This window comes from Halichoerus grypus, chromosome 7 (genome assembly GCF_964656455.1).
Source record: "Halichoerus grypus chromosome 7, mHalGry1.hap1.1, whole genome shotgun sequence".
NCBI classification, from domain to species: Eukaryota; Metazoa; Chordata; class Mammalia; order Carnivora; family Phocidae; genus Halichoerus; species Halichoerus grypus.
Window position 1 is genome coordinate 1,882,779 of NC_135718.1, and position 287,763 is coordinate 2,170,541.

The window sequence follows — 287,763 nt, forward strand, 5'->3', positions numbered from 1 at the left end:
AGGACAGGACGGCTGGAGGGAGGGAGGACCGAACATCTTACCTGTGTCCCCACACCTACCCTCTAAGCTCACCAAGTGTGGCTTTGCTTGGCGATGGTGGTGGAGTCCTGACCAGCAGGCTGTCTCTTCTGGCTGAACTTGCCAAGCAGCTGGTGTCAGCTTCCCAACCACTCTTTACTCAGGGAATTTGTTTTCTTCTTATCCCTGCCTCTGTCCTTGCCAAAGGCCAGTTTCCTCCTTTTGCTTCAAATTTGCTGCACAAGAACATTGGCCATTTTCCTTAGCTCCTCCTTGGACGAAGAACCAAGTATCCCTGCTATCATCCCTGCCTCAGACCTGTGAGCACTGAGGTAGGGGCCTCAGCAGCATCAGAGCACAAAGTCATTCATTCATTCATTCTTTCTTTCTTCCTTCCTTTCTTTCTTTCCTTCACTCATCCAGGTGAGGGCTTGCTGTACATGGACAGATGAGATAGAATTCCTGTCCTCAAGAAAATCACATAAAAGGATGTAATCATACAATCAAGACATGCAATGAGCTCTGGGAGCAGAGCAGGGTGTGGGATTAGATATGCCACAGAGGTAATAAGATGCTTTTCATAGGTGAAAATAATTGACTCTGGCCTTGAAGGCCTTGAGAAAAAATGGTGGGTAACTTTCTTGGCAGAGTTTGTGTAAGGAAAAGACATTTGTACCATGGAGTAATGAGCAGGGAACATCAGCCAATAATTCACAAAAGAAGGCATACATGTGGACACTAGTTAATAAACATGTTTTTAAAAATGATTCAACCTCAGTAAGCGTCCAATGTATATATAAATTAAAACTACAAAATTGGTTAGTTGTTGACTGCCAGACTCAAAGGATTTCAAAAATGATGAACACTCCATGGCAGCATGAGATGGACTGACTTAGTCCCACACCACTAACTTCACAATATGTATCAGGAATTTTAGAAGGGTCCATGCCCGTTGGCCTTCTGTAATCTGAAGACAAAGATTTCCACTCAAAGACAGTCGTACAGTATCGTGCATATTAGCAAAATTGGAAAGTCCTAAATATTCAACATCAGGCTGTGGGACACTCACATATGGACTATTACACAGCTGTTTAAAATCATGTATGTCAGGGGCGCCTGGGCGGCTCAGTCAGTTAAGTGTCTGACTCTTGAATTTGGCTCAGGTCATGATCTCAGGGTCATGAGATGGAGCCCCATGTTGGGCTCCATGCTGGGTGAGGCCTGCTAAAGATTCTCTCGCCCTCTGCCCCTCCCCCTCCTCTCTCCCTCTCTTAAAAAAAGTCATGTTTGTCAGAAACGTTTACTGATATGGAAAAATAATGACAGTGTAGGTGAAATTTGTTACAAAATTGCATAATGAATGCTCTCATAGCATATAAAAGGCAAGAACATATAAATAAAACTCGGTAAAAGGCAGTAAAAAGACCAGAGCGCCATTGGTCTTAAAGATGAAATATATAATGATTAGAAACAATAACAATTTCAAACAAAAAGTATTTAAGTAAAACTAGAATATGGTAAAGAAAAGCATAAGATAATATTATATGGTTCTTATTCTACCACCATTTATGACAGATTAGCTTATAAGGACTTCTCTTTACTCCATTAACTAGAAAACCAGACAAAATATATAAATATGGTTTTGGAGTCTTTCATTAATTGGCAAATCAAGACTGCAGTCCCTCCCGAAAGGGTACGTGCACCCCAATGTTTATAGCAGCAATGTCCACAATAGCCAAACTGTGGAAAGAGCCAAGATGTCCATCAACAGATGAATGGATAAAGAAGATGTGGTATATATATACAATGGAATATTATGCAGCCATCAAAAGGAATGAGATCTTGCCATTTGCAATGACATGGATGGAACTGGAGGGTATTATGCTGAGCGAAATAAGTCAAACAGAGAAAGACATGTATCATATGACCTCACTGATATGAGGAATTCTTAATCTCAGGAAACAAAATGAGGGTGGCTGGAGTGGGGGGTGGGGTGGGAGGGATGGGGTGACTGGTGATGGACACTGGGGAGGGTATGTGCTCTGGTAAGCGCTGTGAATTGTGCAAGACTGTTGAATCTCAGATCTGTACCTCTGAAACAAATAATGCAATATATGTTAAGAAAGAAAAAAAGAAGAAGAAGAATGTAGCAGGAGGGGAAGAATGAAGGGGTGGAAATCGGAGGGGGAGAAGAACCATGAGAGACAATGGACTCTGAAAAACAAACTGAGGGTTCTAGAGGGGAGGGGGTTGGGAGGATGGGTTAGCCTGGTGATGGGTATTGAGGAGGGCACGTTCTGCATGGAGCACTGGGTGTTATGCACAAACAATGAATCATGGAACACTATATCTAAAACTAATGATGTAATGTATGGGGATTAACATAACAATAAAAAAATTAAAAAAAAAAAAAGACTGCAGTCCCTGAGAGAAGGTAAACAAAGTATGTGAGCCCTATGATTGCCTGCCCCCTTTTTTCCTGGAGGTATTTTCCAGACTGTGGCACAAGGAGCGGAGAACTGTAAGCATGACATCCCTACAGACTTTGTACAACAGTCTTGCTGAGTTGAGGACAAGAGCTCAGAGTTGTAGCAAGGCTGATGTGTCTGGAATTTGCAGAGCAGTTCACTGGACAGGAAGAAGCTATGTGGACAAGGAGCCCCATGAATTTTTAGAGGACCCCCATTGTATACTTGGCTGAATATTGAGCTGCACATGCATGATATGGAACTCTATAAAATTAGAACAACTGAAAGAACAACTGCCCTATGGCTGTACAATGAGCAATTCCATGGCTCACACAGAGCTGGAAGATGCTTGTGTTCTGACTGGCCAAACAAAGGAAGGTGGCCTTGTTTAACACCAGATCATTCATTAAACACATGGGGGAAAACAACAATAAAAACAATGGTGTATTGTGGAGTTCATAGCCTGCATTGGAGTCAAATGAGTGCAGGTAACATAGAGAGGGGAAAGAGAAAATCAAAGTATATAGTTGTAAGTTTCTTACATTAAATGTGAAGTTGTGTATTCGTTGAAGGCTTGTTGTGATACTTTAGTGATGCTTGGTCTCTATAGCCTCTACTAAAAAGACAAGAAGATTTCGCTAATAAGCCAGTGGGAAAGAGAAAATGAATACTAAAATTTCCCAATTAATCCAAGAAAATAGTTAAAAAAAGAAAAAAGTGGAGGAAAAAAAGTTGAAGAACAGATGGGACAAATAGAAAATGGTGAAATTGTGCACTTAAGCCTAACTGTGTCAATAGTTGCACTAAATGTAAATGGTCTAAATTGCAGTGAAAAAGCAGTTTATTACACTAGATAAAATGCAACACAAATCTATACTATCTTCAGAAAATGTGCTTTAAATATAAAAAAAGAGAAACACTGAAAAATGGAAAGATGATGAAGAATGTCATATAAATATTAATGATAAAAGAGCTGGAGCAGCTCTATAGTTGCTAGATGAAACATGTTTGAGAAAGAGAGAATATCATGAGATAAAAATAACAAACTTTTGTAATGACAAATGGATCAATTCATCAAGAAGACAGAGTCCTAAATGTGTATGTACCCAATAATAAAGCCTCAACTACCTGAAGACTAAAGCTCAGAATTCCAAAGAGAAATAGGAGTTAAGAATTATAGTTAGAGATTTCTTGGTTCCTCTCAGTTATCTCAGAACAAGTAGGCATGGGATCACTAAGGAACAGAGGACTCAAGCAATGCCATCAGCCGGGTACCGATCCAGTGCTCACTGAATGTGCCATTCCACAACAGTAACACACATTCTTCTCAAGTACACGCGACATATCATCAGGATAGACAATATGTTCCCCTGAGACAAATCTACATAAATTTAGAAGGATTGAAATCACATAGTTTATCTTCTCTGAGCCAACTGGAATTAAATTTCAAAGCAAGGAGAAAAATATCTGGAAAATCTCTATTTGAAAATTGAGCAAAAATATTTTGAATCTAATAATAAGAAACACAGTGTATCCTGTGGTGTACAGATAAAGCTGACATAGAAAGGAATTAAGAACTTGAAATACTCATATCAGAAAAAAGGGAAGTTTTAAAATTAATCATCAAAACTTGTACATTAAGAAGCTAGAAGAAAAAGGAATAACATAAACCCAAAGAATGTAGAAGAAAGGGAATAATAAATATAAGAGAAGAAAATGAGGTAAAAAATGAACAAAAAACAAAGGAAGTAAATGCAAAATGATATTTTAAAAATCTATAAAATCAATGAGTCTGTAGCTAGATTTATTTTTAAAAACAGAAAAATACAAATTGCTGGTCTCAACACTGAAAGAGTTGATATCACTATAGATCCTACAGAAAGCAATAGGATAATAAGATTGGCATAAGCGATTATATTCCAATAAACATAAAAAAAAGTGAAGTTGGAAACTTCCTTGAAAAATAGTACTGTAACACAAATGATACAAAAATAAATATCTCTTATCTAGTAGTGTAATTGAATTTACACCTAAAACCCACTCACAAAAGAAACTGCAGACCCAGATGGCTTTCATGGTGGATTCTATCAAACGTTTAGAAAGACATCATGCTAATATTACATAAGCTTCCTCAGAATTCAGAGGAGGGGGAACTCTGCCCAGCTCATTTATGAAAAGAAAATTACAAGAAAAGGAAGTTACAGACCAATATTCCTCATGAATATAGATGTAAAAATCCTTAGCTAAATATTAGCAATTCAAATCAAGCAATATATAAAAGAATAATATATTATCAAATGTTGATTATTCTCAGAATGCAAGAGTGATTTTACATTAAAAAATCAACCAATGTCACTTACCATATTAAAAGAGTAAAAAATAAGTGACCTCAATATATGTGGAAAATGCATTTGACAGGACCCAACATTCATCCCTGAGGAATAATAACAGCAAACCATGAATAGAAGGGCATTACTGCACCTGCTTAAGGGCATCTAAAATAAACTATTGACCTTGTATTTTCTGACCTTGCTAAATTCATTTAGAAGTTCCCTGATTTTATTCTTTTTTGAAATTATTTTGTCTCTTCTAGTTATTTTTAATTTTCATAATGATCATACTATCTGATTTCAATACTTATGATGAAGCTACCCTAATCAAGAAAATGTGCGATTTGCTTTCAGGATAGATTGATAGGTCAAACGAACAGAATATGATATCAAGGTCATTAATTGGGGAGCAGTCTTTTTAGAAGCCACTTCCATAATGGTTAGGACCTCTGGAAATCCACTACTCCATAAAAGTGATGAAAACAATGTAAAGAATTATCAACACCTGTTTTTTTTTCAGGACTCTGTAAATTAACCATAGGCTTGCTACAATCTGAGGAGCATTTCTTCAAAAAAAAGGCCTGAATCTTGGAATTGTATCCAAAGCATAACTAACTCATATGACCCAATAAGAAGAAGATGAACACTCTGATAGAAAATGGGACAAAGATTTGGACAGACACTTCAACAAAGAAAGTAATATGTTATACATATTGAATTATACACTTTAAGTGAGTGCATTTTATTCTACCTAAATTAAATCTCAGTGGAATTGATTTAAAATATTAATATTATAAACGTGGCAAAATATTCAAGGAGACGCTTGACAAAGCAATATATAAAAATGACCAATAAGCACAGGAAAAGATGCTCAATATCATCAGTAATCATCAAAAGGCCAGTTAAAGCCCAGTGAAGTAAGACTACAGGCACATTAGTAAGGATAAAATTTTAAAATTAACAACTTTAAGTGAATATGAGAAGCATTTGGAACACTTATACATTTCTGGGCAGATTAACTGTGGTACAACCGCTTTAGAGAATAGTTTGGCAATTTATCATAAAGTTGAACACACACTTTCACATCACCCAGAAATTCCATTCATATATTTACGGAAAGGAAATAAAAACACATGTCCACATAATGACTCGTACACACTAATGTTTATAGCAGTTTTACTCATTGTGCCCTAAGCCAGAAACAACTAAAAAAATCCATCAGCAGATGAAGTGATAACCGGGTCTGGGTATACCTACACAGCAGAATACTACTTTATTCATAAAAACATGCATGAATCCCAAAGACATCATGCTGAGTGAAAGAAACAAGATATAAATTGGTGAAAATTGCAAAAAATGCTTTTATATGAAATTCTGGGACAGACAAAACTAATTAATAGGACACAAAGCAGGTCAGTGGTTGCCTGGAGCCTGGGGTAGGAGGGTGGCTTGTGTGGTGATATTCACGGGGCGCTGACAGACATGTCCAATATCTTGATTATGGAGGTGGTTACATTGTATTTGTAAAGACATTTGAAATGGATGCATATAAATACATCTCAGCAAAGTTTATTTAAGAAGCAAAAAAAAAAAAAAACCCCAAAAACAACCCTATAAAAAAGCAAAAACCAAAATGATTAGTGTTTCCCTATAGCAAATTCGCCTATTCAAAAGCTTTAACAGGAGAAATACCATGTATTTCTCAAAATTTTAGGAGAACCTACCAGTCTTGAGGATATTGCATACCCTGTCGATGGTCCCTACGTGGGTAAATGTGTGGCAGGCTCTGGGAACCCGTGTGAAGAAATCGTGGCACACACAGAACAGAGAAGTCCCCAGATGGAAAGTCACTTTCAAAAAAGGTGTGGCTGGGAAGGGGGCAATCTTGAGACGACCGACCAACCGGAGCACTGGGTGCTTGAGCATTGGAAGGTGGCTTCTCTTTAGTGCTGACCACTTCTCTCTTAGCCCATGTGCATGACCATGGTGATGGTCTTCTTAACCTCAGTTTCATACCAGAATAATACCCTAATTGCAAGTTGTGCAGATTTAATGTGAATGCCTGCAGTGAGCCAGGTGCAGAGAGCTCAGGATGTTGCTCAAGGTCACAGAGTAAAGACCATCAGAGTCAGGATACACGCTTAGGCACTTAACCACGAGATGCAGGGTGCGGTATCTCCTGAAGGGCATTCTCTCATCTTGTAGAGTCAGCCACGTTTGTGACATTGTCCCCAAGTCTGCTCTGAACCCACAGCTTACTGGAAATCTGCATTTCTTTTCAAAGTGTAAATTCTCATGAGATATTCTCTATGGTTGAGTTGCTAGTTGTTATCTAAAAACCTTTTTCCTTCAGAGTAATAGAGTTTTTTAGCTGAGACACCTGCCCCCATAGGTCTAAATATTGTATTTCCCAGACTATCTTGCAGATAGCATGGCTGTGGGATAAAATAGTGGCCAGGAGGCCCTCAGTGGATGTGGCAGTCTTTGGAAACTTCCTGAAAGACCGGCTGGCATGAACCTGTTGACTTTTCTTCTCCCTTTGCTCATCCTGCTTATCCTATAGCTGGAGCTCCATCTGGGACTGTCTGGAATACACCAGTAGGACTCATGCTCAAAGTCGTCTGGGAGCAGAGCTCTTGCCCTGGATGGCTGTCCTTAGCACTTCTATGCAAGAGAGAGAAAACCCCAAACATTAGTGCTTAAATAAAATAGGCAAAGCAGACAGATAATTATTTGTGCTAATTTTTAACAGAACCTAATTTCTGTGATTGGTAAAAAGTACATATAATTTTATTTCTTAGGATAATCTTAACTATGAAATATTTATGCCAGTAGACTTACAGAGGAAATCATCTATCTTTTTATTTTATTTTTTATTTATTTTTAATTTAATTTAATTTTATTATGTTATGTTCGTCACATCTATCTTAGATACAAATAGAGTGGGGCCAGAGAGGGAAAGAAAGTGGAGCCTAAATCATCAGTACAGACGTGAAATGGGATGGGGGATGGGATTCTGTTTACCCAATGATTAGGGAATATATACCATGTCCATGGGGCTTCAGCAACTGCGAACACCAGCCCACGTGCTCCTGAAAGCAGGGCACGAAGAACTCTACAGAGAGCGAATATTTACCCTGGCTTTGCACGTGTCATGACAGCACTGTAAGGTAAATGTTAGGATGTCCATCCTATTTCCCAGAGAAGACTGAGCAGCAGGTGTAAAAGGCCTCGCTGGGTGTCACTCAAAAAGTGGTTGAACTAGGATTACAACCCTGGCAGTCAGACTCCATTGCCCGTGTTTCCCAGAAAGCACAGCAGCTGTGGGAACGCAGCAGTTTGCTGAGGAAGAGGATGGCAGAGCAGAGAGCTAAGAAGGATGCGGAAAGGAACGGAGGCAGGAGCAAAAGGTACAGATAAATGGGACCACATCAAGACGGGGAAGTTTTGTGCATCAAAGAACAGACTCAGGGTGAAGAGGCAGCCCTCAGAATAGGAGAAAAAACCTGGAAATCATGTGTCTGATAAGAGGTTAGTATCCAGAATACTTAAGGAACTTGTACATTCGATAACAAAACAAACAACCTGATTACAAAATGGGCAGAGGGCCTGAATGGACGTTTCTTCAAGGAGAACATAAAAATGGGCCAATAAGCCCATGAAAAGATGCTGAACTTCCCTAATCATTAGGGAAACACAAATTAAAACCACATGCACTATTATTAAAAAAATAACAATTGTTGGAGATGATGTGGAAAAATTGGAACCTTGTACGTCCTTGGTGGGAATGCAAGATGGTGCCGCTTCTATGGAAAACAAGATACCAGTTCTTCAAAAAATCAGAAATAGAATCACCATATGATCCAGCAACTCTACTGCTGGGTGTATACTCAAAATAATTGAAAGCAAGGTCTTGAAGATACTTGTTCACAGCAGTATTATTCACAATTAGCCACAAAGCGGAAACAATCCAAGTGTCACCATGGAAGAACGGACAAACAAAATGTGGTCCGTCCATACAATGGAACATTATTCAGCCAGAAAGAAAGAAGTCCTGACACCTGCTACAACATGGATGGACCTTGAGGACATTATGCTCGGTGGGATAAGTCAGGCACAGAAAGACGCGTGTTGTACAACTCTGCTCATGTGAGGTCCCTAGAGTAGTCACAGCCATAGAGACAGAGAGTAGATGGCCAGTACCGGGGCTGGGAGAAAGGAACAACAGGGAGTTGGTGTTTCCGTGTTGCGAGATGGACAGAGTTCTGGAGAGGGATGGTGGGTAGCGCCCCACGAGAGCGCACTCTGTGCCGCTGACCTGTGCATGTCACAATGCTTGGGTGATAGATGTTAGGTGTTGTGTATTTTGCCACAGTGTTTTGAAAATTTAAATTTCAGTGAAAAAGGAAGCATACATGTAGGTAACTGGAGGCCTTGGACCAGGCACCTTCCCACGGAAAGATTCACAACTTGGAGAAGCCCGACGGGCGTCGTGGCATGCTGTACAAGTATTGAAACTCGTCTGCATTTTGCTAAGGTGGAGGTGGTCACCGAGTGGACAGAAGTAACTAAAAATGATATGGAATATAGGTACACATAACACTTTTCCGTGTCTTTGCATCCCACCATCCGCCCCCATAAAATATTCTAAATAACTTCTAACGATCCGTGTACCAACTGTCCTCCGATGCTGAGGCTTCACACGGCAACCCCTTCTTGGCAATTTGTGAGAAATGATGAAACAGTGTGTGGGCTGATGGTAATTAATGCCTCAGGAAAAGTCTGTCCTTGGCATGAGATATGATTCTCTCCCCATCCATGGAAGGAGTGTAAGTTCTGTTCCGTGCGGCGCTGTGGCTGACTGGGTGGGTCTCCCATCCTCTGAACCTGCCTACCTGACGCCCACGGCAGCCCTGGGACACTTTTTGGTTTTAAAATTGCCTGTCCGGCTACTCTATATTATTGTTGTATCCGTGCCAACCTATGTTTGCTAGGAAGGATTTTGTGTAGAGACTGATATGTTGAAAGGGGAGCCGTGCCATTTATTTTATTTGTTGAAAATATTTTTTTAGATATTTGCATCTTCTTGTTTGTTTGTTTATATGTAATCATATTTGGGGAGGCAAGGGTGTGCGTCACACAAGCTGACTGCATCACCAGCCACGTACTACATGAGTTTGCTGACAGCGTAAAATCGTCTTGTTCACTCACTCACTCACTCACTCACTCACTCACTCATTCTTCCATTTGTCCATCAGTCCGTCACGCATCGACGCCTGCTGTATGACAAGCACGGCACTGGGTCCTGAAGGAACCAAAGGTCTTCCAGTTGGGGGAGGAGTGACCCACGCTGGTGTGTCATGGCCGCCGGTGCCAATGCCATGTGAACACAGGAAAGATGGTGACTGCCCCTCTTGTCTGTGCTGGGTCCCCGCAAAAGTGGTGGACGTTGGAGAGACAGGAGGGTGTGCGTAGATGGAAGAACACACTCCGGGAGAGCACAGCAAAGGCCAGAACCAAAGCAAACTCCCTTGTGTGTGGGGAGTGGTCAGGGCCCAGGCCAGCTGGATGGAGAAATCGTCCCACAGGATGTCCCTGGTGACCTTGCCAGGCTCCACCCTGCCCCTCCCTGCAGTGGGCAATGCTGCCCTTCTTTTCCTCCTCTGACTTCTCACCCACGAGGCTGGATGGCCCCCCCTCAGCAAGACTCTGCCGGCCTTTATGTGCCTCTTGTCCTTCCCTGGATGGCAGTGTTTGCTTGTGGAGAGTCTTGTCCCAGGGAGACGGCTTTGGAGGGGAGCAGAGGAGAAAACTCCAGCCCCACAAAATTAAGTGGCTTGAAACCCACTTGAAACCCCACTGGTTTTGAACCCATTCTTCTTCTCCAAGGCAGGTTTGCCCACACGTGTGACCACGTGGCGTGCTTCTCCTGAGAGTTTCACCATCCTTCCTAAGGGGTCTGTGCAGCTGCTTTCCAATGGGGTGTGGGCTCAGTCTTAGGAAGGGCCTGGGATGGCACGCCCTTCATGTCAGGGTGACTTGGTCCTGAAGCAACCTTCCCTGCACGGCGAGGGGCCGCTTTGGCAGTCTTCAGGCCAGCAGACACACCTCTAGGGATTAGCATGTGGATGCCCATGCTGTTCCTGGCCCTAGGAAGGCGCTCAAGCTTTGTGCTCAAGAACTCACCTCACCCCTCGCCCCTCCCAGCCTCTGCTGAGCCCGGGGAGGACGAGGCTGCTTCTGCATCTTTTATTCATAGACTCTTCATGAAGCAGGCTCCCAGGGGACATCCACAACAGCGTGAGTGATGTTATTTAAAAGCATCTTGCCACTTGATAGTAAAAGTGGAATTATTTTTGTGGTGCAACCCATCAATCTCGAAATATGGGTTTTTAATGCTTTTTCCTATGGAAGGTCAAGTTTGAATGAAATAACAGGAGTGGCATCCTTGCTGGCTGGTACTTTGCTTTATGCTCTTCCTTAAGGAATATGAATAAGGAGTTATCCTTTTTTTTTTTTTTTTTTTTTTTAAGGAGTTATCCTTTTAAGGATGTCATTCAGGAGAAGGCCTTTCGGCCATAGCAGGAACACAGCCCGAGGCTCCCCGAGAGTGGAGACATTCTGTGGCATCCACCAAAGCTGCTACTCCACAAAGTGCAAGTATAAGGGGACCAAAGCTGGGCCCTCTTCAGAGCACGATGTTTCCATCAGCCATGGGGAAGAGGTCTTCCCAAATAGAAGCATCTTAGCTTGAGTCATCTTGGTTAAAATGAATTGGAAAAGGGAGAGAACCAATGGAGTAGTGCAGGCGTATGTCTTTGTGCAAAGTCATACCCACCTTCTAACTGAATTAGCAATGGGGGGTTTTAGGGACCTGTTTGCTAACCTCTGCTTGGTTCCCTGTCAAGCATAGGACAGAGAGACAGAGCCCCAGGGAGTGAGGAAGCCATCTTTTAAGGAGAAGGCTCCCAAGTGGTTCGTGTTGCCCCAAGTCACGTAAGTGCTGGGCTGGCGCGCAGGTGTGCATAGTAATGACTGACCCTTACTCCCAGGAGGCTTCTGCATTGGCTGTCTCAGGGATGGATCTATTGACTAGGCTTCAAGGTTTACTTTTTTGCTACTTTCTTATTCTATGACGCTGGGTCTCAATGTTGGCAGGATTCCCCTTATGGGATATTTGCCAATGTTTGGAGACATTTTTTGATGATCATGACTTGGAATATTGCTACTGGTACCCATGGAGAAAGGTTAGGGATGCTGCCAAACATCCTGCAATGGCCAGGACAGCCCCCACCATAGAGAACGATCCAGCCCAAAGGACTTCTTCACACCCTTAACAGCTTCCCTGATATTCATCGCCCATCTAAAGTGTATACTTCAGTGCTTTCTAGGGCATCTGTCACTTCCATAAATTTCAGAACATTCTCATCACTTTAAAAAGAACCCCCCAATATTTAGCTATTAATCTCCTATCCCACATCCCCTCCAGCCGTAAGAAACCACCTATCTGTTTTCTGTCTCTACATGTTTGCCTATTCTGGGCATGTGGTAAGAATTGAGTCGTGTAATGTGTGATCTCTTGTGCCTGGCTTCTTTCAGCATCGTGGTTTCACGGTTCACCCATGTTGTAGCAGGTGTCAGGCATCATGCCTGTTTATGGCCAGCGTTCCGCTGTATGCATACGCCATGCTTTGTGTGTCCATTCATCGACTGATGGGTTGTTTTTGCCTGCCTGACTACTTTTTAGCAGAGGGGCAAAAACGACTCAAGGGAGAAAAGATATCCTTTCAACAGGTGGTGCTGGAGCAACTGGAATCTGTAGGCAAAACAAACAAAAATGAAATGACCTAATTCTCACGTGTTATTCAAAAATTAATTCAAAATGAATTATGGACTTAATGTAAAATATAAACCAGGAAACTTTTAGGAAGGAACAAAAGAACATAGGAGTAAATATCTGATATCTAAGACCAGGCTAACACTTCCTAGACTTGACACCAAAACTATGACCTACTAAAGGGGAAAAAATTGAAAAAAGAGACTTATAAAAATGAAAATATTTTCCTCTATGAAAGACTTTGTTAGTAGGATGACAAGACAAAGTAAACACTGAGAAAAGGTGTTTGCAAACCACCAGTCCAGCAAAGGATTGTCTCAAATATATAAAGAACACTCGGAACTCAATGTTATAAAAACAATCCCATTTGAAAATGGGCAGAGATATGAAGAGGCATTTGACTGAAGAGGATACACAGATGGCAAGAACACATGAAAGGAAGTTCAACGTTGCTACCAATTAGGGAAATGCAAATTCAACCCACTGACTTCACATCTGTCAGAATGGCTCTTGTTTTTAAGTGACGACACCAAATGCTGGTGAGGATGAGGAGAAACTGGATTTTTCCTAAAGGATTGTAAAATAGTAAAGCCATTCTGATGAACGATTTGATAGTTTCTTTAAAACTAAACTATCGTATGACCCAGAAATTGCATTTCTGGACCCTTATCTTGGGGAAACACAAACGTGTTTACAGAAGAACCTGTGCATTAGTGTTTGTGGATGCTTTGTTCATCACAGCCGAAGCCATGAAATCATCCGGACGGCCTTCAGTGGATAAATAATTAAACAAACTGTGGTATGTTCATACCATGAAGTACTACTGAGCAGCTGAAAAGAATGAACAGTAATGTGCACCACAGCCTGGGTCAATCTGCAGACAATTACACTGAATGACAAACACCCACCACAAAGGTTACCTGCCATGTGATTCTATTTGGACCCCAACCCTGAGATGACACAGTAGTAGAAATGGAGAAGAGATTAGTGTCCAGCAGGAGTTAAGGACGGGGTGGGAATGGCATCAAAGTGGGTGTGGCTGGAAGGACAGTGTGCGGGGTCCTTGGATGACAGAAGTGTTCTGTTTCTGGACTGCAACCTTGTCAAATGCTGGCTGTGATGTTGTACCACAGTTTTGTAAGATGTTACCATTGTACACAGAATCTCTCTGCGTTATTTCTTACAACTGAATGTGAATCAACAATGACCTCAAACAAAAAGTTTAATTTTTAAAAGCGTAAAACATTGGTTCTATCTAATGGAACATATATCTTCCTTCTGAGTCATTTACCTATGTTTCTATGAGATAAATTTGCAGAGAGTAAAACGCACATATCTTGAGGGTAAAATTTGATGTTTTTTTTTTTTTTAAAAGATTTTATTTATTTATTTATTTGACAGAGAGACACAGCTAGAGAGGGAACACAAGCAGGTGAGTGGGGGAGGGAGAAGCAGGCTTCCCGCGGAGCAGGGGCGCTTGATGCGGGGCTCGATCCCAGGACCCTGGGACCATGACCTGAGCTGAAGGCAGATGCTTAACGACTGAGCCACCCAGGCGCCCCTAAAATTTGATGAGTTTTGATAAATGTTTGCACCCGTGTAGCCCCATCCACTGGAGATATAGAACATGTTCATTCCCCAAGAGAGTTTCTTTGGGCCCCCTCAAGTCAATCCCCATCCCGATAGCAACTGCTGCCCTAATTTCTATCACTGCAGATTATTTTTTGCCTGTTCTTGGATTTTGTAAAAAGATGGAATTAAGTATGCATTCTCTTATGTCTGGCTTCTTTCAGTCAACATAATGTTTTCAATACTAATCAATGTTGCAGGTATCAGGAACTTACACTGTTTTATTGTTGAATAGTAATTAATTGCTTGAATATGCCCAAATTTTCTGTTCACTGTTGGTGGACATTTGGGATGTCTCCAGTTTAGGGCTGTTATGACTAAATCTGCTAAGACATTTTGTACAAGTCTTATTACAGACATGCTTTTTTAATTTTTTTTTAAAGATTTTTTTATTTATTCATTTGACAGAGATAGACACAGCGAGAGAGGGAACACAAGCAGGGGGAGTGGGAGAGGGGGAAGCAGGCCTCCCGCAGAGCGAGGAGCCCGATGCGGGGCTCGATCCCAGGACCCTGGGATCATGACCTGAGCCGAAGGCAGACACTTAATGACTGAGCCACCCAGGTGCCCCCAGACATGCTTTTTTAAAAGATTTTATTTATTTATTTGACAGAGAGAGAGAGAGAGAGAGAGAGAGCAGGGGGAGGAGCAGAGGGAGAAGCAGACACCCCCGCTGGGCAGGGAGCCCAATGCCGCTCCATCCCAGGACACTGGGATCAGGACCTGAGCGGAAGGCAGACGCTCAACCAACTGAGCCACCCAGGCGCCCCTTACAGGTGTGTTTATATGTATCTCAGGTAAGTATCCCAGGGTGAAATTGTGGGTCACATGACCCAGATTCATGGTAAAAGAAACTGGCAAACAGAATTGCAGACTTGTGGGACCATCAACATTCTCTCTGCAATGCATGAGGTCTGGTTACTCCTCGGCCTCACGATATTTGGGATGGTCAATTTCGTTTGTTTGTTTTTTTGTTTGGTAATTTTAACCATCCGGGGGATGCATGCCATGTATCTACTTTGGGTTTTAATCTACATTTTCCAGTTAATTCATAATGTTTGGTGACTTTTCATAGTTTATTGACATTTAATGTGCATTAGCCGTTCATATACCTTATTTTGCGAATTGTGTGGTCAACTTTTCTTATTGGGCTGTTATTCTTTCTGTTATTAATGCATAGAAGTTCTTTATATATGCTGGATATTCTTTATATATTCTGGATCTTTTGTTAGATATGTGTGCTATGAATTTTTTTTCTCCCAGTTTGTGGATTGCTTTTTAAATTTTCCTAGTGGTGTCTTCTGAAACTCAAAAGTTTAAATTTATTGTGTTGTGTTTCATACTCTTATCCAGGAGTTCCAACACTGTTTGTTGAACAGACTTTTGAATAGTTCCCCACCTGAATGGCTCGTTATGTCCCAGCTATCCTTGCCCTTTGCACAGGTAGATGTATTTGAGGATTCACATCACAAGTTCTATTAAAAAAACAACTTTTGATTATTTTGATTGCATTGAAATTGTACATCAATTTGGGAAACTGACAGCTTTAAAATATTGAGTCTTCACATCCGTATACATGGTTTATTCACTTTTTAAGATTTTTCTCAATGTCCCAACAAAGTTATATGATTTTATCTATAAAGAAATTACACATCTTCTGTTAGATTATTCTCAGGAACCTCATCATTTTTATCACTATTTTAAATATTACACATTTTTAAGTTTTATGTTCCACTTGCATGTATTATGGAAATGCAAACAACTTTTTTAGATATTGATTTTTAAAAACTTGCCGAAGTCTATTTTTATTCTTTTAGTATTTGCTCTAGAAATTCTAACATGCATATTTAATTTACAAAGTTAAAATTTAGTAAGTATCTTTATTTCTTTCCAGATTTACATGCTATTTTTCGTCCAGTATGTTACTCCTAACTTAATTTTTAGCTCCCCCAGGATTCATCCGTTTCTGTGTTGTCAGGCTGGTGCAGGTATGTATTTTGCTCTCATGTCTGTGTCTTCCTCTGCTCACGGTTCCTGCTGACGTTGCTGACCTTCCTTCTGGGACCACTTGCTTTCTTTCTCCAGAACCTCACCGTAACTCCCCATACTGAGGGTCTGTTGGAGTAAATGCTCTCCCGTTTGTATTCGTTTCCACAAAGCTTTATTTTGCCCTCACCTTTGTATTCCATGAATGTTGGGTCCTGTGTTCCATATTTATCAAAAAGGTGAACTTCGTTGTCTTGTTCATTTCTTGGGCACCTTGCTGATTTCCATACTCATCTGGCTGTTCTATCAGTTGCTAAGAGAGATGTGTTAGACTTCCCCATGATGATTACTAAGTTGTCTATTTAAAAATCTGCTAGTATTTATTTTATGTATTCTGAGTTTCTGTTACTAGGTACATATACATTTGGAACTGTTCTATCTTATTATTCATCATTTGCACCTCTGCGATAATGTTTCTTGTCTCAAAGTATTCTTTGCTATCCGTGTACCTAAACCAGCTTTCTTCTGGCTAGTGCTTGTATGCAGGGCTGCTCCTAGTATTTGTGAGACCGTGGGCAAATATTTTATATGGGGTCTATGGAAATAACCTGATTTAAAAATGTATTAGAAAATCCACAGGTCTATTTGAAGTATGGCGATTTGTCCATGAAGATTTAGAACTGTGGGTAGACAAGAGGGACTCATGTGTTGGTTTATTCTCCAACCAGTGCACATGAAGATTCTTGGTCATTTCGAGGCACCATCTCTTCCTGGTCAGGTGCAGGAATGTTCCCTTCATGTGATTTATTGCCACATGCATCATTCCTGGCCAATTTCATATCTCCCAACAGGAGAAAAAGACAGCAATTCTGTTGTGACTCACGGAGCACAGCCGATTGGAGTGTGTGCCCGGCGCCCTGCACATCTCCCCTCCCGCATGTGCATGAGATGCGAGCACATCCTTACTCTGGAAGCCGTCCGTCAGTCCTGCTGCGGGTCAGAGCTCGTCCCGGGGCTGCCTTGGTGATGGCCACACACGCAGGAAATGCACTTGGATCCCTCGCACTTCCAGCAGCTGGGACTCGTGGCTCCCGTGAGTTCTAGACAGTGTCTGCCCCTGATCTTTCGAGTATCGCCTCTCCTCTCTTCTCTTCCTTCCGTCACTTTCCAGAACTCTCCACGAGAGACACACTAGCACTTTTCCCCGTATCCTCCAAACACCCCGGGCAGCTCGCATGCCCCTGGGATCCTCCTCTCTCCGGTCATTTCTCTCCTCAGCGGGGTCTATACTGCTTTTTAATCCACACGCCGTGGACACCAGGTGTTTCTCTAAAGGATTCATTAAATCAATTTACAAATTCACTTAGTTGTTTTTGTAATCTCTCATTCTTTAGCTGCAACTTAGGACAGTACTTTAAACTATTTTAAAACCGTTTTTACAGAATGAGTTAAAATAGTTATATATATATATACATACATATATATTTTTTTGTCTTCGGGCTGGTCTTTCCGTTTCAGTTTCTTTCCTCCGAGCCACAGTCATGATGACTTCTCTCGTCGCGTGCTCCCGGCTCCAGGTGTGTGTCTGTGATCTCCTTCTGAGCCTCAGCTCCGCCGATTGGACTTCCGGGGTCTTCCTCCAGAGTTGGTAGCCCTCACTGCCAGGTGCCTGTGACCACCTCCCTTCACCGACCACTTGAGATGCTTTCTCTCTTGTCACGTGGGTGGTGTGAATTCGGACCCCGCACCTGTGGGAGGACAGCCTGTGGTTACGAATTTCCAGAGACACATTTCCTCCCGACAGCGGCCTCAGGTGCACGGCGGGCACGTTTCTGTCTCCCCTTGTGGGATGCCCTTCCTGGCTCACGCGGAGGCCATTGCCCTCCGGGGGTCCCCACCAGCCCCGTCTGGCTTCTGCGGCCACAGCACAAGGGGCGCAGACGTCCCTACGGGCAGTGAACGTCTGGGCAGATGACAGCTGCTGCTTTGTCATGTCTCCATTTGGGGTTTTCTTGTCATTTCTGGCCTCTTGGGATTTCCTCTACTTGTTCTTTTTTTTAACCAATTCAGCCCTGTATTTTTCAAAAGTTTCAATCATGCTTTTTTTTCAGTGTTTCATACGAGAAACTTTGTTCACGACGCAGAGATTATAGGAGCCTCATTCAGCAAGTGCCTATGTGAGTGCCGGCCGATCGCATTCTGGTTCTGAGAAGGTGATGTGTGCAGCTTATGGTCTAGAGACTCTGGCCGCAGAAGGAAGGGGGTGACAGAGGACTCAGGACCGGCCAGTGCCCTGCCCCCTCCCCAGTGAGTACCCCGCATGGGCTGTAGTGTGAGGACAGCGAGCTGGGAACCAGGGATGAGGAGGACAGTGTTTCCATCACAGGACGGAGCACGAGGGGTGACAAGTGGCCCTTGGACAGAGCCCACGCGCGAGGGGCAGAGCCAGCCTGCTCAGTGCAGCCGGCAAGGGGAGCTGGGACAGGGCTGGGAGAGCTGCCTTCGGAGGCTGTGCAAGTGGGGTGGGGGGCAGGACATCCTCTCTCCTGTCCTGAGAAATGAGGGCAGGAGTCTTGCACAGTTAGGGAGACGCAGGGCCACAGTGGGGTTCAGGCCCTGGGCAAGTCACCTGACGCAGCACGCCCCGCTGTCCTCACCCTGGGGGCAGGTGCTCCAGGTGTCAGAGGTGGGCTAAGCAAGACATCGAGTGTGGGGCTGGGACCCTGGAGCCACACAATTTTATTATTAAAGTAGGAAAAGCAACGTTGCTTCACTCTGCTGTGGGCTGCTTCTGGGCGGGCTGAGGACCTCCAGCCCCCGCGCCCCCGTGCCCCTGCGCCCCCGCCAGGAGGCCTGTGCAACTCTGAGCGTTTGCTCGGCCGGCGCCGGGCAGAAGTCACAGGGGCTACAAGAACCTTTGACCTCACCCCCTCCCGGCCAGCATTGCTGATGCAGCGGGCTATCACTTCATGTGAGTACTTAACTTCTGCAAATGCAAACAGTCACACTGGTCAGAGAGAGAGCAAGTGGGGGAGAGGCTGAGGGAGGGAGGGGAGCCCCTCAATAGAGACCCGAGTCTGTGCAGCTGGGCCCCTGGGGCCTGCCCTCGCTCAGGCTTTGGCTGGCTCTGGCAGGACTGGGACCTTTCCTGTGGGACAGCCCTCTCCTTCCCCAAACCAGTCTGTCCATCTGTCATCAGTCTTCGTCTTGCTGATGGAAGAAAGACCAGGGTCAAGGGACTGGGACCCTGGCCCCAACCCGGCTGCCGGAAGGGCCTCAGGTGCCCAGGGCCTGCCTTGGGGACAGCACTGGAAACTTGGTAGAATGGATCCAGGGCTATCTGAGGGTGGGCTCGGGAGCCCCACGTGTGCGCGGCCTGCTCTCCCCCAAAGCCGAGGCTGCAGCAGCATCTCGAAGGGTCCTGGGTCCTAGCCTGGGCGTGGTTCTGGAATGCGCGGACCTGTGTCTGGTCACGTAAAGAGAGCTCTCCTCTGGGCTGGGGGGCCAGTATGCATCACTTTTTCAGGTTTATTTTACTTTATTTTATTGTTATTATTTTGCCTTTTTCTCTGGCTTCAGAGGAAGATATTCCTTCTGAGGCCCCAGAGGGGCGTTGGGACAGGCTTACCCCGCACCTGGCCCAGGGGCTCCAGGCCATGGGCAGGTGTCCCGAGTCCAGGGACTCAGGGGTGGGTGACTGTCTGAGCCAGCTTTGCTGTTGGGCGTCCAGAGAGGCCGCGGCCCAATCACCGCCTCGGGCAGGACGGTCCCTCTGATGACACCAGCTGCTTGTAGTCCTTGAACATTTCGTTTGATTTTGGAATGGAGTGTAGGGGGTTTTGTACATGCTGTTCTGGTCTGAATGTCTGTCCCCAGCCCTCCCAAATTCAAATGCTGAAATCCTACCCCCCAGTGTGAGTGTATTTGGAGATGAGACCTCTGGGAGGGACTTAGGCTCCCTGAGGTCATGACGGTGGGGCCCATGGTGGGATTGATGCCCTTGTAAGAGCCCCAAGACCGCTTGCTTTATTCTGCTCTCCGCCTCCCGGAACGATGAGAAATAAAGTTTTATTGATAAGCCCCCTGGCTCTGGTATTGTGTTGCAGCAGCTGGGGCGGACAAAGACGTGCATCTTCTCTCACTGAGCCGCTATGTTCCAGGCACTGTTCTGGGCAGTGGGGACACAGCCGTGACAAAGGACCTGAGGAGTGGTGTCCGAGCTGCTGGGCAGAGAAAGACAGTGAAAGGAAGCTCGAGTACTTTATCAGCCACCCGCAAACAGCCCCGTAAGCTCTTCCTCCTTTTGCTTCCGTAGGAGCCCTGCTAAGTTGTGTGACTTGCTTCTGGCTTCCATTTGGGAACCTGACCCTAGGGAGGTGGCAGGACTTGTCCAATGTCACACTCCCACCCCAGACACACTGAGACTGAGCTCGGGAGATGCTGCACTCGGTGGGACACTGTCAACTCCATCCAAACCTCTCTCACACATGGACACCTGAGGTCCAGCGATGTCAGGGCTTGGCCAGGGGACACCTGGGAGGAACAGAATCTTTATGACCTACTCAGGGGACCTGGAGGTGGGATCTTGGGCCGCCTGCCCACAGCCCCTCGTGGACAGCTTATGGGAGGGTGGGCCCAGTGGCAAGACAGCTGTTCTCCTAAGTCACTCCCACCTGCCTGAAGCTCACAGAGCAGCTTTTTAGTAGCACGATGGCCCAGCTGTCCCTCTACCAGCACCCCTAGGGAAGCCTCACTCTTAGGTCAGGGGGTTCGTGTACGGGCCTCTATTTTACCACTTCCCTCTTTAAATAATCTGAATCTCTGCCCTGTCTAATTCTGAACTTGGAAAAAAGGTCAGAAGTCGGATGCCCCAGAGACTGGTCCCAAAGCAAGTATATTTCAGTATATTTATTAATGAGTTGGAAGAGTCAGAGAAAAGGTTAAGTGGCAGAATTTGCTGAATGCACAGAATTATTTAAGTTAACGGTTCAGGGCAAAAAAAACCCCAGACTATCTTCTATGAAATTCTATTTTTTTTTCCTTGCCCTGAGAATATTTTATCAAGGTGAAAAATAGTAAGACAATCAATGGTGCAGACAGCACATTTAGTCTTTTCCTCAGTTTTTTTTTTTTCTATTGAAATGTAGTTTATTATCGAGAATAGAGAATTTGGATTTGAAGGATTACGGTCGCTGAGTTCAGAGTTGTCACCTCTTGGGGATGGGAGCTGCTTGATCAAACCAGGGTGCAGAAAGGCTGCTGCGCCCAGATTTGGGAGATCTCCAGCATCACGTGCGGAGGCCAAGGATGGACGCGTCAGCCTGACCTGAGCACCAGCAGCATCGCTGGGTCAGCTAGACACCCGCCTCCACCCTGCGCTTTTGTGCCCTGCGCCCCGCGTGCAGCCCACACTTCCACTCACACTGCACCGCAAACCTGTGTGGTGGGTGCTGCACCCGGGCAAGCTCAGCCCTGCTAGCAGGGAGCCAACGGGGTTGATCTTTAGAATTCTGGTCAGCTCAGGCACGTGGGGGCAGATGCTGAGCTACCAGGAGTGGTCCAGACCCTCCGCTCCCCAGGAACCTTGTTGCTCTGGCGCCTCTAAAGAAATGTGCTTTGGGCTAGGCTATGAATTCAGACCCTGTGCTTTGGAGTCTGTGCTAATTTGAACCTGGTTGGAATCTGCCAAGTGTAAGCCGTGTGCCGAGGAGGCGGATTAGCCTGCCGGGAGGAATGATGCCTTGGGTGCGCTAATTGCCTCAGCTTCTCACCTGCTTGGAGGGGGCTCGGCGGGGCTTCCCCTTGACCCCTGTTACCTTGTGCTCCCGGTTATGCCCCGAAACAGTCAGACTATGTTAAAAATGCACCTGATACTGTACGTTCTTCCCCGGTCAGACCACACCGCTTCTCCTCCTGAGTTATTTCCAATTAGCGGAAATGTTGTAACACGTTTCCCGACTGTGGCCCCTCTTGCGAGTCAGCATGCGGCGAGGCCACAGTGCAATTAAGCTGAGTGACGGCCGAACGTGCCTCCCCACAGGGACGTGGATGCTGGGGATTCCCGCCCCCTTCTCCGCCTTCATTAAGAAATCGGGAGAAAGGGCACTTCATGTCGGACAGATTGGAGCTGTGTTAACCCAGGGGCTTCATCTGATGTGAGATCAACACACTTTGACAGGACCAAATAAAACGATACCTACGTACAAACGTTTGTGTCAGAGTCGGAAATGTGGGTCTGCTTGGCACGCGTCAGGAGGCTCTCTTGTTGTTTGGTCGGCTTCGTCGTGTCTCCAAAACCCACAAATCATGCCACCAGATGTGTGCCAAGAACAAGGCAGATAAATCGTACAGCTTGTGAGAATGCATCGTCCTGTGTGTCTTCCCCTCCCTCCTCATCTTAAGTGCCTGGTAAATCATAGTCCACGATTGAAGACCTCCATCCCCTCTGGCAGCAGCTGGGGCTGTGGGGCGGCAGAGGGCACAGGAAGGGGCCGGGAGTTCCGGGGGGTTGGCAGGAGAGACCCCCAGCACTGCCAGGAGCCCATCCTGGGAGTGCCCTGCCAGTCCCGCGGTCTCTGACTGCCCTGACTTCTCAGGTCATCCTTGTCTAAAGAGCAGAAAGAGGACATGAGGGGCGCATACACTCAGAAAGCACGGTCAGCCCCTGCTCCCATCTTTGCTCTGCAGACCGCAGCGTGTAAGAGCACCTTCACCGCCTGACCAGGACCTACTGTTCTGTAGAATCACGTGGTGCTGTCCCTCAGAAATGCCTCTCCCTGTCATTCTCCAGAGCCCAATGCCCAGGTTGCCTTGGTGTGATCTCAGGAAGTCGCCCCTCTGGGTAGACTAATCTGGCATGTAGCTGGGTGCCAGCCCCCTCCCCTCTGCTTGCACACGACCTTCAAAGCCCTGGCTGTGTCCCTGCCAGTTGGGTGGCGATCTCCGAGTCCAGTGGGGGCTCAGGAATGGGCTGTCCAGCCCGGGTCTTCTGTTCACCGGGCACTTGCTAGTGTCTCCCGAGGAGCACTGGGTCCTGCCATCCCCAGCCTCTTGACTGAGCTGACCCACCCAGCAGGTGCATGTGTGTCATGACCCAGGATCGGTGTGGACCTGGGGATGTGCCCCCGGGGAAGGGGGAGGCTGTGGGCGCAGGGAGAGTAGCCTGGTTCTCACCTTGTCCTGAGAATCCAGGGAGCAAGCCTCCAGCAACCACCCAGGGCTCTGGCTTCCCAACGGTCTCCTCCTGTTCCTCACGCCACTACCCACTCCATTATTTGGGACATTTTACATATGTCACAGATGAATGACTAGATGGATGGATGGATGGATAGGTGAGTAGATTTTTGTAACTACAAAATGAGCGACAGGTCGAAGGGGATGCCCCTGTTGTTCCACAATCGGCTACTGAATTCTCATTAGGGCACAGGTACCTTAACTCCTAAAGATCTTCAGTGAGGGATTGGCTCTGCTGTTGACAGGTGGGCTCCTCTAAGAATTTTTTATAATGTGGAGAAATGCTCATGCTATGAAGTTGAGTGAAAAATAAGATTTAAAGTTATATATAGCATAAGCTGAATTAAAACTTTTGTTATAAGATACAGTCTAATATAAAATGCAATATTATAAGGGCACCTGGGTGGCTCAGTTGGTGAAGCGTCTGCCTTTGGCTTAGGTCACGATCTTGGGGTCCTGGGCTCCTTGCTCAGTGGGGAGTCTGCTTCTCCCTCTCCCTCTGCCCTTCCCTCTTGGCCTGTGCACGTGCTCTCTCTCACACGTGCACACTCTCACAAATAAATAAAAAAATAAAATCAACAAATGCAACATTATAGGATGTGCTCTATGTGTGCTCGCTTCGGCAGCACATATACTAGGATGCGCTCTATGTGATATTCATACAAGATACATGATCACATTATATATATATATATATATATACATATATATATAGAGAGAGATGAGTAGGACAAAATGTTATGGAAGGGAGGACATAGAAGTTCACATTCTTTTTCTCTGAGTGGGTTTGATTCATTATGTTTTCCTGTTTTCTAGATATTCTAGCACGACGCATTTATAGTAAAACTGGTAACAGTACCCTTTATCAAGCATGCACATTCCTGCCTGTCCACGATGCCTTGGGGCCACCGCCTGCCTTGGTTTACTTCTCTGTGTTTTTTAGGGACCTTCATTCCCCAACACGTGACCCCATGAGTGGCCTCTTCTTCCCCACTCTGTGCTCCCCTGGGGTCACCCCACGCCCATCCCCGACCCCAGGGACTGTAGACAGTCTCACCCTCAATCCCAGTTCTGCACCCCTTCCACAACCCTGCTCCCAAACTCTTGGCTGAGTTTCCAGCTGAGACAGACAGAGTGCATCTTTCTGGATGTCCCACGGAGGCTTCAGAGTCATGGTGCTTGAGGCCACCCTGTCCTTGTGGCCGGTCATCACCCCCGAAGTCCTCACCTCCAGAGGGGGGCTCGGCTGCAGAGACTCCCAAGTTCACCAGAACCTGGGGAGCCACTCCTGCAGCCTCTCGTTCTGACCCCACACTGAGTCAGGCACCACGTTGCATTCGCTCCTGCAGGAGCCGCCAGGCTCCCCGTGTGACGGCAGCTTTCCTGGCCTCCGTCCAGGGCCTCATCCTGCCACAGTTGGTGAGTGTTCAGGAGGGAAGGACTAGGTGGCATCCACGCCTGTTTGGGGAGGATGTTCTGGCAGTGTGGTGGGTGGGAGGTGCGCTGCCGAGGTGACATCCCCGGGGCGCCACCTCCTTCCTGTTCCCCTGGCGGGGTGTGTATTTTAACTCTGCTGGCCTGGAAGGGACTATTTTCATCTGTCTCATTTTTTTTTTTTTTGGGTTCTATTAGTTTTTACTTAGAAAAACAGAGTAAAATAACTTGGAATAAAAAAAAAACCTTTTACAGTCTGCAAAATCTTATTTCATTGATCTCTCCCCAACACCCAACATTATTTTTTCCTGAAAGGTAATAAACAATTCAGAACTCATTAGCATATGTCAATAATTCACATTTTTTTTAATGGTGTGAATCTCCTCTTGTTTGTCTGTCTCATCTTAGCCGGAAATTTCTGCTGGTTTTCCCCCTGAATAACACAAACTTAAGGCTGTTTTTATTGGTTAGAAGAACTTGACCCTAATTGTGTATAAAACCCTTTATAAATAAAACTCACTGAGAAAAAGGGCCTGATTTGTGGGGTGCTAGCCATGTGCGCTGCCCAGGGCAGACCTGCTGGGGGGCGTTGCCAGTAAGTAGACTTGCACACCAGTGGTGCTGGTCTACCTGGCCCAGAGCCTCCCCTCTCAGATGGGTGTTCCCCTGATTTCTGGTCCTCAAGGAGAACAGGGCTTCCTGATTTAAGAGAGTCCTTTAAATCCCCACTGGGATTAGAGTGTCTACCGGTTGAGTGGGGAGTGTGGGGCAAACCTGGAGATGAATCTGATTGAATCAAGAACCAGAAGTAAGAGATGAGCCCATCTCCTGCGTCCCCCATCATATCTATTAATTTATTAGTGGAAATCACTGCATCTGTGTTATCCTAGGCCATGTCCCTAGAATTTAGCACGGTACATGAAAAAATTAAAAGCACTATAATAAATGAATACGGTGAAGCTCATGGCAGGAAATGGCAAAGGAGTTTGGGCTACTTTGAGGTTATTTGAGTGAAGAGTTACTTGTGATTTTCCAGCTCTCATTCAGAGCGGAGCAGTTGCCCAAGGCACTGTGCACTCAGGACACTGGAATGCCCAGAGAGGGAATAAATTTCACCAGGTGACAAACGCTGACTTTAGAAGAACCACTCCAAGGACCGTGCTGTGTACGATTGGGGTGAGACTCCTCCCCAAGTGCCTGATGAAGCAGATGGTGGCTAAACCTGCCTCCCCAGGAGCTCGGGGTCAGTGCATGTGGCCATCTGTGTACGCCAAAGGCAGCATGCAAACCGCGCTGCCACCAACGGTCCCCGGTCTCCAGCCTCCAAGTGATGAAGGAGGGGCAAAAACTCCGGTTCAAACAGGATCCTTTAAGAGGTCCACATTAGCCTGCTGAAGATGCCTGCCCCCAAAGCCCAGTCTGGCAGTGACCATCAAGATCGACACTGGTATGCCCTGTGCCTGCACATACAAATATATGCACTCGAATTAAGGGCTTAAGCTGAATAGTAACAGCCTCTAATCTGCAGAGCTTTCTGATTTTAGGTGAGAAAAAACAAAATCTTGCCAGTACTTTTGCATCAAAGAGAAAGCTAAACTTGCTAATTGAAAACTGGTTTGCATGGAGGAAAGTACGGGGATGCCAGCTATGTAAATTAGCATATGCCCAGATCTACAAGAAATCATGCCAGGCCAGGAGGAAATTAAGCAAATTAGGATGAGCACACAAGGCTAGAAGCAAATTGAAAGCACCCTGGTGCGCTAGCTGATCTCAGGGGGGTGGTCAGCAGACCAGTTCAGAGGTGATGAGAAAACACCTTTGGGGAGTCCCAGCTGTGTCTATGGGTGTAGGTGGGTGGGTGCATGCTGTCCCTCCAGGTCAGGGGAAGCTTTCCATACGTGCTTTTGAATGCATGCACCCTAATTCCGCACCCTCTTTCTACTTTCGTAGCAAGAAGCCCCTTCACCAAATGCTGCAAAGAAGCACGGACCCTGCTAACTGCTGGTGGGCTTCTCCAGCTCAGCGACCTAAGCAGTTTACTGGCACACGGATTGCCCAGGGCTGGGCTAGGTCTCGGAGCTGCTGTTGCAGGCCAGGATCACACGGAGGTGAAGCTGATGGCGCTCCAAGGACCTGGGTCTGCGGCAGGAGGTGGGCCTGAGCGGCTGGGATGCGCCGCCTGGCGGTGACTGCCTGTGACCGGCGCTGTACCTGCTCACTCTGCAGGAGTGGGCTGTGCCCTGGGCTGAGCGAGGGTCCTCGGAGGCGGTGTCCGTCCTCAGTCCCAGGCAGCTCAGGGTGCACAGCAGAAGCCGCTTGCGGAGGGTAAAGGAGGAGCACAGTCCTGCGCCTGGGAGAGTCTAGGAGCAGCTCACAGTCCGATCATGGGGCCATCCTGTGCAAAGGCCCAGAGGCGACCTCTGCTGCTTTGCAACGGAGCGAGTGGGCGTGGGGTAGGGGCCGCCGGGACAGAGGACCTGCTGGCGGCTCGGGGAAGTGTTGGGCAGGTTTTCCCAGCAGAGAGATCTACCCGCGCCCAGTGGCGATGGGTGCCCGCCTGGCGTCAGGTCTGCAGCCAGTGTCCCCTCAGGGCCCTGAGACCTTGGCCCTGCTTAAGCCAGGCAGAGGGCGGCTGGCGCAGTGCCAGCCCGCGCCCCCAGCCCCGCCCGGCGGCAGGACGTGCCCGGCTCCCGCGCCGCCGCCTGGGCCTCCGCTCGCCGCCGCGCTTGCATTCCGCTCCCGGGTCCGGCCGAGCTCGCGGCCCCTCCGTGCGCACCGTCCTCGCTAGCCGGCGGCCTCCCTCGCCGCCCCGGAGCCGGGGGAGCCATCCTCGGGATCCCGGCTCGCGCGCCCGCCCGCGCCGCCGCGGGGGTCCAGGGGGAGCTGCGGGCGCCCGGCGGCCTCCGGAGGGGGGTGTGTGGCGCGGACTGCCGCCGCCGGGAGTCGGGGGGCGCGCGGGCCCGGCCTGGCCCGGTGCGGGGGGGGGCGGCGGCGGCGGCGCGGGCGGCAGCGCTCGGAGGGGCGGGCGGCGGGCGGCGGGAGGGAGGAGGGGCTCCCCGCGCGGGGCAGGGGCGGAGCGAGCGGCCGCGCCGCGGAGCCAAGTGAGTTGGCTCCGGAGCCCGCGCCGCCGCCGGCCCGCACCTCGGGCGCCCGCCGCCCCCGCCGTCCCCGCCGCCGCCGCCCGCGCGGGGATGCAGGATGCTGGTGGGCGCCAGGCTCCAGCGGCGGCAGCTGCAGCAGCAGCCCCGGCGGCGGCATCCTCTCCTCTGGCCGATGAATGCAGACCCGCCGCCGCCGCCGCCGCCCTGGGTTTGGATGGTTCCTGGCTCGGCCGGGCTGCTCCGGCTGGGCGCCGGGGTCGCGCCCCCGCCCGTGCTGCTCGCCTCGGCGCAGCCCCCCGCCGGCCCGCTGCTCCCGGGGCTGCCTGGCTGGCAAGCCCCCGGCGAGCCCCTGCTGCCGCTGCTGCCGCTGCCCTCTGCGCCAGACCACGCCGCCGTGCACCACTACCCCTTGCTCCACGGGCAGGTAACGTGTCCCCGGCCCCCGGACCAGGGGGTCGCCGGCTGCGCCCCTCCGCCCCCTGGGCGCGGCCCTCACCTGGCCCTGGGGCGGCCCTGGCCCTGCGGCTCGCGCCCTGCCGTCCCCGCGGAAGGCTCCCCATGCCTTCAGGGCGCAGCCCGGCAGCCATGCATCGGCAACAAAGTTCATGCTTCGACGTCGCGTTCTGCCCCTCGGCAGTTTTCGCCGCACGTCTTCGCGGTCCCTCGGCCGGGCGCTGGGGAGCCCGCGCCGCGAGGCCAGAGTTGGGACCGCGCTGGCCACAACTTTCGCCGGGGCCGGGGTCGCTGTCCAGAGCGCGGTGCTGAAGTAGCGGCCGCCGGAGCCCAGCGTTGCCGCCGCTTACCGTAGCTGACTTCTCGCCGAGAAGTTAATACTTTTACAGTCTCTGCCAGACTTGAAAAGCAAGCTGGGAATCAATAGCTATTTCTGATTCTGATCTGGGCTTTTTTTTTTGAGAATAGACTCAGGACAATGCTTAAGAGAATTCAAACCAATGGAAGCCGGCAAGGAAATCCTGCCTTTATTATTGAGAAATATTGCCGGTGATTTCCCCTCCCACCCTAGGTCAGCCTGAGTCCACCAAATTAGCTAATGCCATATTGCACTCTAGAAGAGTTTGGGGTTTAAAACGTGGAATTAAAAAGAAAAAGTGACTGTACCTTTGATTAATGGTGCAACAGAGCAGGGCAGGCTGGTTTTGGCAAGATCCATTGTTTGCCATCTAACTATGCAGATGTATTTAAATCAGGGAATAACATGTATTTTATTCCAAAGATTGTCCTCATTAGCATATTCAAATGAGCGGTGTGTTAGAATACATCATTTAATTAATTTAATTCCAATATTATCTTGTGAGCTTTTCTAAAAGATGTTATTAAACTCCTCCTAAATTGGTCTTTAGACTTAATGATACATCACATATGCGGTACTAAATATCACATTTTGATGTGTGATGCAGTTCATATTGGGTTTTATTGAATAAACGTTGGTAGCTTTTTTGATGTTTTGAAAGGGTTGTTATATCAGAGTCCTACCACTAGAGGTATATAATGTCAAGGAACTACAATTTTTTTCTGTAGAGAACACTGCATTTGTGTGTGTGTGTGTGTGTGTGTGTGTGTGTAAATTTAAAAAGAAAAATCCAAAAAACCTTATCTCTTAAATATTTTTGTGCTACATATTTTCTGTTAAATAACAATATTTAGAACCAGAAGAATATTTTCACATTAACAGGAAAATCAAAGATGCTTCTATGATTTTAAAACAAATAGATATCAAAGTGTTCCATACCATTGAACAATGATCTTATTAGTTCTCCACTGATGAATTAGGGAGACTGTCTCCTAAAGACTCAGTTATTTGAATTAGGGAGACTGTTTCCTAAATTGTCTGCCCCCTTTCAATGTTTGCTATTTTATTCTGTGCATTGGGATCTTCAGTTGTGTGATAAGCTCACTTACATTTTCTTTGCCTTGGAATGTATTTGCATTTGTGAACCTTGGGAAACTTTGAATCCTAACCCCTGAGCTAATTTTATTTTGAAAATATTAGTTGTGTTGGTTTTTAAATGATAAGTGTAATTAATACAAAATGTTGCATTGAGAGGATTATCATAAAATATAACTCCCTGCTTGCTTGTGAAAAGAATTCCAGAATTATAAAAGGAATACCCAGCATCTCATCTTTCCATTGTGGTTTCTCATTATCTCAGGGCAGAAACCCATTTCTTACCATATTCTCATGGCTTTGTGCTTAGAAATTCTTTCTCAGTATCGAAGAATGCAATGTTGGTGATGCTTTGTGATGATTCAAATATGAAAACTTTTATACATTTTTAAAATTTGTGAATATTTATGGTTTTTCTTCACTGTTGAAAGGAGGAATTTCTCTCCTAATCGAATACATACATTTTTAAATTCTTTTCTTAAAGCAGCTATCCCAGCATCTTGTGGTATAAAGTAGTTGATCTGTTTAGGCTAATGTGCCCTCCCTTATCTTTTCTTGGGCTTCAGTGGCTGTGCGGTGGCCATTCTCCATCCATAGGACTGTCTCCCTCTTCCGCTGTGGAGTTGGTACCCATTTTCCCACACGTCTGCCCATCTGCTCTTCCACCTCCTATTGGGAAAAGTTGGATAGACAAAAGGATACCTAATTGTAAGGTAAAATGCAGGTCATTTAATTAGATAAATGGACCTTTAATTATTAATTTGTTGGGTAGTTGCATAACAACGAAAAGATTGTGTGTTTTCTAATTGCAATATCTAGGTCTAGAGAGAAATCTTTTCAGAATAAGATCAGTCTGTTCAAAAACACCAGCAGAGGTGGGGGTTCATTTTGTTTTAACTGAAAAATTTGGATTCTGTGGAACAATATAAAATTTCTAACTCTGAAACAGAATCCATCTTAAAATTTTTTTCAGTTTTTAGGTCTGTAAGCATTGATCAAAATCTAGTCTTAAACATTATATAATTTAAGTATAAATTTTATGAGCGGATTTTTCTTGCTGTTATTGCTTTAAGTGTTCATCTTTCTGATGATTTTCTTAGCTTTTGGATTCAAATTTAAAGGCCACACTGTGTTTACCTGAAAACTAAAGGCAAGTAATATGGTGACTTTTCTACAACACACTATTTACCTCACTGGGGTGATTCTTCAATCTGCAAAACTGGCTGCAAGGCTGAATTAACCAAGTCAATGGTTGAAGACCAGCCCACGAGACTTTATCTAGAAAGTGATTGGTGTCAGAGCTCCATGGATCTTTAGGTTTTAGAATGATACTTCTAGAGAGTCCCCACTTAAAGAATCTCTAATATTTGATCAATGTAAGAAGTGGAACTATTTTATAGCAGTGTTTAGCTTTTATCATGTGTCTTGTCTTAAATGTTATGCTTGCTTTATTTTTGGACAGATATTTTTTAATAATTCCTTTGCTCTGGACTCAATGTGGATATATCCTGAGGAGTCAATGTTGTTCCATGGGCATGAAAAGCCTCATTTGTTGGCAAATCAAGTCGCTCTGTCTCTGTCCAGACCAGCTCCTGCCTCCAGGCCTCTTCCCACTGTGCTGTTAGCACCTCAGCCAATACCAGGTTGGTGCCCCAAATATATACTACTTTTTGTTTTTGCTTTATACGTTAGTTTTAGGTATGAAAACTGTACTTGTCATTTTAATGAAATGATTATTTCAAGTTATAATTTTTTTCATGAGCATGATTCCTTTTTATAAAGAAATTGAGTGTTGAGTAGCTCATTCATTGTGTTTTTAGACTGTGGAATCTGTTTTTAGGATGAAAAGTATGGCTGAGGGGATTTTGATAGAATCCTATTTTTCAGTGCTCAGTTTTTAAAATTGGACCAAATCTCTGCTGATAGCCCTTAACAGGAGCACTAATTGCCCACATGTTACTTGTTTAGGGTGAGGGGCATGTAGCAAAGCTCCCTGGTCTGCAGGACAGGGGCACTTGTGAGATGTTTGTGAATTTTGCCCACATGCTGGGGGTGATATTGGGAAGGGCCTATAAAAATATCCTGTTTGGAAGATGGATTTTGTTCTATCTTTGGAGCCTAGTGGCCTAAAAGAACATTTGTCCTGGAACAGACTCCCATGAAATAATCTCTGGATGAAAGATTGTATAATAAACCTGTATAGCAACAGGAGAATAAAATCATCTTATGAATTTTTAAATTGATTTTTAAAATCACCTTAACATAGATCATATTATAAAAGCAAGCATTGTCCATGCCAAGATTATCTTGCAACGCCTTCCATTATGGAATATTTTATGACTTCAGAATTACACTATCTTCCTGTAATTTCCTACCTACCAAGCTTTTATCAATGTGTGTTTCTAAAATTTAGTAATAAGGACATGTTCCTGTGGATAATGCAGTGCTGGTTTTAGGAGATATATTTATTTTCTTCTCTCTTTGCCTACCTTACGTATTCCAATTTGCTATAGATGTTGTTTAGTAATAAATCAGGAAGAACAACTCAACTATTTGTATTTTTCACAGGCTTTAATGATTCTTGACTGAACCTTGCCTTCTGTCCTTGTAATTGTGCATTACTGAGTTATTAAAATCTGAATGCATATCATACATACATTTATAAACACTTTACACTAAGGTGATCCTGTTTCCCATTTAATTTAATGACCATAAAAGATGATCAGATTGCACATATTATGTAAGGATTCCATGACTTTGCATACCATCCTTGAGTATCATACAGACATTTCTCAGTATACCTACTCCTCTTCTTAGAAAACCCATACTGTGAATGTGCTAAATATCCAGTTGAAGAAGCTTATGGCAACTTATACCTTTTCTCTCATATGGATATTGTTTATTGTGCGGCAAACATCTCATACTTTATTCAAAGCATATTGATACTCATTTTACCTTTGACTTTTGACTACTCTATTTTAAAGGACAAAATAAAACAATATTTCTTACTAACATGGTTGATAATAGAATAATCATTCTGACCTGGTCTACCATCTGTAAAATCTCTGCTTTTATTTTTCTGTTTTTTTTTTTTTTTGAACTTATAACCCGTAAGAATATAACACTTACATTCTTACTTATCTTTTGGGGAAAAATGTGTCTGCCCCAGAGGTAAACAGTTAAATGCGTTTGAGATGGGAGTTTCCAAACTCTTTGTGAAATTTTTGATTTTTTGATAAATTTCAGAATTTTTAGGAATTATTATTCTGGAAAGCATGCATTAAATATCCTGTATCTAAAGAACATATTTAGGGGGTTGTTTATATGTTACTAACTGCTTAACAGAGAAGCAGGGAGGGGAGCTGGTAATTGCAGGAGGTGAGGTCAACTCCAGGTCAGCTAAAAGAGCAGATACATCATTGCAGGTTCACCATAGTTAACAAGAAAATAAAAATGCATTGAAACATTTTACATGTCAATTTTCAGAATACTGTTAAAAGTAATTATTAAGGGGTGCTTGGGTGGTGCAGTTGCTTGAGCATGCTCTTGATTTCAGCTCATGATCTCAGGGTCATAAGATCAAGCCCTGTGTCAGGCTCCCCGCTGGGTGTGGAAACTGTGTAAGATTCTCCCTTTCCCTCTGCCCCTCTCCCACCCCCACAACCTACTCACCCATACACGCTTTCTCTCTCTCTCTCTCAAAAATTTCTATTAAATTTTATATCCTATTATAAATCAATAAATTTAGATATTATATTTAATTTTTCTTATATAGCTATACATTTTACATATAAAACATATTGCGTATCTTATATTAATATATCATGTATAAATATGTTATATAGTTGATATTTTAAGTTGATCAATCTTGTTATAAATTGTTATATTCATAGGTAAATGGCCTATCATAGATATGTTTTATCGATCTGTTTCCAGTTAATCAAAGGAATACCATTAGAACTCCAAATGAACCAGAAGAATGAGTCAAACCCCCTCATTTTAAATAGGTCTAGTGGTGAAGCTCATCTTCCTTTTTTGGGTAGATAGTAATTTTGTGTAATAATCATTTTTGAAGTAATGTTTTGTATGCAGTGTTGTTTTGTATGCAGTGCGATGTCAATATACACCATGAGTTCCAATGATATGACACTAGATAGCAGCTTTGTTTGAATAAGCATGTTGTTTGCTGAACTGAATTAGAGGTTGAAACAGGTAGAGATGCCAGGGTGGGTGACCTCTGAGCCTCATGTTAATATCACACAACCCGATATATTATTAACTGACTGCATAGCAACAGGGTCTCATGTAATATTAGAACAGCTGTGAATTTGGATAAGTCATCCAAAGTTTAGTAAATATTATAAAGGACTTAACTTCATTTCACTTTATACTAGACGCACTTAATGTTGCAGTAATAGTGATGATCTGCCATCATAGGTAGATCTGAAAAAAGCTTATTGGCTGCCTTTATTCATGGAAGCTAATGGTTAATATCATATTCTTGCCTTCATTCACTGGACCACCACCCTGCCAGCCATGCAAGGTGCTGGGAAGGAGGTCATGCTCCAGTGGGGAACAGGCAAGTCAGCAGATAAAATCACGCAACATGGATCTTGTATGCTCTCTGCAGACCTTTGAGGAGATTCTTGGGAGGGGATCATCAGGAAAGCCCCCCCCCCCCGGGGGGGGGGGATGCCACCTGAAACACATCTCCAAGACTTAGCAGAACTTTACCAGGGCAGGAAGAGGGGAATGGAATTCCAAACCAAGGTAGTAGAATGTCCCAAGACACAAACACATGAGAAATGTTGTGTCTGGTCATCACAAGCGGTTGAGTGTGGCTACACTGCAGAAGTAGATGAGGAGGGGCAGGGATGGGGCAGCAAGTGACCCAGGCTCTGCAAGATGAACCCCATTATCCCACTGGAACCGTGTGGTGTGTAAGCCCCTGGCTCTTTGCAGAGTGTTGTGGAATTTTCCATCCTTCCTTGGCTCAGGATCTCTGGTTCCTTCAGCAAAGTGGAGCAGAGAAAACAGAGTGTTTTCTCATTGAAAAGTAAATCCAAGCATTTAAAAATATGCAAAGTTACAGCTGTACTAGAAACTTAAGTCTCTAATGAATAATTTAGCGGCTTTTTAAGGAATTATCCCTAATTACAGTATGAATGGGTTGAATTGAGAAATAAGCCAGGATTCACTCATCCCCAGACCTCGGAAACTGATTCAAGGCAAGACCGCTGGGGAGGAGAGGCAGTGTGCCCCCCGCACAGACACTCTCTCCTCTTGAGGAGCTCCTCCACACTTAGGGTGGTGTCTTCACTGTATCTCCTCCACCGACATCCCCTTTCTCCCATGTAGCACTGGGAGCCCATCTTCCCAGGGAGGAGAGGGGTTGCACCGCATCTTAGGATAACAGCAAGCAGAAAAGAAGGCAGGGCCAGTGTGGAAATGATGCTTCCTAAGGAGTCTCTGGACCGTACTTATAAAAATGAGAACTGCAGAGTTCCTCAAGCTGCTCAGAAATAAAATTACTTAGATTCAGGTATCCAGCAATGGGAGGGGAAGATAATTAATTCAGCCTCTGTCCAGTAAAGATGCATGAAATAATAGTTTGGTGGAACATGGAGATCTACAAGTTGTCTGTATACCATCGCCCTTCAGCTTAAGATCAAAAACCTGATTCTACCAACATCTTGTTGGGAAAAAAAAACAAGCCACCTCATTCAAAGATGACCAGCGAGAGAGAGAGAGAGAGAGCCAATGGAAGATGAGGTGGGGAGCCTGAACATATTCTGCTTCATAAAAGATTCATTTACTCAAAAGACGTGGAAGAGAAACAAACCTAGGAAGAGGTTCTTGCACAGGAACTTGTAAATATGTTGGATAAATCAACTTGGTTTACCTTAGTAGGAAAAAAAAGGAGTGTTATAGAAAAGCAGCAAAAGATAAGATCAAAAGGGAGCTGGCTAAGGTGCAAAGTCATGCGGAAAGATAGACATGAGACAAGAATGCAAGGGAAGTTTCGAACACTGGCAATTAAAATCATTAAAGAGAAGAGCTGATTCTGGATGTAATGACAGAAGACAGCACAGGAAAAGTCTCAAGCATGTGTATCTGGGACAACAAGAGATGAGAATAATGAGAGGTGGTGATATGTGAAATAGCAAACAATGCATCTATTTGTATCTGACCTCCGTGGAAGAGCGGGAGCCGCAGGAGTGTTCAATGTGGCCATGCCGTGTGTCTTGCTCACTATGACCCGATAAATTGTATGAGAGCGAGAGGCACTGCTTGACACGGGAGTGGATGTAGCGTCACATCACTCATCAGCACCAGGTGTCATAGTTGGTGGGGAAGCTTTAGAGAATGATGAGGACAAAAGTCTGTGACTGAAGAAATGTATTCCAATAGGGAAGTCCTACACATGCATAAGCAAGGGAAAGATGTCCTCAAATAAGCAACGGATCAACTTTGTCACACCAAAGTTTTTGCCTCGAATTCTACTTTGTCTACAGCGAATGCTACTTCTCTTCTACCTCTGCAGCTCTGCCACACCCCCATGTTACCTGTCCTGAAAGTTTTGCCTTGTCTTTTGTTTTAAGCTCCGGTTAGCTATTTCAAGGCACGGTCTCTGCCTTTGCCTTTTAAAGATGTAGTTAAGCATATTTATATCTGTTTTCCTATTTTTATATTTCTTCTGCTATATCAGGTTTTTAATGGTATTTTGTAATTCCTTTGTTTTTATTATTTTTTTTAGTTTTTATTTTAATTTTAGTTAGTTAACATACAGTATAATATTAGTTTCAGGTGTACAATATAGTGATTCAACGCTTCCATACATCACCTGGTGCTCACAAGGACAAGTGCACCCCTTCATCCCCATCACCTGTTAACCCATCCCCCCACCCACCTCCCCTCTGGTGACCATCAGTGTGTTCTCTGTAATTCCTTTATTTTCATCTGTTTTTATTCTTTCACTGTGCCATTTATGTTTTGATTCTGTTTACTTTTATATGGTTATTTGGAACGTGCTGGTCCTCTTTTCTCAAGCAATCACCAGTTAGATTTTAAAAAGCAGACTCGATCTTACGTTTCCTCTAATTTCCAAATCATGACAGCACTAACACTTTAGAAAATCATGACACTTCAGAATCCTTTTATAGAATATGAGAAATTTGGGAAAAGTTTGTATAATAAAAATTTATAGTCTCTATTTAATTTCCTCCACCAATTGAGAAATTCATCTAAAGCAAAAACTATGAATGGGATAAGTCAGGTTTCAAAATATCTGTAATTATCAATAATCCATCAGTCATATCAAATATTTGTTAATTTGGTTACAGGAATGAGTGAAAAATTCTAAGCAATATTCTTGATGGAGAAGGAATTACAATAGTAATTATAATCTGAATAGATAACCTCAAGATGTACTGATATAACTGGGGAGAAGAGAAGTGAGAAACATGAGCACAAACTCTTTCAAAATCCCTCAACTTTGTTAAAAGAAGCAGAAACATTAGGAAACTCTCCTACTTGAAGCCCAGATTAGAAGGTTATCTGGGCCTGAGACTGGACCAAGGCTGCTGCCCACCAAGCAGATGAATGAGAGCAATAGCCATTTGCCAGTGCTGTGGGGCAAGACATGGAGAGTGACCCTTTTCTGTGGTGCAGGAATATGAAGATGGCTGAAAATTGAGGGAGGAGAGCACAAATATTAAGAAAGTCTGTCAGATACCCCAGAACTTAGCCTAAGCAAAAGGCATTGTTAAAGGATTTTGAAGCCTATGGGGCATTGAAGGCTACTGCAGCAACAAAATCCAAATCCAGGTCAACACCCAAATACACTGACACACCTCATTCATTAGCAGCTTCACAGAAGAAAAGGGGTGCCCATTTATAGGAGTAAATCCTATTCACTGCACTCTCTATTGTTCTACTCATGATGTGTGGCATTCAACTAAAAAGTTACAAGACACACAAACAAAGCAAGAGATGATAAGCCATTATCAAGAGATAAAATAAGCAACAGAGCCAGATCCTCAGATGACGCAGATGTTGGCACTACTAGATAGGGACTTTGAATTACTATGATTAATATCTTCCTGAGTTAATGGAAAAGGAGGGCAAATGCATGAATAGATAGAGAATTTCATCACAGATATGGAAAATATAATAAAGAACCAATCTGAAATACTAGGAAATAAGCATGGTATGAGAAATGAAGAATTACTTTGATGGATTCATGAGTAGATGTGATACATCTAAGGAAGGAATGAGTGAACTTAAAGATAAGTCATTAGAAATTGCTGAAATTGTAACACAAAGAGAAAACAGGTGAAAAAAATAGAGAATACTTTCCCAGAACTATGACATTATAACAAATGGTTTAATATCCATATAACTGAAGTCTGAGGAGAAAGAGAGAAAACATGGCAGAAAAAAATATTTGAAGAAATAATGACCAAAGGTGATGAAAAAAATTATCAAACTTACCAAAACATGGCTCCAAACTCAGCAAACTCAGCAAACTCCAGGACTGAAAACTAGACAAATCATATTCAAATTTCAGATTCAAAGATTAAAAGTAAATCTTGAAGACAACTTAAAAAAAAAAAACAACACATTACATAGATAGAAACAAATCTTAAAATTGTAGGAGTTTTACTGTCAGAACCTATATAAGCCATAAGGCATAAAATGACATTTTTAAAGACTGAAATAAAAATCTCTCAGTCAAGACCTTTATACCAAACAAAAACAGCTCTCAAAAGTAAGGTGAAATAAATATTTTTTCCAAACAAACTAAAGCTGAAGAGAATTCATTGTCAGTAAGCCTATAGTTCAAGAAATTATAAAGAAGCTTATCAAGCAGAAGTAATGTAATAGCAGGGAGAAGCTAACCTGTGCAAAAAGAAATACAGAGTTCTAGAGATAAAATACAGTAAGGTAAAAAATATTTTTCCTTTTTTTAAATTGCTCCAAAAGATAACTAACTGTATAAAGAATAAGCAGTATGAAATAATATATGTGTATCGCATAGGTAAAATCAAAATATATGTCAACAGCCACAAACAATGGAAGGGAGGAACTGGAAATACAGAACTGTAAGGCTATTACACCATACAATAAGTGTTATAATAGTATTTGAAGGCAAACTCTGATAAAATAAATACATACTATAAAGCATAGAGTGAACACTCAGATTTTATTTAAAAAGTTGTAACTACTAAAATGATAGTGGAGATAAAATTAGAAACATAACAAATAACCCAAAAGCAGGCAGGAAAAGAAAGAAAAGGATCAAAGTACAGATGGAACAAATATTTTAAAAAATAATAACTAAAAGATGATAGATTTAAGTACAAAGGTGTAAGCTTCCAAATTAAAGGCAGATGTTCATCCTCAAGTACGTGATGTCCACAAGGAACTCATTTAAAAAATACAGAAATAGAGTAGATAAAAGTAAGAACATAGAACATATACAACATGCAAATATAAATTAGAAGAAGGCTGGGGTATTCATATTAGGTAGATTGGAATTCAGAGAATGAACTATTACCAGGGATGAAAAGGGACATTACATAACTACCAAAACATACTTAAAAGCATACCAGGAGGGCATAACAATTCTAAATGTGTCTGCATCTAGTGAGAGAACTTCAATATGCATGAAACAAGGACGGGTTGAATTGAACAAAGAAATAGACACAATAGCACTTCAAGATGCTGGCACTCATCTCTCAGGATTTCACAGAGCAAGAAGGCAAAATATCAGTAAAAATTGAGAGAAATTACATAATGCTATCCACCAACTTGATTAAATCGACATTTATAGAACACTCTACCTAACAATAGCATATGTATTTCTTGTGTGCATATGGAAGATTCACGAAAATAAATCATATTCTTAGCCAGAAAACAAGTCAACAAATTTTAATTAAATAATCAAATACATATAATTTGTTCTCTTGCCACAATATAATTAATTTAGGAATCACTAACAGAAAACAATTCCAGAGAATTTTCAAATATCTGGAAATTAAATGAGAACATGCCAAGTAATGTATAGCTGAAAGAGGAAGTGACAGGAAATTTAAAAATATTTAGAATTGAAGGTAAATGAAAGTCAATTTTAAAACTTCTTATGAAACATAGCTAAAGCAGTGTTTGGACAGAAATGTATAGCATTAAAAATGCCCATATTAAAAAATAAGAAATTCTCAACAAAATATTAGCAAATTGAATTCAACACATTAAAGGAAGCATATACCATGATCAACTGGGATTCATCCCTGGGATGCAAGGATGGTTCAACAACTGCCAATCAATAAATGTGATGTGTCACATTAATAGACTGAAAGATAAAAATCACATAATCCTCTTAATAAATGTAGGAAAAGTAGTTGACAAAATACATCCTTTCATGATAAAAACTATCAGCTCAAAATGAGTACAGAAGGAACATATCTCAACATAATAAAGGCCTATGTGACAAACCCCCCAGCTCACATCACACTCAACAGTGAAAGGCTGAAAGCTTTTTCCCTAAATTCAGGAACAAAACAAAGGTGCCCACTCTCACTGCTATTATTCAACATAGTACTGGAAGTCCTAGCTAGAACAATCAGGCAAAAGGAAAAAAAAGAAAGAAAAAGCATGTAGATCAGAAAGAAAGGAGTAAAACTGTCTTTTTTTTACAAAGACAGTTTGTATACCATCTTATATCATCTTATACAAAGTTATCATCTTATATAAAGAAAATCCTAAAGACTAAGCCAAAAATCTGTTGGAACTAATCAATAAATTCAGTAAAGTTGCAGGATACAAAATCAACATACAGAAATCAGTTGCTCTTCTATTTCACTATTTCTATTTTTTATTTCCTAAACTATCTGAAAAAAGAAATAAAGAAAGCAATCCCTTTCACAATAGCATCAAAACCCATAAGATACTTAGAAATAAATTTAACCAAAGAAATGAAAGATCTGTGCTATGGAAACCATAGGACTTTGATGGAAGAAATTGAAGAAGACACAAACAAATGGAAAAACATTTGTCTGTGTTCATGGATCAGAAGAATTAATATTGTTAAAATGTCCATACTACCCAAAGCCATATATAGATTCAATACAATCTCTATCAAAATTCCAATGGCATTTTTCACAGAAATAGAAAAAAATCCTAAAATATTTACAGAACCACAAAAGACCCTGAATAGCCAAAGCAATCCTGAGGAAAAAAAGATCAAGGCCAGACGCATCACATGTCCTGACTTCAAACTATAATACAAAGCTACAGTAATCAAAACAACATGGTACTGGCATAAAAATAGACATAGACCAATGAAACAGTCCAAAAATGAATCCTGCATATATGGTAAACTAATATTTGACAAAGGAGCCAAGAATATTCAGTGCGGAAAAGATAGTCTCTTCAATAAATAGTGCTGGGGAAATTGGATAACTACATGCAGAAAAATGAAATTTCATACTGTATAAATGTTGAATTACTATGTCATACATCTGAAACTATTCTAATGTTGTATGTCAACTATACTTCAATTAAAAAAGATAACATTAAACCCCTATCTTACAATACTCACAAAAATGAGAAAGACTTAAGCATGAGACCTGAAACTGTAAGACCCCTTGTAGAAAACAGAGAAAAAACTCCTTGACATTGGTCTTGGCAACTAGCTTTTGGATATGACATCAAAAGCACAAGCAACAAAAGCAAAAATTAAAAAGTAAGACTACATCAAACTTAAAAGATTCTGCACAGCAAAAGAAACAACAAAGAAAATGAAAAAGCAGCTATGGAATAGGAGCAAATATTTGCAAATCATACCTCTGTTAAGGGGTTAATATCCAAAATATATAAAGAACTCCTACAACTCAGTAACAACAACAACAAGCAATCCATTTAAGAAATGTGCAGAGGCACTAAATAGATATTTCTCCAAAGAAGACATGCAGATGACCAACAGACACATGAAAAGGTGCTCAACATCACTTGGCATCAGGGAAATGCGAATCAAACCCACAATGAGCTACCACCTCACACCTGTCAGAATAACTATTATCAGAAAGACAAGAAATAAGTGTTGGTGAGGGTGTGGAGAAAAGGAAACATTTTGTACTCTTTGTGGGGATGTCAACTGGTGCAGTCACTGAGGAAAACAGTATAAAATTAAGGTTAAAGATAAGGTTAGATAACAGTATAGAGGTTAGATAAAATTAAGGTTAGATAAATAAAGGTAGAACTACCCTATGATCCAGCCATCCCACTTCTGGGTATATATTCAAATGAATTGAAATCAGGATCTTGAGGAGATACCTGCACTCCCATGTTTATTGCAGCATTATTCATAATAGCCAAGGTATGGAAACAATCTAAGTGTCTTTTAATCCCAGGGAATAATGGATAAACATGTGGTATATATACTCAATGGAATATTACTCAGCCATGAGAAAGAAAGAAATTCTGTCATTTTTGACAACACGATGGACCTTGAGGGCATTATGTTAAGTGAGATAAGTCAGATGGAGAAAGACAAATACTGTATGATCTCACTTCCATGCAGAATCTAAAAAAGCTGAACTCACAGAAACAGAGAGTAAATCGGTGGTCACCAAGTTTAGGGGTGGGGGTTTGGGCAGATGTTGGTCAAATTGTACAAACTTGCAGTTAGAAGACAAATACCTTCTGGGGACCGGATGTACAGCTTGGTGATTAATAGTCAAAAATACTGCATTATATGCCTCAAAGTTGCTAAGAGACCAGATCTTAAATATTCTCATCAAAAAAAAGAAAAATGAAGAAAATAAGAAGAAAGGTCTGAAATCAATGATCTAAAGCTTCCACCTTAAAAATCTAGAAAAGAGAGAGAGCTAATTAACCTGAAACTAGCAGAAGGAAGGAAATAGTATTGACAAGAGCAGAAATCAAAGAAACTAGTAACAGAAAAATATAAAGAAAATCAATGAAACCAATTGATTTACTTATTTACTTACTTATTTATAGAATGGTCAGTATGACTGACAAACCCCTGGCTATAGAGAATAAAAGAAAAAGAGAGGGATGCCTGGGTGGCTCAGTCAGTTAAGCGTCTGACTCTTGATCTCTGCTCAGGTCTTGATCTCAGGGTTGTGAGCTCAAAGCCCACATTGGGCTCCACAATGGGTGTGGAGCCTACCTAAAAAAAAAAAAAAAAAAAGAATAAAAAAGAAAAAAAGAGGGACAACACCGATTATTAACATCAGGAATCAGAAGAGGAATGTCACTATGGATCTTAACATAAAAATGAAACAGGAAAATATTATAAACTACTTCATGACACTAAACTCAACAGCTTAAATGAAAGAGACAAATTATTTGAGTCACAGCTACCTGTGCTCACTCAAGAAGTAGAAAACACGATAGTACTATATGTATTAAAAATATTGAATTCATAATTTCAATCCTTCCAAGAGAGAACACTCTAGACCCAGACAGCTTCAGTGGAGTTCTACCAAATATTTAAGGAAGAAATGATACCAAATTTAAGTAAACTTGTTTGAAAATAAAAGCAGGAATAACATTGCCCAATATTCACTCATTCATTCATTCAGCATTCGTCTGATTTGGAAACCAAATAGTGCAAAGAGAGACAATTACAGACCAATATACTTCATAAAAAGAGATGCAAATGTCTTCAACATGATATTAACAATATATAAAACTGATAATACATCATGACCAAGCAGGGCTTTTTCTAGGAAATCAATGCTGGTTCCACATTAGCAAATCAATGTTATTTACTTTATCAAAAGGATAAAGAAGAAAAGCGATATGATCATTTCAATAGATGCAGAAAATTCATTTGTCAAACTCAACATCTATTCAGATTAAAAAAATAACAAACGAAGCTCTAAGTCACCTAGGAATTATTTTTTTAAAGATTTTTTATTTGAGAAGAGAGCAAGCGAGAGAGCACAAGTGGGGGGAGCAGCAGAGGGAGAGGGAGAAGCAGACTCTCCACTGAGCAGGGAACAGGACACGGGGTTTGATCTCAGGACCCTGGGATCATGACCTGAGCTGAAGGCAGACACTTAACCGACTGAGCCACCTGAGGTCAACTAGGAATTAAAGGGAATATCCTCAAACTAAGAAAGGACATCTTTTAAAGAGTCACAGCTAATGTTATATTTAGTAGTGAATGCCTGATGTTTTTTCTCTAAGATGGAGAACAAGGAAAGAGTTTGTGTTTTCCCCATTCTTACGCGAAATTTTACTAGAAGTCCTAACCAATGCAATAAGGCAAAAAGAAAATGTTGGAAAGCATACAAAGTGCAGACAATATACAGACAAAATGATTGCCATATGGTCTATCTCAAGGAGTCTACTAAAAGCTACTAGTTCTCGTAAGTGAGGTTAGCAAGTTGCAGGACACAAGGTCAATGTGAAAATTCAATTGTATTCCTGTATTACTGATGATGAACAATTGGAAATTAAAATAAAATAGCAGTATCATTAAAGCACTCAAATCATGAAATATTTACAGGTTAACCTAACAAAACATATGTCCTGAAAACTACAAAACATTGATTGGAGAAATCAAGGACATTAATAAATGGAGAGATATTTTGTATTAATGGGTGGGAAGACTCCATAATGTTAAGGTATCAGTTCTCTCCAAATTGATCTATAATCTCTGTAAACCTAAACAAAATCCCAGTTTATTGAAATTGACAAGCTGAAGAAAGGAGAATAGCCACTGTAGTTTTGAAAAAAAAATGCGGAGGAATCATACATAATTGATTTGAATGCTTATGATAAAGCTACAGGAATGGAGGTGTTATATAATTGGCAAACCCATAGGAACAAAGATCAATAGAACATAGTAATAGACCTTCCAGAAATAGACACACACATATATGTGGTTAATTTGTTTTTGACAAAGCTGCAAAAGCATTTAATAGAGAAAACTTGCCTTTCCAATAAACGGTTTAGGAACAATCCATCTTTAAAATAAACAAAGAGACCCTAACCAATACCTTGCATCATATACGAAAATTAACTGAAAATAGATTATAGACCTGATTCTAAAACAAAATACCCTAGAACTTCTGAAAGAAAACATAAAAGAAAAAATTTTAACCTTGAATTAGGGAAAGATTTCTTAGATATGACACCAAAAGCCTGAACCATAAAAGAAAGTGTATTGATACATTGTACTTCATCAAAATTAAATGTTGTTCTTTGAAAGGACTTTTAACAAAATGAAAAGTCGTAAGTTTGGGCAGCCTGGTCACAGCTCACAGATAGATTCATAAAACATGTATCTGATAAAGAATTGAGATCCAGAATATACAAAGAACACTTATAAGTCAATAATAAAAAAATAGGCAAAATATGTGACCAGACACATCACCAGCAAAGATATATGAATGGCAGTTGAGCACATGAAAATATGCTCGATGTTCTCTATCATTAGGAAAATGCAGATTAAATCCATAATGAGACCCCCCCCCTTCATATTAGAATAGCTATAATTTAAACCGTACATAGGCAGTACCACGTACCCGGGAAGAGGTGGGGCAGCTGAAATGTTCATAGCTTGCTGGTGGGAATGCAACATGAGAGGATCACTTTGGAATTCAGTTTGGCAGTTTCTTGTAAACATACCCATGTCATATACCCCATGATATCATTGCTGGGTATTTACCCAAGAAAAACAGAGGCATGTCCACACAAAAACCTATACACAAGTATTTATACTGGCTTTCATGGTGCACAACAAACTTGGGGACCATCCACATATCTATTAATTGTTGAATGGATCAACAAACTTGGGCACGTCCGAACAACGGCCTATGGTAGGGATGGACCTCTGGTGCATGCAGCAACGTGACCAAATCCCAAAAATATTATGCTAAGGGAGAGTCCAGAATCAAACATTTGTGTTGTATATGATTCCTTTTCATGACGTTCTAGGGAAAGCGAAACTGTGAGACCCAAACCAGATCAGTGGTTTCCAGGGATTGGGGGTGGGAGGGGGGTACTGACTATAGAGGGGCAGAGGGCACCTTGTGGGGTTGTGGTCAGTTGTCCCACGGTAGGCGTGGTTACACAGGGGCAGTTGTGGAAAAGGAGTGAATTCCATTATATGTAAATTGTATCTGAATGCACCCAACTTTTTTTTTTTTAAAGAAGAGTCATAAGAGACCTCCCCAGTAACACAGGCAAACTTCACGTGATCCTGGTTTGAACAAGCCAGGATCACAAAAAAATTGTGAGACAACTGGAGAAATCTGAATACTGACTAGGTATTTAATAATTCTAAGGAGTTCTTGTTAATTTGGCTCATTTGTAGGTGTAACAAGAGTTCCATGCTTATGCCTTTAAAAAGAACCCTCCTATCTGAGAGAAAACCTGCTGCGACATGCTGGTGGAGCGGGAGTGGGGTCCCGGGTTTACAGGAGCGGAATCAGGGGTGGGAGTGTGAGCACCAAGTGCGCCCAGCCGGAGCCGCCGCTCGTGGGAGGGGTGCTGGGGATGTGCGGGTTATCGCACTGTTCTCTATTATACTGTTGGAAGTTTTCGTAATGAAAATTGAAGAAAAAAGACTAAGCAATAGCGCCAGGAGCACACTCAAGAAACCAGAGTGATGGTACAGATCCCACCTGCCTGCCCCAGTGCAGCGAATTCGACAATTCAAGGTGAACTATAAAGAGGCACCCAGCCCCCATGAAGTTAAGAGTACCGAAAAACAAATGAATGAGACAGAAATCAACTGACAAAAATAAACATTTTATAAAATAACCAAACATGATGTGTGCGTATTAGAAGGGATAGGTTTCGGCCAGTGGTACTGCCCGGCAAACCTAAGCCCCAAAATGAGGATGGTGTTACCACGGGCGCAGCGTAAACTTGCTTTCAAATCAAGGCATTAGAAAGTTAGAGAAAAATGAGGAAAATGATAAAAATAAAGACAGACATTCATTGTTTTAGAAACAAATACATTGATTTAAAAGAAAACATGCCCGGGCACCTGGGTGGCTCAGTTGGTTAGGCGACTGCCTTCGGCTCGGGTTGTGATCCTGGAGTCCCGGGATCGAGTCCCGCGTCGAGCTCCCTACTCGATGGGGAGTCTGTTTCTCCCTCTGACCCTCCCCTCTTTCATGTGCTCTCTCTCTCTCTCATTCTCTCTCCCTCAAATAAATAAAATCTTTAAAAAATTAAAAAAAAAAAAAGAAAACATGCCCCACCCATGGTCAGAAAAAAAATAAACATATCAGGTGGAAACATTTCTGGTCAGTATCAGTAATATTTTTAAGATTAGAAGAACTGTTTTCTGGGACGTAATGAGCTATTCAACTTGGATCAAGGTGGGGCAGCCTGGTCATGGCCCACAGTCTCCCGCCTCCTGTGACGGCCGCGAGCTCACAGACCTCATTGTCACAGTCCCTCCAACTGCGTCCCTTGGCGGGCACTCCACGGGTGTCACCTGTCAGGTCTCCAAACACCAAGGAAAGTCTTCTCCTGACATAGAGCTTGTTTCCAAATGTAGAAAATGGTAATATGCTGACGTAGATTCTAAAGTTGGCTTCCTATTTTACCAATGTTTCTCAAAAACAGGAAAAAAAGAGAAGCAAATAAATTACTTGGACAAGCAAATAAATTACTACAAGATCTCAGTTGTAAAAGTGGCTGCAAAAATCCTAAAAGTATTGCTGAAAATGTAGTAGTATGATAGCAATAACATCGGCCAGGATCCAGTGGAGTACATTTAATGGTGGCAGAAATTGTATAATAATAAGAAAGGGATTGGCAACAACATTACATCAGTAGGGTTAATAAGAAAAAATATTCTTTAATTGGAATTTAGGAAGATGTATTGTTTGATAAAACTCAACAACCATTTAAAAAATGAGAAAACTAAAAACTGAAGTGTAATCCCTCAACATGATACATATTTATCTAAAAACTGCCACATCACACAGCAAACATCACTGTCCTTCCCATGAAAATCAATCACTATGTATCTTTTGGTTGGCTGTTTTCTGGAAGTTGTAGCCATTGCAATAAGAAATGAAACACAAATATGAAATTCTGCTTGAAGTTTGTATACATAAAACTCAAGACATTCAGCTTAAAAATTCTCAGAATTAGAAAGGCAGTTCAGCAAAAAGGATTGATAAAATATAAACATACAAAAGACAATATGTTTCCTACATGTTAATAGTTATTTAGAGATTGGAGTGGGGAGATGCTCTGTTCGCACATGGAAAATGCATCAAGTACCTGCACACAGCTCTTGACAGGCAGGTGCATCAGAACTTTCCCCTGTGTATGAATCTAAAAAAGGAAACTAAGAATTTGCTGCAAATGGTACTTTTCAACTGGAGAGACTCACTATGGGTTTGGATAGGAAAATGGAACCTTGTGAGGATATCAATTCTTCTCACATTAGCTTATGGATATAATATAATGCGAATTTTACTACTTTTTTGAAATGTGAGAAAATAATTTTATTTTTTTTTGAACATTTTATTTATTTATTTGACAGAGAGAGAGATAGTGACACCAGGAACACAAGCAGGGGGAGTGGGAGAGAGAGAAGCAGGCTTCCCACGGAGCAGGGAGCCCGATGGTGGGGCTCGATCCCAGGACACTGGGATCATGACCTGAGCCAAAGGCAGACGCTTAACGACTGAGCCACCCAGGCGCCCTGAGAAAGTCATTTTAAATTGTAGATCAGGGATTACACCCATGAGATGGGCAACTATATACTTTTAAAAAATCTGTAAGACGGACTTAACTTCTTATTCTAAAGTTGCATCAGTTTTTAAAAATGGGGTGCTGATATACTAATCTACGTAGAGATTAATGCAATGAGTGTTAAAAGAATTGTTATATAGGACAATATTCTAATACCATCATAAAAAATAGACAGACATAAACGGATGACTCACAGAACAATCATCAATGATCGTTATGCAGTACGTGGTTTACTCATAAGTAATTCAAGGAATGCAAATTTAAACCACCAAATATAATATTCCTATTAAATTGGCACACACTTTCGAAAACCTTGGCGCTGCTCCGTGTTTGCAATAATGCAGTGGGATGTGCACTCATTCTTAACGCTATTAAATGTAGTGTGTAATGGGTCATGCAGTTTGACTTTCAGATCTTTTAAAAAAGTTAATATAATTTCACTCAGTGATTCTACTTCTTGGAGAAAGAACAAATATGTATGTACAGTGATTCAGCGCATCATTATTTAGAATACCAAAAAGAAAAAATAAAATCTCAAATATCTATGACTAGATAGTTGGTTAAATGAGTTAGGATGTGTCAGTATTAAAAAATAAATAGTCTTCAACCATCAATAAAATCATATTTGGAAGGTTATTCAGACAAAAGGAAGTGCTCTTGTTTTGTTTTGATAAGTTTGAAAAGCAGCTTGCAAAATGTATGGGCAGGGTGATCCAAATTTCAGAGCACTGTTCACACACACACACACACACACACACTCACTCACTGTCACGCACACTGGTAAAAGACCAGGAGGGGGAATGAGGAGGCGCTTTTACGTCCAACTATAGAGTATCTTTTATTTTCCATGTTTAATGAGCAGGTATTACTTCTATAATCAGAAAAGGGTCATAAAATAATGAAAATGCTGCTTTCTCCTCATGCCATTGAAGAGGAGAATATTACCTGCCGCTGGGGCTTCTCATCAGCCGCGAACCTCTGGCAGAACAAGAGAATGCAGCTGTGTGTGTCTGTGCCGCAAGGAAACGGCCGTGCTAAGCGGTGCTCTGTTTTTTCTAGCCCTCGTCCTGCCTGGGGAAGGAGCTGTGCCCCATTTTGAGGCCACAGCCTTAGACAGGCGTCTCTTTCATTTCCTCCTTGGAAACAGCCCTGTGGATCCTCGGGGGCCAGCACAGGTCGCAGCACCACCTTCCCGACAGTGGTGTCCCCACGGAGCACCCCCCTGAGCGGTTTGATGTGCCCCCCTCCAGGCCTGGACGTCCAGGTGCTGGGGACGGGTGAGGGTGGGGGAGGAGGGTATGTGCAGAGTGCGTAACCGCTCGCCAGGACTCAGCCCGCTTCCTAGGAAACAAAACCATGTCATCCCAGCCGTCTGGCCTTGGGTCTCAGCTGTCCGACTGACCACCCAGGGCCCGGTGATTTCTGCAGTGAGAGCATAAGCAGGTAGATCTCCAGGACCCCCACCTTTACTGAGAGGGTTGGGGGAAACACGCTGCTTTTATATGACGGGAAGCCAGGTGTTTTAGTGGAAGATGTGAGTGTGTTTGACTGTTTCAGAAAACGGGAAGCCCTCAAGGGATTTCAGGCTTGCGGTGACCAGTTTAGGGTCTGCTGTGCACCCTGCGAGTATGTTCACGCTTCCCTCCAGTCCCAGAGAAAACTGTGTGTGTGTGTGGGGGGGGGGTCCAAGAATCGCTGTGAGCTGTGCCCTCTGCAGGAAGTCGGAAACTCGCTGGCGTGGGAAAGACCAGCATCCAAGTCATCTTCTAATGAATGGCTTAAAAGTTTGTTTTGGAGAAGTGGCATCACAGAAGACAGGCGGCCCGAGTTCAAAATGACCCTGCCCCTTATTAGCGGTGTGACCTTGGGGACAGTGTTTCTCATATGTAAAGTGGGGCTCTTTCCATAATTCAATACATTATTATGACAACATCAGTAATCAGTATAAATGCTAACATCCCCATCGCATCTTGGATGCCCGTGCTATCCCAGCTGCTTTGTAGAGATGCTCGCACCCAGTGCTTCTCCAGACACAGTGGAGGAGTGTCTTCTTGGAGATCATCCAGCGAACCAGCTAGCCCTTTTGATCACTTTATATTTTCTCTGTGTCTAGACTGTACTTTAAGGCTCCATTTCCAGGAGAACTGGTTGTGCCCCCAGAACCACTGGGATATTATTCAGATATTAACAACAATCGACAGGTTGCCTAGGTAATGAACAAACTAACCGACATAACTCATATCTTTTTACAAAACTGGGGGTTTGCATCCTGTGATCTTTTTGTTGTAGAATGTATGGGGACATTCCACAAAATAATGAAACACTTTGTTGAAAGATGAGAGTTGTTGGTCACAGATTTGATCCTGAATCATTGTAGTAGTGCTGAGCCTATTCAGAAAATAATGAGGGAAATGTCAGAATTCCATGATAAGTGTGGACTTCAAAATCTACATTAGACATGATTATTCCCTACTTTCTTCTCAGGAGAACTTTCCAGATGCTGGTACCTATTCTAAAGCACTATCCTCCTTTGGAAATGTACTGCGAACCACTTAGAGAATTTTATTTTTATTTATTTTTTTTTTTTTATTTTTTTTTTTTTAAAAGGTTTCTTTTTTTTTTTTTTTTTTTTTTTAAGATTTTATTTATTTATTCATTAGACGCAGAGAGAGAGAAGCAGAGGGAGAAGCAGGCTCCCAAGGAGCAGGGAGCCCGATGCGGGACTCGATCCCAGGACCCTGAGATCATGACCTGAGCCGAAGGCAGACGCTTAACCATCTGAGCCACCCAGGCGCCCCCACTTAGAGAATTTTAAATGTTCTAGTACTCATATATACTTTTAAAAAAGTATAATGAAACAGGTGAAATTAATTTTAATAATTAATTTTATTTAGCCTAACCTATGCAGAACATTGTCATTTCAACATGTAATCAGTCTAAAATATTAATGAGATATTTATCTTCTTGTGTTTTTTTTTTTGTATTGTCTTGGTAGTTTTTGTATTGTATTTTACACGCACAGCACACCTCAGTGCAGACCAGCCAGCGCTTATGTGCTCGTGTGGCTAATGTCCCCGTGCGGGACAGGGCAGTGCAGGAAGATAAGAACAAAGTGTATCAGTGGAGACCTTAAAGATCTCTTTGTCAGGATATTTTATAGAATAGCTAGTCAATAAGCTGTGAAGATAGCATTTCAAAGAAATTTACCCAATGCCCATTTTGCAAACAACTTGAGTTCAAATGTGACCTTTCTATGTCTATGATCTTATAAAGCACCCATTTTATCCTACATCTGGAATACTTAAAAGGGAATAAGCACGTATGATTTATATGCACAAATGGTTTGCCTTTCATTTTAACACATTTCACTTTTCCCAATTGAAGAACTATCCATATCTGTTAGGTATACAAAATTTGGAAACTACCAAAATGTGGAAGGAAGGAAGAAAAAGTCACCGGAGGCTCCAGGATGGGTTTCCAAGCAGCGCTATGTTGTTACAATATTGTAGCTACCGTCTTGCTTTCTACTCGGACTTAATCTTTTAATATGTATTTCTCCATGATTGGATACATTAGTAAACGTTACCTTTGATAATTTTTTCAAAATCCAGCTGACGAATCAGAGTTTACTTAACATAAATGCAGCAGAGGACACTATTTCCACATTTTCGCCGTTTTTTTAGGCATTTAGCGTCGCTTCTTCATAAGTCCCCAGACTTCCTAAAGACCTCTCAAGCCAGGTTGTCACAGTCTTTCCCTTGCTTTAGTGCAATAACTAATGTAGTAATGATGGTAGGCACTCTGGGCCGTCCCCGTTTTGAAGGGAGTCTTTTAAACCTTTCCATTAACACTGATGTGTGGTGCAGCTTTTATTAATTACCCGTTATGGAGCTTAGGAAAATTCCTGCTGCTCCTAGTTTGCTAGTGGTTATTGCTTGTTATCATAGTTTAGAGGTAAAATTTTTCAAATGTTTTTTTTTCTTTTTCTATTAAGATAATCACATTTTTCTCCTTTTAATTTGTTATTGTAGTGTATGCTATTAAAAAGATTAATAATGTTAAATCACTTGCATTCCATGGATAAACCCTAGTTCTTCATTGTGAATTGCCATTTCTGTATAGAGTGCTGATAGTTATTCCCTTGCTTAGGGTGGTTGATCTGTGCTTCTGCTCTGCTATTTCTTTTCTTCCACTCTGCTCACCTGGTTTTAGTGTGGAAGTTATATTGGGTTCATAGAATAAACTGAGAAGTGGATCCTCTTTTTTGATTCTTTGGAAGGGTTTTATATTAGAATGGATACTCCTTAAAAAAACTATTTTTAGGACTTTCCTGTTAAAATATAAGATCCTGTTTTTTCACTTGTGGAAAGATTTTAAGTACCTGATTTAATGTATTTATTTGCCATATGACTGTTCATGTTTTCTGCTTCTTATTCCTGCAAGGATCAACACGTTACAGATGTCTTTGCTAGAATTCATACTTGCATTTACATTTTCAAATTGTTTTTGGTATACAATTTCTTATGATATTTACCTATTGTTTTAATATACTATACTAATAGTTTTGTCTTTTTAAACATATAATATTGCTATTTACACCTCTTTATTTAAAAAACAGTTTACTTGTTCAACTTCACTAGAAATTTGTCCATTTTATTAGAGCTTCAAAGAAACAATTTTGCCCTTTAAAAATATTTTCTATAGGTATTTTCACCCTTATTTATTTCTGATTTTACCTCTAGTTTCTTCCATTTTCTTTCAATTCATTCAGATTTTTTCTTAAATCCTTAAGTTTTATGTTTGCACATTAATTTTTTGTCTTCTTTTCTAATAAAAGATTTAAAGCTATACCTTTCTCTCTACATATCATTTTCAGTGCTTTCCATAAATTTGTAAATGCATTTTTATCACTCAGTCCTATAGATTTTACATTTTTATTGTAATTTTATGTCTCATGGATTTTTAAGATATATCTGTTTAATTAATTTTATCATTCATAAGTTTTGTAATTTTCTTTTTGTTATTCATTTATAATTTAAATAACTTGTGGTTGGATATGTGGCCTATATAACCACAATTCTTTTGAAACTTGTTGAGATTTACTTTATGGCCTGATACACTTGTCATGATTGATCAGAATGTGCATCGGTTAATGGTGGATGCAAGGTTCAATGCATGTGCATTTGAATAGGCTTGACAATTACATTGTTTTTAATTTTTCCTTTTGAAAATATTTGAGAAAGATATGGTTAAATCTTGTACTGTGGTGGTGGATTTCTCCAACTCTACTACTCTTATAAATTTTGACACTAGTTCATTAAGTTCATTCATATTTTGAGTTACTCTATTTTTATGGTGAATTTTTCCTTTTTACTGATATGTGGTCACTTCTTCCACACTCAGTGCTTTGTTCTTATAGCACTTTTGCTCATTACCCATTTCATAGTAGTGTAATACACATGCACTCTTTTCTTCTGCTTGCCTATGTCTTTTTCCATATCTTTGCTGTCAACTTGTCTGCACATCCTTTCAATTTAGGTATACCTTTTAAAAATATTAAATAGGTGGACTCTTTTCCAATTAGCAATCCATTTTTAACTGCTCAGTTGGTCAGTTTACCTTTGTTATAAGTATTTGCCTCTCTGGACTTTGCTCCACCCTCTTAGGTTTGCATTCCTATTTTCCTAATTCTTCTGTTCTCATAGCTTACCTTTATTTGCTATTAATTTAATTTTTGTTTATTTAAAAATTATATTTTCTGCTATTGTTTGGAATTCATACACTCTTTCTATCATTTAAAAATACTCTTTTTTTAAAAAAAGATTTTATTTATTTATTTATTTATTTATTTATTTATTTATTTATTTAGGGGGAGAGAGAGAGTGGGAGGAGGAGCAGAGGGAGAGGGGGAGAGAGAGAATCTTCAGCAGACTCCCCACTGAGCACGGAGCCCGATGCTCAATCTCATGACTCTGAGATCACGACCGGAGCTGAAATCAAGAATTGTACACTCAACCAACTGAGCCACTCAGGTGCCCCTTTATTCTTTAAAAATTCTCTTAAATTTATGCCATAAATAGTTAACTTAAAAAGTCTAAAGTTAAATATTATCTTGCCACTACTCTCCTAAGCAACATAAAGGCATTGTATAATTTAATACTGACATCCTTTTTTACCTACTTTTTCTCAGTTAGGTGCTTATTTTGTTCATTACTCAATTTTTTTAAAGTACATTTATCGCTGGGCGCCTGGGTGGCTCAGTTGGTTAAGCGACTGCCTTCGGCTCAGGTCATGATCCTGGAGTCCCCGGATCGAGTCCCGCATTGGGCTCCCTGCTCTGCAGGGAGTCTGCTCCTCCCTCTGACCCTCCCCCCTCTCATGTGCTCTCTCTCTCATTCTCTCTCTCTCAAATAAAGAAATAAAATCTTAAAAAAAAAAAAAGTTTAAAAAAAAATAAAGTACATTTATCGCTATTATTGCTCTTTATACTCATTAATTCTTGATTTTCCTAAGACAATCTGTCCAGGATCATTTTTCTTTTTTGTTAAATCCTAAGAATCTTTTTAAAGTGAAGGTCAGCAAGTAGTAAAATCTCCCAGTTTTTGCTCATCTGCAAAAATTATTAATTTTCCTTCATTTTTGAAGGATGGGTTTTCTGGTTGATGGTAATTTTTCCTCAAATCTTTAAAAATATTGTTCCAGGGATTTATGGGATCTATTTATTTCTGCCAAGTTTTCCATTATTCTTGATGACGTTCCCATGTAGATGATCTGTCTTTTGTCTCTGGAGGTCTTTAAGATTTTTCTCTGACTTTAGGATGTACAGTTTCATCACAATGTGTCTAGTTGTGGTTCTTTTAAAAATTCATAACTCATTGAATGTTATGCTTATGAGGCTTTGTGTCTTTCATCATTTCTGGGACATTCTTCAAATGCTGCCCTTCCTCTGCTGCTTAAGTGTTGATAAGGAATATTTTCAGCTTTATTATTTTAAATTTCTCATCTTTCCTTTCATGCTATTTATCTCTTTGTTCTCCATGCTGTGCTCTGGGCAATTTCTTCAAGTGTACTTTCCAGTTGCTAAGTCTCTCTTCATCTGTCTCTAATATTCTGCTTCAGCTTTCCACGAAATGTTTTATTTAAACAACCTCAATTTTAATCTCTGGAAATCCCATTGGCTTCTTTTTTCAAATCTGCTTCTTCATTACATACAGTGTCTTTACCCTTGCTCCCCTCGAGAGCATGCCACACACAATTATTTTATATTCTGTGTATGAAATTCCAGTATTGCTGCTCTTTGAGGATCCAGATTTATTGCTCATTATTTTGATGAGCCTCACCCACAGTGGCTTGCTTCTCCTTTTACCTGGAGTACTTTAGTGATGAGGTTATCACTTTATCATAATATGTGGAATGTCAGGGGTCCTTGAGTTGGTTGTGCTTTCCTCTAAAGAGGTTTTATACTTACTTCTGCAGAAATAAGGGGCACCCAGGATGAGACGAGTCCCCCATGAATATACAACTCCTGCCCAATTATAAAATCCTAGACTCAGCTTCCCCATCTCACTGCAGGCCAGCCTCCAAGAGTGCCCTTGCTGTATCCTGCCCCTCCTGTCTGCCACCTGTAGACCTGAGATGAAATTCTTCCTGGTAAGTGAGAAGAGATGCAATCTTTGGAGACCACTTCTACTATTGGCAAGCTTAGCAAAGCATCCCAAAGTGGAGTCTATCCAGGGCTGTTCTTTTCAGTGACTGGAGAGTCTGTTAGTTAGAATACTTAACTCATCACACTGTTGGAAACATAAGTCAGCTCAACTCTTTTGACTGAGAAGACCAGCCAACTCAGTGGCCCATATCCACTTAATTCTATAATTGTGTAATAAGTATTTCTCCAATAGAGTATACATTTTTTTTTCTCTCACATTAGATACCCTTGTGGTTGGACAGCCAGGCAGAGAGTCATAGATTTCTCTTGAAATATGATTATCACCAGCACTGTATTTCAATCAAAATTAGGTTCAAGACTTATAAGGAATTAACTTATGAGAAACAATGTTTTTGATAAAAGTTAAATATTCAGCTTGCCCAACCATAATTTTCTTCCTTTAAACATTCAGTATCAGCATCATGCAGGTGAGAAGCGAGTTCTTCAAGAGCAAAAACCCTGTTTTGTTTACTGCTGGGTTTCTAGGGCCTGGCAATGTGTCTTGCCTCTAACAAGTGCTTGGAAATATTAAACAATGATCAATAACACAAGTATGGATTGAGCACCTACCACATACCATGCTCTGGGGTATAGATGATAAACCAAACAGATTAAAATGTTGGCTTCTGTAGGTCTTATATTCTAGCTGATTTTGTTAACATTTTAGTATATCACTTGTATGAATAGATTAAAATACCCTTGGTGGAAAGTTTTCAGATAGGGAGACCCAGTCTTTCTGATACGACACCCAAGGCTACTTTCACTGGTTTCTATAATGAAGAATCAGTTCCCTTCTGCTTGCGAGGTATTACCAACACTGCAAATTAAAACAAACAACAGAAAAACTGCACTAGGAATCCTAAAAATGATGCTTGTTTCTAAAATTTCCTGCAGTCATTGTTAAAGTTGTTGAATTCATGTAAATGTGATTTCAGTTAGAATTCTGAGAAATGTGCAAGCTTAAGACCTGAATATCTAGCTCTCGTGTGTACTCCAGGAGATGGGGATGGGCCAATTCTTTCCAAGTAGCTTTGCAGAAGCATGAGTTTTCATTTGTCTTGGACAATATTTACTTTTAGATACTAAAGGTGGTAAGAAGGGGCAGGCCAGGTATCTCAGACCATGACATTTATGCAAATTTGGTTTTCTTCTTAAGGAAAAGAAGACAAAGTCACTAATAGAAATTAAGGATGGAGGCTTGGGAGAGTTTGTGTGAATGAGCTCCCTGGAGGTTAAGCCTCAAGAGCTTCAAATCAGATCTGCCTTTGGAAAGAATAAATATATGAATGTTTTCCAGTGACCAGTCCTTGTATTTCTTCTTGTGATAATGACCTGGTGGTCCTGAGTTTTACTTGCAAATTCCTGGTACCTCCTTACATCAATATAAGTGCCTTTTATATAAACACATTATTCACTCATTTAAGGAAAATAAGTATTCATTTCAGGTAACATTATCTTCAATACAGTGGATTTTTTTTTAATTGGAAATGAACCTTGAATCTCTTCTGATCTAATTAGCCTATTTGCATTCATTCTTCATGATAGAGAGACAAGCCTGCATAGCAGATTTACTTATGAGTGTGAGGAAAGCAGGGTATCCTTCAGATGCGTTATTGTAAGACCTTGCACATAATGGACACCCAAAAAATGTCTGCTGATTCAGTAAAAGGAAGACTGGATGCAATTTGGAATGCAGAGAATGGAGTTTTATGATTTGCAAGAGAAGGAAGAAGGTTAGTGACTGTTGGCTGTAGATTTTTGCCTTTGATCATGAGAAAGAGGTGTAGAGAGAGACATTGATGTATGCTTGGATAAGAGTTAAGCAGTTCTCACTGAGCACACAACAAGTTTTACAAATGAACTGTTGTGATTGACTCTAAAGGTCGAGATATGAGTATTGAGATGGAAGAGGAAGGGCAGGACCCCAGGGTTTGCTTGGATTCCATGGATGAAAGAACTTCTTCCCTTTATGTTGGGGAAAGGAAAAGATAAGGCCCAGGATAGCCTGCCTCAGTGTGCCTCCAGCCGCCGAGCCTCTGGTGGCCGGCTCGCCTACTGCCTGCCCTCACCCTGTCTCAGAGGACACCCAGGTAAACGGGTGGCCGATCCACACCTTGCAGCCGTAGAGAGAGCAGGTGTGTGTTCCTGTGCGGGCACAGACACTACGTGTGGCTTAACTATTTAAGGATGCAGGCCAGCTCCTGCATGGGAGAAACTCCCAGCAAGGGGTTCCCGGGGGCATTCCCACAGGAATAGGACGCACTGCTTGAGAGTGTGGCTTAATCAGTGCAGTGAAAGGCAAAGGAGTGGATGGAAGTGGGTTTGGACAGGTTGCCATGGGCTAGGGCCATCTGAGACCCACTAAGCTCTGAACTCATCCGTTTTCCACTCTTTCAGAGGATTTTGGGACTCCATAAATTGAGGTGGGTCTGTTGAAGGGTGACTGTCCTCCCAGGGACACTGGGTGGCCTGTGTTCCTCCTGGGTCCATCTTGATTTTCCATCTCATTTGTTGGGCATTTTCATGGATGCCAGGCTAATGTGACCATGGTCTTCTCTGCTTCGGGCACCATTAAAGTGTGACTTGCATCTGTCTCGCCAAATGTCACTTCCTCCAGGGCTTCTGCACTCTGCTTTTGATGCTGCTGGTCCTGAGTTTCTTTGGCCCCTCCTGGGAATGCTTTCAGTGGTACCAAGTCGGGCACGTGGTGAGGCCTGGGATTTACCGGCAGGAATGGCGATTATGGTGAATATGCTGCACCAAGCATCTTAGGCTCCTGCTTACCTGCCTGCCGCTGCCTTCCCCCTCCATCCCTCCTTCTGTCCCTTTGTGAAGTCAGCACCTGCCTACCCTGCCTTAAAACTGCAAGGATAATGACACGTTTTTACTTGAGCACGCGCAGTGTGCAGGCACTTTAAGAGGGCCTTGCCCGTGCAGGGGATTACTCACCGCGTCCTCCCACAGGCTCGGTGGAGGCGTCACAGTGTCTCCATCCCAGGGTCTCCATCCCAGGGGGCACCTGGTCCTGCGGTGAGGCTGGACGGGGCTCCAGAAGGCGGTTGTTGCAGCAGCCGGGCAAGGTCTCCGGGCTGTCGTGGCTCTGAGGCCGCGAGGGAGCCAGGCTTTCCCGGGCAGCTGCAGACGCCCTGGCGGGGCAGGCAGGGGGGTGGTCGCGGAGGGGGAGACGGGAAAGCGTCGGGGTGACTGGGGCCGCCGGGCTTGCCCTGCCGTCCTTCGGAAAGCTGCTCTCGGGGCCGGCAGCCCGGGGGCAGGAGGGCGGTGGGGAAATGATGCCCACGGAACTCACGTGGTCGGTTTCGAGCGCTGAGAAGACCTCCGTGGCTCAGGTGCGGACAGGAAGGGGGGGCACCGCGCCTGCGCTGCACGGACGCTGCACGGACGCTGCCCCACGAGGCGGCCCGCCCCGCAGTCAGCCCACCGACCAAGCAGGTGCGGGCCCTGGGAGTTCGGGTCCTTCCCACCGCCCCAGGCTCCGAGCTGTGGGGTCAGGGTCCCGGCTGGAGGCCGTGGGGGCCCTGTGCGGCGGGGTGGGGCGGGCAGCCGCTGCAGCTTCCTGCCCCGCAGCCTGGTTCTCTCGGCCCCTCCCCGGGAGCGCCTGCGAAGCTTCGCGGCCTTTCCTGCAGCCGGAGCCTTGGTGAGTGACCAAACCCCTGCAGGACGAAGGAAACCCAAAGCCCAGGGTGGCCCCCACCCCCGTCACTCCCCCCACCTGGGGAGCTCCTGCCCCTCTGGCTCCTTCCACTTCCCAAGCACCTGCGTGTGGCCTTTGCGCTTGCTGTTCCCTCCTCCTGGATCACCGTTCCTCCAGAAATTCTCGCGGCTCACCCCCTGCTCCCTTAAGATCGCTGCTGAGACGTGACCTCAGGGGCTAGCCTCCCCGCCCCCTTCATGCGAGCACCCCTGCTTCTGTGTCCTTCTCTGAACGTCCTTGGCCACCCAACACCTGACGTGGCCATGATGCACCCCCTTACCTGCTGGCGGCCGGCCCCCCACACTGGGCTTGAGCCTCCCGAGGGCCGGGCTGAGGATTCTGAGCGTGCCTGCGTGTGGGAGGTGCTCGGTAAGTGTGCACTGAGTGAGTGAGTGCATGCACTCGGCCGCGGGGGGACACCCGCCAGCAAGGCGGGAGGCAGAGGGCCGCCCCCTTGTGTGGCGAGCGCCTGGCCCAGGCCACTGCTCACAGCCCGCAGGAGACCCTCGGCCACGGGTCCGCGTAGCTGCCCCCGCTCCACGCAGGCCTCTTGGGAGGCTCTGGGGCAGGCTCGCTTTGCCCCAGAGAATCCTCACGATTCAGGGGCGGGGGCTCAAAGTGGTCCCAAACCTCCTTTGTACCTTTCATAATCTCTGTAATGGGCCTGCTGACTTTATGTCCCCTTTGTCCTTGGCGATCAGCCTGTGGGAGCAGGAGCTGAGGTTCTGAGCCTGGCCGAAGCCTGCTGGGCCAGGTCTGTCTGCGAGAGAATTCTCCTGCGGGAGCCGGGGTGGCGTTATCCTTGTTTCTCCCGATGCCTGCATTCTGAACACTCAGACTCTCGTCTCATATGGGGCATCGGCTCCACAAGGACAGACACAATGGCACCATGTTTTGCCGGAACCCAGACGTGAATTTGGTACAGTATCTTTGAGCAGCAGCTACCTGTGATGAGAACGTTTTTCTGAAAATTTCTGTCTTAACACGTTCGCTCTCAAGTCCTATGCGTCGTCATCAGGGATACGCATGGAACCCTGGTCCAGAGGCTGTTTTGGGGGGCAGCACTTGGGCTCTGAGGAAGAAGGTCCTCAGCGCAGACATGGTTACCGTGAGGTCATCTGCGGAAGCCCCGCCCACCGCCCTGAACCTTCCTGCAAGGGAACAGCCACGTGCGTTTACCTGGGGAGGTTCAGGGGACAGAACCACTCTGGCAGGTGGTGAAGGGAAAGGCGTAGCTGCTGTCTCCATTATGAGGCATTCAATCATCTTAATTTCATAATGAAGATAGGCACGGCAAAGCAGGAAAATTCCTAAAAATCGTCAGCTGGTTGATGGCATCGCTGTCTAAATGTGTCTCTGAAGAGAAAGACAGGGGCTGAGAATAATTTCCTGTGCTTCATTACTGCCAGGGGACGTTATGAGCCAGGTAAGAGGCGAGTGTAAGTCATGTGTGCGCAGAGCATAATGAAGGGGCTTGAAAACAGCTGCACGATGATAAACAGCATAGTTTTGCTGAACACATTAAAGAACCCTCCGCACAACTTTTGTCATTGTGCAAGCAAATAAGCTTTTGTCCTGCTTCAAGGTCAGCAGAACCTCAGGCTTCCTGTCGGAGTGTAAATACATTTATTTTAAGGCAAAAGGTTAATCTTTCACCAGTGCCACTGCATTCCATAGAAGAAGGCCCTCCCCTTAGGGATAGCCACGCACATTCAGGTCGGGGTGGGGGCGAGGCTGTAGGACAGGCATCGCTAGACCCCCCAGGAGCGAGGCCCGCTCAGGAGTGAACTCAGAAGTCTGTATGGACCCATGGAACCCACTAAGCCACTTGTGGACTGAGTCCTTCAGAAGACCAGTGTTGTCTAGGAGCCACTCGATTGGCATGCATCTGTCAAGCACCGACTGCATACGCAATATCTGGGCATGCCCTATGGGCACAGTCCTGCCCCCAGGGAGTTTAGAAGTGTGCTTAGTGGAGATGGCCATGTAGTCTTGGATGTTCTGATGGACTCAGCCGAGCCAGCCCTTCGGCTCAGCTTAGCTAGCTGTCACCATCTACGTCCCACCTCGGGCACCCCCACCTCGTCTGCCACACATCCTGCTCCCCCCGTGGTGGCGCTGGGATTCCAGAGAGCCGACTGCCATGGGAGGTGCTGGCCCAGAGTGGACGGCTGGGCTCACGATGCTCAGTGGAATCTACCGTCAAACAGTCCGTTGTTTCTTAATGAAGAAAATTGCTACCCTGCTCTCTCTTCCTTTCCTTCCCTGACTCAGTTTATTACAGCAATCAGGACATTTAGATTACCCAGTATTAGCAGCAATTTGTTCTTTGGGGTAGTATAATTAATCTCTAGTTTTAATAAAATGAATATTTTAATGATTGTGTACCAAGTTACATGAAATCATAAAAATAAAACAAATTAGTATTTCTAAACTGATGCACAGAGCTAAGTGAATTTGCCACCGTCTCAGCGTTGAATAAGTCATGCGTCCTTGTCTTGTATGGTCTACAAGGCCGAGGCAGGGAGAGCCAACTCCATGCTCCTGTTCTGTGCATGCTTCCCCCAGAAGGTGACTCCGTGATTCGGTATTTGGGCTTCTGTCCAGTTGGGGGATGGGGTTCTCATTCATATTGCCCTGGTGGGATCCAGTGAACATTCTGAGCTCCCATCATCAGGTGTCCCTGCTAGAGACACACGCCAAAGCTATACCTTTTGCTCTTCAGCTCCTAGGGAGGAGCCCCAGAGGGTCCCCATGGCTGTGAGGAGAAGGAGCTGAATTAATCCTGGCTGGAGGCCCCTTCAGTGCCAAGAGCCAGGAAGCGTGGACACCTTTCATCATATGGTCAGGGGACAGTGACCTGGAGGGATCGTCAGTCATGGGGTGCAGGGCTCAGAGCAGCACCGTGGGATCTTCAAGGTCTGCGCCCACAGCTGTGGGCTCAACTCTGAGACCCTGAGTCTACCCAACTTCACCCAAGATAACAATTCAGAAGGGGGCGGTCTGGGGAATGTGGCTGGACGCTCTGTCATTTCCACATTCACCACGGCTGGTAAGTGTCCATACGAAGAGACAAAATGCCACCAGCTCTGACGTAGCTCCTTGGGAAAACCTCATCACATGAAGACACAGCCCATCACCATCTTGCTGAAAGGATGTCCTCATTCCTGGGAGTGGGGTGTCCGGGCTCTCAGGGGCCAGGAAGGGAGACAGCATCTGGACTCTTGACGCCGAGCCCGGCAGCCCTCCCGTCTGCCCGCCGCAGACCCCAGACTCACCTCCAAGAATGTCACCCACGTGCACCGTGTGCCTGAAGTCACTGCTCTGATCAAACAGTTGTTTTTGCAGAAATAATTACCATTGGGTAGATACATTGCCTGAAGGATTTCCACCGGAGCTGAAATCATTTGCTAAATAGACATAATAAACTAATGATTGTTTATTTTTTGAATATGTGCTTCAGCACAGAGAAGGGAGTGGCTGGTGTTTGTCAGCGGAGGTTTCCTTCCCAGCGGAGGACCTGTCAGCCGTCCCATCGTTCACGCATCCCCCTCTGCCATCCTGGACACCTGTGGGTCTTTGCCTCTGCGGGGGCGTTCTCCCAGACAGACAGGGTGTGCGCAGCCTTCCTCCTGCTCTTCTCAGAAGACGCAGAAGCCAAACCGCTAGCATGTGTCTGTTCCGCACCCCACTGCTGGTTCAAATCCCCAGCTTAGTGTTTGGTGATGCTCTGAGGCCAGAGCAGCCCTGGGAGGCTGAGCATCCCTGCATGAGTGGAGCGGGGGGGGCGCAGAGGCCTGGACCAGGGCTGCGTCCTTTCTGGCACCTCCTGTCCTCTGCGGTGGCTGAGGGCCTCCTCCAGGCGGAGAGCACGCCTGGACAGGGCAGGAGACCCAGGGGAGCCAGGACAGACAGCGCTGTCCAAACCTGGAGCCTGCGCTGATGCTGGGCGGTTCTGGAGTCCCCGACTGTCCCGCCATCCCCGTTCCCATGGCCACCAGCCTTTCTCTTGTTTCCTCGCTGAATCCTGAGAAAAGCAAAATCCAGCTGCTGGCTGGGTTCCTGTTTGGGCAGGTGGGCTCTGGGAGGATATGATTGCAGTGTGCCTGTGAGCACAGCCCCCCACCTGAGCCTGCCTGCCCTCCGGGGTCGCTGAGGCCGATGGAGGTGAGATAGGCCAGCGTGGGGGCCAGGACCACAGGCCCCCCGTGGGCTCGGCGAGCAAAGGAGGAAGGCCTCCTGCTGCGGTCCACCGGGTGTCTCAGACTGGAGGCGGTGCATGTCCGGCCAGTGGGGCGCCTGCCCTGCGGGGGGTTCGCACCTGACTCGAGTTCGGGGCTGTCATGCTCACTGAGCCCCACTCTCCTGCTACAGAAGACAATAGAAGTTCTCCTCCACAGGGCTGCTAGACGGATTACTCAGAATAAAACCTGCAAGCAGAGCTCTTTTGCAAGTTGGGAAGCAGAGCTCTTTTGCAAGTTGGGAATCAGAGGAGGGGGGAGAGGACGGGAAAGGTGATCAAACTGCAGCCCCGGGGCTCCGGGGCGAGGCTCTGGTGCGCATGGCGCCCCCCCAGCTGCTGGCCTGCCCTCTCTCCTCCTCCCATCTTCAAGGGAAGCTCACGGCTAATTATGGTTTTGCTTAAAACATTGATTTTTTTATAAGTAATCCTTATGGGATAGCATCTCTGGCTTATCTCTTAGCTGGCTTAGCAGTTTTTTTTGGCTGGACCTCTTATCTCACTGTTTATTTACTCCACTGAGGGATTCTCTGCAGTCCTTTGGGGAAAGCAAGTTATGATAATTCTTACCAGTCGACACAATTTATTGAGTGCCTGCTCGTCTTCCCAGACTGGGCTCTGGAGGCACCCCTGGGGGGGCAGCTGGTGTGCCCGGGCTCTCACTGGCTCTGCACACCTGCTCCCTGGCGTCCTTGGGCGGCACTGGTCTGTTTGCCTGGGTGTCTCCTTTCATGTCATCTCCCGGTCCCAAGCTGGGCGCAGTCTGCCAGGTAGAGATGCTGGGATTTGCCTGCCCAAGGTGTGCGGGGAAGGAAACAGAGAGGAGAACACGAGGCGGCCAACAACTTCCTTCCCAAGCTGGGCTCCCCAGATTTCATTACTGTGTGCTCATCGGTAGCACCAGGCCCCGAAGTGTGTTCTGCTCGTTCGCACACGCAGGTGCGTGTGGGCTCACGTGTGCCCTTGGCGTGCAGGGCTGTGGGGGCAAGGTTCTGCTCCCGCTCCAGGCGCCTGGGTGGGATGTCAGCACAGCACACCCCACTGCGGCAAGAAGACCGGGGCACCTTCCGTCTCGCCCACCAATTATGAGCCTCGTTTTGTGGCTGTTGGTTATGAACGTCCTGACTTCACTGATGTTGTTCAGTGGATTTTGTGAACTAACTGGAGAGGGCTGCCTTTTTGCATGTAGGTTCAGAGCTACGAATGGATTCAAAGCAGGTTAAAATGAATTCAAAGCAGGTTAAAAACTATCTTTCCAGGCTTTTTTTTTTTAAAGAGTAGATAAGGTATCCTTCTCTATTTTCCTCTTCAGCTGACTCATTATTGTTTTCCGGTTTTATTGAGAAACCATTGACATACATCACTGTGTGAGCGTAAGGCATACAGCACGTTGGCTGGATTTATGTCCTTTGTGAAACGGTCACCACAGTAGGTCCGGCTAACATCCATCTGCTTGTATAGAGAGGATACAAAGACAAGAAAGAAGGAGAAGTGTTTTTCTCTGTGTGATGAGAACTCTCAGGATTTCTTTTAACCACGTTCCTATGAATCCCTGGGCGATGTGAACCGCAGGTCCCGGTGTGGGCGACGTCCTCAGCACTGTCTTTACACCTGGAAGTTTTCCCCTGGACGCCTCGCTCCCCCTCCCCCTCCTCACAAGCTCTGCCTCTGGGAGCCACAGGGCTGATCTCTTTCTGTTTGGGTTTTTGTTTTTATTATTGTATTTCTTTTCTTTTAAGATTCCACATATCAGTGGAATCATGTGTGTTTATCTTTCTCCGTCTGACTTATCTCACTTAGAATAATGCCTTCAGAGTCCATCCATGTTGTCACAGACGGTAAGATTTCCTGAGTTTTATGACTGAATAGCAGTCCATATATTCACACACACGTTCTCCATCCATTCATCCATCGATGGACACGGTGTCTCCATGCCTTGGCTGTTGTGAATCAGGCTGTGCGCTGGGAGTGTAGATCTTTGGGTTAGCGTTTTCATTACCTGTGGATATAGTCGCAGGAGTGGAATTGCTGGATCACATGGTTGCCCTATATTTAATGTTTTGGTGGATCTTCCATGCTGTCCACCGCAGCTGCCCCTGTCTGCACTCTCCGTTTCCTCCACATCCTTGCCAACATCTGTCATCTCATCTTTGGGGTGACGGCCATTCTCACAGGTGTGGGGCGATCCCTCATCGAGGTTTTGATTTGCATTTCCCGGATGAGGAGTGGAGCGGAGCACCAGTTCACCTACCTGTTGGCCTTTCATGCATCTTCTGCGGAGAAACTTCTATTGAGGTCCTTTGCCCATTTTTAAATTGGATTATTTATGTTTTTTTTGCTATTGAGCTGTAGGGGTTCTTTATATATTTTGAATATTAACCCTTTATCGGATATATGGTTTGCAAATATGTATTTCTCCCATTCTGCCGGTTGCCTTTTCACCTTGTTGATGGTTTCCTTTGCTGTGCAGAAGCTGTTTGGTTTGATGTCCCGCTTGTCGATTTTGTTTTCATTGTTTGTGTGCTTTAGGTGTAATTTCAAAAAAAATCATTACCAAGACCCACGTCAGGGAGCTTTGTTTCCATGTTTTCTTCTAGCTTCACAGTTTCGGGTCTTAACGTTTCAGTCTTTAATCCATTCTGAGTTAATTTCTGTGAGTGGTGTAAGACGAGGGTCCCATTTCATTTATCCAGTTATCCCAGCACCGTTTAAGATGTCTTTTCTCCACTGAGTGTTCTTAGCTCCCTTGTGGAGATGCTAGTCGACCATATATGACTGGGTTCATTTCTGGGCTCTTGATTCTGTTCTGTTGCCTGATTTGTCTGTTTTTATGCCAGTACCACACTGTTTTGGTGATTATAGCTTCATCGTAGACTTGAAATCAGGAAGTGACATATTATTTTTGACAAAATCACATGATAATAAACATGTCCCTATACGTCCATCTACAAAGCGCTCTTGCCTTGGCATCTGCTTCTTTTAAAACACCAGTAATTGCTTTGTCATTTATTGCTAAAAGGTCATCCTCATTTTGAACAGCAGGTCGGGATTATTAGACAAATCCAACAGGCAGCATGTCACTGAGGTCATGGAACTTGGCGGTGTGTCTCACCAGCAGGTCTGTCTCCAAACAGCACAGACTGGTGGCTGAACCCCAGTGAACACACCCACGCGAGATCATATAAATGTGTAGATCCTGAGGGAGAGAAGCCGAATTTAATAAGAGACATTTGTGGAGGGCTGTTAGGGTGTGTTGGCTTTCACAAAATTACCTCATTAAACTGACACATGCACACCCAAAAATACTCACACTGTCTTGACCCTAAACATCTATCCCAGAGAAATAAATGCAGAAATGAATGTTTTTGCAAACCGTTGTTTATTATGTTTATTTATAATAGGAGGTGACACCTGTTATGATGGGGGATCGTAGTGAGTATTGCAAATTTGTGTGACAGCTGTATTTCCTGGAATACTAGGCTCCGATTAGTAATTGGACTGGGTAAGCCATTTAATGATAAGGGAAGTGTTTATTTTTTTATTTTTATTTTTATTTTTTTTAAAGATTTTATTTATTTAACTGACAGAGAGACAGCGAGAGAAGGAACACAAGCAGGGGGAGTGGGAGAGGGAGAAGCAGGCTTCCCACGGAGCAGGGAGCCCGATGTGGGACTCGATCCCAGGACTCTGGGATCATGACTTGAGCTGAAGGCAGACGCTTAACGACTGAGCCACCCAGGCGCCCTGAAGTGTTTATTGTTTAACACCACCTGAAAAAGCTGTTCTTGCCGTCTGAGGGGGATACCGTGCAGCCAGACCGTGCCCCCAGGAAATGGGTTTGCTGCACGACAGATGATCAGCTGTGATCAGCTGGGGAGTCTGCAGGGACATTTTTATATACTTATTCAGTCTGTTTTTAGAAATTTTCTATAATGGGTTTTTATTATCAAGTAAGATGATATATTTAGAATAGTGGGTTTTGTTTTGTTTTGTTTTTTCCTGACTGCCAATGTGTGTGTGACAACAAGGACATGCTCCCATACACCGGCTGGAATCCGGAACGTTGACATCAGATGCTGGCGAGCCTGAGGGGCTGCGGGAGTGCTCGTTCCTGGCTGCTGGGGATGCAACATGGTGCAGCCACTTTGACAGTCTGGCGGTTTCTTACAAAGCTAAATGTTGTCTTCCCATACGATCCAGCAGGCACATTCCTCAGTATTTACCCAAATAAAGAACTTGCGTCCAAACAAAAACATGTATGCACATGTTTATAACTGTTTTATTCATAATTGCAAAAACTTGGAAGCCGCCAAGATGCCCTTCAGTAGCTGAGTGGATGAGTGAGCTGTGGTCCCTCCAGACGATTGAATATTATTCAGTGATAAAAGGAAAGGACCTGTCTTGCCACAAAAAGACAGAGAGATTTCAATCACACATTGCTAAGTGCAAGAGGCCAGTCTGAAAAGGCTACGTAATGTCTGGTTCCAATTATACGGCATCCTGGAAAAGGGGAAACCGTAGAGGCAGTAAGAAGATCTGTGGTTGTGGGGGGGGGGCCGGGAGGGGGATGAACAGGCAGGACACAGGATTTTAGCACAGTGAAGCTCTTCTGTATTCTGTATTCTGTGATGGGAACGCATGACCGTCTGTCTTTGGCAAAGCTCAGAGAATGCGCACACAAACCACGACGCTTGCTGTCCGGGGGGCTTCAGTTAACCACCGTGTTCCAGTGCCTGTTCGTCAGTGTGACGGGTGCACCGCAGTGATGCAAGACCGGGAGCTGGGGGGCCGGGCGCTCGGTGTGGCGGCGTTGTGCAAACTCTGTACTTTGTGCCCCCTTTTTCTGTACACTTTGAACTACTCCATAAAAACTAAGTTATAGTTTTAAAATTTGTATATGCCCATCAAAGGGGATTTGAACACTGTGGAAAGACAAAAACAAAGACAGACCGGATAGGATCTGGCAGAGTGTAGCCAGGACGCAGCTGTCCCCCTTCCTGTGTGTTGCCAACAAGGCAGCCACGGTGACACTGAAATGAAACTAGAGCGTGCCGCTCCTCTGCACCCCACCCTCCTGTCAGCCGCATGCCTCAGTGTGCCCGCAAGGCAGTCTCCTCCTGACCCCACACCCACATTTCCTCATCTCTGCCCCTCCACTCCACCTCCCTGCTCGCCTTGCAGCTTCTGGAACACACTGGGTAGGCGCCTGCCTCGGGGCCTTTGCACTTCCCCATCTCTCCCTGGCCTGTTCTTACCTCTCGCCTCCTGCAGGCTGTCACCTACAAATTCTCTTCTCAGGGCAGACCTTCCTGACAACCCTGTATGAAGATGAAACCCACCTACCAGTTCCCCATCCTTTTTCTTCCCTGCTTTACTCTTCTGCATTGTGCCCATCAACCTATAAGACAAAGCAAATAAACAAGGGAAGTATATACCATGTGTCTTCCCTCCTTGGGAGGTGTGGTCCCTGAAGGCAGGCCTTCTGTCTGCTCGGTTCATTGCTCTGTCCCTAAGAGCTAGAACATGGTTGGCATCTAGTCAACCAAATCAGGAGCTGCTGACTGAATGACTATATGGTGTAGAAATATAAATGATTTTGTAATTTGCTTTATTTACTGAGCATATCGTGAGCCATCCCCTATGGCGCCGAGTGCTCTCCCTTGTATGATTCTACTGTCCGGTGTCTCATTGAGTGGACGCACCATTGTTAATACAAGCATCTGCCCTTTGCTGGCTTTTCTAGTTTCTCGCTATAAACTTTATCTTAAGGCATTGGGCATGTGGGTGAATTCTAGAAAGGGAAACATTAGATCGAAAGTGGTAAACTATATGAACATTTTTAAAACATATTTCCAAATTGCTTTCCAGAACTTGCACCATCAATATAAGCTGGTACCTACAGAATATTTCTTAGAAACCATACTTATTTTAGGGACTGAAGATTCCTTAAAAAAACCCAAAAAAACAACTCTACAGAAAAGGCAGAGACGGAAGCAAACTTTCAAGTGTTTCCAATTATGCCAGGAAAGACAAGCCAAATTGCGAGTTTGGAGCCTGATTCCTCACAAGGGGCTGCCCAAGCCGATATGGGTATCAAGTTCCTCCTCTGCAGGGGCAGGTGGCAGCCACATCCTCAGGGGTCAGCGGAGCCTCCTGGGCTCTAGAGAACCCTCCCCACCCTGACCCACAGCTGCCTTCTCCTCCAAGCCCCCTCCGACCTTTATGCGCTCCTGTCTTGGCCCGCAGCCCCCGCTGCTCTGGGGATTTGTGTGCTTGTCACCACCATCCCTGGTTATATATGTACCACGTGGGCACCACAGCCAAGGAGCTGCTCTCTAAGGCACGCGTGTCCCCCGACTAAGCTTTGTGCCTCACGGAACATCACATAGCGGTGTGCATGTGCTCTGTGCACAGTCAACATTTGGGCAGATTGAGAACCCATCCCATTTATTTCTGGGATACTGGCACATAGCATGGGTTTCCAAGAAATGGGTTAGTGCTGCCCTTGTTTCCTGGGTGATGATATGCTGCGTCACGTTATGGCACCTGCCCCTGATGGACACCGGGCCTCCCCGTGCTGACCTCCCTGTCCCTGTTCTGCAGGTGGTTGTCACAACAGCCTGAAGCCTGTTGGCAGTAGCCCCGGGATTGCCATCACTGCCGCGGCCGCCATGGTGTCTGTGGACCCCGAGGGACTTGGGGGCCCATCCCCCTCCAGCGTGCAGCCCTGCCACTTCCTGACTTTGGCACCCATCACGATACCCCTGAGGACCGCCCCCTTCTCCGGTAAGCACAGAGCATGGGCTCTCCAAGCCTGGAGCTGGTTTGGAGCTCACAGCCTGCCTCTGGCTTTGGGGACTCCTGGATTCATGTGCCGAGGGCACCCAGGGAGGGACATGCTGTGGGGGTTCATCTTCACACTACACAAATGGACCTCAACTCCATTGAAGAATGTCCTGCTAAGTCTACTTGGGTGTTTTCTGCCATGAAGTCAAGTTAGAAGTTTCTATTCGGAGAAGTGAGACTTCCCTTTACTAAGTGTTGAGGCAGAGGAATGTAGTCACTGAGAGTGTCAAGGTCCCCAGAGGTTTGTGGTTTCCTTACATGGAGCTCGGAAGGGAGCAAAGACAACAGAAACTAGATAAGCATCTAAGTTAATAAAACACAAAAAAGTGCAATGCTGGGACTCACGAAGTCACCCCCTCTGGGCTTGCCGGCTGGCTCGTTGTGAACACGGGGGCAGGGATATCGGGAAGTCCCTGATGCACGTGGCTGGCTGTGAGGGGCATGGACGGCCATGGAGGTCCTCGACTTCCTTTTAATGCATGGGTGTGCGCTTCTTCTGGGAAGTCTTCAGGGCAGACGTGGGGCTGGTAGACACTCTGGTACCCAAGTGGGGCCACGATGCGTGTTCGGGGGCTTAGCAGGGAGATGGAGAGACGCGGGTCTTGGACTGGTTCCAGCTCTGTTGTCCATGTGTGTTCACAGATGTTGGTGTGTGTCTGTTAATCATGACTGGCAGGCCATGTGTCCAAGCCACTAGTGAACATGAGCTTAGGTCCTTCCCTTAAGTGTAGCAAGAAAACATGAATTTGGAATGACTTTTAGTAAGTACTCAGATCTTGAGAGCTGGTCCTACTGCTTCAGTGTTAGGTTTGCTTGTGATGTGATAAGACCTGAATAAAAATTCTGTGGGTTCTCAAATTAATCCAATACTGGAATTCTAATGTTAACATTAATATCATCAATCGCCAGGTTATCAGTAACAGGAAACGTCACTAGGTTGTGAGACCCGTGCACACACACATCCAAATTCTTGGGAGAAAGAGGAATAACCCATTTTCATTCTTTTCCTGTTTTGATTTGCTGATACTGTTTCTGGAAAATCAGATGTGGTCTTTGGCGTCTGTAGTTCACTCTGGCTTGATAAATTAGTTGGTCAGTAGAACATTGTATTCTCAAGAACAAAATCTTATTTCTATTTCAGGCTGTTAGTGAACATGCGTTTAGGGTGTGATGGGGAAATAAATAAAACACATAAATAATCTCTTGTGTGGAACATAATTTACAGCTGTGTCAAGATTTCAGTTAAAATCCATCAGTCCATTGGCATTTATTAAGGATGACTTACTGTTTTCTGAGAAAATGAATCTTAGAAGGAACCCAAACGCATGTACCCAGGGGTGGCTTTGTTTCCCATGCCTCCTGTGATTTATAAAGTGACATAATAATTAGGTGTCTTTCTGTGTTTGCATTTATAAGGTGCTGTAATCAAATGGGCCGTAATGTGCATTCGGTTAGAGGATGACTGAGTCAACATGATCTGTCGTAGGTAACCACCGAAATGTGCCGTCAGGAAGGGGGGGGCATCCAGAGGCAGCTTCTAAAATGGCCCCTGTGGTAGTGATCCGAAAACCCGAAAACAAAAACTGAACGCTGCAGCAGAGGGATCGGGTGGGAATTGAGTAAGAGTGGGGGGGCTGGCCCAGATGCACAGCCCCAGCCCGGGGAGTGGCCTCCGAGCTCTGTGCCCAGCTCTGGCACCGCAGTGACTGGTCCTACCCGGGGCACCCCTGCTAAGCCGGTCCTTTGGGAGGTCCAGCCACCTAGCAGTCTGTCCCTGACAGTGTCCCCTTGATGACAGCAGAGGGCATCTGGGTGAGACTGGCCCTGCCTGTGATGAGCCCTTTCCAGAATTTCCTTGAGAACTTTCTGGGAACCGTGGCTCGGAGGAGCCTGAGCAGATAGTTTGTCTCTCAGAGCTCGTTTTAACCAGCAGTAGCTCCGTAGAATGAGATTCGGTGAGATCGAGGAGTTGCCAGGGCCGATGAGCATTCTCGATGCTGGGAAATTCCTGCCACCCCTCAGAACAGGCTCCTGGAGGGGGACAGGGCTGGGAGAAGGGCTAGGTGGGGCCGACACAGAATGACATCCCCGGCGAAGCAGATTTTACAGAACAAGAAAAGCGCACCTGTCTGTGAAGTGTGCGCCATATTGAAATTGATTTATAAAAGCATGTGAATTTTAATTTATCTACAGATGAATTATCTTGTTTTTATTCAGAGAATTCACATATTTGGTAAAGGAGCTGGACTATTTTATTTATGCCCTTGGCTTAGTCATGAAATCCAGGTAAGCGTAGAAGCCCAACAGGGTGTAGCTCTATGCTTCTCACCCAGGGGCAGATGGTTGGCGACAGCTGAAGACATTTTTTTGGTCGTCACAAGTTGGGGGGTTCTACTGGGATCTGGCGGGCAGAGGCCAGGAGACTGCCACACACCCCACAATGCCCGGGACGGCCCCCACGATGAGGAATTATCTGGCCCAAGATGTTAGTAGTGCTTCTGCTGAGAAACCCTGGTTTATATTCTAGAACCCCCCTTAACAAGGTGTGGAAACCTGTGCTGGTGTGTGAATAAGCTCAGCGGGGAGCGTTAGTGATCCAGTAACGAAGGACCCAGAAGGAGATAGGCTTATCGCTGGAAAGAAGATGAGCCAGAAGAGTTACACTTAATTATATGCCTTTAACATGATTTAACGTTTCAAATAAGACACCGTATTTGAAGAGCCCCACGAGCTGGTCCACTTCAATCGTGAACTGGAGTCTTCCCTCCAGAGCGCTGCGGGCACATGCGGAGCTGGTCCTCGCGTCCTCTTCCCTGGGACCCCGCAGACCGCCGTCTGTTCATGCGTCTGTCCCCTTCCCGGCCTGTAGGTCATGTGTGGCAGGGCTGTGTCTGCCTGTCCTCGCTCAGCCCGCGGCGGGCACCAGGCCGTGCTCCTTACGTCTGCACCTTGGGCAGTTTCCCCCACCTGCACGGCCAGACTCCATACCGTGCGACCGGTTCTGTCATTCACACCATCTCTGCTGCTGATTCTCACACGCCCGCTCCTGAGTCAGGGTGACATAGAGGGGAGGGAAGGCGGAGCCGGGGCTGGGCTGCAGATACGCCTGAGGGTCTGTGGCAGCGGCTGGAGGGCCGGCGGAGTGCGCGTCCTCCTGTCCTCCTGTCCTCCTGTCCTCCTGTCTGCTCTGTCTGCCGGCTTGCAGCTGGACGCACTTGGCCTTCATTCCAAGGGCTCCTTTAAGTGTTAGAACTCAGGCTAAAGAAGGAAGCGTTCGGAGGAAGACGGGTCTTGTACTGTATTTATTTCCTAGTGTCTAAGGAGACCCTGAGGTTTCGGGGGGAGCCTGCAGCGTGCAGCGGAGGGTGGTTCTGCACGCTGCCCGGGCTCGCACCTGCGGCCTGCCCACCGCGTCCCTGACCCCCCGGGGGTCACAGCCCTGCACGGCTCCGCCACTGCCCCGAGTTGAGAAAATAAATGAAGTGATTCTTCCTTTTTTTTTTTTTTAAGACTGATGGTAGCTCGTTTTGAATCTTGGCCCCCATTTTGCAAGCATTCAAGTGAAAAAGGTAAAATATGAGTGATAGTTACGGCCACTCAGAGCGGCTGACGGTCGAACACAACGATTAAAAAGTACCATCTGCCTGGGAAACCGTTTACCACCTGTTCTTTTGCTTCCAGAACTATTTAATGGTTTAAATTTTGCATTTTGTCCTGCCACCGAACAGCTGGGAAGTGACTATTCTTGTTTCTGTCGGGAGGTAGCATCCGAGCTCCGCAACAAGCCAGGGACCCGCACGCCAGCGCCCTGCCACGCGGCCTTCCGCGGCCGCGGCTGCCCTCGCTAGCGACACCCACGGACGCCAGCACGGGTTCATAACAACAGTGACCCGGCCGCGGGGGAGGAAGGCTTTTCTCTTTTTATCCAGGAATTATTTCCTCCCCCACTGTAATCAAAAACGTCATCCTACATCTTCACACTTAGAGATTTTTCAGAGACAAAAATGCTTATAACAATGGAATCACTGACACCCCAAAGTGCCTGGGACTCAGCCAGCTTCTGTGAAGAAGGCATACGTGTCTCTAATACAGGGATCAAGCTGCTTTTCATAGAAAAGTTACTGGATTTAAACAAACAAACAAAAAGGCTTTGTATATAGTCTGTTCTCCACAGTGAACTCATGTTAAGGGGACGAGCTGCAAATAGTCAGGCTGGCCTTTGGGCAAGGGAAGTGCAGATTTCCCTAAACGGAGATGCCAATGTGGGGATTGGCTCCCGCAGTGAGTCCTCCCTGAGAGCGAGCGCGTGTGCTCTCGAGCGTCCATCTAGGAAAGGTCCTCCTCTGCCCTGTCTTCCCCCTGGCCGGCTCCCTTCCTGCCGCCTTCCCTGAGAAATGCCTGGCTCTCAGCTCCGGTGGCCGTCTGCCCTGTTAGCGGCAATTCACTCTTTCTTTGAAAAGAAACATCGGAAATCCATCACGCACACAAAAGCACGTATATGTTTATGCCAAGTATAAAGAACGCCGATACAATAGAACCCCCAATACCTCCGTCTGAGCCTGAGAAAGTGGACGTTTCCACACCCCCTGTGCTCCTAGGAGTCTCGACTCCTGACCACCCCAGGGATAATTACTCTCCTGAATGTGTGCGAATCACTGCTTTGCTGTGTTTTAGAAATATGCTTACCATATATGTATTGTCTCCAAACAATATACTGTGTAATTCAGGCTCTTTTGAATTTTACATAAATATCATAATCCATGCATTCTTGTGATTCTCTTTTTTTGCTCAAAATGATGGTTTTGTTGTTGTTTGTTTTTTTAAGCCATCCCACTGATGCTTGGAGTTGTAATGCAATCATGTGCCCTTGGTAAAACCTTCGTTCATTAGTGGGGATCCACACCATGCGTCCTGTGTTCTGCTGCTGGTGGGTGTCTGGGCTGTTTTCTGAAATGCCAGGCATGGTGGTCCCCTCCTGCTGGTGTTCCGGGGGGGAGGGCGCATGTGCACAGGACCCTACAGTGTCCAACACCGCCTCTCTCAGTCATCCCAAACCCTCTCCTTGGATGGTAACTCGCCCAGCCTTATCTCCTGGGCCTGTTTCTCCCCTGAGTGCTATGTTGATGGATCCGGTTTCCCACTGGGCACCTGCTCTTTCTGATGGATGTCTCACACTGCACTTTCCTATAAAAGGAGTATTGATCCCCAGCCCACTGTCCTGCTCATAAAGCAGAACACGAGAACGTGTTCCTCCTGCAGCCTTCTGGGTAAACCCCCTTCTTCCCGACGACCCCCCAGTCTGCCTGATTGGGAGCATCCCTGGCTCTTGTCTTTGCCTGATCCGTCACATCCAGCCCGTCAGCCATCACTCCCCTGAAACCCACCCCCAAGTCCACCTCCCTCGTCCGGGCCAGCACCACCGGCAGACCGTGGCTCCCGCATGCTGTCTCTCTGCTCCCATTGTGCCTTTTCGTATAAGCTGTTTTCCACGTAGGAGCCATGGGTCACTCCTCAGAAATGTATACCACACCAAGCCTTCCCCTGCTTAGGACTCCTGGGGTTGTCTCTGGGAGCTGGGAGCAAACCCCAGACTTCTACCCAGAGTCCCTGGGACCCACCGTGTGACCCCAGCCGGTGCTTCGACTGCTTGCACCATCCCCCGCTTCCCCACCCTGCCTCAGGGCCTTTGCACTGGCTGCTGCCTCTGCCTTCAGCTCTTCTCCCAGTGCGCACATGCCAGTTATTCCTCCGTCACTGGGGCCTCGGCTCTGAGACCCGAGTCTCCCGTTCTGCAGCACCTCTGGAGTAAACCCCGCCTCACCTGCTTATTTGCTTGGTAGCGTTGCTCATTGTCCAGAATTCTCTTTGGTGTCTGTTTCGGGCATAGTGTGCCTTTACCCTCCCAACCCTGAACGTTGGCTCCAGGAGGTCAGTGGCTTTCTGGGTCTTACTCGCCCTGAGTCGTTCCGAGGCTGGCGCACGGGGCACCGCTGTCTCCAGGCACCTCTCTGCTGAATGAGGCCCAGCCAGTAACAGCGGTGTTGTTTAGGAGAGGTGACAGGCTGCTCTGAAGGTGTCCATCCCACACCCCACCGCCCCCGGCCTAACCCACAGGCTCGCGGCTCAGGGAACCTTCCACCCGCCCCAGACTTTCTCAGCAGAGTTGGGGACACAGAACTGGCTCCTGACATTGCTCATCAGCTCAGCATTGATGGTGAAGGCCTTCTCAGGAATGGTCCTGCCCCAACTGTTATGTTCTTGCAAGACTGGAATTTCCCCGTACCCCGAAGTTTCACCCTGAAAAGGCTCCTGGACCCTGTTCAACCGATTCCATTCCTTAATGCTGGGAGCCAGGGTGGGAGGCTGGGGAGGTCCACCTTACCTACGTGCTGGTGCTGGGAAGGGTAGAGCCGGCTGGGACCCAGGGCCCCATCCAAAAGCCTTGTGTGTTTTTCTTATGCACCACCGGCCCTCTGCCCCTCCGTCCCTCCCTCCCACCAGCCAGTCACACTCAGCAATAAAGCCATTGTGCTAAAATCAGTGATCAGGACTCTGGAGGTGGGGCCACAGGCACCATAGGGATGTTGACCAAATCCAGCCCTATGGCCGGGTCCCCCAGCACCGAGGGCCTTAATCCAGAGTCTGTGGCCAGCCCGGCAGAGGAGGGCTGCAAAGCCCCACTCACACGCTCACAGGCTCACGCACAGCGCTGTGGGCCATGGGAACCCTGCGGCGGGCCTGGTGGTCTTCCAAGGGAGCCATCATTACCGGAGAGCCTGCAAGGGCTGTGAGAAAAATAGGCTGGTCTGAGGCACAGGAGTGAGGCAAGAGCCACGTGGTGGTGGTTGCTTGAATGGAAAACATGCTCGGAGGAGGCTTGGCTGCTATAGCCACGGGCCCGAGCATTGTCTTAGGTGCCTGCAACTGGCGCCCCCAGCTCATTCCTGGGCTGGGCCCCTTCAATCCTTCTGTGACAACAGCACCGTTGGAAACAACGTCCACAGCCGGTGGCATCGAGGACGCGGGAAGGGACCGTGATGCACATCACTGCAGGTGGCTGGTCCAGGGGCACACCCAGAAGGATCTCTGGGCTAAGCTGCTTCGGTCTTAACTCTCAAACAGACCTCTTTGGTGAGGAAATAAGATCAAAGCCACACAAACATTGTGCATAAAAAGTCGGTGCACCTAAGTCTAATTTATTTTAGGGATTTGGAAAGTGCCAGGAGAACAGCATTAAGTAAGATGTAGAGACAACACTTTACTGCTTATGCCCTTCTTTGTAAGTCACATTTCTGACAGTATGGCAGGCGCGTCTCCTCTGATTAAACCCCAGTAACAGCTTTTCCAGCAGCCAGATTTCTGGCACAACATAGAAACTGAGGCATGCAGAGGACGGAAGTCCTCCGAGCGCGCGGGCGAACAGCTATGCCAAAGTGCACGCGCTGTCCTGGCTCTGGGGGCGGCCGGGCAGACCTGAGGTGGGACTGGAAGAGAGCAGAGGGGTGGTCGAGGCCCTGGGCTGGCCTGAGCGGCCTCTGCCTGTGGGACTGTGGGCACTGGGGCAGCTGGGGGCGGCAGGACCAGGTCGTCCTGAGGTGGGACGGGCACAAGACGGGAGGAAGGGCAGGCGAGGGGAGAATGGGGTAGACAAGTCGAGGTTTGCCCTCAGTGTGGACAGGCAGACCCCCAACGCTGGACCTGGGGGCCAGGGCAGAGGTCCAGAGCACTGAGTTGTGTCAGTGTGGTTGGTGGGAGACCCCTACGAGGGGGAGGGCTGCAGACCATGTTCTGCAGGAATCCCCAGGGCCCCCGTGCACCGTGCCATAATAATGAGCGGGATCCCCTCACGCGGGCCCACGGACTGTCAGCCCACTGGCGCTGTAACACTCCGGAGAATTCCGGCCTGGCCTTGGCTCTCCGAGGCAAGAGCAGCTGGGGAGGGGGCTCACGCTGACCCTGAGATGTGGCAGCCGGGGAGGCCGTGCGGGGTCAGGGCGCTCTGCACACTCGGGGTGGTCCTTGGTCACGAGACAAGTGTGCGCTGGGGAAGCTGTTTAGCAGAGAAAGATGCGTGCTGTTGAAACACTCTGTCGATGTTGGAGGTTTTATAAACGTCCGCGACGAAGGGGATGTGCTCTCTCTCTCTCTCTACTCACCAGCAAGCGCAACCACTCATTTCCCTGCAAGTCACCTAGATGCCTGGCGGCTCCCTTGTTGGGGAGGAGAGGTCCAGGGGCTGCCTCAGAGCAGGCTGTGAGCAAGCGCTCGTTCACCGTTTCAGCCCCTTTCCCGGAAGAGTCTAGGCACGGCTGTGCTCCGACGGGGTCATGAACAACGTCCGCGGCTCTCTCCCCAGGGCTGCGGCTCCCAGGACTCTGGCGCGCTGGCCGTCTGTCCATGTGGGGGGACGGATGCTCCAGCGCCGGGCAGCAAGCAGCCTGCCGTGTGCTGAGCGTTCCTCTGGGCCCAGCGTTTCCGTTTTAAATGTTCCTGGTGGGTATTTGTGTGCCAAAAACAGTCAGAACCTGACCACAGTCTCATCCCGTGGTGCTCTCCCTCCTGACCCTGTCGTAGATTATCACTGCCCTGCACACCTGGGTGCTGCATGTTTTCAGTTTAGTTCAGAACAAGGAACATGCTAGTCGGCTAGCTGGTCAGGGACCCCCATAGACCGTCGGTCATGAGCTTGAGAAAGAAGACTCTGACTTTCCCCAAGGCCACGTGGGTCCACAGGGTGACAGCATGACCTTGAGCTTAGCGCTCAGCCCATCAGCTCGTCTTGCTGGAGTCCAGCGGGAAGGCAGAGTGGGAGTGGGATGAGCAAGGCGGTGCCTCTGCAGCCTGGGCCCCGGGCCGTGGACCATGGCTCGGTGGGGACACGTTCTGCTGCGAGAGCCACTCGTGCCCCTGGGAGCTCACCCCTTCTCTCGACCTTCGCCCTTTCCCTGCATTCCATTCACTGCAGGTGAATGATGGTGCAGGGCTGGCAGCCACGTGGGATCCCAGGCTCTCCCGGCACCGTGTCCCTGCGTGGTGCCAGACCACGGGCTGCAGGACCGCCCTCATGAGAAAGGGGGACCCTCAGAAAGGAGCGGGTACGTGGTGTTAGAACGACCACCTGACTTCTAACTGCTCCACCTTCCACCTGCGCCCTCTTCCCATGGCCTTTCCTTTCCCCTCTGTTCACACGCCTCCCCCGTTTCTGGAAGTCCAGTAGAGCACTGACCTTGTCTGTGGCACCTGCCGTGACCCCTCTCAGCTGCCGGAACCTTTCCAGCTCTCAGCCTCTTATCCTGTGCTCGCCCCTCACCTGGTAGCAGGTTGTTGACAAGTCTGCGCTTCAACTCCCCGTGCCGAACGTCCACAGGGCGGGGTCCACGGCGCTGCACCCCGCTGGGCGCTCAGCACGGCTCCTGAGCACTCGGCCGCTGCTCCGAGGATTTCCCAGGCGGGAGACTCCATCGGTCAAGTTAGCCTGGATCATGAAAATTATACCGCGTCCCAAGAATGTCCCTTTCCTGTTTATGTAGCATGTACAGAACGAGGTCCTTTCCTGTTATCTGCCCATGAAGACGGTCCTGCCGACCCGAGAAAGAAACAGCCCAGGTCCTCACGGTCCGCTCCCTCCTATAGGCGACCTCGGTGTCTTCAGTCCGCTCAGTTCCCTGCGCTGTGCGCGCCAGCACCACCGTGCTCGGGGAGACGCACGAGCTCGTGACTCCTTCCCAGTCACGTGAGTCTTGTCAGGTGCATCTCGTGTGCTCTCTGCTGGACGGACATTGGCGATGCTCCCGTGCCATCCAACCTAAGATAGAGTTAGAGTTCCCTGAGCCGAGAAGCCTGACCTTCCACACGCTGGGAAGTCACCCCGTATCCCCGTGTGCTCAGTGTGGCTGGGGAGGGTCCTGCACGGCCAAGCACAAGGTGGAAATGCCCTTCCACTCCAAGGGGAGAGTGGGGGACCCTGAGTGCAGAGCTGGGAGGGCAGAGCCTCAGAGCCAGGGAGGCCTGTGTCCGGGAGGCACAGAGGCGCCCACTGCTTCTGATGGAGGAACGGTTCCTCATCTCGTGGAAGGGGCTGACCGCATGGTCCAGACCCCCACCCGCCCCTGCCCTCTCAGCCCAGCCTGAGAAAGCTTTCCGCTCTCTTCTCCGGCCAGGCCACGAGACATGCATGAGGTCTCTCCCTGGTCTGCTGCATGCTTGGGCAGCCCCACGGTCCCCTTCGGCAGAAAGGGGCTCCTGCTGGCCCAGCCCCTGACCTTAGTGCTGGACTGAAGACCTCCCTGGTCCATGCTCAGAAACACCTCCCTTAGACAACTTCTGGAAGGTTTTCTTCTTAGTTCATGAGTGAGGCTGATGTGCCCAGTTTTTATTGAGTTCAAATTCACAAAATGTAAAGTGAACCATTAGCTGTTTGGCAGCATGAAATTCAGTGACATTCATCCACCGAGTGCTGGGTCACCAACACCGCCTTCTAGTTCCAGAACATCTTCATCACCCCTCCAAAATCCCTGAACCTATTGATCAGCCCCTTCCTTCCACTGCCCCCTGCCCCCCGCCCCCAACCAGTCCCCGGGCAGCCTCTGAGCTGCTGCCCTATGGGTGACCTGTCCTGGAGGTTCCGCCCATGCACAGACAGCGTGGGACCCTGTGTGATGGCTCGTCCTGGCCTCAGTGTGTCTCTCTTCATTCTGGAAGAATCTCTGTGAGGCAGGACTGCCAGAACTCTCCCATGAGTCTGTTCAGATCTGTGCTTTTTCTTTGTTGGAAGAGTTTTAAGTAATAACTTAATATTTTTTCTAACCACATGACTATTTAAGTTTTCTTTATTTTCCTGAGTCAGTTTTGGCACATTTCTCCCTCCCTGGAATTTGTCCTTTGCTTCTGAACTTTCCGATTCACGGAGGTAAACGTATTCCTAGGTTTCTCATGATTTTTAAATTTCTGTCATGCTCGCATAGCTGCACTCTCATAAGAAGGGTTTTGCGGTAGAATGACTGTTAACGCCTTCTGCGCGCCCCAGCCAGTCTGCCGTGTGCAGTCAGGGCACCCAGTGCCGCCACCCGCTGTCCCTGCTGAGCCCATGAAGACACACACAGCACGTCCACCTGCAGCTCATCCTCACCTTTGCCTCTGCCCAGCCCATGCACCAGCCACGGCTCTGACCCCAAGAAATGCACCCACGGGACCAGAACAGCTCTGCAGACAACTAGCATCGTCTGTCCCTTCATACCATGGCAGAGTCCCGGTGACAGTGGCCTCCAGTTTAGCTGTTGGTGAACCGAAGGCATCGTTTTTGGCTGTTGTTTGTCTTTTCATTATATCCTTCATAGATTTCCCCAATTATTAAAGTGATTAATGCTCACTTAAAACACTTAGAAAATAATCAAGAAGCGTAAATGAGAAAATTAAAGTTGCCCATAATCCCTCGGCCTCTGCAAACCGTTGAGACATTTCATTCTAACAGCAGCGGTGCGTGAGCAAGTGGGATCAGCCCGTGTGTGCAGAGTTGCCCCCAGCATTCAGCACCTGCTGCTCCCTCCCACGTTCCAGTCACGCACGGCGCAGCCGCTGGAGGAAACCCACGACGGCCGGGGTTGGTGGTTCTCAGTGGACTCTCTCAGAGGATCATTCGGAGGCCACATGCGCTCCGTGGCTTGACGTCGGGCGTGCAGGCAGGATGCACTTACTGCGTCTTCCGTGGACTCCGCCCACTCACCCTCACGGTTAAGCACGTCATTGAGCCTTGCTGCTTTGATCTCTCCCGGCAGCTCTGCCGGGCTGGAGCGGAGCTTGGGTGCGGCGTTCATGCTGGGCGTTTGGGCAGGTCCCTGCTGCTTTCTGCAAGGGCAGCTCCCTTCACCGGGTGAAGACCAGCGTCTGAATCATGCCAAGAGCAAGGGCAGAGGACTGTCCCCTGTCCCCAGGTTCTCCTGTGCCGCAGACAGCTCGTGTGTTCCTGGACCGGTGTGGAAGGGGAGGAGGATGCGGCTCCTGGGGCCCTCCCTAAACCCACCCCATGTGCGTGAGCAAGCGCGGGTGCTGCCCGGCCGCCGTGGTGGCCAGCAGATGAGCATGAGTCAGTGTTCTGACATTTTCACTGGGGGTGTATGCAGCTTGGTCATTTACACAGGTGGAAGCAACACTTACAGAAAGAGGATCGATGGTATAAAAGATGGAGGGTATGTCATGGACCATGGCTGAGGGGCAGGTAGCACGGACGCTTGCAGGGTCCTTGTGTTAGAGTCCCATGGTCATTGAGGGTGTGCCCTCGTTCCTGGAGGGCATCTGGAGCCTTCGTTAGGAAGCTTGTGGTCGAACAGTGAGGCGCTTGAGCTTACCACACAAGCCACTCAGTCTGCGTCGATTATGTGGATGTAGCTGTCATTTTCCACGTGTTGTAGAATTAGCAAGTTTGGTAAAGATTCATTTGGACTTGTAAAAGTATACATACAAGAGAAAGCACCCGATGAATAAATGAGCAGGGACTCGGAATAGACATTTCTCCCAGGAAGACACATGGGTGGCCCATAAACACATGAAAAGATGCTCAGTACCATTAAGCCATCAAGAAATGCAAATCAGAGCCACCACGAAATGCACTTTGCACCCACTGGGTGGCTAAAATAAGAGGGATGGGTAGTGACCAGTGCAGGCAAGGGTGTGAAGAGACTGGGCCCCCTTACAGGCTGGTGAATGCAGAACGGTCGAAGACGGCCTGGCAGCACCTCGGATGCTCAAACAGGCCACAGGCTCCGCAGCCCCACTTCTAGAATATACTCAAGAGAGGAAGACATCTGTCCACACGTAAGTGTGTACACGAGTGTTCGTAGCAGCGTTACTCACAGCAGTCGAAGAGTGGACACCACCCAGATGTCCAGGAAGTGCTGACCCCTGGACGGAGGGACCTTGGCCACGTGATGCTCAGTGAACCAAGCCCGTCACAAAAACCACACAGTATATGTTTTTGTTTATATGAGACATCCAGAACAGGCAAATCCACAGAGACAGAAAGTAGAATTTAGAGGCTGCGTAGGGCAGAGGGCAGGGTGGGGAGGTTAGGGGGAAAGGGGAAGTGGTTGCTAATGGGCACGGGGTTTCTTTTTGGGGTGACAGTGTGCTAACAATGATTGTGGTGATGGTTTCACAACTCTCTGAATCTAGTAAAACCACCAACTGTATTCAAATGGGTGAATTTTATGGTATGTGAATTATATCTTAATAAAGCCATTATAGGAAAATAAATACGTGCAGAGCACCCACTTTGCTTCCCGACCCACATGCAGCTTTGCTGGGGGTGGGGGAGGGGTCCACAGCCTTGCACCGCCATGTGCCGGAATTGCTCTGGAATAAAGTGGCAGCGAGAACCACTTCAGATCCCATCAGTTAAACACCCCTCCTGGGGAGAGAGCAAGAGTGGTCTGTCAAATCGACTAGTTTCAGTAATTTTCTATTTGAATGTTTTCAACTCTTTCCTGGTAGCTTTGCAGATCTGCATGACTGTGGTCATCATCCTGTCAGAGGCCCGGGCTGCTCATAAAGGGACCCTGGGCCTGCAAGGGGAGGTCTCAGGTCTCAGATCCTTCACTGCCCTTCTGTGTCGGTCTGGCCATCTTGAGGTTCCAACTTCCTCCCCAGGATCAGGCAAAGGGGTCCCTGGGCAGCTGGGATGAAGGGATGGGATACAGGTGAGGGTCTGTGGGTCTGGGGGATGGAAGGATGGGGGTACAGGTGAGGGTCTGTGGGTCTGGGGGATGGGGGAGGGCAGCAGAGAGGACTGGAAGGCAGTTCATGCCTCTGCAGCCCTGAGATCGGGGTGAGGAGGAGGAGGATGCAGAGTCTGGTTCAGGTGGCGGTTCTTGCGCAGTTAACGTGGGGGAGGGGTCATGACTGGCCCTTCCTCTCCTGCCCACTCAGCATGAGTCATTGCCCGGTAAAAGGTGAAGGGGGTCCTGTGGAAAGGGAATCTGGTGCCCAAAGGACACGCACCCCACGTGATCATAGGCACGTCCTCAGACACATTTTAGTAGCTGGTAAATCTGTGCTTTTGAAAGTGATTTAATTATTTTCCCAAATGCACATAAAATTATTTGAGTTATTTTATTCATGTTTATGGAGCATTTTCTGAATCCTTTTCTTGTAGTGATAGCACGGGAAGGTGACCTATATTCTAGCTCTGTTTGCAGTTGAGCGGTCCCAGCTAAACACTTCGGAAGGCCCTGTGCTGTGTTCCAGAAGGAGCGGCCGCTTTGCCTTGAGAGCAGGGCCTGCCTGTATCGGTATTTTTATTTATTTCCTCTTCTTCAGTCCAAAGAGCTGCTGTGTCCTGTGTCTGTGTCAGGTCCTGTTCTCACTGGGGGGTGGGCGCTCCCAGAGATGAGCCGAGGCCCAGGTGGGGACACTGTTCCCCGGAAAGCACAGTCCTTCTCAGGAAAATTTGAGGGGGAACGAGTCTCCACGCAGCGAGTCGGGGCGTCCTGGGCCCAGAGCGAGGGGTCCCCGCCCCCAGCCCTCTGTGACCCGCAGAAGCTCCTCCCGCAGAGGGTCCTCCCCAGCTCTGACCCCGTGATCCCCCGCGTTCGCCGGCCTTCCCGTGGTGCTTTCTGGTGAGTGTTCAGCTGCTGGCCTCCCAGAGCTGTGGACCCACCATCACTGCTGCTCACAGGGGAAACCACACACACACGCGCTTCCTTGTGTGAGCTGAGCGAGGAACTTTCTTAATTCTCCCTTGAAAGAGCATGGGGATCAGAAGCCCTGGTGTTTGTGCCCAGAATTCATAATGTTTCCCTGGTTTGCTCAGCGACCTCCACAGATTGATGTTTGTTTGCAAACACGTGCCAGTAAGCGTGAGCTGTAAGGTGTGTGTGTGCAGGTGTGAGGGTGCGTGTGAGTCACACGTGTGTGTGGGTGTGATTTTGGCCACATGGGGGGCCAGGGGACCTCAGTGATGCTGGGACAGGGCAGGGGATGGACGGAAATAGCTCTGGGAAGCGGATCCAAGAGCCTGGAAGGCAGGAAAGGGACAGACGTGGGCCGATCTGGGGCACGCTGTGGGGACAAGGTGACCCAGGCTGACCCAAGTGACAGCCCTGTGCGATGTGTCCTTGTCCCTGAGGACCTGTGCTCACTTGTGCTTCCTTCCAGCATTTTTGTCCCACCTGTCCTCAGGAGACAAAGAAACCTTCCCCAGGGCTGGTTCTGTGCCTCAGGGGTCCTTGGGGGCTCAAGGTCATTTCAGGGGGAAGTCCCCGGGGCAGGAAGAACAGAATGAGGTCAGGCCAGGCCTAGTAGACAACGCTGATTTATAGGCACGTATTGCAAAATTTGATAATGGTGAGCAGGAACGCACAGATATAATTTGCTACAGCTCATGCATAATAATACTTAAGTATATAAATACTTAATTTACAGTAATTAATAGAAGTGAATTTACAGAGAAGACACCGGGCCTGCCCGACACGAGGTAGGTTTGAGCAGCACGGCATCAGCTGCTCCTTGTAATGGAAACGTGCCGGGCGCCACGTGTGGTGGGAGAAAGCGTGCCCCCCACCTGCATAATTCATGTTTGCATCTCAGTTGAGAGGTGCTGCGATGCTCTCCGTGCTCCATGTTGTCGAACTTGCGTGTCTGCCTCCCCACACATCCCTCGGCTTGGGAATTCATTGAGCCACAGCCCCGGAGCGCTGGGTGGAGAGGGGATCGGGAGAGGGTGTTTGTGAGTTATGTTTGCATACGGACCGCTTGCCACCGTATCCCTGGAGTGCATGACCACCTGCCTACAGTGCCCCAGGAAGGACAGAGGGCCTGCAGCTGGGAGCACGTCTCACCCAAGGATGGTCCCGCCCAGGGGGCAGAAGGTGGATCCTTAGTTTCCCCTCTGGGCCAAGCCCCTTGCCATTGCTGGGACGTGGGCAGCATCCCTGGGGCGGCCCTGAGTTCCAGCACATGAAGACATAGATGGGCCCCATGGAGGAGCTCTCTGTAGGGGCAGGGTGGAGGATGGAGACGGGGAGCTCTCTGTAGGGGCAGGGTGGAGGATGCAGACGGGGAGGTCTCTGCAGGGGCAGGGTGGAGGATGCAGACGGGGAGCTCTCTGCAGGGGCAGGGTGGAGGATGCAGACGGGGAGCTCTCTGCAGGGGCAGGGTGGAGGATGCAGACGGGGAGCTCTCTGTAGGGGCAGGGTGGAGGATGCAGACGGGGAGCTCTCTGTAGGGGCAGGGTGGAGGATGGAGATGGGCGGTTTCATGGGTCCCGCAACTTTTCCTTTGCTTCCCACCATCCCTCTCCAACTGGCAAACACCCCTTAGCTCTCCCTGCCTCTGGCATGCCCATTATTTCCAGGGCCACACACAAACTGTAGTGTGCCACCCAAACCACGTGGTTTCCAGCCTACATCCCCTCGGTCTCCAGCATCAGGCCCTGGCCTGGTGTGCGGACCTCTCCCGGCCCAGCCCCTGCTGCCCTCACCAGCTGTCTCCCATCCTCACTCTCCATGCTCGGTGTCCACTACATCTCTCAGGGCCCCCTTGCCTCTCTCCACGGTGGTCCTGGCCAACTCTTGCTCACCCTCAAACTTTGAGCTGGCATTACCTCCAGAAAGCCTTCCTGAGTGCACCTGCCCGACCTGGCCGCTGCAGGCTGGTTGTGTGCCCTGTGCGCCCCGGCCGGCGCTGCGCCATCTGTCACCGTGAATCATGCAGTGCTGGTCCCCTCTGGACGGGAAGCCCCGGAGAGCGTCTGCCCCCCAGACCTCCGGCCAGATTTCTAGCCCAGCCTTCCAGAGGTCCCCCCACCGGGCACGGCTCCCTGCCCAGACGACAACGGCCGTGAACGGTCCCTGTATTTGTGTGACACCCTCTGCGTCCCTCCCACCACGCAGACCGTGCACCGGCTCCTTGTTAGGACATGCTATTTGACTGTTAGAATGAATCACAGTAGCTGCTTTGGGAAGCCCCTCTGCTCTGTCTGCCCGCTGTCGCCGTGGAAGGTGGCTGGAGAGAGCGCATGTCCGGGGCTCTGGGGAGGGTGTGGGGCTGCTGACTTGGCTGTGTCTGGGGCTCCTGCACACGGAGGGCCGGGCCTTCGTGCAGAGGGAGTGCGGGGTGCAGAAGGGCTGGCTGATGCACTTCACACATGAAATTACTGTTGGCGCCCTGGGAGCTAAAGCCCATGTCAACCTCTCACGGCGTCTTTAAAACTTATTATTTTAAGCGTATTAAAAAGCCACAATGCTGGCTGTTATTTCCAAAAATAATTAAGCATAGACGATCTCGAAGAATTCCAAAGAGGTGAACCTGGCAACACTGCCTAATGGATTAAATGCTGTAATTAATACCCTCCCGCAGCCTCGGTTTGCTGGACGCTGTAATTATTTCCCTTTTGCCGGCGTGATGTGGGGCGCAGCGCCCTGCTCCATGTGCCATGGCCGGCGTGGTCAGTGTGCCAGGGAGACCCTTGGAGAGGGCGCGGGTCCTGCTGGCCCCCCATCTCTGACAGGGAGGAGGTGACCGGAGTCGAGCTCATCCTGCACAGCGTCCCTGGGACCTGGGCGTGCTTGGGCCGCCACCACTGCCGCCCCTGGATGGGGCTTCTCTTCACCCCGTGCCCCCCGGGGCCCCTCCAGGACCTTCTTTCCTCAGTTGCCACGGCCCCTGCCACTCCTGTTTTGCTGCCCCAAGGCCAGAGTGTCCTGGGCAGGAAGACACCTGGCCCCACCTGTGGTCACGAGAAGGAAAGTGTGCCAGGTCTTTTGTGATTTCCCCTCTGCCCGGGGAACGGCGCTGAGAGTCTACACAGGGACTGAGCAGGGCTGGGGCCCCAGACCCTGCAGCCCACGGTGCTGCCGAAGCCACATGGATGACTTGTCTGGCGGGAAGGCACGTTCACACCACGCCGTGACCTCAGGGGCCGGGAGCTGGGGAAGTCGTCCCACTGGTCGTCTTGAGCAGAGCCTATGGAAGACGTGCCCCCGCATCCCTGAGGCTGAGTCCAGGCTGGGTTAGTAGGGAGCACAACACTGTGCGCTAGCTGGCCGCCGTCCACTCCAGAGCCTGAGTTAGTCGTCCCCCAACCCCCACGTAGTGAATCTTGGAGACATGACGCTTCCTCTGTCCCTCCACCCGCCACCCTTCAGATGACCTTTGTGGGCTGCCAAGAGTGCCCTCCCTCACGAGGCAGCCCCAGCCACCCCTCCCTTTGCATGGCTACCTCCCGGGGGGCTGCCCACTGGCCCCGGCCCCCCAGGGAGAGCACATGCCTCTTACAGGATGGGGTGCATCTGGCACCTGTTTCCCATGGCTCTGATTTCAGACCTTCTCACATTTATTTTTATTCACATACCTGTGCTCCTGGGGACAGAAGACCTAGACCAAGAGTGAGGGTCTCCTGCCCCGGGGCCCTCACATCCCCACCCCAGAGGCGGCTTCTCTCGGTGGCTGCTACTTTGATTCTCCGTCTTGCATTTTTGTCAGTTAATTTTTCCACTGTAACTAGACTGTTCATGTCTTGATTCCTTGATTTGTCAATTTTAGACAATGTCTACTGACATCATACGACAGATGAAGATTGTCGCTTGTTATCTGTGGCTGTGTAATGGACAAGTTAGCTTCTGCTGACTAGCAAACTAGCCCAATGTGCGGTGGCTTCAAAGACTGACCCCTTATCTAACTCACGATGTTTTGGGTCGGCAGTTTGGGCTGGGTTCAGGCAGATGGTTCTTCCGCTGGTACAATACTCTTAAAAAGTGTGTGGGTTTCCTATATATTAGATTCAACAAAACATCTCTCTGTAAGAGTTACAGCAACTACAGGGTTAGGCCTCTGCAGGATTATCCCTGCAAGATGTCTTACAAGATTTTTTTCTTCTTTTCTTTTCTTTTTTTAGAGAGAGAGCATGAGTGGGGGGAGGGCAGGGAGAGAGAATCCCAAGCAGGCTGCACGCTCAGCGCAGAGCTGGGCCTGGGCCTCGATCCCACGACCCTGAGATCACAACCTGAGCCGAAAGCAAGGGTCGGATGCTCAGCTGACTGAGGCACCCGGGCGCCCCATCTTACGAGACTTACCGTCTCGCTCCCAGACGGGCCCTGAGCCTCCCCGACATCGGGCAGTGCCTCACACAGGAACTTCCTTCTTTGCCTCTGGCTCAGGTTTCACTGAGCATCGAGAATCACTTCCCGACGGGGGGCAGGAAGTGAGCAGTGTCCTCCAGCTCGCAAGTCTCAGCCCCTCCCAGCGCTTCTCACACATGTTTCTTTGCTCCTCTGTGCCTCGTCACAAGCAGACCACAGGCCGACTGACACTTAGGGCCTTTTTCTCGGAAGTCCTCCCCTGGGGCCCACGGGTCACGTCCGTGTTCTACAGGCGGCGGCGTGGCGGGGTGTTAGTCCCACGTGACGGCACCCACTTTCTGACTCATCCCTATGCACGTGCTACACTTTTTAGGTTTCTGCTTTGGCAGCACTTTGAGTACCCGAGTGTGAGACGGTCACGTCCTGCTGTGTGATCAACTGCCTGAAACCTGGGGGCTTACAACAGCCGCTGTTTACTTAGCTCGTGACGCCACGGTCAGCGCTGGAGGCCGGGCTCCGCCGGCCAGTTCTTCCGTTGCTCCTGGCTGTGTCCCTCGGTGTCCCTCGGTGTCGGTCAGTTGTCACTCTGCCCTGAGGCCAGATGACCTAGGGTGGTGTTTTTTTTTTTTTTTTAAAGATTTTATTTATTTATTTGAGAGAGAGAGAGAGAGAGCGCAAGAGGGGGTAGGGTCAGAGGGAGAAGCAGACTCCCCGCCGAGCAGGGACCCCGATGTGGGACTCAATCCCGGGACTCCGGGATCATGACCTGAGCCGAAGGCAGTCGCTTAACCAACTGAGCCACCCAGGCGCCCGACCTAGGGTGGTGTTAATCACATGCCCAGGGCGCTTGGTGGCTCAGTCATTAAGCGTCTGCCTTTGGCTCAGGTCATGATCCCAGAGTCCTGGGATCGAGCCCCACATCGGGCTCCCTGCTCGGCGGGAAGCCTGCTTCTCCTTCTCCCTCTGCTGCTCCCCCTGCCTGTGCTCTCTCTCTCACACTCGCTCGCTCTTTATCTCAAATGAATAAATACAGTCTTCTAAAAAATATCACATGCCAGTCAGTTGGCAGCCTTCTGCCCGGGGGGAAAGGGGGACTGGCCCCCTGCCCCTCCTGAGCAAGACTACGTTTTCCACGGGCAGGTTGCAGTTCTAGGAGGAGGGAGAGATGGTGAGGCTCAAGCCGTGGGCAAGTGTCTGCGTCACGTGGCCTGCTGCCCCGCCGGGCAGTGCGGGGCTACGGTCAGTCCCAGGGCTGGTGAGGGTGGACGTCCCAACGGGCACGGACGCCGAGGTGGGAGAAAGCTGGAGGCTCTTGCTGCCACAGCCTCCCTCCAGCGTCCCCCGGAATGATTCTTCCGTCATTTCAGATAGTTCAAACCAAGGACTCTTTAAAATAAATCTTAACATAAATAGAATACTTAAACCTCTAATTCTTCTTCCATAAAAAGGTGAGTTTTCCCCTAAGATGGCAATTCTCCTTCTTTTAGTAGCGTGAGGATATTGACATCCCTGTCTCCCCCTCAGCTCTCTGAGTCCTCAGCTCTGCTTTTCCATTGTCAAGGGTGTGAATACCTAGATCCCGCTCACGGGCTCCGCTGACATTTCCGGGCCTTGTTCAGAGGCTGGTTCCTCACGTTCATAATTAGGAAAACAATGAATACATTTTCAGGATTGTAATGAACTCGATGCTGTTCCCTAGAGAATGCCCACCGGGGAAGTCGCAGTCCAGCAGGTACCCTCTTGAGTTGCTTCGATCACACCTGGTCAGGGAGGCCTTTCCCACAGGGGTCTGCCTGGCTGTCCTGCCGGCCCTCGGGCCTTTGCTCTGCCCTGTCGCCAGCGATTTCTCCCATCCCTCCCTGTGCCCGCTCCTTCCCCAGAGCATCTGCTTTCTGATTCATCCGCTCGTGGCCGAGCCCCCATCCCCTGGCTGTGGGCTGCGCCCCTGCTCCCTGGCTCGGAGCCTCTGCCCCCCGAATCCGGCCTGGTCCCAGCCGCCCTCTCCCGGGCGGGTCCGAGCATGCTGTACCAGTGGCAGGAGTCCTCGTTTCTTTGATGGTCACATTTCTCACGTGCCTTCGCACTGGACTGGTAGGTTGTCGGGTGACACAGTAGTTGCGTGAACCGATTTTCCCTCAGAATTTTAAAGAAATTGCTCTGTCATCCTTCTCAAGTCTGAAATCACAAAGGGACTCGTTCCAGTTCGTGTGGCTTCATAGTGGCTTCTGTTGGTGGTTTTTCTGGAAAAATACTATGGTAATAATACCTCGTTTATCTTGGACGTGCAGTGATTTTCTAATATCTACATGCTTTTAAATATTCTGTGGAACATTCTATGAGCGTTTCAATAGAAAGATTCCAGTTTTTCTTCTGGAAAATTCTCTTCTGTTTACACACACACAGACACACATTCAGATATGTGCTCTTAGTATATATTACATACACATTTTTATATCACGCTCTACATCAAATTGCATATTATGTATCATATATTATATGTCATACTGTGTCTTAAATCTATAGCAATACATTATGTATGTTACAGTATGAAACACACGTTATCTACAGTGTGGTGGGAATCACATGCTGTATATGACTCCCCGCCCCCTCCCCTCCTCCCTGCCCCCTCCCTGCCCCCCCGCCCCCTCCCCTCCTCCCTGCCCCCCTCCTCCCCCCCCGCCCCCTCCCCTCCCTCCCCTCCCCCCGGGTGTGTGCTTGGTTCCCGGGGCGCCTGCCCGTGGGCTGCGAGCTGTCCAGGATTGTCCTTCCTCGTCTCTTATTTTCTGCCTGTTTGACTTTTCCCCACATTCCAGGAGACCTCCTTAGCTGCGTTTTCCTAATCTCGTGAAGTTTTAAAGCGTGTGTTTGCGCCTCCCGGAGCGCTTCTGCCTTCTCTGGGCAGGTGCTCTGGTTCCGCACATCGCCCGTTCTCCCCGTGGTGCACACGGTGTCTGGGACGCGCACAGGGTCCCTGGCAGTTCTGTCCAGCCCCCCGTGGGACCTTCTCTTGGATCATCTCCGTCTCACTTTCCTGCAGCCTCTTCGCCTCTGCCTCGTCTGCGCTGCTCGCTGTTCCTCCTGAGCTGAGGAGAAATCCTGGGCGGGCGGGTGGGTCTTGTCTGCGTGGGGGCAGTGGGGCAGAGCCTCTCGGGGTTCAGCCAAGTGACCTGCCGCCCTGCACCCTCCAAGGGGACCCTGGCTTCTGCCCCAGTCCCTTCACTGCCGGCTCCTGTCTGCCTCTCCTTCCCGGAACCTGTGGAAATCTCTCGCCGGTGAGGGACCCCTGCCTTTGCCCGCCCCACCTGGTCCTGTCTCCCTTCTGGCTCCTTCATGTTTGCATCAGGAGGCCCTGGAGCACAGGCGCCGCCCCTCAGTCTTGAAGCTTCAGGCTGTGCATTGTTCTTTGAGACCATTTGGCTAATGTCCCTGTCCCGAGTCTAAACTCTGTCCAGGTGGGACTGTGCTGTCCTCTCTGTCACGTCTCCACACCTTGGGCCAGGCCTCCGGGGTAGACGCTCACTCATGTGTCCATTCGCTCATCCATCCATCCATCCATCCATCCTTTCTTCAAACGTGTGCTGAGCCCTCCTGTATGCCGGGCATCGGGCCAAGTGCTTGAGACTGTCCGTCTCTAGAAGAGGCGAGAGTCCCTGCTCCCCAGAGGCTTGCAGGTTGGCCGGAGGAGGCAGATGAGACGCACGGTGAATCAGCTCCGTGAATGTATTCCATAGGTGAATGGATGGGAAAAGTGCAGGAGGAGGAGGAAAATTTATCAGTTCCTGTGTGCCCCCTACCAGAGGCGGGCACAGATGGCTGCCACGTCCCATGGACGCTGCTGGTGGTCTGAGGGACACCTGCTCTGTGCACGGTCCCCACACTCAGAACTGGACGTAGCAAGGACTGCCTCAGGCTGGGGATGTGCTCCCAGAACAGGGCATGCTCTCCGCACAGAATTAAAGACAGGACTGACGTGGTGTTGCTGGGCTCCCAGGACAGGCATTCTAAGGTCTAGGGTCCCTTCACAAGGACAGGGCAGCAAAGATGTCTGTGGGCGTACGCTTTCCCCTGACCCCAGGTACCCCATTCCTCACACCACCTGACCCGTGTTTGTCTGGATGGGGCTGCTGTCCTCCGTGTCCTGGGAAGTTTTACGAAGACCTGCCCTTCTAGGGAGCCATGAGGAGCCCCGAAAGGGTCCTGACTCTGACCCAGGTTGAGGCAGGGTCCCTGCAGATCGGGGCCTGGGCAGGAAAGCAAGCGGTAAGGTTTCCACCGAGCTGAAAGCGATTTCCCCCCAGTGTGCCTGGCACCGAGGTCTTCCAGGCCAGCCTGTAAGAAGTCCCTGCCTGAGCTGCCACGCGGGCCTCCCGTTACTTTCCCCTCAGCGCATGGGGTTCGGAAGCGCCCGAGCGTTTGGCGGCCCGGCAGATACAAATCACGGAGTGTGGCGTTAGGGAAAGATGTCTGTTTATTACCTAACTTGTTTCCATTATTTGACCACTGTCAAATCTGCAAAAAGCTTTCTTTGGAGGTAATAAATAAATAAATAAATAAGCAGATAACAAGGGAATGTATTTGTTTGACATGTCTTTATTTTTAGGAGATAAGATGTATGTTGACATTTAATTCTCATTTCTAATCTGGGCATTACATAAATGTCTTCTGTGGCGGGTCTCTTTCTATCTGCATATCTTTGGTTCCCATATCAGCAAACAGTTTTTGGACTGTTATTATTTTTTTTTTATGTCTGATAAAGGGTGCATTCAAGTGAAGGCGTGGAATTAAACCTTCAAAAACGCAGATGCCGACGGGACTTCTGTGTCTGGGTGGGAGTGAGGGGCTCAGCTCTGTGCTTCTTTATGTCCCAGCTTCCTGGCGGTTGGCCCAGGATGGCCCTTTGGGTGTTTGGTTTACAGCAGATGAAAAAGCACATGTGCTACTTTTATGTTCTCAGAGTTCAAGGATGCGGCCGGCAAGGAGAGGCAGGGCCCAGCACGCAGAGGGGCCAGGCCTCCAGGCAGAGGGGCTCCAGGCAGTGCCGGGCTGAGCCGAGGCTGCAGCCGGCCCCCCGCCCCCTGCCCTCCTGTCCAGCCTTCCTGACGAGGAGCGGGTGGCCCATGGGGGGGCAGCTCCCAGGGCCCCTTTCCAGCTCGCAGCCCCAGTACTTCCAGAGCAATCTCTGCAAGCCTCCCCCACGTGTGCTTCTAGTCAAGGTCCTTATTCTCCTTGCTGGAGCTAAGGCCACAGGGTTGCCAACAGAAGCGTGATTTCTATTTCATAGAATCCTAGAGCACTCGGACGAACATCAGAAATAATGAATACCCAGAAAAGCTCCAACCAGGAGCGCATGTAACTTCCAGAAAGCCTCTCTCGGAGGAGACTTCTTCCCACGTTTCACGGTGGCCATATGAGAAAGCAAGCCCTCCTCACTGTCCGTGCCCGCGGCCACTGGGGCTGCTGAGAACCAACCATCGGGGGCAGGGGGCAGAGCAGACGTCCACATCGTGGAATTTATAAGACCAGCGGCTCGCGGATTCATATCAAACTAACGCGTCCGTTGGACGCTTCATTTGCACTAGCCTGCAGGGCTGTAGTTGGTCTCACTTACCTGCCTTAGCCCTTTCTCCCCAGAGCCTCAGCTCCTGGCAGACTCCTGTTAGAGACTCAGTGCTCTCTGTCCAGCGGGCTCCCCCTGGGGAGTCCACAGCTGTGATCCAGGGTGGGGAGACAGCTGATGAAAAGATTTAGCGCCCTTTACCCAGTGGGGATGGCCGTGATTGAATACTTGTCATGTTTAGCGACAAGCAAGCTGGAGCTGTGACGGGCTGTGATGGGAGCATGGTCAGTGGTGACCCCCGGGTGCTGTGACATCATGTACTCCGTTCTCACTGTGGGGTCATGGGCTTCCATGGCCCATTACCAAATGGCTGTTTTAATTAAATTGTTTGAATAAGCAGCAGTAATGACTGATTTTCTGAGAACCTTTTTTTCACGGTCTCTATGGTTGAATCATAGATTGAGGTGTGTGACCTTGTACATGTTGACACTGAAGACCACGGACCACGGCAGGGGTAACAGGACCCAGAAGCTGGGGTTTGCACGTAAGCAAGATACAGGGTGTCTTGGGAGACAGAGAGTGGAAGAATTATCCTGGATTTGGGGCTGAGTTAGGCGTTGCAGGGAGACTCGCTGTGTGGCGTGAGCATCTGGGCGCACCTCCATGCGATGACACGTCTCTCCTTTGTTCCTAGTGAGGGGCACTGTTCGCATTGTACCTTCTGGATAGTTCTTTAATTCAGAAATTATTTCCTTTTTTTTTTAAAGATTTTATTTATTTGACAGAGACAGCGCACACAAGCAGGGGAGCGTCAGGCAGAGGGGGAGGGGGAAGCAGGCTTCCCGCGGAGCAGGGACCCCGACGCGGGGCTCGATCCCAGGACCGCGGGATCCTGACCTGAGCCGGAGGCAGAGTTGAACCGACTGAGCCACCCAGGCGCCCCTCAGAAATTATTTCCTAAAGATGTATCTGTTGTTTCAAAGCAATAGACAAGTGCATCTTCCCGTTACAAGATTCGTACAGAGCGAAGGTATGGAGAGCAAGACATCACTGCTTTGGCCTCCTGTCTGCCTTTGGTGGTCCCCCCAGAACTTCCGGACCTCCTCTGTGCCGCACACGCACCGGCCTGCTCTGGTGGTGCGCACAGCAGGATATTATCAGTGTTGTTCTAAAAGTAGTTTTTTAAAAACATTTTGGTTAGAACATGTGCCATGAGATCTGCCCACGTACCGTGTATGACGCAAAGTTCGTCCCGACATCACGTGTACAGCTGGGCTCGAGCTCATTCAGCCTCCGTAACTGAAACTTCAGATCGTTGAGCGTCCCCCATGCCCCCGGACCCCGAGCCCCTGTAAAGCACCCTTCTCTCCGCTTCTGTGATGCCGCCATCTTAGTTGGCTCCTGTAGGAGTCACGCGGCATTTGTCCTTCTGGGACTGGCTTCTCTCCTAATGGCCCCAGGTTCATCCACGTCGTCACGGACGGCGGGACTCCCTTCGTCTTTGAGGCCGTAACATTCCGTTGTGTGTTTTTCTTAACCCGTTCATCTGGGAAAACACATTCAGGTTGTTCCTGTGTCTCGGCTCCGTGAGCTGTGTTGGAAGGCACGTAGGAGAGCACAGGTCTCTTCAAGATCCTGATTTCTACTCCTCGGGACACACACCTGCCCCCAGCCAGGACTGCGGTAACTTCTATCTTACCATACTCTTTCCTGTAGTCACCGTATCATTTCACGTTCCCGCCAACGGCGCACGAGGGTTTCGATGTTTCCCCATCCTCACCTGCACTGACTGTCTCTGGTAACAGCTACCCTAACCGGGGCGAGATCCCGGCTCATGGTCTTGACTTCCCGGACGACAGTGACGAGCCTACATTTTCACACGCCTGTGGGCTGTGTGGGCGGCTTCTTTGGAGAAATGTCTGTTCAAGTCCTTCGCCCACTTTTTAATTAAGCCAATTGTTTGTTCAGCTATCGAGTTGTAGGACTTCCTTATGTATTTTGGATATTAATCTCTTATAACGTGTGGTTTGCAAATATTTTCTCACACTTCATGGATTGCCTTTTCAATTAATTCAATCAATTAATTGAAATTAACAAATTTAATACAATTCAGTCTCTCTTGTTAACTGTTTCCTTTGCAGAAGAGTTTTAGTCTCTTTATGCTTCCTTGATTGTGTTTTTGGTGTCAGATCCAAGAAATCATTGCCAAGACCAATGTCAGGAAGCTCTTTCTCTGATTTCTTAACGTAATTTTATGGTTTTGGGTCTCACATTTCAATCTTTTTGTCCATTTCCAGTTGGCTTTTGTGTATGGTGTGAGATGAGCATCTGATTCATTCTTTCACGTGTGGGCAGTTTTCCCGACCCTGTTGAAGGGACCACACTGGAAACTATAAAAGCTGATGAAAGACATTAAAGACATAAATGAATGGAAAGACATCCATGTCCGTGGATTGGAAGACTTTTATTGTTGAAATGTCCATATACCCTAAGGAATCTACAGATTCAGTGCTGTATTTTGTCAAAACCCCAATGATACCCCTTACAGAAATAGAAACAATTCCTAAAATGTAGACGAGCCACAAAAGGCCCTGAATAGCCAGAGCAGTCTGGAGAAAGAGCAAAGCTGGGGGCATCAACTTCCTGGCTTCAGAACACACTGAAAAGCAACAGTGATTCAAACAGCGTGATCCTGGCATGAGGACAGACACAGAGGCAGACGGAGGAGGATGGAGAAGTAAATCCACATCAGCCAATCTGCATCCCGGTGCTGGAAAAACAGTGGGGAATGGATAGTGTCTTCACTGTAGTTCTGGGAAAACCCAATGGCTCCCACATTGGCCCACACCCACTTCCCTCGTTCTCTTAAAGTTCATTGGAACACTCCCTCATTTGGACCTTCTGGGATTCACTGGCCTATCAGTATTGTTTTAGGTTTTGATCATTGCAAACAATGGGCACGCACCTCTGTGCTTACGTGTGCTGTCTTTAGGACAGACTCCCAGAGATGGACTGGTTGGGCCAAATGTTAAGAACTTTTTAATTTTTAATTTAAAAATAATGCTACCCAACGTCTGCCCAGAAGGCCCCACCTTCCTCTCTCCCTTCAGGAGGGTTGTCATCACTGAAATTCTCCTGGACAACAACTCTGCTTGGACTCGTGGTCCAGGAGCCACTCTAGGCGTGGGGGCCGTCCTGGGTGCTGGTGGTAGGAACCGACCCTCGTGCCCCCGCGGCCCCCCTGCAGGGGTGGGAGCCCTCCGGCAGCACCTCCCTGGAGCTCCTGCTGCTCACGGACCAGCCACCAGTGGGAAGCGGCCCGCTCACAGGGCAGCCCGCCCTCTCCTTCCAGAGCTGTCCTCGAGCTGGGGATGCGGGCTTTCAGCTGACCTGCAGGCGGCTCTGTGGGCCCCTGGAGTCATCCCAGGTTTCTCAGAACTTTCTCATAAGAGATTTTCATAATTTGCTCCATGGTCTTCATATTTCATCTGCTCTTTTAACAATTTGGTGTTGCTGACAGCCAATGATAGACTGCAAAAAAATACTATTTGTCACAGCAACCACTCGTGAAACGACATTTGTAAATGCTTTTCTGACAGCGTACTTGGAAGGTGCCTTGAGTCTCTTAGGAGCAACAGATCAGGGTTGATTGGAGCAGGATGTAATCAAAACAAAAGCACCTAATAGGCTGCCTTTAAGAATTTTTAAGGAATTAAGTACTTCCTTAAATGTTTAATGAAAATTAAAATGACAGATTCTCTTTCCAGTGCAATATGCATTTCATAGTTTCAAACACTGTGTTTTCATGTAGCATTAAAAATGGATTATAGGGGTGCCTGGGTGGCTCAGTCATTAAGCATCTGCCTTCCGCTCAGGTCATGATCCCCGCATCGGGCTCCCTGCTTGGCGGGAAGCCTGCTTCTCCCTCTCCCACTCCCCCTGCTTATGTTCCCTCTCTCCCTGTCTCTCTCTGTCAAATAAATAAATAAAATCTTTAAAAGAAATGGATTGTACAGATGCATATAAAAACCAGGGCTGATCAGAGAAAACATGGACAAAAAAGGACTTAGTAAACTGTACAAATGAAAGAAAAAAAGTTACAAAAAGAAATGGGAAACGCCTACTTTCCTAAGCGTGTGTGTACAAATACGTATATACAGACATCATACACAGGTGTATTAACGTAAGCTCTTGTGTGTAAGAACATAGTGCTGTGGATGAGGGAGTCAAGACAGTAGAAATACCTGAGTTAATAAAAATGCAGAACCGGTGTAACTTTGTTAATAATAAAAAAATACAACTTGTAGCAGTGAGGGCTCAATGTTTTACTACCTAATTTCTCCCTCCTGCCCCCCCCCCCCCCCGGCTCCCTTCCACGAGGTCTGCAGAGGCTCAGACGCTGCTTTTATTGGAGTAAAGGATCTTTTAGAAAACATTGTGGGGACTGGTGTCATTCGCCTTGCGCGTGCTGACAGCCTCTGACCAACAATTTTCCTCGGGGAATTCAGTCTCAGGAGACAGGAAATTGACTCCAGGCAGAGCTATTTGTGATATTCAAACCGGTCAGCAACTTCCATCTCCCGGAGAGCTATCTATAAATGCTTCTCCGAAGTAACTCTTCTCTGGGCCTTTTCTAAGCTATTTACGAAGACTACAGGGTCACCTAAAATGCTGCTCACACATGACGTTTCCAGATGCAGAGAAGAGCCTGGCGGGGATGTTTTCCCGAGCCAGCCGTGGTCTGGTGGGCCGCAGCGAGGACTGGGTCGGCGCCCGCCACGGCAGCTCCCGGCAGAGCGTTTCCCGGCACCCAGTGCTTCACTCAGGACAATGTTTCTATACATTGTGATTTTAAAGAGAAAGAACAGAAACTATTTTTAGACTTATTTCAGGATTCATCAACCCGTCTAACTCAATTTTCTGTGAACGAAAACGGACTGTGGACAAAGCACCTGCAGTCACCGCCGTGTGCGGACTCCTCCGAGCCTCCCGGGAGGCTCAGGTGTGCTCGAGTGTGCACCAGGCGTGTGGGCATGTCGGTGACCCGTTCTCCCCGTGCTGCCGCAAGTAGACAGAACCTTGGTGGCCGGAGTGACAAGTGTCCACGACTGTCCGTCTCAGGACAGCTGGGCAGCGACTCACCTTGACGGGGCTTCTGCCAGGTTCCGGTCTTGGCAGGCGGTCGAAGGACCGGGATAGCCCCATGGGGAGTGACGGCCGATCCACCGGGGCTCTGTGCGCCCTCCTCCCTTGGCCGCGCACCAGCCATGTTGGTCCCACAGGGAGGGCAGAGGCGTGAGAGGGGCCGCCTCAGCCAGAAGCAGCGTAGCCACGGTGGCTTGGGGTCCAAGTTCTGCAGGTGGGGTCCGTGCAGATCCAGGGGCGCAAGCTCTCCGAGCCCCAGCTGCTAGCCTCCAAAGTGAGACCAGTGACGTTGGCCTCCGGAGGGCACGGCTGGACAGGGATGCATGTGCGTCTGTCACACAGTAGGAGCTTAGAAAGCGATTAGTAGGCACCATTAACTGAATTCTCTTGACACAGCACGAATCACGGCATGGCAGCCTTCCCAAGGAGCACAGGATACACTGGTGGCTCGCCCCTGTCAGAAGTGCCCGAGCGCTGGTCGGCGGATTCATATTGGCCTGGCAGCCCCCTCCCGGCCCGATGGTCACGCTGCCTGAGGTCCTCTGGGCCTGACATCGATTGACCACACCTGCTTCTGTGGTTTTGGGGCCCAATCCCAACCTTCTATCCCTTCAGGGCTTACCCCCACCATGGAGATGCTCTCTTCTGGCCCGCACCCAGCTCCTGGTGGTGGCCGTCCCCCGCGCTGTCTCAGGGCCCACTGCTCCCCTCGTGAGTGGCTGCCGTGCACCTGTCGGGAGCCGCCTCTCCAGACCCGCGGAGGTCTGTGTCTCCCCAGCAGCATGTGGAGCTCCGTCCTTTAGCTGCTCCTCGGCCCCCAGCTATGAGCGGGCCCTTGAGACGGTTGAGAGTCTCAGGAGTAGCCCAAGGGCAGGATGTGGACAGGGCTCAGGCGGCCAGCGCCGCAGTGGGACCCTCCAGGCCTGAGAGGCCGCCCTGAGAACGGGGTGTAGGAACACACTGGCCGGAAGGTTGTACTAAGTATGTTCGATGCCCTGTTCTTTAATTGAGCGGGGGTCCAGCGGGAATACTTTCATCATTGTCATGATTGAAGGCGCACTGCTGAACTCACCGTCGGTCCCATGTGGAGGTTCGTCCTTACGGCGTGAGCCATCCCGCTCGAGTGGAGAGCTGCCCCGTGGCCTCGGCTCAGAGGCAGGCAGGGGGGCAGGCGAGCTTAGGAAGAGACCTGAGAAGGGGGTAGGTAGAAGGGGGTGCTTGGGAGCAGGCTGGTCTACAGGCAGATTGGGAGCTGCCCTGGGGTGCAATGTTCAGGCCTGGATGGCTGCAGCCGGGAGCCTGAGGTGGGGGTGCAGGCAGGGAGGGGGGCTTCTGAAGCTGGGCGCATGGGGACAGTTTTCTCCCAGTCAGAGCGCGTTCTAGGTCCGTGTGTCTCACACTTCCCTGCCCTTGGGGATCCCCTGGGGACCTTGTTAAAAGGTAGCTTCTGATTCAGCAGGTGTGCGTGTGGCCAAGGGTCTGTGTTCCTGACCTGCTGTCGGGAGGTGCAGGGACCACCCAGCCCCGGCGTACCCCATTCGCATCGGGTTCAGTGCGGCTGGAATCAGGGAGGATGGTCCATTCAGTGCCCCATAAGAATGGGTGAGGTTATCCTTCAACATATATGTTAATATTAACGATTAGAATTTCAAAATTGTCTGTGAAAGTGAGGGTCCGTCTTTAAAGGTGTACAGATCATATGTACATATACATGCATGTGCACACACCACATACACCCACGTACACATGCACAGGCATCACCCAGGTCTGCATGGCGTATTCGGGGGATTCTCCGGGGAAGCAGAACCCACAGGATATAGCGTCCATCTGTGGATCTCTGTAACTATACAGATATATCCTGAGCTTATAGGATCATCGTGGGCTTTATTAGCAGGACCTGGCTCAGGGGAGGCTGCAAGCTAAGACTCAGGAAGGCCAGGGGCCTGGTCTGAAGGCCTGAGAACCAGGAGCACAAAGGGCGGGAGATGGATTCCTAGCTCATTAGTCATACTTCTTCCATCTTTTTGTTCTATCCGGGCCCTCAACCGATTGGATAGCGTCCGTCCCCACTGGGAGGGGACGTCTTCTTCACTCGGTCCATGGACGCAAAGGCTAACGGCATCCAGAACATCCTGGCAGACACACCCAGGACCGTGTGCCATCATGTACCTAGGCACCTGACGGCCCAGGCAAGTTGGCACAGAAAATTAACCATCACATGTGTAGACATGAAAACTCGTAAAGTAGAACTTAATTATATACAAAAGGTCTTATGCTCTTTGCAGAATGTTTTATGTAAGTGTCTTCAAGTAACATAACTCCCAGGGGATTGTCACAGACTGTGTCTCTGAAGGTGCGTTCGGGACCGCGTGCTCTGACAGAGCTGGGGCCTGACCTGCGGGCGTTGTTGGCCCCTCTGGAGGCCTCTCCCAAACCTCAGTGCTGCCTTCAGCGCAGGCTTTGCCCACAGCCAGCACTGGTCCGGACCGGAGCGAGGACTGGGGCTGGTGGTGGTCCTCAGGGCGTGCACGTGCGTCTCACTCAGATGCACGGCAGGTGTTCGCTCCTCGGGCTGGGGCGTGTCCCCATTCACGCTGCTCTCCTGGGCTGCAGGACGGCTGGCTACAGTGGTGCGGGGGTGAGGGCTCCCCGGGATGGTGGTGGTCCACTTGCTAAACTGTGCTCCCACAGGAATGTGTTGGCTATCAGATCACTGTGCTGAGCAGCTGAGGGCTGAGTTGGTGGGCTACCCAGGACTGTCCTCCCCTCCGCTTTAGAGACACTTCGGGGCTCAGGACCAGCTCTGTGGGGAGGACAGAGGCCACTGCCCTGTCCTCATAAAATGCAGTGACAGGAGGGGTGGACGCTGCAGGAAGGTACAGTCACGACCTTCCAAAGCCCGGCTGCTGTGAGATTTAGGAGGTTTCTACCATTCCTTGAGTCTTCATCATCAGCTTTCCCGTGGTAGAAGAGCCCTATATATCGGGTTATTTGGGGTTTCCTTCACCTCTAGAATCAGAAGCTGATGAGTGTGCTAATGAGTAGCTGGCATTTGTACCCAACATTTCTTAACCTTTACTGTTACAGTGACCTTCACTCGTGAGTAGTGAGGTTGAACAGCCTTAGTGCTGTGGGATGAATGTTTGAGTGGCCAATTGGCAATCAGCATCGAGGGTGGGGACCATAAAACATGTGTATGTCATTGGTCAGCAAGACTTGCTCTTCTTAGAGATCTTAATGTGATATGTGAAGGCACTTAGCGCCCCTGTCCATCCATTCAGAAGGAAATCAAAACTGAAAAAGGGAATTCTGAGGGAAGCATTAGTCCCGCAGGCTCTGTGCTTTGGTGTAGGTCATGCTAGAGGAGCGGGACCCCAGGCTGTCCCCATGGTGATGGTGACCTGGAGGCGAAGCCAGGAATAGAGACCCACAAGGTAGTGAGAGTCCCTTTCCTGCGCTCCGAGGCACGTGGACACGGTCCAGGGATGTCCCGAGAAGGACGAGCGGGTTGGCTGGACAGGAGAGGTGGCAGCCACCCCACAGAGGAGAAAGTGGGGGTCAGGGTGCGGGGACCCGGGAAGACCGGGGAGCAGGACGGTCTGCTGCCAGCCTACAGGACCGTCCATGAGCGAGAAGGGTCTCCAGCCTGGACCGTCCCCATATGACCTTAAAGACAGTGGGGCACAAGTCAACATAAAATGCTACCCAGATGCCCAGGCTTAGAGAGGGCAGCCCTCCATGGGGACACATGCTGGTTTGGGCTCAGACCGGCCATTGCGTCTCCATCCCTGGTGGCGAGCTCCACAGGAAAGGAGAGCTCCCAGTGGCCACACCCACAGAAAGTTCTGGAGAGCAGGCCTCTGAATGGAGAGGTGCTGTGTCCGGGGGCCTGTGAGGGCAGAGGGCCAGGCCCGTTTTCAACATTGCTGTTTCGAGGAGGCCAGAGGCCGAGGACACACCTGGAGAGCAGGTGGGCACCTGGGGACACACCCGGAGAGCAGGTGGGCACCTGGGGGAGAGGGGAAGGATGCGTCCTTCCTGCCCGGAGCCCACCCGGCCTAGAACAGTGACCTCCAGCTGCAGGGAGCGGAGCGACAGAGCCCGCAGGTGTAAGGACCCCCACATTCGGGTCTTTGTTTGGTTTCAGTGCTTTACTTTGAAGCAGGAAAGCAGAGTCCCTCCAACTTTTACAGGAACTGTAAAATACAGCATTTTATCTGTCCATCTGCCCTTAGGCAAGAGCAGGATTCCTCTTTGTTCAAAATGAACCTAGTTTCTATTGCCTGGGCTTTAAAACTTATAAACCATAATTATTTTTGATTACGTGTATTTACTATGTGGCTAATTTACCTTGAATGCCTTGAAATTGAATTTGTGGGATGTTTTTCTCTTTCTCACACCAGCTGTCCCATTGATTATTTCCCACTTCCTTTGCTTGTCTGCTTAATAAGACCATGCTTCAGTTCCCTGGCTGCCGAGCAGAAAACCTACTTCTGCTGAATGCTGATTTTCATGGGGATAATCTGGATTTTTATGGTTCTGAAGGAGATGTTGAAAACCCAATCATTTTCTGGATTCCCCAAACTTCTGGAAAGGTAGTCACCTGTTTTGGGGACTGACTGGGGTTCTTTGGAGTGAGGAAATATCAGGCCAGTTAGATGTGTAAGGAAAATTAACATCCGAGGTCCAGAGTGTGTTCCTCTGGGCTGTGTATCTTCAAGTCCTTTCATCTTGCGGGGTGATTTAGAAACAGAGTCATTGATGATGAGGCGGACTGCACTCCATTTCGGCCCGGCGCTAACCTCGGGGACTCTTACACACAGAGATCAGGGCAGCAGACTGGGAGGGGCTGGTGGGCAGGGTCAGGGGTGTGCACTGATGTGGAAACGTTCTCCAGCTGCCTCTCGGGGAGTCCACACTCCCCGCCCCTGGGGGGACTCTTCCATACGCGCTGTGGGACTTGGGGTTTCCCTCCAGATGTGCTGCTTTGGTTGTCAGCATCGAAGTGCGTCCTGGTCTGAGAGGAACACACACCGGGTGCGTGAAGGCAGCTTGAAGGGCGGAGGGTAAGGCTCTGAGCTGGCGTCCTGAGGTCGTCACATAGAACCGGGAGGAACGCCTGTCTTCCCCTTTCTGCCTGTGGGGAGAATACCGCGCTCTGCAAACAGAGCAGTGCCGCCTCCAGCCCGTCCTGGAAGACCCTTCCCGATGATCCGGTGGCAGCCCGGCGTTTACGGTCTGCCCGCCCGGCCCGGTTCTGCTCTCCGGGTGTTTGTGTCCGGGGCGCAGGGCCCATCCCAGAGGAAGCTGTCGGGCTGTGGCAGTTTTTCTCTCCTCAAAGCCCTTTTCCTCCGAGAAGCTAGCGGGGTGCGTGACGTGGAAGGAAGAGCAAGCTCTAGTGTCTGGGGGATCTTAGTGCCGTCAGCTGCCGTCCTGGCTTTCAGAGCCTCGCTGTGCCCATCTGTGAAATGGGATGATGCGAAGATTTCCCCAGGGTGACACGTTGACAGCACTCATGGGTCAGAGTGCTCGGTGCGTAACAGACGCACAACGCAGAACGATGTTCATCACTCTCATGAACTGTGTTATTGACTCCGTTTATCTCCAGTGACGGGAGCCAGTGCTCCTTACTGCATTCAGAATGTCTAACGTTCAGATGCTCCAATTAGAGTAGAAACTGGGTTTTATCAAGGTTTGAACTTGCAGAAGCTCCTTCTCCACACACTGCGGTGCTTCCCTCGGTCCCATCTGGGTGACTTGGGGGAGGGGACATGGGGACAGAGAGACGCCACATGCTCTCTGCTGCGTCTGCACTCAGCCTCCTGCCGGGCCCCTGAGATTGGCATGACCTGTGTCTCAGAGAGAAGCCTGAGGTCGGAAGGCTCCCATAACCCAGCCGCAGGTGCTCAGCCGTGCCCAGGAGGGAGGGCGGAAGGGGCTTCCCTGGGGCTTGCACACCAGCTTCTGGGGAGCACTGGGGTGACATTCTCAGGAGCTGGGGACATTGCAGGCCCTGGCAGACAGTGGGAAGGACCTCCACATGTCCTCCGTAAGGCCCTGGCAGGCTTGGGCTGCCCTCACCACGGCGGGTGGCAGAGCGAGGAGGGAGAGGACCAGGACGACAGCCAGGACTTGGCCGGTGTGGTGCTCAGCATGTGGAGTGCGGGTCCTCAGGGAGCCGGTCACAGCGGGCCCCGAGGAGCGGTGGGCCGGGGGAGCAGGGGGCTCAGAGATCGCCTGGGGGCTGCGAGGGGCCAGCCCGGAGCTCAAAGCAGACCTGGGGGCCGATGGGTCCCAGAAGATGCTCCAAGGCAGGCTGGTCGCCAGCGTCCAAGCATGCAGACGGCCACGTGGACAGAGCCCCGAGAGCTGGGCAGAGTGTCTGAAAAATCACGCAGGAGAGCAGAGTTTCTCTGTTAGTAGATCCCGGGAGCCAAAGGAGGCAGGACACAGACTCTGAACACAGAGACCTTACAGGAAAGTTTGCTGGAAAAAAACTTAGTCGGGTGGTAACTAGACTCCACCTGGCTCAGAACCAAGTGTGTCAGTACACGTGAGTGTGTGTCCATGTGTGAGTGTGTGCACGCGAGTGTGTGAACACATACTTTGCTTTGTCTCATTTTTGTAGCTGTTGGTTTTTAAGGTAAAAAACACTGGGATATGTTTGTATTCTTAAAAAAAGAGCCAACAGATAGAAATTCAGTGCCTAGGAAAGAATGGACTTCATAGAATATTTGAGTAAATCACGGTGGGCATTTTTCCAGGCTCCCCGGAGCGAAGTGCGGCCCAGCTGCCCTGCTGGTGGGGCCCTTCGTGGGGAGATGGTCCCAGCCCCTGGCAGGCCTCGCCTGGGTCTTCCCTGCACTGGGCACGGCTCAGCGTGCCTTCGGCCTCCGTGAGCCCGGGGGCGTCCAGACTGCCGAGGCCAGTGGCTGTCCAGGCACCTGCCCCGGGGGAGACGCACGGAGCATCTGCACTGCGACTCCCGTGACCTGCCCGGAGGCTCGGAGCCGAGAAGGGCCCTTGTCCAGCCTATAATCTCTGTGTAAGAGGGTGCGGGGTTGGGGGGGAGGGGAACCAGTCAGAAGGCCCACTGGATATGCCGTGTGCACCGTGGCGTGAGCGTCGCGCTCCCCGTGGGGACATCCTGCACAGCCAGGCCCCATCTGCCTCACGGAGCCCGACTTCGGGACTTGTGCGGGAAGCCCTCGCAGAGGTCCACTGCGCTGAATAAACCACCTGACCATCTAGAGCTTTCTCTTCTCTCATCAGGGGCAGGGGCTTCGGACTTCAGTGGGGAAATTATAGTGGGTTTCCTACCTGCCGGTCGAGCCGTGTGCCCCCCTCAGAATGCTGAATTCTGCGTGAAGAAGCCAGCTCGTCATCCAGACTCACGGCCCATCAGAATGGCACCAGTTCGTACATGGATAGTAAGCAGAGCGTGGTCCAGAAGGCAGCCACCGCTGTCCAAACAGGAATACCATTTGTGATCATTTTAAAGCATTTGTCAGGTTTGGACACTCAGGATGCCTGAATGTGCATCAATAATTCATTCTTTTGATAGATCATCATATTTGCCATACTAACACTGGAAACAGCCGTCTTCATGGCCTGGAACCGTAAGGCCATTTCATATTTACTGTGTAATATGTTACACAGTTGTGGTCCGGACTGAGCGAGACCGGCCTCTCACCGTCTGGGGTTTTGAGGAGTGAGGAACGAGGCGTTAGTCATCCGCGTGCTGTGGGACATGGGCGAAAATCAGAACACCCCAACACAGGCGTCCTCGTCCATTAGCTGCGGGAGGGGAAGGCTCTTGCTGGGGCGGCCACACGCGGCCGGGATGGACCGATCAGTGTGCACAGATACGGATGGGCTGAGCGGTGTGCATTCCTCTTCTCTCTCCCGAATGGCCTCAGGCAGCAGGACAGTGAGTGCAGATGGCCCTCCTGTCTGCACATGACATATTCTGGTGTCTGCCCTTGGTGACCCGGGTCACAGCATGGGGACCTGGCCAGCTGTAAAAACTGGTACCGATAATTCTGTTTTTAATGAGTAATCGCAACAGAGGTAACTTTCAACTCATGTCTGGCATATTTTTATAAATGTATTACTTGGGAATGCGCATCCCTGCTGTGGATCTCTGGGAAATTTCCCATTTGGAGACAGGTGCCGTGGTTAGGAGACCCCGCCTTTCTGGGGCTGCCTTCTCCCCGGAGCACTTCTCAGGGCTCCTCTTGGCCCTGGTCAGTGTGCTTACTGCTGTCAGAACGGGGGCTCTCTGGTCAGCTGTGCTGGGCGTTACAGGCCCGTTTCTCATCACTGGGTCCCTAAGCCCTAACGCAGGGTCTTGTTCAAGTTGGGCCCCTAATAACGGTGATTAGCCTGGGCATGATCCACCAGCGCAGGGCAGAGCATGTTTTGGCCACAGAGCTGGTGGGAGGAAGGGAGGCTGAGGGGCCCCGTCCTTCAGAAGAGGCCCCACTGGTTGGGACAGCTGTGTGTTGTAACCACGGGGCCCTCCCTGCTAGCCTGCTCTTGTTCCTTGGCATCGCCGTTCCTGTCCGGAGACCCCCCTGCCCCATGGCAGGCCGGGAGGGGGCTACAGCTATCGTCAGATCAGGTGGGAGATATTTCCCAGCTCCTTGGTGGGGGCTGGTGGGGACGCAGGGCCGCCCGGTGGCACAGGGCTCTGTAACCCTAGACTGTGCTGGCCCTGGTCCCAGGGCAGAGGCTAAGATGTTATGCACTCACATTGGTCCGGCAGAGCAGTTGGCAAAGCGCGGGGTCTGCCCCCAGGGCCCTGCCCCCCCCCCCCGACGCATTGCCCTTCCTTACTCTGGCCTTTAAGTAGTGCCAAGGATTTGGACAGTTCAGGGTCAGAGGAGCTGGGGGTCAGGCAGGCCCCTTTCCTACAGCCCAGGGGTACAGGGCAGACCCCCCGTGCTCCCCCTTCCATCTCTGGAGCCTGTCCCTGGCCCACAGACGCCACGGGGATCAGAGAGCCGAGCCCATCCCTCCTTTTATTTCATGTCCAAACCAGAAACAGGAGCAGAACTCCAACTGGGCAGACTGGTCTGTTGCATTCCTTAATTACTCACCAGTCAGTGTGCAAGGGAGAGGAATGCCTGCTTGCTGCTGGGCATGCTGACCCCTCGGCCTGAGCCCCGGCTGCTCTCCGGCCTAGGGCGGCCGCTCTCACCACTCGCCCATGGCTCGCAGGTGTCTGCGCTTGGTGCCGGGCTTCTCACCTGAGCTGTCCGCCGGCCAGCCGCCGGCTGCACGGATGTCCGACTGTGTCCACACTTGGCTGTCTCCCAGGTGATCCCTGTGCTTGGCTAGGAGCCTGGCGCATAGTAGGTGCTTAATAAACATTTGTTGGTGGACTGAGTGACGCTTGGCCCTCTCTGTAGCCTGTGGCCTGGATCCTAAGCTCTGGGGCTGGGGGGAGGCATGTGCACTCAGGCCCCTGGGCTGCCTTCCTCACTGGTCCCCTTGTCCCCACGTCCCCCAGGAAAGCTTTCCCAGCTGGCCCCCACCCCTCAGCAGTCTCCCACTGCATCTGGGGCACAAAGCCCGTGAAAATGTACACTGAAAACTTGTTTTGACCACACCTAAATAGTTTTCCATATTTATACAATTGTATTTTACTTCTTAGCACCAGACTGCTTTATCTGGTCACTCTGTTAATTTTCAGTGTGACTGGAACCCATCAGGGCCACAGGGGACATGCTTCTGTCTTTGCAAAGGACAGCACAAGTGCATTTAAAAGTAATTTGGGTGAATGTGGAAGGAAGAACACACCAGTAAACTTGCCCAGCTTTGCCCCAGAGTCCCCCGATATGAGCGGTCTTGCCAACTCTGGGATGCCAAGGGGAGTTCCACATATTCCTGATGCCACTCTGTCCTCTCAGTGATAAACAGGGCAGTTAGAACGTCCGCGCCCGAGAGCCGGTGTGATGCACGTCTGCGCCGTGCTCCACACGTGGGCACGCGGGCTCATGCCAGACATTGCAGGTGGAGGTGCTAGGGGCAGAGAACTAGCGGACTCCAGGTTTTCTAGGATCCATATTTGAAAATTTTATAAAAGGAGAACCCCATAGAAATGTATATGATGATAAAAAGACACATATATTCTCAGGATCTACCCTGCAAAACTCATTGACATGTATAAATCGATGCATACCAACAGACTCGACTATAGGGGAAGACAGGCCAATATTGATAACCAGATAGAATTCTATGCTTCTTTCCCTTGAATCAAAATTCATACAGATTGTCCTATGACTGTCCGATCTGGGCTGAGGGTGCTTCTCAAATCTTGTGCTTATGAAAAAATACAAGAGGGAGGAGCTTTCCTGTGAATGGGGGTCTTGTTTCTGGGCGGTGGACCCTCCTGACGAAACCCTCCAGGGGCAGGTGCCGTGGCCGGTCTCCGACTCAGGTGCGTCTGCACGGGGCCGGCACGCCCGTAGAATCGCCCGTACAATCTCCACACCCTCCTCTGCCTCCCTGCTTGATGTTGGCAGGTCTTCCTTGGGCTTGGACGGCCGGCTGCTGGATGAGAAGAGAGTTCTAGACGATATGTTGCTTTGCGTAAACCACTGACGCCTTGACATCCTGCTCCCAGTGCCTGAAATCAACAGTTTGAGAAGGGGTGGTTTCTCCTGGAAAGCAGTTACAGAAGTGAATTAAAGTTTCTGTAGATCTGGGGGCACCTGGGTGGCTCAGTCGTTAAGCGTCTGCCTTCGGCTCAGGTCATGGTCCCAGTGTCCTGGGATCTAGCCCCGCATCGGGCTCCCTGCTCCGCGGGAAGCCTGCTTCTCCCTCTCCCACTCCCCCTGCTTGTGTTCCCTCTCTCACTGTGTCTCTTTCTGTCAAATAAATAAATAAAATCTTTAAAAAAAAATAAAGTTTCTGTAGATCTGAACGCACTCAGTTTCCCTACATGAGCTGTAGCTGGAGGCGCGATGACGTGGGTCTCGCGGGCTAGAGAGGATGCCGGGGTCTTTGCAGGGGAGGGAGCGCTTGGGCTGGTCGCCCTCCAGGGTGAGGGTGGACAGCTAATAGGGTTATGGTGTTTCCATGGGACGTTGTATTGTTTATGTGTTTTTAAAAAGAGGCTTTCTAGACATCTCGTTTATCTGCCAGATGTACCAGCACTTTGCAGGATAGCACTCGCAGAACTCCATGTAGAAATATGAGCAGGACTCGTGTACTGGTAAAACAATGAAAATCGAGGCACTGGGGAGGGAGGTGTTTGCAAGAAGGGATGGCAGTGTGTGGGGGGCAAGGTAGACCTCTGACCCAGCAAGCAGCATGGACCCTGCTCTGCCCGAGGCTCGTGCCTGGAGGGGCTTGCACTGTTTCTTCCTTTCATTAAAAAGCCAGCCGTCGCCAGATTGGAGCCATGCTTGGCTGGGGGTGCTTTTCCCACTTTTCACTTGGCTTTGCTAACGTGGCTACAGCCCTGGTCTCCAGACACAGTAGGATTCTCTGCAAGGTTCCACCCCCATCCCCGTGTCTGGGAGCCAGATTGCGGCCGACTACAGCCCTGTCCTGTCTCCTTAGCCTGGGCAGCAGAGTCCTCCTCCGCAGCTGGGCCGGGGGGCACATCCATCCCTGGGCGGTGGGGAGTGGCTGGGAGAAGAGGCACAGGATGCACCCCCATGGCTGGCTGGTGTAAATGCCGTCCATGTCTATCCCCCGACCTTGGTCAGTGCGGGTGAAATCCCACGTCCTGGGCTGATCGTCAGGCTGTTTTCTGAGCTTCCTGTTCATCTTCCTGCTGCCCCTGTTCCAATAACATGGAAGAGAAAGTTGAGTGTTTGGAAAAATCGGTTCTTGGCCTGACTCTAGCTGGAGGAGACTCCGTTTCCTTCTTCGTAATCCAAGAGAACACATGATAAAACCTACTTTAGTTTCCAAAGTGGGTGAGTGCCCGTTTTATCCAAGATTCTCAAAACAACTCTTGGAAGAGGCAAAATCGTGTCCACGCTGAAGGCCTCACCGTGGGAAAGAGTGGACGGCTGTCTGTGATGACAGATGGCGCAGACCCGGGGGCTTAGCGCTTCCGGAGCAGTGTCTGCAGGATTGCAAGCATCCTGGCCCCAGGCTCCACCCCTCCTTCCCGGGGTCACTGGACCCGCTTCTGAGGTCTGTTGGTTTGTTTGCTGGGACTGGTTTCCTAGTTCTCCATCTCAAACTGGGCCGAGCCCCGCTCAGACCCAGCTCCTGCAGAGGCGGCCAGGCCCCGCCCTTTGCACTCCAGTGTGGTCACCTTTTCTTGGTCCTGCATTTTGCCTTTGAAGATATTGTTGTGTTTGTCTGCACGTACTTACTTTGTCCTTTTCTGTGCCGGGTTTCTGATCCAGGAGTGTAAACCCTTGGCCCAGGACCATGTTCTTCCCTGCTCTGCAGCAATTTTCTCTAACCCGGGGCCTCACTTCCTGGATCTTGTGTCTCCGCAGCCCTCCCTCTGACTGTCACCAGCTCTCCTGCATGGGACCTGTGCTCCCAGAGCCCGCATTTCCCACCGTGTTCCTTCCAGCAGCTCTCACCTCCACTGGGGCCTACTCCATCCTGCTGGGCACCATTCGGGCCCAGTGTCCCCACTGGTTAGGCCCCGTGATCTCATCCACACACGGGCACCTCCACAGACCTGCAGGCATCTGCTTTCACTGATTACATGTGTTCCATTTTAATCACACTGGATTGGGGCTACAATTTCCTTTTGTGTTTAAATATACATTTAAGGTCATTTTCTCTCAGCAGTTGATCTGTTTGTCTAGTGGTGAGCTCCGCATTTAAAATGCTACCATGGGGGCGCCTGGGTGGCTCAGTCGTTAAGCGTCTGCCTTCGGCTCAGGTCATGATCCCAGGGTCCTGGGATCGAGTCCTGTGTCGGGCTCTCTGCTCCGCAGGAAGCCTGCCTCTCCCTCCCCCACTTCCCCTGCTTGTGTTCCCTCTCTCGCTGTGTCTCTCTGTCAAATAAATAAATAAAATCTTTAAAAACAAAAAAACCCGCTACCATGACTTAGAACCAGTCTTCCGTGATTAGCAGGGGTTCTGGCTCTCCGCGGGGTGCCGTCCATTCACCACGAGATCGCGGGCGTGCAGGGCGGGGGGTGCATGGCCTGGAGGTTTCCCCAGGAACAGAAATCGTCCGTGGGTCAGGACCACAATATCGTACATACAGTGGGACGATGGGGAAGTGCCTGTGTGGGGATGCGTCACACTTCTGAGCCTGAGTGCTGCTTCGAGTGCCTGGCTGAGCCCGTCCTCCACTTGCTCCGTGCGACCCCCGATCCCCTGCAGGCTGCTCAGCCCGGCCCTGAGCACCAGCTTCCCATCTGTGAGTGGGGACGCCCCCAGTGCCCACCACGAGGGCTGGTGTGAGGATTCACGAGGCTTGTGTCAGGGGCTGGGGACATGCAAGGCACCCACGCCCTCCTCCGACAGTCTCCAGAATCCTTCTTAGGCTGAACTGAAGCCTGCCCTACCCCCCATTAGATCTGGACCCAGAGCCGGGCAGCAGTGAGCTTTTCAGGAAACACTTCAGTGAGGGAGGCGGCTCCTTTCCCTCCTGCTACGCGCTGTTTAGTGAAGATAGAAGTGTCAAGGATGGTGAGTCCTTTATTAAATAGCAAACGTAAAGACTGATTTTCTAGAAGGAGGGGGAGACCCTGCTCAAGCAAGGGCAGAGGCGGGGGGAGGGTCGAGCCGTCTCCAGGACCAGCTGCCCCCGCGGGGACATCAGGAAGCCCGTAGGTTTCTCAAGGAACTGGGAATTGACTGGTGAGTGCCCAGATCTGCAGTCGACGGCGTTACTGTGTTTCGTTCTGCTCGTTTTACATTGAAAGTGTGTCCTCATCCCGCTACGGAGAGAACCTCTGCTGGGTTACCTGCGTTCATGTCCAGCGTCCAGAGCCGTCCTCACCGCAGGGCAGACTGGTGCTGCGAGTGCTTCTGGGGACCTGGGACCGTGGTCCTCCCGTGGACAGTGCTCTGGTTTCCTCTGGTATCGTGCCCAGGGAGGGAGCAGAGCTCCCACATCAGTAGCCCTAAGCTCCTGCGGAATTGAATTCTCACACTTATGTGTAAATTGTTGTTTCAATTAGGCTTTTGTTCAGCAAACAGAGCAGAGAGCAGGATACACAGAATCACATTTGTTCAGGGCTCACCTGGAGCCAGGTGCAGCGCTAAGTGCTTTGCATAAATTAGCTTGTTGAACCTTCTCGGCCAGTGGCTTTAGAGGTGGCTCTACTTACTGTCCCCATTCCATAGATGGGGAGCTCCACAGGCGGAGCTGGACTCCGGGGCAGGCTGAGCTCCTAGCTGCTGTGTGATCGTCACTAGGCATTTGAAGAACAGAATCATGTTTAAACACCTATGGGAGTTTAAAAATACCTGGTTCCAGTGGAGAAATTGTATAATAGGAGCTGATGTTCCAATTGTATCTATTTTGTGTGTTTGCATGTCTGTAGAAATGTTGAACAAGTGGGCTGCCTGGATACCAAGCCCTCGTGAGGTCATGGAGGATTGATGTGCAGATGTTGAGTCTGAAATGTGTCCTCTTCCTGGGGGCCCAGGCCATGCTGACCCCAGGAGGGGGCCCTCCTAGTGTCCCAGGTTGCGGACAGTCCTCAGTCCTGCACGCACCCCTCCCTGCCCATGCAGCCTCTGATTGAGGCTGATTTGGGAACGGCTTTCTGGGCCGCCTGCCTCGCAGGGGCTGAAAGGGACATTTTCAGGCTGATTGGTAATTAAAGTCTTCAGCTCCAACATGCAACTGAAGGTCAAGTGGCTGAGAGGAATGTGGGAGCTCTAGGGGTGTAGCCCCACGTAGGGCACCTTCATCACCTGCCCCAGAACGTGTCACCAACCATCTGAACTCCCCATGCCTTCATTTCCTTCATCTTCTTGTAAAATGAGCTTTAATTTGCCTCTGTGGCTGCTTACAGCATTCACAAGTTAATTAGTTGTTTTATTAGCCACAGGTTCATAGACCTAATTTGGTAGTCCAGGTGTAATTAAAAATCTTGGAATAACAGATGTGTGTACCTGTAAACTAGTGGGTACCTGAGACCCTTCAAAGAATTGTCTACGCGTATTTGATGTATCATCTGGAACTTCACCTCTTTGATTTGCCATTCTACTTTGGAGGCCAAATTTAATTATAAGCTCATTAGGTGAGGTCTCATAATTTTGATCTTGCAGAAGCCAAGATGAGAGAATAAAGTTTACCATCATGCATTTGAGGTACTCTTAACTTCGGGGCCATGGGTGGAGAAGGAGAAAGTCTTCCTCTACCCTTCAAGGTCTTCCAGCTGGACGAAGAATTAAATTTATGTGAGAGAGATCAACAGGAGAAAAAAAACAAAGTTTTATCACGTGCACAGAGAGGCCCAATAATGAAACTGAGACCCAGAGAAATAACCAACGCAGGGGGATTTTATACCTTTTTAGACAAAGAGGTAACCAATCTGTGGGGAATTGGCAAGACAAAGAACACTTCTGTTCTGGAGCTTCAGTTTGGGCTGGCTGGTAAATGAGGAAGGAGTAACAAGAAGTGTTTATACAGCCCTCCCAGCCCTGAATTTCCCCCCTCTGGTGACAAGGAAGTCCCTTCACCTCCTAATACAGGGAGGCCACCTTCCCTGTGGGAGATTTGTTCCTTGCTTTCAGGGGGCAGAGGGAAGTCTGAGTTTCCATCTTCCACATGCTGTCTCCTCAGTAAACTTCCATTTAAAATAATCCATATGTGGGGCGCCTGGGTGGCTCAGTCGGTTAAGCATCTGCCTTTGGCTCAGGTCATGATCTCTGGGTCCTGGGATCGAGCCCCACGTTGGGCTCCTTGCTCAGCAGGAAGTCTGTTTCTCTTTCCCCCTCTGGCTCTCCCCACTGCTTGTTCTCTCTCAAATAAATAAATAAAATCTTTAAAATAAAATAAAATAAAATAATCAATATGCCCAAGTGGCACATTTGGGAGCAACCTGTCCTGGGCCTTACAACACTGAGAAGGACCTTCAAGATCTTTTCATTAAGACCTTGCAAAATAGATAGTGCTGTGAGTGGAAGAGCACTGGGGCCGAGGGGATGGCCTTCTTGCCCAGCCCCCGAGTCTGTGTTAAGGTGGTGTCAGCAAGTGGAGAAAAAGGACAAGGAGGCAGACCCACAATTAACTGACCTGACCGCAGGTTCATGATCTCATAAGGGATGAGACAGTCTCTCGTCCACCCAAGAAATTAGGGTGACGTGGTCCGGTGCACATTTGAGTCACAAGCTCTTGGTGCTTTGTGTCTATGAGCTTTGCTGGACTGAGGGCGACACCCAGATTTAAATTCGGCTGGGAGATTTTGGGGGTGAGAGCAGCTTTACCTTTCTAGTCTAGAAATAGAATTCTTCTCTCTAAGCCAGGTCAGCGCAACACTGTTCCCCTAGGCTTCTTAATAATCCCGACGAAGCATAATAACTAAACAGCTGTCGCTGACGCCTACCTTGCGGCAGGCACGGTTCTAAAGACTCATCTTGTTCTCCTGCGGTCGCATGGAGAAGGCGCTGTTAGGTAGTATTATGACTCCCTCCCCAGATGAGGGAGTGGAGGCACAGAGACGTGCCTTTCTCCCTCGGCCACACAGCCAGAGGGGCAGAGTGCTTTCTCTCCGGAGGCCACTCCCCATGCTTCAGCGGACAGCGTCAGCTCCCGCAGAGAGAATGCCGGTCCATGAACATAGGTGGGTGCTCATCTGCACAAAATCCTTAGAGTCGCCATATTTTCTCATCTGTCATTGCTTCCTGACCTGGGGAAGAAATAAGAAGACCTACTGAGGGTCGAGTACGTTCCCAGCAAAGGCAAAAAGACAATCTCACTTAGGACTAATGCTGTGGACATTTCTGCTAATTTGATTACTTTGCTATTTTACAGTCCTTGCATAATCCCTTTCAACCAGAGTAATGGATGCTGCCGACTGCTGTGTGTTCAAGGGGCGATGAGGGCAAGTGGGGGGTGGTCAGCTCTCTGGCGCTTCTTGGGGTGCAGGCTGAGGCCACATCCTGGCAATGCCCTTTCTCTGGCTGTGCGATTTGAAGCTCTAAATGCTAATAACGTCCATCACATGCGTGAGAGAAGCCATTCATAATCTTCCTGGCAAAGGTCCTCCCGAGGCTTGAACGCAGGGTCTGGCTCTGTGCTCACCACCTGGGAGGCTAGTGAAGATGTCACCCTGCAGCGGGGCGTTCCTGCCGTGCCGTTTGTCAGACGTGAGAGCTTCCAGCAGATCTGGCACAAGTTCTGGCCCCTCCGGCTTTTTACCACCCGAGGCGCCGTCGTACTACACCTCCCACGCCGTGGATCCTCCGTCTGAAGGTTTCGTGGCAGAATAAGCGGCATCCACATCATAGTTCCCAGTTTGAACCAGGTGCCTGCCAGTCTGATGTGAACTGGAGCATCACCGTCATCCCACCGAGCTCTTTCATGTCGGTGGAGAGCTGGCCCCCGGGCTCCTTGTGGGTAAGGGCCGGGCTCTGACACACGGGAGGCCGTCCATGAACCTATCCCTGCCCCATAGCCTGGGGGGCTTGGCTTCCTCCATTTGAGAGCCTCTGCTCTTCAGAATCTAAGTCCAGAGTGCTTGAGGGTTTCGCTGAGGCATTGATCAGGAAGGCAAAAGGACGCTCCCAGCACACTGGGTAACACCGAGTTGGGGCCATTGGCATGTCAGAAGCCGGCCAGCTTTTCCCTGGGGATGGATTTTAATTTGTGCAAAAGCAAACAATTACTGTGGCTCTCTGTCACTTTGCACGTTAGTTACTGTTATTCTGAAAATGTCTCCTTTTGCTGACGGGTCATGGTGGGTTATGCTGGGAACCTGCCTCCCAGCCTTCTGCTCCTCTCCCCATGTATGGTGTGAGCGGGTGGGGTGGGGAGACAGACACACAGACACACAGTGCAAGAAGAGAGAGGGGGGAGAGAGACAGAGGCACAGGGAGAGACACACAGAGAGATTCAAAGAGAGAGAGAGAGACAGAGAGAGAGGGAAGAGAGAGACACAGAGATAGGGAGAGACACACAGAGAGACACAGAGACACAGGGGGAGGGAGAGGCCAGGTTGAGCACAGGGGATACTCCGTGGGAACCTATCCTTCGTGTTGCCCATTTTTGTTCTCCTTCCTGGAGCATGGTCCCGTGAGAGCCTTGAGTGAGGAGGGTGGGCTCTTTCTCCTGTGGGTGCTCTGGGCCTCACCTGGCCTTGACTCCTAGACTGGGGGCCTGCCTGTGTCTGCTTCCAGTTACATTCACTTCTCTGGCTCTTGAACACTCCCTGACCCTGTGGCTCTGCGCTCAGTACTTGGTCTGAGGTTGCCCCCTGGGAACTGAATTTGAGTATGACAGTCAAGTGTGCATGGCCCAGCTCAGGGAGCCTTGGGGAAGCTCGGGAGAAGCCACGTGAGGTAGGGCAGGCATCTAGAACTGGCTGCATATTTGGCTTAGTCGCTGTAGGAAAGCCAGCTGCCACCCAGCAGACCATGATGCCCCCAGCAGACCATGATGCCCCCAGCTTGGTTAGGTTGCAGCAAAATGGAGCAAGAGTTGGTGGAGGAGAATAGGACCTGGGTGGGAATCCAGGCGGTAGGCTAAAGGGGGTTGGAGATGGCAGCCTCACCTTTCTTCAATCAGGTCTGGTGCTAGAGAAGAGATGTCTGGCCCAGAGATGAGGAGGATGGCACTGGTCAGCCTAGGACCCTAACACGTGGCTTAGGGCTTGGAAGCCATGGTCTTAAAGTCCCATATCTGTGGTTCAAAACCTAGCTTTATCATCTAAGAGCTATCTAACTTAGGGAAGCCATTTCTCTGTGCCTCAGTTTCTTCACTATAAAATATAGATTGTGAAGGTAGATGGAAGAATTAAGTAAAACACTGTATCTAAGGATGCTTAATGTAGGGCCTTGCGCAGAGGAAGGCTCCCAAAGCATTAGTAGCTATAATAAGGATGGTAATGGTAGCTGCAGTGGTGGTGATGGTGATGATGATGGTGATGATGATGGTGATGGTGGTGGTGATGGTGATGATGATGGTGATGATGGTAATGGTGGTGGTGATGTTGATGATGATGGTGATGATGGTGATGATGGTGATGATGGTGGTGGTGATGATGGTGGTGATGGTTGTGGGGATGGTGATGGTGGTGATGGTGGTGGTGATGATGATGGTGGTGATGGTTGTGGGATGGTGGTGGTGATGGTGGTGGTGATGATGGTGATGGTGGTGATGGTGGGGATGGTGGTGGTGATGGTGGTGATGGTGGGGATGGTGATGGTGATGGTGGTGATGATGATGGTGGGGATGGTGGTGGTGGTGATGGTGGTGATGGTGGGGATGGTGATGGTGATGATGATGGTGGGGATGGTGGTGGTGGTGATGGTGGGGATGGTGCAGTGGTAGGTGACATGTGTCAGTGGAGGTAGGAATATTGTGAAGAGCGGGGTCCCCAGCACAGCATGGACCCACAACACCAGGAAGAGAATTACAGTAGGAAGCCCGCCCCTACCAGCCATAAGGGTCAGTAAGAGAGCTGTGGTTGGCTGCATGTTCAAGACCCAGTCATACTCTAGGCTCATCAGACACTGTCCTGATCTGGAGCTTCTAGTCTAATTATAATTCTACCTATGTGGGGCTTGAAGGCCCAGGGTGGCCCCTGCCCTTCCAGGCTGGCCTGGTTCCTGCATTTGTGGGAAGGTGGCTGTGGTGCCTACAGTAGGGTGGGCCTGCCTGCCCCCCCACCCAGACAGCGTCCACCTGTCTCCCCATCCACGCACGACCCTCTGCAGCAGGGTGGGCCTGCCTGCCCCCCCACCCAGACAGCGTCCACCTGTCTCCCCATCCACGCACGACCCTCTGCAGCAGGGTGGGCCTGCCTGCCCCCCCACCCAGACAGCGTCCACCTGTCTCCCCATCCACGCACGACCCTCTGCAGCAGGGTGGGCCTGCCTGCCCCCCCACCCAGACAGCGTCCACCTGTCTCCCCATCCATGCACGACCCTCTGCAGCCATCCGCAGAACACAGGTGCATATGCCGCAGGCAGCATCTGAAAAACAAGCATTTAGAATGTCCCCAGGTGGGTCTGAGTCAGAAGGGCAGATTGAACAAAATGTCTCTAGATGTTTTATTTTGATTAAAACATTAAAGTGCATGGCAGCTCCTCATGGTAATTGTAAATCTTCCTTCGAGGAAAATGAGCAAATGGGAAGGACATGAAATGATGACTTGAGGTTTCAGTGGTTTGCAATGCCTACTTGATTTTACATGGGAAACTGTGTACTGTAGCTCCCAAATTAATTTTTGGAAAATGAGTTATTGACTGCAGATATAATTTATTATTAATAAGCAAAATATGTTTGCAACCTGGGCTTGATGGGGTAGTTAGCATAGCTGGAAGAAGGAATAATAAGAAGTGGGGCAGAGAGGGAGCCCGCAGGAAGGTGAGGAAGAGGAGGGTGTGCCCCGAGACAGACCTGCTGGGATCCTCCTGATGTGCAATCTCATCCTGCCACGCTCTGCGTTAGTTTTCCTGCCATCTTCTGGGCAAAGCTACACTGCTCCTAAATGCAGAACTTGGCCACCCCCCACCCAGCGTTTTGTTTTCCCCAGATGATCAGATTTCTCCTGTCTTCCCCTTGATGTTGCCCAGGTAGGCCCAGTCATTAGGGAGTCTCCCTGCTAGAGGGGGGCTGTGGGTGGCTGTGGTCCCCGCAGGGACTAAGGCGAGAAGCTAGACAGGTTCTCAGCTCTGCCGTGGGTGATGGTGGGCTGAGGGTGGCAAGGGACCCAGAGGTGCCACGGTCTGTGAGCCGACACCTGCTGCAGAGCTGGAGGCTGGGAGAGCCTCGTGCCTCCAGCCATCAATGTCCCCATCTGCAGAATGGGCTCCCGCAGCTCCCAGTGTTCCTGAAATTATGGCAGTGACAGCAAGGGGAGGAAGCAGAACGCTTGGAAATCGAGCCTTACACTGAGGTTCAGGTTAGGTCCTCGTTTTCCTCCAGCCAGTCATATCTCACGGACGTTCCTTGCTTAGCCGAAAACACCTGTTTGAAAATTAGGAAAAGGGAAACATCCTCTAGCTTTTTAATTCTCACTTGTGTTGGTCTGAGAGGCCCGGTGAGATGACACTAGCTTCCCGGTATGCCCCGATCACGAATGTTGGGTTTGCAGGCGCGAATCTGTTCGTGATCCTTCTACCTCGGTGCTGCAGGGTACAGATTCTGATTTATTTATTTATTTTTAAAGATTTTATTTATTTGACAGAGAGAGACAGCGAGAGAGGGAACACAAGCAGGGCGAGTGGGAGAGGGAGAAGCAGGCTTCCTGCCGAGCAGGGAGCCCGACGTGGGGCTCGATCCCAGGACCCTGGGATCATGACCTGAGCCGAAGGCAGACGCTCAACGACTGAGCCACCCAGGCGCCCCCAGATTCTGATTTATTAAACAATAACATTTAGAAAGCATTTATCTTTGAAAATTAATATTAAAACCAGAAAGTCTTCTTTCGGCTTGAAGGTATCTACTTATATTTATTTAGATAATTATCAAAGGGCTTACTTAATAATTGATTGTGGTATTTAAATGATTATAAAACATAACCGTCGCGGGGCCACTGCCGGGCGGGTTGGTCAGGGTGGCCGGGAGACAGGCGGGTGCTGAGCTGTGGGAAGCTACAGAGCTGGAGCGATTTTTCCACGCAAGCGGGGAGGAGGATACGTTGTGTATTTATGAGTACATTTATCCAGAATGTCCACCTTTGTGATAATAGAATTATTGTACAAGTCATGCCATGTGCATATAAAAAGGTCTGTTCCTCAGAGTTCTAAGAACGATTCCCCAATGCTTTTGAAACAAATCTCTGTTTTTATCATAATTGTAGTACGCGACGATCAGTTTCCCCTTCCTGTTTCGTTCACATTCCTATTTAAATGGTTCGTGGTTCCCAGGTTTGTGAAGGCTGAGAGTCTTCCTGAAGGCAGACAGTGGCCTTTCCCTGCGCAGCACGGTCGGGCAGGGGATGATACCACAGTGCGTGTGCATCGGGGCTGTGTGCATTTTCCCTCCAACTGTGCGGGTCTGTCTGCTCTAACACCAGCAAGAAGACAGTGCTCAGGAAATGGAGGCCGCGTGGGAGACTGGGGACTCTCGGGGCCACGGGGCCCACGTCACTGCCACAGCCTGGGCTGGAGCACGTTCCTGTGGAGCTCGTGCTTCCGGACCTGGTTCTGGATTTGGGGGAGCCCTCAGAGGGGCATCTGGATTTGGGGATCCCTCAGAGGGGTGTTCTGGATTTGGGGGATCCCTCAGAGGGGGTTCTGGATCTGGGGATCCCTCAGAGGAAGTTCTGGATCTGGGGATCCCTCAGAGGAGAGTACTGGATTTGGGGGATCCCTCAGAGGAGGGATACAGGATTTGGGGATCCCTCAGGGGAGGGGTGCAGGATTGAGCCTCCAAGGAGATCAGAGGTGGCTTATGAAGGTCAGTCTGTTTTCTCTCAACCTCAGGGTCCTCTCCCCTGGAGTCCCTTGGGGGCTGAGTGGGGCTGGCCCCTCAGTGGTTGGGGCTGGTCCCTAGGGTTTCTGTATTAAAATTATACCCAGAATTTAATTTATGGACATGACTGTATGACCACAAGCAGAGGCCATGCACCTGCTTGCCCTTTCCCCCACCCCTGTGTTCCTAATCCTCTGTAACGTGAATGCGGGGTCCCCATATGCAGACATCCCAGCATGTGCAGGCCTCCTTCCAGCTCTGCCTGTGGCCCCCTCCCCCCCACCCCCACCCCCATCCCCCGTCTCCTCCAGCTCCGAGACCAATGTGTGCTCACTCTGCGGCAGTCGGGTTCTCAGTCAGTGTTCTGGACACAGGACATGTTTACCTCTGCCGCCTCCCCGCAGCTGCTACAAGCGGTGAGCATGGCCCTCCAAATTCCCCAGTCTGGAGAACCCTTCTGCATGGACTTGGCACCCGCTGTCTGGGCTCACGATCAGCCTTCACAGATGATGGCTGCATGCACAGAAGGCCCACCACTCCACCTTCGCTGGTGGCCTCCCAGGCCTGGAGCTGCCCTTCTCTCTGATGGCTTATTCCTCCCCTTGTGTCCTGCCCCGAGTTCTGTCCTTCCTGGATGTCTGGGGGCCTCAGAGGCAGGGACGAGCCCCCCAGCATTTCCCTATCCCCCGTGCCCCGTGCTTGAGCGCACTGCCTCAGTGTCTACCCGGAGGACCCTCGGCTGAACCCCACTGTGCAGTCCACTCCCAGGTTGACGGCTGTGGGACCGTCATTCCCATCACCGGACCTGGTCATTCTGATGGGGGCCCCCCAGCTTTCCTTGTGAGGATTCTCTCTGCTGACCTTGACTGGACCCCCAGCAGGGCGGGTCCACTGATGCCCGATTATTCTTTCAATGTTGGCTGTCTGTGTTAGTCTAGAATGCAGAGCCACCTGCCAGTTCTCCAGACTGGGGAATTTGGAGGGCCCGCTCTGTAGACCTGGGGGTGGGTTGGTGGGGTGGCAGCCGTGATCATCTTGGCCCCATGACATCGGCCACGTCCTGGGCTCTGCGTCTCGAGCTCCCCTGCTTCCGGTGGCTTGAATACAGCACGTAGGGGTCAGGTGTCTGCAGCGCAGGCCCGGGGCCTCATGAGGGGGCTCTGGGGGGCACTCTACCCTCCAGGATGTGTCCCTCATTTGGTCTACACAGGGAGGCTATGGAAAGCGGTGCCCACTGCAGCTGGGGCTACTTAGGAGGTTTTTATTTTATTTTTTCCAAATTGTTGTCAGTGTGAGAGACAGGCCGGAACGAGGCCGCTCCACGGAGAAATAATCATGGGAATAATTCACTTCTCCTGTGGGTTCCTGGGGGGTGTCGCTCCCAGAGCCTAGCTACCTTTCCCTTTCTCTCACTTTTTGATTTTATTGCTATTCTTTTGACGTTAGGAGGAATTGAAAACCTGTTTAGGTTTTATAGCATCACATTTCAGAGGTAAGTGACGCGGCCGGTAGCCAGCATGCGTGTGATTCATGCGGCACAGCGAAGCCTGGCGTCCCTGTTTAATTATGCAGCGCTCCCCCGAAGAGGTCTGCCGGGATGAAAGGATAAAGTGCTAAGATGAACATTTTCTTTCCCTTTGTAAGGGAACCACTTATCAAGCACGAAAGGCAATGAAATCAGGTCTGATGAGATTGGATTGAGGGAGGATGGGTCTGGTTATGAAATGAACCATTGGATGTGACACGGCTGGCTTCTCACAGTGGTCCCCGAGAGAGTGCCGGGCCAGCGCAGAGGCAGGACAGTTCCCAGGCCAGACCCCGGACATGGACCCACTGAGCCCTTGGCCCACCGGCATGATGCTGGGCTTGGGGGCCAGGCTGTCTCCAGCCTGCCTGCAAACCTCTCCCTCCATTCACTGGTGAAGTCGGGAGGTGGGTGAGATTATTCCCCGGATTTCTTCTAGGTATAAAGGACCAAGTGACATTTAAGCCTTTGAATGTTTCAGGGTATCCATTTGTGACTGCTTATGCAAACCCCTTGCTGGTTTCAGTTTGTAACAACTTGGAAGCGGGAAGCATACTTTGTAGCATCTTCTAAAAAGAAATCTATTTCGAAGTACACTGGGTTGAATTTACACTGGCCCTTAATCCATGATGGCAGAGGCAGAGATCGGGGTGGGGGGGATGTGGCCACCAGCCCAGGGACACCTCGAGCCCCCGGGGGGAGCAGGAAGAGCAGGAGTGATCCCCCCTGGAGCCTCCGGAGGGAGCACAGCCCGCTGACAGCTGGACTTAGGATTTCTGAGATCTGGAGCCGTGAGGGAATACATTCCTGCTGGTTGAAGCCACTTTGTGGTCATTTATCCAGGCAGCCCCAGGACATTAGAACAATGAGCAAAGTGAAATTCTGTGGGAATGTTGAGGGGATGTGTGGTGCACATGACACAGCCCAGGGTGTCCTGGCTCCCCAGACATGCAGATCCCCCTCCATCCTGCTGTGTCCCCTCCTCTGTGGGGCTTTTGTCTCCCCTCCCACTGGCACTCTTCGCTGTCCAAGCTGTTACAGGTCTGATCCAAGGTCAACCCACTGACCCTGGGGGCTGGGCAGCGAAAGCACTGGTGGAAAAAGTCCCCCTCACAAGGGGGCTTCTCCCTTAAGGGAAGTCTGCTCTGAAGACAAATTTCCCCTTGTCACATTGTAGCTTCCTTGATTCATTTTAGCCTGCGGAGGAGGAAGGATAGACAATGCATTCCATTCAAGGACACATGCATTTGATTTCTTCCGTGCCCCACACTGCATGGGAGCTGGTGGCTGGTGAGCTGCTCACCTAGCCAGAAGTGTGGGTCAGCTGGCATTCGAGAGACCTCCTCCCCTGGGAAAGAGCTTAACAGGTTCTTCCTGGCACCTGGGGGGATCTAACCATGTTCACCCCCATTTCTCAGCCATGCATATGGAGGTTACGAGGACAAGTAACTTGCTAGTTTTTGGAGCCTGTCAACGGTGGGTCTGGGTCAAGATCCGTGCTTTCTCCTCGAACACCCCCGGCCCCCTGATGCCCCTTTACTTCCTTCCACCCAGACCACACCCAGTTTGCACAAGCCACGGGAGAGAAGGAGCTTGTCATAGAATCCAAGGGAGCACAGGCGGGCTGATGCTGCGCCTCCCGGCCAGGGCCCCTCCAGGACCCTTCCCACCGCACAAAGGCCTCGTGCACACTCTGCAGCCCGAGTGTTTTTATTGCTGGAGGCTGGACGGCAGCATCGGCAGAGCGTGATGGCGCAGGGATGGCCAGAATGGATGAAATCCAGTGGAGGAGCCCAGCTGGGCTAAACATCCTTAGCCACATGCCAAGGGCAGATTTCATCCAAACAGTCCCCTTTTCCATGTATCTCTGTGATGTCTTGGAGTCCCCTCGTGGTGGTGGCAGCACACCTAAGGCCAAATGACCCAATTAAAATGACTGTAATTAAGAGCAAACATCATAATTAATTCTTTCTTGTAAAAACATTCACTTTATCCCTGGACGAGCCGGCTTTACGGGGCAGTGAAACTGTCCCTCTTCAAGCAACGGTGTGAGTAGAGAGGGCTCCAGGTTGGTGCCCAGGACTCTCCTCGGGGACTCTAGGAGACCCACACCAGGACCCAGATGAGGGATCCCAAAGGCTGTTGGAGGAGCTGTGGCCACCTGGCAGGCGGAGCCGGTCACACCAGCCCCCTTGGTTTGTGGCTTAAGGTCCCACCCCCCCATTTCAGCTGTGCTGTGCGGGAGACACCTGCTGCCCGCTCAAGACTTGCCACCCCTTCTGAGCGGGGGGGTTGTAGCTGGAAAGTGGCTGCTGGGACCAGCCTGCCCTGCCCTGGACACCCTGAGCTAGGGCAGCCCACTTGGCCAGGCCGACCCTGAACATAAGCAGAAGTGACGGGTGTCAGCTCCCTGGCACGGTGTTGAGGGGTGGGGATGCGTGTTCTCCACCTCGCGTCCCCTGCTTTCCTTGTGATCCCGGCCACACAGAGGCTCTGGGGATGCGGCCCCGAAGAGGAAGGATGGCTTGCTGAATCATGGTTGCTGACACTCATTGGCTCTGACGCAAGTGATGAATCATCTCCAAACTTGAGTGGCTTCGCGCGGCAGGGAGAACCTCTCCTTAGAGTAGACACAAGTGCGTGTGCGGGGTCAATTTAGATATTCTACCAGAAGCGGCTTGTCTGACAACAGAAGAGCAGCCTGGCACTTCTCTGTCATCAGCCTCATTTAACACCCATCTTTTCACCAAGCTGGCGGGTGTTGCGGGCTGCGTGGTGCGCCGTGGGGACACGGGGAGGCCGTGAAAGAGCACCCCCTCCCGCACAGGCACGGTCAGGGAGGCGCCGAGTCTGGGGGTGCTCATGCAGCCTGAGCACCGTTCGCACCCGCCGCGGCTCCTCGACGAGCCCTCTCCCAGCCGTTCCAGGCTCTTCTAGGGCCGTTGTCATGACGGTTCTTGAATTCAGAAGTGGCATTCCTGGCGGCTGCGCCGTGAATCAAGCATATGCATGTCAGGCTGGCCTCCGGTCCTCTCCCATCGTCTGTGGCCCACAGGAGCCTCTTACCCCAAACCTCCACTTAGGATGGCAGCTGATTCACATGCACCGTCAGGCGGGCTCCAGCGGAGGTGTGTGTCTCCTTGGAGACTTCATTAGTTAAATGGTTGCTTTCTCCTAATTAAACTATAAAATGTGAATATATTCCATTTAAGAAATGGGAACAATTTAGAAGTGTATAGAATCTACCTGCTCTCAACCCTATTCTTCTCACAAAGGAAACCTCTCTTAGCAGGATCACGTGATAATCAGAATATTTCCCGTGCGTTACGTGTGCACAAATATATTCATGTTTGTTTTAACGTGCATGGGGTTGTACAATGCAGAATTTAGCAACGTACCTTGAAGCCCAAAATGCAGTGACACAGAAAGAATGTCCAGTCTTAGCTGCTCCAGGAATAGTCCGTGGTATGGGCATAAACATATTTGTTTGTGGTTGGTGATAGTGTTGCTAATGTGGGGCATCAGAAGCAGTCCTTGATGAGTTTTTTCTACATGCTTCTTCAAGCAGGTGGAAAAGTATCACATGTAGCTGGTGATAATGTAACTTGGCACAATGTTTCTAGAAAGAAATGGATTAATATAAATCAAGATGCTTAATTTTATATATTATTGAATCTAGCAGTTCCAATCATGGGACTCAATCCGAAGAAATCCCATCATCAGAAATCCCACATGGGGTTGCAGCCCACGGGACTCAGTTGAACCCGTCACTCCCCCTGTGGCCCCGGGGTGGGGGCATCTTCATAACTTCTATGACCCGTTTTTCCTCCCCTCACACGAGGGGCTGACAGGAGTTCTCCCAGCACAGGGCATGCCTGGATGTGGGGTGAGGTAGGGGTCAGGCTCTGTAGCAAAGTCACCAGTTGATCTCAAGCTTGAAATAGCAGCTGAAAGCTTAGAGCATGATTACAGGCCCACGGTGGGCGTGGGGCGAGCATAAGGACATGCCACAGAACATAGTTTAAAACAGGGCAATCAAAAATAATAAAAGTCTAAGTGCCCAACAGCAGGGACTGAGCAAATTGCAATCCAGAATTCTGTTGAGAAAGGAGACAGCTATTAAAATCGTGCTCGTGAAGAGCTTTGGAGGCACGGAGATGGTATGTTAAAATATCAAGTAAGGCAAACAGTCCCGGGGCTTCAGCGATGGGCTTACAGACACGAGAGTGAAGCCAGCGCTCCAGGAAGGAGCTGCCGACACTGCGTCTCAACGACGGTGTGTTCGTGCCAAGTCTGCCAAATTGCTGGACTGTGACCCATTACGACTGCTGCGTGCGGTCTCCCTGCCACCTGGTCGCGGCTCCTTCTGCGAGGTCGGGGTGGAGTGCTCATGGGCAGTCGGGGTGGAGTGCTCATGGGCACTCAGGATGCTGCGTGGGGGAGGGAAGGGCGAGTTCTTTTAGTCGGGCAGGCGCAGCGGGGATACCTTTCCGTAGTTCACTGCTCCCATCCAGCAGGGCAGGGCCGGCCACGCCAGGTGGACCCAGCTCCCAGGGCAGGTGCAGCTTCCTCCTCTGCTCTCGCCTCTGTCCTGCGCGGCTGGTACGGGGGAGCGTGTGGGGGCCCAGGCGCGTGGGACCAGGTTGCAAGCAAGTGGATGAGAACTTCTTTCGGTCGTCAGATGTGTCCAGCTGTAAGATGAGGATTCATTCTAACAACAACTAGTCCTATCTGAGCATCCTCCATAAGGCAGCATATGTGACGCACACACACCACACGTGGCCATGACTTCCCACGGTAGCCCCACAAGACCACAACACAGAAGTTACGCAATGCCTGTGCCATCGGGCAGAGCCCCTCGGCAACACTGCACCCAGCAAGCGCGTCTGCCTGTGTATAGCTTCGGGGACGTGGGCAGGACCACAGCCCCTGCTGATGGGTGCCCCAGACCCAGGCAGGGGGTTCCATCTTGGTCCTGTGCCCCCTCACCCCCCATGGAAGCTCTTGGAGGAGCAGAGCTGGGAAGACTGTTGGGAGAACGTCGTGAGAAATAAGCCGACATTCCCATGGCCCATTTCAGGGAAGGGTTCCCGACACAGCTCAAAATCAGGTTGAGTTTGATTTCATAAGCTGGGTTCTGGCTATCCTCACGGGGTTCTAAGCCTTTCGGCTGATAGGACTTTCTGTTGGCATCCCAGTCTGTGGTTTCTGAGCAGAGATGCACCCCCACGTGAGGAAGACAGTCATACACACTTGCCAAGTGAGGACAATGGACAGGCTGTGATTCAGGCTTTCTGTTCACGGTTCCAGGCTCCTGGGAGGTTTGCTAATGTGACAAGAGTATGCACCTGTTCCCCATTTCCCCACTGTCCCTATGCTTGTCGGAGTGAGTCCCAAGTGTGCTTAAACCTGAAACATGGCCTGAACCAGCGGGACAGAGACAGGATCTGCAGACAGCAGAGGGGCCTGGCTCCGGGGGTCTGTGCTGCTCTCAGGGACCTCAGCAAGAGGAGTGATGAAAATGTACGGGGGTTGGATTTAATAACACACATACATCGTCTGCCCAAATCTACCATCAACTTTCTTTGCTCTTTGATCTTAAAATAGCATGTGTGTGTGTGTGTGTTTGTGCAAAAATGTAACATCGGTATGTAAATAAGTGCATATGTGTCTGTGTCTGGGAATGGACTCCACTCCCTGCAGGGACTTGGTATGTGATGAAGGAGGCATCTCAAATCAAGGGCTGATGTGGATCATCAGGAAAATGGCGCCGAGAAGACAGAAGCCACCAGGTGGATTACGGATGTGCATCCGTGCCTCACACCTTCTTCGGATGAAGTTCAGATGCAGCCGACAATGATAGGCAAGAATTAATTACGTGCTGTTGGTGAGGAGGCTCTTTCCCAGTGCAGCAAAAACCCGGAAGCTCTACATGAAAGACTTGCAAATCTGACCCCTTAGAAATAAAACTGTGGGCCATAGAAACCACCATCACAACGAAAGTAAAAGGCGGACAGCATTTTCCCATTCCTTTCCCAGCCAGAAGGGCTCTGTGAATCTATAAGACAAAGATCCACAATCCAGAGGGAAAAAAAGCAGAAGTCACGGCCATATAGTTCACGGAAGAGAAGATACGCACAGAGACCTTTTTCAGCTGTGGGAAGGTTTTCCTCGCAGTCGTAATGACACTGAGACTGTCTTCATCAGCATGGACATTCCAGGGCACAGGAGATTTCACCTCTTGTGTTCCCCATGTACTCCCCTGGGCCAAGAACAGTGCCTGGCACACAGTAGCCTCTCAGTAAGCATGTGTTTGATGGAGGAGCCCAAAGGAATGTGATCGCTCTTAGACAAGCACCACCTCTCAGGTTGGTCCTAGGCAACACTTGATGCCCACAGCGTGGCCAGGAGCCAGAAGCCGGGCACTCCCCCGGGGAGGGGGGTAGGTGTGGTCAGTAATTAAAATTAGAAATGGGTGGCCAGTTCAGCAACATCAAAACCAGAATCACGGAGACTGTAGCCTCCTACCCAGCCACTCTCCTACAGGGCTTCACCTTCACCTGAACTGCTGGGGGGCAGGTGACAAGGACACAGGGCTGCTCCTGGCAGTAACAGCTGCAAGAGCAAAAGACGAGAAAAATCTTCATGTCCATACAATGGAACACGATAGAAATGAGCGTGCTCTGCTCATTCCCTGGCAGAACACCTAGAAAATGGGGAGGGGTTTCTGCAGACTCTGGTCGTCCGTACAGTGGGTATTCAGAGCTGTTAAAAAGGACAATGCAGACTTTCTTTACCTGGATCTCAAAGCTACATGATTAAATTTAAGAGAAAAGGCACAATGCAAATATACATTATGGTACATCTATGTACAGAAAAGAAAGCGTGCGTCCTCATATTCGTGTAGATGTGCAGAATGTCTGAGAGGCTCACAGAGAGACTAACGTTCATTAATTCCAAAGAGGTTTCTGTGTGTGGGTTTAGGAGTGGAGGGAGATATTTCACGTTATATTCTTCTGTATTTTTTTGGAACCTGAATAATTATTCATTGGGCATATTATCTATTAACATTTAAGTTGATTTAAAAAGAAAGGCACGGAGTCAGGTCCCGCGTACCTGTGTAACTGTCACAGGCAAACACCCGTGGTCAGATCTATTGAAACATTTGTGTGAAGCATCTTTTGAATTTTCTGTAATAATTATTCTGAATTAATGTTAATTATGTGCCCATTACTGAGTGTAGGAGTCATTGAAATATAGAAATTCAGATTTGTTTTTGCAATACTAAGATGTTGGGGCAGCCTACAAATAAAATTTGCCTTTTATTTCAGAAGCTCATTGCCCTCTGACTGTGCTCTCTATATTTCCAGTGTGGATAAAGTAATTGAGCAAGCCAGAGGGATCTTTTATCTCCCAGTAAAAACTTTGAAACCCATTTTCTAGGTGTTCTGCATGGAAACTAGCCGAGCATGCTCATTTTTATTGTGTTCTATTGTATCAGGCGGTCCTTTGATTCCCACTATTTCAACTCATAAACCTTGCCATCAATGAAACTAATTGCATCAGAAACAGCCAGGGAACTTCACGAGCATTCAACACTCATAAATAACACCGCCAATTAACCGCCAGGACGGCGAAGCCCTCCATCTTCTTGTCAAAAGCCGGGTGCTCGTGGCTTTAATTGCACTAGGGGTGGGCGGTGGCGGCACGTGCTGGGGACAGAGCGGAGGAGAGACTACCCTTTGGGAGGAGAGGAGCACCTCAGGATACAGAGGTGCGTTTACTCACTTCCAGATTGATCCCCTTCCGCCAGGCCGGAGCCTAGCCAGGGAAGGAGCAGTGGTTGTGCAGGACATGGGGACTCCCCTCTGCCGGAGACCTCGCGGGTCTCTTTCTTCTTCTGACTGCTCACCCTACTTGCCCCAAAGCGGCGGGACCAAGCGCTCGGTAGGGGTGCCGCCTGGGCCCGCCAGGGAGCTCCTCCCCAGAAGCGAGTGGCCCAAACATCCCACGCAGAGCTGTTTCGTCCTTGGCAGGTAGTGAAGGGGCCTGCAGGAGGCTGGGAAACTCCAGGATGAAGACAGAACCAAGGAGGCTCTGCTGCCCACAGGGGGCAGATGATCTCGGCCTTGGTGTTCTCGCAGCGGAGTGGACAAAGGGCAGGGGAGAGGCCCCCCTTGCAAACATCCCGCACAGGGCAGGAGTACTGTGGGGTAGGGACGGGGCCAGTCCTTAACGAGGCCATTGGGTTGAATCTCAGCAGAGCGGAACACCAGACCAAATGCTCCCGCTGGGCCACCTGGACTGCCGTTGTGTGTCCCAGACAATGGGAGTGTCCGGGACAGCTCTGGATGAGCTCTCCTGGACTCTGAGGTCACACGGCCCCCTCACAGATACCTGCTGCTCATTTCATTACTGCCCCTGCCCATTCCTCAGAGCCTCCGGCACAGGGAGCTGGGGTGGGGCTGGTGGCGTCCTTGACTGGCATGCCCACCATCACTGAGGTCCCTGTATCGAGAGACTCCTGTGTGCTCCGTCCAAGGTGCTTTGGCCTGGGCTTCCCAGACCCTTGGAGCCAAGGGGTGTGTCTCTGCTGGCCTTCCCCGGTAGCATGTTGGAATGGAGGGAGGGAGCGGGCCGCCAGGGGAAGGACCCTTGTGGGGCACTCAGTGCAGAGTGGCAGGCGGGTCTAGAGCCTTCTGAGAAAATCATGTTTTAATTGGGTTGTTTGTCTTCTTATTAAGTTGTTACAGTTCTTTGTGTATTCTGAATGCTAACCCCTTTTCAGATAAATGATTTGGAAATATTTTCTGCCATTTTGTGGGTCTTTTCACTTTCTTAATGTTGTCCTTTGATGCAGAAAAGTTTTTCATTTTAGAAAAGGTACAATTTATCTATTTTTTCTTTTGCTGCTTGTGTTTTTGGTGTCATAGCCAAGAATCCACTGCCAAACCCGAGGTCACATCTCTATGTTTTGAAAATTTTTATCACATTCTTCTCTATTTTGAGATATTTGATGATGTCTTTCTCTTCTTTTTTTTTTTCCTTAGGGAGAGAGAGAGAGAGAGTGTGTGTGAGTGGGGGTGGGGAGGGGCAGAGGGAGAGGGAGAATTTCAAGCTGACTCCACGCCCAGCAGGGAGCCTGACGTGGGGTTCGGTCTCACGACCCTGAAATCATGACCTGAGCCAAAACCAAGAGTCGGACCCTTAACTGACTGAGCCACCCAGGCGCCCCGATGTTGTCTTTCAAATGTATATATACATATATTAATATAAATGCATATGTATTTTATGTATAAGCTAGAGAGTAAGACAGAGCTCTGGGAAATATGAGTATATGTAAATATACTAGGGAATATATATATATATAATATAATTTAATGTGTATTATATATTTTAAGTATTTTTTCCTAGAAATTAGCTATGCTTCTGATTGTTTTACACGTTCCTCTCCGTTACGGGAGGTCCGCTGACACTCACCGCCCCATGTCTACAGTCGGCCTTGTTCTTTTGTGCTGTAGATGCGCTCAGGTGTCTGGCAGCCCTGAGCTGCCCCTACACACTTCAGGATCAGCCAGTAGAAAGCTGACTGTGACTTCTGTATCCATGTAGAGGCTCCAGGGACAGGTCTGCCTCGAGGTCGGGTGTGCTGGGTGCTGGCCGTTTGCTGGCGCTCCCCCTCAATGATTGGGCTGGAGGGTTTTGCTCCGGAATGGAAAATCCCCACACTAGCTGCCTCAGCTTCTGCCAGACAGTGTGTCCAGCTTCTCGTTTATTTGCTGATTTGTTTCTCTTTTGTCTGACTGCTCTGCACATGGAAGGGCGCAGATTGATAAGCCCACTTATCTCTTCCAGAGGATGCTTGTTCATTCATTTGAGCAAATATACATTTAATCAGCCATCCAACATTCATTAAGCATCTATTTTGTGTCGATCACATAGTTGATTTAAAATAGATTTAAAGATTAAAAGACACGGCTTCTGTTTTCCGGGAGCTCACAGACATGAGATGAGTCATTTGAATGTGATATGCTAGAACAGAAATATATATAGTGGGGAACACAGGACAATAAGGTCTTTACCCCGAGCAAGAGCCGGTGTGAAGGCTTTGCTGAGGATCGCATTCTCTAATGCACTGGGGAGGACTGTCAGGCGGGAAGGCAGACAAATTCCAGGAAATAGTAGCATCCGGGACAGACCCAGTGCGGTGAGCTGGAGAAGCCCACGGCTCGGCCTGCCCAGAGGCAGAGAGGAGGAATCATCACTGAGGTGGAAAAGTGACTTTGGCTAAAGGGGTTGGGGGATCACCACTGAACCCAGGCCTATGCAGGTGCATGGTGGACAGAAATGCTGGAGGCGTGGTTTCCACCTCGAAGGAGTTTATCTTCCAAGGAGGGATTCATCAGCCAACAATTGAGTACGATCTGTAAAGACACGAGAAATGGACAGAGTGGAGGGCAGAGCAAGGATGTTGTGCCCACGTGGGGAGTCACGGATGGTCGCAGGGAGGATGAGCCCTGAGCTGTGTGCGGGAGGGGTGGAGAAGGTATTCCAGATCGAGCAGTTGTCTAAAGCGGCATTGTTCTGGGGAGGGGGTTCAGGCAGTGGGGTGCTCCTGGGGAATAACATACCGATGGGAAAGGAATGGGATTCGAGGTGCCACTGAAGGGCATTGGATCAGATCTGCAGTAGATGTGTGGTTGATGCAGAGACTCTGATTCTAGGTGACACAGAGCTGACGCAGGTGGTAACCAGCTCAGGAGACCGGGCGAAAGGTAAACTCAAGACAAGAACCTTCACTGGAGTATTTCTGAAACAAAGGGTTTCTTTTTACTGGGTGTTTCATGGTTAGTGTAGGATTAACTGTTTTAAATTTTTAATACCTTTACAAGAAGTAGTCATTAAAAATGCACGCTCCTTAGAACACGTCTGCCATCCTCCAAGCCAGCCCAAGCCTGCATCTTGGGCAGTATACCAAACACAGTACACAGCACATGGACGTGCTGGGTCTCCTGCTCCCTGGCATTCCACAAAACGCACCTGCCCTTGTTGTAATGATGCGTTTGTGTACGTGGGGATGGGCTGGCTTCTTGATGGCCTCAGCAGGGGGATTGTTCTTTCGGGTGATGGGTGGTTTACTTTGAAGCCAAACCAAATCAGATTGTGCGGGCTGACGTTACAAATCAATGTGTGGAGGGGCGGAGCAAGATGGCGGAGGAGTAGGAGACCTGGATTTCGTCTCCTCTCAGGAATTCAGCTGGATAGGGATCAAACCATTCTGAACACCTACAAACTCAACAGGAGATCAAAGAAAAGAAGAGCAACAACTCTCTGAACAGAAAAGCGACCACTTTCTGGAAGGTAGGACGTGCGGAGAAGTGAATCCGAGGCGATATTCGGGAGGATAGACGGCGGGGGAGGGGCCTCCGTCGGCCGCTTCTGGCAAGTGACAGAGCCACGGAGCACAAAATCGGAACTTTTAGAGTCTGCTCCGCTGAGGGACGTCACTCTGGTGGCGAAGTGGGGGGTGGAACCCTCGCGGGACAGTGTGGTCTCAGGACCCTCGGGGTCACAGAAAGACCGGGGGTGCCTGAGTGCGGCAGAGCTCCCAGGGATCGGAGCAGGGAAGCCGGCTGCAGAGACGGAGCCCAGGCGCGGGCTCTCAGCTCGGGGTTGTCATAGACCGTGATCCGCGGCACAGTCGGGCCACTGCTCCTCCAGCAGGGACCCAACAAGCGGCAGATCCGGGGAGACTCACCTTCTTCCCCCGGGAGGAGAGGTGCGGGAGCGCACCGCGGGGATCTGCTGGGTTTGGAGACTCCACCCGGGGTCGGGTGCCAGATAGAAAGGCGCGGTCACAGGCCGGGTGAGCGCGGAGTGTGGCCGGAGACCGGGGAGACGGGAGTGACTGACTGCTTTTCTCTGGGGGCTCACTGAGGAGCGGGACCCCGAGTTCTCGGCTCCGCCGGGGCGGAGACTGGGAGGCCGCCATTTTCACTCTCCGCCTCCAAAGCTGTACGGAGAGCTCGCAGGGAACAAAAGCTCCGGAGAGCAAACCCGAGCAGATGACTTAGCCCGGACCGGCAAGGGCGGGGCAATTTTGCCTCCGGCAAAGACATTTGGGAACCACGGCAACAGGCCCCTCCCCCAGAAGATCAGCGAGAACAGCCAGCCAAGACCAAGTTTACCGATCAATGAGAACGGCAGAACTCCAGCGCTAGGGGAATACTGCACATAGAATTCATGGCTTTTTTACCATGATTCTTTAGTCTTTCAAAGTTAATTATTTTTTTTAACTGTCTTTTTTTCTTTTTTCCTTTTTTCTTTTTTTTTGAATTTTTCTTTTTCCCTTTTTCAACCAACATCTTATCAATCCCTTTTTTAAAAAAAAAAACATTTTTATTTTTCATTTTTAAAGTCATATTCTATCCCTTCATAGTAGTTACCCGTATTTTTGGCATATATATATAAGTTGTTCTCTCTTTAAAATCTTGAGATAGTTTCTTCTAACAGATCAAAATATACTCTAAATCTCTAGTGTATGGTTTTTTTCTACTCCCCTGCCTGATCACATTCTCTCCCTTTTTTCTCTCTCTTTTTTTTTTTTTTTTAATCCTCTTCTTTCTTTTTTCAAACAACTTATCAAATCCTTTTTTAAAATTTTTTATAATTTCCATCTTTACAGTCATATTCCATCCCTTCATCATATCAACCCTTATTTTTGTACATATATAAGTTTTTCTTTCTTTAAAATTTTGGGAGGGACTTTCTTTTAACAGACCAAAATACACCCAAAATCTAGTGTGTGGCACTGATCTATGATCCAGCCTGATCATATTTGATCACATTCTGTCTTTGTTTTGTTTTGTTTTGTTCTGCTTTTGTTTGTTTTTATCTTTATCTTTTTCTTTTTTCTTTTTTTCTTTCCTTTTCTTTTTTCTCTCTTTCCCTTTCTTTTCCCACTGCTTCAGGTCTTTTCTGATTTGTTTAGAGTATATTTTCTGGGGACGTTGTTACCCTGCTAGCATTTTGTTCTCTCATTAATCTATTCTCCTCTGCACAAAATGACAAGACGGAAAAAATCACCTCAACAAAAAGAACAAGAGGTAGTACCGACTGCCAGGGACCTACTCAATACGGACATTAGTACGATGTCAGATCTAGAGTTCAGAATCATCACTTTAAAGATACTAGCTGGGCTTGAAAAAAACATGGAAGTTATTAGAGAAACCCTTTCTGGAGAAGTAAAAGAACTAAAATCGAACCAAGTAGAAATCAAAAAGGCTATTAATGAGGTGCAATCAAATATGGGGGCGCTAACTGCTAGGATAAATGAGGCAGAAGAAAGAATCAGTGAGATAGAAGACCAAATGATGGAAAATAAAGAAGCTGAGAAAAAGAGAGATAAACAACTACTGGATCACGAGGGCAGAATTCGAGAGATAAACGATACCATAAGACGAAACAACATTAGAATAATTGGGATCCCAGAAGAAGAAGAAAGAGAGAGAGGTGCAGAAGGTATAATGGAGCAAATTATAGCAGAGAACTTCCCTAATTTGGGGAAGGAAACAGGCATCAAAATCCAGGAAGCACAGAGAACCCCTCTCAAAATCAATAAAAATAGGTCAACACCCCGACATCTCATAGTAAAACTAACGAGTCTCAGAGACAAAGAGAAAATCCTGAAAGCAGCTCGGGAGAAGAGATATGTAACCTACAATGGTAGAAACATTAGATTGGCAACAGACTTATCCACAGAGACCTGGCAGGCCAGAAAGGACTGGCAGGACATATTCAGAGCACTAAATGAGAAAAATATGCAGCCAAGAATACTATATCCAGCTAGGCTGTCATTGAAAATTGAAGGAGAGATCAAAAGCTTCCAGGACAAACAAAAACTAAAGGAATTTGCAAACACGAAACCAGCCCTACAACAAATATTGAAAGGGGTCCTCTAAGCAAAGAGAGAGCCTAAAAGCAACATAGACCAGAAAGGAACACAAACAATATACAGTAACAGTCACTTTACAGGCAATACAATGGCACTGAACTCCTATCTTTCAATAGTTACCCTGAATGTAAATGGGCTAAATGCCCCAATCAAAAGACACAGGCTATCAGATTGGATTAAAAAACAAGACCCATCGATATGCTGTCTGCAAGAGACTCATTTTAGACCCAAAGACACCCCCAGATTGAAAGTGAGGGGGTGGAAAACCATTTACCATGCTAATGGACACCAAAAGAAAGCTGGGGTGGCAATCCTTATATCAGACAAATCAGATTTTAAACCAAAGACTGTAATAAGAGATGAGGAAGGACACTATATCATACTTAAAGGGTCTATCCAACAAGAAGATCTAACAATTGTAAATATCTATGCCCCTAACATGGGAGCAGCCAATTATATAAGGCAATTAATAACAAAAGCAAAGAAACACATCGACAACAATACAATAATAGTGGGGGACTTTAACACCCCCCTCACTGAAATGGACAGATCGTCTAAGCAAAAGATCAACAAGGAAATAAAGACTTTAAATGACACACTGGACCAAATGGACTTCACAGACATATTCAGAACATTCCATCCCAAAGCAACGGAATACACATTCTTCTCTAGTGCCCATGGAACATTCTCCAGAATAGATCACATCCTAGGTCATAAATCAGGTCTCAACCGGTACCAGAAGATTGGGATCATCCCCTGCCTATTTTCAGACCACAATGCTTTGAAACTAGAACTCAATCACAAGAGGAAAGTCGGAAAGAACTCAAATACATGGAGGCTAAAGAGCATCCTACTGAAGAATGAATGGGTCAACCAGGAAATTAAAGAAGAATTAAAAAAATTCATGGAAACCAATGAAAATGAAAACACAACTATTCAAAATCTTTGGGATACAGCAAAGGCAGTCCTAAGAGGAAAGTATATAGCAATACAAGCCTTTCTCAAGAAACAAGAAAGGTCTCAAGTACACAACCTAACCCTACACCTAAAGGAGCTGGAGAAAGAACAGCAAATAAAGCCTAAACCCAGCAGGAGAAGAGAAATCATAAAGATCAGAGCAGAAATCAATGAAATAGAAACCAAAAGAACAGTAGAACAGATCAACGAAACTAGGAGCTGGTTCTTTGAAAGAATTAACAAGATTGATAAGCCCCTGGCCAGACTTATCAAAAAGAAAAGAGAAATGACCCAAATCAACAAAATCATGAATGAAAGAGGAGAAATCACAACCAACACCAAAGAAATACAAACAATTATAAGAACATATTATGAGCAACTCTATGCCAACAAATTAGATAACCTGGAAGTAATGGATGCATTCCTAGAGATGTATCAACTACCAAAACTGAACCAGGAAGAAATAGAACACCTGAACAGACCTATAACCACTAAGGAAATAGAAGCAGTCATCAAAAATCTCCCAAAACACAAAAGCCCAGGGCCAGATGGCTTCCCAGGGGAATTCTACCAAACATTTCAAGAAGAATTAATACCTATCCTTCTGAAACTGTTCCAAAAAATAGAAATGGAAGGAAAACTTCCAAACTCATTTTATGAGGCCAGCATTACCTTGATCCCAAAACCAGACAAAGACCCCATCAAAAAGGAGAATTACAGACCAATATCCCTGATGAACATGGATGCAAAAATTCTCACCAAAATACTAGCCAATAGGATCCAACAGTACATTAAAAGGATTATTCACCACGACCAAGTCGGATTTATTCCTGGGCTGCAAGGTTGGTTCAACATCCGCAAATCAATCAACGTGATACAATACATTAACAAAAGAAAAAACAAGAATCACATGATCCTCTCAATAGATGCAGAAAAAGCATTTGACAAAGTACAGCATCCTTTCTTGATCAAAACTCTTCAGAGTATAGGGATAGAGGGTACATACCTCAATATCATAAAAGCCATCTATGAAAAACCTACAGCGAATATCATTCTCAATGGGGAAAAACTGAGAGCTTTCCCCCTAAGGTCAGGAACGCGGCAGGGATGTCCACTATCACCACTGCTATTCAACATAGTATTGGAAGTCCTAGCCACAGCAATCAGACAACAAAAAGAAATCAAAGGCATCCAAATTGGCAAAGAAGAAGTCAAACTCTCACTCTTTGCAGATGATATGATACTTTATGTGGAAAATCCCAAAGACTCCACCCCAAAACTGCTAGAACTCATACAGGAATTCAGTCAAGTGGCAGGATATAAAATCAATGCACAGAAGTCAGTGGCATTCCTATACACCAACAACAAGTCAGAAGAAAGAGAAATTAAGGAGTCGATCCCATTTACAATTGCACCCAAAACCATAAGATACCTAGGAATAAATCTAACCAAAGAGGCAAAGGATCTGTACTCAGAAAACTATAAAATACTCATGAAAGAAATTGAGGAAGACACAAAGAAATGGAAAAACGTTCCATGCTCATGGATTGGAAGAACAAATATTGTGAAGATGTCAATCCTACCTAGAGCAATCTACACATTCAATGCAATCCCCATCAAAATACCATCCACTTTCTTCAAAGAAATGGAACAAATAATCCTAAAATTTGTATGGAACCAGAAAAGACCCCGCATAGCCAGAGGAATGTTGAAAAAGAAAAGCAAAGCTGGCGGCATCACAATTCCAGACTTCCAGCTCTACTACAAAGCTGTCATCATCAAGACAGTATGGTACTGGCACAAAAACAGACACATAGATCAATGGAACAGAATAGAGAGCCCAGAAATGGACCCTCAACTCTATGGTCAACTAATCTTTGACAAAGCAGGAAAGAATGTCCAATGGAAAAAAGACAGTCTCTTCAACAAATGGTGTTGGGAAAATTGGACAGCCACATGCAGAAGAATGAAACTGGACCATTTCCTTACACCACACACAAAAATAGACTCCAAATGGTTGAAAGACCTCAATGTGAGACAGGAGTCCATCAAAATCCTAAAGGAGAACACAGGCAGCAACCTCTTCGACCTCAACCGCAGCAACTTCTTCCTAGAAACATCGCCAAAGGCAAGGGAAGCAAGGGCAAAAATGAACTATTGGGACTTCATCAAGATAAAAAGCTTTTGCAAAGCAAAGGAAACAGTCAACAAAACCAAAAGACAACTGACAGAATGGGAGAAGATATTTGCAAATGACATATCAGATAAAGGGCTAGTATCCAAAATCTATAAAGAACTCATCAAACTCAACACCCAAAGAACAAAGAATCCAATCAAGAAATGGGCAGAAGACATGAACAGACATTTTTCCAAAGAAGACATCCAAATGGCCAACAGACACATGAAAAAGTGTTCAATATCGCTCGGCATCAGGGAAATCCAAATCAAAACCTCAATGAGATACCACCTCACACCAGTCAGAATGGCTAAAATTAACAAGTCAGGAAATGACAGATGTTGGCGGGGATGCAGAGAAAGGGGAACCCTCCTACACTGTTGGTGGGAATGCAAGCTGGTGCAGCCACTCTGGAAAACAGTATGGAGGTTCCTCAAAAAGTTGAAAATAGAGCTACCATATGATCCAGCAATTGCACTCCTGGGTATTTACCCCAAAGATACAAAAGTAGGGACCCGAAAGGCTACGTGCACCCCGATGTTTATAGCAGCAATGTCCACAATAGCCAAGCTGTGGAAAGAGCCAAGATGTCCATCAACAGATGAATGGATAAAGAAGATTTGGTATATATATACAATGGAATATTATGCAGCCATCAAAAGGAATAAGATCTTGCCATTTGCAACGACGTGGATGGAACTGGAGGGTATTATGCTGAGCGAAATAAGTCAAACAGAGAAAGATATGTATCATATGACCTCACTGATATGAGGAATTCTTAATCTCAGGAAGCAAACTGAGGGTTGGTGGAGTGGGGGGTGGGGTGGGAGGGATGGGGTGACTGGGTGATGGACACTGGGGAGGGTATGTGTTCTGGTAAGCGCTGTGAATTGTGCAAGACTGTTGAATCTCAGATCTGTACCTCTGAAACAAATAATGCAATATATGTTAAGAAAGAAAAAAAGAAGAAGAAGAATGTAGCAGGAGGGGAAGAATGAAGGGGGGGAAATCGGAGGGGGAGAAGAACCATGAGAGACAATGGACTCTGAAAAACAAACTGAGGGTTCTAGAGGGGAGGGGGGTGGGAGGATGGGTTAGCCTGGTGATGGGTATTGAGGAGGGCACGTTCTGCATGGAGCACTGGGTGTTATGCACAAACAATGAATCATGGAACACTATATCTAAAACTAATGATGTAATGTATGGGGATTAACATAACAATAAAAAAAAATTTAGAAAAAAAAACAAAAAAAAAACAAAAAAAAACAAATCAATGTGTGAAAACAGCACTGTTTCGTATCCCTTAGCACACAGACTAAGGATCCCAAGCCTGTATTCGTTAAAGATTATGTTTGCCTTAAACTAATTAAAGCCATTTGTATCAAATGACTGGAATAACTTCCCTTTTGAAAATAAAGAAAATAACTGAAGGAAGTTGGATTTTTTTTTAAAGTCTGAGTTAATTTCATCAACTGAAATGAGAACTGCCCTATTAATTTTATTACATCTAAATGTGAAAATAAATCAGCTAGCTGAGGACTGCATTTTCATATAGATTGGTCTGCAAAAAGTCAGAGCTGACTCAATTTCGGCTCTTCAGAGAGCAAGCAGATGACACGTGCCAGGATGCAGGTGTAGGAATCAAAGGGCCACCGCAGTCCGATGTGTGGCTGCAGAGGATGGTTCTGTTAGCGTCACCTTTCGTTTTAATCACATAGAGTTACAGGAAACACAAGTACACTTTTGGGCACTGGGCATATACCCTTGTAAGTATCTATTCATTTAAATAATGCAAATGAGTTGGGGTAGGATGAATTTATCACAAATCATGATTCGTAGCTAAGAGAATTTTTATAATAGATGCTGTTCCTTTCAACTTAGGTAGGTAATGAGGTCCAGCTGGTGCCAAGCCCCCGGGGGTGCAGGGGCCGGAAAGACGCTGGGCGAGGCGGGCAGCCCCTACACCATCTTTATGATGTGATAGACCCTCGATATATGTTTCATCTCTGCCATTAGAGGACAGTGCCAGACGCATTTCTTAGGACACAGGAGAAAATTCTTCAGAATTTTGTCTCTTACGTCTGCTCACAGGGGACCTGGGACCAGTGGAAGGGTCTAGAACATTCAGCAGGTGGCTTGATTGAAAGCCTGGAAGTGCGGGCACCTGCGCACAGATGCACTTGGACCCTCTGCTGCAGCCGAGCTGTGCCAAATTCTGCGTCCCGATTCACAGCTACGCTTTAGTACAGCGAGGGTGATTCAGGAGGAATGAATCGTCTTTCCCGATATATTGGGAAACAGTGTTTCCCTTAAACTTGTCATGCTAGAATCATTGCTAGCACAGTGTTCTGGAAGCCCCCTCTAGACGACGAGGCTGCACCTGTCAAAGAAGGTGACTGGACCCGGGGGGCCTGAGTTTGCACTTGGGGAGAGTAGGGAACCAGAGAGCCCTCTGCTCCTGACCCACAGGGGTCCTCTGCGCTTGCTCACCCCCAGGCAGAGTCTGCCCGGTGGATGAGGCTGGTTTCGGATGATTTTGCCCTGGGAACTGCTAGAACCCCATTCCACGCGCACCTGCTGTGGTAGATGCTGTGCACAGCACTGCCCGTAGCCGGAATCTTCCGTGTAGTCTCGTTATGGACCAAGTGCCCGTGTTCCCCAAAGTCATGCGTTGAAGCCCTAGCCGGCAATGTGACGGTACTTGGAGGTGGAACCGTGGGGAGGTCATGATGTTTAGATGTGGTCATGAGAGGGGGCCCTCATGGGGGGATCGGGGCCCCTGTAAGGAGAGAACCAAGCGTGTTCTTGCTGTCCGTGTGAGGGTGCAGGGAGACAGCATCCGCAGGCCAGGCCGAGGCTCTCGCCGGATCCCACGAGGCCGGCACCCTGGCCGGGAACTCCGAGCCCCTGGACCTGTGAGGAAGACGTGCCACCCCACCTGCAGTGTGAGCTACAGGCGTCGTTTGTCCCATTCTGTTGGGACACCTGAAACTCAGAGAAGGAAGCGATTGTCCCTGTAGGGGATGAAGACTCGTCCCTTCTTCCCTTCCACGTTCTTTGGCTGAAATGATAATTCGATTTGCATAAAATATATTAACAGGAGGAAAACAAATTTAATTACGTTCATGCTGGAGTCCCACAAAGAAATAAGGGGCTCCTGGACTGTCAGGCAGGGAGGCTTACCTGCCCTCCTGAGCTAAGGAGAAAGGGTTAGGGGTCCGGCTCCCAAGGTCGGGAGACGATTCACAGGAGGTGGGAGCAGCAGATGTTCTAGAAGTCTTCCTTACGTAAAAAATTGTTATCTTCGGTGAGCGCTCTCTTCCCCGTAAGGCCTCTTATGTAAACTCTGAGGAAGGTGAAGGCGGTAGGGGGGAGGTAGAACGCTCTTCTTATCGGCTGGGCCCTAATGGTCTTGAGCTGGAAATAATCCACATTCTGTGGTGGCCTGCCCCAGACCCATCATCCCCATACTTCGGGGGTAGGAAGTGGCCCAGATGCACTTGGATTCCCGGCCCCTCTAGCTGCTGAGCCCCTCTCCAGTCTGGTCCCCAAGGGGCAGTGACTGCCCCAGACCAGGTGAAGGGAGTGGGGGACCCTCCCTGAGCCCCCCTGCAGCCCCTTCCTCCCAGGCCGGGGCTCCGTGGTGGGGGCTGGAGGACTGGAGGGTATGTCTCAACTGGGCAGACCCGGAGCAGCATTGGAGAGCCCCCAGACTGGCTCAGTTCCATGGGGCAGTGGGGCACTGTGCCCTTCTTGGCCTGAGCCCTAAAGTTGCCCTCACGAGAATGCAGCCAGCGGGGTGCTCTTGGGATGCTCTTGAACCCAGAGACCCAGCTACAGAACTCCCCTTGAAGCCAACAGACTCAGGGGTCATAATTCCTGCTCCAGAAATACGGGTTTCACAACCTCCCTGTTAGATTACAATTGCTTTAATACTGAATCCCATTCTTTTACAAAAATGTTCCTATTTGATAAAATTTAATGATGTAATTTAAAATGTGAATATATTTAATCATGCATTTCTCTTCCATATGTAACTAAAGCTTATGAAAAGGTACTTTGGAGATGTTTTAAAGTCTGAAGCCGTGAATACTCACGCTAACGTAACCAAACTGCTAAGATAATATTTGAACTGTGAGGCTGTAAGACTTAATTTCAGCTTTGTCAGAACGCACCTAAGGTATTATAGGTCCCTCCTGAGATTTCTTTCTCTATGAAATCTTAGTAATAGTAATTAGGGGCCTTGAAAAAAATTTTCAGTGTGAAAATAAAGTTTAGTCCCTTTTATCACATGTATACAACATTGAGACACTGTGTAATGCATCATGACTAGCATTGTTAATATTGGCAAGGCCCCACATCACTGGCTGCACATTTTCCATCTTGGCTGCTCCCTGAACGTCCAAATGCAGGGACGGGGGCTGTTGCTTGGCTCCCCGCTGGCCCCAGCTTCCCTCCCTGGCCCCCGGTCCCCGGCCCCGGCCCCCCTGGCCCTGGGCTTGGAGCTGGGTCAGGGCTATCTGAGCTCTGGGACTTTGCACCTGCTCATCCTCATCTCCATATGACATTTCCGGCCCCTTGCACCCATCCCTTCCCGTCTTTGGGGTCTCAGTGTCATGTCCTGGAGACTCTCTTCTTGCTCCTTATGTGAGCGAGTCGCCCGCCCCGCTGCAGAGGGGCCTGGCCTGGCCTCATGCAGGGGCCCCATGCTGCAGTGTGGCTGCTCACCGGCTCGCTGCTAGCTGTCGAAGCTCACGCCGGCCTCACACTTCGCTTTTCTCTCTCTCTCGAGCCCCTCACGTCTCACGCCGAGTGAGAGCAGGGCAGTGCTCGGCACATACTTCTGGGCAAAAAAGGAAGAAACAGCTGTAAACCCTTTGTCTTTGGGGAGGACTACTGTCCCGGGGCTCAGAGATGGAAATGCTCACCTGTCTGCAGCAGGGCCAGAAGGGGTGCGTGGGCCCTGACCTCAGGGCAAGACCATCCCATAGTCGTCCATGTGACAAAACTATCACCTGTTGTTTAAGGTTCTGCCCACTTGCTGTAGATTCTAGATTAGCACAGTTGTTACCAACCTCAAAACCAAAATCAAATAAAATCTGTGTTCCTTGCTCAGTAACCTAGGACTGGATGAAACTGCTGGGAACCCCCACCCCTAGCTGTCCCTGGTGGTCCCACTGGTGGGTGGGGCTTTGTCTGAACTTTCCAGGGTCAAGAGGTTGGAGGCGTCACCACAGGGTGGACCCCAGGCTGCCGGGGGCCTCTGAGGGAGGGAGGGCCGTGCTCTCCAGGTCACACTGCGCCCCGCTCGGAGGGGCAGCTTCTTCATGCCTCTGTTTAGCGCATTCTCGAATTAAAAGAAAAGTTTAAAAACTGACTTAAATGATACACATTTTCATGTTTCCATGTTTATCACTCAATCCAAGCCTGCCTGTAAGCATGGCTTGGTCTCTCACCGTACCCCAGAGGAGGAAACAGCGTCCTCACCCCTCGGGTGCTGCTCAGTGGCCAGGTGGCCACGGGGCATGGCAGCCAGCCTGCTGTGCCAGGGGCCCAGCTCACCTCCTGCCCCGCACAGACCTGCGTGGTTTCCCCGGAGCCAGGGGGAGTGCGTTCATGGAAGCCCCAGTGACATCCACCTGCTGGAGGTTGGGCTGCGAGGCCGGGCCGTGGCCCCCAAGGGGGAGCGTGTCGCTGTGGGGTGTGAACATGTGCTCAGGAGCACATATGAGCTCTGGAATCCTGGAGTCTGATGCGGTGTTTGCGTGCCTCTATCAGAATTGCTTTGTTTTCTCATTAAACAATTAATTTGTGGCTCTTTAGAGTGTGCAGTGGAGTACCATCTGTTGATTCTGTTATTTAACTTGATGAAAGAGAGCCATCGAGTGTGGAAAACCAGTCACCCTGGGAGCGTTTATGCTGAGGTGGTGCTTGGCAGGGGGTGTGGGGGCCCCGGGGGAGGCCAACCCTGGGCTGCGGGGCAGGGGGTGCTCCCCCAGGGGGCTTCTGCCCAGAGCGACCAGGGTCTCCTAGGCCCAGGGAGGGTGGAGGTCTCCACGGCCTGATTCCAAATCAAGATGAGAAGCCTTTAGGGCAGGGTGTCCTGCCCGGAGGTTAAGGAGCCCCACTGTCTCGCGAGGCCTGGGAAGCATGCTCAGCCGTCGGTAGCTCTTTCCAGCCTTCCAAGGACCACCCCAGAGCCCCGAGAGGCTGCCCATCCCATTCACCGGGGCCCAGCTGGTGGGAAAGAGAGACGTGCAGACTATAGACCCAGTCTGTCCTTTTCCAAAACCACTTCGAGGCCCTCCCACCAGTGAGTTTTCCCATTCTTACGTTGGCCCCCGAAAACCTCCACTGAGCTCCTGGGACATCACTCATGCCGTTGACATGTTTTAGATTCATCATCCTGTTAAAGGACACCCTGAGCTCAGGGTGCAGAGGCTCCGAACAGCTTCCCAAAGAGCCTCCCTTGAGAGAGGTCAGCTCCGAGGTAGAGTCCCAGGGGCCCAGTGGGTCCCTGCCCGTGCATGGGCGTGGGTCGCGGGTCCTCGAACTGTGCTGTCACCATGTAAGAACCGGCTCCCCTCTGACCCCAGGTCCTGTAAGCAGCTGTTTTGTTAAGGCTCCAAGGAGACCTTGAGGATTTGTGGAAACGGGTTAGGATGAAGGAGGGGGTGGGGAGGGGTGGCTGTCCACGATGGACTGGCTGGTCAGATGAGAGGTGGCCATAGGCCCGGTCTGTTCCCAGAGGAAACAAGTGAAGGTAACTTGACCCAAGGGGCCTGAGGGGTTGGATGGCTACTGTTTGGGTGGAAGTGTCATGGAAGACTGAAAGAAACAGGTGTGGGTCCCAAGCGGTCAGCCTTCAGTGCAGAAGGGGAGGCGTCGGCCGGCAGCCTCGTGGAAGTATGTCCCGGAGCCCATCACCTGTTCACCTGTTCACCTGTTCGGTGTCCCAGAAGCAGGCGTTCGCGGGAACCTTGGGGGCGTGCAGCTCCGAGTGGGCCCCGCCTCCCCTCCCGTGACCCAGCCAGCAAGCGGGAGCAGCCCAGCCGGAGGAGATGATAAAGTGCCCTTGGACTCAGGACAGGGGCTCCCACTGTGGGAGGGGGAACGATAACGCTTTCGGGCAGTTTCCAGAGGTGGTGTTTGTGTTTCGGAAGTGGTGCGTAGCATTTATCGTTTTTACAGCAGAGAACTTACTTTTGGTGTCCCCTTCAGAAAAAGTCACTGCTGCCATTTTGTTTGTTCGTTTGTAGCGACCCCCGTCAGGTTTTCTTCCTCTCCTCTCTGGCGCACGTACACCCAAGACTAACCTAGCTAAGCGGCAGATCCTGGCCTACGTGCTCATCTTCTGCGATGGCTAGCAACCCATCGCAGTACTATTACTAGTCTTTTCTGTCCGCGCGCATGTGTGCGTGCATGTGTGTGTGTGTGCGGGGGCGGGGGGCGCGTCCGCCTCCGGATGGGCACCTGAGCCCCCAGTGCCCGCTCACGTCCCCAGGGCACGCCCAGTGACCAGCCCAGCTGTGCCTTCACAACGGCCAGGCTGGCCGAGCACGCGGTGTGGGGTGCGTGCTCCAGAGCCTCCCCGGGTCCAGGGACAGAGGAGGTGATCCCTGCTTTCCGTGGATCTTGCTCCCGGGCCGCCTCAAGGGTGGGGGCTGCTTAGGTCGCTCAGCCGGGCCCCGTGAAATGGATTTATGCTTTCTGGAAAGGCTCGAATGCTGTACTTTTGCCACACATTCTACTGGAGCCAGAGGGAAATGTGTTAATGATGGTTTGCAGGTTTACAGGGATCCGTCTCTGTCCCTCTCCCCCGCCCGTCCTGTCCCCACCTCACCTCCGTTTACACTTCCAGGCCCCTCTGCATCCCGGCCTCCCCCTGCCCCATTCCCCCCTCTTCCTGGTCCAAGTGTGTGGCAGGGCCCACCATACGCCTGACAGAGGGCTCAGAACTGTCTTACGGAAATTCTCATTCATGATGATGTCCCTCTTGCCTTTAATATCCCTACTTGTGGATGATAATCTTAACGTTGAACAAATCTTTTAAAATCACATGGGACTCACCTGTAGTTCATTCAGTCACTCAGTGAACACACGTTGGTGGGGTCAATGGGGTGGACCAGGATGCCAGCCCTACTGGTCACTCCCCACACAGACGTTGTGCCTGGCCGCCCACTTCCTCTGCTCACGGCCCCGTGGACAGCATTGGGGCCAGTTTCCCTGGCAGCCCCCACCCTACCCCTGGGCCAGGCGCGCGGGACACTGCCCACTCCCGCTGGAACGAGGGAGCGTCCCTCAGCCTGCCCTGCTCCACGCAGGCTTCCTGCAACCCCATCGTAAGGTCGGCACTCCCCATCGGAAACCTGCCTTCATCAGAGAACTGGAGAGCTTCGGGTTCTAGAACAGTCGGGGGAGGATGACCCATCATCTCCCCAGGCCATTCTGTCCAGCGGTGACATCAGCTCCTTGTTAACACCAACGGACCAGCAGCAGATTCTGGAAGGCCTGGCGTGGGATCTTGGCTGGGGACGGGGGCAGAACCCTGTCCCGGGAGTGGGGGCGTGTCACAGAACCCTGACGCTTTCTGGTGGGGGACGCCAAGCTCACGCCCTCCAATCTCAGTGTTTTAAAACCCTTTGTTCCAGCAAAGCGAAATCCAGGATGTTACAAACAGGTAGAAAACGAGTTCTCTCTGCAGTTTGTCAACTCGGGGAATGACTGTCCGTGGAAAATTTGGAAGGACTCAGAAATGATTTGCCATTGACATGAAAATACTGTTCAGTTATAGGGGAGCTCCAGCAGGTGCCCTGGGACCTCACTGGCCAGCCTGTGCCAGGTGGTGGGGAGCGGGGAGGTGGGCCCGGACAAGGCCAGTCCTCACATCCCCTTCACATGACCCCCCGGACCCCAGGCCCCCTCCGACACCTGCTGTGCTGGCCGTCCTGTGCTCCCCCGCCAAGCAGGCTTGAGATCGTCGTCCCGGGAGACTCCACCGCCAGGCAGGGGTCATCTCTCCATCCCGCAGAGGCCGGAGCCCAGCCGACACCACCAGCATTTCTGCGTCTGTTGCTGGTGCGCGGGCTGGGGGCTCCTGGGCTGGGCTTCTCAGATGAGGACATGGCTCTTCTGTCCCCGTAACTGCGTGTCCGTGTGGACATTCAGAGCCTCGGCTTCACCACAGGCAGCCTCACTCCCAGATGTCCAGCTACTGTGACTCGTGGCCTCACCACCCCAGCTGCATCGGCCGCCCTGGAGAAGGCAGGGGACCCAACCTGCACGTCCCCTGGTGGGGGGATGGGACGGGAGCACAAGACCCCCGTGACCAGCTGCCTTTGCTGCCTCTGCTCCCGGCCACCCTGCTGGCCGGGCCCTGCTGCGGCCCTTGAGCCGGCACCGGGTGGCGGGACTCCCCAGGAGCTCACCACTCGCCTCCTCCTTCCTGGCGGGGAGAACGGGAGGCCGTCTGCTCAGTCCCGCCCTTTGGGAACCTCCTCGCCAGTAGGCCTTGGCCGCGGTGACGTCGCAGGAATGCAGGGACAGGATGCGGGGTCTCGGATGGAAAAGCAATCGAAGGCACCGTGGCTCCCTGGCTCCCCGGCCCTCCCAGCTTCGCCTGTTCTCAGCCCTGGAATCTGTGTCTTGCTTCTGTCCGTCTGTCCGTCGGTGCCCTGACCGGTAATACCTGCTGATTCACCACTGGGCGGTGTTAGAACCGGAACCCGGCTTTCCCGGGCACGGGGTCTCCCTTGGATGCTTGAGCCCCCAGGAGGCACACCCCGAAAGCCGCTGTGTTGTCCAGGCCTCATTTCGAACCGCGTACAATGGGCCTGACTGTCTCATTTTTATTACCTGAGACATAAATTGCCTTTTTCTCTTGATTTTATTGTCAGATTTTCAGGGGAGCTCGATGCCATTTAAATTGACAAACAATTTCCGCCCTCCCTAATGGTTTATTTTGTAACCTGGGAAATGACTCACCTGGTCTGTTTTTCTTCCGTGTAAATGAGATAATGATTCCTGCTCGGCCCAAGCGTCGGGGAAATTATGTCAAGATGGCTCTTGTGGGGTGGGGGGCGGTGTGCAAGGTCAAAACACCGCTCAGTAATCCCCTTAAGACACTTCTGTTCGTACCTGATAAATTCTCTGTTCCTGGAGGTGAGAACATTCAAATATGGAAAGGGGGTCACCCCACCGGCAAACCCAGAAAACGGAGCCCCCGTGACTCCAGGATTGTCCGCTAACACTCACCTGTCTACACCGGCCTGTCGTGAATGGAGGTCCCTGGGGACAGACACCTGTTTCCGGGCATGGTGCCCTGCGACGGGCCATCCGTGGGGCCTGTCTCACTGTTAACTTCCAGCACGCTGCAGGCTGAGGCCAGCGTGCACACTGGGGTCGTGGTGTGGATTCTCCTCGTAAACCCTTCCTATACGGCCCGTGGTCTGCACCAGCCAGAGGACTCAGTTGTCCCACTGTCCCCTTCAACCTCATGCCACCCTGGGACATCACCATCAGGGTCACATGGGGGAGACATGGGTGGGTCAGGGGTCCCTTAGCCTCAGAGGAGATTTCCCACTTAATTCCAAATCCATCAGAGGAGGTTGGTTCCAAAGGAGCCATCCGTCTGAGGTTACTACCGGCTTTAAGGATAGAAACGGTGAATTCTCTCTCCTGCCCTCTTCCTTGGGGTTAATCCATTTTCCAGAGTTGGCCCTTCTCCCCCACGGGAACCCGGAAGACTCTCTCACCAGCCCCCCAAGGTCACTTCTCTTTCTTTGGAATATACCCCACATAGTTCCCAGTACCGAGATGAATTTTAGAATCCCCAAATTGGAGGAACTTGAGAGATCATTTCATTTTATGGATGGGGAGAGTGGGACCAGGGGAGGTCAATATTTACTGAGTTAGAATTAGATGGAACGTAGAATGTTCCTTTGAATTAGGAGATACTGATATATTTCTCTTATCTTTTTGACACGTTAGGTATTTTTGTCTGCAGTTCATTTTAATAATTAAAAAAAAACAATTTTTTGAATGTTTAAAAAAAAATCCTGGCGTTTTGTCCAATAGAAACAGCCTTTGCTGAGCAGAGGGTCCAGTTCCCACGAGACCTGCTGCCCCGTCGTGTGCCCCGGAGTTGTCTTTGATCAGTGGCTCGATGCCCTGATTTGTTCAAGGGGTTGAGTTACGGCCCCTGCGTGCCTTCCCAGGGCTGTCGCTGTGTCCTGGCCTCGGGTCAGCCTTGACGGACTCGAGGGAAGAGCCGGCTAATTGCTTGCGTCACATTCCTGCGTGTCCCCCACTGCCCTGGGACTTGGCCAGATGCACATCAGCACTTGTCAGGTGACGGATGTGGTGATTTTCAGCAGAGAGGCCTTCCCTCCTTCCAGACCTCCATGCGGACTTTCCTGAGCCCCTGGCCTCTCAGCTCTGCCAGGAGCAAAATTGAACTGCAGGCCATTTGAGAGCACTTCAGATCGTGACACCAGGCGTGATCAGTAGGTGGACGGCACTGAAAGATCTGGCCCCCCGGCCCCCTCCTCCCTGGAACACATCGTGCGGCCCTAGCTGCCTTGTCGCCCTGGGCATCCAGACTTGTAGAACGTCTTCCATCAACTTGCTCTCTTGGACACTCGAGGGAGCCTTTCCTGACATCATTGGGCTTTGTGGAGAGGCCCAGAGCAAGGAGTCCTTGAGCATCTCAGAGCTGTCCCCAGAAGTGGCCCACGGGGAGCCAAGCAGCGAGCACATCCACAGTGGGACAGCCCAGACACCGACCCCGTTCCGCATGAGAGCCCAAGGCGCAGCAGCCCCCGCGAACCCACGTCTATTAGCAGAGGCGACGGGCTCCTGGAGAGGCCGTGCCCTGCACGGCACCTGTCCGAGGGAGCCTGGCACCTGTCCGGGGAGCACTGGCACCTGTCCCGGGGAGCACTGGCACCTGTCTGAGGGAGCCCGGCACCTGTCCGGGGAGCACCGGCACCTGTCCCGGGGAGCACCGGCACCTGTCCCGGGGAGCCTGGCACCTGTCCCGGGGAGCACCGGCATCTGTCCCGGGGAGCACCGGCACCTGTCTGAGGGAGCCCGGCACCTGTCCGGGGAGCACCGGCACCTGTCCCGGGGAGCACTGGCACCTGTCCCGGGGAGCACCGGCACCTGTCCCGGGGAGCCTGGCACCTGTCCCGGGGAGCACCGGCACCTGTCTGAGGGAGCCCGGCACCTGTCCGGGGAGCACCGGCACCTGTCCCGGGGAGCACCGGCACCTGTCTGAGGGAGCCTGGCACCTGTCCCGGGGAGCACCGGCACCTGTCTGAGGGAGCACTGGCACCTGTCTGGGGAGCACCGGCACCTGTCTGAGGGAGCCTGGCACCTGTCCCGGGGAGCACCGGCACCTGTCCGGGGAGCACTGGCACCTGTCCTGGGGGGCCTGGCGGCCCGCGGCTGTAACTCAGGACTTTGGGAGGATCCTCACTGACAGTGCAAGTGCTTTGACCTCAAAAGCCAGATCTGAACAGCTGTTGTTTACCAGGATCAACCATTCTCAATAAGAGAAAGGTTGTCAGATGTCTTCTCAAGATAATGAGGGGATATCGGGAATAAACTTGAGTGCAGCAACTCTCGTTTGAGACTAGCCCGGCGAGCCCGCGGCCCTACTGCCAGGTCTCCGAACACGGGAGAAGATCTCGACATGCATGCTGGCTCACGGGGGCCGTGATCTTCGTGGGGCCGCCACAGGCAGACACGGGGTCCGTCGTGGAGAATGACGGTACACCCTCCTGGGCTGCCTGCTCCGCCCCTTGAATTTTGCGGGAAATGCAGACCAATGGCTCTGGCTCGGGTGGCAGCAGGAAGTAAGCCACCATCTGCTCATTTCTAGCGACAAAGCAGGTCCCAGGGCAGGAACCACGTCAGTGGAGACCAGGGCCATCCCCGAAGAGTGGGACTCTGGCCCAAGCCCATGTGTTTCTGCCCCTTAGGCCTGCCTTGGGCTGGGTCTCGGCCGGGAGGCAGGAGGGTGGGCTCAGCTCATCTCAGTTCTCCGCCTCCCTGGTGCAGCAGGGAACGCAGGTCTGAGGTCGTGCCTGGCGGCTCTGGGAGCGCCTTCAGTGCTGTTCCCCGAGGCCTCGGCAGGGTTCCCGATGGCCGGCCTCCTTCTTTCTTATAGAAGCTGCTCTGGTGGCTTCTGCAGCCACCCACCCTCGGTGGCTCTGTCCTCCACGGTCCCCTGACACCGGCCCACGCGTGTCTCTGGCCGGTCTGGACATCCTTCCATGCAAACGCTCTCCCAGTTCCGTTTGCTCAGCTGAGGCGGAGAGAAGAGCCAGGGGCTCCAGAACCACTTCTCTGATGCCTCCTGGGCACCCTCGGTCTCGAGCACGTGGGGGTGGCGGGATCCAGGGGCCGTGGGCTGAAGCCGAGATGGGGATCCCTGGGGTCTCGAGTCTTGTTACTGGCCTGGGCCCATCGGATGGGTGGGGTGGGGCAGAGTATCCGGAAAGTCTTTCTGTGATCCTACTGAATCGCCGACACTTGCTCTATGGTGGGTTCCACCAGAAGCAGGTGTTGTTGTTGAAGTTGCTGGATGTTTAGGTCGTGAGTCTTCACGGCACAAATGGTCTCCACGGAGTAAAGCGAGGAGCGGGCAGCCGGGGAGGAAGCGTGGACAGACACGGCTTTGATGGTGACGCTGGTGAATCAGGCATCGTTAACGTGAGGATGAGGTGTCCCCACATGCAGCAGAAGACACGACGGAGTAGTCCCGGGATTTCAAACCAGAACACCCAGGCTCCTGAGACACCCAGTAAACTGAGTCACGCTTGTCTTCCCCTTGGCTTTCCCAGGCCGTGCCTCACTTACTGATGTGTTTTGCGTGTTTAGCTCCACCCTCCGCGTGGACGTGCAGCCCGTGCCGTGGGGCTGGGGCTGCAGGTGGGCAGTGTGGCCCCACGTGGAGCCCACAGAGGGCTAGGCACCCAGGCTCCTCACTGCTCCTCACACCTGGATGGGAGGTGGACTTTGGGGAGTAATCCCAACAGGTTCCGGAGAAGTTAGCTCAGTCCCGAAGCTCTGCTTATCCCCATGAGCGATAATAAGGTATCCCCACTGCCCTGACGTTAGAATTTTCGTGACTCAGGTGTGGTCAGACAGTTCAGTGAAAGCTTGACTGTTCCTTCCCTGGGGCTGATCTGGACATGGACCTGTGTTTGGTGTTGCCAGGCCCCAACCCATGTCTCCTGGGGGTGCTCATGGCTGCCCCGGGGCCCGGAGGTCAACACTGACCCACCTCTGGGCTCCGGGACAAGCTGCCCTGCCGGCTGGATCCAGGTCCGCAGTCCTGAGGGTTCCAGGTGCAGACGCCCACCGTGGGCAGGTGGCGGGGCCTCATGTGGGATCCCGGCCTTTGTGGCCCCTTCCCACAGCCTCCTTGCCAGAGTATGTGGCCGAGGAAGCCAAGTTTGCAGCAGCTTGAGGAAGATGGGATGGAGGTGCAGGGGGCTCATTTGGCCCCCAAGTCTGCCCTTCCCTGGGACCTTGCTGTGGGATGCGCGGCGTGGGCTGCCAAGTTGAATTTTCAAGGCCACTTTCTGTCCTTGTTTAGTTTTCCAAAGTGACGTGACAAATGGGATGCTAATGACAGTTGTTTTGGTCCAACAGATAAAAGCAGAGAGCGCAGCCGAGCACCCTGCCCTCCCGCCCTCATGCTTCACGCCGAAAGGAAGAGCCCGGCCGGGGACGGGGCAGAGAAGGTGGGTCTGCGGACTCCGCTTGTGTTTTAAAGACGTGAAACCCCGGGTGAGGGGGACTCGGGGCTGGAAACACCGCCCCCCCCCCCCCCGCCCACACCTGTTTTCCCACCTGGTTCTTGTGTGGTGACGTCTGCTCTGTGAAACGGAGCCAAACCCGGCAGGATGATTCCAGAACGCAGCAGAGGGGGGCGGGCCAAGGGCTTTGGGAACAGCCACCGGCCTTCCCGGTGGGTCCCGTTCCAGGGCTCGCCGGTCGGGCTCTGTGTGGAGGAGCTTGGCTGGTGACCTGGCTTCCCGCGTGTGCTGTCCCCACACTTCAGGGGAGGGTGCCATCGCTGGCCCGCTCACGCCCTCCCCATCCTTAGCGCCAGTGGTCGGTGGCGAAGGGGGGTCACAAACGTTAGCGCGCATTGAACGTCTGCTCCCGGACGTAGGATTTCTCTCTAAGAGATGAACGTCCATGCCAGAATTACATATTTATTAAACAAATACCCTTTCTAGTGCCTTAACTACCTTCTTTATTCCTGGGCTCTGTGCCTCTAATTCACTTTTATCACTTTAGTGCGGAAAGGGAGTTTTATGCCATTTTTATCACCAACAGGAAATCATGGGCAGCATGTGCCCCGTGAAGGAGATGGTGGTAATTAGTGGGAGACAGTCCCAGCCTTGCCATATTTAAATGTTAGTCCCTGCCACAAATCATGCCCCACCAAATCTGCGTGAGTAATTAGCCGGGGTAATCCACTGCTCAGAGGCCCTCGTTGGGTTTCTAGTGTTCAATTAGCTTCATAATGAAAATCTCCCCTCGTTTTTCTAATTGGATTGGTAGTATAAACTCTGGTCTCAATATATTTCTTTTAACACCACTTTCTGAGTCCTCCCTGTTATGTTCATTATTTATCCTGACCTTTTTTTCCTCACAGGAAGGAAAGACATCTCCTACTACCTGAAAATTCAAAAGAAATTATTGTTAAACTTAACTTAGGGATAATTATATAAATTAAAAATCATTATCTGTGTCAGCGAATGGAGGGCCACAGGAGGAGCCCAGGGAAGGCCCGGGATGCTCACGCAGGAGTGAGACGGCCCCTCACCTCCCGGGCATCGCCTGTCTGATGGTGACGTGCCATGCCCACTTTGCCCTCAACCCGAGACCCCGCGGGCACTTTCCAGGGGAATGTTGTCGGCTCAGGACTCCTGTCCTTCCTCTCCGCCAGCTCTGCTCACACTGGCCACTCAAGCCTGACCATGGGGGCCCTTCCCAGTCCCCATCTTGAGGGTGGATGGGGGCAATGGGGATGGCCCAACAGAGCGCCACGTTTCCCTGCGTGGGACTTTCTTCACCCTGGGCTCTGAGACACTCAGCGTTCTTTGAACTTCTTGTCTGAATCTCATGTTTCAGTGCGCCCATAATTCAGCGTTTGCCTTTCCAGCTCGTCTGTTTGTAGGGAGGCTGGCACGGCGTACATGAGTGTTGGCCGAGGCACGCGTGGGTGCTCACACGGTGGCGTGGCCCCACGACCGTCCAAACATGCGGTTAATCACCTCCTCACCTACAGTGGTGTCCCTTAACGTCCTGGCACAAGCCATGGTAGAAATCGAGATGGCATCCTTTTTTTTTTTCCTTTTATTCAAGGAATCTAGAGCTTTAATTGCACCTGACATTCTCATCTGAGAGCCTGGTTGTTGTTTTGAATCACGTCCTCGTGTTTTTTAATCTCACCTGATTTTTTAAGAGAAAGAGAACCCAGTATCGTAATATTCTAACTTTGAGATTAAAACTACAGAAACAGCTGGGAAAAGGAAAACCACGTCCTCCCCACACCGCAAGAGTTTACTGTGCTTGATGCGACTCCCTTTCTCTCCTTCGGCTGCTCCGGAGGTGACACATTCCTCAAGCAACTCCATTTCTCTCCAAATTGTATCCATAATGAACGATGAGCAAGTGTCCCAGCTATGGTTTGTTTGTTTTTTTTTTTAATATTAGAGAATAAGTCTTCATTTTCTTCTAGGTGCTGTCATGTTCAAACATTCCTTATTTTCTAAACAGAGACAGAGTGATTTTCCAACCCAGCTCCGCCCCAGAATCCCCTGCACCATGTCACACGCCCCTGAACACTGCCCCCAGCTAGATGCCCGGAAAGGGGAGGCCAGCCTCATGGATGCTGCAAGGAAGCGGGCTTGCCCAGCTGCACCCAGGGCCCCTTGCTGCTTCCAGGGTCCCTGCCACAGTGCACAGTTTCGGACCCCCTGGACCCCAGCCTCTGGGTCAGCCCATTTCTGGAGATGAATCCGCGTGATGTTTACCCACAAGATGTTAAGGCATCCAGAAGCAATCTCGTGGCCACTGCTGCGTGACTCCGTGTCTGCAAAAGCAGATAGTTTAGCCAATTTGGGGTAATTAGGGAGATGCCTTTGTCTGAGTTACTCAGCATGGTCTGTTGTGCCTTAGATTCCGTAGTCTCAGCATAATTGCTCAGTCCCATTCACTTTGCTGTCCTGAGCGGGTCATTGTCGAGTGGGTACTGTAGGCAGGTCTGTCTGCAGGAGACTTGTTATTCTTCACTTGGTTGCCTAATTGAAGATGAGTGCTTAAATTTAAAAAAACAGTGCTGTCCTTCTCTTTCTTTTGAAAGGAGCCTCCATCCACACTAGTCACAGGAGAGGACAGTGCGGCCGAGGGAGACAGACCCGTGGCCTCCACCCCGGTGCCCGGATCCCCCTGGTAAGATGCTTGCTGGCACCAGCGAGAAAGTGCACGTTCCTTAGGTAATACAGGGCTTTAAAAAATTAATTGGCAACTCGTGGCAGCCACCGCTCCACACCGTGTGACATTCTGCAGAAAGAAAAATAGCATTTAAGTGATAGGTTATACTGCTCCCAGACACTTGCGCATCTGTATTGAAATAATAAGCTGTTGCATATATATCAGTGAAAGATGGTGTCTGAAGAAAATGTACCATGCCTTACGCTTCAGAGAGCTTTTTTCCCTCTACTCCAAGAACACAGTAACTGAATGGCTGTTAATTAAAGATGTGTCTGGCTCTCTCCCGCTGCCCTGGGAGGATCCCTGATCTTTGAGTGTGCTGTACTCAACATACCCTCCACCAGGGAGCCCCTGTCTTTGGTTTTTAAAAATGTCCTTTTATAATGGAGTAATTTGGAAGCAGAATAAAAAGGTTATTATAATAAAAATTAGTTTTAAAACCTGAAGATTAGAGGGTAGGACAGAGCTGGAAGGAACAGCTAATTCAGACAACAGAGACCGCGCCCTTGCGTCTGCGTCCGGTGCCCTCCGTGCAGGAACAGCCACCTGCTGATGGCCTCGGTGTGACACCAGCCTTGCATGGTGTCCCCGGGGGGTGACCAGCGATGCTGGAAGGGCGCGTTGGGCACCTGCTGGGCCCTATGGCTCTGCCCTGAGCACCTGCTTACCGTGGTGAATCATGTTCTTCACTGGAGAGACTGGGCACCCAACTCCTTTGCACAGCTAGCCCTGGGGGCCCCCACCCTCTGTCTTCAGCTGAACACACCATTGGGGAAGAGCCTTCTTCTGCCAACAGTTCACACCCAGTTCTCCAGTCGTCCTAACACTTAGGGAGTGTCCTGCAATTCAGGTCGGTTGTGACACCGACGCAGAGTCCCCCAGACGCAGGGGCAAAGGGCTCTGTCCCTCAACACTGCCCTCGCTTCAGACCCGGATGCCAGTGGCCTGGCTGATGGCAAATGCGGGGGTTCCGACAACTTCCCCTCGGGTATGATAATTTGCTAGGATGACTCACAGAGCTCAGGAGAAAGGTTTCCTTGTGGTTATAGTTTTATTAGGAAGGATCCTGCTCTGGAACAGCCCGATGGAAGAGACCAGTGTTTGAGCTGTGTGGGGAGGTCCATGAGCTTCCGGGCCCCTGAGAGCAGCACACTCAGGACATGAGTTCACGAACCCAGTTATTTATGGGAGTTGCATTACAAAGGCATGACTGATTGGATCACTGGCCAAGTGATTTGCCAGGAATTGAATGAGGGATGAAGACCAAATACTGCACAAATTTATTATGCCACAAATTACCAAACTCTCTCCAATGTATCTCTAAGATAGACACACTTTCCAAGTTCTGTTTAGGGGGTTGGAGTAAATTCAGCACAGGTGAGTGGCCCTTGGAAGATTATAATTCAGTAGAAAATGTGACCTTGAGCATTGGAAGTTTCTAATTGTGAGGGCACGGTTTTCCTTCCTCAGTAATATATACTAAATATAGACCGCAAACTGCAAAGCGGGATCAGGGAAGTCCCTCACTGTCGCTCGCTACAGCGTGGGTCCTTTGTCCATAAATTATGAATCAGCATGTACCCTCCCTGGGCCTCCAGCCCCGGCGGTGGCCGGTGGTGGAGCCTGAAGTCCGGCGTCCTCTGGCTGACGCCCCAGCAGGATGGACGCGGGCACGGTCACCGTTCTGCAGGGCACCGCAGGCTGGCCCGTGCACAGACAGATTCCTGGCCCCGAGGACGCACTTTCTGGGTGGGAGTCAGGCCTGCTGGCTGGAACCTGTGCGTTCCTCCCCCGAGATTACAGAGAAGCTGCCCGTGCCCGCTCTCTGCTCCTCCGTTTGTGCTTTTCTGACTCAGTGCCCCTTGAAGGAGAGTGTCCTGGCCTTGTTGAGCAGCTGTTGGGTTAAGGACAGGAGTGTTGACAGACCCCCACCACGCCTTTGAGCCTGGGTTTGCACGTCCCCTGAACACGGAGGACGGACCCTAGACCTCACGGGGGGAAGGGGCCCCCACTCCCTCGTTCTCCAGTTGGGAGGGGGCTTCGCGTGCCGCGTGGTCTGACATCCGCGTTAATCTTGGCATCGCACGTGTGGGAGCCTAGTCCCAGTGCACCGCACTGACCCCGCCGTCTGTGGCCGGGAAAGCGCCCTCCCGCCTGGGAGCTGTGTCTGCTTCCCTTACTTAAGCCAGTCCTGACAGCCTTGCCCTGCAGTTTGCTGCTTGTCGGCCCTTCTTCCAGTCGGTCGGTCCTCAGGCAGTCGGAGGGCAGAGGGACCCACGGGAGGTGCAGGACCCTGGCTCCGTGCCCTGTCGCCCTCGCCGGCCCCCTGTGCGTCAGGGCATCTGAATCTGCCCATGGTGTGTTGGAGACACCCTCATCCAGGTGGGGAATATTCCACAAATACACCTCTGCCTTTCTGATCAGGAGGGCGTGATGGTGAGATGTTCCGTGTGGACGTGGGCTGGGTTGATGGTGGGATGTGATTGAGTCCCTTGGAGGTGAGCTGGGGACGCTGGCAGGTCCTGCAGGTGCAGGTGACCGCGGAGTGGCAGCGTCCCCCAGGAGCCCTGTGTTTTCACTGAGTCTCTTTACTTCTCATGCTCAAGTGCCAGGGCTCCCTGCTCAAGTCTTGGGGAATCTGGTTCTTGTCTTCCCCTGAAGGCACGCCCTCTCCACGGTGGTCCCGTCAGTCGGGCAGGCCCCATTCCTGCCTTCGGGAGCAGACCTCCCTCTGGAGGGAAGGGTGAGGGTTCAGGTCAGATCCGACAATGAGATGTCGCCTGTGAACCTGAGCCTTGGCCTCAGGCCAACATTCTCCGGGGAAAACTTGGGATTTCTAGAAGATTCTAGAGGTTTCAGGGGAGGTGGAGCAGGCCAGACAGGCTGGGAAGGACTGCTCTTGACCATCACAGAGCTGGGTGGGGGCAGCTGGTGTCACAATAAAGAAGTAAAAAGTTTTGGAATTTACTCAGAACATGTAAAATGGAAATCAAATATTCTTTTTTTTAGATTTTATTTATTTATTTGAGACAGAGAAATAGAGCGCATGAGCAGGGGGGCAGCAGAGGGAGAGGGAGGGAGCCCGACAAGGGACTCAATCCCAGGACCCTGGGATCATGACCTGAGATGAAGGCAGACAGAGGCTCAACGGACTGAGCCCCCCAGGTGCCCCTAAAATGGAAATCAAAATATTCTTACTCTGCTAGCTTTTTCGCTGTGGTCACGTATTTACCAAATTGGAGGTGAGCAATTGAATGTGTGGGAGGACGGCAGGGTCAGCTAGGACCTGAAACCTCTCCAACGTAGCGGTAAAGGAGAAGCTTCCCGGGAGAGGTTGAAGCCTCTGTGAAAGCCAAGGGGGGCGTCCGCTGCTTTGGAAGCGAGAGTGGGGAAGGTGCTGTTGCTCATGGTTCCGTCCCGGAGGGCTGGTGACCGCGAGTGGATCGCCCCCGCAAACAGGCGGCTTCCGTGATCATCCTCACCCACCTGTGATTCTCTCTGCTCTTCTCGCTGCCAAGACACACGGCCCGACGTACGGCCTTCTCAAAAATGCTAGCGTCCCACAAAGCCCTTCCGAAATGCCAGGCGTGCCGGGGCTCCCGGTGGCCAAGGGGGAGGAGCCCACCCTCGTTCTTCCTGCCTTGTCAGCTGAACCACGGACACGGCTTCAGAGCCCGGAACGATGTCTCTGGTTAGCTCTGCCACCCAGAAGCTTAATGCCGTTGGGAGGGTTTAAGGATGCCATAATATGACACATGAGGTTTAAGGAGAAACGAGAAAATGAAGACTATGTATGAACTTTCATAGAAAGGGACATCCTATCGGCCTCAAAATGGAAGAGGGAGCCGGGGGGAGAGACACGATCTAACCTGAGCTGTCCTTTCAAATCTGCTCCTGTCTTCCGCGTGGTCATTCTAGAATAGCGTTGTTCAGTCTCTTATGGATTTCTGTTTCTCCATTTCTCCTGCTTGTCCTCCTCCTTCTTTTTTATAACTTGGCTTTTGACCCGCATGGCCATTCTGGGACAACTCAGCCACTCTGTTATTGGAAAGTCATTAAAATGTGTTCCTTGGAACCGTTGAAGACACGAAAAAACCTAAAAACCGTTAAACAAAGTGTAAAGTTCATGAGCCTTTGGCTCAATGGACAATCAATGGCGGTGCCAATGATTAATTAACATTTTACAATTCTCTAAAAGATTATGGACTTACAATTAATTCACTATTTTTTGTAAAATTAAAAAAAAATGAATAATGGTTTTGAAATAAGATCATTTTCCAAAAAGTCAAGATTGACTTAGTACGAGTTTTGTGTCCGTGATGCTTTTGTATCAAAACCCGGAGTCCTTCTCACAGTGGCTTGGGACCAGGGACCAACAAGGACTCGAGGCACCAGCAGGTGCTCTCTCGGCCAGTCAGCAGGTGCCGCGTCCCGGCCAGGCCCACTCGTGCGGTTGCCGTGAGGAAGCAGGCAGGTGTGCGGGTGTAGCCTTCTGCCGTGGAGCGGGAGGGCATTCTCTGAGCAGGTGCCTGGAGGCTCCACGCCCCAGGTGCCCTCCCCGCTCCCCCTGACTTTATGTTAATAGCACGCTTTTTATTCTGACTTTATTCACCATCTTACACCCACTGACGGCATCCTTTTATTCACTCATAATATTAATCCGCTGAGTGTGATGTTTTAACAGTAGGTTCTCTGGATTTTTCTAAATAGGGGTTGTGGACACGTTTGACTTTAATAGAATATAAAAACATGTTCTTGGGTAAAGGTAGAACTTTTCCAGAAAGAAAGGAAAATTCCCTAAAGCCTGATAGGTATGGATGAGGTTTGACAGGAGCAAAGTAATCGGGAAGCGCAGTGAAGAGGATGCTGGGCTGTCACACGGCGGGACATGTGCGCTCAGTCGCCGCGGCGGAGCCCGGAGCCCGCACACCCTCCCCGCCTTGCGCACATGCCGCTGAGGAGAAGCCAAATGTCACTCTGTCCTCTTAGCATAATCGAGTCTCTCATTATGTCACGGAAGGGACAGGTGAGACATTACTTGCTGGGGAGGGGATTCTAATGTTCAGTGAAATGTCAGTGGCGTAGTTCAGGCAGACGAGGGGGTGTGTGAGGAGGCTGCCATTTCAATCCATAGTTAAGAGGCTCCCCAGCGGGCAGCTCCTGGGATGGGGTGTAGCTGCTCCCACTCTGCTCCCCGCTCACTTTGAGGAGTCCTCAGGGGGCCTTGCCTTCACGCCGACGCGGCGATGGGGCGTGAGGGCCGCTGCGGGCCCCTGGCCTGCGTCACCCGACCGGGCAGGGACCTGGGGCAGGAGCAGGCCCTGTGGTCGCCGACGCCGGGCTCTGGTGGACCCCACGGCACGGAGGTGACCCCGTGACTTTCCAGAAGACAGAGTCTCCCGAAACCCAGAGCTGTGGTCAAGACGGAGCCGCCACGGACTTTGTTCTGGGCCTCGTTCGGGTGCGGAGGACACGCGTCCTGGGGGTCCGCGTCTCCTGTGTGGGAGGCTGGACAGACAGCCGGCCGGGACTCTGGAGCGGGAGCCCAGCTCTGTGGATGGCTGCCGGCTGCCTTTCCACTGCTCATCTGAAAATGGGAACTACATTTACAAATACAGTAACCAAAGATGGAGAGATGCTTCCAGGAGTTTGCACGAAGATGTTAAGGTGATGTGTTCAGGAGCAGAGACTGGTGCACACATGGCTCGTTGACCCGCGTCAGCTCAGATGCCCTCCCCGGGTGCCGAGGGGGGGGACAGAGCCCAGAAGCTGCCACCCTGCCTTTCCCGCAGGCTTCTGTCTTTTCATCCCCATGGGCAGCCTTCCCTCAGACGGAGGAGCAGGGGCCCCTTTTCTCCCAGGAACGCGGGGCGCAGGGCGCCGAGCCGCCCCTGTCGGTCATCCGGGCCGTGCGCCCTCAGCATCCTGGCCTTTCCCCGGTGGCACCCACGCGGCCCTGTCTGGACCATCTTCTGTCTGGAATGACACTGTGAGCTCACCATTCTGACCGGTCTTCACAGAGACGGCAAGGCCGCCGCGTCCTAGGGCTCAGCACACACGTGCTAGCACGTGTCCCCGCGAAGACAAGTCATTGCTGTGAGCAGCTGTGCCCCCGTCTGGAGGGCAGGTGTCACCTGGTCACCCCCGAGCTCTTCCCTGAAGAAGCGCCGTGGGGGTGGGCGCTGCAGCCCGGGGTGGGCGGCGTGGAGAGCCGGCTGAGAAGGTGTGGACAAAGGCACCTCCCGGGTCTCTGGGCCTCACCTCTGCCACGACCTGCTGTGGGTCTTCCCGCCCCAAGCCTTCCGCGACACCAGCTGGGTGCCCTGCAGGTGACCTCTGACCCTGTCTACCTGGAGACGGCTCAGACCCTGCACGCAGGTCAAGGGCTCCGTGCCCGAGATTGCCCCCTCTCCGCTGGAGACACTAATCTCAAGTCCAGGCTGGCCCCCCTGCTTGCATCCGACTGGCTATAGATCTGAGGTTCCCATGACCCCCTCCTCCGGCTGGATTAATTTGCTAGAGCGGCTCATGGAAAACATTTTATTTACTAGGTTACTGGTTTATTATAAAAGGATACAACGTGGGAACAGCCAGTTGGAAGAGATGCATGGGCGAGGTGTGGGGAGTGGGTGAGGAGCTTCCACGCCCTCTCCTGGGGGCCACTCTCCCCCAGGCTCCATGGGATCACCAACCGAGAAGCTCTCTGATTCCCCCTCCTTTTGGGTTTTCATGGAGGCTTCATCGTGTAGGCACGAGTGACAAAATCATTGGCCGTTGTTGATGGATTCAACACCCAGCCCCCACTCCCGTCCCAAGAGGTGAGGGGGGGTGGGGAGGTTGAAATTTCCAACCCTCTAGTCACATGGCTGGTTCTCCTGGCCACCTGCCCCCATCCCTGTGGGCTGTCCCAAAGTCACCTCGTTGGCATAAAGGACTTGTGATGCCAGGAACAAGAGACCCACCCCACCTTTCTCTCTCTGCGCTCATGTCTTAGGAAATCCCAAGGATTTTAGGAGCTCTGTGCCAGAAACAGTGACAAGACCAAATACATACTTCTTACTGCAAATCGCACTATCCCAGGAGGGGAGGTGGGAGGGAGGTTTTTACCCTCTCCTCCATGAATCTGTGCCCCCTCACCCAGCCCGCCCTGTGCACCAGCCAGAGCCCCTGGGTGCTGCCGGGCCAGCCCTGCCTGAGACGGAGGAGGGGTGAGGACAGGGAGGGAAGAGCAAAGGGCACCCAGACCTGGGGGCAGACCCAGGAGATGTCGGGCTCTGTCCCCTTGGGCACGCGGAGGGAACAAATCAGGTGGAGAGGTGGGGGGCACCCAGCACGAGTCTTTGCATCCTCTGCTCCTGGAGCTACAATGTAACCCTGTGTCCGCGGGTGCCCCTGGGACCCCAGAGTGGCCAGCGCAGCCTCACTCGACGGGATCCAGATCTTCATCTATGAGGGCTGCTAAGTGTGGATGTTCTGTCCCAGACTTAAATAACTCTGATGTGCTAATTACATCCTCTGGGATACGGGGGCAGTTAAGAGAAGAGGGAATATGGCAGCTATCCAGATATTATGCAGCGTGATTAGAGAAGGTGAACGTATACATATTACTTAAAATGTGCATAAAATGCTACGTAAAATTAATTTTGCGTGTTACAGCTGGCTCCAGCTAGTTGAAACCAAGCGTAACAAGTGGATGGGCAGATTTCTCGTGGGGGATCACGTTTATTTTCCCTGCCGCCAGCTCTTTGGTTCAAATCCACACATGTCCCCGTGGCACCGGAACAGGGTTCTTTGTAACCTGGATGAAATGTGTGCGATGTTAATTGTTGTCGCTTGGCTCTCTCCCTGGTAATGATCCCCTATTAAGTGCCCAATTAGCTCCTCTCTTCCCTTCTCTGGAAGCTCAGTGATGGAATCAGGGAGCAGTGATTGCTGCCCACACCACAGGGTGGTTTTGGGTGCTGGCTCTTCCGGTGATTCAGGTGCTAGAGGGGTGTCTGTGGACTCAGCTCCGGGAGCTGACAGAGTTAGTGTGTCCCCGAAACAGGAGACTGACCCAGGATCTGGGGAGAGCTGTGCCGAATAGGTCCCCCGATGTGAAGTCTCCTGCTGGAGTTAACAGCAATGCCTGGGGCCAGGAGGAATGTCCCTCGGGAAGTTAGTGAGGGAATGAACCGTGCCCGCCCGAGGGAGAAGATCTGGGGCCTTGCCGTGGGGCAACATGTTTTCGAGTGTCGAGGACGCGGGTTTCACCAGGGATAGGAGAGACGGCCGCGGGGAGCAGCCCTTAGCCGCGGCGCTTGGCGCTCGAGCGAGCCGACTTCCCCTGACTGCTCTGGTCTGTGCTGACGAGATACCTGGTTTTCTTTGGAAACCAGGACACGGGGAGGAATTCAAGTGGGTCCCACGGGCTGTGCTGGGGGTCGGTCCCACCTGGGCAGCCCCCGCCTTATGCTTTCCAGTAGAGGAGGCCAGGAAGCCAGGGGTCCCTCTCACACCGGCCAGCCCAGCACTGGGGGCCGCTTCAGCGGAGTCCCTAATTCCCTGCTGCAAAGCTGCCCAGACCCACCCGCCAGACCTTTCTGTCCAGGCCTCCTGTCCAGACCCTTGCTTGCACCCAGCTGCCTGGGCCTTCTAGTCCAGACTCAGGTGCCCAAGCCCATCTGCCTAGACCCACCTGACCATAAGCCACCTGTCCAGACTTACTGCCCAAACTCACCTGAGGGCCCCACCCGCCCAGGCCCACCTGCCGAGACCCACTGGCCTCCCCTCAGCATAGTGTCAGGTCAGCACAAGATCGGTAAGTGGCAGCCTAGGGCCCAGAGTTGAAACCCCATCTCTCTTAGGCCCCATGACACTGCATGACAGGACGTGGGTTTCTCCAACCCAGGAGCAGTGGATATCTTCACTCGTCTTCAGCTTCTTATTCTCAAGTCCCCTCCCCGCTGCTGACCAGAACTTTCTCAGGACCCAGCACCCTGCCTGGGTCTTAGGAAAACCAGTGACTTACAGTGGACTACCTAGGAGGCCAGTTGCTCTGTGGGTAGGACAGCCCCCCAGAGCCAGGTGGGAGGGCCTGGGGGTGATCTGAGGCTGGTCCCCCTCATGGACTTTGGCCTGGGGCCAACTCTGCCCTCCCCCTGTGCCCACAGCCAGACAGACACCTCTCCAAGCCACCAGGCACCTGCATTTCCAAAGCTGCCAGCTCCTTAGTAATTCTCCCCTGAAATGGCCCAGTTGCTGTGGGATGAGCTGATGTGCCCCAGGCCTGTGTCACATCGCAAAGCCTGGTTAACCAGCCCCTTCTCAATGAACATCTCACGTTGTTGCCTGGGTCCTCGAGCTACCGTAGCGATGGCAGGGCCGTGTTTGGTGGGATCAGGTCTTGGTTTTGAAAACCCAAAGTGCAGGTCTTCTAGGGAAGAGGGAGGCAGTGGGGGCAGGTGGGGGCAGGTGTCCCTGGCACAGGCACCAACTGCTGTCTCACCTGATGGAAAGTCTCCTGGAACATTTAGTCCTTCCTCCCCTTTGGGGTTTGTCCTGATCGGGGTCCCAGAAGGAGTGGATGCCTGTGTGTCCCGAGGGGTGATTTCCGGGCAGAGGGGAGCAGGAAAGTGGGCGGGGCAGCTGCGGCCGAGCCTGGGGGCCCTGGACCATGGACCACACCCACCACTTCACCCCAAGTCAGGCAGCCCCGGGGGAGGCATAGCCTCCAGGTGAGGTCAGGATGGGCTGAGCACAATTATCTAACAACATGCCGCTATGAGCCCAAGGCTGCCGAGCTCAGGAGCTGGGCATGGGTGCACCTGCCGGTAAGGTGGGTCTGAGGGGAGGGACACCAACATGACCATGACTGGGGTCCTGGCACCAAACTGGAAAATGAAGAGAAAAGAATAGAAAGTGGAATAGAAGCTGGGAGGGATATAGGAAACCATCTGGGAGTAGACCCTCGTCCATCAGCCTTTTAAAAATGAGGACACTGAGGCCGTGAATCCACAGGCTGGGGTAGTGCTCCCAGCTGAGTGCTCTCTCCCTCGAGGGCTCTAGAGGAGGGCACAGGTCAGTCAGCACTGGGGGCGGGGCTCTGGGCTGCTTGGGGGGGCGGTGGGGACAGGAGGCCCGGCTGCCAGGGGCCGCAGTGCCGTGAGGTCTGTTAGCTGTAGCAGGCCTGGCAGAAGTCGTTCTCCGCTCCACCAGGTGAGGTTGGGGCTCCGAGGAGACGCTATGTTGAGGGGGCTGATGGGAATGCAGGGAGCCAGGGATGCTTTGGAGTATTCCGCTCAGGCCAAGTGCAATCAGACACCATGAACAAGAGCACAAGACTGCTGCCTGGAGCTTCGGACTTGCAGCCAGAGGAGGCTCCTGGAGCCGACGTGTGGGACCGCGGTTGGCCGCCGTGGGCACCACGAGCCTCACTGTGCCCGCGGCGGCGCATAGGAAGAGGCGCGGGACCTGCGGTCCCCTCCTGCACGCTGCTGGCCTGCTTGCGTCTGACACGGCAGGAACCCCCGTCCTGGGAAACCAGGTGCAGCTGGGCGCGAGCCTGCCCTCGTGACGGGACTGCCACCCCCCAGGCCCCCGAGCGCAGGCCGGCCAGTGGGTGCCCAGACGAGGGCTGCATGTTGCCAGGAGCGCAGCCCCCAGGCAGGCCAGGCGCCCTCTGTCCCCGGAGCCGCGTCTGAGCGGGAAGGAGCCGCGTTGCTCTGACAGGGTTTATGGTCCCTGCCGGCCCAGGACCCCGTCTGGAGAGCCCCGGCAGCGGCTGAACTGTGCATAATTACAGCACGGCATGTTTACCTTCAGCCGGATACTCGATAACAACTTCCCATGCCGGACGAGTTGCACACTGCAAAGTCCCCCTCCCGCCCGCAGAGGTGAAGCATGACCCACCCGGGCACCCTGGGGCAGGGACAGGATCCGAACATCCTGGTTGCCAGCCCTCCCCTCGACTTCCAGCCCCAGCACGGGCCTGGGCAGCACCCCTGTGGGCGCAAGAGCCCCCCACCTCTAATAAAGACAGGGGCCCTGGTATCCCCATGGGGGGGTGGGGGTAAGAATAATGCACATTTCCATTCCAACCCCCTCCTACACACAGGATGGAACTGAGGCTGCCTGGGCCACGGGAAGCTCCCAAGGTCACCTTAAGGTCAAGGACAGGCCTAGAGCTGAAGGAGATGTCAGCCAGGGGGCAGGTCGCTGTCTTCTTCCACCTTCAATGGCTAGGCCAGCGGTGGCCAATGCGCATGGGCCCAGTGCTTGGGGTTTGGGTCACAGCTGGCTGGAGGCGGGTCCTGATGCTGCTGCCCAGGACAGAGAGCCCGGGCACAGGTGAGCCCTGCTGACCAGTCTGCCACAAACCCAGAGGCTTCAACTGCACAAATTTAGCATCTCATAATTCTGGAGGTCAGAAGTCCCACCTGGGTCTCATGGGACCCAGATCCAGGTGTGGGTGGGCCATGTTCCTCCTGGAGGCTCCAGGGGAGATCTGTTCCTTGCCTTTGCAGCTCCTGGAGCCTCTTGTCTTCCTTAGCCCTTCCTCCATCCCCAAGACCGGCAGTGTGGGGTCCTCCCGCCTCCTTCTCCCACCCCTGTGCATGTCTGACCATCTCTTTCCATGATGTCTCCTCCATCACTCGGACCTTCCTGCCTCCCTCTTCCCCCAGACAATCCAGGATCATTTGCCATCTCAAGATATTAACTCAGTCACATCAGCAAAGCCTCCCTTGCTATGTGAGGTCACACATTCCCAGCTTCCAAGGATTAAGACGTGGACATGTTAGAGGCCCTCATTCTGCCTACCACACCCACGAACCTGGCCCGGCCGGCATACTGAGTCCGACAGACCATCTCAGCATCACTTCCGGGAAGGAGCCTGGTCTGTTCAGAGTCCCAGAACGTGGGGTTCAATCCCCGAGCCCTCTGCATGGCCCATGGGAAGTGTCTAGCTGGGTGAGTATGCAGATTCAGGTTAGAGGGATGTCCTGTGTGCAGAGCAGAGTGGCTACGGCTGGTCGGCTCCGTCCTGACGGCGGGTACCCACGCACGGCTGGAGCAGCTGGTCATCAGGGCCCAAGGCAGGGCCCGGCAGGCAGCTCTCCGTCCGTCAGAGGTCCTCCCTTAGAGGAAAATCGATAGCCAGAGGGTCTCAGCACATGTGGGCTTTCCCGCTCAGTCCCACAACGTCTGGAGTCTGGGAACCCTGGGGCTGCAGGGCTCTGGGAGGCCACTGTGGGAAGCTGGGGCCCAGGGACGGGCAGGACTTGCCCAACGGGAAACTTCCGGGAGCCCAGACCAGAAGCAGGCCTTGGTGCCAGCCCAGGGCTACTTCTCTGCACCATCCTGGACCCACCGTTGGGACAGAGCCGGAGGCCAGGCCGGTGGCCTTGAGTGGCCATGTTCTTCGGGACACTGTGCAACTAGATCCAGGTTCCAGGGCACAGGCCCTTATAGACCCACTCACACTCCTTAGGAACAGATCACGGCCTTTCTTTCTTTTGTTTTTCTTCACTTCTTTTTAATCTTTTCTCCTCTCTGATGACCTTCCACAGAGACAGCGTCTTAAAATGGCATATTATTCTGTTTGGAGATTTTAGATTCCTATTTATGAAAACACAAAGCTTAATTCTTTGTTCTTCTACAGACAAACTGGAGAATGAGTGCCAGAGTTGCTAATCACAGTGGCCCGTTTAATATCTCAGATGCGGGAGGGTATGGATTCCCACATGCCTCCAAGTCCCGTGAATCCGGAATGTTTACCGGGAAGCCCCCTCCAAATGACGCGGTCCCTGGGTGGGCGGCCAGAGGTCCCCAGAGTGCAGGGTCTGAGTTGGAGCCGCATTCAAGCAGAGGTGGACTCGTGCCAGGAGGAGCTTGGCCCTTGGAGGGCCCTCTCCAGGGCCCTTGTCGAGCTGCTTGCCTTGCTCACCTCCACTGTCCCTACGTGGTAAAAGGACATCAGGAGAGTATCTATCTGTTAATCAAATGGGAAAATAGGAGAAGCTCTGTAAAGTCCCTTAAAAAGCCAGACAGGGTCATTATGATTTATAAGTTACATAAGTCACCTTTGCAAACGTGTGGATTTCAGGCACTAAGCGTTTCTTGGGTTAGGCCAGTGATTTCTTAATTGAATGTCTTCAAGGGGAACTGAGGTGAGTTTTCCACTCAAACAGGTGTGTGGTCTGGACGGGCGATGACCGGGTTTTCTTCTTCAACCCGACGATGCAGCTGTCCGTGTGGGAGAAGCCCGTGGACCTGAAAAACCGCGGGGACCTCAACAGGATCATCGAGGACCCGCCCCACAAGCGCAAGCTGGAGGCGCCAACAGGTAATTAACAACCGGGCTGTTTGCATCCACTTTCCTAAGTGTTTAAACTGTGTATTCCTAATGAACGGGAAGGGAAAGCATGTTTTTCCTGGTTATGCTGGAAATTGATTTTCAAAGAATTGTGTTCGCTATTTGAGAATTTAGTAGTTAAGATTTTATGGCACTTTCTGCCGAAGACACTTTCTTCCAGGGGGCTGGCTAGGGCTTTCTTTTCGCATTTCGGGAAGTTGTTAACTCAGAGAAGGCTTTTTCGTTCCCTCAGCTTCTTGAAGCTTCCTGCATGGTCATTAGCCAACATTTAATTTTTATTCCAAATGTTTCATGAACACTTGAGAGACCACATGCACGCAAACAGTAGCATATTTCCTTCTACCTCACACATTCGTGTCGAAGCTTTGAACGGGACCCATCATCCATTGTTTATTCGAAGGGTGCTTGAATTTAAGGGAAAGGCCATGTGGGCCGAAGGACGCGCTCCCGCCGGAGGGACGGGCACTTGGCGGAGAGGTAGCTGTGTCTGAAGACACCCGTGGAAATCCCATTTCCCCAGAGTCAGAGAAGAACAGTTAGCATTTCCAGCAAGGATCCTTCCCGATTAGATGTAATATATTTTATATTAGCTGCAGTGTTGGGAAAGCCCCATTCCCTGAGCACGTGGGTAAAAAAAGCGTTGGCTCCGGCGCAGAAACTTAGAGTCAGGAGCTCCCTCCCAGCCTGAGATGCACACACGTGGCTGAGGGGCCAGGAAACTGGATCTTGACCCCTTAAAAGGGGGCTTTGTTTTATTTTTATGGGGTGTTTTATTGAGTTTGCAATGATGTTTTTTATTCCCATCATAGAGGGCCAACGCACGACAACATCCACCCACATTTTTAGCCAAATGCAGAGGCATTTAACTGGAACTTTAGAAAACGGTGCTATAGAAGTGTTCTTAACATTTTTAACAGTGCCGAGAGACTGGAAAATGCTGCTGTTCTAAAGATGGTGGCGGTCTGTTGAGATTGAGAGAGGCAGATTTAATGTGCTTATTTCACCTAGGATGACGAGAACTTCTCCAGAGAGCCTGAGTCAACCCATGTTGGGACGAGAAATATTTTAGGTGCATATGTAATTGAATCTGTAAAAACTTAGCTGCATGCGGGACAATAAGCATTGGGTTTGTGATTTTGTTTCCTCAAAATGGGATGTTTTGTTGAAGGGTTTGAAAACAAATCCTCATAGAAAACAATCTCCCAAGGTCCTGACTCACAGACAGCAGAACAGTGCACATATTGGGGTATCAGGAGACCCCCAATCCCATGAGACAGATCAAGGTGCAGTTGTCATAGCTGTGATTTGATTTGATTGATAAAAGACAAATAATGGAGGCAGTTTCCTTAGCTTGCATCGTAGATAATTGGGGGCTGTTTCTCCTTCTCTCCCTCCCTTCTTTCCTTCCCTTCTTTCCTTCCTTCCTTCCTTCCCTCTTTTTTCCCCAAAGCTTGGCAGGCATGAGAAAGGAACTCATTAACAGTCAGTGCCTGGCTGCCCTGTGGCTTCTCTCCTTTGGACCTAATGAAGCCAGGTCTAGGAGAGACAGAGAGGCGTCCGCAGAACTCCCCACTGAGTCACCTGCCATGTCAGCGCTTGTGAGGACTGCAGGTGGAGGACAGGGTGGAGGGTAAACTGAGGTATATGAAACATCTGAAGTTTATGTGCGCAGAAACTGGGTTCCAGTGGGGCAGCCCCATATCTGATGCAGTTCGAGGTGGCCGGTGGGAGCCCAGGAGAGAGACACAGAGCAGGTGGGGCTGGCTGTAGCTTGGAGACTACTTGGCTCTGTGATTGACCGTCCTCCGCTTTTTGATTGATTCTGCAACGTGAGACATTTATGGACTTAGGTTTCGGTTTGCTGAAGTAGCCCTCCAAGGCATCAGAGCCCTGTTGGCCTAATGGCCTCCTTGTTTAATTTACGGCAGGATCTGAATTACCTGGGCCACAGATCAGCGTTCTATTTCACTCACTTTATACTAAAAAACAGTAGAGAATTGAGCCTGAAGTCTAACAAACACAAACACAACCAGAAATGCCTGATTAATTTAGATTTGATATATCAAGACACTTGTCTTCCATTAACTTACGACAACGGCCCTAACTACTCTACCTAGATAGATATTATTAATAACATTACATGTAGTTACAAAACAAGTTTTAACTTGCTTCTTCTTGTAAAAAGAGGAAGAGATTTTCTTAAAACAAGTGGGTTTTTTTTTAACCAGAATCTTAAAGATATGCAAATGACTTTAATTCTCAACTTCTTGTTGCAGGGTAGAATTGACATTTCAGTGAATAATTTCTAATTTTCTAAGATCCACCCACCCAAATTGTTTTGTTTGCAGCAAAACAATTAGGGCGGAAGGTGTTCCTGGAGGATTAATTAGCGATTAGTGGGCAGAGTTGATGACCTCCAGCCATCGGCAAGTGACATTTTTGCTTGGCTTTTTCATCCATCATGACTCATCAAACGATTTGACCCTAATTATTATGAGAACCGGCTCCAGGGGAGAGTGTTCTTGGTGGAGAATTTTGTTTTTCACATTTTGTTCAACTATGAGTCATTATGGATGTGAATATATTAATACCTGTTTCTAGTCTGAAATAGAACAATTAGGCATTCCAATTGATACCAGTTATTTTTCAAGAGGCAAATGAAATAAATGAATTTTATAAAACAGCTGCTGCATGTCGGGCTCTCGGTTCTAGATGTGTTTGCGTGCTAGGGACACACGGCTCGGGGGGGAGCTAATGCTGTTAGGCAGCTTCGTGGTATGGGATGCAGAACTGCCAGAAGTGCTGAGCCACTCATCACTCAACAGCTAAGGGAAAAGTCCCCTCTTTCATTCTGTGAGCGTTGCTGAGAGACTCAGACAAAGGCCTGAATTATTTCCTAATTATCTTGCGGTGCCTCCAGATTTTTTACGGCTCTAGGACCTCTGCTGTTAGTCCGGAGTAAACACCCACCGAGCTGAAGGGAACCAGGAAGCAGGGGCCTGGGCCGGCGTTCAGCCCCTGGCCCGACGTTTGGGGGCCTTGGCGGGCTCCTCGGCTGAGAGGACGTGGGTCCACCTGCTTGTCCTCACGCGGTCCTCCAGCCTGTCGGACGCTGTGCTCTTGGCCTGCATTTCCCTGCAGCAACGCCGCCCTCCGTCCCCGGCTCTGGGCAGGGGGAGCCCCGTGGGCTGAGAGCCGCAGAGGTGGGAGGGAGAGAGACTCTGCGGGGAAAATGGGGGTACGGAGCCTGGTCGCTTACGCTCAGCTCACCAGGTGGGGGCTGCCTGTGAACGGCCCGGGGCTGCAGTAACCCATGAGCGCGGGCTCAGTGGCTGAACGCAAGCCCAGTTTGTCACGTTGCGTGAGTCCCAGTGGGGCTGGCGGACCCGTGTTTCCTGGCCGCCTGGCTTCTGCGGCTCTAGGCCCCTTGCTCCCCCTGCAGAGGCAGCGGGACAGCGTCCTCAAATCTTTCTGGGACTCCCCTGCCTTCCTCCTCCCCTTGGAAGGGTCCTTATGATTACACTGGGCTCACCTGGGTGACCCAGGACGCTCTCCCACCCCAAGGTCAGCTGCTTGGCCGCCTCGATTGCCCTGTGCCGTAGAACCTAATACCTTCACAGGCGCAGGCAGCCGACGTGCCCATCTCCGGGGACCATCATTCTACAGCCCACCGGCTCTCTACCCATTTTAGAGAAGAGGGAATTAAAGGAGATTGATTAATTAACTCGCCCAAGGTCACATTTCTATCAAGCGGGGGCTGGGGAGGGGGCAGGGGCGGGATTTACACCCAGGTAGGTTGGACTCCATACCCGAGGAGGGACAGCTTTACCAGGCTTCTTATGAGCTGCGAACCTGTGATAAGAACGCTCTTTTGGAAAACGTTTTGCTCCCTGTGCCTCCCACACCCACGGTCAGGTGCGGGCAGCCTTGTCCTTTCAGCCGCGTTGTCCCCCACCTGCCATAGAGGGCACGGACGTCACTGGGCTTCAGTTCCTCTGTAGACATTTTAGTCATTTATATTCAAGACAAATGTACATTGGTAATAATGTTCATTTTGCAAGTGGGATATAAAAGCATCCCTGTGAGTAAACACAGCTGTGACTTGTGAGAGCCTGGCTTTGCCAAGCTGTGTTTGCCCAGGGAGGGTACACGGGTCTCGGAGCTGCAGTGGGACCAGGTGTCCGGGCTCAGCTGACAATGTCCCTGGCGACTTGGCCTCCGCCGCCCGAGGTTGGGCATCACCGGTCCCAAGGATCAGGTGGAGGAGAGGCCCCCCCATGCAGAATTCCCCCGTCCCTGCTGTTTGGGAGGGACCCTGACCCTCACACGGGACCCGCATCCCTCGGCCGGTGGCCCCCAGCCTGTGCCCCCTCTTTGCACACTGACTGATCCAGGACCCTAGACCCGGCAGATGAGTGGAGACAGGCCATCCGCTTAGAAAGTCGCCTGCAGGGAGCCTGATGAACTCCAGTGGAAGTTGCCAGGCGGCCAGGTTGGAAGGAACAGGCCAGGCACCTGGGCACCGCGGGTTCTTCACGATGCTCTGTGACCCTCAGCCCTCCCCTGCTGCAGCCTGGCGGACTGGACGGCAGGGCGGAGGCCCCTCTGGGTTTCAGATATGCCACTGAATGAGCACTGATCCCGGGGCTCTGTCACGTCTGTGCCTTGGGGCCGCGTGCAGCTGTGGACAGGGGAGGCTGGGAGAGCATTTTCCAAAGTGGTTTCCCCCAGAACCTAATGCTTCAAGCTGTCACCCCCTCTGTGGACCCAGGAATGAAGGAGGAGGGGGAGGGAAGAGGACGGCAGTTCCCTTCCAAACCAATCACTGCGTACTTGGGGGCTGGACTGACTAGCCCTGGGCTGGACCCCGGCCCCAGCAGCGAGCAGACGGCCCACGGGCAGTGACGGGCAGTGACAGCCATGTCGTGGGGCAGGAGGAGAGGCTGTGTGTGGACGGTGCAACGTGAGTCCCCAGACCAGTGGCCGGGGAGCTTCCTGAGGAGGATCCACTCACACTGCACCCCAGGAAGCAAGGAGGGGGGCCCACCTGGGGGCCCCCATCTCCTGTGGGGGGCTCGGGGAGTGGGGAGGAGCCTGGGCAAGCTCACGGTGAACCTCAGGGGTGGGGGAGCACCATGAGTGCAGCCTTTCCAAGTGACCGGGAGGCTCGTCCCTCAGGGTGACTGACCCCTGGTTCCTGCTGGACTCTCTGGCCCAGCAACCTCTCCCGAGGCTTCTACTCTCTTTCTGGGGCCGCATGCAACACTGCCTCGCTCCACTCAGGCTCTGTCTCTGCCTGACTCTGTCATTCTGCACTTCTTTCATAGATTGAATATGACCTGCCGAGGAGCAAAGAACAGAGACTGATTTTGGTGTCAGGAGGCCCCCAGCTAGTGGGGGTCGATGGGGCCACAGTGCAGGGTCCAGATCTACCTGTTCTAATTCCCTCATGTCCCCCAGTGCAGGCTGACACCCCCACCCATCTCTGCCACCTGCCCTGGGCCTGCAGAGGAGGGAGCAGGGAGGAGGGAGAAGGGAGGAGGGCCACGTGGCGGGACACCTGCTGCCCAGGAACAGTGAGTTCTGAGCCAGGGAACAAGGCGTTTCCCTGTATCCTGTGGACTGTTCTAGCACACATCAAGCATCATGATTTCCAGCCAGTCGGTCAGAAACAGGGGTACCTGCGTCCTGGGGGTCCCACGCGGTCTCCAGGCAGCTAGTGCCAGGGTCTAATTGAATTGTTGGACATCCAGTCCCAGTCGGTGTCCAGAGAATTGGAGACACAGTTGTTGGTGCAGGAAAGCTGCCCCAAAAAACGAGGGAGCCCTGCTGCTTGGCATCCCATCCCAATGCCCATGACCATGCCCCCGGCTCTGCCGCCCCAGCTCTCCCACCTTGGGCCGGTTCTGACCCAGCCTAGGGGAGGAGAGGCTCCTGGGGGCTCTTGTCCAGGCAGGAGAGCACCCCCGCCTTGCCCCTCTGTTTGCCGAGGGCAGCCCCAGTGTTGGGGGTCTTTCTCTCTTCTGTGTCTCAGAAGGAACCAAGGCGCCTCTCCTTCCCATTGTCTCACAAACACCAGTGTTAAAGAGTGACAGGACAGACAACTTTACCTGACGGCCTTGTCTGTTGCCAATGTCATGGAGTTTAGAAAGTTCCAGGAGAGCTGTCTGCAGGGCGAGGGGGAGAGAAGTCAGCTCAGAGGCGGAGGCGGGGTCCATGTGAGAGCCCAGTGTGCACGCGGGGGCAGAGGGGCCAGGATCCAGGCCTGGGTGTCATGTCCCGCGATGCCGGTGGGCGTGGAGGCTGGGACAGGGAACGGGGGCCGTGAGGGTGGACCCAGGCTGAACGTGCAGGGCTGGGGTGCCTGTGGGGTCACTGAGGCAGAGAGGCCAGGAGGGGAGAGCTGGGCGGAGCGGGGGGCGAGCATGCCTCTTGGGCTGCAGGGGTCAGCAGCCTGGAAGGGACCGATGGCTGGCGTCCCGGAGCGGCCGTGTGGGAAGAGCGTGTGGAGCGGGAAGAAGGTGAGCTTCGCCCCACATGAGCTCATTTCTCACAAACGTTCTTTCCTCTGCTTCTCAATGAGGAGGGGGGCTTCTGTCCCTAGGGGTCTGGACCTGGGACCTGTCCCTGCTGCTTCTAGCCCCTGCTCAGCAGCCTCCCTCCAGCGCACAGGACGGCCCGAGTGTCACTGGGGCGTGAGGCCACCAATGCTCAGCCTTCCCTGAGCTGAGGTCCCGAATGCCCGCCCCCTCCCCCAAACACACACACCCTGTCCCACAAGGAGCCCACTCCGCTCCACGCTCATTTGGACAGGGTCCATGTCTGTGGGGCCGCCTTTCTGGGCGAGTGTCTTCCAGGGGGTGCTGTCCTGCCAGCCGGGCCGAGGGCGTGTGGCGTGGACAGGCCTGTGGCCCGTTCTTGGTCCCGTTCAGGTCCCCCTGGGTCCCGGGACGGTGGAGTGCACACGGCGTGGCGTGGGTGGCCGCGGGTGGGCTGGGGCAGCCGGGAGCTTCCAGAACCTGACTCTCCCATCTTGCTGCCAGCCCCACACTGAACACTGAAGCAAACTAGGAACTGACTGGATTGGAGGCTTCGCTGGGTTCCAAACAGTGCATTCTTTGAGGCGGTGGGCCGTGTTCTCCCGGCAGAGCCTCCTCAGGAAGGGCGGGGCTTAGGCGGCCAGGTGGGCAGGGGACACGGGGACCTGGGGATGCGCCCAGAGCCCAGCCCCCTGCACCTCTGCGCGCCTGGGACAGGAGCACGAGAGGGGGTCTCTGGGGCATGATGGATACAGAGTGAGAAGCAAGGCAAGAAAGCATTGTGATGCCAGGGAACGTCTGGAAATCATTCATGTGTCAGGACTGAAATAATAATGCTCTAGAACCATGTTGATCCTCATTTTTCCTCTCTCCCTTTTGGAGACAAATATGAAACACTGAAGCACCTTTTTACTTTTTCATTTCAAAAGCTCATCAAATATTTATAAGACCAGCCTCCTCAGGATGGAAATAGGGGACCTGTCTTCAAAATCAATTTGGGTTTTTGAAGTAGACACGTAGTCAGGAATGAAGTGCATGCCGCATGCAGGGGAGGGGTGATGCTTCCTGGAGGCAGACAAAGGAGGGAACCACGGTCTCTTGGTCCACTTGCAAGAACGTGAGGGCACACGTGACATAGAAGGGCTCATCCAGGGCCTGCATCCCCACGTGCCCGGGGAGGGGTTGGGAGATGCCATCCGTTGATTCTCCATCCTCTGGCTTTGCTGGATGATCTAGCAGCCTCTAAATGCCTTCTCTGCACAGAAGAAAATCTGATTTCTCTTCTGCTGGAACTTACAAGGAGTACTAAGAGAAAGCTGGTTCCAGGGGTTGATCTCTGTGTTCCCAATTCCCAGATGACTCTGCTTGAAAGTGACTGCATCTCGGTGGTTTGCCAGAGTGATGGGAGCTGACATTCCAACCTTATTAACCTGATTTTCTTCCAGCCGACCACAGTGATGGGTCACAGTCTGAGGACGGCAGGGGAGACCGGAACCTGAGGACCAAGAGGAACAGGTAGGTGACAAGGCCTTTTGCTCCCGCGTCTTTCCTTCGCAGACAATCAGGCGGTGTAGAAAGAAAAAGGATTGTTTTGACTCTAGTGACTGAGTAAAGAGCATATGTAACCAGTAAGCAGAGGGGGGAGGTCTCAGGTCCCGTCTCAGTGACTGCTCTGGGCGCCCCGTGCCTCAGTGGGCAGGTGTCTCGGTGGCTCCAGGACAGCGTCTGGCCCTCCCCGGGGCCCACGTGCTCCACCCGGCCTGGGCTCCAGAGCCCTGAAGGCATGCACGGAGCCCCCAGGGTGCCGGGTGTTGGGCGAGGGCATGGGTGTGCGTGGCCGGCAGCTCTTGGCTTGGAGCTGGGTGCCTCCTGCTTGCTTTGTGGTGTTGGGCAAAGTAATTCCCCCTGGCCTCAGATTTCCCGTCTGCACGAGATTGCGGGAGCTCCCAATGGCAGCTTGAGGTGACAAGTGCCGGGGAGGGGGGCGCTGCGTGACTGCGGTCACACTCCGTGTGTGCACAGCTCTCCATGCTCGTCGCCCTCTGGCTGTGGCGGCAGCACCCGTGGCCGGGAGACCCGCCGTGAGCCCCTCCTGCCGGCCCCGGTCTGTGGCTCCTTTCCTCCTGAGTCCCACACAAAGGGGTGTAATTCGGGGTCTGTATGTCTGAGCTCCCTGGAAGGCGGGCAGAAGGCATGGCGGGGTTGGTGGGCCACCGTCTTTGGCAGAGAAGGCGGGGGATCTAAAAGGCCACCCATGAAGAGAGAGTCAGGGGCCACTTCCTGAGCTCAGGTGGTGCCAGACGTCCGGCCAGAGCCTGGTGCTCAACGTGGCCCAGCGGGCACACCCAGCCGCGACCCACTGCCCGCACACCTGTCCTCTCACGGGATGGCCTGGGCCTGCAGCGGGGAGCCAGGTGCCTGTGTCAGGGGTCAGCGCTGTGGGTATGTGGGCACCTGGGTGGTGCAGTCAGTGAAGCGTCCGACTCTTGGTTTCGGCTCAGGCCATGATCTCCGGGTCCTGGGATCGAGCACGGGTCGGGCCCCACGCGCAGCGGGGAGTCTGCTTGAGATTCTCCCTCTGCCCCTGCCCCTGCTCACATGTGTGCGCTCTCTCTCAGTTAAATAAATAAATCTTGTAAAAAAAATGTGCCCTAGAGCCCGGAGCACATTCAGGAGGCAGACGGTGCCTCCGGAGTCCGCCCCTGCTCTGCTCAGGTCGAACAGAGCCTCGCACTGCAGGTCATTCTGGAAGTCAGGAGATTCACGGACCCTGTGAGGGCAGACGCGGCGCACGGAAGGCCGATGGTCGGTCGGCGGGCTGTGAGGGCGTGCGAGACCAGGGGGACAGCGGCGGCTCAGATTCCAGTGCCAACTTCTAAAAACTGGTGTTTGTATAAATAGCATCACAAACGGAAAGTGTGATCATCGTAAAGAAAAATCATGCTCTGTATATCTGAGAAAAACAGACTTCACATCATTGATTTATGATGGTATCTGGTTAAAACCATCACCCAGTCACCATTTTTACGCCCCCGATTATTCTTTGTTTTTTTATTTTTATATGTTTTTAAGGATTTTATTTTTAAGTCATCTCTGTGCCCAACGTGGGGCTCACGACCCCGAGATCAAGAGTGGCACGCTCCACCGACTGAGCCAGCCAGGCGTCCGTATGTCATCCAATTATTCTTTAAGCTTATGTTGTATGAAGTCTGAAAAATACAGTTTCAATATTATTTCTACCAAAAAAAAATCGTTTCTTAGAAGAAGTGGCACCTGTCTGCAGGAAGGGAGAAAAATGCCACCTTGCCTCAGAGCCTGTCCATCCTGGTGTCCTCCGCCCTTACGGGGGCTTCCTGGCAGCAGAGGGGAGTGAGGGAGAGAGCAGGCACTGGGCCGTGGGACCTGACCCCTGACCCCCAGTTGGGATGGGACTCTTCTCTGTGACAGACGGATGAGGTTGGAGGCCCAAACCTGCAGCGTTCTCCCTGAGTGGCTTCAGGTCCCTTCATTTCGATGCCGCTGGGCCTTTCCCTACCATGCACCCCCTCAAAAAATCATTCTGCTGACCACAGCCCGGGTATATTGTAATTTTAACTGATAACAAACAGACAGCACAGAACTTTCCAGAAACAGTTCCGAGAAGGGTGAGCACTGTCCTCCCCAAGACAGGGAGCTGTCCCGGTGCAGGGAGGGGGGTCTCCTTCCTGGGGCAATGGGGACCCAGGCTGCAGTTGGCATGAGGGTCCCTGTGGTGCTGAAGTGAGGAGCCCCCCCCCCCCCCCCCCGCCAATCTCCCGCCTTCTCTTTAGAAAGTCACTTTGGGGCATCAAAGGACACTTGCATGCACCCAGAGGATGGACGCCGAGTGCCTTCGATGGGCCCATGGGCTCCAGGAAAGGGAGTAAAGAGTCGTGTCTTTATGTTCAGAGCACGGGTCTTGGCCAAGCGGGTCTCTGTCAGTCTTTGGCTAAATGCATATAGAATCTTGAAATCAAGACGCCCTTCCCGAGACACCAGAAGTGCGGAAATCCAGCCACTATGGGATGATGTTGAACTCGTGCTGGAGGGGAGGCTGGATAGGATCCAGAGTAGCTGGGCCATCTGCCTGCACAACCCGATTTCACTCATTTTCCCGAGGGACTGGCCTTGAATTCTGATCAGTTGGCCTTTAAGAAACGTCAGAACGTTAATTTCGCTGTTAATCATCTGAGGGATTTCCGTGATTTAACAGCAGCTTTGGAGCACAGAGGATTTGGGCAGAGCTGCCCTGCTTTCCACCTGCCCAGTCCGTCCCGAGCTGTGGGCCCCACTGTCCGGGAGGGTCTGTTCTCCCATGGAGCCCTTGGAGGAAATGCTCCCTCTGCTTAGTGATGTAGCTGGACTGGGGATCTAGAATGTTCCACCCATCCTGCTCATTCATCTCTGAGCTGTGCACATAAACCACCTGTTCTCTTCGGAAGCCTCACCCCCGTGCTGTTTTTCCAAATGCCCCCCACAGCTGGATCGGCGTGTCCCTTGCTCAGAGCAGATCGCCCCTGGCGGTCAGCCCACCAGCATCAGCTCTGCATTGTCTGTCTTCCAGAAGGTTATTGTCAATACGTTCAGGCTCTTCTCAAGCTCCTAACTGCTTTTGTGTGTTTTTAATTAGCGGGTTCTGGCATATATAGTAAGAGAACAGGCCTCCAGAGGATGGGCTGTAATCAGTCCCTTTTGATCCACCTTTTTTGTATAAATAATAGAATTTTTCCTCATCAAGAAGCCTGTGAAATCTTCCTACAATGTGCAACTGACTAGCAGCCATGTTGGAGAAGAAGGAATAAGCCACACGCTCACTTTGGACGTCACTTCCTACTCCTGCATCTCTCTCGAACCCTCGCACAATTCGTATACATTGTGCACGCTCTTTCACAGATGGAATTAAATCAATTGATCAAATAACTCAGGTCTGAATGATACTTTTCCTGGAATTCCCTGGGAAGAGAAATATGTCACAATGACAAGCTTTCAAATTACTAAAATATTTTAAATGACCCGGTGAGTGCCGTGTCAAGTAGCTTGTTATTTACTATCTAATGGAATGCATTCCTGATACACGATCCTACATCTTCCCTGGGACCAGAAAATTGATTGCTTCTCCCCGTGTTTGTGCGGTGCCCAGAGGTTCTGCCAGTTTCTGACATGTAGTCTTTTCTTATTTCAGACTTGCTTTTCAAATGTGCAGTCTATTTTAAGAACTTAGGATTTACTTCAAATAATTGAACTGAACTATTTTAGGGATTCAGCAAAAGTGAGGCATTTAGTTTAAAACTCAGAATGAAATTATCTGCAAAACACATCAGAGAAGAAATTGCCCGCGACGCGTGTGGCCTCTAGCCCTTCCACGAGGCGCCAGTCTTGGCCAGTGGATAGGCTGGGAGATTCCTCCTACATAATGGCGCCCTGGAGCACGAGAGGGTGGCCTTGCTCCTTCCGTGATGACTGGCCCCACAGGGTTGGCATCGACTTCTTGTCCTGTGGGCCACCAAAAGAATGTCTTGGCTTAGAATATTGGTTATTTCTAAGTTTGTAGATTTTGTAGTTTGTGAGTTTGGGGGATGCCCGGTCGATAGCTTTGGATGTAGGTGATGAAGTTGACCTTATACCATAAAATCTTCATGTCAAGTAGGGTGTTTTCTTGGGGTCGGATGCAGTTTGGGCTGGAGTCCTATGAGAGCATAGAATCAGCAGGAAGTACCTTGTGATTATTCTGCTTACCCCAAATATGGCCTGAATATTCTCTTGACAAACCATGGAGGCCAAGGCACACTCTGGGCAGGTCCTCTGGACAAGGCTGGGTCATGGGGTTGTGATCTGTCCACCTGCAGTTCTGCACTTCACCTGGGGGCCACCTAGGGCTGGGAGAATCCATCTAGAATAAAAACAACATTACCATCCAGAAGACAAAAAAAAGCCTGATTTAAAGTCTGGAGGTTTTGAGGACACTACCCAGGGACTGTCCCCAAATTGAGCCCACATAGAGAGAGCCAGCTATGGAAGGTAGAGGGAAACACTCTTACTGCAGCCAGGAAGCTGCTGATCTCAGGCGCAAAGGCAAGTGATGGTCAGTGAGTGTGGGCAGTGGGGAGGGCAACACGCTGTGGAGACAAGCGGGAGCGAGCTCCATTCACTTCTATACACAGCGTTTCTAGAATCCCAGAAAAATTAGCTGTCGAGAAGGTAAGAGCATTGCTTCTTTGAAATGCTAGAAAATAATGCTAGAAAATAGGTGGACTTTAAAATAAACTTGCTATAAAATTATATCTTTAATTTGACCCTATAGAATGATAATTTGACCCTATAGAATGTTCCGCTATCAGCGTGGGAGTCTCACATTCTCCAGGGGCCTTCGTAACATAGGATGGCGCATGGTCTCTTGGACGTGCGTGGCAAACAAGTCATTAACACCCACTTGCCTTCTAGGTTATTCTTTTTACATAGCTCATGATTTGGGTTGATCAGTGGGTTCTGTATAGAAACCTGTGGTTTTGTAAACAGTACTGAGTCTGTGCCCATGTCATGAGGACATCCTACACCGCTTTCCCGGGTGACAGCTGCCTTTGGGATTGAGCGTGCAAGCCTCAATTGTGATGGGATTCCAGTTTGTCTTTTTTAACAAAAACACAGATATTCCTGCCATTTATTTGCTGTTCAAAAAGATTTATACATGCATGTATTTCTGAAAGGGGAGACCAGATGTCAGCATTCGCAAGGAGCCCCGTGCAGCAAGCCGGGCAGCCCACCAACGCCATGGACACTGCCCTTGGCCTTTGGGTGGGCAAGCAGAGTCCTCTGGGCAGCATCCACACGGCCAGCACTCACATGGAGATGCATCTGAAATCCGGCCTGCGGGGGGCCAGTCCAAGTCGGTTCCAGAGCCCTCACCCCCCAAAGTTCCCTCGCCGGTTCTTTGTCGGACCTCTCAGCCTACCCTCCCTTCATGGGACTCTGCTCCTAGAAGGCGCTTGGCACCCAGGCGTCATCACTTACTGTCATGCAGCAGGGGTGCAGGAGGGCTGGCAGGGGTCGGGGGGTCCCCGGGGACCACGTATGCTGGCAGCAGGCTCGGGAACTCTGGGATGAAACCGTGGTGTCCAGCCGTGGTGTCCGTGATGATCTGTCTTCCCTCGCGTGGGGGAGGAACCTGTCGCAGACTCTTCTTCCACAAGGGGTCCATTCATACCCTCAAGAGCCGGCCCAAATGCAGTGTGTGCGGGGGACCCTGGGGCCTTCCCAGCCTCCTGCGATGAAGTCCAACGTGGTGCCCAGCCATGGGCAGGCCAGGAGGCCACACTCCCAAGTGGAAAGATAAGCTAGGTTCTGGCCCACTAATCCATCAAATACTAAGCACTTGCTGTATACAGTGCACTGCGTGCCCAGGCCCTGTAGTGTGGTCCAGGCCATCCACTTCTGGGAGCTTCCCGTGGCCCCGTCTCTCTGATGGGATGGAAACTTCCTGGGACAGTGTGAGTCCCACATCTCCCGCCAAATGATCGCGCAGAGGAAGCCTTGGGCCTTCTGTGAAAGGCCATGGCCCTGGGAAGACAGACAGAGCAGATGGAGGGACAAACAGGGGGCCATGGCCCCAGATTATAACCCATCCCTGGCTCTCCTCCATGGATCACCCTCTCTTTTGGGCACACATTGAGCAAACATCAACTGCCACCCACCGTGTGGGGCGCCGGGGACACATAGCTGGTTGGATGTCATTTCCTGTCTCTGGTGGCTCTAGCCCCGGAGAAGGGAGTGTTGACCCCATGTCAGACGGTCCCAGCATCTTGGACCTGCGATGCGGCATGGCTGGACAGACCGCAGTTTCTCCTTGCCTTGGGGCGCCCAGGGGCAGCTTGCTGGGGAGGAATGTCTCCATCCCTGTCCATTGTCCCGGTGTCACCACTGTCCCCAGCCTTTGAGCCCTGCACGTGCAGTCCTGGTTTCTGTGCTGAAGCCCCTGGGCTGACGATGAACCACGACTGAGCTGCAGCCCCTCCCCTTGGCACGGGGACGGGCACCATAACTGGTTCTGGGCCCTCCGTGGGCATCTGGCCACTCCTGGGCTCTCCGTGTTGTTTGATCTGAGTTCCTGCCCTGGAGGGGAGGGCCCGGCATCGGGTGTCACACAGCCCCATCCACACCAGAGCTGAGGCCCGTCTGTGTCGCCTTCGTGAGAAAGCAGTGCGGGGATTTCCTATGGGGCCACGTGGGCATCAGGCCATTAGGGAGGCGAAGTGTATGTTGAGTTTTAAACAAGAGGATTTTTAAAAAATATTTTATTTATTTATTTGAGACAGGGAGAGAGAAGAACGGGGGTGGGGGGAAGCAGGCTCCCCGCTGAACAGGGATCCCGACATGGGGCTCCATCCCAGGACCCCGGGATCCTGACCTGACCAGAAGGCAGACGCTTCACCGACTGAGCCACCCAGGCGCCCCTTAAACAAGATGCTTTTGACAGGCTTCCCCAGGGAGTGGAAGACGAAGCCACAAAGAGGGGGCTGGAGGAGACGTGTCCTTCTCTCCCTCCACCACTACGAGCCCCCAGGCCAGGACAGGCCAAGAGGAGGCAGGGGCCTGACCTACCCGGGGCCGCGGGGTGCTGCCCTCTGCGCTGAGGGCTGTCGGCCGCCTGCTCTGCAGGGAGCGGAGGACTGAACTGTCCCTGGCGATGCTCTTTGATTTGAGAGGACAGTTTCAATTTCCACCTCTTCTTCAAATTTCCGACTTAAGAACTCTCCCTTTTAATGGAAGCCAGGGAATTTCCTCGCCCCAGACCCATCTCCGTCTGGCTGGTCATGGCTGAGAAGTGTTTCGGCTGCTCTTTGTCCCTCAGGAGTGAGCCACTGATCATCAGGAACCGGCTAACGGTGGCAATCCCAGTTCGGATTTCTGAAATCCCTGCACCTTTTCAAGTGGAAACTCATTTTCTGAGTCGCCAGATATTTTTGTGGGGGCGTGCCCAAGGGCAAGTGAGGTGAGCGGCGCGTGGTGGCCGGCACACGGACACTCACCAGCGTGCGCCACCTGCCTTCTTTTCAGAACGTGGCCCTCCTTCTGCAGCCTCCCCATCTGGTCACGTTAACCGTTACCCACGGCGTGGTTACGGTTTGCCGGAGTTCTGATGCTGTTGCTGCGGGGACGCGGAGAGACGCGGACTCCATCCCATGGCGACCTCGCCTCCCTCTGCACAAGCCTGGTTATCAAGAATTTTGGCTCCTTCTGTCACTCCTTGGAGTATAAATGTGTGACAGTCGAGGCAGGTTTTTCTCGCCGTCCGTGAGAAAGCACATCTTTGCCATGCACTTGGGATGATGAACCGGTTAGCCCGCTCCCCCGGATGCTGACTTCTGCAGGGAGCGCTCCGCTGGAGGACGCAGGGAGGGGCAGCTGCAGCGATGGTGATGGGGGAGGAGGGGACGCGGAGCGCGTGCTGTCCTGAAGACGCTGGTCCACGGTGAAGGGCGAGCGCCAGGACAGGGCGAAGCTGAAGACGAGGGCTGTGTGCGGGGAGACGCAGGGGAGGTAAACTCAGAGGGCCCAGGCGCGGTGATTTCTGGCGAAGCCGAGAGGTCGGAGTGTGAGGGGTGGGGGACCGCCCAGGCAGCCCCCCGTTCATCCAGCTCCAGCACAGTCACTGGAGAAGGCCCAGTACTGTGAGAATGACCATCGTCCCCCACTCACGGTGTCACCGTCAGCGTGCCGATTTTCAGCTTTTTAATGTGGCCAAGTCCAGTACAGATGATGGAGCAGGGCGTCACCCCCTCGGTCACCTTCCGGCTCAGCCACTGCCTCCCACCGGCACCCCCCGTGCTTGGTCCCACCACCCCGCTCCGACTGTTTTGAAACAAACCCCAGATCTCATATAAATTTCGTGTGTCCATATTTCAGGATGCATGACTAACATAGAAGATTTTTAAAAGATAATTGTAATCCCACCTGAGAACAAGCAGCAAACAGCAATTCCCTGACGTGACCCCTTCGCCTCCCGACGTTGTCTGTGTTCCCTCCACTGTTTTATTTCCTCTTGCAGTTTTACTTTTCAGACCCGGATCTGCATCAGGTTTGTGCCCCACACCCTGCTGGTCACGTTCCTGAGTCTGTTAACCTGCGCTTTCCTCCTCTCCTGGCCCAGTCTGTTTTTCTTCATCTGTTTTGAAAGAAATCAGCATTTTTCCCCTCACTAAAGTCCCCCCCCAGTCTGTGTCCTCGCCCCCCCGAGTGCGTCCGCGAGCTCCTTGCCCTCTAGCTTCTGTGCGCTCAGCCACGCGGAGGGGCTGCATCCACCCGGGTGTGGTCAGTGTTGGGCAAGAGAACCTCGCAGCAGGCTGAGCTCCTTCCGTCAGGTGGCCTCACAGCTCTGGCCATCTGTCTTCCTGTGATGTGAGCAGGTGATTGGCCTGGGACCATCATTCCCTTTGGGATTGGTAAATACGGGTAGGTCAATCCTACCATGTTATTTGCACCCGTGAGCTTGAGCACTTTACAAAAAGCAACGTCCTCATCAACTTTCTGGTTCATTGGAGTTGTAGTTCAGACGGAAAACACAGGACAGATGCTGGATTCCTTCCTGTTAAATCTCATTTTCACAAGATCGTGTTGATTTGCCAGCATCCTGCACAGGTGCTGAACACACGGTGAGTTCCCAGATGTAATCAGAGTTGATGCGCGTCGGTCTGTTTCAGTCACTGCTCCTGTCCTTCAGAAGTCAGAGTTTGTGTCTCTGTTGTGATTCTTAGACTGTCCCGGGTCTGACACGTGCTTTTCAAGATGTGGGTGAACATCTTTTTTCTACGAGGAGACTTCCCTTGAGTTACTTTGTAGTATCTGCTCCCTTTCACGCTTTGAGCCTCCTCACTGGCCGCTCCAGGTACATCGTGGGCTTTTTCTTTCTGCCCCACTTGCTTCCACATCCTTTTTGTCTCTTTCCCAGTTTCTTTTGGTTTTTCCTCTCCTTCTTAGCTGTTCCCCTTTAGGCATTATCCATGGTGTTTATTCTATTCACGTTTGTGTACCTTCGGGTATATTCTTCATTTCTAAAGTTTTTCCCCTTTTGTTTCTAATTTCTTGCATCATTCAGATGTCTTTTCAGATCTGTACTTGGCCCAACATGCTCTTTTTCCACTGAATTGTCTATCCTGATACACGCTGTGATTTTATAACCTCTACCGTGTCCTTTGAAAAATTAGCTCATGTTCCGGTAGCCGGGTAGTATTTTCGTCAGAGTCCTGGCTGCCCTTTGGTCTTGCTGCTTGCCTGTGGGGGCATTTATTCTCTGCATTACTGTTCTCTGCTCATTTGTATGGGATTGGACAATGACCTTTTCCTGCAGCTCAGGCTTAGATGAGCTGGTCCGAGACGGCGTTCCTGGTCACTAGGCTCTGGAACTCCCTCTCCTTGTCTCAAAGCCAGAGTGTGCCCTGCGTTTGGAGCCTGTCTGCAGTGCCCCTCACTTTTGCCTGCGCCTTCCCTTCCCTTTCTTGGTGTGTCTCTGTAATTCCCATATCCTCACACCAGTTTCTCTTTGCATTTTTCCCAAGTTTTATCCTGAAGGGACCCTCAGTTCCCAGCCCCGGCCATCTCGCCTTTCCAAGCTCCGGGCCACGTCGGTTCCTCTGAGGTTGGAGCCCGGAGGGCCCCTCCAGCGTCCGCAGCCACCCCCTCTGTCCAAAGCCACGGCCCGGGGCTGCCTCTCAAACTGGGGCCATCTCGGGCCTTTTGTTGTTGCTGTTGCAACGCGAGGGACCCAGCAGCCTCTGTGAGCTGCACCCCACGTCCTCCAAGCCGAAGATGCACCCTGGGCCGGCTCCTGAAGCCCGCGTGTGCTCAGCACTGAGTGTGGGGCAACATGGAGAACAAAAGGAGGCACCTCCTGCTCGAGGAACAGTGAGACCCCGGTGCCGTGGGACGGGCCTGGGTCCCTTGTGCTGCCGTCGTGTGAGAACACATCCTGGGCTCTGAGACCACATGCATTCCCAGACGAGGAGACAGCACAGGGCCCCCCACGGTGCGTGAGGACCCCTCACTGCTGGGAACTCTTTCAGATCTAGCCAAGACAAGCCCCCAGACAGGATGGCCTGGTACCCACAGAGCTGTGTCATAAAGCGGGTACAGGGTCAGGACCTGCCCTTTGGACAACAAAACTGACCAGTGTCTGGAGACTCAGAATCTGAGCTCAGTGCCACCCAGAGGAAGGCCATCTGCCATTAGCAACAAACACCTTTTAGCAGGTGGAATGGAAGGAATCATGGCCTTTGGACACAGGGGCGGCCCTTGAGCTGACAAATAAAGCTGCAGTTGGAACACCCTTCTGTCCCTCCAAAGGCCCTTGCCCGCAAGGCCATCGGTGTGGTAGGAGGTCATGGGCCCTGGGTCATAAGTGACGTGCCACAACCGTGTGCACAGAAAGGGATGGATGAATGCAGTCACACCACCATGAAGAGGCCTGCCTGGCCTCAGCAGGCTGGGGTGCCTTTGGTGATCCCCAGACCCTTTCTGGGAAGGTGTCATCAGGACCAGAAGGTGGGGTCAGGGCAAAACTCCATAAGTGAGGAGAGCTGGGCAGGGTAGGTAGGCAAAGGTTTGCCAGGTGGTCAGCAGTCAGTGAGACCGTGGGGGAGCAGTGAGGTCCTAGGATGGGTACCCAAGATCCCAGGCAGCTCAGGCCCCAGCCTGCACCCAAGTCTTACTTCTCCAGGCAGACCTTGTGTCCCTGTCCATCCTAGAGCCTTGCCTCTGCATGCAGGCAGGGGACAGCTATATCCCATGCTCCCATGGCTCCTTGCTCCTTCCGGGATCCAGGATCTTGCCCACGGCTGCATTCCATTCTAGGGAGGCATCCTGTTCGATGCCACCATTGGCTTTGAATCCTGACCATCCACACGAGAAGGGCAGTGCTGGCTGAGCCGGGGCCCCTGCACCCCAGCCCCACCAAGGGACCTGGAGCTCACCCTGAGTGATGTGCCAGTCTTCTGACAGCATCCAGAGACAGCTCCCACCCTGCAGTGTCAGGGCTAAAAACTATAGAATACAGATCTTCCAAAGTTCGCCTCATCTGAAGGCCATTTTTTACAACCACATGATAGAACGTCTGAGGCCCCACAAGGCAGAGATTCACAGACTTTGATTCCTGTAGAATTTCCTATTGTGTCTAACACTGGAGTTATAGGCTGGCAGTATTTTGATGATAAATTCCCAGCCTTTTTTGCCAAGAGAAAGAGCAAGTTCTCCCCATCCATTAAGTCAAATAAAAGGTGAGACATCACCCAGCCAAACAAAGGGCTGGATCTCATTGTTGGGAGGGTTGGTGTGGATGATCAGAGGCTGCCAGAGACAGTGAAAGTGAAGAATCATCACTGTCATCATCACATGACCACCATCATCACCTCCATTATCACCATCATTACCACCATCATCATCACCACCATCACCATCATCATCACCATCATCATCATCATCACTATCATGTGACCACCACCATCACCATCACCACTACCACCATCACTATCATCATCAGTACTATTACAGACCAGCCATTGTGCTAAGTACTTTACATGCATCGTTTCAGTTTTCCCATCTGTAAAATGAGGATACCCATGGCTGCCCTACAGGGCTGTGATAAGAATCGAATGAGGTGATAGAGGCAAAGTAGGAGGACAGGGTTTTACACACAGAATGTCAACAAATATCAGGTGTTCATATTACTTCATTTAATTCTTACAAAAAATCTTAAGTGGCAAGTATTATAATTTAAACTTTACAGATGAAAAAAATCAGTGAAATGATGAGATTTTCCTGAAAACACAGTACATTTTGTGTGAAAGTCCAAGTTCAAAGACAAGTCTGTTGAGATCAAACAATTAATGCCCAACACTCTGCCTCCTGCATCATCCCTACAATGTAGATCTCCCCCTTCCTCCCCCTCCCCCTCCACTTCCCCCTCCCCTTCTTCTCCTCCTCCCCCTCCCCCTCCACCTTCTTCTACCTCTTCCTCCTCCGCCTCCTTCCTTCTCTTCTTCCTCCCTCTCCTCCTCCTTCTCCCCTCCTCCTCTTCCTCCTTCTTCCCATTTTGAGGATATGGATTATGGAGCTTAAAGAGGTTAATGAAAATCCAGAAGACAGTTACTATGAGCCATGAAGAGGTTCCACGTGTGCTTGGGTCCTGAAGCGTTGCTCTCAGCAATTTTATGTGGCACAGAACAGTGGATACCAAACCACAGTACATTTACGAAAACAACCTTGTTTTATAAATTCCTTTGACAATTCTTCAGCGAGAACAGCCATGCCTTCAGAAGACTTACAAAAACATGTTAATTACATTCAGAAAAATTCTGGAGGAATAGCTCAGAAGGGCACCATTCTGTGGCTGTAAGAAAGATGTCTAAACACCGTGACGCCTGTCCTCTTCAGAAAGTGAGACCCGGAGCTCCACTACATTTAATGTGTCTCCAAGGAAATCACAAGGAACAAACTCAACCACAAAATCTAAGTCAACAATGTATTCACTGCCTTTTGAGTATCAAGCACAGTGCCTCGTGCTGGAGAAGAACACACGAACAGGCCTGAAGCTGCCTTCAGGAATGTGCCCAGCAGTCATAGAGGCAGATCCAGACGTGGCTCTGACAAAAGCATCGTGTGTCCAGCCCTCCTGCTGCGCGAACCCCACCCTCTGAGCGCAGAGGAGAAAGCAGCTCAGTCGCACAGGGTGGGGCATGTCCTGCAGGGGTAATGGCCAGGTGACCAGACGAAGCCAAGCCAGCTATGAGTGGACAAGGAGCAGGAAGAGCAGGTGTGAAGCGGAAACATCATGGTGAAGGCACAGAGGTGAGGGAGCCATGAATACGGGGCCGGTGGACCCGGTTGGTGGAATGAGGACCTGAGGGAGCATGTGGCCCTTCTGCCAGGATGATCTGTCAGGGCTGCGGCTAGAAGAGAATGGGGAAAGGTCGCAGCTTGGGGCCACCAGCACGCGGATGTGGCCCAGACTGCAGGGCATGCTGCTCTGTGGTGATGGCACCGAGAGGCTCTCAGGAGACCCCAGCGTGGGCTACGGGCAACCAGAGACCTGTCCTGGAGAAGTTGAGACTTCTCTGCACAAACCAGTGTGAATGTTCTAGAAAAAAGCCCATGACCCAGGTGGTTGGTCACTCCGGGGAGGGTGAGGTTGGTGCAGTGTTTCCTGGATTGGGCTGGACATGTTGGCCCCACATTTCACACCCAGGGAAACCTCAGGCTCCTCATTTCCAGCCCATTGACTTTCGTGTTGAAAAGACCTTGTTCATCCAGGGAGGATGTCCTGCTTATGGGCTTGTGTTCCTCCACCCCATTCAGATGCTGGAGTCCCAGCCCTGGAACCTCAGAATGGGGCCTTATTTGGAAATTGGGTTGTCGCAGATGTAATGAGTTAGAATGAGGTCATTAGGGTGTGCCCTAAGCCAATGATGCTGTCCTTATGGAAGGGGACATTTTGATACAAACACACACGGGGACACCGTGGGAAGCTGAGGGCAGAGACCTGGATGATGCCTCCACAGACCAAGGGACGCCAGAGATTGCTGGTCAGCCACCAAGCTGGGCAGGCCCAGGGACAGACCCTCCCTCTCCATCTCTGACAGGCACTCATTGGTGATCCTGGCCGAGAGCTGCAGGGGTGGAGGGGGGGATGTCTGCTGGGATTGAACCAGGGGGCTCAGGAGCCACGCGGCCTGCCCTGGCTGCTGGGCGTTACGCTGCAGGCCGTTGGGCACACCTGCTGATGGAATTGGAAGAAATCAATAGTGCCTGCCCTCTGAGGGTAGTTCCCTGACAGTCACCCGGCATCCTACAGCTCGACTCTGGCAGTAACCACCCGGAGTTAGTGCAGACCCCGCAGGGGAAGTGGCCAGTCCGATCAAAACTGCCCCCACATCAGACACCAGAAGGAAGTGGGGTCCTCAGCCCATCCCCACCTTTGTCTGACTTGGCTATAAACTCGGGGGTCTCATAACCTCCCTTGAGGTTTGGGGATTTGCAAGAATGACTCCCAGAACTCTGGAGAGCGCTATACGTAAGATTACGGTTTTATCATAAAGGGCACAACTTGGAAATAGCCAAATGGAAGAGACAAGAAGGGTGAGTTCTGGAAGGGTCCAGAGCACCTAGGCCTCTGTCCCTGTAGAGTTGGGGTGCTCCTCCCTCCCGGGGCACCAAGAAGCCCCCCACCCAGGGAGCTCCCCTAGCTCAGTTGTCTGGAGTTTTTATTGGTGTCCGTATGTAGGCCGGAAGGATTGAATCACCGGCCATCCCGAACTCAAGCTCAGCCCCCGCTTCCTGAGGGTTCCTGCCCTCTGACCATGCGGTCATTTTCCGGTGGGCCAGGCCCTCCCCGGAAACTAAGGGCCACCCTGAGCTCAGGAGGAGCCTAAAGAGGCTCCTGTACAAGGACACCCCTGTCGCTCGGGAAATTCTCAGAGGAAGCAAGGACAGAGGCCAGACAGTCTTTGTCATCCCACGGGCCACTCCTGCCAGCACACTGTCTGGCTAGCCGGCCCTCGCGGCGGGCAGTGTGGCCCCGAGGGGTCACCGGTTGCAGACAATCGCGGTAAAGCAGAAATGCCAGGGAAGCCGACCTGAGGGCAGGGAGGGAGCGAGAGGGCGTCTAAACAACCCAGGGTCACTCAGCAGCCGGCCGTCGGCGGGGACCCCGGGGGGTGGCCGTGGCTCATGCAGACGCAGGTGCTGCAAGAGGCTGACCAGGGCTGGACGGTGTCGCCGGTGGGGCGGGGCTGGGGGCTGGCAGGAGGCGACTGCCTTTGGCTCTTCCTGCTGAAGGATTTAAGAGCAAGTCGGATGAAGATGCAGGAGGCCTGCTTATCAGATTTCTAGGAACTGCAAAGTTGGGAGAGCTAATGAGTCGATGGCAGAATCAAGATGTTTGAATATTTCAACAGGACTAAATGAACAGGATCACACTCGCATCCCAGGATGGCGGTCCTTGAGGCATTTCAAGATCGTCTCATCCAAACCACGTGTTTTACCAAAACCAGGTCCAGAGAGCTTCCATAATTTGCCCGAGATTTTGCAGCAGGCTGTCCCCAAGGGGGCTCAGAAGCACGTTGAGCTCCACATAGCCACGTGTGGTTTCTTCTCTGGGACCAGGTGCTCGCTCAGACCCCAGTGTCTCTTCACAGGAGACGGGCTCACTCATCACAGCCTGAGTCAGCCCTTACCTCTTCCCCTCTCCTGCCCTGCATTGGAGCAGTGGTTATAGAGAATGTCTTCTATTTCTGTGCAGCCTCTCACCTGATAGTGCTGGGGAGGGGGGGAGAGGGAAGAAGGGGGGAGGGAGGAGGCATGCGGGGGAGAGGGACGGGAGAAGGAGGAGGAGGGGAAGAGGGATGGGAGGAGGGCTGGAGGAGAGGAAGGGGAGAGGGCGGGAGGAGGGAGGGATATAGGAAAGGAGTGGGGGGGAGGGGGGAGGGAGGCCTCAGAAGTGCTGAGAAACGCCCCCTCGTAAGCACCTGCCATGAGAACGGTGCGGTGTTCTGAATCTCTCCATCTCTCTCCCCTCCTCTCCACGGGAAGATTCGGGAGGTAGGGAGAGGCATCTGTGCTTCTGAGAGGTGACCTGTGGGGGCAGGGCAGAGTCCAGTGCCCTGGGTTCCCTCGGCCTCAGATAAATGTTTGGCATCCAAAAAGGAAACTAGCAACCAGTTGTGCTGTGTCTAGAATCCGTTTGCACTAAGTGTGAGTCTAGTGAATTTTACCAAATTATCTGCTGCCCTATGCACATGGGCAGAATCAGAAAACCCCGTGCTTGACCTCGCACCCCTGGGCAGGTCCACGTGTGCACCTGCTCATGCACCATTCCCGGTTCAGCTGGACAAGCTCAGCAGTGGTCAGAGGGCTGAGGCGAGGGGCAGAATGGGGGAGAACAGCCCTTCTCCCCCACGTAGGCGGTGGCCACCATAATGTCTCCCCAAGGATGGGAGACGGGAGCCAGGAAGCATGCTGTCCCCCAGAGTGAAGGGACCCCAGCGCCGTGACCCAGACTTGGGGACCCCCGCTCTGGAGGACAGGCTGGACAAGACCAAGCCCCTTTCAACTTATGCACTTGACCCGAAAAATTTCCCCAAGCAGGTGCCAACCTGGCGAGGCATCTGCCATGGGGTAGAACTGCTTCCAGATGAGAGGCACCCCACACAGCTGGCAAGACTTGTGGGTACCAGGGACTCTGCCCCTGGGGATGCTGCCTCTCATCCTTGGTAGTTTGGGCTTGAGCTAGTTTTATTAAAAGTATTAGAATTTGCTTTTTGTTAAAGGTACCAAACTCATTCAGCCATAAGAATGTTAAAAATATATTTAGCAAGTTTGCATTTACTTTTGACTAATTCTAATTGAACTGAGAGCTTCACATTCTGGAAGGCATCCAGCAGCTCTGAACAAAATACTGTTGAATGAGCTATAATACGTGATCATCGCTGAGCTTGTAACGTTCCTATTAATCTTGTTTCAAGTTCCAACAATACAGGTCTTGTTTCCATACTTCTATTTTTAACTAATGAAAATTTATTACAAAGAAATCCTAATTACACACTCTGGAATAGGATACAATTGCAAATCCACTGGTGATTTTCTTTTTTTTTTTGAAAATCCACATAATCACATAAGAAGCAGAGAATGTAAGTTCTCCTGAAATAGTTGGTCTATAAATAAGATTCCCTAATGGGCTGGGCAAACGTCTTTGTTTTTGTTTTTGTTTTTTTCTTTGCACATTTTATACTAGGTTGGATGAATCCATACTCCACCCCCGGTGAGTGTTAGAGAACACTGCGTATTCTCAGCACATCCTAAAGTTGGTAACTGACGGATTTCCACGGTGTCCTGGATGGAGAGTGATGGAAAAAGTGGGCATCAGGGGGCAGGAACCAGCTGGGTTGAGTGATGGCATGACCTTGAACGGGCCTCCTCCTGCTCCCCAAACGCACGGATTGTGCAGACTTGCCGGATAATCCTGTGCGGGTGTCCGTGCCGGACATTGCGTGGCATTTAGCAGCATCTCTGGTCTCTGCATCTCCATGTGCCAGTAGCCACCAGACGTCCCCCGGGAGCACGAGCACCCTGGGTGCGGGCAGGGTTCTGCACCTGTGTCAAGAAGCCCGGGTGGGTGTGGCATGAGCGCCTTTCACCCACTAATTCCCAGGGTGAGGCTGGTTTTGCAAACAAGTGGGGACATGCCATGCTCTTTAGGTGCATGTTCTTTGCTCTTTCTATACCCCCTGGCAGGCGTGCAGGGGGCACCGAGTCACGGTGCTTGGCAGGGGGAGTTGGCAGCCTAACTTGACCACAGCGCCTTCAGAAAGGGAAGGTTCCCTAAAACTGGTGGTCTAAGGACAGTAGATTTGCCCCCCCTCGTTGCTGGAGTCGCTGGCCATGGGACCCGACTATGGGGAAGTATGGGGCCGGGCTGGGCCGGGGGAGGCCCCACAGAGGGATCCATGGGGTCACAGCAAGCTGCTCTCCAGGCCAGTGTAGGTGGACTCTGTGCCTCAGGGCTGAGCACAGCCTGTGACGAGGGGACTGGAGCGGCGGCTGGATGGGCTTGCTCCCATGTGGGCCAGGTCAGGGAGGGGGAGGGCGTCGTGTGAGTACCTGTGTCTGCAGGTGGCTGAACTTCTTCCAGCAGCAAACACTGAGATGTTTTAGAAGGAGGGCCCCCCGTGCTGCTGGGATAAGGTGCAAAACGGAGAGGGAGCTATCGAATGGGCGGCAGAGGACAAAAGGCAGGATGCTGAGCTGGTGCTCAGTAAGGGCCAGCTCCTTCCTTCCCCCGAGCCGCCAGCCTGCTGAGGGTGGCGCGTTGGATCCCCCGCTGCCCCACTGGGCCCTGGCTCCTGTCTGCTCCCGATGCGGCTCGCTGTGTGGGCCGTAGCTGCGGCCACCCCTGGGCCGGGGGAGGGGAGGGTCCAGAGGTCCCGTTCTGCACCTTTCCCTGCACAGATGGCCTGGGGCGGGGTCCGGGTCCCCGCTGCTGTCACTGACATCTCCCTTTCGGGTTAGACCCCAGGACAGTGTTTCTGTACCCGGAGTGCTGATGGCACAGTCCCCGGTAATTGTCTTCCCGCGTTTGTCCAAAATGAAGGCCTCGCTGAAACAAAACAGAACAACAGAAACAGAACAGGATGTAAGCCCCGATGATTTGCTCCGGTGGAAAGGCTCACCCCTTTACGTCCTCTGACACCAGGTCTAGGGGGTGAGACAGCGACTCTGGGCCTTCCCAGCGGCCCCACTCGGCCTGCACACACACCCACCATGACCTTCGCTCCCGGCTGGTGCCCGTTGGGTCAGGGCTTCAGTCCCGGCTGCACCCCAAACACAACAAAGCAGTCTGCATCCAAGAGCAAAACCGCGTCCTTTGTGGGGCTACCGGCGCCTCCCAGGTTCTCGGAGCGCTTGCCTCGGCAGGTGTGACCTGGAGGCACTCAGAGGTGGCAGGTGGGCCTCCACGGGCACGTTTAACTCTCTGTGTCTTGTGCCCTAAAGGACAGAAGGCCATGTGAGTCCTGGGCCAGAGGAGGCAGAAGGACAGGACAAGGGTGCCAGGACGCCGCCGCCCCAGATCCTCCTGCCGCTGGAGGAGCGGGTGACCCACTTCCGAGACATGCTGCTGGAGCGAGGGGTAAGGACCCGAATGCAGATGACAGCTGTCCCCAAAGCCAGTCACTGAGTAATGGCCCCCCCACAGCCCGAGGGACACTTCCCTTCCTCCCTGAGTTCATGGAATCAGGCTGAGTAAAATTCGGGTGCCAAATCATTTGAGGCCAAAGCAACATGAAAAGAGCCCCTGCTGCTTGTCTTGAGGGGTGTGGAGGAGTCACCGGCCCCTTCCCCCACCTGCACCTGCAGGCCCCCGAGAGACAGACAGGAGGGGATGGTCACCGGGACTGCGTGCAGAAAGCCTCTGCATTGATGAGCTTCCTGCTGGAGCCCGGGCAGGTTTCGGGGTCCACACCTCCCAGAGGGGCATCCCCTGTGCTCATCTTCACCAAGAAGGGGCTAGTTTTAATGAAATTAGGATGTCTTAATTATAGTTGACTTCTGAACCCTGGTTTGAATTTAGGGGGAAAAACATTTTAGAATCAAATACCCTTCCCATGCTATTTCCATCTTTGGCTTTTGGGTATAAAATGAGCCAGCTCTAATAGCCCAGTTGGATTTCTTCACATAATGAGGCTGAACGCAGGGGCGGTAGTGGGAGCCTCTGTGCGCTGGTGATTATAATGGACACGGTAGTGACCTTGGGAACTCGAGCAAATCTCGTCTGCAGTGAGCAGCCACCCCCAGGCTGCCTCTGGCTGGGCCGGCCCCTCCCAGCAGGTGCAGGGGCGCTGCAGCCAGGTGTCACGAAGACCCCACTCCCCCCAGAGCAGGGGGTGGAGCAGGGAGCCCCAGAGTCGGGCTGGCGGGAGGCCCTGGGGGTGCAGGGCAGCTGGGATGGTAGGACAGAGGCAGTCCAGCTGTGGCAGAGCTCTCTTTCTGTGCACCGTGAGTGTTGATGACTGCATCGCTCCAGCTTGTTATCCACTTAAAACTGAAATACAGCCCTCGGCCGTGAGGGACTGGAAGGAAAACTAGACTCATGAACTTGAAACTGCAAGGCAATGTGCGAAGGCTAAATTAACACTGATGCCAAGTGTTGCCAGAGGTGCTGGAAGGAACCCACACAGGGCAGTCTGTGCGCATAGATGACACGCTTCATGGCCCCGGGCCGGTGCTGACCCTGGAGTGGACCCACAGAGCCCGCGACGCAGGGGCTGATCTGCTGTGGCACCTGCCGTCCCCTCTTCCTCTCCACCCTCACGTTGCCCCCAGGCAGCTGCAGGACAGGTCTGTTGCATTACTCCTGAGAAGTGATAAAGCATAGTCTTCTCTCCACAAAATCGCCCAAATAGGCTGCTTCTGTCCTGGAGAGCCACTGGCCTGGTTGCTCCTGAGGTTTGCCTTGGTCCTCGTTAGGTGTTGATGGACATGCAGGTGGTTCTCTGCCCTTGTCATGTGCCAAAATATGTGTATTTCTGAGTGTTTGAATCGACCTGGCCAGTCTGTTCCAGTTGAATCAGCCAGCAGGAGACATGATGGCATTAGGAGCCTTCGAGAAATAGAAGCAAGCATTCATTTCATCTTTGTAATGCCTACATTGCCCATCTCTCTGTTTTGGAAACCAGCCAGGCCCAGCACGGTATCAAACTAACCCCCATGGGAGCCTAAGGCTGCCTGAGACACCCACCTTCCTCCTGGCCAGCCGGGTCTGTATGGCTTCTTGAATTCATCCCAATGGCCTTCGTTGAGCAGTTTTAATAATGAGATTTTCAGTGCATTCTTGCCTCATTGAGGCGGGTGATTCTCTTTGATTCTTAGATGTTTCTATGTGAGAATCTTATGTAGATGAGAATCAGCAAAAACAATGTGGAAATACAAAGCACCACCCTGGAGTTCTGAGTTTCCCCTGGGAAAAAGAGTCTGGGGGTAAAGCCTGAACCCCTATTTTAGGAGAATTTCAGAAGAAGCCCACATACAGTTGATGAATAGAAAAGATCAATTTGAATTTACTGCTGATGTCATAAAGCAATGCCACCATTTATGACTTTTTGACTTTATAAAATATGCCAGCAGATTTTATAAGTTATTCATGCTCAAGAGAATTTGATAGCTAAGCCCATAACATTTCTAGTTGCTTAAAAATGAGGCACAGAAAGGTCACTTTTTTCATGGACTGAGTGATTAATAAGATTTTTTATTGCATTTGTTCGGTGTTTCCATCCAGAAAGTCATGTACTTACAGAATGATGGAGCCTGTTCCTGCAGGTTTCCAGTAGTTTAAGGAGGGCATGGTTTGGGGCACTCCATGGGGATTACGGATTGGGAAGGGGCCTTTGGCTTTGTGGTTTTGTAGTAGGTCTCATGGCTCAAGGAAAGTTTTATTTTTATTTTGTTTTACTATACAAACCACAATAGAGCCTTAAAAAAAAACCCACAAAATTCAGCCTATGAAGGGGCAGGTTTAATTGGATAGCAGATTGTTCATGTGATCCCACCTATTTAGATAAATGTATTAGAAACACTTTATTGAGAACTTCTTCCTCCTGCCTCGTGTCCCTCAGGAGTAGGAATGGCTTTCCCAGGGGCCAGGAAAGGAAGACCTTTGGAGAGCCCTGGATCTTGTTCCGGGGACTCTAGGCCCTGCACCTGCTGTGCTCTCTGGGGTCCCTCTGCAGGGAACCCTTGGCCAGCTTCCCCGCAGCGGGTGGCCTCGGGGAGGCTGGCTGGCCCTGTGGCTCTCCATACAGGTGATCCGAGTCTGTTAGAAAGAGGAGCTCACGGGCCGCATGCACATGCCCACCGGGCCATACCAGTCTGTCTCTGCACTGAGACAGGTGTCCATCACCAGGCTGTCGGTAGAAAGTAACAGTGTTAACTGTCTTCCTACCAACAGGGCAGTGGGGGGGGGGGCTTCTCCCTGTAGCTAGAAGGCCCACCTCGCTCCCTGACTTCTGAGGTCCCCCTTCCCGTGGACACACAGACGGCTTTGCCTCTCTGGAGCTGGAGCTGGACCTTGGGGCAGGACACATCCTGAACGGCTCAGTCGTCCTCACGTACCAGCAGCCCGTCATGGCCCTGGAGGCGGGGCCAGTGCACCTGCAGTCTGCTCCACGCGGTGACTCTGTGCTCCTCGGGCAGCTGAGCGGCCCCGTGTTCTTATGGCAACTCTTCAGATCTCGCAGGGCACACGGAGTACCACGGATAACACACAATTGTGCTGTGCAAGTCATATACGCTGTAAAAGAAAATTTGCAAAAAAAAAAGTCTCAATGAACAAAGTCACCCCAAATCCTATCCTAAGAGAGAATTATTTTCATCAGTGAGGTACATTTCTTTCCAGTCTTTCTAAAAATAGATTTTAAGATATCAATCATAAATATCTTTGTCTTATAGTATAACCAGGATTGAATGTAATTGAACGTGGCTCGACCAAATTATTTTGTTTAACATGGTCGATTTTATGAGGCTCAACCTTGACTTATAAATTTGTATACTGTTTTCTCTTTTTAAGCATTTTTTTAAAGTGTCAGTATCAACCTTTGGAAAACATTTTAGATGAGGTCATGATATTCAATTCATTGTCAGTTCAGAAATCCTGCATTTTCATTCATTGCTCGTATTCTCCAAATTTGCTATTTTAAATAACACCCCGATGATCATGTTGACACGTGAACTCTGTGTATGTAGGATTGTTTCCTACAGGCTGTAAACATTTGGCCTCTCTTACCAAATTGCTTTGAGAAAAGTCATTTTCATGCGGTGTACTCTTCTAGTGGCCACGTTTGAGAGTTCCCGAGGGTGTGTTTGCCAGCACACCCAGCCTGATGAGGGAGAACTGTAAATATTTATTATTTTTTGAACTGCATTGTTCGTTTCCTTGGGTTTATGTTTTGTCTCAGCTTCGATGGCGTGGTTCCTCTTTCCTGAACGGACCGCCATGGCCCATGGTGATCCGGGTTTTCAGATGATATTTTATTAGTGATGATATCATGTTCTCATCATGGAGATGCCCTTGCGGAGGACAGTGGACCACCCACTCTCATTGCCGGAATGGGATTCTGTCTATCCCTAATGTGAAAATAACCCTCAAACATAAATTAAATCCGCGGAGGATGTTGTTGGGATGACAGCATACAATTCCATGTATCTATCAAAATAGAAGAAAGAAGCTGAAGTTGGTAAAATCCTATGAGCGTCACCATCGAGGATGAGCAAGGAGCACCCCTCACCCTTCCAGCTGCCCGAGCTGCCTTCAGTCGTCAGGAACTCCAGAATCCATGTCTCCCAGGAAATTGGGTAAAGAAGGGAATGGTATAAGTGCTAATTACAAGGAACATGGCATTTGTTATCAGCCTGAGCCCGCGGGAGCCGGCAGGAGAGCAGGGACGTGGAGCAGGGACGGAGGACGGCGATGCAGATTTCAGAACTGAAACTCGTCCACAGGACCTGGTGCCATGAGGTTTTGTGGGCGATGGCTGTGGGGGCCTGGGCTGTGGAGAGGGGCGAGTCCTGGAGGGGGAGTTGTGGGTGGAGTGGGGACGTCTGGGCTCAGGCGGGGTCTGGCGGAGCTGGGGATTGAGGATCCTGGGCGGTGTCGAGGCCAGTGTGGGAGGGGAGCTGGACAAGCTGGCTGGCAAAGCGGGACAAACTCCCAAACAAGGGGCCCACGTCTCCAGCCACTGGTCCTGGAGGCAGAGGTGGGTGGGCTCAGGCCGGAGGGAGGTTCCTGAACCTTCTTCAGGGGCCGCTGGGTCTCCGGCGTGGCTGACCAAGCACCACGTCCACCTGTACCCAGTGGCTTCGGTGCCCCTCAGAGCCCTGCACCTGCTCCCCACCTCCCTCCATCCTGGTGAGAGAGGCCTGCTGCTTCCCCCAACAGAGGTTGGTTAATGTCCCTGAGGCCAGGGTGCTGGAGATGGCCAAGTGTGGGGCCCTGCCAGTGGCCAGGGACCGACGGCAGGTCCCCGATGCCCAGCCCGGCCCCCTCTTCGGGCAGCTCCAAGCACAGGCTGCCCCCACATGCCGGTGAGTGGTCTCGCTCGCCAGTTTTTCTTGTTTTTAGTGTCACGGAAGGGAGCGTTCTCCAGAGCTTCACTCGCGTCTCTACGCTGAGACGGCCCGCGGAGCTGTCCTGTGGGCCCTGGGCTGGAGCAGCCTGAAGACAAGAGCGCGCTGGCCACGGCCGTGGGGCCCGCATCCCGGAGGCCGGAGCTCTTGTCGCAGAGCCGTGAGCGTGATTGAGAGAGATCGCTGCCTTCCACGGGGCAGGGAAGCCATGGAAACCGGAGGAAAAAGCCGCCCTAATGATGAACAGCCCACGCTCCGGATTCCATGTCACCACTGACACACAGAGCAAGGAAAGAGTAAATACAGTGTGGCTGAGAGTCAAATTTGGGCAAAAACATTAGCTTCTAAAGTACGTGCATTTGTGTTTGAGCTGGAGATGAGCCCCCCTGAGACCCCGAGGTCACCCAGCCGTGTTCCTGAGCCCAGACGGCAGCCGCTGGGGGTGGAACCCCAACAGAGCCGGCGAGAGGCAACAAGGATGGTGCCGACGACAGACAGACTCGGTCACGTCTGCAGCCCTGCCTGGCTCACCGGCTGCCCGGGCGCTCCCCAAGTGTGCCCAGCACATGCTGTCCGGCCCGCCGGCGCTTGGGGCAGGCAGGACCCATCCTCGGCAGCCTTCCTCCCTTCCCCTGGCCCTTCGGTCCCTGGCTGTTCTGTGATCCAGTGATTGACAGATGCTCAGAGTGGCCTTTGGCTTTGAGGATAAAAGCAGCATCTGCCTCTTTCCTTCGGGGCGCCCTGGTCGTGACGACCTCCCCGAGCCCACGTGTCATCTCAGGTTCCAGCCAGAACCCAACGCAAGACCCTTTTCCTCAGCTTTCAGAGGGGCTTTGGTGCCGCTGGGGCTGAGGTCAGAACCGGTCTCATCCGGAGATTTTTCTTCTTTGTGCACAGGACCGCGGTCACCTTCACTGGGCTTTGACGGGGGGTCGGCCTCGCCTGTGCCCAGCGGGTAGAGGAGGCAGCTGCCGAGCACGGGGCACCCCCGGAGACCCTGCCGGCCGGGGTGGGTGCTCAGGGAAGCTCAGAGCTCAGCCGGCCAGGGAGCCCCCACACTGAAGCCGGGAGAGCGGCTGGGAGGCCACGGGGGCCCTGGGTGAACGGCCGGCCAGTCTGAGAGCTCAAGAAATGGAGCAATTAGGAGACCGTCGAGATTGTGCAGGCACGAGATGACCACGTCCACGAGCTGCGGTGGCGAGGGGCCATTTGCAGCTAGTTCCAGCAGGACTCATTGGCGTTTCCAAACCAGGTTATTTTCCCGGAGAGCACATTGACAAGCGCTGGAAGACGAGGGTCTGGCTCGCGCGGCCGCGAGAGGGTGTGGGTTCCCCTGCCGCCTGTCATCCTCCAGACGTGCCACACGGGGACACCCCCAAGCCAGCAGCCGTGTGCCCCTCCGTCCCCCGCCCGGAAGTCCATGCCGGCCCACAGTTTCGGGTTACGGCAGCATCTGCTGGGGTTCGGGACGGGCGCCCTGGCTGCAGCCTGCTGTCGCGCCCTCACTGTGCGTGTGTCTTAAACCACCGGCCCCGCGGGCTCCGCTGTGTAGACGGCAGGAAACAGATAGCAACTCAGGCCTTAGAGACGGCGAGGGGAGCGCGTGCGCCGGAGGGGCGCGAGGTACGGGAGGCCGCGCAGGGGAGGAAGGCAGGGTCATGGTGCCACGGTGACCCGTCGAGTCTGTGCCCACGATGCTGCCCCAGGCGGGGCGGGGACGCCGCAGGGTGGCCAAAATAAAGATTGTGCAGGAGTGCTGAGGAGAGGCAGACGGCCCAGCCTAGGACAGCGCCCCAGGGAGCGCTCCGGGGCGGCAGAGCTCCAGCCCTCCCGGGGGAGCCGCGTCTCCCGGTGGCCAGCTCGCCCAGCTGCTCACACGAGTCCGGGATTACAGGCAACAGGAGCTGATAGCGGGCTCACAGAGCCCAGGCCTGCAGAGGACACAGAATGGGCACAGGACCCAGCCAGGCTGCAGAGGATGCTGTGCTCTGCAGGGAAGGGTCTGAAATGGGCTGGGGAATCCCACTGCTCAAGGGGCCAACCATGTGGGAATGCCAGAGTCCAAGAAGCACAGGCTAGACTAAGAGACAAGTGGCCGCGTGCTTAGTGCTGGGACCTGGCGAGGCGGCGGGATCCTAAGGCAGCCCCAAGGTCCCCGCCCCCAGGGCACACCCTGGAATAACCCCCTCCCTCGGGAATGGGCAGGCCGGTGAATAGGATGGTGGGTCACTCCATGAGGACATTACAGGACGTTACAAGTCTTACACGCAGTTTCTCCCGCCGGCTCTGGAGAAGCAAGCCACACTGGCGTAGAAGGGCCGTGGCAGGGAACACTGGCGGCCTTGGGGCTGAGAAGGGCTCCTGCTGGCTCAGCAAGAGAGGGGAGGCCTCCATCCCTGTCCCGTGGAGTGAGCTTCCCAACCAAGATGTGATCTTGGGGACATGGGAGGCCCAGGCCCACGAGGTCAGGCTTTCATCAGAAGCGATTCTTATGGTCCATCCTAACTGCAGTTCTCGAGAGTCCTCTGGGAACAGCTGGGTCTCGCGGACAAGGCTGTGCCCCCTGCAGGCAGTGAAGGACCCCGTTCCACGCGGACCCCGTTCCATCCTCCCCTTCTGCTCTGACCCCCGGCCCGGGTCCCACGCCTGGCTGTGCCTCTGTCCACCACGGCCGCCATTCTCTGAACTTGAACAGCACCTGTCAGCGTGGATCTCAGGTGATGTGACGGGACTGTTCTGTCGTCCTAAATCACAGTCATTGCAGAGACGGCTCTCTTGCCTCACACACAGACTGAAAATTCCTCTGGAGCCAACCATATATTATTAATTTTTAAAGAATGATTGTGTTATACATCTAGAACTCCAAAAACCCTCAACACACCAATTCTAAACCATACTGTGCCTTCCCTAGCGAGCTGAGACGGGGTGTCCACTGTGGTCCCTACCAGGTGGACAGGAGCCTATTTGTGCGGGCTGAGTTGAGGTTGCCCCCAATGTCTCTCCGTAGCCGCCCTAACACCACTGTGGTCAGGAGCCGGAGAACCCTGGGGTCAGTCGGCCTGGACGCTTCCCCAGGGAATCCCTGCCCCAGTGCCCACATTTTATCATGTTCTCAGTCCTTGGAAGAAAGTCTCTGCGTAGAGCCTGGGTCATCCTGTCCAAGAACAGAGCTCATGAATATTAAAAAGGGGGCTTTATTTTTATTAGGAGAGATAGAAAGTGTCAGTTAAAAAAACAAAACAAAACCATAAATTATGCTGTACCAAGTAAAGCACCTTATTGTTATGTTAATCCCCATACATTACATCATTAGTTTTAGATGTAGTGTTCCATGATTCATTGTGCATAACACCCAGTGCTCCATGCAGAACGTGCCCTCCTCAATACCCATCACCAAGTTCCCGGGAATACTTTAACGTGTGCAAAATAAGAGGGTGAATGGGCTGTAAGCTGCCAGTTAGCATCCCCTCTCCTCTTGCCCAGGGGCTCATTTCCCACCCAGGCCCCAGAGTAGCCCTTCCTAACATGCACGTGACGTGGGACTGTGGCTCTCGAGATAAGGCACGGCTTCCTCAGTCTGCCTGGGACTCTCCCACCTCTTCCCAGCTCCTCCTGGGCTCCTTCACCCCCAGCCCTGCTCCCCCCCTGCAGCTCCCATGTTCCCCCAGCTCAGGAACGTGGCCTTTTCACCCCAGATAGCCCCTTCCAGATGTGCTCCCATCCCTTCAGGACTTCGATGAGTGTCCACGTTCCAGAAAAGTCGCTGCTCTGGAGACTTATCCCCAGGCTGGTGGAGGGACCCCTCAGCACCCAGGCACATCTCCGCTGGGGCCCAGGTGCCTCCCAGGAGACTATTAGCTTATTTATCCGCCTGAGCCCAGACCGTGGGCTTTTTGGTGTCGGGGAGCCTGACTTCCTCTGAGTCCTCAGCATGCAGTGCGGAGCCTAATGCAGAGTCAATATTTAGTCAATGTTTTTAAGTGAATACATTATTCTGTAAATGACTTAAATATTTCCTTGCTCTGTCAGTGGGGAGAAGCTAGAAGCTGCACATCCCACAGCAACGGGCACACTCAGCCCAGATCGCGGTGTCTGCTTCGTCCTGCAACAGGAGGAACTGGGATTCCCAGAGAATTGTCTGATTCTAGGGCTGAGGCGGGAGAGACACGAGACGAGGCTGGAGTACCCTGAAGTTCCAGGAAATAAGGAAGTGCCCCACCCCAAAATGATGGGGTAGCCAAAGGAACACAGGAGTCAGGCAGCAAAACTCCCCATGGCCAAAGCTGGAACCATTTCAGCAAAAGCATAAAGTCATATTGGATTATCACCCAGATTATGAATAAATAGCCACGAGTGTGTAGTGGTACATGTAAGTGATGGAGTGAAGAAGTAAATGTGAGAGAATGGGTGAACATCCCATTCAAAATTCCAAATAAGCTATATTTGGATACATAGTCCCCCAAGAGGTAGAACGTAGCCCTGAGCGTGGGTTGCACAAAGTGACTCCCCACCCAGTAGCACAGCACGGAACGGGGACAGAGAGTAAATTTGTGGAGGACAGATCCGGGGAGTGCAACCTCAGCCAGGAGGCTGGGGCTAACTCCGACCTGCCGGAAGTCATGGTGACAGTAAGTACCTTGAGGGGTTGTGGTGACAGTGGCACCTGGCTCTGGGCTCCTCCCCCAGAACCGAGAACCCCCGACTAATCGAGCAAAGCTGAGATCAATCCAGTACAGGGGCATCCTCCCCCAGAACCCAGAACCCCCGACTAATCATGAGCAAAGCTGAGATCAGTCTAGTAGAGGGGTGTCTTCCCCTAGAACCCAGAACCCCTGACTAATCATGAGCAAAGCTGAGATCAGTCCAGTAGAGGAGCGTCTTCCCCCAGAACCCAGAACCCCTGACTAATCATGAGCAAAGCTGAGATCAGTCCAGTAGAGGGGCATCTTCCCCCAGAACCCAGAACCCCTGACTAATCATGAGCAAAGCTGAGATCAGTCCAGTAGAGGGGCGTCTTCCTCTAGAACCCAGAACCCCTGACTAATCATGAGCAAAGCTGAGATTAGTGCAGTAGAGGGGCGTCTTCCCCTAGAACCCAGAACCCCCGACTAATCATGAGCAAAGCTGAGATCAGTCCAGTAGAGGGGCATCTTCCCCCAGAACCCAGAACCCCCGACTAATGAGCAAAGCTGAGATCAGTCTAGTAGAGGGGTGTCTTCCCCTAGAACCCAGAACCCCCGACTAATCATGAGCAAAGCTGAGATCAGTCCAGTAGAGGGGCATCTTCCCCCAGAACCCAGAACCCCTGACTAATCATGAGCAAAGCTGAGATCAATCCAGTAGAGGGGCGTCTTACAACATACCTGGCCAAGCACTCCTCAAAACCATTAAGGTCAAAACAGCAGGGAAAGTCTAGAAACGGTCACAGCCCAGAGGGGCCTCAGGAGATGCGATGCTGTCATGTGGTGTCCTGGGTGGGACCCTAGCAAGAAAAACAAACCTAGGTTAAAACTAAAGAAGTCTGAAGTGTGGACCTTGGTTAACAATAGTGTAGACGAATCTAGCGTACATACCAATGTAAGGTGTTAAGAGTATGGGAAACTGGGTAGGACATGTCACCTTGTAATATTCTTGTAACTTTTCTGTAAATCTAAAACTATTGTAAAGTAAAATAGTGTGTTTAAAAAAATGACCTACCTAAAAGGTTTAAATATTGATTTAAAAATCAACTAAAATTATGCTAAACTCAGACTATTGGCAAGAAGTTGCGCCCTGTCATGGCCCTCGATGTTCTGAAAATTCTCACAAACACTTCTGCTTTCAAGATGTGACATTCCAGAATGCCCCAGCTCCCCGGACATAACCGGGGCTTCAGATCAGAGGCGCACGGCCCTGGAAGAAATCCAAGGAAGAAATAGTGTCATGAGTGTAGAAATTAAATTTTCTAATGCTCTAAGTATCGATTTCCTAGAGAGTTGGACGTGCGTAAGGCTTCCATACAAGCCGTGTCACTGAGCCCACGGTACCTTAATGCTGTTTTCCACCATTGATCATTTCAGCACGAGTTCAGGCTCAGCCTTAGATGCTAAAAGCAACTCTATTGAATATGTTTCTTCAGGTGTCAGCGTTTTCTACGTGGGAGAAAGAATTACATAAAATCGTCTTTGATCCACGCTACCTCCTGCTAAACTCTGAGGAGCGGAAACAGGTAACGCGGGGGCGAGGCGTGGTGGCGGGCTCTGCACGCGCAGCACCAGCGTGGCGCACCCCCGGAGGTGCCTGCTGATGCACAGGTGACTGTCGAGTTCCTGTTGTCAGGGGGAAGGCTGCAGACGGAGTGCACGCTCACTTGTGAGCTTGCACAGGAGCAGTGACCGGACAGAGGAAGCTGTCCCTAACTGTTCCTAGCGAACCATCTGGTGGTGACCCCATAGGACAGATCCTCCCATTCAGACATGAGAAGGCACATGCTGGGGACACTGGCCACACCCCGGATGAGTGTGTTCAGGAGACTTAAGGTCTTATATGATAACAGTGAAGGAGAAGAGGGCCCAGGGAACGGTAGGAGCACATGTATGAGATGGAAGTTCTAGAAAGCGGGTCCCCAGAAAGCGCAGGAATGGGTCAGAGGACAGCTTCACCTGACGGCTCTGGCCGGGCTTGTTGACAAAGCAGGTCACGGAGCCAGTACTGCTTCCCAGGTGAGGCAGACAGACAGAGGATGGGAGGTGCTGACTGCCAGGGGAGGAGCTAAGGCCATGAGGTGCAAGCTTGCACAGCCCTCCGGGATCTGGGTGGTCCCTGGAGCCCAGACAGAAGGGCCCTGACATCAGTTGCAGAAGATCCGGATTTCCTTCTCCCTGGTTCCTGTGCCAGTCCCACCTCTCCCTCCCTCTACCCTTGGAGTATGAAGTGATGCACATGGAGAGTGGGTCATCAAGAACAGCCACTGAAAACAGAGAAGGCCCGAGAGTCATCTCAGCGGTGGGCTCGGTCACCACGGCCTGCATGGTCACACCGCAGAGTCTGGGAAGGCCTGGGCCAGGGCCAGAAAGGGCTATTTAATGTTGCATTCTGTTGTGGCATGAAGTTCCTTCAAGCACGCACCGGGATGATCAGGGAAGGGCCATCCAGGCAGAGCCTTGGGCCTGCGGACCCTGACGGTCCTGGCAGTGGCGGAACCCCCTTCCCCCCGGTGCAGGCTCGTGGTTGGGATGGTCCTAGATTGGCCACAGTAGAATACAGAACGTGGATCTTTCACGAACTTAAAATTAATGATCCTTTTGCTGTATTCCAGCTGAGCTGTATTTTCCAGAAAGAAACATTTGAAAATGTGTGAAATGTGTTAGCAGTGGCTCCAAAAAAAAAAAGCAAAAAAAGGTTACAGAGTCAGATGAGGTTAGATTATATACATAGACTCCAAAGAAAACTGCAGGCTTTAATCGTAGGTCATATTTCACCCTTTTGTTGCAATATTAAAGACCAGAAAGTCCGACTCCTCGACTATGACCACACGGAGAAGCTTGCTTGTTTTCCCGCCGCGGTGCAGACCCGCGTGCTTGCTAACATCTGCGGACCGTCAGCACATCTGTAGACTGCTTTCGCCGCCGGTCACGGTCAGCACTGTCCTCTCCAGTTCATGGGGTTTTGAGAGACCATTAGCCCTTTGAAGGAAGAGGAGGAAGTGAGGCTCCCCGCCTGACCCTCAAAGAACAGGCCCGTTTATGATCTCACGCTTACGTCCCGTCCCTGAGTGCGAGGCATACACCGGGCTCAGGGGGCTGTTGTGTTGAGCGGGCTCCTCTTGACCCGGGTGGGCGGCACTGCCGAGCTGTACTTCCGGCCACAGCAGCCGGTGCCCCGCCCGCCCGGGCTGGGACCTCGGGCCCGCACCTGCACGTGCACTCTGCAGACTGGTCGGACTGGAATGTCAGCTCACACCAAGAACTCCCTCAAACACCCCGGGAAGCCACCCCGAGGACACTGCAGGCCTGTGTCACCAGCCTGCAGCTTGCCCCGAGGCCCGATGAGGAAAAGCGGGGAGTGGCCTCGCTGGGAGCCCAGGCACGCAGCACCAGGAGCCCTCCGATTGAATGCCTATGTGTGGGCGACAAACCGCCAGCGATCCAGGGGAAGTGTTGCGGTTCCCATGCTCATGGGAGCTGTGCTGCTGAAGGAAGCAATATTTGGACCATCCAAAAACCCGGTCCTACCACGGGGGGCTGCAAAGGAGGTAACTGAGCCCAAGCAGAGTCGGGGTCGGGCAGCGCTCATCAGACCCATCTCCACGGTAACAGATAGTGTTTCCTTTTTATTATGGTAGATCACGCCATAAGGAGGTAATGGCAGATGGTATCTCTTTTAAAAAGCCATGCCCTACTTTGAATGAAAGTCGCATAATTTGTCAAAGAGGGAAGAAACCCTGACACATTAAATTAGAGCAGCATAAATAGAACAACAGAGCAAAGATGAGCAGAGAAATCGGGTTCGCTGGGTGAGTGGTTCAGGCATCCGAGAAGCAGGTCTCCCCGCAGCCTCTGACCCCTCGGGCAGGCAGGGTTTCTTCTGGCCAGATTTCAAGTTAATAGAGCAAAACTCTGGCTAATGATGGAGCCACATGCTTTTATTTGGATAATAACACTTCTTCACCTTTTTTATGAGTCTAAATTATAAGACAACTCACACCACTTGCCTTGGAGGTGCGGATCCTATTCTTACTTTAACATATATGCACGCCCTTTCAGTTTAAGTCCTGTTCCTGGTGCTTCTTGTTGAGGCTGAGCGTCCAGAGGAGAGTGGCATTTGGTATTTGCAACCCTATAAGCTTGTGGTTACTGAAAGCCGGTGAGCGCCCTCCTGCAGTGGCCGTGGGGGCACATCCCGCCTCCCGCACCAGGGCAGGCGTGCGGGAGACCCCCACCCCAGAGCCCTCGGGTCAGACTCTAATGCCTGCCACAGCCATTGACTGGGTTGGTACAGAAGTGCTGTTTATTGGCCTTCCATGATCACATGTGCAATTTTTATTGATCTTTTTATTTATGTCTGCACGCACATGTAAATTATCTCCAGTATTTTCTTTTTAATGCTCTTGAGGCTCCGATAGCATTATTAATTAAACAGCTGTCTCCACCTCCTTTAGGCTCTGGTTTATAAATGACAACATTCTGATATTAGAACAATGAGCCGCCTCCGTCCTGGCGAGGGAGGATCCTTCCGGGGACCGCTGCAGACAGGTTCCCCGGTGTCATGGGACTGCGTCGGCTGCCAGTTTGCAAGAGATACAGTCCTGGAGTCACGGATGCACCTGCCTGCCAGACAATACCCATACCCTTTGGGCTAGGGAATGGGGTTCTCCTGTTAGCTTTCAAAACCCACTTCTTGTCAGACTGGGGTTAGAGTGGCATCTGAGGGTTAAGCGTGTTCACCTGGAGGCTCCATGACCCCCCAGGACAGGCTTGCTGTGTCCACACGAGCCCCCTGATGACCAGACCCCCACACTCAGAGGTGGTCTTCTTGGGGATTAGAGGGTGGGGAGCCAGAGATGCCAGGTCAACTTTGTTTTCACAAAGGTAAAATCACATTTGGAGACCCAAATGCCAATTACGTTCCTGTAGGAACTGACTAGAAGAAATTACACAATCTCACGTGTTATTGGGACTACCAGCGGCGGTGTGACAGTCGGCCAGTGTATGAGCTGCTCACGGTGTTCCCAAACCAGAACCACAGGGGCAGCAGAGCCAGGCGCCTGGACCGTCAGCAGCTCCCACAGCCTCCGGGGAGGGTTGTCGCCGCCCGTCCCTCGCCTCCACGGGCAGGGCTCAGTCAGTGTGTGGCCCCGAGACGGCGCCTCGTGAGGACCCAGGCTTACTTTTCTAGACACTTGTCTCACGATGCTGAGGGTGCCTCACTGAAAGGCTGTGGCTTCAACCCCAGCCACTACGGGATAGAAAGGCGTAACCACAGATTCTCTCCCTGTTCTTTTGTGTTGGTGTTTTTTTTTTTTTTTTTTTTTTTTTTAAATTTTTTTTGTTTTGTTTTATTTATTTATTCATGAGAGTCAGAGAGAGAGATAGAGAGAGGCAGCGGCAGAGGGAGAAGCAGGCTCCCCACCTAGCAGGGAGCCTGATGCGGGACTCGATCCCAGGACCCTGGGATCGTGACCTGAGCCGAAGGCAGACGCTTAACCATCTGAGCCACCCAGGTGTCCCTTGTGTTGGTGTTTGAAACCCAAGATTTCATTTCTGATGTGCAACCTTGTAATACTTGTCTTGTGTGTGTGTTTTAAGATATTTGAACAGTTTGTCAAGACAAGGATAAAAGAAGAGTACAAGGAAAAGAAAAGCAAACTGCTGCTAGCCAAAGAAGAATTCAAAAAACTTCTGGAGGAATCTAAAGTGTCACCCAGGTATGGAGACAGACACAACCTCCAGGGCTGGACACCTGCCCGTGACCGCAGGAGGGCTTTTACAGTCGTTTCCCTTAAACCGCGTACCCTCACGTGCCCTAGACAGCACAAGTGTAACAGCGGAGACCCGCTGGGGAGGGAAGCCCGCCTCCTCCCGTGTTGTGGGTGAGTGAGCCTGCCGCCCCGCCGCGGCTGCAGCGCCCCACGCCCTTCGCCCCCCACCCGCGCCACAGTCTCTCTGTTCTGCTGCCCCGCCACCTGGTTTTCCAGCCTGGCAGCCCCGACTCCATGGTCTTAATAACTAATCAGTAGGTCAGCACTCAGAGAGGAGGTATAACTTCAGAACGAGGGATCAGAGACTAAAATGCAGAACACAGCAGATAGCAGCCGTAACATAAACCCCACCAACCCCATTGGTTCCGGACGCCTCCCCAGTCGGCCGGGATGTAGACAGAAGGTGCACACATCAGGGCAAAGGGGCCAAGCAAACTTGCTGCCAAAATGCACCTAAAATAACCTGGCATTACTCCCACAAAATAAAGCAAACCGGTGGGAAACTAGACGTCAGAAATTAGAAAAGCACATGGACTCAACTGTTCTTAAAAATTAGCTTTCATCGACCGATATTTTAAAAAGTAGTGAACATGTACTACTTTTAGAATTATAGAACTATAACTTTTATAAGCAAAAATGATTTGGGTTTATTTTTATTTGAGGGTTGGGATATCATGTCTAAATGGACATTTATGCATTAGTATTTTAATACTAATGCATAAATGCAACATTATTTTTTAAGTAGATGTTAATTGATGTTGCTTTCAATGCAGACCCCAGGCTCCCATATTTTGATCGATAATTGTTTAGTTCTTCTGGTCAGTAAGTAATTGGATGTTGGGTACATGGTCCTTATAAAACTGCAAGTATTTAAAAGGCAGATATTTTCTGAATGGGAGAAAATGTAGCATGAATTATCCCCATCACAAAATGCTAATCTAGAAAAGCAAATGTGCATCTAAACATTTGTAAATTGTGATTTTCTACTGTTAGAGGTGAGAACACTGGCTTTTCTGTGTCCCCCACATGGTGACCCTAGGAGAGAGGAGTTGGTCTGGAGCCCCTGCCTCAGGGCACAGCCTGCTCAGCCCCTCCTAAGCCCTGCAGTGGGGTGAGGCATTGCACCTGCCTGAGCTGCTGGCCTCAGCTGCAGCAGGCTCCTTGGGGTGGGGGGCGGGCAGGGAAGCAAACATAGCGCCTGGTAGCTGGAAGGAGCTTGGTGAAGGGGATGCCCGTCGTCACCATCACCACCACCACCATCACCATCATCACCATCATCATCACCACCATGATCACCATGATCACCATCATCATCACCACCATCACCATCATCACCACCATCAACATCATCACCATCATCACCATCACCAGCACTATCACCATCATCACCATCACCTTCACCATCATCACCATCACCATTGTCACCATCACCATAATCACCATCACCATCATCATCACCATCATCATCACCACCATCAGCATCATCACCACCATCACCATCATCACCACCATCATCACCACCATCACCATCATCACCATCACCATAATCACCACCACTGTAATCACCACCACCATCATCACCATCATCACCATCACCATCACCATCACCACCATCACCTTCACCATCATCATCACCATCACCACCATCATCATCATCACCACCATCAGCATCATCACCACCACCATCATCATCACCATCACCAACATCATCATCAACAACATTTAGGTAATATTCTTGGTCTGTCCATTGGTGAAATATTAACAATAAGCCAACACATTTCCCCTCCCATTATGAAGACAAAGGAGAAAATATTCAGAATGCATTGAGCAATTAGGAGAAAGATCACACACACACACACACACACACACACACACACAGGGAAAATGAGTGACTACAGTGCATATGTCCTTTTATGATTACTAAGCTATTTTTATGTCAAAATAGCTGATTCTGCAACATTTTCAAGACTTTTTCTGACTTCCTGACCTTTTCTTCCTACTGTCCCCTAGGCGTCCTAGTAGAATCGTGCAGTTCAAGTCACTGCACCCTGGATGGCCAGGTGAGCTAATAAGCACAGGCCATCTGAGCGTCCCTGGAGGTAGCCTCTCAGAGCTCAGCAGCTCTGACCCTGTCCCCACAGCCACAGAGCCAGCCCCAGAGCGAGCCCCCAACCCTGCCCAGCTCTCGGGGTCTTGGGATGGGGCCAGGAGCCACAAGCGACCTCTCCTTGGGCTGCTGGCCAGGCTATGGGATCTGCACTCTGTGATCCTTCTTGAAGGCCCCCTCCCTCACATACAGGTGGGCTGTGTCCCCAGCTGCCAGAGGGAAGATGGGGATGCTGTGCCCATGACTCAGGGGCCTCCCCAGGCCCACTGGACAGTTCACAAGGGCCAACAGAAACCAGGCTGTCCCCTTGGGCATGGCTGTGGGGCCACGGATTTATAACTCTCCCTTTCTTTCCAGGGACGCTTCTTTTTGGAAGTGCCCAGAGTAGGACCTTGCAGACAGGATCTCTGCCAACCCCTAACTGGAAAATGCTTAGGCTGCTACCCACACAAGTGAAGAAAGTAACAAGCCCCTGTAATTCTCATCTTGGAAGGAAGAAAGGAAAATGGGTCTTAGTTCATTTAGGCTGCGTAACAAATTACAAATACAAACCAGGGGCCTTAAGCAACACAGAATTCTTTCTCATAGTTCTGGAGGCTGGAAGTCGAAAAGAGGGCTCTGGTGGTGTGGGGTCTGGTGAGGCCCATCCTGGCCCCTAGATGGCTGTCTTCCCTCTGTGTCCCCCATGGGGAAGGAGTAGGGGGCAATCTGGGGTCCCTTTTGCAAGGGCAGTCGTCCCCATCATAGGGGCACCACCCTCATCCCTAGGGCCCCCCCTCCTGATTCCAGTACCTGGGGCTTAGGAGAGGTCAACATACGATTCTGGGGGACAAGTGCCTTCCGTCCACAGCAAGGAGGAAAGAGGGAAGAAGGGAAGAGAGCACAGGAGAGAAGTGATTTCTTTCTGAGAAGCCCGTGAGCAGGCAGGACCCCAGCGTGTGACCAGGGGGACAGTGACACTGGAGGAGGAAGAGGGAGCTTGGCGACCACAGGGGATGAATCCGGGTCCTCACAGCCCTGTCCGTGCAGTCTTGTTGTTCGGGTATAAAAAAGCTAATACATTATAACCATTCAATACAACAATTTAATGTCCGCACGGAATATAAAGTTCTCTGCGAAGAGAAATGGGGGAATCGGAGGGTCCCCTGGGCCGAGCACGGGCAGCCCGGGTGCTGTCTGCCACTTAGCTCTCCGGGGCCTGTTCCTGCTGCAAGCTCAAGCCAGGGAGGAGGGGGACCCGGGGACCCAGTGCTCGCCATGGTGCGCTTTGTCCCTGTAAGGGACGTCCCCAGCTTGCCCTGTGAGCCGCCCGACCTTGTATTGGACTCCCTGGCCCCACAGCCCTGGATCCGTTCAGTTGATATTGGGGGACGTCTACACGCCGGCCACTGGGCCAAACATTCGGGACTTTCAGTGGGGAACGAAGTGGATAGCAATGCTGCCAATGGAGGGGGTGGCAGAGTAAATGGGCTTACTGTGGTGGTGACCACGACAAGGGCCGTGAAGCACCCTGTCTGTAGGGCGAGGTTCCCCGAACAAGACATGCCGACTTCCAGTGGCGGTGCATGCAGAAGCAAGGGAGAGCGTGAAAGCCAGGGACAACAGGGGACCCATGTGGCCAGGGCAGTGGTGGGCGCAGGTGGGCGGTGGCCAGCTCCGGGTGACGGAGGCCAAAGAGGCAGGAGAGCCGGCTCACCTCCAGAGGGTGAGATGCAGCCATAAGGGAGTTCAGTGGGCTCAGGATCCTGCGCTCCTTCCTGGGAAGTGAAGCCCATACAGGAGCAGGCGGGGCAGGTGTGAGAGGCCCACAGCTACGGCCTTCAGTCCGTTACCTGCCCCACGACCTGCCCCTGTCCCCGGCCTGCCCCATGTCCCAACCCTGTCCCTGGCCTGCCCCACATCCCGACCCTGTCCCCACCTGCCCCACATCCTGCCCCATGTCCTCTCCCTGCGGCGGAACGACAGCCAGGTCTGGTGGAAGGGGCTGTCTGCCCCCTCAGGGGATGCCAGCCTGTGGTGTTCGGGAAGCATCGAACTCACCCCCGGGGCAGGGGGGTCTCAGGAAAGCTCTTGTTTTTCAGGACCACATTTAAGGAGTTTGCGGAGAAGTATGGCCGGGATCAGAGGTTTCGACTTGTTCAAAAAAAGAAGGACCAGGAGCATTTTTTCAACCAATTCATCCTTATTCTTAAGAAACGGGACAAGGAGAACAGACTCAGGCTACGGAAAATGAGATGAGTGTGTAAGGAGTGCAATAAGACAGGTGCAGAGTGGAGGGGGCGCGGCGAGGGGGTGCGGGTGTCCGCGCGGTCGCCGGGCAGGGACTGCACGCAGTTCTCAGAGGATTACTGTTTCATATTGAAGCTCTCTTTTGTACGACGTTCCGAGTTTGATGCATTTCTAACTGCCATGATAGGTTGCTCCCTTAATTATTTTAATTATGCAAATTACTTGTAATATATACAAATTATAAATCCACTGCAGGTTTGTAACTAAGCAGAAACATCTATAACCATCTCCCGGCATTTCCATGAGTTGAGCCGATTATCTGAAACTTTTCTGAAAACTTTTGTGCGTTCCTTCGATTCTGAGCTCCTTACGCGAATGTGTTAGGTCTCGGTCCCGTGTTCTGAGTAGTAGCAATAGGATATTCATCATCAATCATAGTGACAACCGTGAGCATTTTCACACGTGGACCCTGGACCCCCTGCAGGAGTCTGAGGGGGATCGCCTCATCCCCGAGGGGAGCCGGGCCTGGAGACGGCGGCTGCACTGTCGGAGGTCCGACTTAAAATGGAATTATTTTGTACAAAATCATCATATTAATATTTGAGTTATTTTTATTGTATGCCCAGAGTTTGCATGAGATTTTTCTCATCATCTTTGTATAAAAAGAATTTAAAATTTTTTTTAATTAATAAATATTTTAAACCAGTGTGGTTTTGTGGGAAGACTTCTGACACCATCTTCAGTGGCAAAATTGTCAACTAAGACACTCTGTTTTGAAAGATTCATAAAAATGTTTGTGAGTACACATAAAGGCTGAGTAAGTACAAACAAAAATTTTGCTTTTCAACCTGCCAGGTCTGGGTGGCGCCATGTTGGTAACACCCCAGCTAATTCCTCGTATCCTCTAAACTGTTGCGTATTTATCGTGTGGTTTACTGAGCATCTCTTCAGAGGGACTGCAGTTGTCCCCGTGCATGGTGACACCAGTTCTCACCCACCTGCCCGGTCCTCGGACAGTTCCACGACACGTGTTAGGACATAATTGGCCAAGGTGGGTTCTCTCTTTGGGGCACGCCCTGGGCTTGGCACCAGGGTTGTGAGCTTGGCTTCTGTTTTGGTTCTGGGTGCTGGGGCCTCACTCAGGTCCAGCCGGGACCCCGTGGGGTTGGACATCCAGGGCGTGAGCAGGAGGCCGACGCCAGGAGGCAGACCCTCCATGAGGCTCCAGTCTGGAAGTAGAGACTGCCTTGTAAATTGAACAATTTTTTTTTTTTTTTTTTTTGTGGGCAGCAAAGCAAGGTTTGTTGAGTGACAGTGAAGCAAAGTTTACTGAGTGATAGTACAAAGCTCCCAAAGAGGGAGGGGACCAGAGAGGGTTGCCCAGAACAGAGAAATTTAATGGAGAGAATTATTAGTTATAATGGGGCATTGGAGTAATGAGGCTAGTGAGTATAGATACTGCAGAGAACCTGTGAGCAACAGCTCTTAGCCCCAGGGCTCAGAAAGGCACCTATGGAGGAGACCCCCCCCGCCCGTGCAGAGATGGGGAGCTCGCTGGACAAGGTGCAGCCATGGCTCCGGGAAAGCTGGGACCACCCCCCACCCCAGTGTGCCGGGGGAGTCTCTCATGTGGCGGTGTCACGCTGGATGCACTCTGCCCAGCAGCACCGGAGAGATGTCAGACCAGGGGGGCCGCTGGCTGCCCGGGCCTCAGCACCCCGAGAGATGTCAGGCCGGGGGGGCCACTGGCTGCCCGGGCCCCAGCACCCCGAGAGCTGGCAGGCTTTGTACCATCACTCAATCCACTTTGCTTTCCCTATCTCTGTGGGGGAGCGTGGGCTATACTGAAGGACATTCTGTAAACTTTCCTTGGAGAGATGGGGGGGCCTGGGGTACAGATCTACACTGATTTGTGGGCTGGGCTGGGGGGCCCACTGGTTGGGGGTTTGGAAGGCATAAGATTGGGATATGGGCAATGAAGAGGTTGGGGGACCCGGGTAGGCCCAGAGCTGGGAGTCTGCACGGCCCAGGCACTTCATACGAAGCTCTGATAACCAGGTCACCAAATGGGCAGTCCTGGGAATGTCAGGTGGCATCTCCCTCACCACCTGGTTCTTGCTCAGTGTCCGACACAGACCCCTTTTCATCCCATGAAATCCTCGCATTGTTAATGGAGAACAATTCATCCTCACAAAAATGAGCCTCTCAGAGGCAGATTCTCCTTCCCTTCGCATCATCACAGTCCAGGCTGTTACAGAATGGCTTATGTACCACACAACTCCCCACGTACTGTCTTCTTGACCAAGACCTTCATTTTAAGGGATAGTTATTGCCACAGTAGGTCATGCCCACCAAATCCGCTGCACTCCCACGAACCCTGTGGCCCAGAGCAGCTGACTGGCAAAGTGCTGGAACAGCCTGCTGAAGGCACAGTGCCGTCCGCGGGACCAGGCTCTGTGAGGTTGGGTGGTGTCCTGGAGGGGGGGGTCACCTGTTGGCCTCAAACCAGCTGTCTCCCTGGAATCACGGTGCTTGACTCTGGTCCCCAAAAACGGGAGGTGGGAGTGGTGCCTCTCATTATTATACTCAATGAACCTCATCCCTACCACCCCAGGCTTGGTGAGTTTGGAGGCCGTGTTGTCCCAGGGCAGAACCCACCGTCTTGGTCGGGTTCATAGAAGCTGGGATCCTGGCCATTTCGACTCCTCATGGCACTGAAACCAGGGGGAGAGAAGGTCGTGGCTGTGCTTGCCGGGGCGTTATCTCAATTCCTGAAGGGAATTTATGCTTCTGGTGTCTCATGGGGACGGGGGGGAGTGTCAGGAACCCCAGGGGCTCCCCAGGCACCCCGAGTCCCACTCAGCACACAGCTGAGGCTAACCAAAGCCCGAGTCCTGTGGGGAGAAGGCTGGGGTCTGCAGTGCCATGTTTTTACGTGGATTTTCTTCTCCCTTCCTTGCTCCTGTTACCCCATGTGGTCAGTGACAGTTGTAGCCCCTGGGTTTCAGACACGAGACTGAATTAATTAGCCTCACCTCATGAAGACGGGGTTGGATGGTCGGCCACGCCGGGGCCACAGGAGTGGTCTTCACCCATGACGGCGCGCCGTCTGCAGGCTCCAGGGCTGGACTCTCTCCCCGACACCCTCTCCCCTGCCCGGTGGCCCCGGAGCCCGTGCACACCACGACTGTCGAGCTTCCTTCCTGGGGCTCAGCCTGGGTGGGTGCAGCCTAGCTCGGGGGGCGGCCCCTCCTGTACCCACAGATCCGCCCAGGCTCCCGGGCTGCCCCTTCAGGCCCGCGGGAGGCGGCCCCCGCGAAGCTTTGTCCCGGGCACTTGGCCGTGCATGCTACCCCGTAACTCTGCTCCTGCGATCCTGATCGCCCCTCTGTGAAGCTCTGCTCAGTCGTTCCGACTGCAGCCCATCTGCTGGCTGTCAGCGTGACTTAATCACCACCATCATCATTACCATCACCATACTCAAAGAACTCACAACGACACAGAATTACACCGGAAACGGTATTAGCCGGAGGACGGAGGGGATCATACAATCCTAGCCTCGGTGCTGGAGGAAGGTGGAAAACACCCATAATCTCGGTGCTCGGAGATACACAGGCACTCGTCCGCCTCTACGGAAATTTCTAGACACTCACCCAAATGTTTGGGAACTTCCATTTTAGTTCGTATAACCGTGATTTTGAATCTAAGAAGATTAGATATTTAAAGTTGTAGACAGAGGATCCATTGACATCCACGGTCACATTTGTCTCTATCCAGCTATCAGCCGGCAAGCTGTTGGGGATGAAAGGTCAACTGTGGCATTATCAGGGAGACCTCAGGGAGAAAACCCAGAACCAGCTGGTTTTACGTGTCTGTATTTCAAATACTTGCACACTTGGAAGGCTGCAGAGGTCATTCATTTCTACATTATGGAAGGACAATAGACTAAGATGTCTTTTAAATGATAGCCTTGCTTCATTTTTGCACGTTTACCTTTTATTTTAAATGCCACCAGGTAACTTGGGTTAACTCTGTCGTGACCTCTTAGCTGCTAAAATCCAGCAGGAAACTCAGAGCCTGTCAATCAGTTACAACTGCCTCCAATCAAAGGGCAAACACAGGAGCGACGGGTCATTCTGTCAGTGATCCCTGGATTAGACCTCCATGTCCTAGAGGCCAGAGCCTCCCGGTCTGAGTCCCACCTGAGTCCTCACCCCGACTACCAGGGCACACGCCTCCGACTGACCTGTCCCTTTCCTTGTCTCCCTAAGCATGACGCAGCCAATCACCGTCCCCTGGACCGAGCCCCTCACCCAGCTGTCCCACCCACACTGGCATGGCCACACATGGGTCCTGGTCTGCGAGTCCCTCCTTCTGCAGTGACCCGTCTTCCTCTGCACCTTCTTGGCAATGCCATGCCTGTCTCTTCCTCCGCCCAGGAGATCTTCTGGCCGAGGGCGGAGAGCTCAGCCCCTCCCTCTGGCCCTGTGGAGGGTCCTCAGAAGGTGCTGGGCCCCGGGCCCCGAGCAGCAGTGATCCGGATGGAGCTTGTGAGTCAATAAAAAGGACAAACCCAAGTGGATTCTTTCCCACTGGTTTCTTTATCGATGGCTGTGATGAATTTCTTCTCCTGGATTTGCTGAAGGTTTATTTCCTTACTAAGTGTTTATTGTCCCTACAGCTTATTTTCCTGTGGCCTCGTTTGAATGATCTGCTTCAAACAATCCACAAATGATAGTGGGGAAAAGTGGTTCATTTGTCTTTTTTCCCCAAATACTTAAACTTGGTTTCCATTTTCCCCATAAAGTATTTGAAAGGTGACCCAGGTTAAAGCTTCTGGATCGCTCTGGAAAGGCTGTTGAGGTACTGGGGTAATACCTTCATGGGGGTCAGTGGTGGGACAAAATGCTTGAAGAGGAGACGTCCAGAAACACCGCGTGCTGGCTGGGCCGGGCCGTGCGGAGGCGAGGGGGCGGACCTGGCGGGGGTTACGTGGGAGAAAGGCGGTCAGGAGGCTGGGGGGGGCGGGGTAGAGCCTGCTGGGGGGGTGGAATTTGAGGCAAAAAGAATTGTTTCCATGGAATTTTGGAGGTGTTTGTCATGTGATATGACCCCTCTCTGTCCCCACTTTCTGCTCTCCAAGAAACAGTCTTTAAAAACTGTATTACACTTTTTAAAAAATGTGATTTTCAGTGATCATCAGAGTAATGCATGCTCGTTGCAGGAAAGCGAGGAGCCATGTGGACAAAGCCTCCCGTGGGCTTTGGTGGCTCTTCCCTGCGCTGAGCAGTGTCCACTGCACTCTGGTACGAGTTTGTGGTGGATTGAACCTCCCGAAAACGACCACATACAATCACACACACAGTCACACACAATCACACGTACCCTTCTTACCACGTGCTGACACTCCTGTCACAGGAGTGGGGCTGGGTGGGGGTCCGTGATGTCCAGTACAGATGTGGCAGAAGCAATGCGGTGGGACTCGGCGGGCCAGGCCCCAAAGAGGTTACGGCCTCCCCTGCTGGTCCTGGCTTGGGGCACCCTCCCTGGGAGCCGCCCCGTCCTGGGGAAGCCCGGGCCACACGGGAAGGGCAGATGGAGGTGCTCTGGTCGTCAGGCCTGCCTGGGGTCTCGGGTGACAAGCAGCACCAACTGCTCAACGTGGCTTTGAGAGGCAGCGCGGACCCAAGGGGAGCAGACCCCGGCTCCCTCCACCCTGGTCCCCCTGAACTGCAGGCCCGTGGGCAGAACAAAACGTGCCCGTGTTCTAGGCCAGCAGGTTTGGGGGGTTTGCTCTGCGGTCTTGGAAACTGGGACACGCTCCTCTTTCCAAATGACCATGCTACTTGATCTGTAAGTGATGGAAATATTAATTACAGCAGATAATCTAATGAATGCTCACTCTATGTCGGGCTTCTGTTCCTTGCCTCATTGAGTGCCCCCAACGATCCCCGAGGGGAGCTTTGTTACTGTCCTCAGTTCACAGAGGATCTGAAGTCTGGAGGTGCAAGCAATCTGCTCAAAGTCGCCCGGATCCTGGGGCAGCCAGGATTGTACAAGAGTCTGTTTAACTCCAGAATCTGTGCTCCAAACACCCCGGCCCTGCCCCCCGCCCCGAGACTCCCCCGGGACACGTGGGACTCAGCTCTGTGCCCAGGCTCTGCTGGAAGGAAGCCTTCTGAGCAGCTCACTGATGGGTGGGAAGTCAGCCCCGGGATCAAGCTGTTACTGCAGGTGGAGGAGCCCCCACGGAGCGCTCGGTTGAGTGTGGTGGACGAGAGAAGGGGGGTAGGAAGGAGGTCCGGAGGCTGAGCGGGAGTGGGGGCCCGGGATGTGGGGTTGTGCAGGCAGAGGGAACAGTATGCGTGGAGGCTCAGAGGACGGGGAGTGAGATGTGCCCAGGGAACGTCCATCCTGACAGACAGCGACCTCCTCCGGGGTTGTGTTACCCCGAGAAGACCCAGCACCTTGCTCTGCCTCGGAAGCACCAACGCTGAGCGGCTGGAACAGTGATGCAGAGCCCTGGGGTCTGGGAAGGCTGTCGGGCAGACGTCCGGGGAGAGTAAGGTAACACTGGTAAACGATCGCAGTCAGTTGTCCCTCTGCTAGCGCTGAGCTCCCAGGAAGTGCCAGACACGGTCATCCACACAGAGGACACGACAGGCAGCCACACGAATGGGGCCTTGGCCCTGGGAGCTTGATGTTGGCACAGGGAAGGCAGAGAGGCAGAAACGGGCAAATGGCATGGTCAGTCTGGGAAGTGTCACCGAGGGGACAGTGACTGGAGCAGAGGGTCCGGGGACACATGCCCCTGAGGAGAGCCCGCAGGGGTGGGGCCCCGGCAGGCGCAAGAAGGGGTGGGGGCACATCCGGGACCAGGGCTCTGTGGGGCAGGACACCAGTGCACCTGCTGCGGGGCATGTTTTGGGAAGACTAAACCCAGAGCTCTCTGGCAGGTGTGGCCCGGAGTACAGGGAGCCTCTGCGGCTGCACGGTGAGCCCAGGACGCTGGCCGGCATGCTCACCTCTGCGACAGGATCCCCCTCTGCGGGCCCTGGGTCTCTGCCTCTATCCTGGACGGGAGTTGAATTAGCATCGTCCGCATTGGCTCTGTTTCTCCCCAGCTCTGCCAAAGCTCACTTTGCCCTTGTTCTTGAGAAGCATGAACAGCCTCCACCACGCGGGAGCCGAGTCTTCCAGCTCACTGGGCGCTCGCGGGCCGTGACCCTGAACATGTCGTCTCCGACCCCTCACAGGGGTGGGTTCACTGCATATTTAACTTGGGGAGCGCATCCCCACGTGGCCTCTGCCCGGCGCTCCACCGCTCGGGATCGGGTCCCCAAGAAAGTCAACTGGTGACTTTAAACGGTTGATTTCCTGCAGCGGGCCACGGCTCGGCCCCCCTCCTTCCCTGGCCTGAGCGAGCCCGGCGCCCGGCGGGGCAGGAACGTGAAGCCCACTCGCGGGACCCTCTCCTGCGACCTCGCGCGCAGGCACTGGGTTTTTCAGATGCAGTTGGTGTCGGGCGGTGTGTGACTCGCCGCATGGCCGACAGCCCAGTCACCTCGCCCAAGTGCTCCAGCCTGTTGTGACCCCAGTTTGCAAACCACAAGTGAAAACAGCTGGTCTCGGGCTCCGGGCCCCTCCCCCACGCATGAGCGTCTGTGACCAGATGCCGCTGCCGACTCATTCTCTTCAAAGCCCGCGCGGGCATCTGGCTCTGGGCGCTGCTGGAAGAGTCGGCACACAGAAGTGGGGCAGAAATACGGGAATGGCGCCCCACCTCCGTGCCACCCCCGCCCAGCAGAGCTTCGTCTGGATGGGCCCTCTCAGCAGCCGCTCTGAAACCAGAGCACACGCTTCTAGAAACGGCCAGGTTATGGCCGGCGTGGGAGGAGCTGGGCAGGCTCTGGGGCCGCATGGGTGCTCCTGCATTAGCAGGTTGGGCCTAAAGCAGAGCAATGGTATTTTTCCACTTTGCCCCTGTCCTTACAGTCCCAGATTTATTCCCAGGCTGGCCGATGCCCAAAGAATAGCAGAGGGTTGCATTTGCAGCCCTGCCCTCCGTAGACGCCACTCCCTGACCAAGCCGCTGGCCTCCGCATCAGGTTGCAGCTGCCACACTTGGAGAATCTGTGTGAGGCCCCCAGTCCTCAGTCCCAGCATCCCCAAATGCCCTCCTTCACCGAGCTCCCTGCTCCCCTTCCGGGCCGTGGTCCCCAGCCGGCAAAGCCTCATGCCGGGAGTGGTCTGCTCATGCGGTCAGGCCCCCAGGCACGTCCGTGCTCACTGTCCTGGGCCTGTCCTCCTCCACCGGCCCCACCCCTCATCTGGGCCGGCATCGGGGGATGCTGGTGACACCGTCCATCCTCCTCTGGGAGCTGCAGACACACTCGCCGTGGGAAGGTGCCAGCCACACTGGCATAAACTGGCCTGCCGGGGACAATGTGGCCAGAACTCTCGTGGGACCCTGAACTTTGCCATTTGCTGTTTCTTAAATTTTTAGTCAAGCTGGGGTAGGGAGGAAGGGAAAGTAAGGAGAGAGTAACATACTGTCTGAGCCCTCCTTTTCAGACATGCCACTGAGCGGATGGTGACTGCCCAAGTGACTGTCCTGCCCCACGGTGGCCAGCAGCCTGCGCGCCCCTTCACCTGCTCTCACCAGGGACCCTGGGCTCCAGGTCCCATCCACAGGGCAAGCCTCACGCTGGCTCCTGCCAGTGCAGGGCAGCCCCGGCAGGTGCCCAGATGCGGGGGTGCGCGTGGGCTCACGAGGGGGCACTGCCCCTCCAGTGCCCGGAGCGCCCACTACCCTAGCTCCTCCTGGGCCCGAATCCCCTTCCTTTCCACCTAAATGCTGTCTCCTCCAAAGCTCCCCCAGCTCCCACCTGCGGGGGGGGGGGGACGATGGGAACAGAGAGCCCTACCCCGTGCCCAGCTCACGAGCAGCGGAGCATCCTCAGACCTAGTGCTCTGCACCCGACGACGCAGCCTGCTGCTCGAACCCCAGAGGCAGGGGTTTAAGGCGGTATTTCTACCTGTGAGTGTGTTTCCATCAGTGAGTGAACACCTGCCACCCCACCCCCCACCCCACTGTGCGTACGCGCCAAGTGCCGATTGGCCAATACGGTGTTTACTCGGAAGGGACGCTTGTCTTTTCATTGTGGCCTTGGGTTTTCTCTGCTTCTGCTGCCCAGCCGCCTTCCCTGTGACTAGTCCCTCTAGGAGGGGAGCTCACTGGACACAGCTCAGCGCCGGGAGAAGACTTTCTCACCCCCGCCTCCATGTTCTGTCCCTGTGCCCTGGAACGGGGAGGGGGTGCACGTCTAGGAGGATGCAGAGTGAGGGCCAGTTGGTCAGGTGCAAAGCCATTCTGAGTGTTTTCACTTCGGTCGAGTTAGGCTGAATTCTCAAGAGCAATGTCCCCCTGGCATTTGAGGGCTATTGAGACAGGGGCTGGAATGGAGCCCTCCGGGTGCCCAGTGCCCGATGGGGGAGTTCAGAACAGAACAGATAGCCTCAGCAACATGGAGCTGAGCCCGCCGGGGACAGCAGCTCCCTCCTGCCCCCACCGAGGCCGGCACCGATGGGCGTGCCTGTGGACACACGTGTGTGTGCTGTGAGTGCACGTGCGTGCGCACACGTGTGCTTGCTGAACAGCGTGGCCCCAAACAGTCCCCCTCCGTCCCCACCTTCTGTCACCCACTCACCCCTGCACAGACAGTCCTGCCCTCGGAGGCCGCAGGACTATGAGCGTCTCTGCAAAACGCTGGGGAACATCCAAATTTCTGATTTTCCATGTGCCCTTCCCTGGATGTGGGACCTGGGCTTGGCCTTGTGTGGACCGTCATTTGGAAGGTGACCTCTACCTCGAGTGGACAGAATTACAGGGTGGCCGTTCCCAGGAGAGGACAGATGACTTCCTCATTCGTTCAGAGAGAGCGTGGCGTTGCCGTCCGTGGGGACGTCCATCCGAGACGGGTGTCTCCATTTCAGGCCTCTGATTCCGTCCACGGGTCTCCAAATGTGGGCGTCCCACGTGCTTCTTTCAGTAAATCACCTGCTGGCAAGATGTGTCCAGGAACGAATCACTTCTACTGCCCTCGGGACTTCCTTGACCTCCCCACACCCACACTTAATACCAGTGTTGGATCCACAGCCCCGTTGTTGTAGCTCAGACCAGCAGAATCGAAATGCTCTCTAGATCCAAACGGGTTTGCAAACCTACGGCCCTCGCCTGCCTTCGGCTTCATACGCTACAGTTTAGCATCCTGCCTTCCACGACAGGAGGAGGGCGTCCTGCTGGGCCGGGTTCTCAGTGCAGAGTGCAGCGTGTCCCCCGGCGGGGCCAGTGCCCTGGGTTTGGAGAAGCCGCTCCTCTGCGCGGTGTCCGACCCTTTCCCATCTGAGCGGGCTTCCTTCCAGACAAAAGCGGCAGAGCCGGCTCTGGGCACTGAGTGCCGACGACTGCCAGGGTCAGAGAGAACACCGCGTAGCTCACGTTCGCCGCCACTAAATTTTGGCTAAATCACAGGACCAGGGCCATAATGGGAAGACATAAAAGAGGGCCACAAAACACTCCGGATTTGGGGGTTTTATTTAGGATATAAAAGAAATATTTATCACAGTCCTACACATGATAAATATTCCTTGTCACATGCATCATCACTTTGCAACTTATGCCATATTTTAGAAATGGAAATGGCCCATAAAGGCCCCAGCGATTCTGCTGTGAATGCACCGACATGGCCCCGTGACTTGGAAGCAGGACCAGCGCGCTCTGCCCCCACTTGGCAGCCTGAGGCGCGGGCTGTTTGCAGTAAATTGTTCCTCCCGCTGATTCATTCAACTCACTCTTCCTCAGCTGCCTGAACCCTGGTGGCCGAGGGGCTCTCCCGTGAGGTCAGGACAGCAAACCCTGGGCTCCTAGCTTGGGAGTCCCTTGTCCAGGTGGGGTCACGGGCTGCCTGAAGACCCCGCTACCACCCCTTGTCTCCACCCATGGACGGCAGAACAAGTAGGTCACACGTGGCCATGTGGAACGACAAATACTGAGCCCGGACCAGGTTGTGTCCCGGGGGAAGGAGTGGGGCAGACAGAGCCCCTGCCCGCTCGGTGGTGCTCGGGCAGCAGTGGGAAGTTAACCGGGCTGGCCCGGCGCATCGAGCTCGGGGGTGGGAGGACGCTCAAGCATCAGTGTAGCTTCGATGTCTTCACTGCGGACTCCTGCCAGGCATTTTGCTTCAAGGCCCCAACTCCTGTAATCCTCACATGGACCCACGGGAGAGGCAAGACCATTGCCCCCATTTTACAGATGAACAAACTGAGTCAAAGAGAGGCAGTGAGCACTTGGCCTGGGACAGAGGCACTGGTAGGCTGCCTCGAAGACCCCGTGTCTGGCCACTGCTCAACAGCACCCCCAGAAGTAAGGACGGCAGGGGACATCACCAGAGGCTCTGAGCTAAGTACTCTACCTACCCTCTGTGTCTCCTCCAGCACCCACCGGGCCCTCAGGGTATCCTGTTCTGATGCCTGTTGAGGCTCAGGCAGGAGGAGTCACCTGCTCAGAGCCACAGATCTAGCACACGCCTGACCTCGGTTTCCCTCCAGGGCTGACGGATGGTCAGCATTGTTTAAATAGAGCCTGTGGGGTCAGAGTCTGGTGCTCAGCAGGCGAGCTTGGGCTAGCCGTCGAAATTCTCAGAAGCTCCCATCCTGTGGGAACCTGCAGGCAGGAGGAGCAACGAATGCAGATGGCTGGACAGAACGGGCTCGGGCCAGGCCACCTGGATGGCAGGAAAGCGTTTGTTCGCTCCCGAGGCCCTTGTCCCTGGGAAAGGACTCTCGGGTCTGGCCTGCCCCGGGCATGGCCGGTGCCCTGGGCCCGTGGAGGCAAGGGTGGGGATGGGGGAGGCAGGGAGATGGCAAGTGCAGGGGGACAGAGAGTCCCCCCGGCCAGCTCCAGCTTTGCTGCATTTAATTGCCCCTGCAGAGGTATTATTATAATCCCATTTTCCTATTATTCAGGCTGAGATAGGGTAGAGAATATATAACCTGATTATGCACCATATAATGTATTAAGCCAGGAAGGTCTTAAAATTAAAACATTTAAAAAGAACTGTCTGGGGAGGTAGTTAAAATCCATTTAAATCCTTACCAAATAATGAAAATATCTTCAGGAAAAAAAAATCAGCCTCTTAGCGATGTGTTCCTTTCCAACATCATTGTGTTTTTAGCTTACGTCTAAAGACAAATTTACATGAAAATATTTAGGATTTAAAAGTCCCTTTCGGACACAGCCTGAGAAAGCAGGCTGGTGACAGCGTGGGCTCCTTAAAGGTCGCGACTCATGGGAGGGGTTGGTGGCTGTGGGCAGAGCGGTGTGCTTGGCCTGTTCACCCCCGTGCACCCCAGCAGACAGGCCAGCAGCGCCCCATTCTCCTGGGAGGGCTCATCTTGGCCTAGCCTGTCGGGCCTCCGATTTCCCATCCATCGGTGGGTGTGGGTTTGGATTCCCTTTCTCCTAACCCTCCTGCTCTGAATTCCAGAATTCTCCGCCAAGGTCAAAGCCAGTGATGTGGGTGACTGCCAACGGCTGAGCTGGAAGAGCTTTCCTGGGGTGCCCTCAGCGAAGGAGGTGCCCACACAGGCCCCCGGCAGCTTGGGGGTCATGCACCTGCTGCCTTACCTCGTGGACTCCGGCAGCTCACACGGGCTCCTTCCTTCAGCTTCTCCACGCCCTGCGCGCACTTGTTGTCCAGGTCGGGGGCTTGGAGGTGCAGAGCCGGCCTGTGCCGGGGGTCTGCTTGCCCCATTGACCAGCTTCCCTCCCCTGCTGCCCAGCCCTCAAGGCTGTGGGGTCAACCTCCTGTCTCTTCCAGGGCCACTGCCTGCGTTGGCTGAGCCTGACTCACACGTGTCCCAGCATCGGCCTCCCCGTGTCACGGGGCTCAGCAGAGACCTCAGTGCCTGACCCCACAGCCAGCTGGGACCGGCCATCTACGGTCCCAGGCACATAGCAGGGCCCCATCCTGAGCTCCCCCGGGCCTGGAGCGGGTGTGCGCTGTCGGCACCACCTCTGTCCACGCCGGGCCCCAAAACTCAGAGCCCTGGAGGGCAACCTAGCTCTGGGCCCCCGAGGAGGCTGCCCCGCCTCTCCCTCACTGTCCCCTCATTTAGTCTGGTTTTGTTTTGATTAGTCCCTACCCTGGTCTGCAGAGGAGGCCCAGCGAGGCAGGGTGACTGTCCCAGGCAGGACTGGGGCACAGCCGGGCCAGCTGCGCCTGGAGCTCTGCAGGTGGCCGAGATCCCAAGGTCCTTGTGGGTGCCGCACTGTGGCGTGTGTCTGTGGGGCTCTGAGCAGCACCGCTGGGGGAGCGGATGAGGTCCCCACCCCCGACAGCCCCAGGTCTTGATGAAGCCTTTTGCAAATTGCATGAATGGATCAACTTCCCAGCCGTCCTGGTGCCACACAGAGCAGTAAGGGGACGAGGGGATGCTGTGGGCCAGCCCTGTGATTGATGGGGCCGCCCAGAGACTGTGCACTTCCGGCAGGCTCTGCCCGCCCCTGGGGGGCTTCATGCAGGAGCCGGGCAGGATGGAGGGATGCAAGGGGCGGGGACACCAGGGCGCAGGGACCTCTATCCTCTGCTGCTCCGAACAACGCTTCAGTGTACTCAGATGGGGAGGTGGGATGCCGGCCCGGGATGAATCGGGGTCTTCACACGGAGTTTTTCAAACACATGGAAGAGTGGACCAAGAATAATGACCCCTAGACACCCGCACCTCCATCAGGAGCCACCAGACTCTGAAGCTGGGTCCCTTGGGTGCTCCCCTCCTCAAGCAGTCCCATACCTCCCATACCTCAGACCCCCACCCGTTGGATTCTAGGGTCAGCGCTAACAGAGGGGTGTCCCTGAGCTCATGCGAGGGGCCATGGTCACACTCCGGGGCATGACCCGGGCCGTGGCCCCGGCACCCTGGTGCCTGCTGGAGTCTCCGAGTGGAGAAACCCACCCTCGGGGGGCCTGACATAAAGGGGGAGGGTCCTGCTGCCTCAGCCTGTTGCGCTGGCCGCGAGCAGCCGCAGGACCTGGGAGCTCTTCTGGGGACCGGCGTCGTGCCCTGGGTGCGGAAGCCCAGACTTCACCTTCGCTCAGCGAAGTCACGGTGCTAACCAGCTTTCAGCAAAGCCATGCACGTGGTCGCTGTCCCCAGCCCACATTGCTCCATGCTGGTGTCCTCTGCAGCTCGGCACAAACCCACCACGCTGGGCAGGCCGGGTCCTCAGGCATGGGCTGGTTCACCTTTCCTTCATGCGGATCTCTTGTGCGGTGTAGACTGTTCGTCATCGAGGTGGAGTGTGGTGTGGAGCCACCACCGGGTACCCTGGGAAGACAAGATTCAGCAGGTGCAGATGCGGCCGGTCCACAGGAGCGCCCTTGGATATGGGTGGGGCCCTGGCCCACGCTGCTCAAGGTCAGCCTGCCTTCCTGTTGTTTTCCTGATTTTAGAATCAGCTACTCAAAATATAAATTTATGATGAAAGTTCAATAACGAAATTAGGACAAAATTCACATCTTCAGAAACGCTTATTGATAGCCTCAGCAGAGTCATCATACAAAATATTGATTAATTGAAAGATTTTTTTCTTCTGCAAGAGAAATGCATTGAGAGCTCTCTCGGCCAGCCCAGAGTTAGGAACGCAGGGAGGGAGTGGAGTCTGAGATCCCCGGCCCCACGAGCTCCATCTCCAGTGGATTGTGGGGTAGATTATTCCGCGTCCGGGGCCCCTGTAACGTCACGGCCCTTCAGAGCCCACAGGGCTGCCCCCTGCGCCTCCGCACCTGCCGTGAGCGGAGGCCGCCTCCCAGGGTCGCCCCGGGGCCCGCGTGTGCGAGCGCGGTGGTCAGGGCTGTGTCTCCTGTTGTCGGGGGTGGGCGCCCAGCCCCGGCCGGGAGGAGCCTCTGCCGGGAGGAGCCTCTGCGATCTGCAGTAACGCCAACACTCACTCCCTGGGAAGTGCTCAGGGTCGTCTCCCCGTCAGGACAGAAGCCGGTGGGGGAATTCTGGAAGAAGGGGCTGGAAATGCCTTGAGAATGCAGTAAAGCCAGAGGGAGTGGCCTGGACACAGGGGTCCCGTGCACGGACAGACATGGCCTCTGAGGCTGCCTCAGGCCCCAGTGAAAGCAGGGGACCAGCCTGGTTCCAGTAGAATCTCTGTCTCTGGGCCCCTCCTCCCTTGGTATAGACAGACTGGGTGCCAGTCCTCGGGGGCCACAGGGGTCCCTTTTGTCTTTCAGGGACACACGCAGGGACATCCTTCCCCTTCCATGAGAGTCGCTAGAGGCCGAGGCCATAGCCAGGGCACCTGCTCCGTGGGGCTCTGAGGCCGCGCTTCCCCGGAACACCACCCCTGGGACCTGTCCTACAAGATCAGGCCGTCTGGGCGATTTGTCCAGGACTGGGGACAAGACCGGACGGTGGGCGCTGGGACGGCACTGTGTGTCCATGCCACAACAGCCCCCGTGCACCCTGCTTCGACACACGTACACACGCTGGAAAATGCAAGTGTGAGATCGTTTGGGGCACAGAAATTATTAAATGCATAATGTCCTTTTGAAATATTAATGTTATTTTGCCATAAAATTTTTTGTAATGAGCACATAAACATGGAACATTGTGTAGCTGTTGTATAAATGGGAACAAGAGCGTGTAGATCCGCGCTGAACAATATTGCAAGCATATTTTTCCGAGGGACGTGGCTTGGGAGGCGAATGTTTCTGAAGAACCTCCTGCTGGGCACTGAAGACAAACCGCGGCCGGGGACAGAGGGGAAGCGGACGGCAGGGCGGCAGGCAGGAGCGACGGGGCCACGAGGCGCTGCCTCGACCAGCGGAGGATGTGGCCCTCGGCGATGTGCCCAGAGCCACCAGGTCCCGCAGAGCCCAGGGCGGCTCCAGGCCTGTCTAGCTGTGGCCTCAGCCACCTGCTCTCGGATGGGTTCCTTCCTTTCCAAACAGAACCAGCTCGGACTCACCTCTTAACATCAGTGACCGAGGAACGTGGATAATTTCTGTACATATCACCATTCTTTGTTACCCAGCTTCTATGCTGAAAACTTTAAAGCCACAAAACAGTAAACATTTGTGAAACAAACACTGATAGGCCTATCAGATCCGTTCGTTTTGAACAATGTCATACATGTGCTCTCTCCCCATAGGCGCATATACATACACACACGTACACACGCAGCTCTAAGCACATATTTTCCCCTGAGCTCTTTGAAGGTGAATTTAAGACACCACGACATTTTACCGCTAAACACTCCAGCGTGTCTCCCTGAGGAACAAGGGCTCTCGCCCACCCAGCCAAGACCCCACCGTCTGCCTAAGATCCTCCATCAGTAACTCGATCATCAGCTAATCGTCCGCACTCAAGTTGTGCTTATTTACAAAATATCTTTAAATAACTTTCTCTCGCCCAAGATCCAACCAAGTTTTATTCACTAGTTTTGGTAGCCAGGTCACTCTGGACATTTTAAAACCCAGACTTCCCTCCGTTCTGTTTCTCGTGGCCTCGGGTCCGTGGAAAGCCAGCGCCGGCACGGGGGTGGGCAGCCTGCCTCCCAGCGAGTCGCCTCTCCTCCTGCATCTCTGCCCAGATGCCACAGGCCTCCTGTCGCCACCTCCTTGCGGGACATGCACGACCTCACTGCCCTTTGCTGGTCCTGCAGTCAGCTCACCCCTTACTCTGCGTGCCGGGTGCTCAGCGGGGGACGTGCTCACCTGGTCCCCACACCCTGCCTCGAGCGCTGTCGACCCTTCACCAAGTGGACAGGTGCCAAAGTCTCAAGAGTGTCTTTTACTGCCTCTTTTCTCTAAAACGGTCATTTGTAAAGATGTTTTGCTGTGTTACAACCCACTGTCACCAGTATTCCTTGGGATGCTCAGATTATCCCAGATTTTAACAGCAGGAGGCTCTCAGGGTGGGCATCTGTGTCCTCTCGCCATGTGCTCATGGCTTTTTGGGAATAATGAGGTGTCCCAGCTTCACCCCGGGCTCTGCAGGGCTGGGAGTCAGGAACCCTGATCCCTTTTATTGTGCAGATAGAGGAAATTATACAGACACACATGCAATTATATTAGCTAGTTATGGAAATTTATGTGTATATTTTTAATTTAAAACTATGTCTTTAAAATCATGGTTCACACTGATCCCTGTTTCAAGGGCAGGTTCATCCCATGCCTCCACCGTCTGCGCTTTGTCTCCCTTCCCCCCAGCGAGCGCCCCCATTCCCAGGTCTCACACGATCACACTCACCACATAACACCACAGGCTCTTCAACAATAAACCTAATTAAAACCCAAGACTGTTGCCACTATTCCCAGACTGTGTCCCGCTAAGGGCAAACAGAGCATGCAATTTAACAGGTATTTGTGTTACATTTTTGTGTGACTTTTGTCATGAAATTGATAAACACTGGGGTCTGTGTAGTTCCCTTTGAATCCAATTTTATGGCTTGCTTTTTTCCCCTCATTCTCTTTTTTTTTAAGTGGAGCCCAATGCGGGGTTCGAACTCACAACCCTGAGATCAAGACCTGAGCTGAGATCAAGAGTCAGACACTCAACCGACCCAGCCACCCAGGCGCCGCTCCCCTCATTTGCTCTTAATTACCTTTTTCTGCATATGTTAAATATTTACATAGTTCAAAGTTAAAACCCTAACACAGACTAGCCGGAGAAGCCCCACTTCAGTCCCTCCCTCCGTCCTATCTCCACACACTCCACGCGCCACAGGCTTCCCACGGCTCTGTCTGTAAGAGTGAGCGATTGCATGCCGTGCACACTCTTCTGCACTTTGTTTTTCTCACTTAGAAGGAAAGCGGGTCGTCCCCGGTATGAGTGGAGAGAGGGTCCTCGTCACTGTCTGCCATTACGTGCCCGGGCCCTGCGCGTGGCCGTCGGCTCTGCGACGCCTCCCATAGTCCCAGCCTTGTGCAGGTGCCGCTCGCGTGGGAGGACATTGGCCCTACAGGTGCGTCCCTCGCCCAAAGTGTGAGTGCGCCCCCACCGGGAGGCCACACTCTGTGCTCCAGCCGCCATCTCTCTCTGAGGGGTGACAAATGGGGCCGGCATATGGTTTTACTGTTATTCTCCATTATGAGTAAAGTTGTGAATGTTTTCTTGCCCTTTGCTATTTATCTTGAATTCATTTGTAGTGATTTTACACAGTAAAAAAGTCTGCCAGTGCATTTACCAATCTTATATTTTGTTGCCTCTAAATTTTGAGTTCCCAAGTAGAAAAGCTTCTCTCCCCTCCAGGTTAAAAAGGAGTTCACCCTCGCTTTCTCCTCACACTCCATGTATCCATTTTTACCGCCGATCATCCTGGAGGCACAAGCCAATTCCCCAAGGAGGGTCTCAGGTCCCTCACACCACGAAAAACGCCTCTATTTTCCCCAGGGATTTGGGAGATGCTGCCTTTAATACATGCTCCATTTGCTCATGTAATTGGGTTTATTTACGGATTTCTATTTTCTTCTATTGGTCTGTTGATTTATGCCCCAGTATTAATACTGTTTTAATTACAGAGGCTTTATCATATTTTTAATACCTAATAAGTCTCCCTTCATTGCTCTGCTTTTGATTTTTTTTTTTCAGATCTTTTGCATTTGTTTCCATATGAAGTCTAGAATCTACTTGTTGGGTTTCAGGAAAAAAAACTAATTAGCATTTTTACTAGTATCCCAGACATTTACATGTTAACCTGAGGAAACGGGCATCTTTATCATTTTGAATAGTCCTGCCCAAGAACAAGGGTGCCTCTCTATGTGGGTAAGTCTAACTTTATTGTTTGAGAGACATTTAAAAGTTTTTCTCCTATAAGCTCAGAGTTCTGTTAAGTTTATTTTTATGTATTTTTTTCTCTTTTTATTGCAATTTAAATGATGATTTCGTATCCACTATCTTTTCTATGCAGTTGTATCTGTGACGGCTATTTATTATTTTAATTCTATATCCTGATACTTTACTGAACTATTTAATTTGTTTGCTTTTGTGCATTTTGGCTTTAGCTTCAGTGTTGGTGACTTTAGCTTCGTCCTCGATTCTGTTGGGGTTTCTGGGATCCTGTCTGGTCGCTGCAGATGGAGGCTCCTTCCTGTGCTTCTGTGGTTCTCTCCTGTCTGACCTGCGGGCTGGCGCCAGGACACACCTGTCTCAGCAGATGCTCTCGTTAGACTGAGCTTGGCGGTGGGACTGCGGGGTGTTTGATCATGTCAGGATATTACCAGCAATTCCTATTGAATTGAGCATTTCTGTTGTTGCTGCGTCGATCATGAACTGGTCCTGGGAGACTTGGGTCCACCTGGCCCAAAGCAGTAGAGGATTGTAGGAATTGAGGCGGCAGCTTGTCTTGTCCCACATGGACACGCTCCGGTGGAAACAGGCCCCGTGGATGCAGAGTTCCTACAGAAACTTCTGATGGGAGGACATCTCATGCGCCATGTCCCCTGGTGCGCATCCCCCTCAGGCTTACGCCCACCGAGCCTGAGCGCCAACTGCATTCACTGATGGGTCAGGGTTAAGCTCTTTAAAAAAAGCTATGTTATTAATAATACATTATATGTTTAAAAAAAAAGAAGAAGATAGCAGGAAGGGAAAAATGAAGGGGGGCGAATCGGAGGGGGAGACGAACCATGAGAGACTATGGACTCCAAGAAACAAACTGAGGGTTTTAGAGGGTAGGGGAGTGGGGGGATGGGTTAGCCTGGTGATGGGTATTAAGGAAGGCACGTACTGCATGGAGCACTGGGTGTTATACGCAAACAATGATTCATGGAACATTACATCAAAAACTAATGATGTGATGTATGGTGATTAACATAACATAATAAAATAAAATAAAATAAAATAAAATAAAATAAAATAAAAAGCTATGTTATTAATTCCCAGGTTCAGTGCTGCACGCTGGTTTTATGGCAAGCTCTCCTTTCATCCTGGGCCCCACTGTTCTTGCAGCAGGTGCTTGTGGCAAGAGTGGGTTAGGGGGTGACCCAGAGAGTGTCCCTGCTCTTCGGGAGCTGTGAGCTTCCAGGGGACCTTTCAGGAAGCACCATTCCTCGCCTGACCATCATCCCCGTCCACTGAAACCTAGAGAGAAGGGAGAGAAGGCGCTGACCCTGCTGTGCTGACATGACCTCGACTGCTGTGGTTCAGAGGAAAGGGGCAGAACACACAGGGCGGCCCTGTGTCAGGGACTTGCCTTGGTGGAGCCTCAAGGTTGGCCCCATGGCTCTATGAAGGCTAAGAGGTGGAATTCCTGGTATTGAGAACGCCACATGGCCGCTGGTACCCCAGACACCCATTTCCTGGGTGTCATCGGGGGACAGATCTTCCCACAACCCAGGGCAGTCCTGAGGGTCCTGCAGGCCCTGGAGGTTCTGGGGGGTTGTTCACAGAGCTGTGGTTGGCCTCTCCATCACTAGCTTGTGTAGAATAGCAAACACCCCCCTTCCTGCCGGAGAGCCCAGCAAATAACCAACAAGCCTCTTGTGTACACAGTGGAGATCTGAATTATATAAGGACTCCGGTTTTCCGCTTCTTTGCACACCAGAATCCGGGATTCCAGGCTGAGCCAGAGCCATGGTCTACCTCGTCGAAGAAAGTCGAGTATAGTTTTATTCTGAGTTGCTAATACACCCTTACTTCTGTGTTCCTTTCGGAATGTTTGCATTTAAAATTCTCAACAAAGTTTCTTTATTGAGTTATCACTGGTCAACCCCGAAGTTTCCTCTTGTGAACTCAATTAAGGACACACGTACAATATACAATCTCTTTCCCATTTTTTTTTAAATTGGCCACCTTTTATCTGCATGTCTGCTGGTCATTGGTGTTACCGTGTTAACTATGTGACTGGAAGACAGGACACAGAGGAAGGGCGTATTTCACTGTTGATTTCTTAAGAGAGTGCGTTTCTCGATGAAAACCCACACTTCAGCAATCCTTAGCACGATTTTTGCATGTGTGTATACTCACTCTTGCTGCTTTCTGTATCAGAAATAACATTTCTCGCTGTCCAGACTCACACAGTGCACTGACCAGATTAAGAAAAGTGCTCCAAGTATGATTCCCATCCTCAGAAGGCACCCTCGGGCACCCACAACCAAAACTCCAAGAAGAAAAAGGATTGTCCAGCAGCAGAGATCTCACACCTGGACAGACTCTGTCCTATGAACTGTGTTTTTCAGACCTGGTTCCCTAGATTCAGAGACGTCCTCAGGGAGGGGGCATCAACTTGCCCCCGTGTCACTCGAGGGCTCATGGGCAGGTGTGTGTGGGGGGAGCCCCAGGAGAGGAGAGCAGCCCTGGGTCCCCGGGAGAGCGGCCACAGACGGGGCCCCTCTGGGGCAGAGGGCATAGGGGCAGACAGTGAGTCTACAGCCTCAACGGGGGGAGTGGTCTAAGACTGGACAGATGCACCTGTCTTCAACATCCCACTCCCGTGTGCTGGAGTCCACTGTAATGTGCCATCCAGGTGAGGGGAGGAGCAATGCTCATTTCTTGTTCTCCCCCGCCCCCAACCCCGAATAGTTACTTCGACCTGGTTGCTAGAGAATATGAGTTTGAATACAATCAAAAGTGAGAACAGCTGGGACCGTTGGGGAAAAGAGCTTCAGATGTCATAATCCTATAGTGACTGGCAGAGTGTGATGTTTTTGAAGGAACTGGTAGGTCTAAGACCCAGCTACACCAGCTCCAGATGCAGCGGGAACCACCAATCAGGAAGGAAGGGACGAATTTGTCCGGTACTCCACCAAGCAATTCCTTAGTTTGCAAAAAAAGAGAAGAAAAGAAAAAGGGGGGGGGGAAGGGCCTTTGGGTTCTTACACTATGTGGTTATATAACATAAATGCTACCCGGGGCTAAATGTGGATGCACAGCCCAGAGGAAAAGAAAAGGAAGGAACTTAAGGAGAGTATTTGAGATCTGGATGGGTAGGAAGTTGTTGTTAGATGTGTGTTTGGTTGAAGTATGTAAACAAACAAACAAAAAATCACAAGAGGATTATTTGCTTCTAGGTACGACTAAATGAATATTTAAGACATTATTTAAAAGCATATTAAATGATTTGCAATCCCGGGGGCAGGGCTCAAGGAGGAGATCTACAAAAAAGCCAGACAAAGGGTCACTTTTCTGAGATTCAAAAACTCATGAGCAATTAACAAAATTAAATGCCTTTTATTTTCCTTAACTGCTAAGTAGCCAAAGGAAATGAGTAGACTATACACAAGGAGATTATTGATAAACTAACATAAAAACTATTTAAATTTGCTGGTGCATAGGGAGAGACAGTTCATTCCAATAGTGAGATATTTGTTACTTACTAAATTAGTAAAGTTTACAAATAATGAGAATAGTCCTTGCCTCTCCGGGAAGAGTGCAGGGAGTTCTAACGGGCCTGTGTTCTTTGACTTACATCATGTGGCTCCGAGGTTCATCATCTCAGTATCTGTTCTCAGGAAGCAGTCTTCGTGACCCTCAAACACTTCTTCGCAAGGTGCTCATCACAATATTATCCATAACATCGAAAAAAGCAAAAATCGTATGTCCCACAATAGGGGAATAATTAAAGTGTGCTAGATCATAAAATAGATAATTACATAACCACTAAAATAATTCTTGAAAATTGTCAACACCTCATAAAAAATTTTACTAGACAATATTAAGTGAAAAAAAAATCAGGATATAAAATTGCACATGCAGTATGATCTCAATTATGTAAATATATGTGCATAAGACCAGAAGAAAATGCAGATGAATTTAACAGTGCTTACCCCTGGGTTACGGCACCGTAGGTCTTTAAAACATGGTTCTTCTTTATATGTTCTCACAAGTATGTATCACTTTCCAAAAATAATAGAAAGGCAGAGGAAGCCAGTGAGTGCCCCCCATAGAGAGCAGAATGGCGTTCCACAGCTGAGCTAGGGAGTGTGCTTGAGTTTCAAACCCCCAAAGTCACCCCGTAAATTGGCCCCCCCGAGTCGCAGCCTTCGTCAACCTCCTGCAAAAAATCAAATATTTCTGCCCTGCTCTCTACTGACTAGAGGAGCATCTCATCATACAACGTTACACATTTATAGATCTTAGTTTTCCAGGCTGTTTTTCCCCTTTCTTGGTTTATTGTTATTCAGTTTATTTTATGTTTATGATCGAAACACAATTTGGGGGTTTTGTTTTAAATTTTTCTCCTTAGAAATGAAGTGTTATCAGCCTCTAAGCAGATATGGCCCATGAACCTTGCAAGGGACAATTCTGGAGGGAAGGAGACTCAGTCCTGTCCCATGAGGGGACTTTCACCCTGGTCCTCTGGGGGCTCGTGCTGTGCTTTCCTGAGAACCCGGGGACTGGGCACCTTCAGGGGAGGGGGAGCCCCCTGCTCCATGCACCTGCCAGCCGTGCCTGGGTCCAGATTAGGGATGGCCAGTTGGAGGGCTGGGACAGTGGCCGACAGCCCCTGTTTCTGCCTGTGAGGTGGATAGAATGACCAGGAAGATTAACTTGGGTCGTGGACGGGAGGTGTTTTGTAACCTCTGAAGTGGGGCTGCTGGGTTCCAGGTGGTGGCCCAGTGGCTCCAGTGGAGACCAAAATGAGGCCACTGTGATTTGTTCTGTGAGCAAAATCAAAGCTGCCTGATGAGTCCCACACACAGCACACGCGTCAGGTCGAGGGATGACGGGAGCTCCGCCCGGACTTACCGACGGAGGTGGGTCTTTGGGTCTGGAGGCCCCTGTGTGGCCCTGGGAGAGAGACACCTCTCAGGACAAGGACCCCGGGTGCTGGCTCCTGAAAGAGCCCCGTGGTCATCAGGCCAGCTGAGCCTTGCAGTAAGCCCTCTGCCGGAAGACCGGGGCATGCGGGGAGCAGGGAGGGGGACTCGGCCAGCTACCTCCCTGGAAGGCCAGAAACTGACCCCCAGGGGCCTACCCCTGCTTCTGGACCCCTTCAGCTGGACTGCCATCAGCGCGCCCCCTTTTCCAGGCTGTTTTCCACCCCACGTTCCAGTCCCCGACACCTCAGGGCTCCCATGGCTCTCAGCTCCATGTCCAGGCGGGACCTCCCACAGCTGTGATCCGTACCGTGGCTCTGAGAGGCAGGAGGTGGGGGTCCTGCTGGACCCAAGGGGTGGGGGCAAGGTTGTGCATTCTCCAGCACGGGCGCCCCAGATGCCAAAGCATCGGTCACTGTCCCCAGCCCAGATGTCATTACCCGGCCGGCCGCCGCTGTGTGTTTAGCCCCTGTGATGTGGACGGTGGCCTCCAGCCACACTCCGCTTCTCCTCCCTCCTTTGTAGAGCACTCCACGTCCCTTCTGTGGAGGGGCCGGACCCCAGCTGCTGGGGGCTAACGCCTGTCCCCTTGGTCCCCTGTCTGAGGGGAAGCCGCCCTGCAGCTCCGTGGCAGGGCCTGGGTGAGGGGCAGGGCTCCCGACGGGCTTCGGGGGAGAGCATCCCAGGGAGGCAGAGGGTTGCCGTGCTGGCCCCCAGGAGAACACGGCCCGTTACCACTGGCGGGGGCGTGTGTAGTCTTGCGGACACGCGCCAAGCTCATCGGCCCAGCTTTTGACAGTCCAGACATTCAGGAAGCCACGTGGCGGCATTTTCTTGTTTTGTTTTTTTCCCCCCAAAGATTTATTTATTTATTTGAGGGAGAGAGAGCATCTCAAGCAGACTCCCCATTGAGGGTGGAGCCCAACACAGGACTCGATCTCACAGCCCTGAGACCATGACCTGAGCTGAAACCAAGAGTCAGACGCTCAACCGGCCGAGCCACCAAGGCGCCCCTATGGCGGCATTTTCTTTCTTTCTTTTTTTTTTTTTTTAAAGATTTTATTTATTTGACAGAGAGAGACACAGCGAGAGAGGGAACACAAGCAGGGGGAGTAGGAGAGGGAGAAGCAGGCTTCCCACCGAGCAGGGAGCCCGATGCGGGGCTCGATCCCAGGACCCTGGGATCATGACCTGAGCCGAAGGCAGACGCTTAACGACTGAGCCACCCAGGCGCCCCTATGGCGGCATTTTCTAAACCTGAGTCCGGCATCAGCCTGACGCCCCCTCAAACCCCCATAAACACAGACGGCCCCATGGGTCTGCTCAGAGAGCCCAGTGTGAGCACTTGGGGACCTTAGTCATGGTCCCTTCCCGCCCCCCCCCCCCCCATTTCACGGCTGACGAAGGTAAGGGCATCACACAGCTGGGGAGGGACTTGATCACCCAGAGTGGAGGCTTTCCAGTTCTTTTTTTCTTTTTTTTATTGGGGGGGTTGGAGAGGCAGAGGGAGAATCTCCAGCAGACTCCCCGCTGAGCAGGGAGCCCGATGCGGGGCTTGATCCCATGACCCTGGCATCATGACCTGAGCAGAAATCAAGAGTCGGGCACTCAACCCACTGCGCCACCCAGACACCCTGTTCCCGTTCTGATCATTGTACAGCTGGGTCGCTTTACACGGAGACTAACGCGGGCGTCTCGGAGAGCACCTGTGGGCCAGCAAGAGTGCTGGGGACGCAGGGCCATGCCTGAGGGACACAGCGAATGAGGACGCCTGGGCCCCTGGGCACGAACTTGCCCCAAACCCGACGCAGAGCTTCTGTTCTCCAAGGGCAGAAGCACTTTGCCCTCTTTCCTTTCTTAAGTACATCACATTCAGGCAAGTGTAAAAAAGGCTCTACAAAGAATTCCTTCTTGGCAATTTGAGAGTAGACGCCGTACAATCCCCAAAGTTCACTGGTTCTCTGCTCACTTTTGCCTGGTGTGGGCGTCTGAGGCCCTGCTGGGCGTCTGGTCCCCCTGACTCACGCCCAGAGCAGTCCGCGCACAGTTGTGCTTGATCGTCCTGGAAATGTACAGGGTGATAAAGAGAAATGACTACATTTTGTAAGAAATGTCCTTTCGCTTTCATTTCCTCATGCAAAGATGGATTTCCAACTCACGTAAAATAATTGACACAAATCTTGGGCCAGTAACACAAGAAAGCAAGCGTTAAGAATGCCCAGCAGGAGGGGAGGATGAGAACGCTGCAGGCTGGGCCCCCATGGCTCAGACACGGGGCCCCACGTGGGCACCGTGACCTGTCATCTCAGACGCCCAGCTGATATTGCCTCTCATCTTACGGCGGTAAATGCTGAAAACGCTAATTCTCGAAAACTTCCATTCGCAATGGATACAGAACTTCCAGAATTTAATTTTCCAGGACAGTCTGTTGTCAAGGAGCCAGAGAGCTCCTGGAGTTCCCTGTGGGGACCAGTCAGTGAGCCTGCCAGTGAGGACATGACCCTCGCCGGCACGCTGCCGGGGACCCACGTCTCAGAAGCGCGCGCAGAGGGAGGGTGTGCGAGCCAGCCGGCCCTCCTCGCCCCCGCTCTGCAGAACTCCACAGGCTCCCCTGTGTCCAGTTACACTTTCTATCTTCAGGTAGTTGTAGATTCCATACGCAGAGGGCCTGTTTCTCCCAAAGCCACCATCTTGCACAATTAAAATTGATACTGATATTGATGGAGTGAGATCCAGAGCGGTTCCAGCACCACAAAGACCCACGTGATGCTTTCAAACCACCCACGCCCCTCGTGAGCCCCTGGCAAGCCCCGGCCCAGAATCCGAATCACACAGCACCTACCCTTGGGGTCGGCGTTCTTTTCCCACTCAGCAGGATTTTCTGGGGATTCACGCGGGCCGCTGTGCAGAGCAAAGCGCATTCTTGCTCCCTGCTGCCCGTGCCCGGCGTGCGGAGGGGACAGTGTGTCCGCGGTTCGCCCACCCAGGACATCTGGGCTGCCCCCCCCGTGTCAGGGAAACCACGCATGTGCAGGCTGACACGGGGACCTCTGGGCTAAATGTCCCCGAGAGAAATCGCTGGGTCACGTGGGAGCTACACACTTAGCTCTTTCTTTCCTTTTTATAATAGAGAAACTGCCGAACAGTCCACTGTCTGCGCTGACATATTCCCTGTCGTGCTCTGACTCCTTGCCCGGGCCCCACACTCTTCTCTTGTTGTCCCCTTTCTGTTTAGAGGATGCCCTGAATCCTTCTGCAGGGGTGACACGTTCTTTCCATGTCCCACCATCTGGGACAGACGGGACCTCATTTCCCTTCCTTCCCGGAGGACATTTCTGCTGGGAGTGGATTCTGGGTGTGTCGGTCTTTCTTGTCGGGTTTGGAAAACTGAACACCCACATCCTGTGGTTTCCAGAGTTAAAACCTGCTCATCCCAGTCGTTCTCCCCACCCACCCCCACATGAAAATGTCCACCTGCTTTCAAAATACGCCCTTTAGTTTTGCTGAGTTGGATGATGACGTGTCTCGATGTGGATTTGTTTCAGTTTTTCCCATTCAAGATGTGCTCAGGTTTTAAATATCCAGTTTTGTCTTTTGACAGATTTGGGAAGTTTCAGCCGTTTTCTCTGAGCACCTTTCCAGCTCGCCCTGTCCGTGGTGCTCTCAGGACTCTGTTGAATCAGATGCTGACGCTTTGTTGTTGTCTTGCGCCCCGAGGCTCCAGGGCTCAAGTCTCTTTTCTCTCTGTTGTTCCCCGTAGATGATGGTACTGTTTTGCTTTCCCGTTGTACAGAACCTTCTAGGTACGATAGATCCTGGTTGGTCCCTCTGCCCCCTCCATGCTGCTGCTGAGAGTTTCACTCTGTCGTGGTATTTTTTCAGTCCTAGAATTTCCTTCTGTTTCTTCCATAAATCACCCATTTCTTTGCTGAAATGTTCTCTTCTTCCATTTGTTTGAGGTGTTCTCCTAATAGCTCATTCAGGCATTTTTGGGACGGCTGATTGAAAATCTTAGATAATGCTAACATCACGCCACTCAATCTCAGCATCTATTGATTCTGTGTTTTTATTCAGTTTGAGAAATCCCTGGGTCTTGGTATGATGAATGATTTTCTACTGGAGCCTGGCCACTCGGGTATTATGTTTGAGATTCTAGATACTATTTAAATCTTCCGTGTTGGCTGGTTTCCACCAACATCGCTCTGGCAGCTTAGAAGGAGGAGATACCAGCTCATTCGTTCCAGGTGGGGACTGAAGTCCATTTCCCACTGGGCTCAGTGCACAAGGTGGGGTCCTTACCACGGCTTGGGGGGCGTGGGGTTCTGGCTCTGGCTGGGCCTCCACGGTCCTCCGTGGCTGGGAGTGGGAGGAATCCTGTGTAACTGCTCCACACGGACCTCCACTGACCACACCGTGGTGGGGGCTAAAGTCCTGACTCCCCAGCACACTTCCTCACGCACCACCCCAGGGAGGAGGGGCCAGGAAGGGGTGCGACCAGGAGCGGCCTCTGCTGACACCATGAGGAGGGGCAGGCTTGGGGACAGCCCAAGCACGTCCATCCCCACACGTGCCTCACGTTGACGCCTGCAAGAGCCTTCAACCGTGGGGAAAGCCCGTGTGTGGACATTTCTCCTCCATCTTCTGGGGCATCTGACACCATTTCCAAGCTTTCCTTCTGATGCTCCTTCCCCCAACATCCGCAATGCCACAGCGTCCTGGTCCCGCTGCCGCATGTCCGGCCAGCCCCCCTCACTGTTGTTTGTACGTCCCCCAGGGCCTTCCCGCCGTCCCCTGAGGTCCCGAGGTCACCGCCAGGAGGCCCTCCAGACTTCCCCTGCCACCGAGTCTGCCATTTTCTCTGTTCTGGACCCGAAATTCTAATGACTGACCAGGTAGCCTCACCTACAACCTCTCAGACTCAGGTGTTCGAAAGTCTCCCGTTTTTGTCCCTCTGAGACTCATGCCACCTCTGTGTCCTACTGGACTTCCTCTGGCTTCCGGGCTCCCGCATCCTGAGCCAGAGACCTGGCAACCCCCTCCCGCCTGACACTGAATCAGCCACCAAGCCCCGAGGCTTCCTGGGCTGGGGGCCGGGGCTGGACGGCCGGTGGCAGCAGCTCCTCGGAGACCCTGTGCTGGCAAGGCCACCAAGCGCAGGGAGAGCTGTCCCTGTCATCCACTCACTCCCACTGGCTGTGCTTTCCATCTATTTGAAATCAGGCTGCATACCTAGTTTTCTTAAGTATTTTTTTTCGCCCACTGTAATAAATCTGTTTCCTGTTCCTAAAAACTCAAAGGCATAATCGCAGTGCTCATGGCTTTGCACTCCATCTGTGGAGAGCGACACGCTTAGCGTTCTCTCATCACTGAGCATTTGGACTGACTCACTGCTGACCCTTTACAGGGCCCCAGCTGAACACCGTCCTAGAGGTGGGGTGACCGTGAACACCTACAGCACCCCAGACGAAATATAGGCCTTATTTACAATAACCAATTATCTTAGGTGCTTAATACGCATTTCCTCCCTGCTTTTATTGCTTTGTTTGTCCATTTGTTCTTCCTGCCTTTCTGTGCTTGGGGCCCCTTCTGTAATTCACTGCAAATTAACTTTTGGATGCAGATAAAGGGTAAATTATGTATATACACACACGACCCCCGGTGTACTGTGAGGATATCCCCCCAAATTAAACCCTCTGGGCTCTTCCTTAGTGCAGCCTGTTCTCCCTCCTCTCCCTTCCCCTCCCCTCCCCTCTTCTCCCCTCCTCTCCTCTTTTCTTTACTTTTTTCTTTCTTTCTTTCTTTCTTTCTTTCTTTCTTTCTTTCTTTCTTTCTTTCTTGCCTTGGATGTATTCTCTTTATGTAGGTGAACATTTTAAAAATTTACTCACAAATAGAACAAATTATAGCAGATAGGGGAAGTGAGCTAATAGCAGTTTTAATGAAAATAAGAAACAAAATTCAACATGCTTGTAAATATATTGGGTCAGTCTTTGATTTTTAATTAATAGACTTCTTAAAAGTATGTTTTATTTTTTTTTTATTTTTTTTTTTTTTAAAGATTTTATTTATTTATTTGAGAGAGAGAGAATGAGAGACAGAGAGCATGAGAGGGAGGAGGGTCAGAGGGAGAAGCAGACTCCCTGCCGAGCAGGGAGCCTGATGCGGGACTCGATCCCGGGACTCCAGGATCATGACCTGAGCCGAAGGCAGTCGCTTAACCAACTGAGCCACCCAGGCGTCCCTAAAAGTATGTTTTAAATGTTACAGATCCTGAGCAGAAAGTGCAGAGCCCCTGTTGCCCCTCACCCAGCACCCCCCCGGTGGCCCCACGGACCCTTGGCTTCCACGTGGTCCGTGTGTACACCGGGTGAGCCACGGGCTTCAGTTAATCATCGCGGGGCACGGACTCTCCCTCTCTCAGTTAGCTGTTCTCACGTCCGTCCTGCCACCTGCGCTCTTTCAGGTTGGGACTGCCACACTTGTCACAGATGTCGTTAGAACACCTGCCCAGGCCGGTGCCCCACGGAGGGGAGGGCAGAAACGGACCAGGACTCCTGCTCCCACTGCTGATTTCTTACCCAAACCCTGCAGCTTCTGGACACGTCACCTGCTCTCATGGGTCTCAGGAGCTCCTCCAGCCCCCCCCCCCCACTCCACACTGGCTGTGGGGCCACCGAGCTACGACCTGTCGGTGGCCCCTGTGGACGAGGTCGCTGTGCCTGGAGGCCGTCAGACCTGGTGTCCGGGATGCGGTGAGAGTGCCCACCCCCACTGGGCCACCTCCTGGCCCCAGCCCGGCTGATGGAGGCTCCGGGCACAGGGCGTCCATCTGTCAAGGGGACATCCTGGGAGCCCGTGGTGGCCCGGGAAAGTGTGCTGCTGGGGTCCCCACGGCCCGTGTCCCCAGGGACCCCCAGGGATCAGAGCGCAGACCCACCGTGGCGATGACAGACTGCACTCTGCTTCTGCGTGTTCGTGGAGCTGGCCGGGAGGGCTGGGGCAGCGAGGAGGGCAGCGGTTGGGGACATGTTATTGAGAAGCATGTTTCTAGTGACTGGGTTCTGGGGGCACCTGCCTGTATTGCTGGGGCCTGTGGGGAGATTAATGATACAGAGAAGTGTCACTATGTAACACACGATGCAGTTTGTCTTCATGGCCCCAGAAGAAAGCCTTCCATGAATATTCATTCTAGACTTGAAGGCTTTTGGGGTCAAATTTATTTCTTTCTGATGTGTAATCACCCTGAGATGGGCCTTAAAGCAAAGGAGGAAAAAATATAGACTTATCGGGGCTTCACAATAACTTGGAACTAATCTGTGACTGATCTTGCTGTTTAACAAGAAAAAAACTGAATAAGCAAAAAAAAAAGCTCTAGCCGAACTGTGGCCATTTGCATAATTTTGTCAGATTACTAATTAGTTGAACATATATTTTATGATTGAAGTCCATCTATCTCTGCCAGAGCGTAGACAATACGAAGGAGGAGGAGATGAAACCGTATTTTCTGCTGTCACCCTTCGTCTCCAGAGCTGGTCTGCACCTGCCAGACACAGAGCAGGTACCGAATATTTACTTGTTTTAAAGACACAGAAAACCTGTTCCGTTTTCCTAGTCACATGTGAGGGTATGAATTTTACCTGCTTTCCTTATCTGACAGTTGTTTGTGTGGAATCTTTCTGGCTCTCATTTATAAGCTTTACCTCCAGGATGCTAACCAAGAAGCTGAGAGCTGGGAACTTCAAGCAAGAAATCTCTCCCTTCCCCCTCCTCCTGGTGCTCCCCCTCTGCCCCCTCCCCCCGCCTCCCCCTCTCTCTCCCTCCCAATCCCGATCCCAAGGAGATACCTAAGGCAGGACGTGGTGGCCCCTCCCTACACCATAGGTACCTGTGGCTGGCTGCCGTGGGCCCATGGCTTGACATGGCTGGAACAGGCCTTCGCCAGCGTGCAGGGGACCTCCCTGCTGTCTCTGTGCGGGCACCCGGGCCAGCTCTGGACTCAGGCAGGCACCCCCAGGGCACAGGAGGATGGCAGCCTGCCCACCATGGGCCTGGGAACTGCAGAAAAAGCCTTTCCTAGAGCCGGGTCGCCTGCTGAGCATCCGAGGACATCATGGGTCACGAGAACCAGCCTCAGGCCTGGCTCACCGGGCTCTCCACAGATGCTGGCTTTCACCCCCTGCCCTGTGATCCCGCTCTGTGACTATAATTAGTGCAGTATTACAGGTAGGTGATCGGGAGTAGCTCAGCTGCCCCCACTCAGGTGCTCTGGCAGGTGAAGAAGGAAGATGAAAACATCTGTTCTTGTTGCCATGGCGACAGCAGGAAAAGGGGGCGATGTGAGCTTCTTGTTGTGCCTTATGGGTCCCCATGACCTAGAGCGGCCTGTGGCTCCCTGGGGATGGCAGCGAGGCCGGGACAGGTGCAAGCCCGCCCTGACTCCGCCCAGAGTGTGTGGGATGCACAGCCCTGCCCTGGGAGCAGCCACGGGGGGGGCTGAGGTCACTCCCTGGGGAACGCAGTGTCCCTTCTGTGCCAGCATCGTTCCGCAGGAGCGTGACCCAAGGGACGCCCAGGGTCTTGGGAAGGGCACTGCGAGGCTCCTGACAGCCAGCCTTGTAACGCTGCCGAAGGCAGGTGCGCCCAACGGGCACAGTGACCAAGTTCACCTGCAAAGGCAGTCTGGGAGCCCCACGGATCGGCCTGCAACACTGGGTGCCCCGCGGTCCATGGGTGAGGCTTTCCTGGGGTCGGAGGAACCCCAGTTCTCAGGACGACACACTGCAGTGGGGACAGGAAGCTTCTGGTGAGCCTTGCAGCCCCAGCTCCTGAAAAGGAGAAACACTGTGGTGTCAGTCCTTCTAAATGTCACGTGCCCTTTCTCAGGGGAGAAGAGATGGTTCCTGCACTCGGGCAGTTGGTGTGGGATTCCCAGTAGCCAGAACGGGACATACTTGCACTCCTTCCACCCACAGCTATTAACCACGTGGCAGGTGGGGCTGGGATATTCTTGAGAATCCACTGGAGCCTCTCCTCTCTCTATGAACCCAGACTCCCCCCTGCGCAGAACCATCTGGAAAAGAGAAGTGGAGTGACATAAGGAGACTGGACTGAGCTGCTTCTCAGAGGAATTCCTCAGCTTCAGAGCCCCAGATTCCGCTCACTGGGCAGCCGGGCACGCTACGGGGTAAAGTCCCCGTGGATGTCTCCTCCCATCAAGTGCAAGCACACAAAACCAGCCCCCACATGCACTCTCACTGCTTTCTTCCTACCCCCGCTCCCTGCAGCTGCCCCACCTGTTCTGGCACCAAAACTCTTCCGTAGCTTCTCGTGGACTAATGCTGCCACAACGAATAGACTCCAGTTCACCTGCCCAGGCCAGTGAGGGGCGGTGGCTTCCTGGCACGCTGCGTGGGAGAACCCATCCCAGCTCGGTCGGTCCAGGAATGTGCTGTGGTCCATGGGTGAGGCTTTCCTGGGGTTGGAGGAGCTTGCCACTGTGCAGGTGACCTAGGTCTAGGGCCTGAACACCTGCCATGCTGCCCTCGTACCTCAGGCTCTGGCCTTCCCTCCCCCTGCTCCTTGCTCCCCATCTCTCTGTGTCTGCCCATCCAGAGCCCACTGTCCTCCGAGGCGTCCCCAAGAGCACGAGGCAGAGGCAACCTTACAAGGCTGCAAATCGCCCAGCACGTCTGAATGGGATCACCATCGGCTGGCTGGCTGGCTGGATGTTAGGGAGAGGCAGGAAACAGCCTTTCCATCTCTTTCTTGACCTGAAAGAGGCTTCCAGAGCACCAAGGGGGACACTGGCTTATGGGAGGCTGGTGTGCAGGATGGTGAGGGTTTCAGCACTCTCCCGGGACAGGCAACACCGCAGCCCCTCAAACCCCCTTTTCATTCTCCCATTAAAAATGAGTCATAACCATTTGTTTGTCTTTCTTACCTGCTGTCATTTCTCAAAACTTTGCAAGCTGGTTTCCCTTCCAGCCTCCAGCAGGAGCAAATCCACTAAGATAAGGAGACACTCCCAGCACGACCGGCTTCAGCCAGCATGGACAGCTGCTTCCTATCCGTCCTGGAGGCACCCCCGAGCCTGTGATGGGAACAGAGAGACACACTGGCACGCAGGTGAGCCCTGGAGCACGTACCCACCCTATGCCCCCTTTAAGCTCTACACGGGCACTACGGCATCCGTGGCCTGAGAAAGGCCTGGTAACCCCGGGCTCAGACCCCTCAGGGATGACCGCCAGTGACCCCACCAAGCCAACCCCAGGAAGAGTGCTAGCCAAGAAAAAGAGGAGCCCGATGGGTGGAGGAGGGCGATGAAGAGGACCCATCATGGCCTTAGTTCAAGCGCTTTTCTGAATAAGCCTCCCTGAAAGGTGACCGGCAGGAATCCTGCAGAAGCTGTGTCTGGAAGGCGTGAATGGGAGGCGCGAGAGGAGTGGAGGGCAAGGCATGGCCCGCAGTGTAGGCTCCAGGCGTCAGGCCGGGCAAGGGCACGCTCCCCCGGTTGCTGCTAAGGTTCACTGCAGTGAAGCTGTTCTCCAACAGAGACCTGCCTTGCTTACTTTCCCTCCTGCCCCGTCCTCCGTGCCCCACCCCCATGTCTCAAGAGGGACATGCGCGATAGATCAGTTGAACCCCGATCTCGTCTCCAGTGCCGCTTCTCGGGAGCCAGAGCTGGGCCTGCTCAGCAGCTACTCGGAGTTTACAGACTCTGGGTACTTAGAGGATTTCTTCGATTGCCTCGTAAGCGTTTGAGATTCTCACATCTCGATGGTCCATGCAAAGCTCTCCTGGTGCCAGAAAGGTGAACAGCTGAGCTATTAGCCCCCCGACCATGATGGTGGCTGGAGACACTCCCAACCTGTTCTCTCACACGGATACACTGTGGGTCTAAAATTAGGACCCAAGAGTCTGATTATGAACCCTTGACACCATTAGCATTAATATTCAAAATGCATTCCCATCCAATCTGCAAAGTAATCTAAATTGCCCTGTGAGAGCAGGGCCTGTGTCTTTGGAAAAGCGCCATGCTGAGCTAGCGTCCCCAGGGCACCCCCCAGCAGCTTTGCTATTTGCACAAGTACTGGAATCTGCCCACCGCTCTCCTGTTAGGCACGTTAAACACACGGTGAGCTTGGTCAGCATCTCTGGACCTGCAGCCTGGTTTACGAAGACTGCACTCACCCTGGATCCTTTGAAATCCATTATACATACACCCCTGAAAGATGTGGGTGGGGAGTCCAGCAGCAGCGCCTCAGGAAAATCTACCTCGGCTTCTGGGCTTTGTCCCTGCGGCAACACCAAAGTGACCCAGGGTTGACCACAATCTTGGTCCTAAGAAGAGCTGGCGAGGGATTCAAAACTGAAAGTTCGTTATGGAGCCCAGCTGGGCAGAGTCAAACTCAGCTGTATGCAGAAGGAGCCCTGCCCAGGGGACCGCCCCAGGCTTCTGCTTTGTCATTTAGAGGGGACTCTGTGTGTCCCTCTGGAAGCACAGCTCCAGCATCTCACGTCCATCCCTTGGCGTATCTGTCATTCTTTTTTTTTTTTTTTTTGAAGATTTTATTTATTTATTTGACAGAGAGAGAGAGAGCACGAGAGAGGGAACACAAGCAGGGGGAGTGGGAGAGGGAGAAGCAGGCTTCCCGCCGAGCAGGGAGCCCAATGCGGGGCTCGATCCCAGGACCCCGGGATCATGACCTGAGCCGAAGGCAGACGCTCAACGACTGAGCCACCCCGGCGCCCCCGTATCTGTCATTCTTACTTTGAAGCGTTGGCTACTATCAGGTTCACAATTGGCTGCTGTGGCCTTCGAACCCCTTCCTCATTCATTCGCCTTCTGGGTTTAGTTAGGACAGGCATTTTCCATTGGGCTTATGAATGTGAACTTTTGGACTGAAAAGTGACGACTAATCCACATGCACCAAGCCCATCACTGGCCAGGATGGGGCATCTGTCAAAATGGAAGTGGAAGAAAACTCAAACAATGCCTTAAATTATGAGGACATTTACTTTAACAAGAAGTCTGGAGGTACCAGGTCCCAGCTTGAATTTGGTGGTTTTTCCTGTTCTTTTACTCCACCATTCTTGCCACAGTATTGCTCCATGAAGCATATCACCTCATGATCCCCAAACAGCTGCCATACCTCCTGCCCTCACATCTTCAGAATATCCAAAACTGGTAAAGAAAGGAGAGCGGGAACTGGCCATCTAGCGGTCGTTCTTGAATATATCAGGGAGGCAAATCTGAAAAGCAGCCAGTACCAAACACCTTATACAAAAATACACTCAAAATGGGTCATAGATCTAAATGAAGAATGGAAAACTGTAACACTTTTGGAAGAAAATATAAGAGAAATTCTTCTTGACCCAGCGCTAAGCCTGACCCCGAAGGCATAATCCATAGAAAAATTGATAAATGGAACTTCATCACAGATGTTTGCTCTGTGAGAAATTAATAAGAGAGTAGAAACAGAAGCCACAGACTGGGAGAAAATACTTTCAAGTTGCATATCTGACAAGTCTGTATCTAGAATATATAAAGAATTCTCTGAACACAATAATAAGAAATCAAGCAATCCAGTTAGAAATTGGGCAAAAGACTTGAGCAGACACTTGACCAAAAACTCACAGACACCCCGTCTTTAGAGACCAGATGTCGAATAAGCAGATGGAAAGGTGTTTCACATGATTAATCATGAGCGATATGCAAATTACCTCTAGGACCAACGAGCTCTCCCACTGTAGGACGGACAAAATCAACCGCTACTGGGGACAGCACCTGCTGACACAGATGTGGAAAGCTAGAATTCCCGTATGCTGTCGGTGAGAGAGGAAAATGGTGCCTCTGTTCTGGAAATTGGTGGTTTCCCGTGAAGGTAGACCAACATTACTTTGTGACCCAGCAATCACACGCCTGGGTTTTTACCTTGGAAAATTGAAAGCTCATATTCATAGCAGTTTTATTTGTAGTTGTACCAAATTTGAAACAACCCAAACGTTCTCCAAGAAGTGAATGGATAAGTAAGCTGGTAGATCTGCGCAGTGGAATGCTACCCAGCGATATGAAGATGAATGAACGAACTATGGCGCACACACAACACAGATGGACCCAAGGGCTTCTCAAGTGCTTGCATACTATACAATTCCACTTCTACAATATTCCAGAAATGACCGAGGTACATGGGCAGAGAACAGACAGCGGCGGCCTGGGGTCAGCGTGGCCGTTCAGGGGCGCTTCCATGGAGTGGTGGAAAGAGCTCCGCATCTGGGCTGTGCCGATGGTGACTTGAATCTGTATATGTGAGAAGTCTTCAGAGGACGATATGCCAAACACTTAAAAAAAGGGAGAGTCTGTGTAAAAGCCGATAAACCCAAGTAAGAAGTGTATTTGAGTCAACTGTGTTAAACCTATGCCAACTGCCTGGTTTTGACCAATGCACCATGACTGTGTAAGATCCACCATTGGGACGGGCTGGGGAAGGGCATTCAGGAGCTCATTGTGTGACCGTGGCAACTTCGTGTCAGTCTGAAGCTATTTCAAAATTTAATTCTGTGCATTTAAAAATAGCATTCCGCAGACTTCTGCTTCTCATTTGCTGGAACTGGGTCGTATGCTGTCTCAGACCCATCTCAGGGCTGGAGGAAGCAGACCACAGATCAACATGAATAGACCCCAGTTTGATCTCCAAGCTGGCCTGCTGCTGTCCGAACCCCACCAGGGTTATGTGACAAGAGAGAGGGGCCCAGGGCTTCATGTTGCTTAGCTGCAGGATCCCTGAGACAGAGCTCTGTGGATGGAAGGGGAAGCCTGGCTGGGGACCAGGCACGGGGGCAGCCCGCAGTGGTCTAACTGTCCTTCTGGAGGGGCAGAGGTCTGCCTGAAACGGCGTCGTTCCTTTAGCACAAACGTGGTCATTGTGTGCAGCTCCGCATTTGTCCACCGTCGGGGTGGGGTTCTGTCAGCTCTCTAGAGCCAGCCCGGGGCCAGGCCACCGTGACGTCCAGTACGCCAAATCCCCAGCCAAAGGGGAAACCAGGGCACTCGAAATTCTAAGGGCAGCTTCAGGCACAGCTGGATTCAGGGGCTCAAACTCTGTTCTCTCTGTGTGTGTCTCTGTCTCTCTCACAGTCTCTCTCTGTCTCTCTGTCTCTTTCTTCCTCCTCCCTACTCTTCATCCTCAGTTCTGCTTCTCTCCTCAAGCTATCTCTGAACGCTTCTGCCACTGCTGGGCTTTCTCTACGTGGAGGGAAAGATGGCTGCTGGCAGCCCAAAGTCTGCATCCTTATGGATTGTGACCCACAAGGCAGAGGGGGTGTCCCCGCACTCCCCAGCACGAGCTCCAAAGGGCCTGGTTTGCGTCCACCGCACAGACCGAAGTCATGTGCTGGGCCCTGCGAGGACCCACCTGCGCACGTCGTGCATCATTCAGGGTTTACTGAGCGTTGTGTCCACGGGCAGCCGCCCAGCTAGGTGTTGGCGACTGTGTGGCGAGCAAGACAGACAAGCGGAGGCATGGAGGAGGCATGACTTCATGAAGTCCACGTTCTAGTGTGGAGATGGGCCGCGAGCGAGACACATAACCACCGTGATGGCGTGACCGGGACCGACAGAGGTCGAGGAGCCGCATGCAGGAAGGTGGGGGTCAGTGTGCTGTGGGACTGACGTGTTAGGAGTGGGGGAGTGGGGGCGTCACCGGGCACATCACCAAGGGGGGTCCTTGATGGAAGGGAAGCAGACAGACCCACACAGCCACCCCCATCATGAGCCCCCAGTCTGCTCGGCACTGATGTGAAAGGCCGGAACGTCGACCAACACCAGGCAGGGTGACCCTGAATTATCCGGGGCCAGGACTGTCACTGCATCTGCCTTCACCTTTGAAGACGAGGCCACGGTGAGCTCCGAGTTATGCCCCAGTCTCACGCCATTCTCGGCTTCCTGAGCTCAGGTGTGATAGGAACAGGGCTTCCCGGCAGGACATAACACCAGTCCACTTTGAGGAAAGGAGTTTAGAGAAACCGTGGGGCACTAGGTGCGGTGCTTGCCAAGCAGGACCCCGCGCCCACAGCCCTGCCGTGCCTGGCACACACGGGGAGCGCGGGCCACTCCTGGGGACAAGCACGGAGCACCAGGGCCATCGCCAATGTGACGTCCGTGGGCTCCAGGCACAGACGCGAGGGTGTGTCTGAAAGACGTGATCCAGGACTTTGAGCGTGGTGTTGCCGGTGACCTTGGGAGGTGGGGATCAACCGGGGGAAGGCCCGAACAGCAGAAGCTGCAGGAGAGGCTCAGCGAGCACAGGCCGTCTGCTTGGGGCCCCTCCAGCCTGCCTTCGGCCCGGGAGCTTCACTTATAAGAGGAGGGTGCTGAGAATGGGTGGAGAAATTGGCCCCGTGAATCCTACGTCCTGACAGAGGCCGGCTCCCCAGCAAGAGAAAGGTCACGGCGTTGCATTGCCACACGCGGAGGAAAGAGGCCACTTGGCAGCCACCCAGCTGCTCCTGCTGACCTTCAGAATGAGAACAGAGGTCATAGAAGCGCGTAGGTTTAAGGCTCCCTTTCTGAGGCGGGGGTCCCCCCACTGCCAACTCCCGGGCAGTCTCCGGAGGCTCCATCAGACTTCTGAACAGGCAGGGGCTGCCGGGTCCCGAGGGCTCGCACTCCCCCAGCCTGCAGCGCACGTCGGCGATCCGTACAACCTGGAGAAAGGAAGCCGGAGAAACACAGTGAGGCTCAGAAATGACGTTAATAATGTTTCTCTGTGTTGGAGGTAGAACGGAATCTGATTTATAAAGGCATTACAAGGATTTTTAGGAGAGTATCCTGGACCCTGGGGTGGGGAAAGATTTCTTACATCTGACACACCAAACAAAAATCAGAGAAGGGAAGGATCGCTGCAGGAGCATTACAGTGTTACGTTTCCAACAATCGACAATTCCATAAACAAATTCAAGTGCAAGGAGCCACGAGCGTATCCGTCGCACAAGCAATCGATGCCCAAGATAAATAAAGCTCAACAGTTTAGTGTGAAAAAAGGGCAAAGCCTGATAGACAAACAGATAACGTACAGATGAGGACCCATGAGCTGCCAAAAGCCCGATGAGTTTCTGAGCCTCCCAGGTACCGGGGAAGTGCACACTCAGTTAAGAAGCCACCAGACTGAGCCAGTCCGAATTTACATTCAACGGGAAAGCACTGTGACAGAAGCCGTCACAGAGGATGGGGCCGTGATGGTGCAGCTCATCTTGGAGCAACTTAGCAAAAACTGAGAAAGCTGAAGATGCCCCGAAAATGTATTTCTGAGCAAATATCTGTTAGAAAGAACCCCTTCCACGTGCACATGGGGACACATATCAGGACATGTGTTGTGATGTGAAAAACTGAGAATAATTGAATTTCCGTGAATGAGAAAACGGGTGGATAAATCACGGTCGGTCCTCAGGATGCCCCACCACACAGCAGTGCCCACAGGCGACCTGATCACGGTCGGTCCTCAGGATGCCCCACCACACAGCAGTGCCCACAGGCGACCTGATCACGGTCGGTCCTCAGGATGCCCCACCACACAGCAGTGCCCATAAGTGACCTGATCACGGTCGGTCCTCAGGATGCCCCACCACACAGCAGTGCCCATAAGCGACCTGATCACGGTCGGTCCTCAGGATGCCCCACCACACAGCAGTGCCCATAAGCGACCTGATCACGGTCGGTCCTCAGGATGCCCCACCACACAGGAGTGCCCACAGGCGACCTGATCACGGTCGGTCCTCAGGATGCCCCACCACACAGCAGTGCCCACAGGCGACCTGGAACCGCAGACGTCAGCCCGGATGACGCCCCAGAGCCAAGCAAGCTGCCGAGGTGCTGGCTGGTACTGGCATAAAATTTTAGGCTGTAAACGTTGCTTCTGGATTTATGTGTAAATCTCAAGGTTCCCAGGTAAACACCACTCGGGATAATAGAGCAAGGTGTCTCCGCCGCGGGGATTGGCTCCCCCCGGTGGCACTGGCTCGGGGGGGGACGTGCTGGGCTCCCGGGCACAGGCTCCGTGTGGCCCCTGCTCAGCCCTGGCGGGGCCCTCGTCCACACCTCAGATGACACCTGTCTGAAACCACCCAGGACCCTCAGTGCCCCTGGGAGGGGGACAGTGGCAGGAGGCTGTGGGGAGGGCACCGGGGGCCTCAGTGATACCCACAGTTAAGAAAATCTGAAAAAATGATGCCAAAGGGTTAGGATTTGTTAGAGCTGGGGAATGGGGCCCTACGTCTCCAGTCGACGGTCTCCATGCTCCTGCATTCATTTTAAAGACATTTCATAGCTGAATAAAAGCATCCAAGCCTAAGTGCTGTGACCCAGCGGTTGGGCACTCCTCCCCGGGCCGGCCTCCGTCTGACCCGAGACTCGGGGCGCTGTCCAGCGCTAGTGCCTCTCGCCTGCCCAGGGCCCTGGGGCGCAGGTTCAGTCGCCTCTCCGGGCGTGGAGCCGGATCCCAGCCCCAGGCCCCCGGCTCGTCTCCCCCGGGAGCCTGCCTCCCTGAGGGGCGCCGTAGCTTGCTGCTGGCCCACTCTACCTGTGCCCCCTCACCTCGGTGACCAGCAACTGTGGGGCAGGGACAGTTCTGCCCCATCCTGACCATGTCCTTCGTAGCTGGGTGCATCTGGGGGAGCAGAGAAAGCCCGTCACCTGCAAACCTGCCTTACACCTCTGCACCCCAGCTGCACGGGCATTCGGTGTTTTGGGAGGAGTATCTCATGGCCTTCTGCTCCCCATGCCCAGCCCCTCCTCCCTGCCCCTGCCAGGGGCCTCCCTGGCTGGTCTGCTCCCCGGCCTCCTCCCAGCCCCGCACCTGCCTGGCAGGCACGGGGAAGCCCACTCGGTCAGCCCCCAGGAGGAGTGTGGGCACGCCCTGTGACCTCAGGTCCCACGGATGAGCCATGAAGGGGAAGAGGGTGGGCTGAGGTCACGCCAGCTGTGTCCTTGGGAGGTCACTTGTCTCTGTGCCTCTGTGAAGGGGCTAGGGATACCCACCCCCAGGGGCTGCTTTGCGAAGTCAATGAGGCAACATTAAGTCAAGGCTGTCAGCTCTCCTCATCCCGGCCGGCCCGGCCGGCCCACCGTGTTCCCAGGCCATCCTGGGATTCCCGTGAGTATCACTTCCGTTTCCCAGGAGAAACCCCTCAACCTCAGAAGCCACGTGGCACCCCCGGCCTGGCCGCAGACGTCCCTGAGACTCTCCAGAGACCCCCTGGTGACCCGTCGGAGTGCCCGATGGGCCGGCACCCACGAGGGAGAAACTGGTGTCTTACAAGGTGCAAGCTGCCTCTGAGGGGTCGCGGCTCTGGTTGCTTCAGACTGTGGGAGCGCCGGGTGCAGGTAAATGCGCGTAGAACAAACTGTCCTCGTCCAGCAGCCACGAGGGGGCGGGAGGGAGGCTGGACAGGTGGCCTCTGTCCTCGCGCCTCTCCTCGCCTTTTCAGCCACACCAGCCCCCGACTCAGTTTGACGTCAGGCCCTAACGTGGAGCCCAACCAGAATGGAGCAGAAGGTGAGCATCGTTGCTACCCCGCGGGGAGAGGAACACTAAACATTTGACTGCACTCTGGGCGTTAAGCATCCCTTAAGCCAGTCTGTGTGGCAGCCCTGGGGCAGAGCCCCACCCGTGCCCTGGCCGCGGGGGCCTGGGGTTGGGGTGGGTGGGGCAGCCACCCCTTGTGGCTCCTGCCACCCAGCATCCTGGGGGCGGGGGGCCTGGAGACACGGCAGATGGCAGCTGTAAATTTGGGAATGAAATCCAAAAGGCTGCTTCCACGCAGCTTCCCGTAAGTCAGCCTGTGTGGAAAATCCCGAAGGGCTGTGGACGCCAGGCTGGCCCCGGGGACTGTCCCAGGCCCCTGCTTTGCCCTGCCAGCCCATAGGACCTGTGTGTGGTGCACGGGGCAGGTGGCCCTGGGGGTGGGCTGTGGCAGACTGGGACCAGGACACGCGGCTCTGAATCACGACCACCAGAATCACTTTCTTTACAGCCCATCTTCCTTACAAGAGATCTATAGATAGCTCGAATTTGCCCTCCCAATTTTGATGCACTGGACTCTCAAATCAGTTTATAGGATGTGTCTCTCCAGGAGGAAAACATTCAGAGTGTGGCTGATTTCTCTGTCCACCCAGCCGAGGCTGCCCCAATGGCCAGGCATGGCCTCGGCCCCAGGGTTCCCGAAGAGCAGCCGAATAGAGCACCACACGGCGTGTTCACGGGGGTCCGCCTTGCATGGAGCACCCGCGGCCCTCCCAGGAGGTTCTGAGCTGGTGAGCGTCGGAGAAATTCTCCGTGTGGCTGTGGGGTCAGTTCCTCCTCGGGGGCGTCACGGCCCCTCCCTGGACAAGTGGCTCCTGGTCTCGCATCTCATCTGGATCGCCTGGACCGTCCTCCAGACGCCCCCAGGCGACAAGGTGGGAGCCCGGCCATGCCTTGCAGTGCGGTCAGCCCCCAGCCGCCTGCCCCCAGTGACCCCCCACCACCCGCGCTCGGGGCGGGGCAGGCACTCTTCCGGGGGAACGGCTGCACCTGCAGCTTCTGTCTCCTCGCCGCGGGCGGATGTATTCCATTATGTGCTATTAAGGCTCATGTTTTAACATCACACTAATGCAACGTCAGGGTGTCTGAATCCCATCCTTCCCCCGAAACGCTCCTTAAATGATCGGCCGTGGGCGGGGGAGGAACGCAAGCAGTGAGATTGACAGCATTTTGTGCCAAGTTTTAAAAAAATGGTATTTTGGGGATTAGTGTCATGCAAGGAGTCTTAGGAATTGTGCTGCACATGGTGTTCTGAGTCGCAGGGCAGTGGCTGGGGCTGCTGTGCCCCCAGGGCCCAGGGAAGGTGACCAGTGTGAAGCTGGGCACAGGGGAGGGGCCGTGCTGTGGCTGGAACCCCGTGGTCAGGGTGGCCCAGGACCCCGGGGTTGTGCCCTCATCCCGCTGTGGGGACAGCGATGCGGGGGGAAGAATCATGGCCGCACTTTCTCTATCGGTGCCCCTTTGCGCCTCCCACCAGTCTGGCCCTCCAGAGTGTGTTTCAGGGTCCCTGGTCACTGGCATTTACCTTCTGGAGAACATGTTTTCATTCTCTGCAAATCGCTCCCCAGCTCCGGGGCAGAGGGCTGCTGGGGGTCCAGAACAGAACTGCCCGCTGCAGCTGCCCCGGGGAGCTGCTCCGAGGATCCCACCTGCAGGTTCCTGAAAGCATGTGGCTCCTTGGGGGCCGGGCTGTGCTGTCCTGGGTGGTCCTCCCACACGGGCCACTGTGTGAAATGCGTGCACTGATTTGCATGACATCTACTTCCTTCTGTCTCGTGGGGCTGTCCAACTTCACCCTCGGTGAACCCCAGAACAAGCACCCTGTGCTCAGCAGAGACTCTCCTTCTCTTCTGTGGGAGCAGGGAGATGGGCTAATCTAGGCAATTGGTAACTGGATGGTTTCGCTCTAGCTGTTTGTGCTGGTTTCAGAAGGACCCTCCTAAAGCAAGTGTCTCCAGCACAGGGAGGCCCTGAGGGTTGGCTCTGGCGGATGGGACAGCTCAGGGAAAAGTGTTCCCCTCAGGCTGCCCATGCAGGCTCCGGAGAGTCAAGTATGGAGCCTCCATGGTCCAGAAAGAGAATGGGATGGGTCCTGAGGAATCCGGGGAATTCCACGTCTGCATTGTGTGGGCACCAGGCACTCACTCTGCAAACAAAACTCTGATGTCCCCACCTCGTGCCACCACAGGCAGAGATGACAGACACACGGGGGGTGCAGGGGACACACCTGGCCGGGGTCGGGTCCCGGCTCTGAGGCCTCTGTGCCTGAGCTCCCTGGGCTGCCGAGGAGCAAAATCACACCATTTGTGCTGTGTGCAGACTAAAGTAATTCCTGCCCGGGGCCCCTTGTACCTCGTTTGTCTCCTAAAGCAGGAAGTAGGGCTCTGCCAGGGCACGGGTCGTGGGGGCCACCCTATCATCCCACCACCCACACCTCAGGCTGGTGCACACTCCCCGTTTGGCCACCCCAGCCCCCAACCCACCTCAGGGAGCACAGAGCAGGGTGCCGGACGGGCACAGACCCCGGCACGTGCGGGGCGGTAAGAGGAACATTCCAGAGCACCGGGGTGGAGTGGGTCCACTGTGCACCGGCCTCCGAGGCAGACTCAGAGATGGAGCTGAGCTTTGCAGGGAGGCGTACTCCCAGAGGGGGTGAGGGCGCTCACACGGCAGGGACGGGACTGGGGAGGCTTCTCTGTGCTGAGTTCACAGCGAGTGGGCTGAGGCAGGTCCAGAGCGGGTGGCAGGAGGCTGCACAGACGGGCCTGGTGGCCCCGACCGACCGGCACGAATGGACTGTGGCTGATGGGGAACCAGAAGGGACTGTCTTGTCGGGGCGGCCTGGATGGGGCTGGCAGTGGGCAGGGCACAGCTGGTCGCCGACAGGGAGCAGAGCCTCCCGCCCACCCCCCATCATCTTCGTGGGCTCCAGCCTCAGGAGGCCGGCCTGTCCAACGGAGACAGAGGACCGGCTGGGAGAGGAGGGAGCCTGCTGTGCGTCTGGGGTCAGGCTGCTGAGCCTGGGTTCTCATGGCGGCCGGTTTGGGGATGGCCTCCACATCCCTGTGACGCGCTCTCCTGGCCAGTGTCACCTGGCCGCATCCTCTGGGACCTTCGTGCTGAGGGGGCTCAGGGCCCCGACGACCTCCCAGGGCCTCACCAGCCCTGTCTGCACACATCAACACAGCCCGTTGCTGAAACCATCTTTGGTCCCACTGTGCATTCCCAATGGGGGCGGTGGGGTCTTGAGAGGAAGAAAATTCTTCTCTTTTTCCACGTGGCACAGACAGCCAGAGCACACGCAGATGTGCCACGTGTCTGCCGTGGTCACATCTCTGGGGCTCCGTCAGGGAAATGTCCAAGACGTCTCCCTAGGGCTGACAATGAACAAGGGATGGAGAAACCCATGGTTACTGGCTGGGAGGAGACTGTGAATTGGAGAGGCTCTCAGGCACACAAGGACCTGCTGACCAGTGTCAGGGTTACATGACAGCAAAGCAAAGACCCTCCAGGACTTGAAGTGTGTCCTTGAACAGTGACAGGCAAAGTGAAGGGCCTCACGGGGATGACGCAGCAGGGCATCTGAGCGGTGGAGCCAGTCAGGGCAGGACAGTGGGACGTAGCTCCCGGAACAAGGACGAGGACTGGGGGGCAGCGCCCCAGGGGACCCGAATCCCTGCGGCCACAGAAGCACAGGAGCTGCCCTGACCCGGGAGAAACAGCGGAGAGAACAGGGAGCACACAGCGTGGGGAAGCGTGGCAGCAGCCGTGGACAGTGTGCCCGGGAGTGGAAGCCGGATGCGGGAGAGGTGCTTGGGTTTCCTGATGGGAGGACAATGGCCATTGTGTAATATATCCATTATTTCTGTAACACAACAGCCAGGAGGACAGAATCATCCAATTCAAGATCACTGAACAGCGTGAACCGTCGCAAGGGCTCTGTGCCCCTCTAGTAACCCAAGTAAACCCAGCCCGGCTCTGGGGGCTCCTTCCTGAAGGACCACCACACCCTTCGGGCCTCTTGGGGTCGGGAACGGGGGCCTGAGGTGTTCATTTCAACTGATGGGATCTTCTTACAAACTCACCAAAATTCACAACCCAGAAAAAAAACGTGGAATAAGAACCAACTGTAAACCAGGAAGGAGGATTCTGAGCTGCAACTTTGTGACCTTCACGGCCTTCATGCTGGGCCTGAAGCTGCTCCAGGCTCCAGGCCTGGGCCAGGAGGCCTCGCCCCAGGATGCTTCCTGCCCGGGACGTGCGGACAGCAGACCAAGGACAGCGGACGACCCCCCTGCTCTGTCACTTCATTTTCAAAGCCAGTTCTTACTCTTCACCTCATTTCAGAAACGACCTGTTTATCGACTTCACACTGACTTCCCAGAGAGATCCTGCAGAACTCTGAAAATGTAAGTGATTTTATGGCACCTGATAACACGTAAATACTTAATTTGGAGGGTGCTTGGGGTGTTTTTGCTGCCGTTAAGTTTGTAACTGTTTCTTCCATAGACACTGGTCTTCAGACGGGGTTGACAAACAGGAGGCTGGCTAAAACCACCACGAGCGAGGTAACCATGCGGTCTGCGCTCAGTTAAGACTGCGAGCCCTTGGCTGCCAGCCACGCTCACGCACGACTGGATGTTCACACAGCACGGCGTGGTGGGGCCTGTGGGGGCCCCGTGCGGCTGGCTTCATCTGGCCTTCACGTCCACCTGCCAAGGACGGCCCCGAACAGTCAGTCCTGGCTGACGTAAGGGGACGCAGGAGACCCCACTGGTTCTACGATGTTGTTACTGCACTCGAAGCACAGAGAAATGACCGGCCGCTGTATGTGATCTGCTGCCGTGCAGGACCATTTGCACGCACTCAGTGCTGAAGACCAGACCCGCTATCATCTCCCAGTTTCTGTGCACCAGGAATCTGAGGGCAGCTCAGCTGGGTCCTCCAGGGGGCTGGGGTCTCATCTGCGGCTTGCCTGGGGAAGGACATGCTTCTGAGCTCTTCGTGGGGACTGAACTCAGCGTTCAGTCCCCACGTGGCCACGGGCCTCAGTGCTTCGCTGGCTGATGGCCCGCTCTGCAGGTGGCTCACCACAGGACGCCCTGTCTGCCTGAAGCCGGCGAGGGAGAGAGCCCGGAGGAAGGGGGACTACAGACGGTTACGCACGCACATCCCTGCTGCCTTGCCGTACTCTGTGGTTAGCAGCAGGTCGCCTGTCCTGCCCACGCCCCAGGGCAGGGATCACACAAGGGGGAGCAGCAGGAGGCAGGGTCCTGGGGCCACACTAGTGTCTGCCTGCCACAACGTCTGCTCCAGAAAGGGGACTCTGGCTAGAGAGGTAGTCCAGAATCTGGTGTGTTCATGAGCACCTACAAACCCCTGAAGGCATTTAGGTTCATGGTGGTAGTTTGAGAAGTTCGGACACTGTCCTTTTCTGGCTGTCCAAGAGGGTTGTCCCTTTCTCACAACACCCCCGCAGTGTTCTGGAAGCCCTTCTGCTGTGAGCAATCTTGCTGGAAGGGCAGTGTCCCTGCTTGGCAGTTTCTGCCACCAGCGAAGCTGGGAGCCAAAGGGGCCGTAGCATCGGCTGCCTCCTGCCTCCCACCTCCCCGGGCTGCTGGACTCTGTGTTCCTGAGCCGCCGCGGGCCTAAGCCGCCGCCGACGGGCACGAGAGAACTGTCATCTATCATCAGGCGGTGGGGAGCTCCTCCACCCCCTCCTGCCAGGAGAGCATCGCTGCATCACACCCCCGGCCTGCAGACTGCCCTCAGGGCCACCCCGGGGGTCTAAGCCCGCTCCCCCAGTCTGCGGCAGATGCTGTGGGCTCCCTCATTTCCTGCTCGGAAGTTTCCTGTTGCTCAGAGTGGTCTGAGCTCAGCTCCGTACTGGACATCAGGCTTGCCCCTGAGAACATCTGGGCATGGTGAGGTGGATGCCACTGAGCCCACGGGCTGAGGGCACTTCCGTGGGATTGGCAATGCACAATCCCGTGAAAACAGGGATATTGGCTCCGGGGTCGGAAATAGCGGGGCTTCAGCAAAAGGAGAGCTTTGCAGTGAGGGGAGCTATGCTTGCTGTCAGTCCGGCTGGGGCCGCAGATGGACAGAGGCTTTCCACGAATTCTCCCAGCTTCAACGCTTTGAACGTAGACCGTGCCCATTCCCTTGTAACTGTCCGTACGTCTTCATGTTTGCAGAAGATGCGCCTCTGTGGACAGACTCATCGTGGCACACGCCGCACGGCCTCGGAGCACCGTCTGACGAACGACCTCTGGTTTTAAATGAAGAGGGAGCCTGAAACATTACTGTCTGCAGCTAGTTTACTGAAGGACATTCGTTCCAGTCTGTCGTGTCTGCTGTTTGCATGTAGCACTGGGTCGTGGGGCGCGCTTTCCCGTGGCCGCCGCCTGAGCCCTCGGTCCCTCCCGCCCCACAGCAGCCGCCACGGTGGTGTGGCTGCCAAGGTTCACTCGGGCCCTTGCTTAAAACCAGACCCAGGAGAAAACGTCCCGAGAACACTGGGGCAGGAAAAGAGCAGCGAGCATCGCTGGGAAAGGTGGGCTGACCAGTCCCTGCTGGGGGGAAACTGTTTTGTGACCGGACGACAAATAGAAAGTCAAGATGTTCATATATGTTTTCTTAGGGGAAGCAGTTACTCACTTAAGGAAAAGAAATCTTTGAGAAAGAACGCATCATGTAAACACAGATTTTTCACAGGAGAAATCTAATAAATGTACAATTACACACGTATAAATAATCGTAGGGGATCGTAAATGCCTCCTTCCGGCAGGGAGGCCACTGGACCACATGGCCTTCATGTCACCATGGCTCTGGGCCCCTGGGGCTCTAACTACGGCTGTGCTTGCCTTGATTTCCCCTCCTGCTTCCCCTCCTTCTAGGCCTGAATCTCTGAAACAAAAGCTCTTTCAGACACTCCTCAGCTGGGCAAGTTTCCACGCTCTTTGGGGCCTGCCCATTGGAGCCCCCGGGACTCTTCGGATAAATGATTGGGTCCCATCGGAGCTCAACATAGAAACAGGACTCCAGCCAGACAGGCCTCCTCTGTCTTCCACACGCATCGAAGCCACAGTTACGCTGTGCCCACACTCTGCTTCCTCTTCTCCCTTCCATGCGGCCAAATCCTCCTTGTCCTTCAGTCCCAGGTCTTCTCTCCATCCGCTCCAGCCCATGTGCAGGAGAGGACTCCCAGCTTTCTGCCAACTTCTGTCGGGTTTGCCATTTTTCTCTGCCCCTGAGACCTGCTCAGCGCACCTTGCTTTGGGATTGACAGGTATGTGACTGGTGCCCACAGGTGGTCACCCAGAAGTCAGGGAGGTAGATGAATGGACATATAAATGGATCTAAATATATTAAAACATCGCCTCACCCTATGCAGGTGGGACACCCAAGAAAACACCTATCAAGTGAACAAGCTGAATAGTTTGATGCAAGAAGAATGATGCTCATTCTAGGAACTTCTTCACAAAATTTATCTCCCAACTTCTAAACATCATGTTGAATTATTTGCAATTTGTCTTCTAATCTCACAAAATGCCATATTATCCAGGTGACAATTTAGGGAAGAATATGACAATCCAAGGTAAGAAAATTATCAAGCAACTAAGAAAATTGCATCGCTCCGAACGATTTTCATAATTATGCCAAGCACATATTTTATAATATAAGTATTTTCACATAATACCTTATAATTATATTTGAAATATGTGGAAGAACGAATCATTTACTACATCCCAACTTGTTCCTGATGGTTTGTCTGAATCGGGTGTCTGCCTGTGTCAGTCCTTTGCCCGCGCAGTGAGCCGCTGGGATCTACTCTACACATTTCCTTTTCGCTTCCGTGATCCAGAGGAAGTTTCCAATGCTTCCAAGCAAAAAAAGCTCACCCCGCTGTCAAGCTTTCTCCATCATCTGCATTACCTTGAACCACGGCCAAACGAGTCCCTTTTTGAAATACTCATTTGTTAAATCTTGGGCAGAAAAAAAAACCTTAAAATAAGAAAAACGTGATAGGCCATACCCTTAACATTTGTAAAATATGAACTTTAAAAAGGCTCACTTGTACCATTTAAGTAATTCCTAAATGTATATCATTTTAGAATACTTCCTGACTTTTCTGTATAAAGTAATTGTTACATTTATAAAATAAAATTGCCTGTAGAATCAATTAATAGAATTTAAGTGATTATGTGGTTTAAAGACATAAAACTATTTTTGTAAATGAAAGGAAAATTGAACTGTATCATTTGCTTTTAGAATAAAGTGGACTGAATTAATCTCCTGCTGACGAGCTGAGGGCAGCCACTGACCCACGCTGGCCCGTAGTGGTGGCCACTCCCTTGACGGGGCCCCTGTGCGGGCCCGAGACACTGGATCCATCCTGTCCTGGATCCCGGGGAACATGAGATGCAGGAGCGGAGCTGCTTGGGGACAGCCACCGACCAGCACCCTGCTAACAGCATTGGGGTGAGCACACGGCCCTGTGGTCCCAAGACGTGGAGGTGAGAGGCGCTGGCGGCCCAGGGGCGGCGCATCCAGATGGAAGGAGGCTCCGGAGGCCAGGCCAGCAGACGGACACGGGTCAGTACAGAGACGAGGCTCGGGAGCTTCAGCAGGTGCAGAGCTCAGTCTGCTCTGGCTTCTACAGCTAAGTACCACAGACTGGGGGGCTTCCACACAACGTCAAGGTACTGTTCCCAGGTCCAGAGACTGGAAGTCCAAGACCACGGCACTGGCATGGTCGGGGGAGGACCCCCTTCCTGATTCCTGGCTGGCCCCTCCTTGCGGAGCCCTGCCGTGGAGGGAGAGCTGAGGGAGCCCTCTGGGCCCTCTCTTATAAAGACACTATCCTATCGCTCGGGCTCCACACTCACGCATGACTGAATCACCCCCGGAGGCCCCACCTCCTGACACCATCACTTTGGGGGCAGGGGTTCAGCACAGGGATTTTGAGGAGACGCAAACATGAGGAGCCCAGCAGGTCGACTTCAACCACTGTGACCCCAGGAGCAGGGTCACCCACACAGATTTTCTCCTACAGCAAAGGAAGCCCTGCTCAGAACCAAATGATGGCTTGATCCGTACGACTGATTAAAATCAAAGACTTACTAGGCTTGAGTTTGGATACTGAAAATAACTGTGTTGAAGATTTTCCAAACAAACTGATTCTAAGTCTCCCCAGTTAGGACGCACACCGTTTCCATCCACGTGAGCTATTTCACGTCGAGGACAACATGCTCAGGGGTTACTAGCACTCTCCTGATCTTACCCGCAAGAGTCTGCTTTCAAACATACAAGTGGTTGTAGATAGCATCTCAGCGGGCAAAGATAAAAACACCATTTCTGACCAGAGAAAGCATTTCTCATTTTGTTTGCCGTCTCGATGCACGCACTGACGCACACACAAAAGTCACCCCACCTTCACAATACTCCATTTCTCTCCCCCCCAAGCTGAGACTCCTCGAGTCCTCCAGTTTCCAAATTGCCTGTATTGACGGCTCGATACATGAAGAAATAAATCATATTCCTAGGGGGAAAATTAATTTTGAAAATTATTAAAGAGGATTAGCTCCTGGTTTGTTATGAAAGAGAGGTTCACTTTTCCCAGAACGTCATCGTGAGAGTTTGACCTACCGCTTCGGGGTCCAAAACACTGAAGAAGATTCATCCCGATGACAGAAATAAAAACCCAACCACAGAAATAAGCCCTGTTCAGCTTTGCTATCGATGGTCTGTGAGAGATAATCATTGTGTCAAATCTTCCCTCTTCTTCCTCACCGCTGACGGTGCTAAGAGCTCGAAGGACAGACAGACTGGCCGTGGCATGTACAAGCCCCGAGAATATAAAGCCTACTCCGTTCCCTGCAGCATCCATGACCAGCACAGAAGTGAAACTGAGGCTCTGCACTGCGTATATTTGGGGGTGAGAGAGCAGAACTTGCGACTTTGGAGCACTTTGTCTCCGAGCTTAGCGACTGGTGATGCGCCACAGAATCACCTGTCACCGTCACCCTTGTGAGAAAAGAAGATCCAGCTGCATGCTTAAGGTGAAGAAAACAATTCTTTTAGAGATGCCAGAAGTGTGTCTGGCTGGAGTGGTGCGTGCTTCCTGCCCAGGGCGTAGGCTTCCTCCGGAGCACACACTGAGGCCTCTGGGCCCCGCTCGCAGCCTTGACCAGCAGACCCTTCTGGAAGGTCATTCTCCTTGCTCTCCACTTACAGGTGCTGGAGCTGCTCATCCAACAGCTTGAAAGATGCAGAACCCCAGGCTGATCTGGGGTCTTCAGGCCACCGGCGGCTTCACCCGCAGGGGTCCTCAGAAGAGCAGGGCACCTGCGCGTGCACAGCCCCCGCCCCCGGCTCTTGGGCCACCCCACTGATCCCCAGCCTCACCAACACTCCACCGCTGTCCCTTCATGGCTGTCCAGGAAATCTCACCCCACACTGAACAAGGACTAAGTTAATCAATGGTTTTATCTTCTGCCCGAACCACGCAGTCCTTAAAACACTTGAACCCTGATCACCGCCCCATTTGTACGCTGCTGCAGTTCTCCAGGCCGGAAACCAAGCACCTCTGTGATTTGTACACAGTTCGTGTTGATTTAGCTCTAACCGCGTTCACGGGTCTGGTGCACAGCGTGGCTTGCTGCTTCCCGGGCCCTCCTGAGGCCGCGCCGTCCTCGCCCCTGAAGCCCCTCTCCCAGAATTCCCTACCGCGCCGCTCGGGGGGGCAGAGTTTCCTGGTCCTGTTCCTCTGAAAACACTCGTTATTTCAGTGTGGTTTCTCAAAACAATGAATTTGCTGTGTCTACAATTTTTAATTGATTGGGTTTTTTTTTCCCTCAACACTTTGAGGACATTTCCCACTGTCTTCTGGATTCCATTTTTGCTATTATGAAAATAGCAATGTCAATACTACTGTTTTTCCTTTGTAGTGTTTCTCTGACTGCTTTTAAGATTTGCTCTTTGATTACTGTGCTGTGGCTTCACTCAGCTGTGACCTGATGGGGAGACACATATATTATATTACATTACATTATATTACATTATATTATATTACATTATATTATATTAAACTATATTATATTATACTATATTATATTTATTCTATTATATAGATATAATTTTCCATTTACCCTGCTTTGAAAATACTCGAGTCCCAGATTTCATAATACTTTGAAGAAACTGCTAGTGGCTATCTAATCAGTACAGATAATATTACTATTATCTCCCCGAATGCTCTTCCACATTCTGTCAATCCCTGCTTTCTGGATCTCTGAGCGCATTCGGGTGACCCCGAATTCCCACGCCAAGTCTCCTCTTTCCATACTTTCCAGCCCCGTGTCTCCCATGCACAATCATATAACTTCTTGGATCCTTTTCCCAGGTTACTAAATTTTCTCTGTAGTCATTTCCTTTTTACTGTTTAATTCCCTTGCTGAGTTTTCAATATTTAGCATTTTAAAAATCACTTGAAGTCCTGTTTAGCTGGTTTTCAAGCTTGCCTCGTCATTCTTAATTTTTTACAAATTCTTGCTCATATATTCAGTACTTGCTCTCTTTATTTTTACTATTTTTTTTTAAATTTTATTATTTTATGTTAGTCACCATACAATACATCATTGGTTTTTGATGTGGTGATCCACGATCCATTGTTTTCGTATAACACCCAGTGCTCCATGCAGTACGTGCCCTCCTTAATGCCCATCACCGGGCTAACCAATCCCCTCACCCCCTCCCCTCTAAAACCCTGTTTGTTTCTCAGGTCCATAGTCTCTCATGGTTCATCTCTCCCTCCAACTCCCCCCCCGCCATTTTTCCCTTCCTTCTCCTCGTGTCCTCCATGCTATTTTTTTACTATTTTAAACAAATAAAACTCATCAAGTTTCACCTCGTTTTCGATAATTCCAACACCTGCAAGCTTTGCAAATGCACTTCTCTGATCTTTTTCATTTGTGAGTTCCCACTCCTGACGTCTTGTTTCTTCATGTAGTTTATCATTTCTGTTTTGTTAGTATAAACTCGTGTTTGATGGAGGCTACAGTGAGAATCCCCATAGGCCGGGATCGAAGCCTCGTTGCCCCAGACAGTTCATGTCTGTTACTGACAGGCACTTGGGAGCGCCACTAACCTGCAATTACTTTTAAGCAGATTTTTAGCTTGAGATCTTCTGGACCATCTCTAATAGTGTAAATTCAGGCCAGTAACTTATGTGTAAGTAATGTGGCCGCTGCAGAGTTCTCGTATTCTTTCCTGTAAGAGTAAATGGTTTTTTCCTAGTGAGTTCTTCCACGAAGTACATAGCCTTTGTAGTTCCTGCCTTCTGAAGGAGGCTCCCATCCAGCCGGCCCTGTGGGTTGGGCCCTGCGCTGGTCCTCTGTCTCCTGTGCTCAAGGTCACCAGGGCTGGCCGATGCTGCCCGGCAGCTGAGGCCTCAGAGTTGACTTGTTTCTCTGATTTCCTGCTTCCTTTGGTGTCTGCCTCTGAGGATTTTCTTTACTTCTTTGCCAACCCAGTGATGTGCATGGGAACAGCTGTTGATTTATCTGTTGCCCCACATGGTTAGTGGTATCAAAGAGGTGTTCAGAATCGCCAGACTACCCACTGCAGCTAGATGCGCCCATATGCGCTCGTCCTCGTTCCTTGTGGACCTGTGCGCGCTCGTCCTCGTTCCTTGTGGACCTGTGCATGCTCGTCCTCGGTCCGCGTGGACCCGTGTGTTCTTGTCCTCTTCAGTGTGGGCTTAAGGAGCCTAAGACGTCTCCTCTTGGGCAGCTGGATGGCGAGCCTCCCTGGTGGTGGTGTGTTTGCGTCTGGAAGCTTCGCTGTACCCTATGATCTGCTGCTATTTGGGGTGTCCCAGATCTCATCCAGAAACTTTGCATGCATTTCTTCTTCGCCCATGAACACACCACCATGCACGTAAAGTGGAGCCGTGGAGTCTGGTCTACTGGAGAAAACAGAAAAACATATCCTTGTAGTACTACGTTGGATTGCTGAAAAGGTGTATGAGTGCTGGGAAAACAAAGCAAAACAAAGCAAAGCTAGGATCACACCGGCAAGGAGAACTCTATCGACAGTCATGCCAAGGAATCAGGGAAAGGGTCACGATTCTCCCTCAGAGAGGCCCTTACACCCCTCTGGCCACACCATCAGCTCCCCCCCACCCCTATGGAGTCATGGACTTGACAGGAGATGAAGATCCTATCTCATGCCGGAGGCAAAGTGGTGGAGCAAGAAGGCTGTGGCTCTTGAGATAGAGAGTCTGGGTTCAAGTCCCGCTTCTGCCACTTTACTAACTCTGTGACCTCCCCACCTGCCTTAAGTCCACCCCCGGTGCCGCCCCACGTTCTTTCTGCCTTCTCCGTGGAGAGACCAGCTAAGCTGGACCTGCACGCAAAACCCACCGGCGTCAAGGCCAGCGCCGTGGCGAACCCTCTGTCGGTTGCTTTTCCTTGTTTTCTTTTTTTTTTTTTTTTTTAAAGATTTTATTTATTTATTTGACAGAGGGAGAGACAGCGAGAGAGGGAACACAAGCAGGGGGAGTGGGAGAGGGAGAAGCAGGCCTCCCGCCAAGCAGGGAGCCCGATGCGGGGCTCGATCCCAGCACCCTGGGATCATGACCCGAGCCGAAGGCAGACGCCCAACGACTGAGCCACCCAGGCGCCCCTGCTTTTCCTTGTTTTCTAGTTTCCCCCCCTTGCTGTCCCGGGATGATGCTCCAGCTGTGGAGGAGGACATACCTCGTGTCTCAGGTTCTGTGTTCTGGGTAGCCTGCGTTCAGACAGTGTCCTGTTTCCTCACTGGAATTTAGAGTTTTCACCATATAAGAAAATTGTGGTATTAAATACATTATTTCTTAAACTACTGTCTTGTACATATTTACATAGTACAAGCGGGGCTCCATAACAGTTAGCTTTTATCAGAACACGTAGCCCTTTCCTTCAGTTATATTTTTATTTAGTTTTACAGCATTTTAAACACCTATAAGTCCACTATTCAAAACAACAACAACAAAAATAAGATCTCGACAAAAAAGTCCACATTTGACCTATAGCATCTTTATTCCCTCCTTTCCTTCATCCACCCAAAGTAAACATCAATCCCAAAATTCATCACTCTTTCGTTTTCCAATTTATATATTCTCCCTAAAATTATGTGTCTCGTTTTCATTATTTTTAACTTTATAAAAATGGTATTTTCCTGCATGTAACTTCCTGGGACTTAACGGTTCCCTAACTACCGCGCTGCTAAGACCCGGCCATGCTGGCTGGTACCACCGCACGTCTTCCCCTCGGCGGCTGGGAAACGTCTCGCTGTGTGCTTGTACTGCAGCTACTCATCGTTTAGCCGCTGATGGGCACGTGGCTCATTTGCAGGGTTTTGCGATTGTCAACAGTGCTGCTGAGAGCATACTAATGTGTGTGTCCAGGTGTTCACAGGCAGACTTCTCCATGGGTATTTGTCTAGGAGGAAAATGTCTGCGGAGGAGAGCATATGAATATTTGACTTTAGGAGATAATGCCAAAGTGTTTTCCAAAATAATTATACTAATTAATACTCCGCCAGCAAAAGACAGGAAATCCTGTGGCCCCAACTCCTTCCACACCTGCTATTGCATTTCCCTGGTGTGGAGCATCATCTTGTGTGTTTATCAGCCGGGGAGCCTTTCCCATCCCGGACGGCGGGCAGGGACCATGCGCTCTGCATCTCTCTGGAGGCAAAACCGCTCTGATGACCGTCGGGCGTGCTGGGAAGCAGCACAACAGTGCAAACAAAAGGGGCTTTTAACGTGGTTCTGAGCAACCCCCAAAATGGAGAGTGCGTAGAATTTTGCACTAAGCCCTGTGTGAAGGCCTAATGTTCCCCCCGCCCCCCACAGCGTCACAATCTAGTTCAAATTCTCTCCATGCATCGAAGCTCTGAAATTGTTCCCAGGATTTAAGACAGACCCTCAAACCCTCCGGCCGTGTCTGCATGATCTGCATGATCTGGTGATTCTGCTCACTCTGCGATCGTGAGCACACCTATGAACACCCCCAGCCTCAGTTTCCCCTCTCTACGTGTCGTCTCTGCTCTTCCTGCTGCTAAGAGAACCAGATGAGGTCGTGCAGGACAAGGTGCTTCATGAACGATAACTCCCACCCCCAACACCTTTCCTTCTTTGATGTCAATGGGAACAGAACCACGTGCAGGGCGCAGTTAACCAGTGCTTTGCACGGCGCTTTGTAAGACCAGGTTTGGGTCAGTGGAGCGAACATGGGCTGGATGAAGCTGCTGTTGCCCTCTTGCCCTGACGCCCAGCGCCCTGTGGGTCTGGGGCAGACCCTCCTCTGGAGGTGGAGCGTGGGGCCCCGGGAAATGTCTGTTCCCTGCACCCGTGCAAGCCCCTCATTCAGTGAGAATGGAACATGACGTCTTTGAGGCCTTGGTGGGGGCTCAGTGCTCTTTCTCTGGAGCATAAATCTGATTTCCCTCCTCATGGCTGGCAGCACAGGACAGACCCTTAATAGCCATAAATATCGAATTAGTTTTGTTCTATTCATTTATCATAAAACTTTTGATTTAGACGTGTTACTCTGTGAGTCTGCATGTGTTTCATTTCCAGCATATATAAACTATCCATATTTTAGCACCTCAAGGTCAATGTACAGGTAATTTAACTTCATAACCAAATAACATATTGATTAATGCAAAGAACACAATCTTTCTCAGAACAGGTTCTTATTTCATTGGGATAGATGGCCAGCGTGCATGGGATTTCCTGTTAGGCTGGCAGAGAATGGGACCAGCAGGAGGAAAAGGGTATTAACAAAAAGATCTTTTACCACAAATTCCCCAGGCGAGAATCCTGAGATGGATGATGGATACAGGAAGTGCAGAGAATCCAGGGGCTTCCATCAGCACTGGGTCTCTGGTCTTGACCTCATGGTCCTCAAAACCAGGGCCCAGCTGATGTGCTAAGATGCAGAACCACTTAAGAACCGAGATGGTTGCTCTGGGAAACTCTCTTAGGCCACCTCCAGAGTGACGCAGTCTGAAAGTCAGCCTTCTGGGACCACACGGAGTGGGCAAGGAACAGGGGCTTGGTGATGGGCGTCCTGACACTTTGTGCTCAAGCTTCTTCCCATCACCATGCGTGGATCACTCTAAGTTCCTAATAGGTCTTAACTAGCAGCAAATAGGGCCTGGAGACATCCAGACAGCCCGGGAGGGGGGCCTGGCATGGGGGGCAGCAGAGATGTGCCCTTCCTCAGGCTGTTACCCACAGCGCCGCTCTGCCTGAGGACACCCGAGCTACGTGACCACTAGCTGGGCTACTCAGACTAAAAAGATTTGCAACTGAATGAACTTCCTTCAAACTTGACTGTGACACCGGATTGCGTTAGTGTGCAAAACCAGGACGCCAATGGCCATGGTGTGGCCAGGCCACCCCAAAAGGCTTCTGGAGGCTTTCGTGACAGAGAGAAAAGAGTCATTGCCGTCAATCTCTTGTGCTCAAACAGCTTCACCTGTGGAGTAGGTGCTTCCACCAAATGCTCCTCCAGAATTCACTCCCTGCCGATGGCTATCAGGAAGTGAAGACAAGAATGCTTGCATCATCCTTTTCTTTTTCCTGCAGAGCCAGTAAGGATACGGCTTTATATTCTGAATACAGAGTAAGGCTTCATGTGGGGCGTGGGGTTCACTCCAGGGCCACGCAGACCAGAGCCCTCGGAGGAGTCCAGAGGTGCTCTCCCTGCCGCGCCGGGCCCTGCGGGTCCCATGGAGGTGCGATGTGCGCAGGGGGCTCTGTGCAACACCGTGCAGGGCAGCGCAGTGCTGGGAGGTAGGGGAGGGACCCCGTCCCCCACCGTCCACCCACACAAGCACCTCCAGCCGGTTCTGAGCCGCTGGGTCCTGCAGCCCCAGGAAGGATGTGAAGATTCAAGCAGAGGGGCCGCTGCAGGCAGCCAGAAATCAGAGGTTTCAAAGCCTTGATCGATGCATCAAAGCCTTTCCAGCCACAGTAATTTCAGGGGAGGGAAGCATGTCTTTATTGGGGAGGACACCATACCGTGCTACAATGCTTTGGGAAGTAGGAGTTACTAGGACGGGGAGCCCTTTGCTGCTATGCACGAAACAGAGGAGATGAGAACTACCCCAGAAGGCCAAGGGACAACAGAAGTCAGGATTCCTTTTGATGGTGCACAGGGCTCCGGTGATTAATGATCAAACTTGTGCATCTAGAAGTTCTACAGTGAGAGTCAGGAGAAGGGGATGGCAATAGGTCACATCCCCTGGGAGCTTGAAAAGTGCCCCATGTCCCAAAGACTGCACCCCAAACCAATTGCATGGCAAACTCTGGAGGGGTCCAGGTATCACCATTTTGTAAAGTCCCAGGGCAGGGGGACAATGTGTAGCCAAGATGGAGAAACACAAGGTCAAATGCTGAGCTCTTGTTTTCAGCAGCCAGCCAGCCAGATGAGGGAGTCCACCTGCATCATGGCATAGACAAGGAGCCTCTAGAAGCAGATTTCCTGGAAGAACCATATGCAAAACAGCATGGAGTTTCCAAAAATAAAAATCGATCTACCCTATGATCCAGTAATCTCACACCTGGGTATACATCCAAAGGAAACAAATTCCATATCTGGAAGAGATATCTGTACTCACTGCCGCATACTGACAACAGCTAAGACGTGGAAACAACCCAAGTGTCCATCGATGGTTGAATGGATAAAGAAGAAGTGGTAATTATGTACAATGGAATACTATTCAGCCATAAAAAAGAAGGAAATCTTGCCATTTGCAATGACATGGATGGATAACCAGATAACCCCAAGGGTGTTGTGTGGAGTGAAGGATGTTAGACAAAGACGGATACTGTAGGATCTCACTTACACGGGGAAACCAGTGAGCAGAGAGTTGAACCCATAAAAGCAAGGACTACGATGGTCCTTACAAAGCAGGTGTCCTGGATCTGAAAAAGAAACAGAGGCGAACGGGACTGGCTGAGGGAAGGTGCTCCCAGGAGGGAACCCACAGGCCACCCCCAGGATCTAGCTGAGCCCTGGAGGCTGAGGCCAGGGGCACTGTGGGGAGCCTGTGGGCTCCTTTGCCCAACTGGATCCACATCAGCCCATCACACTTGATTCATCTGTCGGTTGCCCAGGGTACATTTTCAAGTAAACTCTACAAGCAAAGGATGTTGGTGGGTTATTTTCTGAGCATTGTCTTTGTTTCATGTGTATAGGACGTCTGAGCTAGAAATCAAGTTTGTGGGACACAGCGTTTTTCCCTGATGGATTTGGGTAGAAAATCTGAATTCACTTCAGGCAGAGTAGAGAGAAGTAGAAGACTGAAGACTGCTCCAAAGTGTGCTTCTTGAGATTTTACATCTTAACTCCCCATTTAGAAACCTGTGGATTTTTGTCTTTTTTATCACACACACAAAAGCCAGAGTATTTCTAGATCAAGTCCTCCTTTCCTGCATTTTCCTTGCACATGAAGTTCATCATGCAAACACCGGTGTTTTGCACTGAGAATGTGTCCGTCTTTTGGGATGCTGATGACTTCGTGTCAGCAGAGTCTCAGACACATGCCACTGTGATTCGTGCTTCTCAAGGTGGCTGCTGTCGTCCCACCAGCATGGGTGTAAATCTTGCTGCTAGTGTAAAACTGATGCTTCCCCTGGCTCTTTTTTCTCTTCCCTTCAATTTAGTAGCAGTCTCTCAGGGTTTTTTCCCTTCTGTTTTTGTTTCAAAGATCCCTATTTTGTGCGTGCGTGTGTGCGTGCATGTGTGTGTGTGCATACGTGTGCATGTGTGTGCGTGTGTGTGTCTAATGGAAGTGGTCAAACAATATTAAGGGTTGGATTGTTGCCTAAGCTCTCAGGATGTAATTTCCCTTTTGTCTAGGGCTGTCTTGTGTGGGTGACTGCTGCCCATTTACCCAGCACTGCTTGTGTCCATCACTCTCACACAGGGCCCATTAGGGGCAGTCGAGTCAACAGAGAGGAAGAAGGAGCTCACCCTGCCTTTGTTCTCTGCTCATCTGTTCATTGATTAAACCTGCCCTTTCAGATTGCACCTGGATGGTGAGAGGTGTGCACGACTTCCACCCAATCCCCATCTCAACAGTTATTCATTGGCAGGGGTAGCTTCCTGGGGAAAAAGCATATCTCCTCCCATTCTGCTTCCTGGCTCTCTGACTACCCATCCCTACAGAACCCATTAATGAAGCCATCCAGCATGTCACTGGACATCATCCTATCTCCATGGGGACATTACCTGCAGGTACAAGGCTCCCTCCCAACCCATCACCCCACCCCTCTTTTCTGCATGTTGCAACTTCTTACCAAGTCAACATAGACATGGAGAGGATCAGAGGGTGAGGGGAAAGAGAAACTCAGGAGATGCACCAGCTAGACATGGACCCCCCCACACACACCAAGTGTCTCACTGGCTTAGCCCTTAGCTTTTGGGATCAGGAGGCTGAGAGAGGCAGGTCCTATTAATCCCCCAGTTAATGAAGATGCATTCCGTATTTTAGCAACAAGCCTGTCACGGCTTCTAGCATTTTTCTTATATGGTCAGAATTGATGGTCATGTACAATCTAAAACCAGCAGGCAGCTCTGTTTTTTAAGTGAGGTGTAGGGGAGGATGTCACTAGTGGCCAGAACACTTGACTTCTTCAACATCTGAACTGGTTTAGACACTTGGCAAAGCGTCGTTAGGAAGACATTCTGGTTATCAGTGACTTAGGAACAATGCGCTACAATTTAAGGTAGTACTGTCACATGGCACATGGGTTCTCCCACAGGGTGAGGAGTCTGGGACAGGAGGGTGCAACATTACTGAGTAAAAGGATAGTCAACAAATCTGGATGCATGTTCCCAGGTGGGGTGGGGTGCACCTCAGCAGAACTCCTGTTCTGCCCTGCACCTCACCTTTCACAGTGGGTACCAAGGAAGCCTGCCCATGCATCTGACCATGGCTCTGAACCAGAGAGAATGCCACCCAGGTGGGTGTCTTGCCAGGTGGGGATGCTTGGCACAACATGAGTCTGAGTCCATAGGTCCACCTGGCAGGAAGTGAAAACAAGTCTTGCACCCAGTGAGGACCGCATCTGAAATGGGGGAAAGCAGAGGAATCTGGAGACCTAGAGGCTGGCAAGACTCAGAGCATTGGAACAAAGGATGAGGCATGGCCATGAGGCGGGAGAATAAGAGCCAGAGACCCAGGGCCCATGGCTGGACTTCACCTGCTCAAATGCATCAGTGAGAAGACATGGAGAGGGGGATGGAAGGGAGAGAGGGAGCCCAGTCCTGTCCACTCTTCAAAGGGAAGACCCCACCAACCGTGCCCAGACCAAATATGAATTCTGGGCACAGAGAGAGGGCATGACCCTCACACAGAAACCACATCCTGTCCCAGGCCAACATGTGTCCATTCACAGGCCCCTGGGCACCTGCAGTCCCCACCTTGAAGGCAGAACTGTGTTGCACAAGGGTCAGCTCCTCCAGAACTTTCCCTAGCATCACCCTGCCACTGTCTGCCTGGCCCCAAAGCCCTGTTCCTCTTCACGATGTCTGCCATGGTCTCCTTGAAAATGAATCTCGCCTCTTGTAAGACTTCTCTCAGGAAGAGGAAAAAGAGAAAATGTTTATTTGTGTCCCTATGACAATGACAGTGTTCCTTTAAATAATCTGGAAAAAGACTTGGAACATTGGTCTTAGGAAGGGGAGAAATTGAAGACTGCCTTTTGAGAAAGGGGATAAGCAATGATGGGGAAAGATAACGCTCGTCGGGTGTGAATAGAGATGTTCATAGATTCTGGTGCTGACATTTGAACAATCAGAAGGAAGAAAACCTGAACTTAGCAGGCCAGGAGGCTTTCATTTTAGTGGAGAGTGGGGCTGATTTAGGGAGGGTGGTGAATGGCTCCCAGATGGACAGCTAGACAGCTGGACAGAGTCCGGCCCATCACACACAGATGGGAATGAGCCTGGGACAGCCTACAAGTGAGTCATGATGACAGATCTGTTTGAGATAAATCCCCCAGAGCCTTGTGTAGACTTGCTTGGAGGAAGTGCCTGCTGGAGGGGAAAGGAATTCTAGGTGAGTCATGAACCAAGGGTCAGCGGAATAACAGAGCATCTACTGTCTCAGTTCAGTTCTCCTTGCCTGGAAGCCCAGTCCAGTTCCGAGGAACCATGTGCAGCTTTGCCCAAACCGAGCAGGGTCTGAGCTCCCTGGCAGTCAGAGACAGGCACCCACTACCACTGTGTACCTTGGGCAACCCCGCCCGAATAGGGCACAATGCCATTCACCCACCCAATGTAGGAGAGACCTTGTCCTGTGAGAGTCTGGTTGTCTCTCTCTTTCCTTTAAGTTCACTCACCTTGCACCTTGAATCGCCTTGCACCGCATCTCACTGCATTCCTACACCCCTTAATTCCAGCTTGGGGACTTGCTCTGGACCTTTCTCATGGTCTGTTCTAACCTCTAGCCACAAAGACCAAGGGCAGACATCTTCTCTACTTTCCCAATAACCCATATTGAAAACCTGCTGCTGCCAATCACACACGAAGCAGGGACCCACTTCTCACCTGTTAGCATCTCCATCTGCATCCCTCCCTCCATCTTCCACCTCTGTTGAAATGGAGCAAAGCCCTCATCCTGCTTACGGGGTCAGTGCTCCGTCCAAGTTCCGAATCCCATCCTCCCAAACCCCTTCCCTGAGCCTGTCTCAATGTTTCCTCCTTAACACTAAATGCTCCTTTCATGTCATCCTGCTCAGCATATAAAGTAGCATCTTTCGCATCTTTGGAAGGATAGACACAGAGAGTAAAGAAACAAGCAAAAACACAAATCTTTCCATCCACCAATTGTTTCTTACCACTGACTGTGGTGGAGGTTTCTCAGCCTCAGGGTGAAATCCCACCTCCTCAGCTAGGTAGGCAGTTTGCTCACATTCTCATCTGGCTGAAATCAGATATCAGCCCCTCCTGCCATTGCATGCTGTTGGCCCACCTGGTGTCCCATAAACAGAGGGTGCTTGTTGCCCAGAGTTCTCTGCTGTCCTGGGAAGGAGCTCTCAGGCACGCACATTTTGGGATCACCCTGTGATTCATGAAGGCAGCATCTGGACCCCTAAGAGCAATTGACTAGCTCACTAGGTAACTTATATCAAGGAGCCCAAGTACCAAAATAATGGATTGAATGGTCTCTGACACAGTTTGATTGAAACCCCATGGAACTGTACAAAAACCTCAATCTTTTGTGGGTAAAATAATTATAGTCCAATTTTAGAGCTCATAATTTAGTCACAAAATGATTTTTAAACTGACAAGTAGAGGAAATGATTAAATCTATCATACCCATCACACTGAGTTTCTAGCTTTTTCCTAGACCCAAAATATAACATTTTAAGCATTCTTTCTTAAGAATCCAGAATCACTGTTACTTAATCAGATCTTGAGCAAAAATCTATTAGAGGTTAATGAGAGATTACCCAAACTCACTTGCTCACAGATGATAATCACAAAATTTGGACTAAAGATATTTTTTAAAGAATCTAACTCTTTGCAGCAATGGGGAAAGAAGTAAAGCAAGCATAAGGTGGAGGGAAATCTATGATTGAGTGCTGAACTGCAATGGGTGAGGTTTGTGAGTTTGTAGGTTTTTGACTGAGGAAACGCTACCATTCATGACAGCTGGGGTGGCAGAGGGACCACAAAACCCAGGAGACAGTGACTGTGAACAGAACATGAGCTGGGGAAATACAGGCAGGAAAGGAGTCATAGGTAAGTGTGAACCCCTGCCTCCAAAGCCCTGGCTTACCACCAAGCTAATCACTCCTCTGCATGTGGAGGGGCAGGGATTGGCAGAAAAGAAAGATTAAGAACTGAAATAATGGAGTTGAGATTTCAGCTCTTTCCCACCATAGGGGAACAGAGATTGTGGCTTGATCCCAAGTAAGTTTAATTATCTACTAAAACAAAGTGATTGACTCTTCAGAGTAACATTATAAAGGTCAGTGTCCCTACAAAATAATGAATGCCCAGCATCTAACCATAATAGTAACTACACAAAAACTGTGACCTAACCTCAAGAGAGAAAAGATCCCATAGAAATTGACATGGAGATGCTCCCATGTTGCGATTGGCAGACAATAACTTTGAACATGGTGACATGTTCGAAGATTTGAAGGAAAATATATACACAATGTATAAACAGAGAATCTCAGCAGATGTATAGACAGTGTTTTAAAAAGTGGAAAAGTGAGAGCTGAAGAGGTACAGAAATTAAATGAAAAACTTACTAGGAAGGCATAAGATTGGAGAGTAAAACAGGGCAGACTTAAAGCTAGATGGGCAGAAATAACCCAATCTGAAGAATAAAACAAAAGAAATTAAAAATATGAAATAAAGACAAAACAAAACAAAGTATAAAAAAGATTCTCAAAGGCATGTATGGAAATATCAAGCATACTAGCATATATATTATTGAAGTTCTAAAAAAAGAAGAAAGAGAATGGGGTAGAGAAAATGAGGAAATAATAGCCAAAAATTTCCCAAAAGTTAGTGAAAAACACTGATTTATAGATCCATGAAGATCAAGAAATGCTAAGCAGGGTAAAAACAGTCAATCAATCAATCAATCACTGTACCCAGGCACATCACAGTCAAATTGCTCCAATCCAAAGATAAAGAGAAAATCGGTAGAAGCCTCCAAAGAAACACAGCATACCAGGAATAAGGGAAACAATTATGCAGATGGAGGCAGACTTCTCACCGGAAATAATGAAGGTGAGAAGGACGATCAGATGCTGCAAGGAATAAAAAACCAGAATTCCATATCCGGTGAAATGACCCTTCAAACATACTGGTAAAATGAAGACACTTTAGGTAAATAAAAACTTAAGAGAATTTGTCAGCAGCGGACTGCTAAAGAAAGTCTTCAGGATAAAGGAAAATGAGCAGAAACCATGACAAAGAGCACCAGATACGGCATTTATACAGATGAACGTTACTCACTGCAAAAAACGCAGAGCACATCGTGGTGCGGGTTCGTGTATGAGGATAGCGACAGGTGAACAGAGCCCCATGGTTGTGCAGTTCTTGCGTGTTAGGAAGCAGTACATTTTAACTACTGGGAAAATTAAAGACGTATTCTAATCTGAAGATCAACTGCTGAGTGATAGTGCACAATAGTGATCAAGCTACCAAGTCACCAGAGAAATCTAAATGAAATACCGAAATATATTCCATGAATCCAAAAGCAGGCAGGAAAAGAGAAGTAGAGGAACAGAAATAGACAAGAAAATTAGCAAACAAGTAGCAAGTTGGCACGCCTAAGTCTAACATATCAATCATTACATCAAGTGTAACTAAACACTTCGCCTAAAAGGCAGATTGTCAGACACAGTTTTAAAAGAAAGAGCCAACCAGATGGCCCTGGGGGAAAAATACATGTTAAAAACAAAGGCAACATTAGGATAAAAACAAGTGAAGGAAGAATATGTAGCATGCATTCCTTTCTGTAACCGAATCATATTGCACCGAATGGAGAGACCACGTTTGGTTTATCCATCCCCTGTTGGTGGACACCTGGGTTGTTTCCACCTTTCGGCTGCTGTGAACTTGGGTGCACAAGTATCTGCTCGAATCAGTTTGCAATTCTTTTAGGTATATATCTAGTATTTCACTTATATGAAATATCTGAACTAGGTAAATATAGAGTCAGAAAGTAGATGAGAGGCTACCAGCGGCCAGGGGGAGGGGAGTTATTGCTTAATGGGTACACAGTTTTTGTTTGGGGTGATGAACAGTTTTGGAAGTAGTGGTATGGTAAATGTAATTGATAGTGCAGAATTGTATGCTTGAAAATGGTTAAAATGGAAAATTTTATGTTATATATATTTTACCACAATAAAAAAGTAAATATATATGTGTGTTTACGTATAATTTATACATGTAAATTATATATGTGTGCATTATACATTATATATAATGCAAACACTAATTGTAAGAAAGTGGAAGGGGCTATATTATCAGTATCGTGCAAATTAGATCTTAGAACAAGAACAACTGAAGGTCAAATAACACTTCATGATAAAAAGATTAATGCACCAGGAAGACTTACCAATTACAAATGCGTGTGCCTCGTGATGGACTCCAAAATGCACGCCGCGAAAACTGGCAGAGCTTGGGAGAGAAACAGACCAATCACAACCCGCGGCCGGCTGACAACACAGGTGAAAGTGACTTTAGGGGCTGAAACGCCTAGAACAGCCTCCATTACAATGACTGACACAGAGTAGGCTCTCTGTCAATATTCATCCTG

At 51.2% G+C, this 287,763-nt stretch overlaps 1 protein-coding gene across 1 annotated transcript; it reads left to right on the forward strand.

The window, feature by feature from the left end:
* The first annotated feature begins 28,133 nt into the window (after nt 1–28,133).
* TCERG1L (transcription elongation regulator 1 like) lies at nt 28,134–220,704 on the forward strand. The gene is made up of 12 exons (XM_036070130.1): nt 28,134–28,460; nt 30,509–30,655; nt 31,405–31,585; nt 70,965–71,147; nt 156,787–156,878; nt 159,515–159,603; nt 172,815–172,969; nt 180,984–181,053; nt 200,086–200,221; nt 211,328–211,417; nt 215,496–215,614; nt 219,857–220,704. The coding sequence occupies exons 1-12, from the start codon at nt 28,134–28,136 to the stop codon at nt 220,011–220,013; spliced, it is 1,746 nt and encodes a 581-aa protein (XP_035926023.1). The 3' UTR covers nt 220,014–220,704.
* The last annotated feature ends 67,059 nt before the right edge of the window (nt 220,705–287,763 follow it).

Bases quoted from the DNA above. Each gene is read 5' to 3' on its own strand.
- TCERG1L (XM_036070130.1), top strand. From the start codon at position 28,134: ATGCTGGTGGGCGCCAGGCTCCAGCGGCGGCAGCTGCAGCAGCAGCCC. The intron at 159,604-172,814 runs GTAAGATGCTTG...CCACTCAAACAG, and splicing joins CCGGTGCCCGGATCCCCCTG to GTGTGTGGTCTGGACGGGCG. The intron at 215,615-219,856 runs GTATGGAGACAG...CTTGTTTTTCAG, and splicing joins GAATCTAAAGTGTCACCCAG to GACCACATTTAAGGAGTTTG.